This window comes from Marmota flaviventris, chromosome 3 (assembly GCF_047511675.1).
Source record: "Marmota flaviventris isolate mMarFla1 chromosome 3, mMarFla1.hap1, whole genome shotgun sequence".
NCBI lineage: Eukaryota > Metazoa > Chordata > Mammalia > Rodentia > Sciuridae > Marmota > Marmota flaviventris.
This window is the reverse complement of record NC_092500.1, coordinates 3,922,506-4,168,531: the sequence shown is the minus strand read 5'-3', so window position 1 is coordinate 4,168,531 and position 246,026 is coordinate 3,922,506. Positions and strand designations below refer to the sequence as shown.

General features: G+C 50.1%; 1 protein-coding gene, 1 long non-coding RNA gene and 1 pseudogene across 3 annotated transcripts; all 3 read left to right on the top strand.

The window, feature by feature from the left end:
* The first annotated feature begins 36,485 nt into the window (after positions 1-36,485).
* Positions 36,486-179,001, top strand: Atxn10 (ataxin 10). Of its 2 annotated transcripts, none has more exons than XM_027954634.2 (12): positions 36,486-36,823; positions 60,836-61,027; positions 66,772-66,854; positions 78,826-78,922; positions 81,503-81,661; positions 93,801-93,881; positions 100,287-100,452; positions 107,754-107,862; positions 109,373-109,542; positions 155,106-155,169; positions 178,056-178,243; positions 178,701-179,001. In XM_027954634.2, exons 1-12 carry the CDS (start codon positions 36,708-36,710, stop codon positions 178,701-178,703), a joined length of 1,428 nt encoding a protein of 475 aa, XP_027810435.1. In that variant the 5' UTR covers positions 36,486-36,707; the 3' UTR covers positions 178,704-179,001. The 2 variants fall into 2 exon arrangements, with proteins under 2 accessions (XP_027810435.1, XP_027810436.1); XM_027954635.2 differs by lacking the exon at positions 36,486-36,823 and adding an exon at positions 37,607-37,638.
* On the top strand, positions 42,371-46,057 carry LOC114107206 (thioredoxin reductase 3-like; annotated as a pseudogene).
* A 9,723-nt stretch (positions 179,002-188,724) lies between the features above and the next one.
* On the top strand, positions 188,725-195,360 carry LOC114107255 (uncharacterized). Its single transcript, XR_003585311.2, has 2 exons — positions 188,725-191,229; positions 192,529-195,360. It is a non-coding gene; the product is annotated as an uncharacterized lncRNA (long non-coding RNA).
* The last annotated feature ends 50,666 nt before the right edge of the window (positions 195,361-246,026 follow it).

The window sequence follows — 246,026 nt, the reverse complement described above, 5'->3', positions numbered from 1 at the left end:
TGTGAAGTGAGGCATAAATGACAAACAATTCTGTGAAAGATTCGAAGTGTACGGTGACAGAAATCAGCTGACACAACAGCCAACAGGTGGGAGTGACTGCAGTGACCATCGATGGACGAATGGACACACAAAACAAGATAAATGCACGCAGTGGGCAGCATTCAGCCTTGGGAAGGCAGGAAATTGCCACCTGCCACAAATGCGTGAACCTCGAGGTCAGCGTGGCCAGAGACACGCCGTCCCAGGACGATCCCGAGTGACCGCAGGCGTGTAGGTAGGCAAACCCACAGAGGCAGAGGGTGGCGGGCGTCTGCAAGGCTGGAAGGATGGGGCGGGGTTGGTGAGTTCTGGAGGCCGACAGTGGTGGAGGCCCAAGGGGACTGCCACTCAGCGTCCGCTCAACACTGGCCGAGTGGTGCATTTTATGTCATGTCCCTGCGCTGGGAGCTGGCCTGGCCGTTGTGCTGGAGTCGGGGTTGAGCTGTGGCTCGCTGTGGACAGGCCAGGCACCTGTTGGCTGGTGCCCTCTGAGGCCTGGCAGGGCTGGTCCTGAGCCAGAGGGGGCTGTGGCCGGCCTGAGGCAGGGCCAGGATGCGGTGTCCCTGGCAACTGGCTGTAACAACAGTGAGGCACATTTCTGGCCGAGGCATAATGGTGAGAACAGATCGTGGGGTCAGGAGGCTTGGATTTGAGTTGAGGCTCTGCTGATAAGCTGTGTGACACGGGCCAGCTGCTGACCCTCTCTGAGACAGATTTGGAGACAAGGGTACCATCTGTGAGCAGCCTGGGGCCTGCTGCCGGTAGGGGCTCGCGGTGTTCCGTCCCCCTCTTCCCTCCGTACAGTGAAAGTCCCTCCTGCCACACCCCAGGGACCTTCCTGCAGGCCCCGCTACTCCTGCGCCTCCCTCCATCTGCAGAGATTTCACCTCCTTCTCGGGACACTTTCCGGCTTCCTGCAGGCACAAGGGCGGCCTCCTGAGGGCTGGCTCAGATGTCCTGCCTGGTCTCTGCTGGACACAGGCTGTGACCTGAAATCCTCCAGTGACCAGGGACAGTGGCCGCAGGGAAGTCAGGCCTGTGCAGGCAGATGGAGCCCAAGGGCGACGGGCACAGCGTCCTGCCTCACGACCGCCCCCCTCGCCCTCTGGAACATGAACGAGTCCCCTCCGGTGTGAGGCCCGTCCAGCGCGGGGCCAGCAGTCCAGCCGTCAGGAAACAGAGGCCCCTTGAGATCTAGATGGCCTTTCCTCCTTGAACGGGGACAGAAGAGCAGCTTCCCTGGCCTCTGTGCCAGGCGACAAGGCCAACGACCGGTCACTCTATTGCTAGGGGCCCATTCTAGGTGACAGCCACCCCGGGTGTGACAGGGGACACAGTGGAACCTGGGGCGCTGAGGACCTGGACGCCCAGGGACAGGCTGACAGCCGCTTCGTCCAGAGGGAGGCCAGTGAGACACGGTCTCGGCACCACGGGGGACACAAGCCCTCTGTGTCCTCGGGGTCCAGGAGGACCCAAGAGGAGACCAGCCGTGAGCAGGGGCGTGCTCTCTGCAGGAGCCCGGGCCTCGTTGCTGGTAAGGCCCAGCTGGGCTCCCATTTTTCTAGTTTTAGGGTTTTTTCCTTTCAGCTATAATAATTTATTTGAAGGTCATTTCCACCCTGAGTCTTAGCTCTTTGAGTGAGCTTTAGTACATGCACAGTGAGGTGCTCACGGCTTGAGGGTACGGCCTAAGGGACGTTGACACCTGTGTACACCGTGGACTGGCCACCCTCATACAGAACACCTTCAGTGCCCAGAAGACCCAGCCCCTCCCACGTCCTGACTCCTGTGGCTGCTTTGCTCATTCAGGAGCGCCCTGTTAGCGGGAGTGTGTGGTGTGCACTCTTCCGTAAACTGGCTTCTTCTGTCCCGTGGTGTGTCGGTGAGGTCCCCCCATGTTATCGGGGAGGTCAAGTGTTCACTCTTCCTTGTCATGTAGTATTCCACCGTATGTCACAGAGCTGCTGTGGCTTCCTTGCCCATGACCGTTGTTGGACACACACATCCTTTTCTGCTGGGTGAGTATCCAAGAGTGGAATTGCTGGCCATGATGTGGGCTAAAGTTGCTGCACCGATTTGGACTCCCTCCCAGAGCCTCTCAGGCCCTCCTGGGGAGGCTCACACTGCAGTCATTTTCAATTAGCCGTGCTGGTGGCCTGGGTGAGGTTGGAGGACTTTCCTAGTCTGGGTGTGCGTGTGTGCGTGTGTACGTGTGTGTGTGTGTGTGGTGTGGTGTACCTCTGTGTGTGTGGTTGTCTCTGTGTCTATGTGTGTGTGCATGTGTGTGGTGTCTCTGGATGTGTATGTGTGTGTATGGTGTGTGTGTGTGTGGTGTACCTCTGTGTGTGTGTGTGCATGTGTGTGGTGTGTGTGTGGTGTGTGTGTGTGTGTGTGGTGTGTCTGTGTGTGGTTGTCTCTGTGTCTGTGTGTGTGTACATGTGTGTGGTGTCTCTGGGTGTGTATGTGTGTGTGGTGTGTGTGTCTATAGTGTGTGGTGTGTCTGTGTGTGGTTGTCTCTGTGTCTGTGTGTGTGTGCATGTGTGGTGTCTCTGGGTGTGTATGTGTGTGTGTGTGTGGTGTGGTGTACCTCTGTGTGTGTGGTGTGTGTGTGTGGTATGTGTGTGGTTTGTCTGTGTGGTTGTCTCTGTGTCTGTGTGTGTGCATGTGTGTGGTGTGTGTGTGTGCATGTGTATGTGTGTGGTATTCCTCTGTGTGTGTGTGGCGTGTGTGTGTGTGTGTGGTGTGTCTGTATGTGTGTGTGTGGTGTCTCTGTGTGTGTGTGGTGTGGTGTGTGTGTGTGTGTGTGTGTGGTGTGGTGTGTGTGTGTGGTGTGGTGTGTGTGTGTGTGTGGCATGTGTGTGTGTGTGGTGTGGGGTGTGTGTGTGTGTGTGTGGTGTCTCTGTGTGTGTGTGGTGTGGTGTGTGTGTGTGTGTGTGTGGTGTGTGTGTGTGTGTGTCATGTGTGTGTGTGTGGTGTGGTGTGTGTGTATGTGTGTGTGTATGTGTGTGTGTGTGTCTGTGTGTGGTGTCCCTGGGTGTGTGGTGTGGTGTGTGTGTGTGTTGCTGGGGATGGACTCCAGGCTCACACCCTCAGCGCTGGACCTCTGAGCGGCACCGCCCACCCTCGCGGCCCCTGGAGCGGGCCTCTGGGGGCTTGGGTTTGCCGGTTCTGTTGGGTTCTGTCTGTCCCTTCTATTGCACTTCTGGCTTTTGGGCCTCGTCTCTGGGACGTGCCGGTTTTAGCTTGTCTTGTTGCTGACTGCTGAGCCCTGTGTGTCCTGGACGGGAGCCTTTCTGGACATGTCACCTAACCGTCTCCCCGTTTCCGCTGGCCTCTCCTTGTGGGTCCCTGTGTTTGCGTATTTGTTTTTTCCTATTTTGTCTGTTTGGGGGCAGCACTGGAGACTGAAACCAGAGGTACTTCCACTGAGCCATGTCCCCAGTTTTTTATTTTGAGACAGGGTCTTGCTAAGTTCCCCAGGCTGGCCTCAAACTTGCAGTCCTCCTGCCTCAGCCTCCTGAGTTATTGGTTTCTCTTGATGAGCAGTTTATCAACTGCCTCTTATGATTAATGTTTGGGGTCCTATAAGAGCGATCTTACAGAGAAGAGGAGAGGGTGCTGGTGAGGGCTGACGGGAAGGCCAGACAGCAGGAGCTCGGCCAGCAGGTGGGTGCTGCGCGTGGGTCCAGGGCATTGTCCAGGAGAATCCTTCAGGGAGGTCTCCCCGGCGCAGTTAGAATAAGTGGGCAGTTCTGTGGGGTCACACTGTGCCTGAGAAGCGGTCACAGGCCCCGTGGGGTGTGGGAGGTCAGCAGGGTGAGTCAGCTGAGTGGACTCTAACTGTCCCACTGGGAGGTGGCCACCAGGGGCCATGTGTAAGGCAGGATCAGAACTGCCCACTCTGAGAAACTAGGCTGGGTGGGTGGGGAAGCAGGCCACTGAGGCCTGCTTCTGGTCCAAGAAAGGTTAACTTGTGTTCAAAGTGGAGGAGCCTAGAGTTCACTGCGTGATGGAGTCCATAATAAATTTGAGAGACTCCAGTAATAATAAAAAATCCGTGAATGCAGTGTTCTCTTACAAGTGTTTGATAGTTTTCAGCGTAGGACTTGCACATATTTTAAAGATTTATCCATGGCTGGGGTGTGGCTCAGTGGTAGAGCCTTTATTAGCACGTGTGGGGCCCGGGTTTGATCCCTCACACCACATGTGCACACACACACACACACACAGAATGTTCCTAGGTGGTTTATATTTTCATGCTATTGAAACTCTTCTAATTTCTTTTTTCTAGTTGTTTGTATATTGATCATTTTATCTTGTGATGTTGCTAAAATCATGTATTACTCCTCATGGTTTGTAGATGCTTCCAGATTTTCTATGTACACAATTATGTTGTCTTAAAACAAAACAAAAAAATTATTTTTTTTTTTTTACTTTCTTTCTTTCCAATTTTTATACCTGTTTCTTTTTCTTGTCTTATTGCACTTGCTAGGTCTTCCAGTACTATATGGAACAGGAGCGGTGAGAGGGAAAACAGCAAGAAAGTGTAAACAATTCCATTCACTCAAGAGTAGGTCACCCCCCAACACACACACACACACACACACACACACACACACTATGGCTAGTTACCTTGAGTCTCCAATGTTCCACCAACCTTCGTTTCTGAAATAAACTCCACTTGGACATGAGGTATCATATTTTTACTATATTTTGGGGTTTGATTTACTAAAGCTCTGTTTAGGATTTTTCATCTATTCTCATGAGAGATACAAACCTATAAATTTCTTTTATTATAATGCCCTTGTCAAGTTGTAATATCAGGGTTTTTCTGCCTCATTAAACAAGTTGGGAGGCGTTCTCTTTTTCTCTGTTCTCTATAAGAGTTTGTGTAAGATTGTTATTATTTCTTAAATATTTGAAAAATTACCAGTGAAGACATCTAAGTCTGGAGTTTTCTTTGTGAGAAGGTTGTAAATTACAGATGGAATTGTTTTTAACATTATAGGATCTTTGGCTTTTCCCTTTCACCTGTGTAAGTTTTGATAAATTGTAGTTTTAAAGAATGTGTCCATTTCATCCAGGTTGCCACTTTTACTGGCTTGAAGTCCTTTGCAACATTCTTGTTAGGTTTTGAATGTCATGAGAACCAGTGAGCTGGTGCACACACCTGTGCTCCTAGGCCCTCTAGAGGCTGAAGCAGGAGGATTGAAAGTTTGAGGCCAGTCTCAGAAATTTAGCAAGACTCTGACTCAAAGTAAAAATAAAAAAGGACTGGGGATGTAACTCAGTGGTAGAGTGCCCCTGGGTTCAATTCCCAGTACAGGAAAAAAAAAGTCACTGGCGGGCTGGGGTGTGGCTCCGTGGTAGAGTGCTTGCCTCACATGTGTGAGGCACTGGGTTCAATTCTCAGCACCACATATAAATAAGTGAATAAAAAAAGGTCCATCAACACTAAAAAATATTTTTTAAAAAAGAAGTCATTGGGATCTGTAGTGATGGCTCCTTTCACTTCCAACATGGGGATTAGACGGGCTGGGGTTGTGGTCAGTGGCAGAGCGCTCGCCTAGCACACGTGAGGCCCTGGGTTCGATCCTCAGCACCACATAAAAATAAATTAATAATAATAAAAAAGGTATTGTGTCCAATATAGGGATTAGAAATCTGAGTCTCTCCTGTCTGTCCACCCGCATTGTTCTTGGGGGATCACCAACTGTGAGTCTTGTCCAACTCCCGAGCCCTCTTTGCTCATTCTCTCTATTGGGTATCACTCTCCAGCTCATTGATTTCTACTCTTGATTACATTCTTCTTTCCGCTTTCTTTATTTAGGTTTAGAAACTGTTTTTCCTTTTCCCAGTACCTTGAGAGAGACTTCGATGGTTGACTTCAACCTTCTCATTTTCTAATATTTGCACTGAAGTCTAGAAATCTCCATCTAAGCCCTTCCGTTGCCGCTTCTCACGAGTTTCAAGATATTTATTTTCATTATCATTCAGTCTGAAGTCTTTTCTAATTCCGTTGTGATTTCTTCTGGGTCCCGTGGGTTATTCATAAGTGTATTGTGTAGTTTCCAAGCACTTGGGAATTCTCTAATTATCTTTCTGTTGTTAATTTCTTGTTTAATTTTGCTTGGTGGTCAGAGAACACACCTTGTGATTCTGGACTTTGAAATCTGCCAGGGCTTGCTCTAGGGCCTGACGTAGGGTCTTTGGGGTAAGCGTTCCAGTCCCCATTTTCCCCTCCTGCCCTGGCACCATAGATGTCATGCATTTTCCTATTTATTATATTATTCTTGCTCTCCATGGTTTACACTTTTGTGTACTTACCCGATATTCACCCTTAGCCGGGTCCTTGCTCCCCTCTGCCACTCCCTTCTGTTGGGGCTGCTTTCCTTCAGCCTGGGGACGTTCCTTGGAGGGCGCATCCCGCCCTCGAAGATTCTCCCAGCCTCCGTTTGAAGACATTTTGTTGTCTTCGTTTCTCAAAAATCCCACCTTCAAAACGGGGAGCAAGGTCTGTTGGTTTGTTCCTTTTGGCAATTTAAACATGTTATGTCCTGGATTCACCAATTTACGAGTCACCTTGGGGGCCACGCTGCCCTCCACAGGTCGTCCCAGTTTCAGCACACCTGCCGCCACACAGGTGCGTAAGCATCGGCACTCTGGCCTCCCAGACCACCTTTGATTCCCACTCTGTGTGAGCTCCTTAGGCCAAGGAGCAGCAGCAGGGAGAAGTCACACACACCTGTGCCTTCCTGGGGAGGGGGGTCTCCAAAAGGGTCACAGGCGTGGTGGTGCACACTGTGAGCCCAGGTACTCGTGAGACTGAAGCAGGAGGATCGCAAGTTCAAAACCAGCCTGGGCAACTTAGCCAGATGCTGTCTCAGAAGGCACTGAGTTCGATTCTCAGCACCACAGACAGATAAATAAAAAATCAATAAAGGTCCATCAACAACTAAAAAATAATAATAAAAAATAAAACTAAAAGAACTGGGGATGTTGTTCAGAGGTAGAGCACCCCTGGAGTCAGTCCCCACTACACACACACACACACACACTCACACACACACACCCTAAAACATGACACTTGTCCCTCCCGCAGGTTCTGAGCTGGCTGAGGAGCCACACAAGGCAGAGCAGAGCAGAGCCCAGGTCCCCTTTTACTCCCAAGTCAGGGGGGAGGTGGACCTTTGGAATAAGGACAGTAGCACCCACTCGGTGGGAGCCTGCTGCAGGTCCTGTGCCACACAGAGCCGCCTCCCGGGAGGCAGTGTGATCGGCTCCACCTGGGAGGGCAGAGCAGCCCCAAGACCTGAGCAGCCCTCTTCCCACCCCGGGGGCAGCTGGGTAGGACTCAGATGCAACCCGTCTCAAGATGACAAGGTTTAAACAGTGGGATGGGTCCTCAGTTCCCGGCGGTGCCCCCGACATGGTGGCTGTTAAATGGAGTGGGATATATGGCATATTGGGGTGTGTTGAGTATCAGCATGGAGCCCCCCTTCTCACGGCACTTCGGCTACCTTGGCCTCTTTCTATTTCCTCAAACACCCACCTGGGGGTCTTCCACCTGCTGTTCCCTTGGCAAATCTGCTGGTCCTCGCCCCCCTCTCCTGCTTCTCACTCCTGCAGGTCTTACTTTACATGTTTCCTTTTAAAGTTGGGTCTTTTGACTCGCCCTCTAATTTGTCGGCTCCCTTTGGTGACCTTGAAACATCTTATTCTGTGATTCTTCTTTCTAGAACCTAACCATCCCTCGTGATAACAGGACCGCTCTTACTTCTGAGGTGTGCCCTGCCTCCTCCTGGCCCCGGCTGGTTCCTGGCCGCTGCTTTCTGATGGACTCTTCCTCTTCCCCGTCTTCTTTTCCTTTCTCCTGGGGGCGAGGCCAGTTTCTCTCTCTCTACCTCTGCTCCAGTGGAGACAAGCCAGGGAACGTCCCGGGAGCTGCCCAGGTGACTGTACTGGCTGGGTCACAGAAGGGCGACTGGCAGCTTGGCTCCCTGGCCTGTTTCACTGAGTCATCTCTGGCAAGGTGACCAGGCTCCAGGACAGAACATGCATGTGCAAAAGGCCTCCTCCCCGACACGCCCACCTCTCCGAAGCCAGGCAAGGGCGGACGGGCGTGGCCTGGGGCGCAGGAGTCTGCAGGTTGCCAGACTTGAGCTGCTGATGTGCCCGCGCAGCCCACTCAGGCTCAGACCCCGGGACCCCGCGCAGGCCAGAGTGCTCTGCCCCTTGTGTTTATGCTGGTGTGTGTCTTCACTCCAGTATCTTTTTTCTTCTCTCTCTCTCTCTCTCTCATTAGGTAACAGGGATTGAACCCAGGAACACTTAACCACTGAGCCACATCCCCAGCCCTTTTTATGTTTTATTTTGAGATACAATCTCACTAAGTTGCTTAGGGCCTCACTTAGTTGCTGAGACTGGCCTTGAACACGCGACCTCCTGCCTCAGCCTCCACAGCTACTGGGATCACAGGTGTGCACCACCAAGCCTGGCTCTGGAATTTTTTTTTCCATACCCCACTGACGGGCCCATTAAGTGTTGTCACGCAAGCCTTCATCATTCCCAAGTGCTTGGGGACTTTTCATTTGTTTCGCCTTTTTGCTGTGCTTTTGCATCCTTCAGGGGCCTCTCTTTCTTTCTCCCCTCCCTCTCTCTCCCTCCCTCCCTCCCTCCCTCCCTCTCCCTCCCTCCCTCCCTCTCTCTCCCTCTCTCCCTCTCTCCCTCCCTCCCTCTCTCTCCCTCTCTCTCTCTCTCTCAATGCTAGTGTACTGTTAGATGCACGCTGAATAAACTTCACAGCACCTCTTCAGGGAGACACAACCTGTGTCATTTAAAGGTGGCTCCAGGGACGGGGAGTGCAGCCCAGAGGCAGGTAGCCTCTCTAATGGGGAATGGACTTCGAGACATCTGAGCGGCGTCTGAGCTCGGGAGCCGCTTGCTGGACAGCTACGTGGGTTTGACAAGTCACGTCAACCCTCTGTGTGTTTCCTGGCGGACAAAGTGCAAATCACAGCACCCTGCTCTGCAGTTACCACGGGAACTGGAGGCGCCCGTCCAGGCTGGGGGTGTGACTCCGGGGTGGAGCACCGCCTGCCACAGGTGAAGCCCTGGGTTCCCTCCCGGCACAGACAGAAAGAAGGGGCGGGGGACCGAGCCTGGCAATGAGAGGGGCTTCCTAAACACAGTATTTAGTATGAGTTTTCTTAAAGTGACACTGACACAATTAAAAAATAAAAATTAAAAAAAAAATGCTTCACATAATATTCACTCTCCAAGGTCATGAACCTGGTCAGAAACAGATGTGGAATTAACAGGTTCTCGTTCCCTCCCTCCCTCCCTGACTCCCTGCTCCCTTCTTCCTTTCCCTCTCTCTTTCTTTTCTAGAATTTCCCCCTGAAGGGCTAACGACCTTGCTCCTCTGTGAGGGAAGTCAGGACCTCGAGGCGTCCTGGGGAAGTCCACTCTGCCGTCATCAGGAGGCCACGTCTCCTTGGCAGTGGTACCTAGAGTACCCAGGGCACCTCGACCCACTCCCCGTGGGGGCATCCTCCTGTCCACCCTGCTCACTTCCTCACCCAGCCTCATCTCCGCCCAGGGGCATTCTGGGAAAACCAAGCCCTTTGGGCTGCGTCACTACAGGGAGAAGCACAGAAGGCGTGGCCCAGGGTGGCCAGGGTGGCCCAGGATCCGTCCTTTGGGGGCTCATCCCCGCCCTTCCTGGTCACTCTGCCCTCGTAACCTGTGAAATAGCCGGTGCTGGTGTGGACAGGTGAGGGTCACTCGCCCTGATGGACCCAGCAGTGTCAGGTGCCCAGGATGGGCAGCAGGCGCGGTTCAGGTCATCCCCGAGCTTCCAGGGTAAACTTTAAGGAGGGGCAGCAGAGGCTTGGAGCAGGGACATTGGCTGTCCCAGGGCACAGGTGCTGGAAGGCAGGGAGAAAGGGTGAGGAGCCCCGCCCTTCACGTGGAGAACAGCACCAGGTCCCTGTTGTGACCGCACTGGGGTTGACAGGCCGCCCCCTGCAGCACCCCAGGACCCCAGAAGGGGGCTCAGGCAGGACAAGAACAAGGATGCACAACCAGATGCAGCCAGAGAAATCAGAGTGTGGGGACAGAGACCACCAGGCCCCTGGGGAGAAATGGGAAAAGTGAGCAGGAGGAGACTCCAGATCTGGCCTTGGTGGGGGTGGGGGTGGGGTGGGGTGGGCGGAGCTCAGTCTCCCTGACAACGTGGGAGGGGGAGGGGGAGTGGCTCCCAGTTGCCCTGGCAACAGGGCCCTTCAGTTCAGGGGATTGGAATGAAAAAAGCCACATGCAAATGAGGCAAATGGCAATTAGGGAGAACAGGGAACACTGGGTCAGGTCCACCCTTGGAGGAGCAGGAGGGGTGTGCGGAGCAGAGGAGGCCCTGTGTATAAAAGCCTTTGCAGCCCGGGGTGTGCAGGGGCCCCTGAGGTCCCGGGGAACCTCCCTTACCTTGGGTGTGCTCAGCTGAGTAGTGGCCACCATGGTTTAGAGCCCCGGGTCTGCCCCTCGGGGTGCGATGCCCGTTGCTCTGTAGATGGGAGGAGCAGAGCTGCAGCAACAGCCAGAGCCATGTCCTTAGAGACGAGGAGTCACGGGCGCCAGAGGGGGTAGTGGTGCGATGCAGGCAGGTGGGAACACAGGTCTTTCCGAGATAAATCCAAGAGTCAGTTTGCAGATCAGGTGGCCATCAGCCCGCCAAGAGCCTCATGTGGGGAGACGCGAGCCCCTCCAAAGCATAAGCGTCCTCTCCAAGACACACCTCACATATTTAGGTGCCATGACCATCCTTCTCGCCACCGATGCAGCCCCGCCTGCCTGTCTCCTTCATGACCCCTAGAATGACAGCCGGGAGCTCTGGACTTTCCTCTGTCTCTGACACCTGAGACCAAAGTTAACAGACAGATCGAAAAAAAGAAGAAGAAGGTGAAAGAATGGGCAAGAGGGGCTGGGCGGTGGCTCAGGGGCAGAGCGCTCGCCTAGCATGTGTGAGCACCCCATATAAATAAGCAAACAAACAAAACAAAGGCATTCTGTCCATCTACAACTACAAATAATAACAATAATAGGCGAGAACTTCAACAATAACCACCACAAAACCTCTAATAGATCCTTAGGGAGATTGGAGAAGATACTGCATTGGTCAAACAAGAACAGAATGCTCTGAGAAAGGAACATTGCAAGAACAGGAGAGAGAGGCTGCCTACGGTGGCGAACAGAGCACGGAGTAAAGGAATATGTGCGTCACTTAGAAAAAAGAGGCAGGGCTGGGGCTGGGGCTCAGTGGTAGAGCACGCGCCGAGCACACGCAAGGCCCTGGGTTCGATCCTCAGCACCACATAAAATAAATAAATAAATAAACAAAGGTATTGTGTACAACTAGAAAAATAAAAATAAAAAAAAAAGAAGAAGAAAGAGGCAGGAGCAGAGGATGAGAAAGACATAGGGAGAGGGAACCTCCAAGCCAAGGCGGGAACAGTGACTCACGTGCCCCACCCACACCCACAGGAGTGGTGCCTGATTTGTCCTCTCCCCATGGACCAAGGGACAGGTTGTCTTCCTTTCCTCTGGCTAACCCCACCTTGAAAGTGATTCCTTGACCCCAGAGCAGGCCCTGGGGAGCCGCTGCTATTCCCTTAACTGATGGACAGCCTCACTTCAAAACACCCGAGCAAGAATGTGCTTTATTGTTCTGTCTTCAGCAGCCACTGAGTGTGTGGGGCAGGGCCAGCCCTGGAAAATCTAAGTCATGGAAACGAAGACGCCAAGAGGCACTGGGCTGATAAGGACAGGAGCTGAGAAGGAGCCAGCAGGTCACCACTTCAGAGGACCAACCAGTCCGACTCCCTCCCACCTGGGCAGGAGGAAGGCTGACCGGGCAATCTGCCTGGCCTACGGGGGGGGGACCGACGCCAGGTCCCGGGGATGAAGGCAGGCAGGGCCGGGCAGACTGGACACCCTGCAACCAGGATAACCCCAGATGAGCCCAGGAGGCGTGTCTGGTGATGCAAATTGCTTTGAGCCACAGCAGCCACCTCTTTGTCACCTTGTGCCTAAAATGGGAAGGGTTGTCTAGATTCCTGAAGTCGCACAGTGTTACCTGCTGTCATTTGTCCTGGCCAAAAGCATCTGGTGAGGGCTGGCAGTTGAGGAAGTCGGCACATTTATCTCATTTGCATTTGGATTCATCAACTGAGGGGAAAATGAAAAAAATCATAGGTGCTTTGAAGTCCCAGGCGCAGGCTGAATGCCTGTTTCTGCCTCATCTGGCTGTGACTTGGGACAGAGTCCTGTGATTTGCTGAGCCCCTGTTTCTTTGTCAGCAAATAGGGTGGAGGGTGATAATCTTTCCCCACAGAACTACGGGATCAAGTGTCTCCCCTCTTCTAGGGAGTTTCCGTCCAGGGGGCCCCTGATTCTTATCCCTTGGCACCAAAAAGCATAGCTTGGCCACCCTAAGAACAGCAGCAGCTGGAGGTAGAGCAGAGCACGGCAGGTGTGCTTCTGGGGCACTAAAGCGTCACTTCATTCCATTTAGGCAGCCACCCCAAGTTAGTGCCCTTTGAATCCCTCCTTTTGCTGTGGGGAAATGGGAGCACAGAGAGGTTGCATCATGGAGCTGAGGTCACACAGCAGCAGCAGCAGCAGCAGCAGCACTAATACATGACTACAGGTGGGCCATGCCAGGCTCTCTGCCCTTCACCTCATGCTCTTGGGTCTCGAAATACAGTCATATTCCTCATAAGGACCCTCAGGTCCATGATGGCCCACACTGACTGCAGTGGTCCACATGGCGAGGGGTGTGAGAAGCTGTGCCGTGTGGTGTGAGCTCATACACTCTGGGTGTCCACCCAGCAGCCAGGTCACTGACCACGCCTGTCATCAGGGCTGTTTTTAACAAGGTCTCTTCTCAGACGGATTTCCCTCAAGGCACTGAATTCTGAAGTAATCTGCTTGTGTACGTTGGAAACTTCCTTTCTTAAAAGTCCTCTCAAAGTTTGTGTAAGAGAAAAAGACCCCAAAGAAAACCAAGGAAATGATGTTGGAACTCCTCCCAGGGGGCGGGTGGCCGGCCAAGTCCCCCACCAGGGTCCCCACTCCAGCTAGGCCTGAGCAGGTGCTGCCCGTGGTGCAGACAGGTCTAGCAGCCGCCACTCACCCAAGAGGACCAGGGGTCCCCCAGCCAACGCGTGGGCCACCGCGAGCTGGACAGAACCACTTCAGATGTCCCCTTCTCAGGAATTAGCCCAATCAGAGGGTCAGCAGCCCCCAGGGCTGGAGCATGCCACTTGTGGAGGGGTTTTAAGCCCTCGGGGTCCTTCGAAAGATGCCTGCCGAGCTGGTGACTGGGTCTGCAGAGTCCTTGGTGAGTTTAGAAACAGATGTGGGGCTTGGCTTGGGAGCCACCAAGGCCTGTGGGTCAGGTGGGGACAGGGCTGGGTAGTCGTGCAGGGAGAAGTGGACAGACAGTGTATTCTGGCCAAGCTGCAGGTTGCCTGTCCTGTCTTGGGAACAACTTACAAAAAGTGTCAGATTTTTCCTGGAAAACTTGCGTGAGTGGGCCATGGGACTGGCTACTCTTGAGCTGCCCTAGTCACAGAAGCACCAGTCCCTCAAAATCTGAGCCAGGTTTGGTAAAAACTGTAGAGAATCTTGGTGCTTCCTCACGGCCTTGGCCCAGACTGACTCCATCCCTCCCTGGAGTTCTAAGGTTCCCAGGTGAGGCCTTCAGATTCCCAGGTGGTCACAGAAAACAGGACACCCTCGCCAGTGGGGTGGGTCATTCAGTGCTCTGTCCTGCACCCCATGGCTCCAGTACATTTGGCCCGAGGGCATGAGCATGGGAGCCGCCGCCCCTGCGCCTGTGTTGCCGACACTGTGGCTGGCCTGCCGTGTCCACTCGCACAGGCTGTCCACCGACTCCCAATGGGGCAGAGCGGCGCACGCCTGTGGGTTTGACTCTACTGCATTTGGCTAACAGGGGAAGGAAAATGATAGTTTTTCATCTGAAGTCTGCAAGGAAACAAGGTCTTCTCCCTTGATCTGTGCAATGGCCGAGGCCTCGCTCAACCTCTGTGCCAGGGAATGCTCTTCCTGCCCCTCAGGGCTGGATAACCCCCTTACAAACCCCCATCGCTTCCAGCCCCCAGCTCACGGCTGTCTGGACCCCGCTGTCCCACTGGGCCAGGGACTTACCAAGGCCACGAGCTGTGCCTTACCCCCCAGAGAGTAAGCCAGAGGCTGCCCTCACCGTGAGCTTCACCTTGACCATGATCGCAGCTTCTCAGACCCGGGACAAGGCAGCTCCCCCAAAGAGGGCTCCCATCTGATCCAAGGATGCTCATGGGTTGTGTGAGAAGGTGCCCTGACCTCCTCGTGTGCTGCTGCTTGTAAAACATGTCAATTTTCTTCTCTGCAAGTAGACTTCCCTTCCCATAATTTCTATTCCTTTTATAACCACTCCCCCCCAAGGGAGAGCTACCAGAACGTTCTCAGCAGCTCAAGGAAAGAGCCATCAGTTGCACGTGAGCCTTAACCTGGGGATAGCCCCCGTCTCCATCGGACTGGCCAGATTCCTTCGTAAGGAGACCTGACCTGCTGCCTTGTGAGCTACTGCAGGCCCACGGGCTTTTCTACTGGGCAAATCCGGACATTTCCACCCTCACCCACCAACACTCTGTGAGCGCTGAGTCCCCAGGACGGTCTCGCACAGGGGCAGTGAGATGCCTAAAGTTTTTAACACTGACCCAGAAAACAAATGGACATTTCTGTTTGTCAGTAAGCAGTTGACAGCCCGTGTGTGCACACGCGTGCGCATCCACGTGTACAAATAAACGACACACACTGGTGAAAGCAGCGCTATTTGGTTAAGGCCGAAGGCGTGTCGAGAGGGAAGGGGTGGAATTACGAGTCGACACGGTGGGCGTTTCAGACGTCACATCTCAATGGTCAGGGGAAGGAAAGGACAGAAGAGAAGGGCTCCTTTAGAGGAGACCCATTTATCATTTTCCCACTGGCAAACAAGAAAGCAAGGGAGACGGCTGCTGGGCCTTGAGAGCTGCCCTTTGGTTCCCAGAGAGCTGCAGCCGGTCTGAAGTCAGGGTTGCTAAGGAAACGCTGTCTGCTTGTGGATGGCAGAGCAAACAGACACCTAAGCCTCGGGTAAATCATTAATTCATTAATATTCTCACTGATGGCATCTGGAGAGACAGACGTATTCCTTCTTTCTTCCAAGTCCTCAAAAGTGCTCTTTCATCGCCAGGTAAACACTTGGACGACCACTTTGTGGATAATCATTCCCTCCTGGGCTCACACTCCAGAGACCATGAAGGGCTCCCTCCCGGATTTTAATGGATCAAAGAAAATGGTAAGCGAGGCACAAGTGCGCTTCGCGGTTTTTTGTTTTTGTTTTTTAATTGATGGCTGTGGTTTTTGTCGAGAATGGAAAGTGCATTAAGGAGAGTTTGACGTAAACGCAAAGCTCCCTGCACTTGACCGACGGGGCTGAGGGGAGGGAAGCCAGGCCCACAGCCTTCCCAGGGGTCAGGTCTCGCGCTGCAGGGCAGGGCGAGGAGGAGGTGGTGACCAGTGCCAGTTGCAGGTGCCGTTGGGTACAGCTGGCGTGTGTACAGAGGGGCAAGAGCCCAGCGTGGGCAAGGTGACGCCCAGCGGGGGTTGCTGCTGCGACAGGGGGGGGGGGCGTTCAGCTTCCTATGCTCCGGGCTGCCCCAGTGAGTCAGCACTTTCTCCTCTGGCCACCACCAGCCCTGGGGGGACACGACAGAGGTCAGCAGTTAGTGAGAGGGGGGCATCCCAACAGGCCTTCTCTTGCTGTCAGGCCCTCCTCATGCATCCAGGCCACCTTCCCAGAGCCCTCCCTTCTCACCACCACCTCCCTCCCTCAGCTCTGAAGTGTGTCCGTGATCACTGCATGTGGCCCCCTCCTCTGATGACAAGCCTGGAGTAGCACTGAGGACCGAGAGCTCTCTAGTGATGGAAACACCCGGAGCTGTGTGACCTCTAACACCTGCTCAACCTCTCTGTGCCTGGTTTCCTCCTCCACACATTCACAGAACCTACCTTGAAGGGCTGCTGAGAGCACCACCTTGGTTTTGGGTGCACCGCTGGTATTAATAGCGACGGAAGCAGGAAGCAGAGAGTGGTGGAGAGACTACAGTGTGGCGGCAACTCATTCACCTTCTGTCCACTCCAGATCTGGCACCTTCCAAGCCCCACAGAACCCTAGACAAGGCCTCTGGTCTCGTCTGGTCCACCTCTTCATGTAGGCCCAGCAGGACAAATCATTTCCACCGGATCCCTCTCCTCCAGGGGAGCTTGCTCAGAGATGTGGGACGCAGTGCAGTGCCAACCAGGGGGGAACATAGTGTTTGTTGATTGACTAATTTCAGCCCTTCAGGAAGGTGCTCCTATGAAGGGAGGTGGGTGAAACCATGGCTGTGTGGCAGTGAAGCCAGAGGGATGTGACAGCAGAAGCCACTGGACAGTCAGCTCTGACACAGGAGAAGGGGCAGGGAGCTGGAGGAGCTTCCTGAAAGAGGGGGCTTTTGAGGTGGGTTTAAAGAATGGAAGGAGGCCCAAGAAGCCCGGGGCAAACCCTTTGAGGTGTGGGGCTCTGAGGGTCAGGTCAGGGCTGCAGGACAGCGGCAGGAAAGAGCTGGAGGCTCCCTACCCTGCAGCCGGCCCTTGCAGGTCTGGCAGGCAGGTGGGCGAGGAGAAACCTCGAGATCTGATCCTGCGTCTCCGAGGAAATCCCCAGAACGGGGACCGTGGGTGGCCTGTGCAGCTAGCTGGGCACTTTGCATTTGTAGCAGCCACACAGCTCTGAGGAGACGAGAACATGGGGCCTACCTACTTGTGTGCACTCTCCGGGACTGAAATAGGTGGGGGGGGAAGCCACCAGAGGGCCGCCCACCCGCCCTTAGAGAGGCAGAGACAGCCCCCGGCAGCATTCTGGATTTCAGAGAGTCAGGCAGGACCCGGAACTGACATCCTCTGGTGGCCTTCACCCTTCTCAGTCCTGCGCCTCCCTCAGCCACATGCAGTGAACAGGCTGGAGCAGCACCAGGTGCCAGGGCCACCAGGAGGCACAAGGGACAATGGCCCGGGGATTCTGATTCCTGTGGGATGCTGTCCCCTAGAACAGGGTCAGCCATGTGGCCTGTCCATCCCTGGGCAAGGCAAAGGCCTGGAAGGCACAACTGGGCCACCCCCACTGCTTGCTCTGAGAGACGGCAATGGCCAAGTGCAGATCCTCAGGCCCGTCCCCCAGGGCTCCAACCAGAAGGGCCAGGGTGGGGCTCAGAGCTTCCGCCAACACTGCTGGGGCGGAGTTCTGGAGCAGGTGGTCTGCAGATGCAGGGCCTTGGTCCAAGGTCAGTGCTGGAAGACAAGGCTGGGTGGGGCTGGGCCACCATATTTAGGGGTGGAGGTCACTTGACTGGGACAACGCAGGAACACAGGAGTTTGTGGTGGGGGCCTTGTGGCTGCCCCTCTCTGCTCTGCAAAGTCCATCATTGGGAAGACTAGAGTCCCCCATTCGCTGGGTGACTCCTAGGCCCTTCAGTGAACCCAGACCTGGCGCCTTCTCAAGCTGTAGACATTTCAGAACTGTCACCCCTTCCTCCCATCCCAGAAGGCCTTGAGGACCCATGTGTGCGGAGGTGCCGTGACCCCCTCCCCTTGAGATGCTTGTTGCTTTGGCTTATGGTTTTATTTGAGATAGTCCAGTGTCCTCTTCATAAAAGGAACAGATTCCAAGCAGGGTTATGATTTTGAGCAGCAAACCCCCCTGCATGGGAGACCTGTGTTTTCTCAGGCTCATCCGCGTGCCCATGGGGGTCTGAGAAAGTCCCTGGGTGTGTGCGTGACTCAGAGGCAGGTGGTCAGCCGAGGAAATGACACCAGGCCTCTGACGGGGTCTCCGCATTCCAGTCCGTGTTCCCACGGTGCCCTGCGTCGTCAACAGCTCCCAAACAGGCCCTCTCCACGGGGAACCCGCCCTCCAGGACAGGCACGGGCTCGCTGCACGTCAGGAGGCTGAGCTCTAACTGACAAATTGGAGAGGTTCCCCAAGGCAAGGGTTACTGAGCTCTGTCATTCTCACTAAAAATGTGATTTATAATATATTCCTATTTGCCAGACACTCCTTTCCCCAGGAATGAACACTTAACACAGAAATGGGAGGCTATCCCAAGGCCTGAGCCCACAGGCGAACACACCCCTCCAAGTGTTCACTGCAAATGAGCAGACGTGCCCAGGCCCCTGGGCAGCATGGCTACGCACGCTTCATTTCGATAAGTCTTCATATCTTAAGCAAACACTTAAAATTCAGGACAGGGCGAGGGTGGCCCATGATTGATTTTAGAATTTCACATTCTAAAGGAAAGATCTAAGGGTCTGATGAAGGAGGTCATATTGGATCTCGGGGTGTAGCTCAGTGGGGCCTCCGGCTTAGCGTGCACAAGGCCCCGGGTTCCATTCTCAGCAAAAAAAAAAAAAAAAAGAAAGAAAATGTATTTCCTAACATTCCTTAGAGTTTATAAAAGGAAAACAGTTTTTCTTGCTCCTTCAATCATCTGATATTTCTGAATGCGGCATGGGTCAGATATTGAAGAGCAAGCTGCGCCTTCGGACGGGCTTCCTGAGACCCTTTGTAAAAAAAACACACAAAAGCAGCTAAAGCCGTCTGACTTCTCTTAGGAGTCTGGGTTAAAGTTGCAAACTCATTTTGCCGGAGATAACCAGAAATCCTCTAAGCGGTCTAAGTGGGCAGGACCGGATTTGATCTCTGCGTCTGATTGCCTAGCAGAAGTCAAGCAGCCAATGTCTCAACAATGTCTCCATATCATGAAACTTCCTAAAAATCTTCAAGGGAGTAACCTGAGCTCCTGAAAAATGATCTCGAATGTCAACAGGACAAAGCTTCCCTTCTAAGATATAAAGGGGGAGCTGGAGCAGGCCTCCCTATTTGACTCGACAGGAATCTTGTTTCTTTGTGTGCTCTGGAGGGCTTCTGCAGGAGGCGGCTATGTCTTTGTTAAGAGGAATGATTAAAAGAATTTACATATAGTAATCATTTAAAATTGAGTTCACTCAATAGGAGTTATTCATTTTACTGGTGTGTGTGTGTGTGTGTGTGTGTGTAGATACCTGTTTTTCTAGGCAATACACAGCTTTTATTTCATTGTGTGCATAAACCCTGACCCAGGACACTCCGGCCACGGAGCGCGGGACTGACATCCAGCGTCCACAGCCTGATGTGCAGGTGGTCAGAGGCGGTCTGGAGTTCTGTGCCGCTTGGCCAGAGAAACACGGATAAATGCGGTGTCGCCTAACAGGGGCTCTGGAGACGTCCCTGAACACTGGCGGAGCAGCAAGACGAGACTCTTTGTTGTGTGCGCCGTACGTCCCCAGCTTCCTCTCACCACTAGGTGGCGGTGGCCGCCTCCCTCCTCCAGGTGTGCTGCGGAAAGGTCCCCAGACCTGCCTGGCTGCCCCGCGGGGCAGGGCGTCGGCTAGAACCGAGGCAGGCGCTCAGCTGACCCGACGGGGCTTTCCGGGACGGCGAGGGCGGTTCGCAGGCCCCACTTGAAAAGCCAAGGTCATTCGAAGGCTGAACTAGCACAGACGGGGCAACACTGTGACACCGGGTGTGACCTGCGGCGCAGCCCCTCCTGGAAGGACTGTGGCGCGCGGCCCACGTGCAGACGGGCGCCTTCCTCCCACATCCCACAGGTGGTCCTTCGAGTTCTCTGAGCGTGTGCCCCTGCAAAGTAGGATGTCGCGGACCTGCTGCGAGGGTCGGGGGCGGCCAGGACCGAAGCACAGGCCACTGCCGCACCCTCTCCCGCTGCTGGATTGACACCAGGGTCTCCCCGCGGATGCCTGGACCAGGCCAGGACCCAGCGTCCTTGCACAGTGCTCCCCCGAGGACCCTGGGGCGAACTTGGGGAGCTGAGCCCCTGCCCAGGCTCCCCGGCACTTAGTCCTGGGCCGTAAGACCCCCAGCCTGCCCACCTGAACCTGCCCCCCTTCAGCTTGCCCCCTGAGCCTGACCCTTAAGGCTGTCCTCCGACCCACCTGTCCCCTAAACCTGCCCCCACCAAGCCTGCTCCCCCCCACCAAGCCTGCCCCCCAGGCCTGCCTGCGGGGCCTCCCCACCCGCGCCGCGCGCCCACCCCGGGGCCTGCCGGCCTGAGCCGCTTCGTCTGCGGAAGCGCTTCCCGGGGCGGCCGCCAGGTGGCACCCTGTGGCCTCGGGTGGCGGCTTGCTGGACCCCAACAGCCAGCGGTAGCTTTTTCAGACAGACATTGTCTCCGGCTTCCTCCCCCTTTGTCACAGTGTACTGCCAAGGTGTTCACGGCACAGTGCTGTGGCTCCCGCATTGGGAACACCTAGGACTCGTGGAAATGATCAACCATGAGCGCCCAGAGGGAGCAGGACCGGCCGCAGGGGTCTCCCGGCCCCCTGTGTCTGGCCCATGGTGCCATCTCTCCCTGCCCACCATAAGGACATGCTGGGCACACCTGCCTGGGTTTGTCTCACCTTCTAGATGGTGAGGGACGATTATTTCCCACCTGTTTGTTCCCTACACTGATGTCTTTGAAGGGGATTTTATTTTTTAAAATTATAGGTAACTGACAAAGAAACATTCAAAACTAATAATAGCTCTAAACACAAAAGTCAGAAAGCAAGCCCAGCCCCGGCACATGCCTGTGAGCCCAGCGACTCCGAGGCTGAGGCAGGAGGATCACAAATTCACAAGTTCAGCCTGGGCAACTTAGCAAGACCCTGTCTCAAAATTTAAAACACCAGAAAAGAGCTGAGGATGTGGCTCAGTGGTCGAGCAGCTCTGGGTTCAATCCCGAGTACTGCAAATACCAACATTAGAAAGCAAGGAGGCAAGTGTCCAGACTGGCCCTGTCAACTTGCATTGTGATGGAAGCTTTGGTGGCCACAGAAAGTGGGTGGAAAGCCTCCCAGATGCAAAGCAAGGGGTGTGTCCTGACTTAGAGGTGGACACAATAGACACCTGTGTGAGCAGAGCCCTCTGGCTGCAGAGGTCAACCAGGGATTCCTGCAGCCCGGTACATCATGAGACCTGCTCTAAGCCCCTGGTCTTGCTTCCTGACGCCTCAGGTCATGTGCAAACACCTCCTCTCCCAGGACCCTAAGTAAAAATTTTTAAAAAGAAAGAAAAAGGCCAAACCATCAATTACTTCACATTTTTGTTCTGTGTTGGTAGGGTTGTGTGTGGCATTGAAAACAAAACAAAAACAAAAACAGGGCTGGGGATGTGGCTCAAGCGGTAGCGCGCTCGCCTGGCATGCGTGCGGCCCGGGTTCGATCCTCAGCACCACATACAAACAAAGATGTTGTGTCCGCCAAGAACTAAAAAATAAATATTAAAAATTCTCTCTCTCTCTCTCTCTCTCTCTCTCTCTCTCTCTCTCTCTCTCTTTCTCTCTTAAAAAAAAAAACAGAAATAATAGAAACAGAAGAAACACCTGAGGAATGGGGAGAGGTCATTCTGATGAGTGTCCACCTTTGGGGGTCTCCATCCCCCACCATCAAGTTGTGTGACATGACCATTCTGAGGAAGCAGATGACAGAGATGGCCATGCAGGTGGGGGAAGGTGTCAGGTGTGATGAGAGCCAACGCTGAGCACTGGCCACCGCCCCCTTTTGCTGAGTGCTCATGCCAGCCATGATCCATACCCACCTTTTGGGTGCAGCCAGTGGCCAGTGCTGGAAGCAGGGTGTGGACATGAGCCTCCTGACTCCAGAGCCCTTTTTACCCACAAGTCTCCTGGACAAACCTCCACCTGAAGGCCTGAGTGGCGTGAGTAATGTGACATGAAGTGAGCCTTCTCCACAGCCCCAACCGCAGGGGTCCATGATGGCAGGAGCACTGTGTTCGGAAGCTGGGGCAGTGTTTGTCAACTTGCCTGAGATTAAACCACCCCCATTTGAAACAGTTCTCCATGTCCATATTTGTTCTCCCAACAGCGCTGGGCAGTGGGTAAAGCAGATGCTAACAACCCATTTTACAGATGAGGAGACAGAAGCTAATCAAGGGTGGAGTAAAGCTTGACGTAGCCAGTGCATGTGGGAAGGCGCCGTGGGCATGCTTACTGGAAGGGAACCAGCACAAGGGAGGGTTGTTTCCCCCGCTCCCCATCTTACTTTCTGAGGCTTCGGTTCCCTGAAAATACTACACGGGAATACTAACACTTCAGCCTGAAAATGCTAAATGGAAAATTCCAGAAGTAAATAATTCATAGTTTTAAACTGCATGCCACTCTGAGCAGTGTGGTGAACTCTCACACTGTCTGCTCTGTCCAGCCTGGGAAGTGAATCATTTTTCTGTCCAGTGTATCCACACTGTATATGCTACCCACTCTTAGTCCTTTAGTGACTTTTTAGTCATCAGATCAACTGTCCACATGGCAGTGCTATGTTCAAATGCCCTTTACGGAGTAGCCTAAGGCTGTTTACAATGCCTGCATCTTCCCTTTATCTCATCACATGTTTTGAGAGAAAAATACCATATTTGCATAACTTTTATTATAGCATATTGTTATAATTGTTCTGATTTACTATTAGTTTTTGTTAACTTTTTTTTTTTTTTCACTGCTAGGGATTGAACCAGGGCCTCACACATGCTAGGCAAGTGCTCTACCATTGAGCAACATCCCTAGCACTTTTTATTTTATTTTGACTCAGGGCCTCACTAAATTGCCCAGGCTAGCCTCAAACTTGCCATCTTCCTGCCTCAGCTTCCAGAATAGCTGGATTATAGGTGTGCGCCACCACTGTGCCCCAATATTCTTACTGGGCCCAGTTTCTAAATTAGACTTTATCACAGGTGTGTATGTATAGGAACAAGACATGATACATATGGGATCCCATACTTCTGTGACTTTGGGCATCCACAGGGGTCTTGGGACATGTCCCTGTGGGTGAGAATAGGCATTGAGCTATGAATCGTGGTTAATTTCAACTAATATGTACATGATAATTATAATGCCCCTGTTGGGTATTGTTTTCCCTGACTTACTGAGGCTGAGAGGACATGAGGTCCCCCACCATGGCCAGCAGAGCCAAGCCTAGAACCCAATACAGGTGACGACAAAGCCGTGCCACTTGTGTCTCTCCGAGGGCCCCCCACCCTCTGTCCTCTGCACCGCGGCCCACCTCCGGGGCAGCCCTTCCTCAGCACTCTGCTCAGGGCTATGGTGCCCACCTAGGCAGGATTTTCACTCTGTAAATAAACACTGTGGACACCGGCTGGGGGCAGTTGTGGTGGGTGCTTGCCCAGCGTGTGCCAGGCCCTCAGCACTGGAGAGACAGTGAAAGGAAGAATGGGGGCAGGGAGACAGACAGACAGAGACAGAAAGACAGAGGGAAGGAGGAAGGAAGGAGGGGAAGTGGACCCACGGACACAATCACTGATGAGGGTCCATATGGCCCATGGGGATGATGGACGCTGTGCCAGCCACGAGGAGGAGGAGGTGGACGACAGGGGGGCGGGGGCAATGGTGGGGGGTTTAAAGTGAGGAGGGTTTGGAACATACGTTCCGTTGGGCAGAGGCTTCGTGGTGGAGGACCATGGTTCTCACACCAGCAAGAAAAGAGGACACAGCAGCAGACGTGGAGGGCGGAGGTGCGGGCGAAGAGCACAACTGTGAGTCACGGGCTGACAGAAGCCAGACACCCTGCACACAAGGCTCCAGGGGGCTGCCAGATCTGCCCGTCCCTTCCCACACCTCCCCGGCCGGTGACCTTCACCTCCGCTGCACTGTGGCTGCCCACGCCCTGGGCCCTGTCATCACCGGGACAGTTCCAACTGCTCTCCGTGAACCCACTCCCTGACCACAGCTTCCGAGGCTGCCAGTCCTCTCACGCCTCCGCCCCTCTCTCCCTTGACCTTGTCCTGATCCCAGCTCCTGTACTTTCCCACGGCATCAGCTCCCCTGGCTCCCCACCGCCAGGCCTCTTGACCACAGGGGACATCTCTCAGCCATTCTCTGCCAGAGCCCTCAACTGCTTGGCCCTTGTCCTTCCGCCCTCCTCATCCGGAAAAACCCAAGCCAGGGATTTTGTAGCACCTGTCTCCTCCCCCTCCCACCTCTATGCCGGTGGAAGAAAGCCCACACCAAGGACGTGGTGCCCACAGGCCACGGCACCCAGGGTCAGCTGCGTCTTGCACGCCTCGGCTCCTCTCCCAGCACCTTTTCCAAACCTGCACCCTCTCCCCCAGCAGATGGCTCTGCCTTCTAGCTCACAGGAGGACATGGGCGCGAGCCGGTGCAGACGCCCTTGGCTCTGTGTTCCTCTACCAAGGGCACACTCTCCAAGCACGCACCCCGCATGCACAGGGAGGCTCCAAGGAACACAGCAACCTGCCCAAGGGTGTGCGTGTCCCAATCCTGAGCCACTTCTCCTTCCACATAAAAGGGATGGCTGCCCTGTCCCGCTTTTGACCTGCATCCACCTGTCAAGTGTGGTAGGCAGAATAATGTCCCCCAGAGAGGTCCCCTGCCTGACCCTTGGCCTCACAAGTATGTTAAATCACATGATGAGGGGGGTTGAGGTCACTCACCTGCTAATTTTGAGATGGAAGATTGTCCTGAACTATCTGGGCGGGTCCAGTGTAATCACAGGGGTCCTCATGTGAAAGAGGGAGGTGGGGGGTGTGTTCACACCAGATGATGTCGTGATGGAGACCAAGCCAGAGGATGGCACTGTCAGAGGAGCCCTTCCGCCCTGTGTTGCTGGCTCTAGAGGTGGAGGGATGTGGGTGCTCTGCGCTGGAACAGGCAGGGAGACAGAAACAGACTCTTCCTTGGCATCTCCAGAAGGAGCCAGCCCTGTCCCCGCATCCCTTTTAGCCCAGTGAGATCCATTTCAGTCTTCTGAACTCCAGAGCAGTAAGACATTAAATTTGTGTTGCTTTAGGCAACTCCATTTGGGGTAAGTGCTAGTCAGCTTTTTGTTGCTGTGACCAAAATATGTGCATTAACAACTTGGAGAAGGAAAAGTTTATTTTGGCTCAGTTTTAGAGGTCTCAGTCCATGGTTGGCCAACTCCATTACTCTGCATCTGAGGTGAGGTGGAAGGGTGTGTCCGAGAAAAGCGGCTCAGATCATAGCAGCTGGAAGCAGAGAGACACAGAGGAAGGGGACAGAGACAAGATGAACCCTTTCAGGGCATGCAGCGGTAATCCACTTCCTCTAGCTCAGACCCGTCTCCCAATAATGCATTCAACCAATCAGATGGATGAATCCCCTGATGAGGTTACAGTTCTTGTGGTCCAATCATCTCCTAAAAACCCTGCCTCTGAACATGGTGACATTGGGGACCAGGCCTTTTACACATGAGATTTTGAGGGATATTCCATTTTCAACTATAACGGGATAATTTGTTATGTCCATCACCAGAGACCAATAAACCAGCTCATCCCACACGTGACCCAAACCTCCTTTTTCCCTTTTCCCTATGATCACACAGAATTCCCACTCACGTTGCCATGGGTGACAAGAACTTAAGAACATGTGCCAGTGCAACAGTGGAGGGTGACATGAGTTTGGGGCCCTGGTTTGTGCTACTTATAGTCGGTGTTTCCAGGGAGACACAGCAAGTTGTAGGTTCTGTGGACCAAAGAATGGAACCCACAGACACCAGAGGGCGAGAACAAAGGAACAGAAACATCAAGCAGAGGTCTGCAAGGGGGATCCCAGAGGGTCGCCTCGAGCTGCTGCTGTCCAGTGGTGCATGTGGCAGTCCTGGAGGTGGACTTGAAAGCTATTGGCTAATGATTTTGAGAGAGGGGAGTTTCTACCTCCGATCAGGGGGAGACACTTGGTGATCCTGCTCCCCCTGTCAATCGGGGTGTTTACCATGTCTGTTGGGGTGCTTCACCACATGCCATCTGGCTCCTCCTGGACGGTACAGGAATCGTTGCAATCCAGGCCAGCCTTGTCCAGCATCTCTCTGGCTCCTGCTCTCACCAGCACTAAACCTCACGGGATCTCTTCCATCTTGGAAGAACCACGGTTGCTGCTGGAGGGCCTGATGCAGTCCAGCCCATGATGGGCAGTGCCAGGCACATGGTCATTTGAGGTCCTGGTCAGGGGCTCCATATCTACCAGGGCCCATTAGCATGCCAGGAGCCTTTTTCTTTAAGTTTCATGACTTTGAGTAAACTTATTCTGTTGTGCAGTTGTCACCGTAATCCAGCTCCAGAGCACTCCCGTTGCCCCCAGTACTTCCATTTGTGATCCCTTTACAGTCTGTTTCGAGACCATTTGTGGACTATTCCTGACCCTGCCTCTGACCCCAGGCAAATTCAGATCTACGTTTCTAGCTCTAGAGTTTTTGCCTTTTCTGAATATTTCATAGAAACGTGATCACACGACAGGTGGTCTTCTTGGTCTGATGTCTTTCCCTTCTCCCAGTATATTTGAGGTCCACCCATGTTGTTTATACCCCCCCTCTGGCTGGGCTGAAGTGTGAGCCCTGGGGATGCTGCAGGTTGGTGCCCTCTCGGCCTCTAGGTCTTGCTTCACGGATTCCCTCTCGGGGCACCTGCAGTCTGAATATTTAGTCCAAGACACGACGGGCTTCCCAGCTGATCTCTGGAGTTCCTTCTCTGCAGAGCTCGGACCTCTGGAAACCCCAGCCACCTGGCTTGGCCGTCTGTGACCTCCCTCCTTTATTCGTGGGGTCTGCCTTACTCCTTGGCAGCTGCTTCCTGTGCTACAGTGTGGGAGGGAGAGAGTGCACGTGGGCAGGAGGGCTGGGTGACCATCAGGACCACCTCACAGTCTCTTTGTTTCCCAGGGATTTCAGGCCCAGGCTGCATGCTATTCAATGTCTGGAAATTTTTTTCACGTTTTTCATGTACCTTGTTCAGTGTTCTAGTTCTTATAACTGAAATGCAAGTCTACCACCAGTTAGCCTCTGTGGCCAGCCATGCTTCTTTTGTTGTTGAAAATTCTCACCTATTTAATAATACATAATAAGATTCTCCTTTCCAAAATGCATGGCTTGGTGAATTTTGGTAATTGTATAGGATTGGTTACCATCATCACCATCAGGAAAGAGGACAGTTCCCCCTTCCACTCCCCTCCTCCATCCCAAGCAATATACTGATCTGCTCTCTGTCACTAAAGTGTTCCCTTCTCTATAATTTCATACAATGAAATAAATTGTGTTGAATTTTATCAAATACTTTTTATACCATGAAATTTCACCATCTTTTGTGTTTGAGATCCTTCATTGAGCATGCTGTTTTTGAGATTCATCCCCATTGTCCTCTGTGTTGATATTTTGTTTCCTTCCATTTCACCACCTGATGGAATTTGGTGGCTCCTGGTTTGGGGTTATGATGAATAGCGTCCCTGTGAACATCCGTGCACCCAGGTTTGTGCAGGCATATCTGGGAATGCTGGCACATGTTGTAAGTATAGCTGAACTTTTAAAGGTATCGCCATGCTGTTTTGCAAAGTGACCATGTCAATTTGCATTCCCACTAGCAAATGTGTAAGAAGAGTTACAGTTGCCCTCATTCTTAGCGACACCTGTTACTCATGTTTAACTTTAGCCTTCTTAATGAGTGGGCAGTGATAGCCCATTGATTTCCCCTTTGAATTACCTTGGCATTTTGGTCAAAAACTAGTTGACCATATAAATGTGTTTTTTATTTCTGGTCTCCCTGTTATATCCCATTGATCTACATGACAATTCACACTGTGTTGATAACTGAAGCTTTATGGTGAATCTTCAGATCAAGTTGTTCTTTTTCAAATTGTTTTGGTAGTCTGGCTCTCTTACCTTTTCATGTACATTTAAAATCAGCTTTTCAAAGTCTTTGTGCAAAGACTATTAACATTTTAATTGGAATTACATAGACTCTAGAGATGAACTTACCCTGATATCTTGAGGATACGAAATCTTCCAGAACGCAGGCATGGTGTGTCTTTCCATTGAGTTAGGTCTTCTTAAAGTTTCCTTTTGTAAAGGTTTTATTGTACAGGTCTTCCACATCTTTCATTAAATAAATCCCTGGGTGTTTTCCGATGTTTTAAAAGTGAAATAATTTTTAATAGAATGTGTAACTGTTCATTGAAATAGAAATGCAATTGACTTTCACCTGTTAACTTTGCATCCTGCAACCTTGTAACAGTCACCTGCTAGTTCTAGTGGTGTTTGAACAGACCCTGGGGTTTTGGACAGAGTTGGCATCTGCATAAAGGACACTTTTACTTCTTGCCTAATGCGTGTGTCTTTTACTTCTATTTCTGGCCATGGTAAGATGCATGGTAAGATGCAGTGAGAGAAGGTACCCTGGCCTTGTTGCTGGCCACGCACCCTAGCACTGAGTGTGACATCAGGTGTAAGATGTGTGTGTTAAGAAGCTCTTAATTAGGTTTTGACTTGTATTTCTAGGTTTCTGAGAGTTTTTTCCAAGAAGGGAGGGGGTGTTGAATTTTATCAAATGCTTTTTCCTTTATCTGTTGAGATTATCATATAGCTTTCTCTTTATTGCATCAATACGGTGAATCATATTCATTTTTTAAACTCACCATATATTCTGAAGATATGCCCTATTTGCTCCTGCTGCTTTTCTATATTGTTTGATTTGTTAATATTTTGTTAAGGATTTTTGTGTCTATCATCTTGAGGATGTGGGTCCGTGGTTCCTTTTTCTTGTGTGGTCTTTGCCTGGTTTGCAGTCAGGATGATAAAGCCTCATAAAGCTCATTGGAAGTGTTGCCTCTACTTCCTGAAAGAGTCGGTGTAGGACTGAGCTATTTCTTCCCGTAGCACAGGCGGCCTTTACTTCTGAAGCCCCGTCAGTCTGGAGTTTGCTTTATGGGAAGCACTGTTCTTTTTTTATTTATTTTTTCCTAATAAATTCAATTTAAGATTGTTCAAAGTTTATATTTTTCTTAGATAAATTTGGCAATTGTGTCTTTCAAGGGCGATGCCTGGGGTTCCTCTGATGTCTTGTCCCTCCGCCTGCAGATTCCCCTTAGCGTTTCTGAGGGTCAGGAATTCTCTTACTTTTATCTGAAAATGTCTTTGTTTTCATCCCTGAATCACATTTTTCTGGATGCAGAATTTCTGATTAATAGTTTTTTTCCCTCAGCAGTTTAAAAGTGTTGTCCCACTGTTTTCTGGCTCCATGGTTTCTAAGTCGGCCACAGCTCAAGTCCTTGTGCTCCTGAGGCTGAGGCTGTCCCTCTCCTGGCTTGCAGCAGCGGGTGCCTAGGGGTGTCTCTGCGTTCACTGTGCTTGCTGTGAGTCTAGCATCTCGTGTTTGTGAGGTTCATCAAACTTGGAAATCAAGTACATTTTTTGGTCTTCTTTTCTCTCTTCACAGTCCCTGAGGTTCTTGTTCTTTGCTGTATTTTAATGTCTTCTTTTTTCCTTATCCTTAGACATTTTCCTGTCCATCTATTTAGCTGTCATTTATCTACCCAGGGGTTCCATTTCAATCATTCTTCTTTCATGGCCGTCAGCTGTTAAATACCCCCAGTGAAGTGTGTGTGTGTGTGTGTGTGTGTGTGTGTGTGAGAGAGAGAGAGAGAGAGAGAGAGAGAGAGAGAGAGAGAGAGAAAGAGAGTGTGTGTGTGTGTGAGAATGTTACTAGTAATTGAACCCAGGAGCACTCTACCACTCTACCACTGAGCCAAATCCCCAGTCCTTTTTATTTATTTAAATCTATCTATTTTTATGTGGTGCTGAGGATTGAACCCAGTACCTCACAGGTGCTAGGCAAGCGCTCCGCCACTGAGCCACAACCCCAGCCCCAATCCTTTTTATTTTGAAACAGGATCTCACTGAGTTGCTTAGGGCCTTGCTAAGTTGCTGAGGCTGGCCTTGAACTTGCCTCAGGCACCTAAGTCTGTGGGACTACAAGAAGCCACTGCAGTCAACTCCAGTGAACTTTTAATTTCAGAAATTATGCTTTCCAGGGTTATAATTTCTATTTGGTCCTATTTTATTGCTTCTATTTCTCTGCTGAGCTTTACCATTTTTCTCTTGGGGTTTTTCTCATTCAGGGTTTTTTTTTCCATATACATATATAGTTGTAGATGGACACAATACCTGTATTTATTTGTTCTTATGTGGTGTGAGGGTTGAGCCCAGTGCCTCGTGCGAGCTAGGCGAGCGCTCTTCTGCTGAGCCAGACCCCCAGCCCTCAAGTCGTGTTTTGTTTTACTTCATTTAGTTTTGAAAGTTGCTTTAAAACCTGTGTCTGTGGACTGTAACCCTGGTGCATTTCCAGGGTGGATTTTATTGCTTTTCTTCTAACAGTTTTCCACGTTCCTGTTTCTTTCTACGTCAGGCTGCATTTGGATCCTGCGATGTTGGGCTGCAGGGTTTCTGGATTCAGTTATTTTCCTGTTTTGAGTGTTGTTTCCTTTTTTGCAGGCTGTTTTCTTGCATGGGTTCCAATTGAAGACTGTTCTAGGGGAAGCCCTGGGCTGGCTTCAGACCCTTTTCTTTAGCCCACCAGCCCGGGTCCGAGTGACATGGTTCTGTGGGAAGGGAGACACGGACAGAATGAACATGGGGATCTCCTCTTGACCTTTTTCTTCTGCGGTCTGCTCTCTCTCTTCAGTGTGTCCCATTTTCATGTTCACTCTTATGTTCCCCAGGCCAGAAAGATGCAGGGTTTGCATGTGTGTCCCCATCGCCGCTGTGTACACCCACGTACGACAGCTGGCCCAAGCCCACAGCTCAGAGGTGGCATTCCTCACAGCTCCCCTCCCTGCTCCTCCTGATGAGCATGGCCCCCTCAAAGGGGTCTGTCTGCTTCGAACACTTGCAGACACCTGTGGGGGTGGTTTTCTTGAAGCATATCTATTTTAGGACTGTTTACTGGGGGCTGAGTCTTTGTCATGTTGCCCAGTGGTGGGAACGAGCTGAGCATGTCCACAAAGCCCTGTGAATAGCACTGTGTGCGCTCACTGATGGCCCCGTTCGGAATGGCATTTGTAAGGCTCTTTTCCAGTTTTCTGCCAGATGTTTGAAACTGGGGGCTTGATACCAGATAATGTCAATACTAATAAAGGAATTCCAAGTTCAGCCTTCTGTGATCTTGGCTGCTGGCTGGGACGTGTAAGGCAGAGGTGATCTTTGAACAGGAGGGACCCCTGGGCCCCTGCCCACAGAGGGGATGTGGGAGCACTGGCTGGGAGCGAGGGTGGAAAGCTTCTGGGGGTATTGGGAAGGCTGGGGCAGAGCCGGGTCATGAACACTGCAATTCTTCATGTACTAAACCCCTGGGAGTCACTGCTTCTTGTTGTTCTACACAGGGACGGTCATTTCATGAGGCCAACTTGCTCCTCACCCCGCACTCTTCACCCCATCTTGGCTGGGATGTCTTTGCGGTTCAGCACCCGTGGCTGGCAGCTGTTTATATTTTCAGAACGCTTCCTCTAGAGAATGTAGCCTGCTCCAATTCTCACTCTGTTAAAAATAAGCTTGGTTTCTTACACCTTCTTATCAGCTTTTGTCCTTTTCTGCAGTTTCACCAGGAGTGTCTATTTGTAGATTTCTTTTCACCTTCTCTGCTTTGATTTCACTGAGCTTCTTGAGTCTGTAGTTTGGGGTCTAAAGATTTCTGTCCTATTTCTCTCTTTCCGAGACTCTAGCTATGTCTGTCAGACATTCTCAATCTATTCTCTGCCTCTTAGTCCTTCTGTATTCTCATACTTTTATTTCTTCATGTTGGATAATTTCTTCGGACCCATCTCCAATTCATTTATTCTCTCCAATCTGCTGTGAATTCCATCCTTTGGGTTCTTTTTTATTATTTTTTTAATTAAAAAAATTTTTTAGTTGTTGCCACAATACCTTTATTTTATTTTTTTGTTTTTATGTGGTGTAAGGATCGAACTCGGTGCTTCATGCGTGCTAAGCAAGGGCTCCACCACTGAGCCATAACCTCAGCCCCCTGCCCTCTTTTCCAACCCAGATTTTGTTTTCTTTCTCAACACACTGCGTTTCACAGCTCCATTCCTTGCTTGGACTTTTGAGTTGCAATCTACTCCTTTGAACAATGCACATGCTGTGTCACTGCCTCTGCCTGAGAATTCCAGGTTAAGTCCCCCTGCCTCAGTATCTGTCACAAGTCGCTTCTGCCAGTTCTCAGGTGTCTTGTCATCCTGAGGACTAGCTATTTTTGTGTTGTTCACTGTATTTGAGAATTTTTATAGGAATAGTTGGATGGCTAGGATCTTTCTCCAAAGATGTTTTTTTAAAAAAATTTTTTAGTTATACATGGGCACAATATCTTTATTTTGTTTATTTATTCTTATGTGATGCTGAGGATCGAACCCAGGGTCTCACATGTGAGAGGCGAGTGCTCTACAGCTGAGCCCCAACCCCGGCCCCTCCAAAGATGGTTTTTATTTGCTCCTGCCATCTAAGTGCAGCATGTGACACCATTCTGATTTTTCTTTCCTTTCTTATTTTTTTCTTTTTGGTCCCAGGGATTAAATCCAGAGGCACTCAACCACGGAGCTACATCCTCAGTCCTTTTTACTTTTTATTTTGAGATAGGGTCTTGCTAAGTTGCCCAGGCTGGCCTCAAACTCAAGACTCTCCTGCCTCAGTCTCCTGGGTTGCTGAGATTACAGGTGTGCACCACTGCGCCTGGTGGTTTTATTTTTGTTTTGTCACTCAGAGGATGACTTTAAGTAACTTGACATGACCAAAGTGAAACTTCTTCCATTTTCTGAAACTTACTGAAAAAGGCAGGGACCACCCTTTTCTCCATGCTTGGTACAAAGCTCGCAAAGTCAGTGGGTCTAAGGCCGTTCTCAGTGCTTCATTTTCTGGAAAGCATTTTCACCTTTTGCCTGCCGAGTGCACATATTATTATTTAGGATTTAGGTGATACGTCCTCTGGTTAGCTTTCTTCACCTCTCCTGTGCCCTAGCTTTTTTGTGGTATTATTATAATGAATCATCTCTCTGTTTCTACTTCTCTATTCCCTTAATAGACCCAGAACTTACTGATGGGTAATGACTATTATTTATTTGTCTTTACAAAACTAGTTTCTAAAATGGTCCCTGAAAAATGCTCTAAAGTATTGGCCAAGGCTTACTTTGTGTCCCTCACTGTGGTGGCATGTTCGCCTGGTTTATTCAAGGTAGTTATATAACATAAAAAAGATGCCACTGAACCCTGAACTACTAGCTTGGTTCCTTCAGTTCAGGCAAGGCGGAAAATCGCTAGTCTTTCTGAGTGGTTGACCCCATCCACCACTGACCACCTTGACTTCCTGTGGTTTCCTTACCCTTACTACTTCTCTTCTGTCCTAATTATGACACTTTTAAAATCTTCTCTTGTGGCTTTTTCTTCCTCCTTTTCCATACTCTTTTTCCACACTTTTTGTTTGGATTGTTGTGTTTTCTCCTAGATTCATGCCATTTCTTTTCTCCTTTCTGAAAATACAGCATATCTAAAAAAAAAAAATCTTTGTTCATTAACTCAGTTCATATTTATTGAGCCATTACCACAGAGTGGATCTTCTCCCAGGTGATGGCTGGCGATACAAAAGTAAACTCAACAGGGCTGGGGTCATAGCTCAGGGGTACAGCGCTCACCTAGCACATGTGAGGCACTAGACTCGAACCTCAGCACCACATAAAAAATAATATAAAGGTTCTGTGTCCATCTCTGCCCTTCTGGAGCTTGTAATTCTAGCAATATACACAATAGATAGCTAGGATCTTTCTCCAAAGATGGTTGAAGGGTTAACTTGCCCAGAACAGTGAAAGAAAAAGCTGCTTTTATGTGAACTTCTACAGACTGTGAACTTCTGAGCCCCTCCCCTTCCAAGCTGGTATAAAATTCTGAAACTACCTAAACTGGGTGTGGGTGTGCACACCTGTAATCCCAGCAACTCGGAAGGCTGAGGTAGGAGGATCACAAGTTCAGAGCCAGCCTCAGCCATTTAGTGAGACCCTGACTCATAATGATTTTTTTTAAAGGGCTGGGGATGTAGCTCAGTAATAAAATGCCATGATAGAAAAGAAAAACAAAATAGATAAGTAACAATAAATAAAATAATTTAACTCCATCACATAGGTAGTGTAAAATGCTACGATGAGCTGGGTTTGGGGGCACATGCCTGTAATTCCGGTGCCTAGGGAGGTCGAGGCAGGAGGGCAAGTTTAAAGCCAGTCTCCATAGCCTAGTCAGACTGTCTCAAAATAAAAAGTAAAAAGGGCTGGGGATGTGGCTCAGTGCTTAAGTGCCCCTGGTTTTAATCTCAGGCACCCCCATTCCCCACAAAAAAATCCTGAGGCAGAAGAGCTGAGGCAGAATGGAGGAGGGAGGCTGAGTAGATGAGATCTTAGTAGGGAGGGAAGAATTTGACCATTTCCAGGCTTTGGCATGGAAGAACTTGAACCTTTACTGAATGGAATCAAAATCCACTAGAGGGTTTTGGGCAGAGCAAAATGTTGACATATTTTTAGAGGATCTAGAATGTAAGGACAAGACCAATCAGAACCATGTTGCAATGTTATAGGCAAGAAATTGTGGGGAATGTTTCCTGAAAATTCAGAGTTTTGTTTTATAACTGAGAATAGAAAACTAAGTATACTTTCTATCTTCTGCTCAAGGAAAAAACGGTGAGACTTTTGGCCTGCTAGCCTAAGGATTGTCTTGAGCTATGGTAGGGGATGTGATGTCTGGCATCTAGTGAGCAAATGAACGTTTGTGGAATGGATGGGTAGTGGCACCCCCTCCTCCCCAAAAAATCTTAACTGGGCTTGTCCAAAAATCTTCACCATGGCTGATTTTAGGACTGTCAGCAAGAGTCCCCACCAAAGAGTTCAATGTAGATAAACTTCCTATTTTCGTGTTGCCCTATCTTACTTGGCCGCTAGCCTGGAAGAAATAGGAACTGGATGTGCTGGACACTCCGTTATTAGTTTTTCACAAACATGTATCCAGTATAGTAGTTTGTAGAAATGTGTAAACCAGGCCTCTGGCCTTGAGCTGGGCTTCACACAGATGTCTACATTTCTAAGAAAAGAGAAGTTACCAACTGGGCTCCTTGGTAACAGCTGGCAGGGGAGGAGAGAAAGGGGAGAAGCTCTCCCCTTCTCAGGTGCTGTCCTTGAAGGGTTAACTTGCCCAGAACAGTGAAAGGAAAAGCTGCTTTTATGTGAACTTTTGCAAACTGTGAACTTCCGAGCCCCTCCCCTTATTTTCTGGGTATAAAACTCTGAAACTCCCTGAACTCGGGGTTCAGGGGATTGATTATAGCAAAAACTGTGCCCTCTGGACCTGGCTGCAGCCAAATGAAAGGGTTTCCTGCTATCTTCGGTGCCTTGCCTCATCTGCCCCTACAACAGACGAACATGTAGCCAGAAAACAGAAACTGAATGACAGCATCAGGGATCTGGGTTGTGCCAGCTCACTGGCATGCACGCTCTAGTTATGTTTGTTGTGTCTTTAAATTTCATTCAACAAAGAATGACCAAAGTGCCACACTTGAACACACTCCTAGTCTTCAATTAATATGTGGAGGCTGTGTGTACATATTTTAAGTGACTCCACAGCAATCTGTACAGTTCCTGTCACAGCAGGTCACTGGACTGCCTCTCTCTCAAAGGTCTGAGATCTTTCAGGGTTGGAACCACCTTACTGACCCATCTCCAGCACTCAGCACAGGGTCTGGCAACAATTCTTGTTCAAACAAACAAACAAACAAAAAAACCCAAAAAACACACGCAGTGCAGAAAGCACACGCAGTGCAATTTAATTAAGGGCGTGGGAAGAAAATGTCGGTATCAACACTGGTCAGAGACGCTTTGTTGAATTCTTGTAGAAGAACATATTCCTTTCCTTAGAGAAACGCGCGTCTTACCCTGCTATTGGAGCGCTCTGCTGCTGCTTCTGACCCTGTTCAGTCCGGAAGCCCGGGAGCCCGCAGTGCACTCCGCCTGCGCCCAGCGCCAGCCGGGCTAGTGCTGGTCAGGGCCACCGGGCTAGAGCTGACCGGCTCTCAGGGTGCGCCTGGGGCTGCTGCCGGGCAGCGCGGGCTCCTCGACCCACTGAAGAGGCAGGACCCAGGTCTGCGCCCCCGTCCCCGGCCTCGCCCAGCATCTGTCCCTTGGGTGTCCGCGGCCCTCGAGGGTCTCTGTGCCGTCCCTGCCCACGAGGGGGACACCGCCACTTGGTCTCCCCGCCCCGGGGGCGCGTCCATCCCAGACCCGTCCCGCACGGGCGGCCAAGGCGACCCCGGCCCGGAGGCCCCGCCTAGGACGCAGGCCCGCCCTGCCCCGCGGCGACCCCGGCGACCCCGCGCCCCGGGACTTCCGGCGCGCCCCCCGCCCGGGCGGGACTTCCGCCGCCCCCTCCCCGGTCTGCTCGGCGGCTCTGCGCGGCTGGGTGGCGGCTCCCGGGCTCCGGCGCTGCGTGCGGTCCCGCGCTCCTGCTGCCGCTCGGCCTCGGCCTCGCCTCCTGCCGCCTCGGCCCCTCGGCCCTCGCCGCTCCTCCTCCTCCTCGCTGCCCCTCGCCGCCCCTCGCCACCCCTCAGCGCCGCTCCTCAGCGCCGCTCGGCCGCGCAGCGAGGCAAGATGGCGGCGCCCAGGCCTCCGCCCGCCCGGCTCTCGGGCGTCATGGTGCCGGCGCCCATCCAGGACCTGGAGGCTCTTCGCGCGCTCACGGCGCTCTTCAAGGAGCAGCGCAACCGGTAACGGGCGCCGGGGCCGGGCGGCGAGGCGCGGGGCCGCGCGAGGCCTGCGGGGGGGGCGCTGCCCCGTGTGCCTGCAGCCTGCCCAGCGGGACTCTGCCCCTGCCCTCCGCCTGCAGCTCTGCCCTGCGGGACTCTGCCCCTGCCTGCATCCCTGCTCTCCGCTTGCATCCCTGCCCTCCGCCTGCAGCCTGCCCAGCGGGACTCTGCCCCTGCCCTCTGCCTGCATCCCTGCCCTCGGGCTGCAGCCCTGCCCCTTGTGCCTGCTTCTGCCCCTTGTGCCTGCACCCCTGCCCCTTGTGCAAGCCCCTACCCTCTGCCTGTAGCCCGTGCCCTGGGTGCGTGCAGCCCTGTTCTGTGTGCCTGCCCCTGCCTTATGCCTGCCATGCCCTGCGTGCCTGCAGCCCTGCCCTGTGGGACTCTGCCCCTTGCCCTGCATGCCTGCAGTCCGCCCCTATGGGGGCTGTCCCTGTTCTGCAGGCCTGTTTTCCTGGCCTACTGCCCCGTCTTGTGGATTCTGTTTAGAGCGCTTGACCTGGAGGCTACTGGAGCTGCACATTCTGAGGCCTTTTTATATGGCTCCCATTGGGTCGCACTGCCCTGGAGCAGTGTTGTGTGGTGTGCAGAGCACTGGCTGGGAATGGCTGGCCCAGTTGGTGAGAAGACCAGGTGTCCAGGAGTCGATCAAGCCTGGGTCTGATTCTTAGCCTAACCAGTTGGACTATGGAGCACTTTCTTGAAACCTTACTTAGATTCCTGACCTAAAAACGGGAATATGATGCATAACTGCATTGCTGGATGGTACAGAGGGACAGGTGAAGTAAAGCATGTGGAAATATAAAGTACCTGAAGCCCTCAGTTCCTATTTGATTTGCTTCTCTTCCCTGGGCCTCAGTGCCTCTTTGGTTTAAAGGGAATAATATTGGACAGTATCTCCCTATGGGCTTGTCATGAGGACTAAATGAAATAATGCATATTACCTCCTCAGGATGTGCTTGGTACAAAGATATTGTATTAGTGGGAAAATGCAAAGTCCTTGTTTTCTCCTGTAGGAAGCTAAAACAACAGGCAACCCTGGGGGTTTGGGCAAAGAGAAAACACAGGGGAAAGGAGCATCTAGTTTTGGATTGGTCTAGAGGGTGATAAGAAGTGCCCCTCTCTTTGAACTAGATACCTGGTCTGAGCAGTTCTGGTACCCCCGGTCAGTAGAAAGAGTGGAGCTGCTGGAAGGTGCAGAAAGCTCAGGGCAGTGCTCCTTGGGTTTTTAGGGGAGATGTTTGTCTTCATTGGCAGGGGTAGGAGTGACACCTTCATATGATATTATTGGGAGACACGTTGGTTGATTTGAAGCTTAGCGTTATCTATACCAAGCTGGATCCATAACCCAATCATCACCCATTTGTTGAGTGCCTACCATGAGCCAGGTTCTTTGCTGGAGTCTGGGTACAGAGACGAGTGTGGCATGATTCCTTTTGTCAAGTATGTTAGGGAATTGCTATGTAAGCATGTCAGAAGGGAGATCTGTGTAGGAACAGGTGCTGCACAGAGGGAGCCCATGGATATTTGGGATTGATGGGTAAGCCAGTATTACTGCAGCTGTTGGGTTACAATGCATGAAGAGGACTTGTTGGAAAAATAAGTATTTGCAAAGGGGCCATATACTGGTTTCAAAGTGCTGCAGAGAGGATTAAATGAAACATCATGGGTTAGGTCTGGTCCATTGAAACCTCATTTTCCTTTTAATAGCCTGCTGGAGAAAATCTAAGGCTCTGAGTCTGTTTACAAGGCCCTCTTGACTTGGTCTGTTGTATCACTGAAGGTTTTTATCAAGGGACTGGCATGATAACATCTGGGTATTAGAAAGACCTTCTGGCTGCGACTGTATGGAATAAGAGAGGATGAAGCTAGAGTAGGGGGGGCTTTAAGAAGCTATTGCAGAAGCACAAGTTAAAAAAGTACCCAAAGATAGGACACATTGTAGGGCTGGATAGGAAAAAGATTGAGAAATACTTATAAAATTAAATGAACACAACTCAGGGACCATTTGGATTGTTGGGCCAGAAGGAGTAAATGAGGGTATTACTCAGACTTGGTTCAGTTTCTTCTGGGGCAGCGTCCTTGTTGCAGGCAAAGTTTGGGGACTAGGAAAGGTGAACTGATTGGCAGGTCCTGGGATGGAGAGAGACAACTGTGGTGGTGCAGAGAGCTCTTGATGATGGTCTGTAAGGACAGGCTTCTGGTCTTGTGCCTGCCACTGTGTCTCTTTGTTTTCATGCAAATCATTGTGGTCTATAGGGTTTGTCTCCGAGAGGATCCCTCTAGCCCTGACACACTGTCAGGGATCCTTGAGGGATGTTTGTCTTTATTGGCAGGGTCACCTTGGATAGGCCTAGTGCTGTTGTATAGCATGGAATGGGAATGCAAATGGTCCAAAGTGTCAGGAGCTGGATGAGACATAAAGGGAAGCAGAATGAGTCCTCAAAATAGCAGATAGGAAATAGACAAATTGAAAACAAGAATAAGGAAAGAAACTTACTTTTCCTTGGTGGAAAAGTAAGTTACTTCCTCCTGAAGTCCTTGATGTTAAAAAAACGAGCTTCCGTCTGATGTCAGTGGTAGAAACCCTGCAGTGGGAAGAGCAGTGGCCTTGGAGCCATGTAGATCTGAACAGGAATCCTGGCTTCTTGGTCTCTGAAGACGTCTTGGCAGGGATCTTGGAACTACATAGACCTGAACAGGAATCCTGGCTCCATCTCTGCAGACATTTAGGCAGTGGCTTTGGAGCCATGTAGACCTGAACAGGAATCCTGGCTCGGTCTCTGTAGACGCCTTGCCAGGGCCTTGGAACCATGTAGACCTGAACAGAAATTCTGGCTTGGTTTCTGCAGACTTCTTGTTTTTCATCTTGAAAATGGGAGGATGGTAACCACTTTGCAGAAGTATTGTGAGGATCCATGATGTTATTTGTATAGCACTGTGGTTCATGCAAAGGCCCTGCTGTTAAGAAAGGACTGGTCTGGCCAGTGCAGTGGCTCGGGAGGCTGAGGCAGGAGGATCACAAGTTCAAAGCCAGTCTCAGGAAAAGCGAGGTGGTAACCAACTCAGTGAGACCCTGTCTCTAAAAAAAATACAAAGTAGGGCTGGGGGTGTGCCTCAGTGGTCAAGTATCCTGAAGTTCAATCCCTTGTACCCCACAAAAAAACCAAAGGACTGGTCTGAAATGAATGGGAGCACAATCGTGTTTCACCTCCTGCTTTATTGCAAACAACTGAAGCTATTTTAGGATAGTGATAATTTAAAGTTTTGTTTTTAATTGTGGTGCTGGTACAACCCCTGATAATTCTAATTTGAGGTTTCCAGAGAAAGAGCTTCTGGAATTTCATTATACAATTTTTAGCAACCCTCAAGAAAAAGGAGATTCTCATATCCCATTACATGTCCACACAACCCTTGACTCAAGTCTGTCAGGTTTTTCTCTCATGTGAGCTGAACATAGTGACTTGTTTCTAAAGAGCGGATCATGGAAGGAGTGATAGTGTGTGATCTTACCTTTTTCTTTGCTCTCTCTTGGATCATGCATCCTGACAAGCCCGCTGCCAGGCTTCTGCATGCATCTGCAGAGTGCTGTGGAGAGGAACGGGCCTGCTGCTGAGGGCCATTGAAGAGCTATGTGGAAGTGGGTCCTCTCAGAACAGCCAGACTTTTAGCTGTATATGCAACCTCCAGATCCTGAGCCACTTTCAGAGTTCTTTCTTCTTTTCTGTGGTTATGATTTTTTTCTCTGGTGCTGGGGTCATTGAACCCACGACTTCTTGGATGCCAGGCAAGTGTTCTACCAGTGAGCCATTTCGCTAGTCCCTGTATCAGATTTCTGATTGTCCTAGTTGTATGTGTAAGATCATAAATGTTTCTTCTTTAAATAGCTGAATTCAGGGGATGCTTTGCTGTATGGTAGTGAATCATTAATACAGTCTAAATTCATGCATCAGACATTTTGTAGCCCTCTTCTTGAATAATTAACCACTAAAATTTGCTGAATAATTGCTTATGGCCACAAAATGTAGATATTAAGATTGCCCTCAGCTAATTTTTCTCTTTGGAGGATAATTCTTTTTTTTTTCTCTCATCTATTTTACATTTGTTTTATACCTCTGGTTGAATATGGATATCTGCATATTTCACATTTGCTTAACAAGTGATTTTTTTGTGTGTGTGCTGTGCTGTGAATCATTGCAAATCATGTTAAATCCTTCCTGGAACAAACTAAGATATAAAAATTAAAAATTCTCTGGGGCTGTGTTTGAGGCTCAGTGGCAGAGTGCTTGCTTCGTACATGTGAGGCACTGGGTTTGATCCCCAGCGCTACGAAAAAAATGAATAATAAAATAAACAAAATAAAGATATTGTGTTCATGTATAACTAAAAACTTTAAAAAAATTTAAAAATTCTGGTTTTGGTCTTTTGGAGGTTTTATTTTCCAGCTCTTGTTACCTTTGTGATGTGTCCTAGAGACACACTGGTGCCGTTTGTTAAGAGGCCGCCAGTCACGTAGGACTTTTTAAATTCAAATTGATCTGCAATAATCAGAGTTAGGCATACAGTGGCCACATGTGACCAGGTGCCTTCCTGGGCAGTGCAGGTGTGGAGTGCACTGTCACCTACTGCTCTGAAATTTGTAGGCAAGGATTGTCTCTGGGCTCTTGAATGTTCATAAAATAAATGTAACATTTGATAACTGTTTTCTATAAATTCTCATATTTGAATGATACCTTATTGCTCCTTCATCTTGTAATCGTTTTTTTTGGGGGGGGCAGGGGGTACCAGGGATTGAACTCAGGGGCACTCAACCACTCAGCCACATCTCCAGTCCTATTTTGTATTTTATTTAGAGACAGGGTCTCCCTGAGTTGCTTAGCACCTCATTTTTGCTGAGACTGGCTTTGAATTTGTGATTCTCCTGCTTCAGCCTCCTGAGCTGCTGGGATTACAGGTGTGCACCATTGTGCTGGGCTTCATTTGATTATCTCGAATAAAGTGAGCACCTCCCCTTCATCTGCCCTGTTGTATGAGGGTAGTAGAGGCTTAACAAGGTGTCATGGAGTGCTGGTTTGCATGGCTCAAGCATTGTGCTTGCTTAGCCTTTTCTCTTACTCAGGTAGAAACCCCTGCCCTCCCCCATTTGTCAGTTTGTCTTACTTGACTTTTTAAAATGTATTTAGTTAAAATTGTTTTTCCGTTTGCCTCAACTTGGGCATCCTGTTAAAGGTGCTTGATGCTTCTGAACCCCTTCACCTTTGTCCCCGGCCAGCATAGGCGGTTAATTGTTTGGTCACGCAGGGAAATTCTCAGGGAGTTACAAAATAAAACAGACACACAATTTTACCTGTAAACCAATCTCTGGGACCTAGGACGGCTCCTCGTGCTCTCTGCCTCAAGCTCCCCAGGGGGGAAGCGAGGGTCTACAGGAGAGGCTAGCAAGAGAGAGCAAGCATGCTTGGGAGTGGGCTTTTATAGGGGAAATCTAAAGTCTGGGGAAAATCCTGTCCGATGAAGGTCAAGGGGGGCAGTGTTGCAAGGTCAGGTGAGGTGATTGGGTCCCTGGGGTAGTGGAGAGACATGCCTCTACATGGACACTGTCCTTGAACTCAAGAAGGGCGGGGAAGTCCTGCTGCATTTTCTGCCACTGGACACCTCAAGACACCCAGCTGGGGAGTGACTCAGTCACGTGCCAGGTTGTTCTCCCACACTTCACCTTATTAGCTCTGTTTTTACAGAACTTACAGCACTTACTGTGTTTTAACTTACTCCTTCTAGAATGGAAGACAGGTGAGGGCAGAGATGTTTGGCTTTTTTTTTTTTTTTTAATTTATCCTGTTTGGTTATTGCTTCTTAAATTTGATGACTTTAATTGGTTTGGGAAATTGTTAGCCAGTACTTCTTCAGATGTTTTTTCTCTCCGTTCTCTGCTTTGCTTCTGGAATTCCACTTATACATGTTAAACTTTCCACTATGTTCTGTATGTCTCATAGGCATTTTCTCTGTATGTCTGTCTGTACGCGCTCGCGTCTCTCTCTCTCCCTCTCCCCCCGCCCCATATATTTTTTAAACTTCAAGCTTCTTTTTGAAAATTTCCTACTAACCTGCCTTCTAGTTTTCTAATCCTCTTTTCTGCTGCATCTAATCTAGCATCTATTGTGTTTTTAGACTCAGGAACTGTATTTTGGAGTTATTGTATTATATAATTTGATTTTTTTCTAAACAGATTGCTATTCTCTGTTGAAATCCATCTCATTATCTATCTTCTTGAAGGTATTATACTTATTTTAAAGCATGTACCTTATAACTTTTTAAAAAAATATTTTTTAGTTATAGATGGATATGATATATTTATTTGTTTGTTTATTTTTATGTGGTGCTGAGAATCGAACCCAGTGTCTCACATGTGCGAGGCAAGCGCTCTGCCACTGAGCCACAACCCCAGCCCATTCTCGTAACTTTCTGTTATCAGTTTCTTTCTTTGTGTGTGTGGTGTGTCTGTCTGAAGATATTTGGTTGTGTCTTTTTTATTGAATGCTGAATATTTTGATTAGGAAAATTGAGACCATTTCCTGGCATCTTCCCTTTGCAGAATATTTGCAAACTGAAAACCAGAACTTGATTCCTCTCAACAAGTGGTGGTAGACCAAGTAGTTAACATTCAACTGGAATAAATTGAACCTTGACACACACTTCACACCATTCCCAAGAAATATGTAAACACAGATTATAGATCTAAACATAAAAGCTCAATTTATATGTAGGAGGAAATAGAGTTAGAGTACCTTTGTGTCTTTGAATGTAGGCAAGGACATAGGTTAACACTTACCGTATAGGAAAATACGACTTTATCAAAATTAAGAACTCATCAGAAGACACCATTAAGATAGAAAGGCAGGCTGGGACTGTGGCTCAGTGGTAGAGCACTTGCAAGCATACGTGAGGCATTGAGTTCAGTCCTCAGCACTGCATAAAAATAAATAAAAGTATTTTGTCCATCTACAACTAAAAAATACATCTTAAAAAAAAGATGGAGCTGGGGGTGTGGTAGTGTGAGCTGTGGAAAACATGTTGCCCTTGGGGCAGAGGATAGGACTGGGTAGGAGAGTTTTGGGGCTAAGGAGCATCAAAGACAAACTGAGGAGCACTTGCTTTGGAAAGTTCACCCATCACATAGAGCCAAGAAGGAGGCTGAGGGGCTCCTCTGGAGGCAGACTTCTGATGGTTTATGGTGCCAGTAAACCAGCATGTGCCAAGCAGCACTGAGTGCCAGGCAAGCACTGAACCAATGACCCATTCTAGGGGCTACTGCGACTAGTGAAGTGTCCCACCTTCTTGAGGTTAGCAGGGTAATGGAGAAACTAATCAAAATAAACATGGGCTCGCTAAGATGCTGAGTCTGGCCTAAATCTTGTGATTCTCCTGCCTCAGCCTCCTGAGTAGCTCGGATTATAGGCGTGGCCACTACATGTGGCAAAAGAGTGGAACACAAAGGAAAAATCAGTGCTTGCTGAAAGCCAAGATAACCCGAAGACACAGTGCCCAGTTAAAGAACTCTTTTCTTCTTTTGGAGTTGACTATAACATCTTGGAAATTAATCACAATGATGACAGGACCTGTATTGAAGAAATACTGGCAGAAATCACTAATCAGAAAACTGCCCAATAATTTTGTGAATAAAGTGCATGTGGGGGGATGTGACAGCTTTCCAGGCACATTACGTTATTACAATTACAGAAGCTCCTTCAGGAATGCCCAACAAATGATTATGATCCCATTGTTATTGGCGGTGGTTCTGGTGGCCTCCTGTGTGCGAAGGAAGCTGCCATTTTGGGAAAGAAAGTGATGGTATTAGACTGTGGTCTCATGGCTCAGGGCACATCCTGGGGCCTTGGTGGTTGTGTTCCTAATGTTGGATGTATTCCTAAGAAATTGATGCATCAAATTGCCCTCCTTGGACGGGCCTTGGAAGACTCAAGGAAATTTGGCTGGATATGTAATCAACAAATGAAACACAACTGGGAAACCATGACTGAAGTGATTCAGAACCACATGGGCTTTTTGTTGGAGCTACAGGTTGTCTTTGAGGGAAAAAGGTGTGGCCTATCCTATGTCGATGCCTATGGAGAATTTGTGGGCCATCATAAAATCAAGGCAACCAACAAAAAAGAACAGGGAACTTATTTTTATGCTTCAAAATTTGTCATAGCAATGGGTGAAGGCCACTGGACTTAGGAATCCAAAACATTAGTTGTGGGTGCTTCTTAGGTTGCCTTGGAATATGCAGGATTTCTTGCTGGCCTTGGTTTAGATGTTATAGTTATGGTATTTTCAATCCTCCTTTGTGGCTTTGATCAAGAAATGGCAGAGAAAGTGGGTTCCTACATGGAGAAATATGGCATTAAGTTCTTAAGACAATTTGTATCTGTGAAGGTTCAACAGTTGGAGAAAGGGTCACCTTGAAAGCTGAAAGTATTGGTTAAATCCACTGAAAGACCAGAAACTGTTAAGAAGTTTATAACTCAGTTTTGCTGCCATTGGTTGTGACTCCTATACAAGGAAATTAGTCCTGGAGAAGATTGGTGTCAAAATCAATGAGAAGAATGGCAAAATACCAGTAAATGATATGGAACAGACCAATATGCCCCATATCTATGCCATTGGTGATGTTTTGGAGGCAAACCAGAATTGACTCCTGTTGCTATTTAGGCAGGCAAGCTGCTAGCTCGAAGACTTTTTTGGGCCTCTTTAGAAAAATGTGATTATATTAGTGTTCCAACTACAGTATTCACACCTCTGCAATATGGTTGCTGTGAATTTCTGAAGAAAAAGCTATTGAAGTGTGTAAAAAAGAGAATCTAGAAGTGTACCATACTTTGTTCTGGCCTCTTGAATAGACTATAAGTGGCAGGGACAATAATACTTGCAAAGATAATCTGCAACAAATTTGACAGTGATTGAATGACAGCATTTCATATTCCTGGACCCAATGCTGATGAGATTATCCAAGGATTTGCAGCTGTGATGAAATGTGGACTCACAAAACAGCTGCTGGATGACCCATTGGAATTCACCCCACATGTGGGGAGGTCCTCACAACTTTGGAAATCACAGTCACCAGGACGGGACATCATTCAGAAGGGCAGCTTAGGGTGGCCCTCCTGCTATGAAGTTCTTGTCGTGTTGTCATTTCAATGACAGTAATGCTCTGTGCCCATGATGCCCACTCTGTTGCTGGAGGACCAGTTCAGGGCTCTTCACGGCACAGAGATGAGAAGGTAGACAGGGAGATGGGACAGCAGCAGAGGCCTGCTGGTCATCTCAGCTGACAAGAGTGGCTGTTGGGTTGCTTCCTTGACACCCTGGCTCGGAACCCCCTGGTGAGGTGAGCCAAGGCCGACCCTCTCATGCATCAGACTTGACCTTCCCTCCAGCACGCCTTTGAATAGCAAAGCTGACCTAAGCTGACTTTTCCAGTTGCTACTATTTTGATCTCTGCTGTTGCTTCTATGAAGAAAGTTTTTTCAATTGTGAAACTGGCTAGGAAAAAACTATTTTCCAGTATGGTTATAGAACGTACATGTGCTCTGGGGTGGGTGGCATCTGGGAGGTGCATTTGAGTAACTGGCTATAGAGGACTGGGGACATTAGTAGAAATCTCTGCACCATGTAGGTGTCAGTCAACTGTCCTTTTAGGTGTATTTTAACCTGCTGTCAAAACTGAACTCAGGCCTCACCCTTGTGTGCATTTCCTGGTGACAATAACCTGAAGTTATTTTCCTCTTATTAGTATCTCTAGACTGGTGTAATATCTCATGTAAGAGAAAAATACTTGAATTTTTTCTTGTTGATTTTTAAAAAATATATATATATTTTAGTTGTAAAGATATTGTGTAGACACAATACCTTTATTTAATTTTTTTTTTTTAATGTGGTGCTGAGGATTGAACCCAGTGTCTTCCACATTCATGGCGAACACTCTACCACTGAGCTACAACCCTAGCCCTTTTGTTGATTTTTTAAGAGTAATATTAAAAGAAGTTTTCAGTATTTAAAAAAAAACCAAAAAACAAAAAGCCACAGACTGAAAGTATTTGCATTACAAATATTTGACAAAAGATTTTTTAAAGTGTGTATAAAGCATTCCCATGACTCTAATAAAAAGATGACCCAATTAAAAATTGGACCAAAAGACTGCTTTACGAAAAAGATAAGTAAATGCCAATAGACATGATGATTAGGTGCTCAGCATCAGTAGTCATTAGGGAAATAATTAAAACCAAAAGAGATTACCACTTCACATTGTCAAAAAACCCAACAAAACAAGTAAACAAAAAACCACAGGTATTGGTGAGAAGGTGTAGAAATTAGAACACTTCATACATTGCTGGTGTGAATTGTCTAATGGTTCAATCACTATGGAAAGCAGCTTAGTGGTTCTCAAAACTACACCTAGACTATGACCGAGAAATTCCACTCTTGGTATATATCCAAAGGAAATAAGAAAGGACAGATATTGTATGATTTCACTTATATGAATATCCTAGAATAAATTGGAACTCACCAGGCTTTGTGGGGAGGGGGAATGGAGAGTTATTACTTAATGGTTACAGAGTTTCATGTTTGTTATTAAAAATTTTTGGAAATAGATGGTTGTATAACAGTGTGGATGTAATTAAAGCCACTGAATTGTAGACTTTAGAAGGATCAAAGTGGCAAATTTTATGTTTTGTATCTATGTATTTTACCATAATTTAAAAATGAAAAATGAATAGTATAATACTGAAGCGTGTGGATTTTGTTGTGGTAGCGTGTATCCACTGAAATCCAAATGACTTGCATTGCCGCAGTCTGAAGACAGTGTGTAGACCTGAACTCACAGATTGCTGCTAGGAATGTACAGTGTACAATGCTGTGGAAAATATGTTGGCGGTTTTTTATGATGTTAAATGCATACCCACTGTGGCCCTAAGTATTTTTCCAAGAGAACACCAAAACATTTTTTGTTTAATTTTGTTCACAAGTTGCCCATAGCAACTTTATTTTTTTTAATATTATGTTTTATTTGTAGATGGACACAATACCTTTATTTTATTTATTTTTATGTGGTGCTGAGGATCGAACCCAGGGCCTCACACGTGCTAGGCGAGCGTTCTACCACTGAGCCACAACCCCAGCCCTGCAACTTTATTGGTAGAGCCAGATATTGGAAACAGCTCAAACATGCTTCATTGCCTTAACTCCTGGGTAGTAAATGAGTGAATCTCTGGCTGACAGTTGTGGGGGAGCCTCAGGAGCACGCTGAATGAGAGAGCCTGGCAGGCCGGGCAGTGATTAACTGGAAGGGGAGAGGGAACATTCCAGGTGCAGGAAGTGTGTGCTGTCTGATGAGGGTTAGGTGTCTGGTATGTGCTTAAACTGTGTCGTTTAATATCTGTGCATTTTACTGTACGTATGTTACACCCCAATTTTCTGCATGTAAATCATGACCTTTTCTGCCGCCACCCCCCCCCCCAACTCATTTGAATGTGGCTGAAGGACTTTGAGGAAACATCACTGGCCTTTTCTGCTCACTGTTGAGAATTATTATTGGTAAGATGTTTTTTAGTTTTTGTTTTTGTGGTGCTGGGGATTGAACCCAGGACCTTACACACTGGGCAAGTGTTCTACCACAGAGCTACATCCCCAGCCCTAAAATGATATTTTTAAATTGTAAAATTTGCTGTGAGGTGAGGGGTTGGCTGCTGTGTTTGCTGCCTCATTGGTACCCTGGCACTTGGCAAGTTTTGCTTCACTCGTGTTTGTCTCTGTCTGAAATAGTGCTGTGTGTCCAGAGCGGAGGAGAGCGGCCGGTGGATGAGGGAATTGCCTGAGATCAAATCTTTGAAAAATAGAAGTAGCCTTGGCATCTAGCAACACTAAAGTCATTTTAAGCTATAAGAATTTCCCATTAAACAAGGGAATACCTGAAAATAGCTTAACATTCTGACTTAAGCCCAGAACTTGGGTCTCGTGTTCATGGCTGTGCGTGAGGAAGTGACGGGAAGACAAAAGCTGTGCTTGTTATTCCTGAGGAAGAAGGAGATGGGGGACTTTTCATTAGCTTTCATCCTGGTGGTGGTGTTGGTTCATTTTAACCTTGGCAGGTCAGAACTACAGATGTGTGATGACGTCAGTGCCTTCGTGGATGTGGATGGGACTGTTAAGTACCTTTGCTTCCCCTGTAGGACTCACAGCTGTTAGATTTTGAACTGATCTCTCAGTCTACAAGCATCACTCACTTAAACTTCACTCGTGTGCGAACACATTGCCCTGTAAGGGAGCAGCTTAAAGCCACAAGCATTTATTATTTCACTCTCTGAGTGAGGTCAGGAATCCAAGAGCTGCATACTGGGTGGGTCTGGCTCAGTGTCTCTCATGAGGTTGCTGTCAAGCTGTTGACCGGGTCTGTGTCTTCTGGGGGCCTGACTGGTGCCTGGGGATCAGCTTCAAACTCATGTGTGGCTTTTGGCAGGTAGCTTCAGTGCCTTGCCACACGAACCCCTTCCTAGGACTGTGTCTGACTTGACTGCTGGCTTGTCCAGTGAGTGTTCCAAGGGGGTGTTCTTGAGAGGGGGTGCTGGAGGCTTTCCGGCTGATCTGGGAGAGGTATGTCCCTACCAGGCCTGTTCTCAGGTCTGGAGGGCCCTATGTTCACTGAGGCTGTTTCGATCCCTGGGGCTGGAAGGCTGGCTGCTACCTCTGCATTGCAGGCTCCAGCCCCTTCCTCCCCCTATCCAGAGCGGTTTTCTCTCAGTCCACTAAGGTGCCTGTTTCATTTACAGCACTTACATAAATGATATTGGCTGTTTTATGCTGTGTACTCTGCAGTTTGCATTTTTATATAATATTTTTGATGCTGTCAGTTCATAGCTAGAGAGGTAGACCATTAATTTCAAATATTGTGAAGTACACAGTAGTCTACTCTTATCTGGTGATCTGCATGTATTAAATGAAAAATTTCAGGAAAAAATAATTCAAAATTTTAGTATATTATTTATTATAGTATATTGTTATGATTGTTCTATTTTATTATTATTAATCTCTTACTGTGGCTAATTTATAAATTAAATATTATTATAGGCATGTAACAACATGGCATACAAAGGGTTTGGTACTCAACTCTGATTTTAGGCATCTGCCAGCCGTCTTGGAACATGTCTCGTGGATGAGGACAGAGCACATACTGTCATAAGAAAATACTGTTGTCTGCCCTTTTCCCCATGGATGGAAATTTGGGTTGTCTTGAATTTTGGGTAATTGAAACAACCTTGAAGAAATCATCTTTGTCTATTTCCTTGTATCTGTGAGTCTTTGTTTTTTCCCCCCAGAGATCTGAGACCAGGAGGTGGTGTGAGTAATGTATGCAGGCGATGCCGCTGTTGGGGTGTTGGAGAGGGCAGCCTGGACGTGGAGGAGACAAAGCCAAGGGGAGGGTGCCTGTTGAGCTGACTGCTGTGCGTAGTGGGCTCGGCGGCACTGTGGCCCCTAGGAACTGCACAGAGTGCTCCTCCCTGTTGGGCCTCTGCAGCCCTTTGCCCCCCCCACCCCCCATCGGCCCAGGGTCGTGAGCTGGCTGGCCAGGGCTGGGGCGGGGCTCTGTGAGTGTGTGTGGTAGTCTACTCTTCTGCTCAGACCTCTGTCCTGAGACTGTCACTCTTCCCCTGACTCTTCAAGGTCGGGACCTAGGAAGGAGTCCTGTTGGAGCAGGCTGCATGCCACTGCTACAATCTGTCCCCAGGCGAGGCAGCACTAGGTGACAATCATTTCTGCCTCTGCCTTCCAGCCCAGACTTCCCTGCTCAGCCAGCAGTGTGTCTGGCTGTGCCTCCAAGGGGCCTGAGCCCTCGGTCTCCTTTCTCTCATCAGTCCAGGGTGCTGCTGTTGCCTGTTGCCAGTTACCACTAGGCACTGAGGTACTGAGAGACATCCCAGTGAAGCCAGGTTCCAGGTCTTACCCCTTCATGTCCCCATCTTACAGGAGCAAACCATGGCTGATGACCCTGGCTGATGACCCCTGCAGCAGTGACTCTTCTTTGTCTGCTGGTTGGGGATCCAAAGTGATCGCTCTGTAGGTGGTGTTAAGGCACACAAACCCTTTGTGCTCTGCTAAGAGCCACAGCCAAGTAATATGATGCATGACATTTTTGGTTGAAAGGTGACGCCAGCTAGCCATTGAGATGATATGATTATGTTAAGATTTGCATTCTTATGGATATTGGACTCCTGCTGTCCACCTCGGCCTGCTACGGGACTCCTGGAGAGTTCCCATTGGTTGGGGAAGTGCGGTAGGGAATTCCGGAGGAGGAACTTCCTCTTGGGAGCCGGGAGAACACGGTGTGCGTGGATCGGCAATCTTCCCGGGCGCGTACGGGGTATTGGCGGCAGTTTCAAAAAAAATAAAGTTTGTTCCTGCTTGAGTGGCTCGTGATTTTGTGCCCAGCCAGACTGCGGCAGTGCTCCTTGGCAGAGGTGTTCTCTGGCTCAGGGATTTAGTCCAGCACAGCCTAGACTTGGAGATTACATGCAGATTCTGTAAGGAGCTGCTGGCCGTGGGGTGGGGGGCGGGGGAGCCAGTTTTCCTTCTTGCCGGTTTTTCTCTTTGAACCTTTGCTGGCTCAATCTTTTGAGTGAGAGATTTGTTTTGCTTCTTCCTTTTTGGGTTCATTACTCCCTCTGGAATGGCTTTACATGTCCTTATACCTATTCTCAGGGACCTTGGACTAAAATCAGGTCTTTTACTGGTAATTTGAGCCATGGTAATGTTGGAGCTATTGTGTGTTTGGTTCCTGAGCTGAGCACCTTGGACCAGCCCCATCTGTGAAGCTCACTGGGCTTCCTTCTAACATTGGGGGACACAGCTTTCCATGCAGTCTGTGTGGGGCTGAAGTGATGGCAGCTCTTCATTCTTTAGATGCAGGGAATGCTGTCTTAGAGCTGAGTTTCCCATTGTGGCTCAGATCTCCAGAAGGTAACAGGGGAGCTTTGGAAGCTGTCACCCTGCAGAGTTGAACTGCACACTGCCTCTGCTGGTTGTGAAGATGTTGGCTGTTTGTCTCCAGTCATAGCCGAGTGTTTTCATTCGGTGTCTAGCGAATGGAGAGATTGACCTTGTTTCTGAGATGGGCCATAAGTTCGTTGATAATTTGAAAAAAGTAGACTTGCTGTGTTGTTTGGCATGGAAGTTGGATGGTCTGCTGGGAGCTACCCTGCCCCATTGTTGTTGCACACTGCAGTAGTCCCCTGCAGTAGTCCTCCTCCACTTGACAGCACCTTTCTTGAGGGCAGGAACCTTTGTCTTTGTGGTATCTCAGAGCAGGGTGCCTGGACCCTTTCGGGTGCTCAGTAAATGCTGACCCTGTTAGCTCCAGTGAGTAGATCCCTGCCTGGTGTTGACAGATATTAGTCAATAATGAAAGCTATTAATTCAGTTTACTATGTTATCCATTTGTTTAATTCCCCCCACATATGCAATCTGCCAAGTTCTGTGCTTTGAAGTTAATATAGTAAAATGAACTGTTTTCAGCTTGCTTTCAAGTACTAACAGAATAGCTGAAATGCTGTTATTTATTTATTGGTACTGGGGATGGAATCCAGGTGTGCTTTACTACTGAGCCCCATCTCCAGCCCTTTTTATTTTTTATTTTGAGACAGAGTCTTGCTAAGTTGCTTAGGACCTCTCTGAGTTACTAGCCTCAAACGTGTAATCCTCTTGCCTTAGGCTCCCGAGTTGGTGGGCTTACAGGTGTGCACCACCATGCCTGGCTGTAATTTTTAAATTTATGACTGTCTTATGTCTTCTTCATCCTTTTCCTCTCATACACACTCCTGATTTTCTCTCAAGATTTAATTACCATCCTATTTGGTGGTGGAATCCTTTCCCATCCCCTGATTACCTCCACCTGTACTCCCTCTGTCTTCTACTCTCCTTCCAAGAGCTTCACACAGAGAATTATAAGCACATAATTACCCACCGGTTCCCCCAGACTGAGCAGTCCAGGGGTAGGATTCTTATTTGTTTCTGTATTTTTAGTACCCCCTCTTACATCTAGTACATAATGAACATTTAATAGTATTTTAAAATATTTATTAATTTTTTTAGTTGTAGTTGGACACAATATCTTTATTTTCATTTATTTTTTTAATGTGGTGCTGAGGATCGAACCCAGGGCCTCGCATGTGCCAGGTGAGCGCTCTACCCGCTGAGCCCCAGCCCCAGCCCATTTAATAGTATTTTTATTGTTCCCTCCCTCCCTTCTGCTGGGGATTGCACTTGGGGCCCCGTGCATGCTCGTCAAGCACTTCACCAGGGAGCTACATCCCCAGCTGGGTTTTTAAAAAAATTTTTTTTTTAGTTGTCAGTGGACCTTTATTTTATTTATTAATTTGAATGTGATGCTGAGGAAGGAACCCAGTGTCTCACACATGCTAGGGAAGTGCTCTACCACTGAGCTACAACCCCAGTCCCCCAGACTTTTTTTTATTATTATTTTTTTGAACATTTACTTTTCTTGAGTCATTTAAATAAAAAATAAGAGCACAGGAAAAAGACTAGTTAAGAAAGGACAGGAAATATCAACTATGACAGATGACTTTGATTTCAAGGGATAGAAAATGACTTGGTATTCTTCGTTGCTTATGTAAATATGTTGACTAACCCTCATAAAAGTCAGCATACCACAGAGGTAAAAAATAAACCTGTCCATCTGTGTGTACACACAGGCACAAGTATTTTCCCAAACATTACTGAGCCTGTGGCCAGCAAGTCTGTGACACACCAAAAGAACAAAACAAAAACCCACAGGAGTCCTGAGCTGAGCTAAGGGTACCATGTGGCATTTGAGTCAATCATGATTCAGCTCTGCTTTGTTGGGAGAGAATGTCAATTAAGTTACGCTATAAAAAGAACTCTCAGAGTGTGATGGCAGTCTCCCTTATTTTTACCTATGCCATGAGCTGGAACACCACACGGAACTGTTTGGTAAGGTGTTCTGACTCAGTTTCAAAATACAGAAGTGGTCAGCATGAGCCACCTTACATTCAGTTATCCTAAGTGGTCGAAGGAGGCAGGGAAGAGTTTGAGCCAAAAAATCAAAATACATAAGGGTAGACTTGACAGCAGACCCTGAGGAGTTCCGGCCCTTCCATTCTTCCAGGCGTCTGTGGGGGTCACTGAGTTCCAGGGCTTCTCACTGGCCAGGACACTCGAGAGCACACCCTGGGACTGCACCAGGCGAGCCAGGTTCTCCAGTGGCCACCTGCCTGGATGACTTACAGTTCAACGATGGTTTGTGAGTGAGGCGGCCCTTGTGGCAAGGAGTTTCCACATGTGGTGCTCAGAGTGTGCCTGCACAGGGACGCCCTTACTGCCAGTTATGGTGCCAAAAGAAATGGCGGGGTCTGCAGTGCATTTGGGAAGTCTTACTAACAAAGATGGCAGTTCTTACAGATTGACCTGTGGATTTGAGGCTATTCAGAATAAAATCTCAGTAAACATTTCCTAGAAACTTACAAGTCATTTTTCTAATTTACACAGGAAACCCTAGGTTTCTCATTCCCTTAAGACTTCTCGAATGAATCCTCGATGATGTGGCTCTGGAGTTCTTCCCCTAGCCCTCAGCAGAGTACCGTGTCCCCCTAGCCCCTTGCAGAGTCTCTCATCTTGCTTTTCCCCTTCCTGCTCTGAAGGAAGTGTGGTTGCGTCAGACATCAATGTGGCTCCCAGAGGCTCTGGAGAGCAGGAGGCGATTCCTGTTTGTCGAGCACCTGCTGTTGGGCTTGAAGTGTTCTAAGCGTGGCTTCACTGCTGCTGTCAGGTCTCTCTCCCCTTACACCCCTCAAGCTTGCATGTGCCTTCATACTGCCGATTGGGTCACCTGTGCAGTTGAGACCTGCAGGTCCTCGTGTATCCGCTCGGCTTTATGGCCGAGGTTCTGTGTAGGTGGTTTTAGCATTTGCATAGAGCGCCTTTCAGTACCTGACCCCTCTTTCCGGGTGCGCCCCTTTGCTGAGCTTGACCTGCCCCTGCCCCCGCCCCACCCACACATTTTGGCACCTCACAGGGACTCTGCTCTGCATCCAGCAGTCCCTGGTCCTCACTTGCTCTGGTGACCCACTCATCCTAGGACTCCTGCTTCCCCAGCCCACAACTTGGTTATCCTACTTCCTGTCACTGTGCCTTTTGTTCTTCCTTCTCCTTCTTACTGTCCACATTGCCTTATAATCCAGCTTAGACCCTGGGTTAGTAATAAAAGCCTTTCCTGTTTGCACCCCGCTCCCTGCCGCCTCTGTACTTCCTTTCTCTCTCCTGCTGAGACTCCAGCCCTGGCTGAATGCTGTGCTGGCACCGGAAGAACTGTGCAGGGCTGGAGAGCAGCGTGCCCAGGCCTCCTCAGCTCCACTGCGCAACCAGACTGGCTGGTCTAAATTTTTTTTAATATTTAATTTTTAGCTATAGGTGGACGCAATATATTTATTTTATTTTTACGTGGTGCTGAGGAACGAACCCAATGCCTTAGGCATGCTAGGTGAGCGCTCTACCTCTGAGCCACAACCCCAGCCCCTTACTTCATTTTTAATTAAAACTTATCATTTCTGATTGACACATCATGACTGACCTCACACGGGATGCGATGTGGTGTTTATTTGAGTGTGTGTGAGACGTGCAGTGATGAGGTTGGGCTTACTGACATGGCCGTCACCCCACCTTCCCTCTCATCTTCTGTGGTGAGACATTTCAGATGTGTTCATGTTGGAACACAGAGTGCATTATTTTTGACTATAGTCACCCTGTTGTGCAGTGGACCTCAAACCTGCTCCCCTGTCTCTCCGAGATTTGTGCCCTTTGGTCAACAGCAGCTCATCTCTATCTTCTCCACACCCCAGTGTCTGGTCACTGTCCCCTTCCCTGAGTTCAGCTTTGCCAATCCTGTTAGCGTGGGATCAGGCAGTGGTTATCTTCCTGTGTCTGGCTTAGTTCACTTAGTAGCACATGCTCAGGTTCATCGTGTGGTTGAGATGACAGGTTTCCCTCACTTTTAAAGCTGACGATGTGCCAGGTGTCTGTGTCCCCTGTTGGTCCCTCCATCCATCAGTGGGCACATGGCTGCTTGCTTGCCTTGGTTATTGTGGACAGTGCTGCAGTGAACACGGGGGTGCCAGTGCAGAAGTGGAGCCCTGGAGCACAAGGCAGTTGCTGTCGTTACTTTTTGAGGAGCCTCTGTAGCCCTTCCACATGGCCGAGCTGTCTTTCCTTCCCACTCACCGAGCTCCCTTTTCTCTGCAACCCCTCATGAGCACCTCAAATTTAACATTCCCGAAACCAAACTCCTGATCCTTTCATCCCCCAAATATCTCCTGGTTGTCTTTTCATTTCTTGTTCCCTAAACATCAAATACATCTTTGCATTTGTCATTCAGGCCACGGTTTTGGAATCACCTTTGCCTACCCTTTCTCGTATACCCCTCATAACATTTATCATCAAATTGTGTTGCTGTGTCTTGAGAATCTGGCCTCCGCTACCATATCTGCTGCTCAGTGTCCTGCTGTCTTCCCGTTCAGCTTTTGTGCTCAGTGCTTCAGAGAGCAGCCAGAGGGGTCCTTGGAACACACGCCAGGTGTTGCACCCGTTGGCCCAGAGCCTCCGTGACCTCACATCAGGTGAGCCACTGTCCTGCCAGTGCCTGTGTGCTGTGGCCTCTTCCTGAGCCCTTGTTGCTTGGTGCTTTACTGGCAGATGTGCCTTTCCCCCACCAGGCTCTTCTCCGATGAAGGTGGGTGGGTGACTCCCTTGCCTTCTCTGTTGTGTGCTCAGATGGCACCTGTGAAGTTGGAGTCTCTCTGCCTGAGATATGATGACATTCTCAGCCTGTATTCTTCAGAGTGTGATGGTTTTGCCTTCTGTGTGCTCCTGGCCACTCTCAGAGCTACCTCTGGGTCTATGTGAGCTCCCACAGTGCCCTGGTGGAGTAGGCCTCCCTCCTGTGTGCCCTGCTGCCAGCGCACACTTCTGTTCTGGCGTCGCTTTGGTCCAGCGGCTCAGGCCTGCCTCTGTGTCCTCTTGACCTTTCCTAGCTTCTCTCATTTAAAGCGCTGCATCAGAGCTTCCGTTTGCTCTCATGAGAAGTGGATTTAAGATGTGGTGAGCACAATGGGAGGGGGAAGCATGTGATTTTGGGGTCAGGAGAGGACTGGTGTGTTTGGAACCTATTCATACGGGTTTCCAGACTGTGGCCAGATCTGGCCCACAACCTGTTTTATTGTGGCCCATGAGTTAAGAATGGTTTCTACATTTTTAAGTGGTAGGGGAAAAATAAAATTTCATGACACATGAAAATTATATGAACTTTAAATTTTGGCACCCACAGGAGTTTTATTAGAGCCCAGCCATGCTCGTTTGTTTAGGTGTTGCTGTGGCTGCTTTGGGCCTTAAGGGCAGGACGAAGAAATTGTGGCTGAGGCCTTCTGGCCAGCAAAGCCTAAAATACTTACTGTGGAGGTCCTTTACAGGAAAAATTTGCGACCCCGCACAGCAGATTGGCCTGGGCTGTCAGGGACAGCCTCAAAGCCCTGTGCTGACGAGGAAGGAGAGGTGGGAGGAGGGCTGGGGTTCTCCATGCTTGCCCTCGGCTGTTTGTGGCAGGAGATGGAAATGTTTTTATTTTCTGCTTTTGATCAATCTAGCCTGGTGAAATCAGCAAGCAACGTTTATGGTTTTAAATAACAACCAGATAGTGTTATTTTAATCTCTGAACTTGTGTGCGTTTGAATCATTTTTCTCAGTGACAGTGGTTAAACTACTTTTAACCACATATGCCAGCTTTTACTGAACTAGAAGGTATTAGAATAAATCTTTTAACAAGTGCAAGCGACTAGTCTTGCAGCGTTACAATGACCTGCACTTAGCTTAAAAACCTAAAACCTGCAGATAAAACCTGCAGATCTGTTCAAACTTGAAGGAAATGAAATTCTACCTTTTGTGTAATTGAAAGGATTTTTTTTTGCTCTGTAATGTAACATTTCATTTCTTCGCTGTCTTCAGGGTGTGCATTCCTATCTAACAGGAATGTCTAAGGGTTGAATTTTAATTGTTCTCCCAAGTACTTTCTGTCTTCTGTGACTAAAAGCTAAGCTTTTTAAAGTCTTTGTGAATATTTTTTGTTTGGTTAAAGCAGAAACGAGGATTTTTTAAAAAAAATTTTTAATAGTTGTAGACGGACAGCATGCCTTTATTTAATTAATTAATTTTTTAATGTAGTGCTGAGGATCAAACCCAGTGCCTCACACATGCTAGGCAAGCGCTCTGCCACTGAGCCCCAGCCCCAGCCTGAGTGTTGTTTTTAATCAATAACATTTGCTCTATGGGAGCGGCTGACCTTTCCCAGCTGTCCTTGGTCAACCATGTGTCCAGCTGTTCTGCCCTGGGCTGAGCATGGGCTTTGCGGAGTGCCTCGGGGTTTGTATCTGCAGTGCCACACGGTTCCTTCAAGGCTGTGGAGGTGAATAATACTGGTGGAGTTCAGTGCTGTCCTTCAGTAGGACTTTGTCCTCATCTGGTGGAGTTGTCTTTGTTAGGTTGTGTAAAATACAGTGAGTAGAATCTGGAGCTCTTCGTTCACAGCCTCTAGAGGAAAGGTTTTTTTCCCCCTCCTACCTTTTACAGAGGGAAACAGGCATCTAAGATGTTCTCTGCCCTCAAGAAATGAAAAATACAGTTAATAAGGTTGTGACCCCTCCATTTAAGCTTATCCATCACAGTACTTACTGGGGAGGAGAAATTTGATGACATCTACATGTATCCACATCTTAAAACGCAGCCAGTTTTCAAGGTTCTATTTTGAACCTGGGCCCTTGGTTCTAGGCAAGTGCTCCACCTGAGTTGTATCCAGCGACATGTGGACGATCTCTCAGAGGGAAGGGAAGAGTGGTCTTGAGGACTCCTCAGATGCTGCCTCAGAGGACTCAGTTCACGCCTCGCACCAGTCCTGGTACCTGCCACTCTGCTTCTGCCAGGTCTCCTCACTGTTTAAACCTGACTTGAACAAACTCTGTCAGTAGAGGCCAGTTTTGGCCCCCAGAGACTCAGTGGTGACATCTCCAGCCTTTTTTACTTTGAGACAGGGTCTCACTAAGTTGCTTAGGGCCTTACTAAGTTATTGAGGCTGGCCTCAAAATTGCAATCCTCCTGCCTCAGGCTCCCAAGCCACTGGGATTACAGGTGTGTGCCACCATGCCTGGTCCCTTTTTCAAATTTTATTTTGACACAGGATCCTGCTGAGTTGCCCAAGCTGGCCTTGAACTTGTGGTCCTCCTGCCTCAGCCTACCGAGTTGCTGGGATCATAAGTGTGTGACCCTGCACCTGGCTCAAAAAGTGTTTTTTTTTTTTTTTAAGGAGATGCAGGATTCTCTCAGGCAGAAAATTGGTATGACCTGCACTTAGAGAGAATGGGCTGGACTGGGGGAGGTTCAAGTGAATGACTTATGTGTTTCTAGTTATTGACTTTTTTAGGTACCAGGGATTGAATGCAGTGATGATTAACGACTGAGCCACATCTCATCCCTTTCTATTTTTTGTTTTGAGACAGGCTCTTGCTAAGTTGCTTAGGGATCTCACTAAGTTGCTGAGGCTGGCTTCAAACTTGAGACTCTTCTGCCTCAGCCTCCTGAGTTGCTGGGATTACAGGCATGTGCCACTGCATCTGGCTCCAATTTTTAATTGATTATACTCTGCTCTGCCTCTTTCCGAGAACAAATTTGAGATGTCTTAAAAAATAAAAAGCATTACAAAAAGATAAGGGAGGGGCTGGGGATGTAGTTCAGGGGTAGATCACTTGCTTAGAGTGTGGGAGGCCCTGGGTTCCATCCCCAGCTCTGTGGGGAAGGGCTCTGGGGGAGGTAAAGGCCAGACAGAAAAAGTAAGGATTCTCATTGTTGAAGTGGGACATAGATTTGAACCCAGACTTATCAAAGGCCCAGAGAGAGTCAGCTGACTTCTGTAGCCTGTTAAGACAAATGCCGCATGTGGTGTCCAAGAATTCTTAGGGCTTAAGCTCACAGTGAGGTGCTCCTCCTGGCCCTGGAAAGGAAGGGGGCATCTGTAGAGTGCCCTCTGTGGCCAGAACCACATAGCGCCCCTAGTTCAGAGTTACTGTGTGGCTTCCTCATGGTCTGGCTTAGCACAAGGAAGGATGTGGGGTCAGTCCTGTGAGGCAACAGTGAGAACAAGGAGGATGTGTTTGAGGTCACTAGCAGAGTCTCTTCAGTTGTCCAGCGTGGCAGTTTTTCTTACATTAAAACAGGTTGCTGTTCTTTTATGTGAGTTATAGAATGTGGAAATTGGCTTGCATTTAGGTGCCAAATTGAACACAAAAAATTCTTAGCTTTAGTGCTCTGGAATGAGAGCCAGTGCAGGCAATACTCTGGAGCCAAGTGCCCAGAGTGGCACCACAAAGCCCCCTCTCTCCCTGAGTGGGAGAGCTGGTGCATGTCGTCCCCCCTTGCCCCATCTGGTCAAGCATAGAAAAGTGATGTGTGTATGTTGCTGGCTTCCCTTATACCTGGGGGGTGAGTCATTCTCATCATTAACTCAGGTGCACGTTGGGTGATGGCAGATGTGTAAGTACTGACAGTCATCTGCACTGGATCTAGGCTGTCGTGTAGGGTGGAAATTCTGGGGTCAGCATTCTTCTAATTGTAGCTCTGCCATCACTCCCCCTTTCTGCCTATAAAACGGAGTATTGGCCTGAGAAGTTACTTCAAGAATGAGGGGAGCCTGCACACTGTAGGCGCTGTCTGTGTAGTCTTGACTTGTGTTGTGACTACAGGGCTGGGGCAGGCAGGTCCAGCTTAACTCCCCATGAAGGCGTGAAGCAGTTTTCTGACCAGATGTTTGGAAGTCAATCTTTTTTTCACGTTTGTAATAATTTTATCCTCTTCCAGAGAAACAGCACCCAGGACCATCTTCCAAAGAGTGTTGGACATCTTAAAGAAGTCTTCTCATGCTGTGGAGCTGGCCTGCAGGGACCCATCCCAGGTGGAGCATCTGGCTTCCAGTTTGCAGCTGATAACTGAGTGCTTCAGGTGTCTCCGGAACGCTTGTGTGGAGTGTGCTGCGAACCAGAATGCAATCAGGTGGCGTTCCCTGTGATGCATGCAGCTTCGGCCATGCTGGTGTTTGACCTTGTAGTTCCCCCAGGGTATTGTGGGGCTGTCCCTCGTTTACGCTGGGAAGCATTCCTCTTCACTTCCCTCCCAGACAAGCTCAGGCCAGTGCACGAGGTTGCAGCATGGAACAGTGCAGACACTAGGGCCACCTAGCTTTCCTGTTTATCTTAATTTTTTTCCATCTTTTTAAGTTGTACATGATTTTGAGGTTGAGTGTGACATATTTGTTGCATACACAATGTAACAATATAATCGTGAACACAATGTAAGAATATAATTTGGTGGTATTGTTTTCCAGTGTTTCCCTTTCCCTCGTCTCCTCCCTTCCCCAGTTCTTTCTTCTATCTTGCTGTCCTATGTATATTTATAACACGTTTTGAGATTTTTTGTTTCTGCTCATAACAGTGATTGAACTTCATTTTGATTCTTTATTTCTAGATTCTGCCTCCTGAGTTCATGTGCAGTTCTTGACCTTACTTTTCTTAGTTGTAAATGTCTCATTTGCTTTTACTGATTTAATTAGTTACCCTGTGTTTACTTTGAACAAGAAGCCTCTTTTGTAAATTTCTAAGATCTTGAATATAAATGTTCCAAGCTCTACTTCCATCCATGTTACAATGTACAGATTTTAGTAAGTTCTTTTCTCTATTATGCCTTCCTAGAGCTGAACGTCTGTCTTCTTTGATTTTTTGGAATCTGCTTTATTTTGTGGGTACTGGGGATTGCACTCGGGGTGCTCTACCTCTGAACTACATCCCTAGCCCTTTTTATTTTTTATTTTGAGAAAAGTCTCACTAAGTTGCTGAGGCTGGCCTTGAACTTGTGATCCTCTTGTTTCAGCCTCTGAAGGTGCTGGGATTACAGGCATGTGCCACTATGCCCCCTTAGGAATCTGCTTTTTATTAAAAAGTTTTATTTGAAGTGAATTCCGAAGCCACAAGGAGGATATTCATGTTTCTTTCCTGGACTTGCATGTAGACAAAGCCTTCAGGCTTCCCTGTCACTGATATGATGGGTGAAGTGGGGCTAGTCCAGAAGCCACTTGAGGGACTCCCCTTGTTGCTTAGACAGTCTTATACCTGAGGCTTTAATATGATTAAGATTATGCAAGATCAAAGGAGGCGAGAAAGGGCCAAAGTTGTTTAACTTCAATACTAAACTCAAACTACCATCCATTTGCAGAAAAATAGAAACAATAATAGTCTTGCTAACAGTAGTTAATATTTAAGAATATAACTAGCTATGGGGCTGGGGATGTGGCTCAAGTGGTAGCGCGCTCGCCTGGCATGCACGGGGCGCTGGGTTTGATCCTCAGCACCACATAAAAATAAATAAAGATGTTGTGTCCACCGGAAACTAAAAAAAAAAAATATTAAAAAAATTCTCTCTCACTCTTTAAAAAAAAAAAAAAAAAGAATATAACTAGCTATGTGCTAGAAGCATCCAGCCAGAAGGCTCGTTTCTTTGGTTTCTTTCCAGGTGGGGAAGTACTTAATGTGTGTGTGGTGGCAGCTTAGAGCAGAGATCTGTGACTGCAGACTTGTCCTGGTGGGGAAGAAACCGAGCCCAAGCACCTGGCTTTGTCCCAGGTCTTTATTTGCAGTACCTTATTTAATCTATAGATCAAACCAAAGAAACAGCATGCTATTATCTCCCCATTTTTATAAGAAGAAACTGTGCTTCAGAGAGGTAAAATAACTTGTTCTAAAGTCACTCATTGAATCAGTGGCATGTGACCCTAAAGCTCTCAGTTGAAAGCAGGGGCTATGCCCTTCTGAGGCTTGCATATCGGCCCTGTTGCCTGTGACAGCTGTTTGCCTTATGTGGCCACATAGCCTTGGACGTGGGATGAAGCCATCCAGAGTGTCTGTTTTCTCCCTGGTAAACAGAGCGAATGCTGTCTTCCTGTGGGCTGGGTGAGAGGGCTATGAGATTACCTTGTCTGCAGATGCCTGTGCAGGCTCAATTGCCAGTGTTCTTGTTTCTGCCTGAATCAGGGAGGACGCCCATATTTAAGATAATGCTACTTTTTAAAAAAACAATTAGTTTTACTTTTTGAGTTATACATTCAAACTGTAAAAATTGAAATATTTTAAAAAGTAGATGTTTTATGGCACACAAATATCAGTAGTTTGTTAGCATGGCTGTCACGGTGGGTGTGGGGTAGTGAGGCAGTCAGCAGACCAAAGCGAGGGTTGGAAGGGAGTCAGTTTTCTGCCTCAGAGCTTCTAGGGTTGTATTACTACTGTTGATTTTCGCAGGGAATTTCCAGCTCATTTAGGCCTTTATCTCCCAGAAAACAATTTTGAGTCAGAAACAGAACAGAAATTCCAGTGAGGACTTTGCTGCCACCTTTAACTAAAACTAACCTATGAGAACAATCAATACTCAGGTTGTAATCTATGGTATTTTTCTGGAATTTTATTTTACATTTTTAATTAAAGGTTAATTGAAAGATGGGGCTAGAATGTGGCTCAGTGGTAGAGCACTTGCCTAGCACATGCCAGGCCCTGGGTTCCATCTCCAGCACTGCTAGGAGGCTTGGTCAGGATTAATGAAAGGTGTAATGCTGCGCAGGCCTGCAGGCCTTGGTTGTGTGGTATGGAATGGAACATAACACAGCGAAGAAACAGTTTAAGGCTGTGCAACTTCCAGAAGTGCTTGAAGAAGACTGTTTAAAGCTGTGAACTCTACATGTCAATAGCACCCCTGTGCTGCTGAGGCCCCTGTGCCACTTCTGTTAAGGGTGGGAATGTGAGGCTGTGGGATCTGTCAGTGTCTCAGCTCTGCCCTCTTGAAGCACGAAAGCAGCCACAGATAGTATGTGAATGGATGAGCATGGCTGTTTTCCAACGAAGCTTTGTTTCTGAATACTGAAATTTGAATTTCATAGAATTATTATGTCATGAAATTGCATTCGTTTGAATGTTGTCCATAGAGGCTGGCAGCAGGCCCACAGCCTGTGTTCTTTATGTAGAAGTGAAGCAGGAGGAAGGTGCTGAGCTGTCTCCCCATGGTCATCTGCCAAGGTGAAGAGGCAGGGAGCAGTGGCTCTGACCTCTTGTCGCAGGGTGACAGCCATATGTACAGGGATCCTGAACATCCGAAAATCCCTTTCATTAAACCTGGGGCTTCACACAGTGTCTGGACTTGGATCTGTGTAGGTCAGGATCCTTCTCTGATCATGTTTGGGAGCTGTACTATTTTCCTGTTCCTATTGTGACAGATCACCACCAAGTTAGGGCTTGAAGCAGAAGGGTTTTTTTTGTTTTGTTGTTTGTTTTTTATACTTTATTTTGTAGTTGTAAATGGACAGAATGCCTTTATTTGTTTGTTTTTATGTGGTCCTGAGGCTTGAACCCAGTGCCTCATGCATGCTAGGCAAGGCTCTGCCACTGAGCTACAGCCCCGGCCTGAAGCAACAGAGTTTTTATTGCATAGCTCTGGGGCTTGCAGGTCCAAGAACAGTCTCACTGGCCTGAAGTCAGTGTCTGCAGGGCTATTTTTCTGGAGGCTCTAGGGAGAGTTTGTTTTCGGTAGCTTCTAGAGCTGCTTGCTCTGCTGGGCACAGAGCTCCATTCTCCATCTGCAGAACAGCAGCATAGCATCTGACAGTCTTTGTTTCTGACTGTGACCCTCCTGTATCACCCTCACAAGGCTATTACTATTAGAGGCCTGCCGAGATCTCTCAGATAATCTATCTCAAAACTATGAATCTGATCATATCTAAACAGTCTCTTGTGGTGTTTTCTGACACCAGCCAATTCTGATTCTCTACCACTGGGTTTCCCACAACTCAATTCTGTTGTGACACTGTCTTGGGAAGTCAGAGGTGTTGGATTCCACAACTTAAAGGCTCAGGTACTCTCTCTTCAGGAGCCAGCTAGAAATGGAATGCCCAGGCTTCCAGGTTTCTGCATAACTGACTCACAGTTGGGGTTCCTGTGACTCCCCTCAGGACTACAGAACTCCAGGAAGGTGTCACTCACTGTGGCTGGTTTATTACGAAGGTCACTTAAGGAACAGTGAGGGGAAGGTGTGTGGGGCAGGTAAGCAGCTGGTGCCAGTTTCCCTGCCTCTGTCCCTGATGCCTCTCTTGGCAGTTTGATGTGTTTGCCAACTTGGAAGCTTTCCAAACCTCATTTTTGAGGGATTTTTGTGAGGTTTCAGGACGCAGACATGATTAATTAAGCCATTGGCCATTAGTGTAGATTCCATCTTGGTCATTCTCCCTCGCTCTGAGGCCAGAAGTGGGCTGCAGTTTCTACCCTTTTATCACTTGGCCAGTTCTTTTCTCTAGCCACCATCCTGAAGCTCTCAACAACAGATGCTGCTGTCATTCAGCAAGTTCTAAGGGTTCTAGGAACTCTGTGCAAGGAACCCAAGACAAAGAACCAAGGCTGGGTCTCTATTACCACCTCTTTCTTGCCATATGGTGATGTTCACAGGTCCTGGGTTTAGGATATGAGCATCTTGGGAGGATCATCCTTTTACCTGCTTTGGCCTTTTGGCCCTTGAACATTTACCTCTGTCATTCATATAGAATATATTTGTCCCATCTCAAGGTTCCCCAAATTCTTGACCTATTATAAGCAACAACTCATGTTCAGAATGTCCCTGCGTCTCAGCTGAAAAGTCCCAAATCTAGGCATCTAAATTGTGTAACTTATAAGACTTGAGTGTGAACTTTTCTGGGCAGATCCTTTTCGTCTATGACCTGAAACTGGACACTGAGTATCTGCTTGCCAGGGCAGGCACGAGGTGACAGTTGAAAAGGCACGATGGCTGTCTGCACCATGGGCTTTCTGTTATGCTCCCCAGGGCTCCTCTGCCTCTCCCCGTTGCCAGATCCCAAAGTGTTGAGTGCCACAGCCGAGTCGGGATGACGCATGGCATTTTTGCTAGAAGTAGTGGTTGAGAGGTGATGCCAGCGAGCCATTAAATGATGACTTTTGAGTTCTCGAGGAGTTCCCGTTGAGTTCCGGTTGAGCTCTCCTGGGGATTCCTGAAGAGTTTGCATTGGTTAGGGAAATGCCGGAGGAGGGATTTCCGGTGTGTGGTTCCTGGAGGAGCTGCGTGGCGTTCGGGAGAGTTCCCAGGGAGCGTGTGTGGAGTGTGCTGGTGGAGTTCAGAAATAAAGTTTGTTCCTGCTTGAGTGGCTCGTGATTTGTGCCCAATCAGACTGCGGCACCAAAGCACTTGGCACATTTTACGGATCTGTTACAGCAGCACCCTCTTCTGCTACCCATCTCTCTATGAGTTCCTTTTGCTGATGTGACAGATATCCAGAAACTTAGTGCTTTCAAGCACCATACCTTTCTTATTGGAAACTGAGAAGTTTAGAAGTGGTTCTGAAGGGCTGTGTTTCTTCTCCCTAAGGACAGCTGGCTTCCTTGCCTGCCCAGCTCCTAGAGGCTACTGCACATACCCCCATGTGTTCCTCTTGTAAGAATCCCTGTGGTTTGCTGGGCCCCCATATAATCCAGGACAATTTTCTCATTTTAAGATTCTTAATTTGGTCTTGTCTGTAAAGTTCCCTTTGCCATGTAAGACAGCATATTCATGGACTTGGTGGACTATGGGTGCTGTTGCCCTGCACACGATGGGAAGTATTAGTTGGTAGTTCCAGCATTATGCATCAGGTCATCATTTGAAATGCAGTTTTAGGAAAGCGTATATGTCTAACTTTGTCTTTTCAAAATCCGATACAGAAACCTGGATACGATTGGTGTGGCTGTTGATTTGGTTCTTCTGTTCCGTGAACTACGAGTGGAACCGGACTCCCTCTTGACAGGTAAACCACAGTATAATTCACGGATTATTTATATCTTGGAAAAGGATTTAAACCAAGACTCTTGAGTAGTGCATCATTCATTGAAGCACGTGTTGTGTATTTTGAGAGACAGGGAAACAATGAATTATTAAAGAGTTAGCATAAACGAAAGTTTCAGTGACTCCCTTCCTCCTTGATGTGGGCTGAACGATCTCTCCCTGTTGATGCTGAAATCTCTTAATCTGTTCAGGCAGCTGTAGTAAAGTCCTTAGCCTGGACTAACTAACAAACTATAGAAGTTTAGCACTCACAGTTCTGGGGACCAGCACATTTGGTGTCATGAGGGCTGCCTTCTGCCTCCAGATGGTGCTGTCTTGCAGCATCTTCACATGATGGCAGGACAAAAGGGCACATGGGCTTCTTCTGACCCTGACCAGCCACCTGCCCAGGCCCCAGCCTCTTACCAGCAACACATGGGGATTTGAGTTAAACGCAGACATTTTAGAAGGACACAAAGTAAGTGAGGACATTTGACTCATAAGAGAGGGTGTTAGGGCACATACACACAGAGGCAAGAGCACCTGGGGACACAGGGGGAGAGGGTCATCTAGTGCTAAGAGAGGTCTCAGGAGTCAGCCTTGCTGCAACCTTGCCTTTGGACTTCTAGCTCCAGAAGTGTGAGAACATGAACATCTGTCGTTGGTTCTTTGTCATGGGTGGCATCCTGAGCTGTCTAATGCACTGTTTTTGTTGTTGTTGTTTTTTAAATATTTACTTTTTTAGGTTTTTTTAGGTGGACACAATATCTTTATTTTATTTTTATGTGGTGCTGAGGATCAAACCCAGTGCCTCACACATGCCAGGCGAATGCGCTACTACTTGAGCCACACCCTCAGCCCCTGCACTGTTTTTTTGATATTTATGAATATGATAGGTCCTCTTCTAGGTTTTGGGTGTGATTCCAACAGTGACCAAAACAGACAAAAATCTTTGCCCTAGGGCTCACATTCCAGTGGGAGCCAGATATAAAATCTGTTAATTAAGCCAAATACGTGGTGTGACAGAAAGGGAAGCTGGCTGTGGTCCTTAAGGGCTTTGACAAGGGATTAAGAGCAGCCAGCTGCTTAGCTGGAAGGCTGAGAGGTTCTCAGGCTGTTTTGAGTGGTTTTGGTCTGCGTATTCCTAGCACCAATGCTTCTCCTTTGAATGAGAGTTATTATCTCGACGAAATATTAAAAGCCTCTAGACTTTCAAATACAGTCTTGTCTAAGGAATTGAGATACTATATGGGCAAAGGATTCTCAAGAAATTGATAGGATGTCCCATTGAATCATAAGTTGTTTTTAAGTTGTTCTACATTTAAATGTGTTTTTGTGGCTCCATTTTAAAACTAAAATGGAAGTGTCAGTATTTAATTGGGGGATTAGAAATCTATAGTGAAGCCAGTGTTGTGGCTATTCAGTAGGAAGCTCAGGGTGTGCACTGCGCTGTGTTCCCTGACAGCTAGCAGGTCCTGAGGTGGTGGGCAAAGTGCCTCTGGCAGAGCAGAGGTGCTGTGGGTTTTCTTCTAGTGGTGTGTTCCTGATAGAGCAGCAGGGCCTGAGGCCACCCAGATGCTGGGGTAGCCAGCTCCTGGGGCCCAGCCCAGCCCCGACCCTGGATCCTGGGCGCTGACCCACGCACGAGCAGCTCCCCTGGGAGTAACCTCTGGCTCCTGGCCTCACTCCCCCCCTGGCACCCGTGCTGCGCCCTCTCACCAGCAGGGCCTGTGCAGGCTCCTGCTTTCTTCTTCCATAACCTTCCTTGACTCCACCTTCCCCTCGCCCCTCATTCCCACTTTTTCTGTGTTATCCGAAATTCCTATGAAAGGTTATGTAGTTTTTATCATACTTGATGACTGGTTCTTTCTCCCTTTATTCATAGTACTGCTTTCCCTGAAGCAAGCAGGTTTCCTAAGAACACATGCCTAAGCCTGCTTTTGAGATCCAGTTTGTTGTGGAGGAATTAATTGCTTGGCTGGTATTGAAAGAGTAGATCCTTACAGACCCGTTTTCTGTTAGCTATTTCAAGATCTGTTCACAATTTCAATGGATAGTTGCAGTCTTATTAGTATAATTATTTTTTATTAGCGTGAGGCTCATATAACAAAATGCTCTCTTAGTGGGAGCAGTGCAGTGGCATTTAGGGTGTTCACAGCATCGTGCATCTCCACCTCTGCTCAGAGCAGCCTGTTTCCAGGAAGTGCTTCCTCTGGATTTCCCTCCTGTCACCCCTACATTCTGCTTCCTCTGTGGACTCAGCCTATTCTGGATTTTTTTTCTGCAGTACTGGGATTGAACTCAGAATTGCAGATTGAACTGCAGAACTGGGATTGGATGTGCTCTATCTCTGAGCTACATCCCCTGTCCTTTTACTTTTTATTTTGAGGTAGGGTCCCACTGAGTTGTCTAGGCTGGCCCTAAACTTGGGATTCTCCTGCCCCAGCTTCTGGCGTAGCTGGGACTGTAGGCATGTGTCATTGCCGCCAGTCAGTGTGGCCTTTTGTGTCTGGCTCCTTTTCCTTATCATGATGTTTTTGGGGTTCATCCATGCCGTTCCTGTTCTGGCTGAATGCCATTCTGTTGTGTGATTATGTCACATTTTGTTTATCCACTAGTCGGTTGGTAGACATTTGGCTGGTGTGGATAATGCTCTTGAGTGTACGTGGATTGGTTTGAGGGCCTGAATTCCATTCCTTTGGGTCTGTACCTAAGACTGGAATTTCTGGGTCATGCGGTCACTCTATGCTTAACATTTGGAGGCCCCGCTGAATTTTTCCACAGCTGGTGGGCTACTGTGCTTTCACCAGTAGGTCTGAGTGTCCAGTTTTTGCACACTTGTGCTGGGTACTTTCTTTTTTTGGATTATAGTCATCCTGATGGGTGTGAAGTAATGGCCCTTCATTGTGATTTTTATTGCCCAAATGACCAGTGACGCTGAACATATTCTCAGGTGCTTATTGACCATTTGTGAATCGTCTTTGGAAAAACACCTGTTTGTCCTTTGCTTGCTTTTTTTTTTTAAAAAAAATATGTTTTTTAGCTGTAGCTGGCCACTGTCCACTAGCCACAATACCTTTATTTCACTTATTTATTTTTATGTGGTGCTGAGGATCAAACCCAGGGTCTCGCACATGTGAGGCGAGCACTCTACCACTGAGCCACAACCCCAGCCCCCTTTGCCTGCTTTTTAATTGCACTGCTGTTTTACTGTTGAGTTGTAAGAGTTATTTACATGTCGTGGAGACCTGGGATTGCTGACTCTGTAGATCCATTTGTGGAGATTTGCCATCTCAACAGTACTGCGTCTTCTAGTCCGTGAGGGTGGAACATTTTCCATTTATTTAATTGTTTAATTTTTCATGTGTATCAGTTTTAAATAGCTGACTCGTGTTCAGTGGCAGATTTGGAGAGAGATTACGAGGCAAGAGAGAAAATGAAAACTAAATAAAATTTCTTGTCACCTTCTTGGAAAAGCCGTGAAATCACCGATTTTTGTTTGGAATTCAACACTGAAATTTGGATTCAGCAACAAATGGGACTTACTTAAACTAAAAAGTTTTTTCTCAGCAAGAGAAACAATAAGAGAGGTAAATAGGGAGCCTACATCATGGGAACAAATTTTTACTCCTCACACTTCAGATAGAGCCCTAATATCCAGAGTATACAAAGAACTCAAAAAATTAAACAATAAGATAACAAATAACCCAATCAACAAATGGGCCAAGGACCTGAACAGACACTTCTCAGAGGAGGACATACAATCAATCAACAAGTACATGAAAAAATGCTCACCATCTCTAGCAGTCAGAGAAATACAAATCAAAACCACCCTAAGATACCATCTCACTCCAGTAAGATTGGCAGCCATTATGAAGTCAAACAACAAGTGCTGGCGAGGATGTGGGGAAAAGGGTACTCTTGTACATTGCTGGTGGGACTGCAAATTGGTGCGGCCAATTTGGAAAGCAGTTTGGAGATTCCTGGGAAAGCTGGGAATGGAACCACCATTTGACCCAGCTATTGCCCTTCTCGGACTATTCCCTGAAGACCTTAAAAGAGCATACAACAGGGATACTGCCACATCGATGTTCATAGCAGCACAATTCACAATAGCTAGACTGTGGAACCAACCCAGATGCCCTTCAATAGATGAATGGATAAAAAAATGTGGCATTTATACACAATGGAATATTACGCAGCACTAAAAAATGACAAAATCATGGAATTTGCAGGGAAATGGATGGCACTAGAGCAGATTATGCTAAGTGAAGCTAGCCAATCCCTAAAAAACAAATGCCAAATGTCTTCTTTGATATAATGAGAGCAACTAAGATCAGAGCAGGGAGGAAGAGCAGGAGGAAAAGATTAACATTAAACAGAGACATGAGGTGGGAGGGAAAGGGAGAGAAAAGGGAAATTGCATGGAAATGGAAGGAGACCTTCATTGTTATACAAAATTACATATAAGAGGTTGTGAGGGGAATGGGGGAAAAAAAAAACAAGGAGAGAAATGAATTACAGTAGATGGGGTAGAGAGAGAAGATGGGAGGGGAGGGGAGGGGGGATAGTAGAGGATAGGAAAGGTAGCAGAATACAATAGTTACTAATATGGCATTATGTAAAAATTGTGGTGGATGTGTAACCAGTGTGATTCTGCAATCTGTATTTGGTAAAAATGGGAGTTCATAACCCACTTGAAGCTAATGTATGAAATATGATATGTCAAGAGCTTTGTAATGTTTTGAACAACCAATAAAAAAAAATTTGGATTCAGTAGGAAACTTAGATTTGAACTAGCACACTATAAAAAATTAAAAGGATCTTGTTAAAAGAATTCTGGTTTCTATAAAGTACCTGTACTATCTTTTGATTCTTTCTCTGTGAGAACTTCATTTTAGGGAGATTTTTAGCAGGGTAACTGTGCCAGATTTTTGTTACCACTCTTGAGGTAAGAACTGTAATTATATTGTCAAAATAATATTTAGAGTATTATTTTCAAGCAGTAATTACAGTGATGTGACAAATATATTATGCTCATAAAATTTTATGTAAACACAAGCATGAGTTATTTTAATTGAGTTATTGATGTTATTTTTGGCTTTTATTCTTTCCTAATCTGTAAAAATAATGTTGGGACTTTGTAACAATTGCAGTATTTTTACATAAAGATCAGTTGATAAGGTATTTGGTAAAAGCATCCTTGTCTGGAGTTTTCTTTCCTTGTGTCTAGGATATCTTTAAGCCTTTTCCCATCCAGAACTGGGTTCTGATGAGGAAACCTATTTTATTTGCCTGGTGAACCATTGGGTCAGCTGGCTTTGAGACTAGCTTGTGCTTTTGGCCTTTTTTGCATGGTAAACTTCTGTGTTTGTATAACATTCACTAGAGGGGCCAGGGAGGCCGCTCCATGGTAGAGCTTGCCTGGCATGTGTGAGGCCCGGGGTTCATCCCCAGTACCGCAAGAAAATAAAAAATGAAAAAGATTCAGTCGAAATGCAGGTCGTGTCTTCTAAGATTATGACTTCCCTGAAAAAGGCTAGTGTTTTCTGTTATAAACATTTCATAAATGTTCAGTGCAGAGCATTATCTTCACTGTTGTTATTTTTCAGTACTGGGGGTTGAGCCAAGGGTTTTGTGCATTTTAGGCAAGCAGTGTACTTCTGAGCTACATCCCCAGCCCTGTTACAGTTAATTTTTAAGAACTCAGAAGGTGGAGAGAAGAAAACTAATCATCACTCATGTGCAGACTGTGAGAAGCTAGCTCTTGGGTTTCTGTGTGTGTATGTGTGTGTGTGTGTGGGGCGCGCATGTGTGTGCGTCTGCTTGCAGTCTTGTGCCAGCTTCTTGACTTCAGACTATAATACCCACCTAATTCAGTTTTGGGGTTATTGGTGCATTGTGTTTTAACCTTCCGTGGTCTGGTTTTTGGCCTGGATTCTGCAGCCCTGTGAACAGCCAGCTGTGGAGCTGCAGTAAGGGCACAGTGTGGCACCTCTGCCCTGAAGTCCTCGGGGATTACTTGACCTGAAGCCAGCCATGGTGGGAAGTGGTGGGCAGGACTTGCCTTGGGCTGGATCAGCAAGCCAGCCCTGTCCTCAGCAGGGCTGAAATGTTTTCCTGCTGGGAATTCTTTTAGTCAGGCAGCTCTTCATGTGCACTTGAGCTCTCCTGTTGCTGCTTGCCTTCCCTGACAGCTGGACTCCTGCCCTGACTTGGGGAGGAGGCCGATTGCTCCTGTTTTTGCCAATCCCATTCTGCCGCTCACCAGCTTGATGACCTTGAGCTGGTCACTTACCTTTTAGCGCATTGGTTCCTGGCTGAGAAATGGGGATATGATTCGTGTGCACCTCATGAGGTGTGGGTTGGGTGAGCAGGACAGCAGTGTGCAGTGTCAGTGTTGGTCAGCACCCCAAGGTCCTGGGTGACAACTCCGTCATACTCGCCTGGTTCCTGGGATTCCTCAGGGGTGCCTCTGTCTCCCTCTGCTGTCCTGGCCCTAATGTGAACCCCATCAGAAGTAGCTGGCAGGCAGTGGTGCTGGGCTCTAGCCCCTCTGGGCAGTTAGGATGTGGTGCTTGGGAAGGCTGCGTCCCGAGGAAAGGGCTGGGGCAGTGGGATTGAAACACTTTCAGCAAGCATTTTCCTGATTGGCCTCACTATGCTCTGCTCCTCAGCGCGTTGGAGGGTCAGGACTTCTGCTGCTGCAGCCCTGCAGGCTGGCTTAGGTCCCTCTGAGCCTGTGCCTTCTTTCCTCCTGGGAAACGGGGCATCCTCTGCTTTCATAGGAAAGGGAGGTGGAAAGGTGAGGAGCTTTTGGAAGGTGTCTGTGTCTCCTTAGTGACTGCTGAAGTATTGCTAGGACTGCTGGCTGTCCCCTCAGCACCCTGCGTGCCCTGTGACACCATGCGCTGCTGAGGCCGGGCTCCACCGACCCCCCTCCTTGGCTGACTGTTAGCTTCAGATGACAAAGGAGCCCGTGGAGGTGGACCTGACAGGCCAGGTGGCTCTTCCTAGTGAGGCGCCTGCTCCACTGGCCGGTTTCCTGTGTGAGCCCCTCTGGAGAAGGCCCTTCCTCCGCAGGCCTGGGCTTCTACACCCTGCCCTCCCTTGTTCCTCCAGTTCTGAGGCTGGAGGCTGTTTTGTGCAGCCTGCATCTGTTACCCCAGAGCTGTTCTTTCTGGTCGATTCACGGCATTAAATTTTCTTTGTTAAAATAACCAGTTTGGTTTCTGTCGCCTGACTGGGTTCTGACTCGTTCAGCTGTCACTTGTCATTTTCTAAAGCTTGTGCTTGCTCTCGCTGGGTTCCTTTCTCTCTCAGGTTCCCACTCCTGTGCATCCATTCTGTCAATGGGGGTAACCAGAACATGGAAGCCACCTTATAGTCTGGACAGGGAAGGTACTTAATGTAAAGAACTGCTGTCACAAAGGCTTGAACTAAGGGATGAACAAGTAAGAAAGAGAAGGCTGAAGAACCCCAGAGTTGCCGAGGCCCAGGGGCCTCTACCCCTAGGACTGGGGGAGCGTCTTCCCCTGGGGCTCAGATCCCACACCTCTTTGGACAGAGCATAGTGCTGGCTCACTGGGTGCTGCACAAGTCACCGACAGTGGTGTTCCAGGGAAATTTGCTAGAGACCCACCCTTTAGCACTAGGGGTCCTTGCTGGGAGGCTTCTTGAGGAAGCTGGCTACTGTGCGCTGCTGGTAATGTTTTCTGGGGAAGCTGAGCCCTCTTGGAGAAGGTGTTCCCCAGGACATGGCTGGAGGAGGGCCAGTCCTGGAGGAGCCCGTCCTCCCTCCAGCGCCCCTCCAACGCTCTGGAGATGACTTAACAGGCCATGGGTAGCCGAAGTCTTTGCAAAGCCACCTTTGTCTTCACAGAGAAGATAGGATTTATTTAGATCTGGGAGGCAAAATTGAACACCCCAGTGTATTTTAAAGTCAGCCTGTGCATTGGCTCATGGGATCTTGTCACTCAGGTTGTGCCAGTCTGGTGGGCATGAAGGGGACCTTGGTGCCAGTTTCCCTTGTGCTTTTATTCTATGGTATTTTTTGAGAAAAGTATCAATATTGAGATGTTATTTATTTTAATATAGTCCAGTTTATTGATTTTTCTTGTAACGAGTACCGTTCTATGTCCTGTTTGAAAAATCTTTCTCCAGAGTTCCATAAGCTTCTCTCGGTGATTTTTACGTTCAGGTCGGTATTTGGAGTTGAACTTCTGTGTTGTGTGAGCAGTTCAGTGCTGGTGTTTCCGTAGCTGTACCTGGTTGTCCAGTGCTCTTCTCTGAAAGGCCACTGCCTACTCAGTTACCCGCCTTCACGCCAGTTCTGTTCTGTCCAGGCCTGCCAGGATCGACCCCGCTGTCTTCCCGCAGTTGCTGCGCTTGATGCTCCGGCCTCCTCATCTCTGGGTGGTGTGCACTGTTGTTGGCCCCTGTGTCTGCCCACGCAGGCAGACACAGGTGGGTGCCTTTGGTACGTGAGTGACACATGGATCCCTGTGGGATGCAGCCGGGATTGTGGGCGCTTCTGGAAGCAGTTGAATCCTCTGCTGGGTGAGCCCGTGGAGCCCTGCACTTGGTCCTTTCCTCGACTGCCTCTCAGGCAGGCTTTCTGGCTTCTTCCCTGGGGCTGCTGTGTACTGGTTGTACCCTTGATGCTTTTATAAATGGTCTTTTTTGTTTGTTCTCCATACACGGAAATCTTATTGGTTTTGAAAATACTTTTGTCTAGCAGCTTCCATAACTCATTTATGAGTGCAAGAAACTTATACATTTTAAAATTTTTCTACACCAATTTTTTCATCTGTTGGGGGAGATGACAATGTGGTTTTCTCCTTTTCAGTTCTTAGGTTTCTTTGATTTGTCTTTCTGGGGAGATTTGCAGTCGAGTATTGACTGGAAGGTGGTGACAGTGGGCCTTGGACTCCACCCTCGAAGAGGAGTGTTCTCTGTCTCTGCAGCTGGCCGGTAGTTACACTGTGTGCTGTGGATTTTTGTTGATGCCTGTATTTAGGACATGAAGTCCCTTTCTATTCTTTTTTATTTATTTTTTGGTAATGGGGATTGAACACAGGCCTACTGTACCACTGAGCTACATTCCCAACCCTTTTTATTTTCAGACAAGGTCTTGCTAGTTGCTAAGGCTGGCCTTAAACTTGTGATCCTCCTGCTTCAGCCTCTCGAGTAGTTGGGATTATAAGCATGAGCCACGGTGCTATATCAATCCTTTAAAATTTGTTGAGTTGTGTCATACTCTGTTGTTTATTATGAGATACTATATTTTCTTGAGAAAACTATATGTTCTTTTTTTTTAAGTTGTAAATGGATCTGTTTTATTTTATTTATGTATTTATATGTGGTGCTGAGGATCGAACCTAGGGCCTCATACATGCCAGGCAAGCACTGTACCACTGAGCCACAACTCCAGCCCCGAGAAGACTATATTTTTCTGCAGGTTTTTTCTTGTTCTTGTTCTTGTTGAATTTTTCTTTATTATTCATCAAATTTGGATGTAACTACCTAGAGCTTCTGGTAACAAGAGTTAACAGTCCTACCATGTGGGTTGATACCATCATGGGGATGCACCCAGAAGTGAGGTGCTTGATACTTGTGGAACTTAGGTCAAGTTATTTACCTCCCTGGGCCTCACTGTCTGTGCTTCAGCATGGGATGACTACTCTCTCAACAGGCAGTATTCAGGGAGGGTGGGTCCCATGAGCACTTGGGCTTTCCATTCAGAGTCTGAGCGAGCACGGGAGCACATGTTTCCATTACTTGCTTGGAAGGTCTGTCTTTTTAAGCCACCCTTAGTTATCCTCACCTGTGTGCTGGTCAAGAGGTGGTCAGCTGAGTGCTCACCGTGTTTTCTATTGCATATTCAAAACTGTGAGTGTGAGTTCGTATTTCATCTCCACAGTAACCTGTAGGCTGCCCCTGTAACACCTCACATGGCTACCTGGGGAGGAGCTGAGTGATAGAGTGCTTGCCTGGCACTCATAAGGTCCTGGGTTCTGTTTTCAGTACTGCACAAACAAAACGAAAGAAAGAAAAGTGCTTGTTGAGGTTGGGAAATGAGCAGAAGCCTTTTTGTAGGGGGAGTAGTTGTTGGTAAACAGTTTTATTTTACTGTAAAATAATGGACTTTATTTTTAAATACACTTTATTTTTTAGAGCAGTTTTAGGTTCAAATTGAGAGGCAGGAATAGGTTTCATACCTAAATGCTTCCCTGACACGTGCACAACACGTCCCACCAGTGTGCTGCCTTGATACAACTGACAAGCCTATGTTGACAGGCCATCGTCACCCTCTGTCCCTGGTTTAAATTAGGACTCCTGTTGGTGCTGTGCATTCTGTAGATCTGGATAAAGGTGTGATCAGTGTGTCCACCAGTGGACTGTCATGGAGAGTCGTTTCATTCCTAAAAACCCTTTATGCGCTGCTTGTTCATCCTGCCCAGCTCTTTTTTTTTTTTTTTTAAATTTAATTTTTTAAAAAATCCTCCTCACTTCTGGCTTTTCCCGAGTGCCACATGGTTGTAATCATACAGTGTCTAGCTTTTTCATATGACTCCTTCAGCTTGGTAATATGTACCTAAGTTTCTTCCTTTTTTTTTTTTTTTGTTTTTTGTTTGGCTTGGCTTGAGAGCACATTTCTTTTTAATGCTGAGTAGTATTCCGTTGTTGGGTAGAGCACAGATGATTTATCCCTTCACCTGCTGAAGGACACCTTGGTTTCTTCCAAGTTTTGGAGGTTATGAATGAAGCTGCTATAGGGCTGAGGATGTGGCTCAAGCGGTAGCACACTCACCTGGCATGTGCGGGGCGCTGGGTTCGATCCTCAGCACCACATAAAAATAAAATACCAATGTTGTGTCCACTGGAAACTAAAAAATAAATATTAAAAAATTCTCTCTCTCTCTTAAAAAAAAAAAAAGCTGCTATAAACACTGTGTGTGTGTTGTGCGTGTTTCGGTCCAGTGTTTTAATATCAAGGAGTGTAGTCGTTGGATCCAATAGTAAAAGATGCTTAGTTTTGTAAGAAGTTGCCAAACTGTTTTCCAGTGTGGGTGGCCCGTTTTGCATCCCCAGGGCAGTGCGCGGGAGTTCCTGGTGCTCCGCGTCCTCCCCAGTTCTTGGTGTTGTCTGCGTTCTGGCTTTTCTGCTGGCATTCTGTAGTTTGATGTCATTAGGTAGTTTCTGAGTCGTGTTGAGATCTTGTGAACATGGCGTTCTCCCTGTCTGTGCTGTGAGTTGCTAGAAAGGTGTCCTGATGGCCCCTTTACTGTGGGTGGGCCTCTGTCCCCTTCACTGTGTCAATCCTCCTTAGGTGTGCCCTCACCACTGTTATCAGGAGCAGTCCAACTTAAAATCATTGGGTCTTTCTGGTAAGTCATTTCCTAGTGGCTATCTTAAAAAAATTTTCAATAATTCTTTTTGTGTTAAGGTTTATTATTATAATCTATTATTTTTTGCTTTGGTGTTGAGGAATTGAACCCAGGCCTTGGACTTGCTGGGCAAGTGTGTTCTAATTTTAAGTGGTCTGTGGCTTCTTTTTGATTGGTATTCACCTGGTATATCTTTTTGCTAGTCTTTAACTTGTAGTATTTCCCTACCTTTCATTTTCCAAAAATCTCTTTTAAACAGTGTGGAGTTAGAGTTCTAGAAATCCAGCCTACTTACAGCCCTCTTTTAATTGAAGCATGTATTCCAGTGATATTTGTGTTACAGTTATAGTCTTGTTAAGAAGTAAATTTTGTGTAAAGTGTATTGTTTGATGAGGCGTATTAATGTCATACCCAAAGTGTCATTGTGGAGGGAGGACTTTATACTTAAAAGAAACCAGCAGAACTTCATTGAGTAGCATGGGGACCATTTCTTATTAGACTGTCTGTCCACTGAGTTTAATCGGATGTCTGTCTTTGTTTTTCTCTCTTCCTCATGCCCCTCAGCCTTTCGCTGTGGCCTGCAATTTTTAGGCAACGTCGCCTCACGGAACGAAGACTCCCAGGCCATTGTGTGGGTGCACGCCTTTCCTGAGCTCTTCATGTGAGTGCAGAGGAGTCTCCTGACTCCTCAAAAAGACAGCTACACCAGCCCCTGTGCATGGAGGTGGGGACGTGAGGAACCAGCCTGTGGCAACAGAGTCTAGGCCATAGTGGCTCCTGGGGTGGTGGGGGAACGGTCTGGGGAAGAGCGCCTGAGAGGACACTAGGCCCTGGTGGGGTTCCGTGATCCCACACATCTACCCTCGACTATAAGTTCGTTTGCTGTTAAGAAAATACAAATCATGGGCCAAGTATAACATTGCTAAAGAACCTGAAATTTGTTAAGACCAAAAAAAAAAAAACCCAACAATTGAACCTGAAGCCTCAGTGCGTGGGCAGTGAGTTAGCCTTTCCTTGCTTTCCTGCACAGCACAGTGCTGTGTGCTTTGGTAGGTAGGGGAAGTGCACGGTATGGTGGCCAGTCTGTGATCAGTGTGAGAGGCAGTCACCAGCCTGTTTTTAGTGTAAGAAATGGCAGTCAGTCTGTCTGTGAGTTCAGTCTGTCTGTATGAGAAGGGGATAAGCAGCCCATGTGCTAACCTAGATGTGGCTGACCAGTCTGATTATCCCTGTAAGAAGTGGCTAATTAGTCTTTTTACTTAGAATGGTTCCTGAGTCTTTTCCTGTAGATAGACTGTTTTTTTTTTTTTTTAGATAGACTGTTTTTTAAAACCAGCTCTTCTAGTTCACAGAAGGTCGAGCACTGGGAGCACTGGACTGCAGTTTGTGGGGGTGGCGGGGCAGACTAGGCTGTCCAAAGGGCAACAGTGCCACATGGGGTGACTCATGGCTGCCCCAGGGTAAAGAGCAGAGGGGCAGCTGTCATTTATATGTCCTGAGCTGAGCGTTTCCTGTGTATTGTTCCTGTTCTTGAAGCACCTGCCCTGGGGGTAGGTGGTCCTGGCCCTGTATGGATAGATGAGAAGGTAAATGGCTGGCTGGGTCTGAAGCCTGCACTCTGTAAATGGCTTGTTGCCCTAGTTCTGTGCTGCTTCCCTGCTGGTGTAGGTCTGGGGCTTGCTGTAAAGTGTGATATCAGGATGGATGAACTCCAACTCATTTGAGCTCACTGAGTCTGTCTCTCAAGTTCTTGCAGACATTGGGGTTGAAAAAGTGTGTGTATTATGATTAGTAATAATTGAGCTTAGGTGAAAGAACACTCTAAGCTACAGAAATAGACATTATTTATATTTGAGAATTTTTCCCTGTAAGACATTTGGGCACCTAATATATACCAGCTTTTGAGCTAAATGACTGTGATAACTTATTTCCATTTTTTTATTTGTGCATTATAATTGTACAAAAATGGTGGGCTTCATTGTTACACGTTTGCACATGCATACAGTATGACAGTGTAATGACTGGCAACTTAAATATATCTATTGCCTTCAGATTACATGCTTTGGTGGGGGAAATAAAGGAACAGACAAGTACATAACAATGCAACTAAAATAATCAGGATAAATCCAGAGTATGATAGAGAAATAGGAGGAGGGCCTATCAATAGTTTTCATGGTCCTTTTGTATGAGTTCATTTGATCCTCACAAAAGCCCTGGAGGTAGTTGGAGGAGGCCTTATATTCTATTTCATTTTTAAAATAGCTTTATTTTATTCATTTTATTTTTATGTGGTACTGAGGATTGAACCCAGGATTGAATTCGCATGTGCTAGGCAAGCGCTCTACTTCTGAGCCCCAGCCCTAGCCCTCTATTTTGTTTTTTATATCAGAAGACATACTGACAGAGGGATGTGACTTCACTCTGTGCTTATGAGGCAGATAGAACCAAATTTGAGTTCTAGTTTTGGCAGACACTGGCATTGTACTGTTGGGCAAGTGGAATCAACAAATTGTTTCTCTGTAATCCTCCAGGAGGCTATTGTGAAGTTTAAATGGAAAAATAACAACAAAATCAGACAACCCCCTAGTGCTTGAGCCCAGGTAGTTGAGAGTCTGAGGGAGCTGGGTTGATGAGCGGGCAGTTGGCTGGGGCTCCTGACTCCAGGCTCCGTTTCTTGCTACTGCCTTCTGTTCTTCAGATGTGCTGTCCCTCATGACTGGTCAGGCAGTGCCTGTGGTCATTGTGGTAACTCTTTTTGCCTGTTGGGTGTTCTTTCTAACAAGAATGTGTGTCCTAATGCTTTATAAATGTGATCATTTTTATCTTTTTTTTTTTTAAGAGAGAGAATTTTAATATTTATTTTATAGTTTTCGGCAGACACAACATCTTTGTATGTGGTGCTGAGGATCGAACCAGGGCCACAGGCATGTCAGGCGAGCACGCTACCGCTTGAGCCACATCCCCAGCCCATTTTTATCTTTTCTAATCAGGTGTGAAGTTGCTTTTTGCTCCAGAGTGCTGAGTTAACTGCAACTTTTTATTGTGATTTGACTTTGTATTTGCTATTTTTATATTATTACTATTTTAATGTTTAAAATCCAAAGTATTATAAGTCTTCTTCAACTGCTAAAAATATCAGTATGTACTGAATTTACTAGAGGGTTTACTGTTACTTGTAAATAATTTAAAATAATTTCTTGTTGCTAAATTGAACAAAAAATCTCATTTCTTTGTTTGAAAGGTCTTGTTTAAATCATCCAGACAAAAAAATTGTTGCCTACTGTTCAATGATTTTGTTCACATCTCTTAATCCTGAGAGGATGAAAGAACTGGAAGAAAACCTCAATATTGCAATTAATGTCATTGAAGCTCACCAGAAGCAGCCTGAGTCAGAGTGGCCGTAAGTATCTTGTTAGAAATAAGATATTTATTTGCATGAGGACATCCTGACAGATCACTTTCCTCACAGAGATTTTAAGTAAACATTTGAACTATGATAATTAAACCATAAGTTCAGACTTACCATATGGTCAGTTAAATTACCAAAGTTTTTGGGCAGAGTCTGGAAACTTGGGAAACAGGTGACGCTCAGTGTGAGCTGGGCTGGAAGCATGGGGGGGGTGGGTCTTCTAGGTGGTGGTGGGGCATTCTTGCGGTGTGGAGGAGGCAGTGCCTGGGCACTGGGAGTACCCAGATCAGGCCCCAGCATGGATCGGGGCAGCCAGAGGTTGTCCTGTGTAAGTGACTCAGCTGTGGCTCACCTTGTCCCCTACAGAATGCAGGCCTTGTCTCTGTTGCTTTTAAAGTTTTTCTTAGTCTTTAGAAGTTAATAATGATTTCTTAGCATAAATTTCTCTGGGTTTGTTCTTTTGGGGGTTAACTCAGCCTCTTTCATCTGTAGGTTTATGTCTTTCATGAAGTTTGTGACGTTTCCAGCCATTATCTGAATATTTTTCAACCCTACATTCATTCTTGCCTCTCTTCCTTTGGGACTCCACGCCAGTTACACACACAGGCCATTGTGGTGACCAGTGAAGAGACATGAAGAGACAACAGCCATGTGTAGGTTTAGACAGTTTGTTCCTGAATGGACAGAGGCAAGCAGCCAGAGGGGTGGGTGACAGGCATGTGACTGTGAGATGGCCCATGGCAGGGGAGCCACTGGACAGGGTCCTGCTGTGGCACAGCTTGATGAGGCTAGGGCAGAAAGCGTCAACCCTGTTTAGAGTGACACCTCTGCGGGACTGTCTCATGAGAGTCACAGCCCACCTGAGGATGTGGCAGGGCCCTAGGTGGTGGCCTCAGGCCTTGCATATTCTCCTGGTCCAGAACCAGCACAGGGCATTCAGCTAAGGCTCAGGTGAGCTGCTGTTGAAGCTCTGGTGTCTGGGCACATTAGGGGTCCCCATGTGCTTTGGGGGAATAGCTTTCCTGTACAGTGGTGGTCCTCTGGTTTTGTTCTGTAGGTCCCTGAGGCTCCACCCAGGCTTTTTTTCTTTTTGGTTTCCCGTTTATTTTCTCTCTTAGCCAGGACTTAGCCAGATTTTGTAACTTAATAGTAAGTTTTGAAATTGGCAAGTATGAGTCTTCCAACTACGATGTTCTTTTTCAAGATTTTTTTTTTCCTATTTTGGGTCCTTTGCATTTCAATGTTTTTTTAGGATCATCTTTTCAGTTAAAAAAAATAGCTAGAATTTTGCATGAATATGTAGATCAGTTTTGAAAATATTGCAATCTTAACTAGATTAAGTTTTCCAAACCATGAGTAGGGGATGTTTTCCATGTATTTAAGCCTTCTTTAAGTTCAGTGATGTTTTGTAGTTTTTATTGTATGAGTTTTGCATGACTTTAATTTATTCTAAATATTTTATTCGATTGCTAATGGATTGTTTTCTTGATTTCATCAATGGTATTTAGTGATGCATAAGAAAACACTGCTGTGTAGAGAAAGAAATAGAGTTGATTTTGTGCATTGATCTTGTGTCCTGAAGCCTTGCCGAGCTTGTTTGTTGTCATGACAGGATTTTGGTGGTGTTTGGGGGTTTCCTGCGTCTAGGAACCTATCCTCACGCATCTTGGAGTTTTGCCCTTTCCTTACCTGAGTGCCCCCACTGGAGATTCTGTGCAGTGTTGAGTCTGAGTGGACAGAGTGGTTCATGTCAGTCCTGGCTTTGGGTTTTACCACAGAGTCGTGGCAGCGTGGGGGCTTCTGGCTGCCTTTCGTCAGAGTGGGAGCAGGCATCCTGGGTGCTCTCGTCTTGTCGAATGTTCTCAGTGGTTAAAGGGTGGTGCGTTTTATCAAATTCTTTGGTGTCTGTTGACATGATGGTTTTGTCTTTTTCTATGGCTTTGTCTTTTAGTTTATGAATGTTTTATACACGTGATTGATTTTTGTATTTTAATCCAACTTTGCATTCCTAGAACAAACTCTGCTTGTTGATGGTGTATAGTCCTTTTTACATGGACTTAGTTTGTCTGTGTTTCGCTGAGGATTTTTAGATCTATATAAAGTGGCATATTGGTCTGTAGTTGTCTTTTTTTGTGTGTGATTTTTCCCTTTTTCCTGGTTTGGCATCAGATTAATGTTGGCTTTACAGAATGTATTAGTTTTATTTTTATTTATTTTCTGGTGAAGTTTGTGGAGGATTGGTGTTAATCTTTAATTATTTGGTAGAATACACCAGTGAGCGTCCTGTCTTGGGGAGGTCTTGGTTGCTTATTCATTCTGTATTTGTCATAGGTCTGTTTAGATTATCTGCCCCTCCTTGGGTCAGCTTTAGTACTTAGCGCCTTTCTAGAACTCGGTCTGTTGGACTTTCTAATTTGTTGGCACATGATTAGTCACAGTATTTCCTTAGGATCTGTTTATGTAAGGTTGGTAGGAGCCCCCTCTTTGGTCCTGATTTTAGTAATTCAAGCCTTCTATTTCTTTCTTAGTCACTGTAGCTAAAGGGTTTTTGTTTGTTTGCTTTTGTCTTTCCAGACAATAAATTTCAGGTTTTGTTGATTGTTCTCTATTTTTCTGTTTCCTCTCTTTTGCTGTATATCTTTATTTGTTTTGCTCTTCCTTTGTTAGTTTCTTAGGGTGGAAGTTAGGTTGCTGCTCTGCCGTCTCCCTCTCTTTGAGGATCTGTCACCGTCCTCATAGGAACCACTTTCATTCCCGTCCTTCAGTACCATTAGTTTTGCAATGTGGTGCTTTTTGTGGCCTCAATCTCAAGTTATATTCTTATTTCCCCTGCGATTTCTCCTTGAACCCACTGCTTATTCTAGGAGTTTGATGTTTAATTTTTACTTGTTTGTGTATTTCCTAAATCTCCTTTTTAAAATTGACTTATAATTTCACTCCATTGTGGTTGGAACACATGCTTTATATGGTCTCCTTCTTTCTGAAGGCATTGAGGCTGTTCCATGGCCCATGGCATGGCCTGCCATGGAGTGTATTCCCAGTGCACTTGGGACGAGGGGTGTGCTGTAGGTAGGTACCTCTGGGTTTGGTTAGTGTGTGGTGCCGTTCATGTCCCCTGTTTCCTTGTTGATCTTGTGCCTGGTCCTGTTCATCATTAGAAGTAAATTTTTGTCCTTACACTTCAGTTCTTTCAGGTTTCGCTTCAGTTATTTTCAGGCGTCTTTGTTGTGTGTGCTTGTGTGTGTGTGTAATTGTTACATCGTCTTGAGGAGTTGACCCTTTTTTCCAGTACAAAACTTATCAGTGCTTCTGTCATTTACATTTAATGATCTTCTCCTGTTCACTTCAGATCTGATTTTCAGGTTGTGTTCCTCACATTGGTCAGTTCTTCAGGGCCTAGACTGCTTCCAGGTGGCCTCTGTTAATCCCACTTTCCTTCTTATGTGAGGCTTCAGTCTTTTCAGTTTTAGCCTCTTTTTGTGTAAACTATTATCCTTCTGTTGAAATTTTTACCTTCATTTAAAATTACTTATGTTCTGAACATTGATTTGTATTTGAATTGCAATGTGCAAACAGACGGAAGATAGTACATGAAAATATTTTGGTGTATTTGAATTGGAAAATGTCCCTCAGCATGCAAATGTAACATGACAGGATGAGTCTTGAGTCAGCTCACTTAGGGAAATTTCCTGTAGCTGAATTTCATTTTATTTGATAAGTATCTTGGATGTGTATTTTAACAGCATGGAATAAAGGGCCAGGGTCATAATGGCCAAATATAAAGTCCCCTTCAGAACAGCCCAAGGTAAACGGTATCAGAGGTCACTGCATAAGATGGAAGACAGGATGGCAGCATGGTAGTCAGCAAGCCTTTGTCATCCTGCGCTGGGTGCTTGCCATGTGACGGGAGAGAAGCTCTGCGTTTGGCAAACGATGAGATTGCAGACTACGCAGAGGCTCCAGAAGCTGTCTTTTATTTTTTATTTTATTTTATTTTTTAACTCCCTGAAAATTGGAGAAAACCCATCTTCTGCTCCTCTTACCCTTGCCTTGTGAGATGACTGGCAAAGAGCATCACACCACATGATCTTAGAACTCAGGGGCTCATTATCTCTTCATTTCTTCTTTTTTCTTAGAAAGGGACAATGAAAGTTTTCAGTGACTCTGGGTCTTTTTGTTTGGGTGTACTGGAGTCACAGGAAAGTGTAGGCAACGAAGTCTTTGGGTCTGTTTGGTTTGAGTTAATGGGATAATGTCTTTCTAAAAATGTTTGTTTCTTTTGTTGGTAGGTGTGACAGATGTTTTCATACTCTTAGATAGCCCTAGATGAGTCCAAGCCTTCTATTTTGAGTTCATCTGATGGTGAGTTTGTGTTGGCACATTAGAAAAGACTCCCTGTGAATCTGTGGGACTGGGACGCAGAGAAGGGGACGTGCCTGCTGACCTGGGCTGCTCTGGCTGCTTCACTTTGTCCATGCAGCCGCCATGTGCAAGAGAGCCCTGAGACCCAACATCAAAGTTGCACAACTAACACCCAGCAGAGAAAGATCGAAGGCGTGCCAGGCTTGAACGCTTGCCCTTTATACCGCGTCAGGAATTACTGATCTTCAGGAAGAGGTCTGCATCTCAAGGGCAGGTCTGAGCACTGAGCTTGGCCTTTTGGGATAAGCTTTGGTCATTGTTTTGAGCTTGTATCCAATTTCTTACAGAGGTGACGTGGCTGTGAGTAGAGTGTTCTTTTTTGTCCGTGTTGGGTTATGTAGTCGACTTCTTTTGTGTGAGAAAGGTTCATTTCCAGACTGATGCTCCCTTTGCTCCCGGGTATGCCTCAGGTACCTGTGTTTTTGTCCACTTCAGCTTAGGTTCAGCTGTCCTTCCTTCTGCACTGGGGACCTCTTGCCCTTTTGCTCTCTGCTGTCTGTGTGTTCCCACTTGCAAGGCTCTTGAGGCATTCACTTGTCCATTAGACTGGCAAGTCCCTGAGGCAATGTCAGTGTTCTTACTTGGATCCTGACAAGGTAGTGTTCTGGCAGGTGACGAGCACTGTGGTGTAGTTATGGTGATGGAAGGCCAGTGCAGCCAGCATGTGTACAGAAGGGAATTTGTTGGTTTATGTGACTACAGAGTCCTTGGCTTCAGGCCCAGTGTGCCCAGGGGCTGACCCTCCTGTCACATCTTTGCCTCATCTTCCTTCTCTGCTGCCTTTGTCCTCAGCTTTGTTTTCTGCCTCCCTTCCTGGCTCCTATTCTTTGCATCTGCTCACAGTTGGTGGCCCCTGGCTGGTCCTTCGGCCACTTGACTGTATCAGGGCTCATTCCTGGATGACCTCATCTAGTATTGTAGTTTAGAACACCTCCTTTGAATTGATGCTCTCCAAATTGAGGTTCCTGGGCTTGGCCTCTTGTCGAGGCTCCAGATGAATGCCTACAGCTTCCTCGCAATTGCTTTAAGTCAGCGTCTCAAACCTGTCAAGGCTTCAGCCCAACTTCTGCTTGCTTACGCTTAAAGCCTGCGTGGTTCCACCAGTTTTTAGAAGAGACCCTGAGCCCACTTGCTGGGGCCCAGGATCTGCCCAGGTTCTGACCTGTGAGTCATTCCAGAGTCTTCTGCCCACTTAGACTCCTGTGCTCTGTCTTCCAGTTCCAAGTTTGCTTATGTTGCACCTTCACTGCTGCGACACATCCAGGTGCCTTCTTGTCTTGTGCCAGAACGCTTTCACTCGTGTCTGTCCCTCCTCTTTCACTCCTGATTCCTTCACAGTAGCCAGAGGGGCTGTTTAACGATTTACTGTCACTCTTGCTACTCCCTTGCTTCAAGGAGCCCTCACCCAGAAGCAGGGTCCTGCCCTTGCTGCGGCCGACCTTTTCGTCTTGATTCTCTTTCTCCACTTGTGTGTTGGCTCAGGCGTTCTTATCCCTCTTGAACACCCGAGTTAGTTGCCCCCCGAGTCTCTATACCTGCTGTTCCTTCTGCTTGGAACGACCTCCCTGTAGATCTGTGCATGGCTGGTCCCCAGGGTCCCCTCTATTGCCCTTTCTCCCGAGAGGCCTCTGGGACCTGTGTTGGGGGTGGTGTGTCCGCGTGTCCCCTCCCCACCTGTTTCTCTACTTTCCTCTCATCCATTCATTTCCTGTCTCCATCACTACACACAGTCACACATTCTATGCATTGTTTCCTTGGCTATTGTGTTTTGGTGCTGGAATGTAGGACTGGCCCTAGAGCCTGGAGCTTGTCTTGGTCATCATCCTGCCCAGGTCACCTAGAACATACGCTAGCAAGCTGCAGCACACTGCTCGTTTCCAAACAAGCTCTTTAGGTCACGCATGTATTTGGCTGCTCTCTGCTGCCAGGGGAGCCGAGTGTTGGTGACAGAGACTGTTGGCTTGCCTAAGTATGTATCACCCAGCCCTGTGGGCAGAGATTGCTGCCCTGGCATTTGGCCAGTTTTGGTGTGCAGTGTTTGCTGAAGGGCCAGGCAGCTGGTGGCACCGTTGGCTACAGTTGCTTTTGGGCTTACCTGGTGGTCATTGCCTTCGGAGAGATACCCCAAGGGTCTTTACTCAACATCAGTAATCTTTTCTTGGACATCATTTTGTGCAAAAATGTGACTAAGAACCTATTTTCTTTTTAAAAATGGGAATGTTATAAAACCAACCCCAGTCAGTTTCTTAAAATAGAATCAAAACTGGAATATTAGCAATAGAAAGGAACAAATTATTGATATAGCAGTAACTTGGGAAAAATCTTCCAGAAATTATGCTGAGTAAAGCAAAAGAACAGATAAAGACAGAAACCTAAACCCAGGAGGTCAGGTGGAGTGTCTCTTCACTTACATACCATTCCTGAGGTGTCAGCATCATAGACACTGGGGACAGCTGTCAGGGTTGGGGAAGGTGCCCAAGATGTAGGGGGGGTGTCACTATGAAAGAGCCACACAAGGGGTCCCTGGGGTGGTGGAACCACTCTGTTAGCTTAACTGTCACGGTGGCGATGTGAACACGAGTGATAAGATGACATAGAAGTGCGCATCCTCACACACACAGATTCACAGTGGGAGTACAGTAAGTCAGGAAGGCCTTGTCAGGCCTGTGGATTGTGTCAGCCATGGTGTCTGGGTTGGGATGCGCTGCAGCTTCACAAAATGTTACTATGGGGGAAACTAGGTGGAGGGTACATACATCCAGTCTCTTGTGTTTCTTAAAATGACACTTGAATCTATATTATCTCAAAATAAAAAGGTTTAAGTAAAATGAATTAATAAGTATAGGGCTGGGGATGTGGCTCAAGTGGTAATGCACTCGCCTAGCATGCGCGGGGCGCTGGGTTCGATCCTCAACACCACATAAAAATAAAATAAAGATTGTGTCCGCTGAAAACTAAAAAATAAATATTAAAAAATTTTCTCTCTCTCTCTTAAAAAAAATTAATAAGTATAACCCAAACACCTGTGTAGGCAATAGACTGAGGATCATTTGGGGTCAGCTATCAGGCTGTGCCCTGTTTCTGTCTTTCTCATTGCCATGGGTTAGTGTGGTTTTCAGAAACGCCGTGCTGCTTCTTACCACCGTTATCCCGGAAGTGCTTCTCAAAACCTCCATGCAGTTTGGACTCTCCACCAACTGAATAGGGAAGGGAACCTGTGACTTTCTGTGTATACATCTATTTGTGGAATATTGTAAATATTACTTTAGGATATAAGTAAAAGTTTTCCTATATAAACATTGACTAGTGAACATTGAGAAATTTGGGAATTAAAAAACAAGGAGTTGTGACCTAGGCGAATGTGTACTGGGTGTGCCAGTGAATCATCCCTGCACAGCCCTCTTTCTGGCAGAAAAGGGCCCTCTGCTCGCTCTGTGGTGGGGCTGCCGGGCTGTGTGACCGACAGCTCCAGACACCAGGCTTGGGCTCATTTTTCTTTTTTAATGATTATTTTTTAGTTGTAGATGGACACAGTACCTTTATTTTATTTTTATGTGGTGCTGAGGATAGAACCCAGTGCTTCACATGTGCTAGGCGAGTGCTCTACCCCGAGCCACACCCAGCCCCTTGGGCTCATTCTTGAAAGAAAAAAATTCTTGTTATTCAAAGAAGGAAAAAGGGATGTGAGACAAGAAAACAAAGTGGCGGACACTTTTTAAGGACTTAAAGCTATTTGTGGACTGGTGCTGCATCTTCACTGCCTGCGGCTGCTTCAGGGCTTGCCTGCTGTTTGATCTCTCTTCCTTTCTGTTGGGGTTAGATTCTGACATGTTGATACCAGCAATGGGAGAAGCAAAGGCCTTGATGCTGAGAGGTTAAGTGTTGTGCCCAGCGTCACTCCCTGTGCATGTTGGGACACACTCGGCTCAGTTCTCTGTGAGATCTCAGCGTTCACAGCCCTCCCCTGAGAACAGGGCCTGGAAGGAAGGGTGGCTGGGGTGGGCCTGTGTGTGGTGCTTTTGCCCAGGGCCTTGCATGGGGAGCCTTTGGGAATCCTAGTGCCCTAGTGTTAGCTCATTTAGTTTTTTTTTTTTTTTCCAGCTTATGGCTCAGTTTTTTTTTTTAGTGGAAGAAGCATGATCACTGAACCAGACTGCTGTTTTTCTCTGTTAATGCTGCTCACATTTAACCCAGTGAAAATGTTATTTGACTCTTAACAGGGGAAGGAGGTAGTTTTTTGCAGCAGCCTCATAAGCTCTGTGCACACTGCTAAGTTAAGAGCTGCGGCTGAGACTCCCTAGATCTCGAGCACAGGAGAGAGACACAGCTAAGTCCAGGATCACTTAACTTCTTCATTTAATCAGTGAAATATAAAAAATATTTTCTAGCTTCTTGCAGTCAGTGAAATCACATGAAGAGTATAGTTTTGACATTGCATGCCTGTATGTGTATGAAGATAACAGACAGCTACAATTTTAAAAAACTTCCCCTGAAACACTGACTTAAGAAGCCACACAGGGAGCATGCCTCATCCGGGGCAGGCCTTCTGCACTACAGGCCCTTGCCCTGGAAGTGAAAGGAGGATGGGAAGGCGGTTGTGGAGGAGGAAAAGACATCTGCACTACATGGTTCACCTGTGACCTGACTTGTGTACAGTAATCCTTGCAAGGCAGTAGTGAAGACTGCATTTTAGTGATAAGATTTTGACTTTGACTTTGGACGATCTGAATCATCGTATCACTGAATTGCTATGACGGAGAGGTATTTACTGTATCTGGCTTGGGAAGAGAATAAAGACTTTTTATTAAATTATCTTGGAGAAATGATTGAACTCTGTGATGAGAAGTAGCGACTCTGAAGACTAACCTTCCTGAGTTCTCTGCATCTCTGTATCGCCTCCTGGAATCCACAGGGCCAGGTCCCTCTGAATGCTGCTTCTCCCAGTGTGTGCCAACACCTTCTCTCTTCAGCAGGAAGTTCAAGAAATAGAGCTGAGCCTGAGATTACTTTTTCCTGTACATTGCTTAAATTATATAGTTTCTGGATAGATAATGCACGCATGTGGTTCAAATATCAATGCCTCTCTGCCCTCCCAGCCATTCACCATCCCTTGAGCAGTCAGCGCTTCCTTCTTTCCTGTCCCCATGGTACATATTTGATGTCCTTCCATATTGTTATATAAAGTCCTCTCACTTTTTTCTTCTTCCCTTGGACCAGTATACTAGGGTTTCTTTCCCTTGGTCTCTTTGTTGATGGGCATCTCTAGTTTCCATGACCACAGGGGTGCTGCAGTGAACACTCTGTTCCTACAGGTCACATTACGTGTGTGCAGGTGTGATAATGGGGCAAGTGCACGAGCACACCTGCCAGGTCAAAGGGAAGTGCTAATTTTAGGTTTCTGAAAACCCCTCCTAGCCTCCCTTCGTGGAAGCCTCAGCCCCATTTGCTCTCTTTCCCACATCATTGCTTACAGAATGTTAGCAGTCTTACATAGTTTTGGATCTGCCAGTCCTGCTGAGGTTTAAAATGGTATTCGTGAGCTGAGCTTGGTGGCCCATGCCTATAATCCCAGTGGCTTGGGAGGCTGAGGCAGGAGGATCTCAAGTACAAAACCAGCCTCAGCAATTTAGTGAGGTCCTAAGCAACTTAGTGAGACCTGTGACTAATAAAATACAAAATAGCACTGGGGATGTGGCTCAGTGGTCAAGTGCCCTTGGGTTCAATCCCTGGTACAAAAAAAAAAAAAAAAAAAAAAAGCATCAGAATTTGTGTGATAAAAGCAAAAACAGTGTTTAGGAAAGTTTATAACTTCCTGTCTTACTAATTTGCAGGACCTCAGGTCACTGATTCTAGGCCTTCCTTTGTTTCACTTGTCTGGAATCAGAGATCTGAGGTTGTACATTCTGAAGGGAGAAAAAGAAGAGCACAGTAAACCCTGAACAAAAGAGAAGGAAAGAATAAAAGACAGGACAGAAATTAGTGACATAGAAAGCAGAAAAGTGTAGAAGTGGATTCTTGCAAAAGTTGGTTAAGAAGAAAGAGGACATTCCTTGCAGATGCCATGAGAGCAGGTGTGGCTGCCACCTCCATCTTGATCTGCCCAGGCCTTCGTTGAGGAGACTTGTCCAGTGGAAACCTCTCTGAAGGCAGAGCCTGGTGCCCCTAGGCCTCCTGGTCCCCTCCCTCTGGGGCCCCTAGTGGTATTTTGCTGCCTGTGCTCCCTGAGCTCACTGCTCTTCTTACCCTCTTGCTGTTTTTCCAGGTCCTCTTTGTTCCCCCCTCATGTGACCACTTGCCCCTCTTCTCCCAGGGATTCACCGCTTCCCCTTCTCTGGTCTTCTCCCGTTCCTTCCCCAACCCACTGCTGCTTCTGTAAGCCACCATGTGTGCCTGCCTGTGGGTGGCACTTAACACTTTCTTCTGTCATGTCTGTCTGTGTGTAGGTCTTTCTGCATGGTTTGGAGAATATTTTTGGAAGTAAGGCTTGTGATGTAGCCCTAGCCTAGTAGTACTTAGAGTATTGTGTTTTTGAATGAATGTTCTTATAGGAAAATGTTTTGATTTCCAAGTGAGTGAATGATGAATGGGCTTTAGGATCTGGGTCTTGTGGTGAGCCTGGCTTTGAGTGCATGGATTCCTGCTGATGCAGCTTGGTGTCCTAGTTGATATAAGTGCTGATCACAGTGTGCTGCAGAGAGTACTGTGTGACATTTTTGAATATTATTAATTATTGTTAGAAATATTGTACATCAAAGTGACCAGCCACTTTAAAGGCTATAGAAGAAATATAGTACCTGTTTATATTTTAGTTTATTTTTTTAGTGGTGCTAGGGATCGAACCCTGAGTCTTGTGTGTGCTAGGCCATCCGAGCCACATGCCCAGCTCTGGATTCTGTTTTTACCTGAAGGCTGATGTGTTGTGTAGTCCCTGTGCTTCACTTGGGTATCATACTGCATGACATTACTGTATTATTTTATTTGTTAACAAGTGATTAAACTGTAATGTATTTAAAGTATATTTTATAGGCAACTCTTTTTACTGTAACCTTGGTCATAAACAGTGCATTCCTTAGTTCTTAAACCTTTTCCTCAGATGCCCTCAGGTAAATACAACCTAGAATTTATAATACCATTCAATCTTTTTAGATGTCACAGTGGTACTTTGAAGAAATATGTCTATATTCTTTGCCTGGGGCTTTCGTAATTGGTCCGCGAGTTCAGAGGAGTCTGCTCCTTGGCAGTGAGGGAGTCTTCCTGATGACTTGAGAGCTCCTCAGGGTGGAGGACCAAGCAGAAGCATCTCTGCTGTGTTGGCGTATCTTTAGATAGAAGCGGAACATGACGGTTTCCCTAGTTTTAGAGCACCAAGCTTTTGACTGAAACAATGCAAAATGCTTTCTGTCTATTCCTGAGCTTGTAGTGAAATTTCATGATTTTTTACAGCAAGAGTTTTCCTTTCTCAGCTTAGATAAAACCTGTGGTAAGCCCTTTCTTCTAGTTCAATCAGTTTGAATTATTTCAGTAAAGTTTTCAGTTGGAGACAGTAGTTTAAGGAGTATTTTTCCTTTTTTAGCTGTTAATGTGAGCCTTCTGAAGCATTTGGGATTATAGCAGAATAAAGAGTTCTGTGAAAGGAAGTGCTTATAAAGTCGACAAGACTAGTCTGTTTTACTATTCTAGTAACCGAACTTTCCCCCTTTTCTCTTAGGTTCTTGATCATTACGGATCACTTTCTGAAAAGCCCGGAATTGGTGCAAGCCATGTATGCCAAACTGAGCAATCAAGAAAGGTAACCCCAAAACCAGTGTGGTTTGAGTATTTAGCATTCCATATGGTGCATCCTGCTGCCGGACTGAGAAGTTGTGTGGTTTCCTGGTTGGCACAGACCTCTAAGTACATGCTTCTGTGTTGGTGCTGGTTTTAAATTGCTTGGCTGACATTATAGCTTGACCACAGTAGGCAGTGATTTACGTAGAATTGCAGGATTCAGGTTGGTGCCGTTATGCAGTAAAAGAATATTTAAAAAAACAGAAAACACTTCAAGAACAAAATGTTATGCTTGTGCCTTAATTTTATAATAGTGATTTATGCAGCTGTGTATTATATAGATGTGCATTTGACATGTGCTCATTTGTTTATATCGTGGTCTGATTATGTGGAATATGCTCTGCTAGGTTTATAGTTTTTTTTTTTTTTTTTTTTTGGTTTTAATTGTCGATGGAGTTTTATTTTATTTATTTATATGTGGTGCTGAGAATCGAACCCAGTGCCTTACACATGCTAGGCAAGTGCTCTGCCACTGAGCTACAACCCAGCCCCTAGGTTTATAGTTTTTGATAAGTAATTCAGATGAAAAGAAAATTGTATCTGCCTGGGGCCCTTGGCTGCTGTAGCACCAGGTGCTGAGACCTTGTTCAGGCCTCCTTGTGACGGCAGTCCTTCATATGGCTGTAGTGGGGACTTTTCGCCTTGTTCGGATTCAGTTTCTTGACTTGTAAAATAAGAGGTTTGAAGAAAATAATTTGCAGGACATTTTCTGTTCTAATAGTATGTGTCTTATTAGAAGTATTGCCTTAGGAAAAATAAAGTTTTCAGAAATCACAGATCTAATGATCAAAAACTTAAATATTTTACAACGTTTTAAAATCATAAACAAAGTCTTTATAATTGCATTGGTTTTGGAATTATTACTATGTATTTATGTTCCAGTATTTAAGCTTTACACACTTTGTAGGTTTTTGCTAAGTAAAAAGTCTTCAACAAAAAAGAAAAGTTCATGCTTGAAAAATCAGTTTAAATACCGGTTTTATAAATTTGGTACTCCCACCCCCCACTGCTACCATATACTTGCATTCATTGAAGAAAAATAATAATTTATATTGTTTTGACCTAAAATAAATGTATAATATTTAGTACTAATATTTGCTAATTGCTTTGTAGTGGGGAACACCTGACTAAAAGGAGAATGCAGCAGTTAATTGTAGTTTAATATTCAAATTTCTATCTTCCATGTTCCTGCCAAATTTTATATACTTATATATAGTTTTTGAAATGTATATCACATTGTGTGTGTGTGTGTGTGTGTGCGCGCACTTAATCACTGAGCCACATTCCTAGCCCTTTTTATATTTTATTTTGAGACAGGGTCTCACCGAGTTGCTTAGGGCCTCGCTAAGTTTCTGAGGCTGGCTTTGAACTTGTGATCCTCCTGCGTCATCCTCCCGAGTCACTAGGATTATAGGTGTGTGCCACCGTGCCGACCAAATGATATTATTAAACTAATCCATTGCAGAACTAAATTGGATGATAAACTAATGACTTGTTGTTGTCACTCAAGGAACACCCACCTGTAGCAGGTACTTCCTTGTCCATGCCAGGTTCTGCTCTTGAGTCTCTAGTGTGTTCTCTTCCAGCTGTGTGCTGCCATCTCATCATGTTATTGTCAGGCACTGTGTCCCTGCTTGCTCGTGGCACACTGCCATTAGGTCATTGGTGCTTGAGGACAAGGACTTGATCCCTCTTGTTTTTTGGTGGCCACATGTCCAGTCAGTCCTGGGCACATAGCAGGTGCTCAAAAAAAGTTTTTTTGTGTTTTTTTTTTTTACATTGAAGGCAAGAGTGAATGAATGAATGTTTTTACTCCTCCACGAAAGGCTTATCTAGTGGCCTGGTTAATGTGATACCATCTGCCAAGCTGGAGACCTCAACTATCCTCAGCCCTTCTCCTGACCTTTCCGTTTCACACCGGTCAGTGAGCTGCATCAGGTGCACCATCTCAGTGTCTTGACAAATTCTTTCCTTCCTGCCACAGCCTTAGTTGCTTTTGTGATGTCCTTGATGCACACACTGTGTTTTGTTTGTCACTCATCCATTGGTGGGCACGTCCTTATCTGGTGACTAGCTGTCATTTTATAGTTGTCCACTAAAGTGACAGTCTGGGGTGTGCAAGACTAGCCTGATGAGTAAGGCAAGAAAATGTCAGATCACCTACCCATATTTATCATTATCAGAAATTGAGTAAGTTTTAATGCCTAGATTGAGTCTTAATAGACACACAGTTTCTAGTTAAATTACAGATGTGGGAAGTATGTCATGTGAATTTTTTTTATTGGTCAAAAAACCTATTAAGGGGCTAGGATTGTGGCTCAGTGGTAGATTGCTTGCCTAGTACGTGCGAGGCCCTGGGTTCGATCCTCAGCACCACATAAAATAAAATAAAATGAAGATATTGTGTCCAACTACAACTAAAAAAAAATAATAAAATATTTAAAAAAAAAAAACCTATTAAGTCAAAGCATGTTGTTGCCTGATGGATTGTCCCTGTGGAGATTCCGTGAGTTTCTGTGTGTTCTGAATGCCGAGGCACCACAGTTACGTGGTGTCTGATATCAAGAAAGGGGCACTGCTGTTTTGTAGCATTTCGTATGTAGGTGGTAATGATATTGTCGTTCTGGAGTTAAGGATCTTAGGGAGGCAGCAGAGATTTCGTCTCTGTCCATGTGTTCCTTTGTGCCCAGGGCAGGAAAGGTTGGGACTCAGAGGAGGCACATCTGGGTTGCTTCAGGATGGAAGTTGGGGGAAGGATCTGCTATTCTTGGGCCGCAGACAATAAGTTATAGCACTTTTAGGAATAATGAGAATTTAAAGTGATATTCTAGAATTAGATCTTGGTCTTCCCCAAAATGCTTATTTTATATGTAAATATGTGGTTTAATCAGAAATTTAACATTTAGTTGATCACATTCTAAATGTAAGAAAGGTCACTGTAAGAACCAGTTCATCTTTGTTCTGTCTTTTGTGCTATTGCATAGTAACTGCTTTTTCTATGAATACATTACCGTTGAAAACATTTATACTTTTCCCTTACATTTGTATATAGTGCTTGTTAACGTAGGTCAGGGATCTTCCTTCCTTCCTTCCTTCCTTCCTTCCATCCTTATTTATTTTATTTATTTTTATGTGGTGCTGAGGATCGAACCCAGGGCCTCACATGTGCGAGGCAAGCGCTCTGCTGCTGAGCTATAACCCCAGCCCTGGTCAGGGATTTTTCTAAGCACTTGACAGATGTTAATAAAACTCTCCTCCACCCTAGAAGATTTGTACTGCTGCTGTACCTGCCTAGTCGATGTGGGCACTGGGGAGGAGTCCTATGTGGCTGCACCAGCTTGCAGGGGACAGGCGGCAGCCTAGGCTTCATGCAGCTGGTCTGACTCCAGTCCCTGTCAGTAACCGTAGCATGATGCTGCCTCAGGGAAGTCCACTATGGTCAAATGATATTCATGTTATAGTGAGGAATTTAAAACGCTCATCAGCACACAGGGTAAGGACCTATAAATCACTTAGTTTTAACATTTTTAAGAGAAGATGACCTTTCTCTCCTAGGGTTTATTTCTCCTGAATGTCCATCAGTCCACGTACTTCGCTAACACCCACATGGCAAGTGTGACCCTTTGGGTGCCACGGTCAGTCGATCCACTGCTGCCTGTTGGTTCAGTGAGTGAGTGAAGAATGGATGTCGAGCCTCAGTGTTACTGAGATTGGATTTTAATGGCGTGGGCTTTATAGCTCACACCTGTATGGCAGTGGGGCTTCACCAGATGGCAGCCTCAGCAAGACTCTTCTAAAAGCAGCAAGCAGAAGTTTTCTGGCTCCAGATTGGTACCTTTGTTTCTCGTGCCTTATAAATTACATATGTATTCACGGGAGCAATGTATCATACTAGCAAATTTTTTTGTAAATATATGTGATCACATAAGATTGAAGACAGTGGGGTCTAAATGCAGAAGGACACGCAAAAGGAAAAGACCAGAGGTAAAGGAAAGACACAGGCACCAAACCCCTCTATGGGTTTTTTTAAAAAAGTATTTTTTAGTTAAAGATGGACACAGTACCTTTGTTTATTTATCTTTATGTGGTTCTGAAGATTGAACCCAATGCCTCCCCCGTGCTAGGCGAGTGCTCTGCCACTGAGCACAACCTCAGGTACCCCCTCACCCCGTGGTTTTAGTGAAAACAAAATTGTGTTACTTGATTTACTTCAGTGAGTTATGTTGAATGCCTAGTATGAACAAGGCTCTGTCCTGTGTTCTTGAAGGAGATGTCAGGGTGAACATGCCCAGCCTCCGGCCATGCAGCCTCTCAGTGAACTGCTGGAGACGACTATGGGAAAAGTGAGCCGTAAAGTGAGCGTGTTGTTAACCATATTGGAAGACACGTCTGCGGAGGGGCCAGGGTGGGCGAGGAGCCCGGGTTGGGTACAGCGGTCCCTCAAGGCTTCTACGGCAAGTGGACCTTGTGAGAGGTGCGCTCAGATCCTCCAAGGTCCTGCCAGTTCTGTGCCAACAAGAGGGCCCTCTCCATTGGCAGAAATGGCACAGCAAGAACAGGTGGAATCCTTGGGTGTGTTTGGAGAATACTGAAAACTGCACTTTGTGGAATAGAAGATATTCTCAAGAGAGCAGTGGGAGAGAGCACTAAGTGGGAGGTCAAGGCTGAGTTTTGTTTTGGTCACAAAGTTTTTCTGTTCATTCCATGAACATTTATCGAGTGCTGCTGAATACCCTGGCAGACCCCTGCTGCCACTGTGCTTGCTTTATGTGGGAGTGCAACGGAGCAAGGGAGCAAGCTGTGAACTCTGCCAGCAACTGAGGGGAGTTGTGGGTGGGGCCCCTCAGTGTCCAGAGAGCCCTGTGGAAACTTGAGTCCTGGGGCTGTGGGATAGCCCAGGACCCAAGGACAGGGAGCGCTGGGGCCAAGCTGAGTGGGTTGCTGGTAATTTCTACCAAGCAAATACTAACACCAGTTCTTCACAAACTTGACCAAAAATAAATAAAAACAAAATCAACTCATTCTGCACAGCCAGCATTAATCTGATGCCAAACAGGGTGTGGGGAGGCATCACAAAAAGACAACTACGGACCAAAATGCCTGGCCGTCCTCCTGTGTGGGTTGGGGTTGGTCTGGCCTTATGGCCCAAGGATGGCCATTGTTTTTAAGATTATATATGAACAGGGGAGAGCAGAAGCATCTTGGCATTATCTCAAGAGAGGGACTATGTGTTTGCTTGTTTTAATTTTGATTAGTAGTTGCTATAAGAAAGCTGTGATTAGGGGGAGGTTTTTTTTTTTTAAGATGTTGATGGACCTTTATTTTATTCATTTATTTATATGCGGTGCTAAGAATTGAACCCAGTGTCTCACACATGCAAGGCAAGCGCTGTACCACTTAGCCACAACCCAACCCTAGAGGGAGTTTTGAACATTCTGACCTATAAGTGATTTTTCCTGTTTTGACCATGCTGGCTCTATTTTACTTGAAGTAGTAGACAGTTTGTGTTACTCTTGGTAAGGAATGTTCACTGAAGTACATTTCCGCCCATTTACTAAACATTTTGGGTGCTCATTCTCTTTCTGGTTTAAAAATAAATGAGGATTATGCATATAATCCCAAATTAAAATGTGATTTTCATCCAAGGTCTTTTTTGATCTATGTGGATAGATTAGCCTGTTGGCCATTAATTTTTCCTAAGATCATTGATTATTCAGTGGAGATCATTGTTTGATTATTTAATTATTGATATAAAAGTGGCATAGGTTGGCCTTCAGAATTGTGTTTTGGTAAACAAAAATAATTAAACGCAGAAGAAAGCTGGCCTCTCAAGGAAGGCCATGAAGTGAGTGGGGAAAGCATGGGCCACTGGCTGTGGGGGTGCTGGCTCAGCTCCTCGGAGAGGTGACTCTGCGCGGGTTAGGTGACCTCACCGAACCTTTGCACCTTTGCGCACCTTTGCACACCTTTGGTATGAGGTGAATGACAGGACCTGCCTCCTCGGGCTTTCTGTGACGATCCAATGAGATCCTGTGTGTAGAATGCCTGTCTCGACTCTAAGTAATGGATAAATGTCAGCCCCGCCACCTGGCTGCTGTTCCTGTGGCTGTGTTCACAGAGCTCAAACTGACCACGCACGTAGTGACAGGTATGAAAGGTGCGTTAGTCTTGCTTCCATAGCCAAGTAATAGCAGAGAAATCAAAATTTTGAAAAATAGGTAGTGGATGAAGATTAGCTTTTATTCATAAAATTTTCCTAAACATTATAATAAAGTAAGGAATTTATAATAAAAATATCACCTTAAAGTTGTCTGTGTAGGTGTTTCTGGTGTGCTACAGTTTTGGTAGAGCTATTTTATGTTCACAGGGTCACACTGCTTGACCTCATGATAGCCAAGTTGGTGGGAGACGAGCCGTTGACCAAGGATGATGTGCCAGTGTTTCTGCGCCACGCCGAGTTGATTGCAAGCTCCTTCGTGGATCAGTGCAGGACTGTGCTGAAGCTGACCTCTGAGCAGCACACTGAGGACGAGGTAAGTGCCTCGGGTGAGGGAGTAAGCAGGCTTTCCGACCCAGTCACTCTTCTGGGAGAACTCACTCTGAGAAGCTTGGAAGGATGGCCTTGAGTCCTGTGCCTTATGCTGGGGTACTTAAAAAAATGCACATGAGGGAAAGCTGTGCCCTTGTTCCTGCAGGCAGAGTCAGTGACTTTCAAAGTGGCCTGCACATTTTTCAGGGCAGATAACGTCAGATCCATGTGTTCCTAGGTGGACATGTCGGTGGAGTTGTTCTGCCACCAGCTTGTGAGTTGGCTTTCTTCTGAATGGCAGCTTTGTGAGGGTAGGAGGTGGGTCATCGTCCTGGTACTGAATGTCCATAGTGGGCACTTAGCAAATATTTGCTGAATAAATAAGGAGTAGTACATTGTGAATATCTTTTAAAAATGTCATTACAAACATTCCAGGTAAAGAATTTCCCATAATTTATTTGACCAGCTGCCTGTAGGTGGACATATAGGTTTGCTAGTTACTTCTACTTATGGTAAATGGTGCTGTCGTAGATATCTTTACAGTTCATCTTTTTACATCACTAACTCACATTACTAACCTGGGAGATCCTTGCAGTGCAGTTGCTAGGTATGCAGTATATACCTTTCAAACCTTTTGGTATCTATAACTATTTTCTACCTTCTAGAAAATTCACTTCTCCTAGCTATTGTGGGAGCTTTCCAGTTGTACCACCTGCTGCCCCTCTCGGCCACTCCAGGTGGCTTTCTTCCCTCCAGCCTACCCTTGAGCACTGGGCCTGGTCTCTGTGGAGGGCACAGGCCTAGCTGGCGTCACTTCTGTTCCTGCCTCTTCGCTGGAGAGTCTCTCTTTATATGTACCTATTCCTCCTTCCCTTTCGAGGTAAGGTTGGAATTGTTCTTTTTCTGGAAATCTGCTCAGTAGACAAAAGGAGTGCTCTCTGCTACTGTCGCAGGGAGGACTCCATATGCAATGGGCCAGAGAGCAGGCATCGGGCTCCCGTTCTGTGAGACTGGAGCAGACCAGACCTTCGTGCCACCAGGGCTGAAGCCAAAGGCAGAGGGATAGGAGAGGACTTTTTGGGTAACGGAAGTGCACACACTGCTGTGCACTTGTGGGTGAGATTTACTGCATCTGAGTTATACCTTAGTAGAGTTGATTTGAGTTTGAACATATTTGAAAAAAACATGGTAAGTCTGTTGTGTGCTGATTGGAATGGGCCAGTGGAGTGGAGTGACTGATGCTGGCAGTAGGCGGACAAGTTGGTGGAGGGATTGGAATCCTAACCCTACCACTGCCAGGGAGGAGCAGAGAGCACAGAAGTGGCACAGCCATCCCAGAGTGCTGTGTGCAGCGGTGCAGAGCCCTCAGCTCCTGTGGTTGGTGCCGCCGTGACGGTGACTGTTCTGCATGAGAGCGGGTTTCTGTGCCCGTGCTTTGGCTCAAAGCCACTTTGCTGTGGGTCTTCTCTGCTAGGTCACCCAATCAGGTTCTGGCTCACTGACCTTTTCTGTGGTAGAGAAGAGGGAGGTCCTTTCTCACTCTTTGCATTTGCTTTCTGGGGATAGATTTCCCTGTTTCCAGCAGGAGGAGCCGTGAGCTGTGCTTCAAAAAGTTTTAAAAATTTCTCTAGGAGACAGGAAGACATAACACTGCATTTGTTAAGTCACAGCTTTGGTCCATTCCCAGGACTTGTGTTGAAAGCATTTCAGTACTGTAGTACGGAGTTACTTAGTGGGTTTTTTTTTTTTTTTTAAGGAAAATTTATGTTTTCCCCTTAAATAGTTGTTTCTCTAAGGTGGGAGGAATTATATGTTAATGGAGTAGGAAAAGCTGAGATAAGAAGTGCATCAATCTGTACACTTATGACTCGTGCAGATTAATGCACACTCGCTGTACTTCAAGATAGGTGCAAAAGTAAATAAATAAAGTAAATGCCACAGTAGTTCTTAAGAAGACCCCATGTGTGTGTTTAAAATAGTTCCCAGTGTAGTTGGCCTGGCCTGCACCAGCTTCTGAGTTGGGTACCACACATCGAGGATTTGAGCTAGGTGTCCATGGTTGGCTGGAAGTCACCTGTGGCGGAGGCATCTGTGCACAAAAGTCAGTGAGAGCTACATCCAGGGCTCACTTCTCTCCCCTCTCAGCAAAGCCCACGCTCACACATTGGTGGCACTCTTGCAGATGAGGTAGTCAATGAAGTTCTCATAATGCAGTGGCTGGAAAGTGAGAGTGAGAAGGGTCATATTAATTGTGTTTGTTTTTTAACTTATATACCTGGTCATAGAACCCCAAGTTTTGTGCACGTGTTCTTTTATAGAATTCATCTTGGGTTCTCATGTCAATGCGCCTGCTCTTGTTTCCAGGTTGGATACATCTTGTCAGCTCCAGAATGCTTAATCTGTAGGATCTGAGATTTAGTTTCCCACATCTTGTTTACTGCTCATGAGCCTTGCCTTTCCTCTGAATGCTCAAAAAACATTTCTTTTAACTTCATATTTCCTTACATCTGTATGTGGTGAGAATTATTCTTAGTTTGTAGGGTTTTCATTCTTTGCTCTTGCAACTCCATATTAAATCATTTTACACAGTTGGCATTTAATGTATATTAGTGGAATAAGTAAAAATAGTGTTGTTTTATTCCATTTTGATAAGGGCTTAAATTATTGCATTATGCAAATAATATTTTCTCTGTTGTGAAAAATTATTTAAGCTAGAGCAAAGTTAAGAAGTTTCCTTCCTTTTGCCTAGCCCCTATTTTTTACAGAGCTGTTTGCATGTATTTCTGTTTTTTTTCCTAAAGATATTTGTTGCATATACACACAACTACATGCTTTTTATTTCCTTTTTCACATTATTGCATATGATGTTCTTTAACTTGGTTTGTCACTTACTTGTGATAAAACTTATATATCTTTCCATCTTAACACGAATGCACTTGTTAATATTTGAATAGCATCTCACTATTTAGATGCACCATGATTTTTTTCATTTGTTTCTTATAGATACTTCAGTTGTTTCCAGGGTTTTCTTTTTTCCCCCCCATAATTGTAGTTGGACACAATACCTTTATTTTATTTATTTTTATGTGGTGCTGAGGATCGAACCCAGGTCCTTGCATGTGCTGGGTGAGCACTCTACCGCTGAGCCACAACCCCAGCCCTCCAGGTTTGGTTTTTAAAAGAAACTTTTTAAAATAATGCTACAGTAAATATCTTTCTAGGCATTTCTTTGCAATTTTGGACAAGTAAATCTGGGATTATCAATACCTAGAAATTGAATAACAGGTCAGAGAGTTACATTTTAGAGACAGTTCTAAATGAAAGAACACTGCAGTGCAAGACTGTGGGTCACAACGGTCTTAGTCAGCTTTCTCACTGCTATGAATAAAGGACTTGACCTGAACAATTGTAGAGGAGGAAAAGTTCACTCAAGGGCTCATGGTTTCAGAGGTCTCGATCTAGACAGTGGAGTCCATTCCTCAGAGCTCAAGGGAGGCAGAACATCTGGTGAAAGATTGTGGCAGAGGGAACCAGCTCACATGATGATCAGAAAGCAGAGAAGTCTTCACTTGCCAGATACAAATATACACTCAAAGCCAAACCCCAATGCCCACCTCCTCCAGCCACACCCACCATTTGATTTAACCAGTCAGTTAATCCCTATCAGGGGATTAATTCTCTGATTGGGCTCATCTGCTCACAACCTAATCATTTCTCCTCTGAATCTTCTTGCATTTTCTCCCAGATGAGCTTTTGGAGGGACACCTCACATCTAAACCATGACACAACCTTTGCAAATCTGACTAATTACATTTCTCTACTGTTTTTCAGGGCCAGTATGTTCATTTATTTTGCATATTAGGTTATCTTTGACATTGATAGTTAATTTTGTTTGAATTTATTTGTAGTGTATTTAGCTTTTAGAATTTTTTGTTTGTTCTTAATGTAGTTAGGCTTATCAATGTTATCCTTAATGACCTGAATTTTTTTGTCAAATTTAGAAATTTAGTAAACTTCTCCACTTACAACGTAGACATATATACCTGTAAACCCCATTTCTTTCAGTTCCTAGACCACACTTTTGATTAATATAGAATTTATTTTTAGATAAGAAATGATGTGTGGATTCAAATGAATTATTTATGTCCTTTGACTGTGGAAGATTTTATAAAGTCCCTGGTATGCGTCGGGGTGGGTTTGAGTATGTCTGTATTGCTGGCATGTGGACTTGCAAGTCTCCCACCTCTGCATGCCTGTTTTCTGTGCATGTAAGTGGGGTGTCCTTGAGCGTGAACTTTTACTCTGCTGAGCAGTACATACCCCTTGCTTCTCAAATGCTGACCTGTTACCGAGTCAGATCATGTAGTGAACAGCCCACTGTTTTCACTGCTTTTAGTACTTTCTGATGTAGTAAGCTGCTGCATACGTTTGGATCCATTTCTAGATGTTCAGCTTTTATAGAAGGAGCCAGTACGATGTTAACTGGAGAAAGGAAAACGTAAAGAACTACATGTTTGTATGTAGCAAAGGAACGTTTAAATGAACAAATGTCCATGTATGTTTGTTACATGCACGTAAAATGTATTTAATGAATACATGCAGAACTGGCCTTTGCAGAAGGCAACGATTAATTACATTCTGTCCTGATACAACTAATTTGCATATCTTTGGGCAAAAATATTGGCATCATTTTTATTCTTATATCACTTACAAAGGTTTAGAATGGCTCAAACGCTGAAGATTAGAGAGATGAGTTGGACCAGGAGACCAGTCTTTTTTTTTTTTCCTTTTGCCCTTTCAAAATGTTTTGGAATGTTGCTCCTTTTGTTTGCGTATGTCTCTCAGTACCTGATTTAATTAATATAGTTTTAGGGTACTTTTAAATATCTGGAAGGACATTTTACTCGTTACCCTTAGTTTTTTAAGAGTGATTTTCCTGGCTGTTAATTTTAATTTCCAGATGCTCATTAGGAACACATTATTAATAAAAGGACTTTAATGATGAAAATTGGGCATGTTTTAGGTGGGGATAAATTAATTTTCTTTTGGGTTTATTTTGGTTAATATCATAGAATTTAGGGACTGGAAAGACACTTCCAGTGCATGTCTTTCAACCCGTCTCATTGTCTCTTTATTTCTGTCTTTTAATCATGGAAAATTCCAAACAGACTAAGAGAAGAAAGTGTAGTGAAGCTCAGTCAGCCGTCCCCAGCTCCAGTGTCCTCATTCATTCTTTTCCTTTTTTCTGGTTCATTTTGTGTGTGTGTGTGTGTGTGTGTGTGTGTGTGTGTGTGTGTGGTGCAGGGTTGAGCCAGGACCTCAGGCCTGCTGGGCAGGGCTCCCCCTGAACTACTCCAGTCCCACAGTTCACTCTTATTTCATCCACAGACTTGTACCCCTAAAAGATGAGGAGTCATCAGACACAAGTGCATCATAAATGTACCTATAAAGTTTAACAGGAAAATTTTAATACCAGATAAATAGTGTACAGATTTTCTCCATTGTCTGATAAACTTTTTTCGAGTTCTTTTTTCAAATATGGATGCAGATAATGGCCATGCCTACAATGGGTTAGGTCTCCACCTTCCTTGAATACCTAGGCTTTCCTTTCCTCCTCTCCTCTCCTCTCCTGTGTGCTAGCTGCAGCTAAGGTGCTGGCGTCTTTTCCTGGGGTGTTGCCTACGGTTCCGATGTTGGTGTGTGCGTCTCTGGTGGGTTCTGCCTGTGGAAGAGGGTTAGTTCTTGAGGTGTGTTTAGATATGGGTTACTGTTTTGCAGTTGTGTTTCGTTGCTGTGGTGCCCACTTTCAGCAGAGGCGCAGAATGATTGGCCTTCTATATCTGAGGTGTTGGTGGGCCTTGATGATTACTTCAATCTCCCAACTGTTGAGATGTGAAGCCTTGGCATTTTGACTGTCACAGTCATTTGTCACTTATTAGCAGGCATATTTTATAAAGAGAAACTTTCCCTAGCCAACTGTTAGGCTCCAGACAGTATGGTTTAGTTAAGGCAAGGAAATGCTTGATTGCCCCTTGATTCAGTCTTCAGAGTAATTGGTCAGTTCTGTGCCCTCACCCCAAGGTGACCAGTGAACTGGTTTAATTAATTATCTTTGTGGCATCATGATTTTAAAACTGCCTGGCTTATGTTGAGTTGTGATTCTTCCTGATGTTTTTCACTCGTTGATGACTCTGGGGTCTCTCTCAGCTTCCTCGCCACATGGTGTCTGCATGAGCTCTGCCTCACCCCAATCAGCCAGCTGTTTCTCCAGGAGAAATGGGAAAGAGGGTGCCGGAGCCCTGAGACATTCATGCATTAGCTCAAGTCTCCATGTTCAAAGTACAGTTTGAGAGTTCTAATCTAGATTCCCCCCCACCAACTCTGTAATTAGCAAGTAAAGCTATGAAGTAGGGTTAAAGATCCAAGGCATTAGAAATGTGCTATTTCTTGCTATTTATTTTATGATTTCTAGATTAAGATATTACCTTTAAATGTCCTAATTAGAGAATAATAAGTACATGTTTGGTATTAACAAAGTAATTTATCTTTCTTTTGAAGAATGTTATCTTTATGACCTAAGCTTATAGTCTCTACCACATTTTGTCAAATGCTTTAACAGTGGGGCTTAAAAGTTCTATAAAAACTGCTTCTTTGAATTCCATGTAGACCACCTAATGCCATGAAGCTGGTATGTGGTAGCTCCTTGTCATGCAGTCTGTTTGATGTAGATCGTTTAGTAGTTATGTGAATTCACATGTTCAAATAATATTATCTTTTCCAACCCAGCAAGATACTGCATATAAGTTTTTATTTACCCAGAAATAATACAGAGATCTTGAAGCCAGAGTTTGTCAACCACAACACTTTACAGGATTCCTGTGGACAAGAAATTAATGTATTTCATGGGATATTTGCATCTTTAAAGTAGAACTTGAACACTGGGAACGCTTTAAAAAGAAAGTATTTGCATAAATGTTATGTACGCGTAACTAGTAATTTTGAACATTTATCCCGCTGTTGGAAGGTATTTTTGCTTGAATAAGAACTTTTCTGACTCTTTGCTCCAAGAAGACACATAATGACACATAATCTTGCATTCTCCCTGGCAGATGTCTGCTGTTAGGGAGATGATTATTTGAGGACATATTTAATACTTCTATTTTGTTTTGCATGGTTCAGTTTCTCCTTTCAGTAATTACATTACTAAACGCAGTGTTACATGTTACTTTCATATTTAACGTTGTATTCCATTCTCTCATAGTGATCTATAAAATGAAATCATTTAGCTTCTCACATACTTTGCAGGAGGCTCTGGCCACCATTAGGCTTCTGGATGTGCTGTGTGAAATGACGGCCAACACCGAGCTGCTGGGCTATCTGCAGGGCTTTCCTGGCCTGCTGGAACGTGTGGTCGGTGAGTGAAGTACACACATAGTGTTTTTAGTTAAGAAATCTCTGACTCGTCATGCTGCAATGTAAATCCAAACACAGGTTCTTAATTTTCAGTTTTCTGATGCACTTTGAGGGTTTTGGGTATTTCTTCTTGAGGGGAGTCATGTGTTGTGGTACTAGCTCAGGCTTCAGAGGCTGGTGGACCTGAAGCCACATCAAGTTTCACCACTTCCCTCCTGTTGACCTTGGAACACCTGCTCAGGAAGATGGGCACAGTGAGACTGTGGTGCGGGTGCTGGCAATGGGTATGTCACCAGGAGGCGCGTGACCAAGATGATGGGGAAGGGAAGAGGGGAGGCTTGTGACCATGAAGATGATTTTATTTTTTTATATTACTTTAACTTGATGAAACTTGGCAGGGAATTTTTCACAATTTTATTTACTGAATGCATAGAAAAGTACTTTATGTGTGTTATATATTCTGTTCTTACAGGAAAGCAGTTTTAAGCAGAAAGCCGTTATTTGAAGTATTACTATCTTTACTAAAAAGCTATTTGGAAAATAATTCAAATGGAACCTGCTCCTTGTGGTTAGCCGAGCTTTGGTGTTGGTCATCTCTGTTCCCTGCTTTCTTCCATTAAAGAGGCCACGTTTATGCTCGAGGCCCATCGACTAAGGAAAGTGACTTTGTATCAGAGGCTCAGATGCCTAGCAGTCAGCTGCAGGAGGTGCTAGAATCCCCTCCTGGGGTGCTATTTTGAGTGCAGTGCTTTTAGTGATAATCAAAATAAAACACCGCCAACCTAGAATCCTTGTGGAGCCAGGACGAGTGTGGGTTGCCATCCCACTCTGCCAAGTTACTAACTTCTCTGAGTGTGATTTCTCCATTATAAAACTGGGAACCTGATGTCTGCCATTACTAGGTTTGGCGAGAGGGTTAAGTGAAATAATGTGGAAACACGAACTCACAGGTCTTAGAAGATCATCTGTTTTCCTAGGCTCTGGAGAGGTATCCACAGAGTATAACAATGTTATTTTTCTGACTGTGGCTAAAGCAGGTCTGTCTTGGATTATTTGACTATCAGAAGTGGAAAGCTCTCTTGGTTCTGTGGTGTGGTTTGTTACAGACATGGGTTGTGATTTTTAACTTAGCTGACTCGTTATCAGATGAGTTCTTACAGAGAGAAAGATGTGTGTGTGTGTGTGTGTGTGTGTATGTGTGTGTATGATATTTATTTATTTTGGTAAGGAAGATATTGGGAAATTTTTATCCAACTTTTCTTTGTAGGTAAAGTAGAAAGTCCAAATCAAGGTAAATAATTATGGCTTATCTCCCTAAAACTAGAGTCAAAAAAATAGAATGCAAAAGCAGAAGAGCCATTTAATCATTATTTAAAGAAAGCTTTCAGTACTCTATCTTTATTCGTTTTTAATGCATTAAAATAAATTAGATTTATTTATGGAAAGCTAGTACCAATACTAAAAAATATTTTCTTGTGTAAAATAAAGTTTATTTATCTTTTTCATTCTAGATCTTTTACGACTAATTCATGTAGCTGGAAAAGATACCACAAACATCTTCAGTACCTCTGGTTGCATAAAAGCAGAAGGTGACATCTCAAATATGGCCGAGGGGTTTAAATCTCATCTTATTCGCTTGATTGGAAATCTGTGTTACAAGAATAAAGATAACCAAGACAAGGTAAGATGATTTATTAGTATGTGTCATTCGTGCTTTGCTTTATTTAGAGTTTAAACTACATTATGTTTTTGGAGTGAAAAATTGAGGTGGTTAGAAAATAGATTGAGGAGAGATACATAAATTATATATGTAACATTAGTGAAAACAAACATATATTATTCCCACAAATAAACACAATAAATCATATTTGTTAATATTAGGATTGTGTTTTTTTCTAATTTCGTGTTATTTTTGACCTGAGTTTGGAGCTAGTTTCTTTTCCTGTACATTACTGATGTTTGTTCACAGCCTGGGCATTTGAACACTGTTATGTCTCCCAGTCAATGAAAATGTGTTTGATAGGCCTAGGCAGTTTCTAGCACAAACTATGCATTAAAGAAACACTAGTTATTTTGATATTTATTCTAAGAAAAAAACAAAACAAAGGTCCCTTTAATTTCGTCTGTGTTTTACATTTACCAATGATGTTACCATTTTTGGCGTAGCTCTTAATTGGTCTGGCGGATCCTGTATCTAAGAAGCTTTTCTTCTGTGTGTTTTGAGGTGGACATATATTTTTAAGTCTTAAGTCTTTGGAAAATCAATAGATTGCTTTTAGAAAGCTCTTTGCTGAATAGTGTAGAGGCCATTATTTCAGTCACGGGAGAGAGTGAAGAGTTGCAGGATGGTTGGGTTGCATGTTTCACATTGAACTAGTTGTTTGTTGGAGTCTCTTGAAGTTCTACTTTTGAGTGTCTTTTGTTTTGGTTCATTAAATGTGTGGCAGATTATATTTTCCAAGAAGTCTGCAGAAACATGTTATTTTACATATTTTTCTGCAGTGTGACTTTGTCACTCCCCCACCAAGGGTTGGCACCTATCTCTCCATCCCTTTGAATCTGTTCAGCTCCTGTGACTGCTTTGAACAATATACCATGGTAGGAGCCATTCTGTACCATTTTTGGTGTAGCTCTTAATTGGTCTGGCGGATCCTATTTCTAACTTTGTAGCAGCCAGTCACCATGTAAGTAGTGCTTGTTCCCTGAGATCACCATGATGGGACTTGGTGAGTCCCCATGGAGAGACCCTGGAGTATGAGGTGTAATAAAGACACCTGTCAGGGAGCATCAGGGCACCAACTATGTGTGTGAGAACTCTGTTGGGAACAGATCCTGCCTTGTTTCCTTATGTGCCCAGCCGATGCCACACAGATTTGGCAAAGCCTTTTCTGAATTCATGACCCACAGCATTGTGAGAAAAAGTGAAAAATGGGGTGGGAGTCCGAGGTTCTCTTTAAGTGAATGGACTAGAGAGCTCCTATTGGACTTAATAGTTATAAACTCTGTACAGAAGACAGCTATCTGAAGACACTCAGATTTGACAAAACAGGCAGATTCTGGAGTGAAATTGACACTTTGAAAAAGGAAATGGTACAGTGTGTGCTATGCAGGGCAGTGGACGCTTTGGTAGTCTTTCAGCTTGAAAAACCAAAGAAGAGTGTGTGTGCAAACACAGCTATTGGAAATTGAGGGGAGGAGCCTGTAAAGGAGAGAGTGAGCCCCACAATCTATGTATCAGTTACTTAAATCCTTGCTGATTCCTGAATTACACATGTGGAGCAGGCTCCAAGAAGCTAAGCTATGGACAAAATAATTGTGCCAAGATTTGAGCTTCTACTCCAGAATTCTCAATTTGTTTCCAGCTAAGATAATTGCCCACCAAAACAAAAATATCAGTCACACTCTTTAGAGGAATATAACTGAATCCAGAATTTCCATAGCATAATGTCTAGGATACAAACCAAAATTACTTGACATACAGGAAAATGTGTCCTATTCTCAAAAGAACAGATAATTGGTGGAAGCTTTCTGTGAGTTGATAAGGATTTTAAAACAGCATTTGTAGTCATGTTCAAGGACGCAGAGGAATTTGCATCAGATATCAATGAATGAAAAGATAGGATATCTTGGTAAGGAATAAAAAGTGTTAAAAAAAAAAAAAAGAACCAAATGGAAAATATAGAGTTGAAAAAATACAGTATGTGGAGTTAGTAAGAAATTATTGAATACTTAACATCTAGATAGAAATGTCAGAGGAAAGAGTTAATATAAATGTGTTAGTAGGGTCATCCAGTCTGAAAAACAAAGGGGAATAAATATTAAAAATAAAACAAACATTTAAAAAGATACCATGTTTTGGAGTAAAGATTAAAAATAAAATGAAGATTTAAAAAGATACTGCATTTTGGAGTAAACTGTTACGTAGTGGTTGGTACTGTTAAGGATTCTTTGAGGGCTGGGGTTGTGGTTCAGTGGTAGAGCACTCGCCTAGCACATGGAAGCACTGCCTTCAAACCTCAGCACCACATAAAAATGAAATAAAGATATTGTGTCCACCTATAACTAAAAAATTAAAAAAAAAAAAAAAAAAAAGAATTCCTTTGAAATAACATCACAGCAGGAACCGTGTCCTTTTGTTAGCTGTCTGCATCCTTTGGCACCCTTCTCATCTCCAAGCAGGCATGAGTGTAAGACTACTAATCTGCCCTTGGAAAATCACTAGACTGATTTTTATTTTTAAAAAAAGTTGATAGAATAAGACATTTTACCTTTTTAATGACCAAGACTGCCTTTCTTGAGGAGCACAAAAGAAGTGTTTTTTCTTGTGTTTAACTACCCTTTTGTTGCTAATTTGGATTGGCCTCTTATAGGAACAAAATAGAGTAACCCTTAAAAGCCTTATGAAATAACTCCCTGAAGTGGGTGGGGATCAGGTTGCACCGTAAGTAAATACAGAGTGCGCCCAAGCTGCTGTGGAGGTCCTGGGGCCCATGGGAAGTCCACAGGGTGCTCTTACTTGTGTGGTGGCTCATTGCTTTGCTGGTTTCTGAGCAAACACTGCAGAGGGGAGGAGGGAGTCAACTCTGACATTAGAAGGCCTCCGTTTCGCCCCGTTCCTTCCCTGTGCCAACAGAGGCCTGAACCTGAAAGCATTACCTCGGAGGTGTTATTCTTTTTCCAAAGATTCAGAGGCAGCACTAAAATTGTATTTGGGATGTGTTGGAGCTTCTCTGCTCTTGTAGCTGAATCCTGATTCCAATCGGCGTTGTAAACCTTTTCCCTGCTCCTTGTTGCCTCCAGGGGTGGAGTTCAGGAGCACTCAGGTGGCTGCAGTCATGGTTTCTGGGAAAAGCAGGTCCTTATCCTTGGGCCCCTTGTTCTCACGGCATTGCCTGGGTGGATTGTTCCACTCTTTCCCAATTGGAGCCTGGGAGGATGTTTGCCTGTGTCTGCACTGAGACTGAAGATACAACGTGGGACTTTTGTGCCACCTCACCTAGCTTGGGTTCATCCTTCACCCAGAAGAACAAAGGCACTAGCCATGATTTATTTGTTTAGTGTCTGCTGTGTCCCCACATTGTACCCAGTGAGCTGCAGGTGTCACCAGCTTTAATCTTTGCCTTGGTCTTGAACAGCAGGTTCTGCCAACCACATTTCACGGAAGGCCATCCTCCTGGTGCGTTCCCAGGCCTGTGTTCCCTCTCCTACATCCTGGTGCCTCTCATTTGAGAGCTTTCAGAGAGTTTCAAGGAGAAGGTTTGAAATAGACCTCCTGGAGGGCTTCACAACAAAGGTGCTGCTAGCCATGTCTCTTGAGTCCCCTCCAGCTTTAACCCTACACTCTGGTGGTCCTCTCGGCTGTCTCCCATCATTCCTTTGTCAAATATGCGCATTCCCTTGATAGACAGGGCTTCTTCTCCTGGAAGGTTCCATTCTTGGAATACCTTGGGACCTTGCCTCCTTGACCCAGGATCTCAAAACTGTGCATGACACAAGCTTTTCTAGAATTTTTGTTTCCTCTGGAGTTTGAGCAGAAGCCTTTCGAGTCTCTGCTCGTCTGTATCTCCTCATTCTCTGCGACAGTGTGGTGTCCACCTGCTGGATGGCACCTCTTCTCTCCTGTGGCCCTTCCCGTTATGGAGTCCTTTTCATCTTTCCCAAGTCACTGCAGCCTGTGGGGCCTCTGAAGAAGACTGAAAAGATTTTGTCTTCATCGTTTTCTAAGTGAGGAAATCAAGGCCCTGAGAGGCTGAGGGAGCCCAGCCCGCTGCTTTTGAGTGAGAACGCCGGGCTGCGTCGTGTTCATTCGGCAGCCATGTTAGTGGAGGGAGAGCAGGCGCATGTGTATGTGCACACCATGAGCGCCAGCTAAGGTCCACTTTCAGAGGCCTGTCCGAGAAGAGCCGCCAGGAGACACTGCCCTCTGGCTGGCCGGTCCCCTGAGCAGGGGTGTTCATAGGCTGGGAGAACCTCTTCTTTTGGGATTTGTACCCTTGAGCAAGGTATCAGAGTTGGGGTGATTGGCCTTAGGATTCCTGCTACCCATAGCCTTCCCATGAGGCTCGGGCTGTGCCTTCTGCACATGTGATGGGTTGTGGTGTTTTCTGAACTTAGAGCCCTCCTTCCCCAGGTCCCAGCAGGAAGGGAGAAGTCCCTCCTGACTGCTCCTCATACCTTATCTCTTGTCCTCAGCTTGCTTAGTGTTTCTTTGCTGCAGCTGCAATGACCAGTCTGCTTTTAAACCCTTGAACCCTGGGTGGAGATTTTCTGGCTTCTGTTAAAAGAGGCATGTGGGTGTTAATGCTGTGGCTGGGAGCAGAGACTCCTGGGCTCTTCCTGGAGTGACAGTGTGTGGCTCACTCTTTGCCTTCCCCTTTCTTCTGTTCTTCACCGATGACCTGACTTCTTTTTGAGTGAATGCTTTATTCAAAGAAAAAACCCAACTGTGCACAGCTTTCGCAGCAGCATCACTTCCTTCAAGAACAGGTCAGGACTGTGTGGAGGAGTCGGCAAGTGAGCAGGACCCCGCTCGCCTCCAGCTCAGCAGTCATGGGCTTTCATTCACAGAAATCAAAGTCTCCATGATACATTTTTCATTAAGTTTGTTTAAATTGAACATAGTGCATGGAAAGCATTCAGTAAGTTTTTCTTGAACAACAGTCGATTTTTATATTGATGACTGTCCACTACACGTGCCTCACTGCTGTCGGTTCTGAAGTTGCAGAGCGGTTCACACATTATCCACTGATGACCTGAGGTCAGTGCCTTTCAGCTTCCCTGGTGACCACAGGAGCCGAGAACAGGCCAGCTGTCGGCCCTCTCCTTTCTTGTCTCAGGCATGTCTTCAGTCATAAGGCTGAAGGAGATGGGCTGTTTCCCGTAGCTTCGTTCAGCTCGTTGTTCTTGGTGCCTGTTCTCTGTGCCAGTGCTGGATGACGATTGGTGGAATGGTTGTTCTGTAAAGAAATACATGTTTGACTAGTGCACAGTGGGGGTTCTCTTTTGAGCATCTGGAAAATGGGCCAGGCCAGCATGGCCCTTGACCCTCTGTGGACAGGGCTGGTGTCTGTGTTCTCCATCTCCGCTAGCACTCAGTGGACTTCTTTGCCTCCACTCTTCCTTGAGTGACCTTAAGTTGGCCTTTAGAACTCCAGGTCCCAGGGTGCTTTCTCCTTGAGGACCTCTCACGCCAATGCAGTAATACTTTCTCCTCCTCTCTGTGCTTTGGACCCTGGTGCTCCTCGCTCGGCCTCTGCCTGTACTCGGTTTCTGTGTGGAAGCGTGTACGGAAGCATATACGGGTTATTAATTCATATCAGTATACATGGGCTGCTGTTTTTATGAGTCTTCAGTCTAATACATGTATATAACTGACCGCCACCAAAACAGTGGCATATGGAACATTTGATTTAATTATCAGTCAATTTTACTTCAGTAGCTCAGTCCCTTCCTACACCTCCCACCACCACCTTTTCCTTTAGTGTCTCCTTTAGTGGTTCATCTTTAGTGAACCAAAGTCTTCCCAGATACATGCTGTCCTCCCTCCTGAGGGCCTCTGTGCCCTGACTCTGCTGTCTCCTGGGGTTCGAGGCAGGCAGAGGATCCTTCTGCCATCAATTGCTCTGTCATTGTTTGGCTTGGAACGTCTGGATCCATAACTCTGCAGGATGCTCATGGCCTTCCAACTCCCAACGGGCAGAGGCCCGGGACAGCACAGAGGACAGAGGCAGCACTTCAGAGCTCACAGATCCAGACTCGTTTCTTAGTTGACCATCTGTTAACTGTGTGAATTGTGGCAGCCTCAGCTTCTTTGTGGATGAAATGGGGACAGGAGACAGTTGTGCCTTCCTTGTGGGGTTGGCAGGATGGAGTGTAGTCACGTGTGTGAAGCATGTAGTAGAGGAGCTGCAGTCTCCTGCCTCCCCACCCCTCCTGAGCAGCCTGAGGCAGGTAGATCTGGTTCATTTCAGTTCTCTCAGTTGCATGCATTAAAATAGGAACCTGTGATAACGTTTCATGGTATTTACCAAGACTGAGTCATCCTCCTCTCTGTTCTGTGTCAGTTACTTTTCTAATAGATGGGCTTTTGGAGGAACTAAGGTCAAAGCAAATAATAGAACTTTCTTTAGGATGAGAATGACTTTTCTCTGGTCAGTTCAACCATAGATGCTTTTCTGAGTTGAATTTCTCTTTTGTGAATATCTAGTAAATATTTAAAAAATATTTTTGAAATATTGCCTGTGGAGATTCCAAACTCTGTTCTAGGTCAGTTGGGAGAGTATCGAGGGACTTGGAAACCGTGGGGCCGAGCCTGGCTTCAGTGGCCCTGCGCCTCCTCTGCCAGAGCAGGTCTCCCAGTCCCGCTCTCCAACTTGAAGACTGCACGCAGAGGCACGATCTGGCTTGCCTGGGACTCCACCCCTTTGTAATGTAATGCCAGCTCAAGAAATATGTCACAATTCATAAATCAAGCTGTCGCCGTTCGTTCCTGAGCATGTACAATTCCCCTTAAAGTAAGTGAAATTAAAATTCCTATCCAGAGGGTGCGCGTGTTCGTTTGTTGCAGCTGTAATTTTTTTTTTTAAGACATACATAATATTCTACCATTTGACTATAGAAATCCCTCCCCTTTCTCTTACTGTTATAAGAACACTCCAGTTTCTCTTTTGGGAAAGGAATAGCACTGTTTGCAAGGAAGAGTCCACAGATTGCACTAGCGCAGTGGACAGAGGGTGATTGGCTCCATGAATCAGGTTGCTTGGTGTGATAGCAGGTGGAATTCAGCTCCAGGACCTCTACTTTCCCCACCCTGCTCCCCTGCTTTCACATTTTCTGGGAAAGGAGATGCCTGAGACATGTCCTCAGTGGCACCTTACTGTTACCAGCACACCAAGGACTGACTGTGCACTTTTTGCTCAGCTGCTCTCTTGTTCCCCGAGGTTCTCCTTGGGGTCTGCTGTTTTCAGGGTTCCCTGTGCTACAGGCACAGAGATCAAGGCATTGCTGTGGTGGCCCAGCTGCCGTGAAGGCTGGAGCCCAGGTGATTTGAAACAGATCTGATCTGTCTGTGTTCAGCAGCAGAAATGAGGACTCGGCAGGGCGGGGTGGGGAGCAGCTGCGCTGGTTGGTGTGCCCCCTCCAGGTGGAGGCGAGACAGGCGAAGGGGCCAGCTTGTGCCCATTCACAAGGCCAGTCAAAGTCCTGCTGGGAATCTCGACAACAAGATGAAAATAATTGGGAAATTGTCTTAAAATAAAATATATTTTAAGGATAAAATAGTCACAAAAATACACAGACATATATAGGGAATATATACTGGAAATGAAGAGAATATGTGCTTTGGGAATGAATGCTGAGACATTCTAAAAAGTCACCACGGCAAGGATGACCAGCCCCAGAGAGGGACAGCTGAGGAAACACTGGGAATAACTCAGCTTACCTTCAACAAAGCCAGAAACAGTTTGGGGTTGATTGAAGAATAAAATGCTTCACGATGAACCATGGAAAACTAGAACAATATTGCACTGATTTTCACAATAAGCCAGGATATTTTGTGGATTTAGAAACAAGCAGGTTATCATAGATTTGACATAAACCCACTGGGACCCTGCACCTAGGCTGGCCCTGGGTTCTGCCAAATGATCCAAGTGACCTTGAGCAGGTTATTCAGCGATTGCATGACTCGGCTTCCTCAGCCATAAATGGAAGGGCATAGTGTGGCACCAAGACACTGTGAGGTGAACTAAAGTGAGTGTGTGGCAAGGGCTCAGGGTCACCATATCAACAGTTGTGCTGATCTCAGCATTGTTGATATAATCAGCAGCAGTCTTCATTCTCATCTGTAGGAGATGCGTTAGTAAGTTGTGGTAGTGTGGTAGGCATCCAAGGAAAGATCATATTTCCAGAGCCTTTGCTGCACTGTTAGGAGTTCGTGGTGCCCGGTAAGTGGCAGATCACAGCAGGAGACCCAGTGTGCCGCTAAGCTGCAGTGGGGTAAAGGCAGGCCTAATGAGCCTCTGCATTTTGTGTTTATATCTGAGTTGGTGCAAGGCAAAATCACCCACAGAAACAGCACTGATAGCAGCTGTGTCTGGCGGAGAGGACACAGGGTTGTTTTCTTTTTTACATGTGTTTGTGATCTTTACGGTGAACATGAATGACGTAGTAGTTACAATAAAGTGCTGGTTAGGAGAGGAGGACGACGTGTGTAGAGAGTGCCTGCTGCCGCTGTGCTGGACAGGAAGGCACAGTGCCTTGACAGCTGAGGCGACTCTGCCCTGGTCCCACATCCAGTCTGCACAGCACCATGACCCCTCCTGGGCCAAGAGTCTAGGCTTTAGCAGTTACAGTTTCAACTATACTTTTTATTGAAAGATTTTAAGAAGTAAAACTTTAATTCAGCCGGGTGCAGTGGCGTGCACCTAACCCCAATGGTCTGGGAGGCTAAGACAGGAGGATCGTGAATTCTAAGCCAGCCTTAGCAAAAGTGAGGTGCTAAGCAACTCAGTGAGACCCTGTCTCCAAATAAAGTTCAAAAATAGGGCTGGGGATATGCCTCAGTGGTCAAGTACCCCTGGGTTCAATCCCCAGTACCCTGCCCCCCCCCCCCAAATTAATTATATCATATGGAAAATTTTGCTAACTGAAATTATTGCTGTCTGGAATGGGAGGGAATCTGGGGACACTTGTACACACATCAGTTTGTTGTATATAAGGAGTGGGGACAGGCAGACAAACACAGGTTTTTGTTTTTTTTTTTTCAATGTGTCGGACATTCTTTTATTTTTCTACAAAGGAATATAATTTGCATTAACCCTGTATTGTTGGGTGTTCTACTTTAGCATATGGACTTTCCGTGTATGAGCATTTAAGGTTTTTAATACAAATCTCCATCTAATGAAACCTGAAATATTTTTGACATTGTGAAATGTCTTTATATCTTCCTAGGCTTCATTTCTTTGGTTAAAAAAGAGCAGTGCTCTTATTTCAAATGTTTGAGAATAGTGCTTTTTCCATTTCTTTAAAAAAAAAAAACAAGATGGAACTGTCATACATCTTAAGTAGTTTTGATCTTCCACCTTGCAGCAACTGAAAATGAAGAGGATCAGAGTGACTTTCCTGTTACAGATTTTCTTTTTGAGCACTTGAGGTCATTGTCTGCCCCTACCCCCAAAGCCTGTTGCTTATCTTGTTCTAGCAGAATTCAGATTCATGCCTGTCATACTGTAGTGGAACATGAGTGGCGTTAAGGCTCAAGCTGCGGGCCTAAGTGGAGTCCCAGTGTGCTGCCAAGCTGCAGTGGGGTAAAGGCAGGAACATTGTCCCCAGCAATTGGAAGCCAGCATGCTGGGTTAGAGCTTTTAATTCTGAACTGAACTTGTTGAACTGTAAGTGTGTGTTTGAAATACACTGTGTACCAGCCAGAGTTCTAGACGCTGGGAATGAGCACTTGGGAAAGGGGGGGGCGGGCAGCACAGCTGCCTAGCGCCTGGTGGAAAGTGCTCCCCGGAGCTTCCGGAAGGCCTCATGGTCAGGCTGTGCAGGGTGAGCGAGGGGCTGCCAGCCCCCAAGTCTCAGGCGGTCTGGCCTTAGGAGATGCCTTGTCTCCCAGGTTGCCTTGGGACCCTCTCGTCCCTTCCTTGCGTGGCCTGGGCATATTTGTTGCCTGACTTTGAGACTTCCTTTCTCCTGGAGAGTTTGATTTGTCTGCTCCTTCCTCCTTTCTCTTCCCTCCTCTTCTCCTCCCTCAGTGCTGCTGTCTCTTTCCCTCTCTGCCATGGGGGTACTTTCTGTGTAGGGGACTGAGGACAAGTACACTCGGCTTCTGCTTGCATCTCCTGGGGCCTGGCGCGTCCCCAGCTCTCTCCAATCTAATTTCGAGCAGGGCATCTAGCACCACACTGGTGGTGTGTATTTGGGCCCATTACCCACCTGTGGTAATGGCCACCCTGGTTCCCTGAGCCTCCTGGACGAGCCAGGGCCTTTTCCTGGGAGAATTCCTTGTACAGTGGTGGCCTGAGGGGGCACAGTCTCTACCGGGGTCTTATTGCCACACCAACTCCCTGCCTGTCTCCTCCTCTCCCGTCTCCCACTTGGCTTTTCATTTCTGTCCTTTAAGAAGGATGCACATGCCACCCAGTGGCAGGAGGACAGCCAAGTTCCCTGAGCTGAAAGGGCTGAGCATGAAAGCAAGTCCTACAGGCCAAGCAGCAGGAGCAGTGAGAGCAGTCCCAGCGGCGGCGACCTGCCCTGGACTGCCAGCTCCCAGCACCCTCCCATTCCTGCCTCCAGCAGAGTGCAGGGAGGTTGTGGGTGTGGGAGAGAAGAACCAGTTTAAGTTCTGGGGCTTTTGCTTACTCACTGAGTGACCCTTTGCACACTGCTTGACTTCCAAGTCTCACTTCATCTGTGAAATGGAGAAAGCTCCTGGGCTCGTGTGTGGGCTATAAGGATTACATTGTTGGTAGTAGTGACAGGCCAGCACCTACCCTCTGCGAGCACCATGTGGCCTTGAGCGGGGTTTACAGTGATGTTTGATGGTATCCCACTCACTGCAAAGCCCAGGACCCCTCTAGTCCAGGGTGCCCAGGTGCCCCTTGGATGTTGCTGACCACATGCAGTGGTTGGTGCTGCTCTCCTACGGCCCTTCGAGCAGGCCTGCACTCTTGATAGGCAGCACCAGGAAGGGGCACCGAGAGTGTAGAGGCTGGGGTCCGTTCCAGTTCCCCTTTCCCCTGTGAGCCGCCAGACCCTCACCGCCCTCCCTCTGTGCCCAGGACTGACTGGCTTTGTCTTGCATGTCAGCATCCTGGTGCTCAGGAATTCTTGGTGCCAGGGTACCGGGAAGGAGCCTTCAAGGCGCCCTTGCTGCCCGCAGAGCTCTCACAGCGGTCTCTGTGCCCGCAGTGGGCCTGCACAGCACTGGTAAAATCGCACACAACTGCCGTCCAGGTAGGCCAGGAGTGGCCGCCTTGCTCCACCACCCTGCATCTTTGCTGCAGGTTCATCCTGAGGGCAGTTCTACTCCTGAGCTTCAGTCTCCTTTTGAGATGTGTGTTAAGACGACGCACAACTTGGAGGGAAACGTGTAAGCCCTGTCATTCTTTTCATGTGTGTGTGGGTTTATTTCTAGTCTATTTTCTCTCTTTCTTTTTGACAGGGTCTTGCTAAGTTGCCCAGGCTGACCTTGAATTTGTGATCATCCTGCTTTGGCCTCCTGGCCTCCGAGTAGTGCCAATATGCCTGGTTATTTCATTTTTGTTTGGCTGAAATTTTCTGAGGAGGCTTTTAGACAGCATTTCAGGCCCCTCTGCTGAAAACTGCAGGAGGCTTTGTGTCATTTATTCCTGAATGTGAGTGTGAGTGTGTGTGTGTGTGCGCGCGTGCACGTGTGCGTGTGCTCACACTTGTAAGTGCAGCTGTCTTTTCCAGGGGGAGCTGTGTGGTATTTGTGTTATTGCATGTCTTACATTACAAATCCCTTCACAGGCTGCACTTAGCTCATGTTACTCTTGGCCATTTGAATAATTGGTTGAACGTGAGACTAATTTCTGGGAATGAGTCGTCATTATTTTCTTGGTATGTGTTAGTGACCATGTTGAATTTACTCACTGGAAAAATCCAAGAGGAAACTTTTTAATGAAGTCGCTAGCAGTGCAGAGGTGGGGAATGGGAGGGGCTGGAGCTGAGTTCACCCTTGAGTGCCACACTGTCTGGGCCTGGAAGACAAGTGAGGGGGACCCTGTGAGGAACAGAACTGGGATAGGAGACACAGGTGCACATGTCCTCTGGAGACTGGCTTCTCCACTTGGGGTGTGGAGTGGCCATGATCTATCTGCACCTGCAGCAAGGGACAGCCAGCCAGGGGCCAGCCTGTGGAGGAGGAAGGTTGGGGAAGTCTGAGCAGGGCTGTGGTGGGGGGGGGGGGTGTTGACAGGAAAAATCCTATGGGTAGGCCTGGGGGAGGGGGAGGGAGAGGGAGAGTAGTGTGTCCCTTGCCTGCTGGAATGTCAACCCTGGAAGAAACCTTTAGCTGCACCCTTTGCCTTCCCCAGCCCTAAACAAAGCAAGACAACAGCTCAGAGCTGGAATATCAGCTGATTTTAAAAACTCAGATGAGCAGTGCAGCACCCTACTCGGAGCTGCAGGACTGTTCCGGCAGGGGCTAGGATGCCCTGGGCTCCGAGCTGGCCACCCTGGCTGGAATTCTGGAGAATTTGCTCCAGAAGGCAGGTGGGAGCTCCTTCTCCATCATTTTGGAGAGAAAGAAATCAGTCCTTTTGGTCTTCTTTTAAAGATTCATTTGTTTTTAATTTTGAAAAATAATTTCTAGCAATTTTAGAAGGGTGTTAGTAAATATGGATAGGATAAAAAATTTTCACATGCAACAATTTTCTTTACATGGGCCTTGTAAGTCAAAGTGTTCTAAAATTCTAGTTATTTTATTAAAATTATAATTGAATTTTTTTAGTTTAATGATGTTTCATTCTCTGGTAAGAGTTATTCTGTATTAGTGATTTTACATGTGTAATTTTACATGGGTAATTTTACCTTGTGTATTAGGAAAAATGGGCTCTGGTTCCCTTTCTCCAGTCTTGCCCATCTAGTGTACATTGGTTAAATTGGCATTTTTTGACCTTTACTGGGTGCACCGTTTATTAATGTTATTGGAATTTGTAAAGAGGAAAAAAACAGAGTTCTGCCTCTGTGATGAGATGTGCAGATTCGGAGTTAAGCCGATGCCGCACACTTCCTATAGCAGAGATGTGTCCCTGCAGTGGTGGTGTGGGAAGCCCTGAGTGTGGTCAGGGGACACCTGTGCTGTCCCTGCTAGCTCCCTGAGTCAGCTCCTGTGGTCCTGTGCCACTCCCCTCCCCTCCCCACGCGCTAGCCTCCCTCACCCGTGAGATCGGTCCACATCCCCATGCAGGGCTGCTGGGAGAGCTGCCTGGACTGCATGTGCAAAGCATGGCACACACAGGCCACCAGTGTGTGCATGGGCCACTGCCCCACCTCTGTAGAAGGCTTGCTGGCTGTTCTGTCAAGACTCAGGAAAACCACGTTCAGAATGGGACTAACCACTTTAGTGACACACTTGGAAGAAAATACACCATTATTTTAGACTCAGAATATCAGATTCATTATTGATCTGTTAAAAACTGAAATTCCTGAGGAACATCACACTTCATTTGGAGACTGCTGTCAAAGTGCTACTGTGCCAGTACACAAGTTGGGAGCTCTTGGCCAGGACAGGTTCGTGCTCTGACGGCATCTTTATGCTCCTGTGAACTTGCTGGCCAGGTGTGCATGCACACACTCAAGCCAGAGTGCCAGGAGCTGTAATCTGAATGTGAATGGATAGAGCAGTGTGTAATGCTTTATCTTCAGGGCAAGGTCCTGATTACAGCTCTGTGTGACAGCTCATTGTCAGAAGCCTGAGGCATCCATAGTCTGGATGGCAGGAATTTGAGCGCTGTGAGGCATTCCAGGCTTCCTGTCTATCCTGCCTGTAAATGTATGGCTTTTATGGACGTATAAATCATGGCATTAGGCTTTATGCACACCCAAAAAGAAGAGACGTAAATCTTCAGCGTTTCCAAGATTTAATGTAGTGCAGACATTCTCACTTAGCAGTAGTGTTCTTAGTAAAGGCAGCATGGTCTTAAGTCTTTGAAAGTTACCTTAAAAACATATTGTCAGGGAAATAGATATCTATTAAGAGCATACTGTGTGCCAAGAGAGGAGCAAGGGTGAGGGAAGGTCCTCGGCCCTAGAGCTCACAGCTAACGAACGGGGAGAGATCGCAGAGCCATCTGACCCAGCAGAGGAATGAGGCACAGGGTGTGGCTTCCCCAGGGAATAATGCCCTCAGAGGCCAGGCCTGTCTCACCCAGCTGTTCACAACCCTGTTCCTCACTTCCTAAGGCTCTACTTCCAGGGAGGAGTCACGCACACCTGGGTGGTGTGTGTGAGCTAGGAGTGTGGAGCAGCTGGCAGTGTCTGTGGCTCCATCTGGTCCCTGGCTCTCCATTTCTCCCTGTCTCCCCCTCCTTCCTGCTCCCTCCCCACCCCTCTGTCTGATTTGACAGATGCATGCTTCTTTGACTGACACTCAAGTCCTTCACCCTCAGAAGGTCGCTGTGGAGGCTGGCTTTTGTGTGCTAGTAAAGCCAGGTGCTTGATGGCCCCTAAGTGAGGGATGAGCAGCAGGGACCTTGAGTTGCATTTTTCTCCCACATGGAGGTGGAATGCTGATTCTCCCAGGTGGGTGCTCACATTCCTTTGCTGAGGCTTCCCTGGGAGCAGGAGCCCAGGTCTGTTGGTCCTGGCTTGTGTCAGGGTTCAGGGACCTGAAGGCCACAGTCTTTCCTGACCTTCATCCTGAGCTTAGTAGGCTTCCTGCAGGTAGGTACACCTGTGAGTGTGCCCTCACTAGCCTGCTACTCCCTGTGTGGGGTCCATGGAGCCACAGGAACTGCTCAACAGCATTCTGCCTGGTGGGTCAGCACACGTTCCCTGAAGGCACACTGTGCCAGGCCTCTGGTGAGCTCTGTGGTTTCCAGGCTGAGTTGGATGCAGTCCTTATTCTCAAGCAGCTCATTTTTATAGGAGATGGGGGCTAAATCACGTGGTAGCCAGAGCTGGGGCTTGTGACACCAGGGCTTCTGATCTAGACTCTGGGCAATGGCGTCAGGTGACTGTGCCTTTAGCTTCTGCCTTGAAGATGCTGCTGTTTTCCCAGTGTGCAGATGGGGAGAGTCTAGCCTTGTGCCCAGGTCTGTGTGGCTGTGAAATGGCAGGAACAGGGAACACCTGCCTTTGTTTTAAGCCATTTGGACTGTGTGTGGGCTGCTTCCTGTCATAGCGTGAGCTCACCTGGGAGCCGGCTGAGGTCTCCACTGTGAGGAGTGATGTGACAGGACCAAAAGGAAGGGGCTGGCAGAGGGGACTGGAGAGAGCAGTGCAGAGGTCTCCGTGGCGGGCCTGGGAACTCCTCCTGTGCCGTTGTGGGAAGGTACTGACTTTCCCTGTTGCCCTGCTTCTGTGGGCCACCTCCACTTTGGATGTTTTCACACTTGGAAATTCACAGTCTGGCACCCGGCTCTTTGGCTCCAGGTCTCTTTGCCAGTCACCCTCTGCGTGGTCCCAGTGTGGCTCCTAGCCTGAGATGAGCGCTCTGTCCACTTTCAGGGCTTAGCCGACGGATGTTCTTACATGTGCTTGTTACCTTACAGGGGACCTTCCCAAGACCGTGTGCAGCAGGACATTTGCTTGTTCTGCATTGCTTGCCCTTCACGGGAAGATGTGGTGCAGAAATGACAACTGATAGACTGTAATGTAGACTGTCGCCTACATTACGCAGACTCCTTCAAAAGGGTCTAAAAAAAAAAGTGACGTAGCAAAATCCACTCTGTGGTGGGAAATACTCGTATCTTTTCCCATTTCGAGCTGGAGACTGGGACACCTGGTGGTTTGGTGCAAGACTTAGTTCCTGGATCTTATCATTTGTGTGCCTGCTCTGCCTCTCCATTATTAGTGATCATGTAAAAATCTGCTTTAAGATGCATCTCAGGGAATAACAAATCTGTTGCTTGACTAAATACCTTTAATTAAAGCTGAAAATAAATTAGGCCTTGGTGAAAGAGGTGTTCTAAAATGTCAGCCGAAAGAGAGGAGGCCGGCTTCAGTGCAGTCCATATGACCCTGCACTCGGTGGGTTGGAGTCCTCTGGGCAGGTGTGGTTCTGCCTGAAGCAGGAGAGTGGACCTGGTAAACCTTTCTTTCCTGGCTCTTGGTTTTCGTGATTTTTAAAGAATTTCCTATTGAGACACATCCTTTTACTTCACTTTGTGGTTTAAATGAGCTGAGCAGAAAACTTAATCTTAAAAGATAAAATTTTACTCATAATAGCTACAGGAAAAGTGACAAGCTTGAAGTCACAGGTAAAAAGTAAATGAACTCCCTCAGTCCCCTGTGCTACTCTTGGGAAGCAGACACAGGTGGCATTTCTGATGGGTGTTACTGTTTCCCTTAGCCTCTCTCCCCAGACAGGGAATTCTTCCTTGAGGGGCAGGTACCTCCACCTGCTTTTCTCCATATCAGCATCACTTGAAAGAGGCCTGACCCACAGCAGGCCCTGGGTATTTAGTGGCCCCTCCCCCTGCTAGAGGGAAGGGGTGCCCCTTTCTTCCTTATCTTTGGTAGATAACAGATAAAGCAGATTATTTCAGTCAGAAGCAATTGTAAGTAGAACCCTTTCAGCTTTTGTGGTCTTGGCTTAATACCCACAGCTCCACCTTAGTCAGGTGTGTGTCCTTGACCTTTTTGAGCCTGCCTGGAGAGGGCCCTGCCTTGCTCCAGCTCTGCTCAGGGCTCCTCTTTGTTGCTCTCTAGCTGGGTCAGGACAGCCTGGGCAGAGAGTGGAGAGTGTTCAGGTTACAGTGAGAACATGAGACTTTGGAGCAGGAACGGAGAGGTCACCAAGGCCTTGGGGCTGCCCCTGTGGTCCTTCTTGAGACCACTCAGCCTCCAATTCTGCCTCCTGTCTGCTTCTCTGGCCCAGTCACCCATCTCCTAGAGCGCCCTTCTTGTGCTGTGGCCCTGTGTGGCACCCGCTGACTCATGGTGCGTCCTTACCCAGTTGCAGTGCCTGTCCTCTGTGTTGTGGCTCCCAGTCCAGAGTAAGGAGGAGTGCATAGCTTCCCCGAGTCTGTTTCTGGCCTTGTGATAGGTGCTTTGCTGATGTGGACCTGGACCAGCCCCCAAAGCCTCACCTGGGAGCTTCTCTGGAATGCAGAATCTTACACCCCACACCAGTCATTCTGAATCACAAGATCCTCAGGGAATCTGAATGCACAGAAAAGTCTAGAAGCACCTTGCAGGCCCCAACTACAAGCAGCAATGCCGAGAGCAACAGCTCCTTCTTCCTGGAGGGTTGTGGCTATTCATTCTAATCCAGAGGGAACCTGGAGATGGCCCTGCCTGTAGCCATTCCTGCCCCTCCTGCACCCTGGTGGCTAGGGGTGGGGGAAGCTATGGAGGCAGGAAGGGGGTGATTCCTGCTAGAGATCCTGGTTCTGGGGGTGGTCCCAACCTGTTAAGGAGGGAAGGAGGAACCTGAGAAGGGTATGTGTTTGGGAGGCTCAGGTGCCGTGGCTGAAGGAAGACCTTGAGTGCCAGGCGGAGGACCAGGGCCTTTGCCCCTCACCTCCTCCTTCCCTGCCCCGCCGTGCGCCTGTGACGCTTTCCCAGCTGGTTTGTGTTCCTGTTCCTGTCCACCTCCTGACCGTCTGCCACATGGTGTGCTTGGACCCTGCCTGCCTCCACGTTCCTAGACTGTGTCCACTTTAGCGCCTGGACTCGTGGACATCTCCGAGGGATGCTGGGGTCAGGCACATGGGGCACTTCGCAGCCTTCACCGCCCTCCCATTTTCCAGGTCCCTTTGCTGCTCTTCAGGCTGCTGACAGATTTGGGGAAGATTGTAATATTTAGAAATTCCATTTCAGAGTTTTGCCAGCCGTTGTTTCCGAGGCCTTCCCAGCAGGATTTTTTTGGGTTTCCTTGAATCCTGCAGTGCAGGTGTCCGAGGAGCCCCATGCTCTGAGATTTCTGATGTCTCCTCTTGCTTCTCCTTGTCTTCCTGCTCAGCCACTCCGTAGAACTCAGGACCTTAGTGAGAAATTGGAAGGAGGGTTCCCATTGGCGGGAATGTCTTTCAGAATGTTTGCAGTTCCCTTCTCTCCCGCAGGTAGCCTTCAGACTTGGAGACTGTCACAGTCCTCAGCTCCATGTCTGGCGAGTCCAGGTTGGTTGGGCAGTGTTTCTTCAGGCCTTGCTCTTTTTTTTTCTTCATCCTGCATCTTTTCCCAGTGGCACTTCTGTTGATGTTCCCTGTCCCCCTCTGTGGGTGGATCTAAGCTGGGATATGGTTTCTGGCCTCCGCCCCTTGCCTGACAGGGTGCAGAGGAGCTGCATGAGCTCTGAGCAGTGGAGAATTGATTCAAAACTCCATAAACTGAGCCACTCTAGAGGGAGCAGGAAACTAGCGTCCTGAGGTACATGGAGCTGTCAGCTGTGAGCTGCTGAGGTCACAGGCCCAGTAGCCCTGCCTCCTCCTGCTGAGTATCTCCATGTCCAAGCACCAGAGTGTGGGCACCACCTACAGGTGCTGGCGACTACAGATGCTCTGGCCTGTTACATTTTATTAGGCTTTTTATTTTGAACCACCTCATGTCTTCAGTTGGTGCTGCTCATTTACCAGTCAGTTATGTTTAACCACCATTGTTGCCAGTGATCCTGTTTTTACAACATCAAAGCTCAGGTGGGAAACTTTCTGTTTTGTAAATGATTAAAATCCCTGCCAGGAGTTTGATGGAAGCTGTTTAGGAGAGCAGCGTGACAGGTGTCCCCAGTCACCAGGACCAGGTGGCTCCCCCTCACGCACCTCTTCTGAGCAGAGGCAAGAGGAAGTGCTTGAGTTGGCTCAGGGCTGCAGGAGGGTAGCGGTTGCTGCCAGCCATCAGAATGTGGGGGTGCAACGCAGAGCAAGGCAAGTCTCAAAACTATGGGCTGCAGGAACCTGGCCATTTGGAATTTAGTAAATCCAGACTTTGTCCGCAGGCAGGGAGAAAGGAATAATTCATGTTCCAAGATTTGGGGAGCGTTTTGCTGCCTCCAAACAAATTCCTAAGCGCAAGAAGTGGCTCCTGCGGATCGTCTGGGATTATTTGAGTGTGGTGGATTTGCTCCACCCCACCCGCTCCAGGTGCTGTGCAGGTTCTCCCACGCCAGCCCCTCACACCCTCAGCACAAGGGTGATAAGAAACAAACCCACTGTGTGAATTACTCCTCACAGAGATGACTCCTAAGAAATGGCACATCTTGTTCTTGCTGTTGACAGCACCAGCCACTCTCATTAAGGCTCTTGTGGAGGGAAGCACCATGCATTGAGGTGGCCCAGGCTCATCTGGGTGCCTGGCAGAGACCTTGGATTTCACTGGGATGGTACCTCTGCTCACGATAATCTGTGGATTTCACATGACTAATACTGCTAGGGTTGTGTCATGGGGATTTTTTTTTAAGAGCTAGGTAAGTTGGTTTTGTTTATTTAGATGAATAAGTGAATAAGAATAGCCAGAAAATTCCCAGGAAAAAAAAGAGTGATGGGTGGTTATTTTTACCATGTTCACGTATTATCCAGCACCCACAGTCACAAGCAGCACAGTGTTGGTACAAAGGAGACAGGCGAACAGGACAAAATGTAAAAATTCACAAATCAACTCAAGGGTTTTTGGAAATTTGGACATCTTAGATTATTGGGGGAAAAGAGGGTGATTTTTATAAAAGGCACAGGGACAGCAATACATCCTTTTGGTAAAGTTGGATCCGTCATTCCAGTGCACACCAGTCTGAATGAAATGGCAGAGGTGTGATTGCAAAACCCCCTGAGACCACGCAAGTGTTAGGAGAAAGCATGAATGAATTCCTTGATGACACAGCAGGGGAAAACTTTCCTGTGTCATTCAGAGTCTGGAAACAGTACATTAAAAAAAGTTGAGGACTGGGGCTCTGGCTCAGTGGTAGAGCATTTGTTTAGCATGTGTGAGGCACTGCGTTTGATCCTCAGCACCACATATTAATAAATAAAGAAAAATGAAGATCCATCAACAATTAATAAAAATATATTTTTTAAAAAAGTTGACTGATGCAAGCAATCAGGCAAAATCACAGATGAAAAATTGGGGGAGGGATCTGCGAATTAAAACAGAAACCCCAATATCCATGATACATACAGAGAGTTTCCAAAAACCAGACCAGTGGCCCTGTGCAGGGACAGACTGAAGGGTGAGCAGAGGGTTTACAGGAGGATGATGGCACAGGGCCCTCGGCGTGGCCCTGCTGGAGAGCAGAGCTGCGCCCAGGGTGGCACCCGGGGGTGCTGGCTCCCTCCAACTTGACTCCAGAGGTGGGCAAGGCCGCACAGACGCCTCAGAGCAGACGGTGGTTGGTAGTATGTCACGCCAGCAGCACGCTGTGGACATGCTCAGCGACCCGCAGCCTTGCTTCAGGACTCTCTTCCCCAGCCTGGCTCAGCCCACCTGCTCATTGCAGCATTGTTTCTCATTCTAGACGCGGTGAGAGTGGACTGTGGCGCAACTGTCTAATGAGGTTTGGTGCACTGCCTGGAGGAAGTGGGAGACCTGGTGACCTCGCAGGGTCGGAGCCCAGGTCGCGCTGGGGAAGCAGCAGCCATTATACCTCCAGGCGCCACCTTCCACCCAGGGCAGGGACAGAGCCGAGTGCTACACACTCGTTGTGTGTTTTTACTTCATATTTCTTCAAAAAGAAATCACGGAAGAAAAACTAAAAATTAATTTTTAAAAACTGGAAACTTAAAAAGAGGAGAGTCTGCTGTGGAACAGCCAGTTGTAGAATTTCCTAAATGTACCTGTTTTCTAGTATGACTTTCACATCCAAGTACCTTAAATAAAAAATGAAAAATATATAAATGCAACTCCTTCTTAAAAGAAAGAATGAAATGGAAGAAGGTGGGAGAAAGACAGGAAAAAGAAAGGAATCTTAACTGCATAGCTTACAGATTATTTAAACTGGCTTTAAAACATCATCTTTTAACTGTGGCGCTCCAGTGAATATAGTCTCAGAACAAAAAGAGCCGTAGAAGTGGTACACTGCCTTCCACGATTAGCCGCAGTGCAGATGTTCCCAGATGTCCCCAGCTGAACAGTGGCTGGACTGGATGCTCTTCAGCTTTACCGTGGTGGGAAGTGAACCACGTTCACATCAGGGTGGCCTTTCCAGCCTGGTGGTGGGTGCTGCAGGCCTTCCGTGCCATGGGGCTCAGCTGGGGTGGGCCGCAGGTTAGGTGTTATGTGTGTGCTTGCTGCAGGACGTTTCCAAGGTAGGACAGCTTTCTGTGAACAGAATCCCACCTTACATCCAGCACAAGTGCACATACCTAGGTGGAGGCGTGCGTTGCACACTCAAGTGGAAGAATGTGTATATGCTGGGGTTGAGATCCTGCGACGTTGGTGCCATGCATGTGTTACACACTTAGGTAGAGACACATGTTACAAACTTTGGTGTGTGACATGTGTGACGTGTCACACACAGAGGTGGAGGAGCATCTGTGCTTGTCCTGAAAATGCGACACTGACAACATGTGCGTTTGGCACACTTAGTTAGCACTTAGGTACATGTGCACGTCCCGTACTTTAGGATAAGAAATAGCTGCGTCAGTGCTGTTGGGAAGCAGGATTTTTAACTAAAAGAGATGCAAATGCAACAGCAGAGGAGTTTTAATTCCCTTTTTTAATGGTTGAGGGGAAGTGACAATAGGACTTCGTTATTAGTTTTCTCAGCTTTGTTCGCTGAAAGGACTAAGACTGATCGATAAGCCCTGGGAGCATCCCAGTGGCCGGGCTGTTCATGGACATTGGAACCGAAGTGGCTGTGAGAGGAGACTAGGAATTCCAGTCAGACCCACTCAGAAAAGCAGTGGCACCTGGCTACTTGATAAGGTATTACCTGTTAGAAATACCAAAGTACCCCCCAGCGCAGTGATGCCATCTCTGAGCTACTGTATTCTGAATAATCTTGGAGGAAAGTGTGGCTATAAGGTAGATAGAACCCGGGAAAAAAGGAAGGAATGTTGGAATTTCTGAAACCAGGCATTGGGCATGTGCGTAGGTATGCTTTTCTCTATACTTTCCAATGTGGCCGTTAAAAAACAAAGTTCAAGGTTTTTAGAGTTGTTTCTGTTGTTGGCCTTTGACTTGGAGAGCCCTCCTTCACTGTGAGGGTGCACACGAGCTTGTGCTCCCCAGACCCCCAGGTGCTGCTGGGTTTTTATCATCAAATGTGTAGAAACAGCAGCTTCTGCAGCAGCTTCTCCTTGGTGCAGGGCGCTGAGCAAGGTTGGTGAGAGACCCTCGTGAAACAGGGAGAATACTGCCCTCCAGGAGGACAGAAGGCCAGATGGCACAGTGCAGAGAAGTGCCTGTGCCTGGAGGTGGGGGCTCCCAAGGAGGATGCTCGAGAGAGGGGCCCACATGGCAGCAGCTCAAAAAGAAAAGCAGGAGCCGGTACAGGTCCAGCAGGAGCCAGGGAGGATCTCGAGTAGACTCAGCCGGAAAAAGTGGAGCAGGGCCAGGTTTCAAGGGCCTTGACGCAGCCTCTTTTCTCCTGGAGTGGCCTGTGTCTGGCAGGTGCTCAGAAAATACCTGATGAATGAACTTGGTGTGTCGCATAGGGGCCAGATCTGAACAGAGTCTCACGAGAGTATTCAGAAGTTTAAAAAGTATCAACAGTTCTCTGATGGAACACAAACTCGGCCATAAATATAAATACCCCCATCTAAATACTAGTCTGGATAAAAATGTCCAGAAGCCATTTCATGGAGCAGGCTGTATCGGAGGTGGCGAGACCAGAGCTGGCGGAGGGAGCCTCACAGGCTAGGCTGATGGCAGCTCTGTGTCTTGTGCTTGCCCAGAGTGGGGCCTGCGTGTGGCCTGGGACCCTGACCCAGCAGAGGTTATGGGTTGGAACTCATTAATGAATCCAGTTTATTTGCTCATAATTTAAAAAAAAATTTAAAAAAACAAGCCAGGAAGGTGGCAAAGAAAATGTTTCATGTATGAACACACATTGTAAGACACACAGTGGCTTATGGGACGTATGCTGTGAGAACAGTAGAGCAGGATCTGTGGCAAATGCATATACACACATGTCCCTGTGCGTGTGCGTTGGGTGGCGATGTAGGTATAGTTCCGACTGTGGGCTAAGTACAGAGAAACTCAGTCACCTTGCACAAGGCCATCTGGATGCGCTGGTGGGCCCTGCTCCAGAGTGTCCTGCATGAACCAAACGCGGGTCTCTCCACAGAGGACACGTCCACCACGGGAGAGCCACCCGTGAAGCCTGCCCATCAAGGGGTGACAGCTGTGACCATGAGGGTTCATTGCCAACAGGCTCATTGCAGGATCAGAGAGGCTCATTGAGGGAGAGGAGCTGGGGTCCTGCCTCCATGTCATCCTGGTCTTGCAGTGACGTGGGCTGGAGAGCAACTGCGGAGGGCGTGTGCCTCCCCGACCCGCTGGCCCCTTCTGGACCGCCCTGCTGTGCCCACAGATGGGGGTGTGCTGACCCTCGCTTGGGGAGCCAGCACCTTTGCAGAGTGTGTCTTCAGCTGTGGGCCAAGACTGTCCTTCCTTCCCTCGGTGTTCAGTGTGGCAGCCCCAGGAGGCAGCTGGCCTGCTGGCTAGAGTGTGTGCCTCCGTTGTAACCTGGGGGCTGCCATAGGCGCTCCTCAGGTCGCAGTCCTGCTTGTGCGCGGCTTGCTATGGAGACAGGATCACTTTCCTGTGTGGTGGCCGTGAACTCTGCGCCTTCTTCAGTTCACTTATTCCAGAGGCTTTGGGACCTCTTCCCTGGCCTTCTGTGTAGATGAGCCAGTCCTCGTGAACCGGCCAAGTGCGGTTCCTCTTCCGCATCTGGATTCCTTTTGTTGCTATTTCTCCTCTTTTCATCAGCTGTGTTGTTGCCATTTAGTTGGGGTGTCCCTCGTCTGCAGGTGGAATGGGAGCAGAACCTACTTGTAGTGAAGGGAGGATTTTTTTAAAAAAAACTTAAAATCATTGCCAGAAAGACAAAACCCAAAGAAAAAGGAATAAAATGATCTGACCTTTAAAGAAAAAAGAAAAGCTTCAGCCTGTGTGTTAGTAGGTAAGCACTCCTGTACTGGAACAGTCGCTGAGGGGAGTTCTCGCTCCACCCTCGGGGTAAAGAGAAGGGCTTTCCCCAAGGTGTGGCCTCAGTCAGCTTTGTGGGTGACCCACCAGGGAGTGCAAGAGCAGGCCCCTGAGTAGGAGGAGGTCACGGGTAGAAAGAGGCCCTGGGACGGGGGAGGTGTAGGGCTGCTGCCCACCTGTGGGAGCCAGAGTCGCCTGTCAGGAAAAGGATGACAGCTGTCAAAAGCAGATCAGTTCTGTGGAGGTCTCTGTCTCCTGGCCAGCTGCTCCTCCCCAGGCCCGACCTGTGCCACACAGCAAAGGCCCCAACTCCAGTAGATCTGCGGAATTGAGTGCCTGGGGAAAAGGTGAAGTTTGGACGGTCTTCACAACACGGACCCACCTCCTGGGTGGGGAGCATGTGTCTGGGCTCCCTTCGCTTCTCCCCTGGTGTCTAGAAGACGTGTGTGTTGTGTTGCCAGAAGTGACCTTGCAGGTCTGGGACACTCCTGACCTCCATTTCCAGAGGGGAGACTCTGGTCTGGGCCATCTTTGGGAAGCACTGTCCCTCATGTCCCTCAGCCCTCACCATGCCAAGGAAAGGAGGCCTGGGTTGGCGAGGAAAGAAGATGGTGCCCACAAAAGTGGGCAGGAGGTCTCCATCTGGAACCCGCTCTGCACCTGGGCTGTGGGTGCCTGTCCCTGTTTTTCCTGTCGACCTCAGCGCAGGGCCCAGTGGCTGAGGTGCTCAGTCTGTTTTGGTGGTGATTTTGGAAGAAACTAAAGCTTTTTAAGTTGGAAAATACACACAGCAAGGGCTTGTGACAGGGACGTGCACTTGCTGAGAGTCTTAGCGCACATTTGACTGTCTTATTTTGTTCATTTACTTATTTGTTTATTGAGTCATATTAAGAAAAAATATAGTGTTTGAATTTTATTAAAATATAGTTAATATTGAACAATTTGGTTAGAATTCAGTGACTGCCAGAGGTGCTTTGGGTGATGTTTGTGCAATGACACTGTTTTTTCTCCTTATTGTGACTGTGGTAAAAATACATCTTGGAGCAGCATTATTGAGAGAGGCTTACGAAACACACCTCAAGCAGTTGCCACACTTACAGGTTTTCTGCAGCCTGTGGTCTGCTGGGATGGGGTGGGCCACACCTGGAGCCTGAAGTGCCATTGGCACCTTTGTTATTGGCTAGAAACCTGCTGCTTTGGGAGAGCAGGCAGGCCTCAGGGCCCTGTCACCCCAGCCCGAGGCTCCACCCTCTGCCTTCACAGGAACCCTGGCCTGAGGTCGCCCTAATTCAGAGAGCCCCGGCTGGGTTGCTACACGACCTTTCTGAACCTCAGTTTTTCCGAAATCGAGGTGGTGGTGTTCTTGGGACAGGATGCTGGGTGGACAGAGGCAGTCCTCCCAGAGGAACCCCCTCCTTTGGAGCTACAGCGGCGTTGCCATGCTTCCCACCCAGAACCTCGAGCGCTCTAAGCTCACCCTTAAATCACCGTCCACTTGTTTAGTAGTAACGAGTCTCTTTGTCTGTGTGGCACTTGGCGTTGTACAAAGCACTTTCACGTATCTTACTGAAGATGTTAAAGCAAAACTGTATTTGTAGGTGTGATATGTGATCGGTATTTTGTTTGACTGTCCCTCATTTTTTCTCATTTAAAATTGTTCCTTCTTAGAAAAGTTCATGCACTCATAGCCATGTGAAGTTTCCATACAATTTGCAGAGTCCAGAAACTCTCTGAGACTAGTTTGGGACTCAGAGTTAGAACCCTGTCTTAAGGGACACACACTGTGATGTGGGAGAAGAGCTAGGACTTGAGGCCAGGCAGACCTGGCTCCCGTTCTTCAAGACTCCGGTACTTCTGGCCAGGGGAGTTGGTCAGGAGTAACTGAGCTGTCTTATCCATACAGAGAGGACAGCAGAGCGCCGGGTGTTATGTTGGGAGTGGAGGTGATGCAGGGAGGTGTGCCGGGGGTCTTGTTGTGACGTCAGCCCCTGCTGGCAACTGCTGCTGCTGCTGCTGCTGCTCTTAAAGAAATTATGTTCTAATTAAATTAGGGTTTGTCTCTATATGTGGAATATGAATTGTAATGCATTCTGTTGTCACATGTAAATTTTTAAAAAAATAATTTAAAAAACTAGAGTTTTGCTAGTGATTCTGAGTTCACAAAAGTTCCTTAAGGGGAGGAACTGTGCTTTTCTCAACTTTTTATCTCCCTATATTTTATATATAATTTCTAGGCAAATATATGGAGTTGAACTTTTTTTTTAAAAACATTTATTTTTTAGGTGTAGATGGACACAACACAATGCCTTTATTTTTATGTGGTGCTGAGGATCGAACCCGGGTCCCACCCGTGCTAGGCGAACGCTCTACCGCTGAGCCATAATCCCAGCCCTGGAGTTGAACTTTTTGAGTCAAAAACATTTATGTCATTTGAATAATGGACACTTCATTTGAGGGATTTTATGTATGGACGGACAGTAATTTTAAATAAGCCAGAAAGCTACTTTCATGTTTTGAGAAATAGCTGCTTTGGGGATTCCTGTTCAGACTGCACTGTGCCTTCTTCCCTGAGTGGCACTTGCTGGTAGATCACCTCGAGGAGAAGTCTGAACAGCCTGCGATTACAAAGATCATCCCATGCTGTTATTTTTTGTTATACAGTTGTTACCATAGCTGGAGACGGGTGGGTGTGAAACCTTTGTGAACTCAAAATTTTTTTATGATGATGGAATATTTTATGTTTCAGTGCTTTTGATACTGAGCATGTGTTCAAATATTTTACCAGGTATGTGTTTTTTACAGGTTCATATAATATATAAAATGCAGTTCTGTTCCAAGAAAAATATAAGTGGTAAACAGCAGGGAGGGGCAGGCCTGTTGTCCTCCACCTTCCTGTCTGATGATTAATGCTCTCAGCTATGTTTGGCCCTGCGTCTCGCCAGGCTGGTGTTTGCTTTCGGTCAGGCTGTTTCCTCACAGTCGAAGCAGCCAGCCCCACGCTGCCTGCCTGTCTTCCAGGTGGAGTCTTGGCATCGTTTCCAGATCACCATGCTCAGTGCAGGGTCACATTCTCCTGTGAAAGCAGCTTCTGGCTGAAGCAGGCCTGTGTGGGACATACACCCCTGCCCGTGCTCCTGCCCCTGCCCCTGCCCCTGCCCAGCAGTGGCCTGCTGAGGCTGGGATTGTGGTTTGAAGATGTCAAAGAGGAGTCACGCTCTGCTTACAGCCCAAAGCACAGAAGCAGCCTGCAGTGCTCAGTCTCCCTTTCATAAGGAGCTGTGCAAAGAGCCGGACCACGCGGAGGACTTCCCGCAGGAACTGGCAGATTTTGACAAGTGGGTCTGGTTTTGAAAAGAAAGCTTCATTGGGACCCAGCTGTGCCTCTTTCTCTGTACTATCTGTGCTGTCCTCACAGTCGAGTGGTTGTGACAGAAATCTTGTGGCTGACAAAGTCAGATTATTTATTTTCCAGCTCTTTACAGAAAATGTTTGCTGGCCCTGATTGTATACAGTCAAAACCAGCAGTGTTACTTCTAGCTGCTTCGCACAGCACCTGCGGGCCTCGGACATGTCTTGCTGTCTCCTGACATATCGTGAGTTTCCCACTCACTGTCTGTGTCCTTTTGTTAGGTGAATTTTTTTCAGTGTGTTCTGAACTCCTGTGTGCCAGGCTCTTTTCTAGGCTCGGGGAATAGAGTAGTGCCTGAAGCAGACACAGGTGCCCGTCTCTTGGAGCTTGCGTTCCTGTGGTACCCAGACCCATGAGGCCGATGGTCCTATGTACATTGTAGAGAGAGTCGGATGAGCTGACAGTGAAAGCAGCACGTAGAACGCTTCCAGCATCAGCGGCCACACAGAGCGCTCTGGGCTCTACTGTGCTGGAGGCAGAGGTGTTAATGTGTAAGGCAGAGGAGAGCGTTGGTTCCTTAAGATCACATGTTTATTTTCCTCTAAGTTTTTGTTGGAAGACGGAATAACTAGAAGCCCTGAGGAGCATACCTGATGAAGTTAGCCTAGTAAAGAGAGAGAAGAGCTCACACAGGGGTCATTTTTAACCTAGTGAGTAGCGCAGGGCTTCTAGGTCCTGGGTACAGCAGTGCCAGGTGATGGAGCACCTCTGCTCAGCGGAAAGCGAGAGCAGGAGGCGCATGCCTGGTGCCTCCAGCGCCAGTGCTTGTTCAGGGCACTTGGAGTCCACCCCGGGCTTCCACGCTCATCCTGTGCCTCACGGCCTCCCTAGCCGTTAGGGCGTATGCAAGACCCTTTGGCTCTGGGCTCTGGGAGTCCAGGCAGGATGAGGGGCCAAAGCACTTGGGATGCGAGGGCCCAGCTGGGCTGATGTGCTGTGGAGCAGGGCTGGTTTTAGAGAGGAAGATGCAGGTTTGAAGTTGCGAGGCTGGTGCGCCAAGTATTGAGTGCTGCTCCTCTTTTCGCAGGGGCCCAAAGGTCCTCAGACCTGAGTATTTTTTACCTCGGTCCTCAGGCCATCAGCCAGAGAGCAGAATGAATTAAACAGTGTTGGGGACCCAGATGACTTGGAGGAATGTTCTTGTCGCTTTCTTCATTTGTAAAGGGTCAGGCCTTGGCAGGTTCTTTACGGCTCCAGGATGTGCTCTGTGAATTTTCTTCAAGTGCTGGAGGAGCCTGTAAAACAGACTGCTTGCCACTGGGCCAGAAGCCTCAGCTTGAAGGAGAAAACACAGCCCACAGAAGCTGGCCCTGGGTGGCTCAGAGCTGGGCCGCTGACAAGGGGCTGCAGCGGACACCCTAGGAATGCTCAGCAGGCAGCTCTTTACGTGCCTGAGAGGAACCAGGAGACCTCAGCACACAGAGAGAAGACTGCAAAGCCCAGCTGCAGCCTCCAGACCAGAAACCCCTGGAATCAAAGCAGAAAGGGCAGCAAGCAGGCCCAGTGCAGAGAGGAGAGGCTGGGCAGAGCACCTCGTGCACCCAAGATGGAATGAAACTGCCGAGTGTGGACAGACAGCGGGCTAGGAAAGAGACCAAGCAAGTCTCCACACACGAGACAGGAGGGAGGGAGGGTAGGACCAAAAGGCTGCCTTCTGGCAAAAACGTCAGCCTAAGGTTGAGGAGCATCTAGGCGCAGTCGCAGTTCTTGATGGTGGTTTTAGAACGATAAGGGACTTAACTCTGGGCATTTCTGTAAGCCTGTGGTCCTCCATCCTGTTAAAAAGGAAGGCTGTCAGCCTTCTGCTTTGAACAACTGAGGCCTGTTTGCCTTATCCAGCATTTCCACTAGAAGTATATAGAGAGAGTGTTTTGTGTTTGTGTTAATCAGCTGTCGCTGTAACAGTACCTGAGATAATCAACTGATAAACAATAGAGGTTTATACTGGCTCACCTGTCCATTAGCCATTGGCCCCATGACTTTGGGCCTACAGGCCTGTGTGGAGGAGCAAATCTATTCACCTCATGGCAGCTGGGAAGGGAAGGAGAAGGAATGGTGCCTGCAGTCCCCTTTGAGGGCAGTCAGTCCCCAGTGACCCGAAGCCTCCCACCAGGCCCCACTCTTCCATGGCACCAGCCTGGGGACCGCCCTTCATTAGTGGGCCTTTGTGGTCATTCCACACCCCAGCTATGGCAGTCTTTTCTGCTGAACCAGTGGTTCTGGATCCCCCGCTGAGTGTCGTGCACACCAGGGAGTGCTGCGGTGTATCACGATGGAGTGGACCTGCGCGGCGTGGCACGTGGGTGTGCGCACAGTGGACTGAGGTGCAGCGGAAGAGGCAAGAGCTTGCCGAGGGACAGAGAGTGGAGAGCTGGTTGTGGCCATTGCCAGCTGGGAGGGTGCTGGAGTGTCTGGCTTGATGTGGGTGGAGGTTCCACGTGTGCATACGTGTTAATGTGGGTGCAGGCTGTGTGCTCACGACCTGTGCACCTTAGTCAGATTTCAAAAATTTAATATTTCTGTGTTTTCTAAAGTCTGTTAAAGGACAGAGTGGAAACTTGTGAACTTGGCTTTGGAGCCCCTGTGCTCAGGCCTCACTGACTGGGCTGGAATCCTCCTGTGTCCCTGCAGTACACCGTGTCCCCCTGGATAGGTGCTGAGGGTGCCTGTGTCTAGGGCCTCACCTCCTTCTCCCGCCACCCTGACATTGGTAGGAAGAGCAGTCCATGTGTCTGATTGACCCCTGGGTTCCCAGTTCAAGGCCCACTGCAGTGTGGCTTTAAATGTTGTTCAAGGGGCTGGGGTTGTGGCTCAGTGGTAGGGCACTCGCCTAGCACGTGTGAGGCACAGGGTTCCATCCTCAGTGCCACATAAAAATAAATAAATAAAACCAAGGTATTATAAAACAGTGTCGTTCAGAAAGCTTTCAGATGGTAGTGCACACCAAAGAGCCATGGAGAAAGGCCTCGAGGAGACTGCTGTCGCTTTCATGTCATGTGGACACGAGATCCTGAGGTGCCAGGCAGATGCCAGCGTCTGCTCTCCTGCTCGGGGAGGGAGGAGCTGGGTGTGTGAGGTCTCCTCCTGGGGGGTGAGCCAGCCCCCCCACCTGCACTGTTTCTGGCTGCTGCCTGGGAGGCTCTCCTGCCCCCGCCCCCCCCCCCCCCCCCAGTCCTGCACGGCCTCAGCCGCCCCCTGCCAGGTTTCCCAGCACATTGTCTTTTTGAAGACCAGAAGTGTCTTCCTGGAATTTGTGTGGGACTGTTTTTTCTTTTAAATATGTGTGTGGTGAGTGGCCCTGTGCTTTGCCCCTTGTTAAAGCTCCGTGGCTGTGATAGAAATCCCTGCAGATACCATCTTCTTCATCTGTCACACAGGGACACTAATTCTTACCTTGCAAACAGTGAGTACCAGATGTTTGTGTGTAAAATTGGTGTATCACAAGGTCCGTGGCCTGTGTTTCCTTTCCTGTTTTCTAGAAGTTTCTGCAGTTGTCTTGATTGAAAGACCTAGTCCCCTGATTGTAACCAGCACCCTGAGCATTCTCCTTGGTGCCACATGCCCTGTCAGACAGTGCGACACCCACATGACTCTCCTCAGAAGCCTGTGCCTGGCTGTGGGTCATGTGGACGTCAGGCAGGCGAGAAGGGAGAGGAGGTTGATTCCTCGGTCTCTCCTGTCAGCTTCATCCTTGCTGTGCCCAGAGGTCGCCTGGCTTAGAGGAGGGCCCCACAGGATGTCATGACTGTTCTTACACGTTGGCCAGTGTGGCAAGTGGGCAGCATGGTCTAGAGACGCAGGCTTCTGGTGAGTGCTAGCTCCATGCGTGGCTAATTGATTGCAGTGTCTAAGGCTTATTAATGACCGGGAGCTCATCGTAGCACAGCAAGCAGTTGAAGTTCTGGCCATGGGTTAAAAATTAAAGACTAGACGTGTTGAGGATGGAATTCTGTCTGTTTAGGTACTGGGGTGTGGTGTAGCGGGTGGTGCACTCAGGGTGGGATTTGCACCCTCCGTAGCTGCAGTGGGTGTGTGCTTGGAAAGCTCATTCTGTGTCATCAGTGTGGTTGTGGGTGTGAGCAGATCTGCCAGAACAGCTTCTCAGCCTGGCCTTGTTTTCTCTGCCACCGCCATGGTTTTCTGTCCTTTTCAATGTAACCCCTTTCTTCAGTCATACCTTAGGGTGCCCCTCAGTAGCGTGGAGCTCTCTGTGATATGCGTTCTCGTCCATTAGTGAAACGCTGGCTTCTCGTTTCACAGCTTCTACTTAAAGAACAGAGGACTTTCATGTAGCTCTTCAAACACTGTGTTGGTCAGCGTTTGACATCGTGCTTAATTAAGCTGTCTTAAAGAAATGACAGTCAGGGACAACCAACTCTGTGCTGCTAGTTTTTTTCCTATGAGTCACCTAGTTTAAAATTCTTCACAAAGAATGCAACAAAAATCCTGTAAGTAGAAGGATAAACATGAAAGATTATATTAACATCTGCCACTCGGAGTACTTCAGAGAAGCCAGGATTGTGTAAGACTTTGTTTTCTCACCATCTACTAAAACGACACCATCTGCATGCAGTAGAGCTTTGTTGCCTGATTTTCACGTGGGGCCCAGGCAACTCACCCGAGGTCACATGTCTGTGCGAGGGGCAGTGCCAGGCTTCCTTGGTGCTCCTGGGTCCTGCACGGGCCTTTCTGCCATCACCCCTGTTGAGAGGCCAGGAGTCAGAGGCTACCCCGTCCTGTCTGTCGGCGGGCGCTTTGCGTTCCAAGGCAGTTGGAGATACCTTTCTGACATCTGCCCCAAGGTTTCTGGTGTTTTTGTGATTGAATGGTATGGAAGCGGACAGATTTTATAGTTACACAGTGACTTGACTTTCCTTCACCAAACCAAGTTTCTACCACATATTGGGTATTTCCTTCTTCTTCTTCTTCTTCTTTTTTTTTTGGTGTGTGTGTGTGGGGGGGAATTGCTTCTTGTTTGAAAACAATTATCTGGGGGCTGAGGCAGAGGCTTGCCTAGCATGTGTGAGGTGCTGTGTTCAAAATCCTCAGCACTGCATACAAAAGTAAAATGAAGGCTTGCTGTCCATCTGCAACTACAAAAAAAAATTTAGAAAAATTTGTCTGAATTTTTGTTCATTCTTGTGTTCAGAAAGTAGATGGCTTCTTCATAACTGTCTGATTTCATTCATGCTTAAACCTAGATTTTATCTGCTGAGTGAAGAATTCATGAGACAATCACATCAAATTCACACGCAGATGTTAAAGACAAGTCAGTTGTTGATCTTCGTGGAATTTGGTAGTTGAACTTAGAAAGTATTTTCCTGACCACACTGCTCTTTGTCCTGGGCACACTGCGGGCTCATCGGTCACTGTCTTTGCAGAGTGGCTTTGTTTCCCTCGGGCTCCGTCCCTGGAATTTCACTGTAGAATTGTAGTGTCTTCTCCTTTCTGAATTCTTTGTTTTTGAGGATACCTGTAACATGGGTAGCTTCTTCTTGGTATGCTCAGCCTTGCAGGGTCCTAGGGACAGGCCAGCAGAAGGGACGCATCTCTAAGTGCATCTAGGCCTCATAGTGCCCAGTGTGCACTGCCGCCTGGTGCCCCGCAGTGTCCCCGCTGTCCTCCTGTGAGAGCGGGGTGGCCTGCCCCTCAGTCTGCCATGTGCCTGTCTGCCCGCCTGTTCCCTGTTTGAAGGACCCTGGATCCTCACTCAGTCCAGGCCTGAACTGGTTAGAACTTTTATTATTGAAGGCCTTGCCCCTCTAGAGCCCTCAGTTATAAAACTCAGGCTGGTGGGAGACACTTAGTTTTCCTGATGGCGATAATAAAAAGGCAAAGTAAAAGCGCCCAAATAGTATTTGTTAAAAAGTTTGTTTCTGGTGTTCCCTTTTGCAGGGCTGGGACAGAACCCAGGCACCCAGGCACTGCGGCAGGTGCTCCATTCCAGTCCCACCCCGGCCCCCAATGGGTTTTTACTTATCAAAAAAGCAGCTTTTCAAAACACCTCTGTGCTGTCAGTAAAGGTCCTCTGTGCTGTCATTGAAGGTCCAATGGTGGTGTGGACTGGAAGACCTCTTTGGGGGCAGTTCTGTAATGTCTATCATTTGTAGACTTAAAGGTGTTTACGCGTTTTGATACAGTAATTCTTTTTTGAGAATTTCTCCAAAGGAAATAGTCAGCAATGAAGTTTAAAAAAAAAAAAAACCTGCCTGTGTGAATGTTTCTTCCATTGTTACTGAAAATGCAGTCACAGCACTGTTCTGAAGAGGCTGGTCACGGTGGGAGGTTGTGATAAAGAAGTGGAGTCAGGAGCCCCAGCTCCAGAGAGCTGGACTGCTGGGGGGTGACCGTGGCCTCCACTTACACAGGGAGTGAGTGTGTGGCATTTGTGCAGCACCTAGAAGGCTCTGGGGCCCTGGGCACCCCTGAAGGGAGGAGTCTGGCCCAGAGTGTCACCCAATTCTCTGGACTGCAGTGAGCCTCAGAAAGGGGCCTGTAAACCCAGGGTCTGGGGTTGGGGCCCAGAAAATGGTGTGTGCCCTAGCTGCCCCTGGAGCCCCGCCCTCCAGGTCCCGACATGCCAGCGCTGTGTTTTAGTCCTTATGATTTGAACTTCTCGTCAGAGTTTTGTTTGCTCTTCCCATGTCCTGACCCGGAACAGAATGTCATTTGGTATTGAAATGACTTTTATTCTGCTGGGAACTCCGTATACATATGTGTGTCTGTCATTCCTGTGTAATTTTAAACAGAATACAGAAAGAAATTGCCACCCCACTGTGTAAAGTGAGCTTCTAAAAGAAGTTGCCCTGGACGGTGATCCGAGGGCAGGTAGTCGGCTCCGAATCACTGTGACTCCTCAGGAACACCTGTGTGTCTTCAGCTGTCGCTGGACTCCTTCAGGAGTAGCCTGCCCTTACAGACGGTCCCTCTGGAATGAGTGTGTCTCTTACCTCCGTGTCTAGCACAGGATTGCGCAGACCTTTCCATTGAGTCATGTTTGTTGAGGTGCCCGAGTTCTCCCCTGACACCCTGAGGGAGCCCTCCAGTGCCATCCCTGGGAGGTGACGCCAGAGTGCTTCCCCAGCTCAGATCCAGCGGGGCTGCACATGGGCGTGCACAGGTGCTCACCTCTTATTAAATAGGTGAGACGCAGAGCATACGGTGGCATGCACCCCATGTCTCCAGGTGCCACCCACCTAACACCCCCGCTGTGTTCTTGACCCCCACCCACCCAGAGCCCTTCTTCCCCTCAGTGAGTGAGACCACCACCGTCCAGCCCCTCCAGGCCCTTGGAAGCCCGGGCTGCCTCTGCTCCTGTCGGTGGCCCGCCTGTCTCCCCTCCAGCCCCCTGTGCTGGGCCCGCATCGCCTCTGCTTTAGGCGGCTGTGGTGGTTTCCTCAGGTGTGGGGGCCACGCTTGCGCTTGCCCACTCAGATCTTCCCACTGAGTTCCTATTTGGAAAATCCAAGTTAGATATCTCTTTATCTGCCTGTGATCTTCAATGGTCACTTTACACTTAGGGAGAAAAATATTTTCTAACTTCCCAAATTGTTTATACTCTTTCTTTCCTACTATGCCTCCGATCACCTCGGGGCTTTCCAAGCCTGTCTATGCCAGTGCCGCCTCTGATAGTTTTTGAAGCTCCCGGGTGATTTGGGGTCCCAGCAAGGACTGAGAACCACACTGCACCTCAGTTACCTAACAGGCTCGCCCAACAAGTGCTGGGCCCTGACCAGGAGTGTGAATCAGCAGAGTGCTGATTCACACTCCTGGGCTGGGCAGGAGCGCCCCCCTAGGCTTGGCTCCTTTCTTCTGCACGGCAAGCTCATCTTCCTCTCCTTCCTGCAACGCCCACACGCAGTCCTTTTCACCTCCTCCTGTGCTTCCGGGTCCTTTCTCTTAAGTGATCTTTCCTTGAGGTCTTGGGAGGTCTGACCTGTTTTTATGCTAGCTCTTTGTATTTGTTCAGGTCTCAGTTCACCTGTCAGCATCTTATGGAAAGTCTCACCTGGTCACCTGTCTGAACTAGAGCCCTCCCATGCAGTCTCAGTGACCACCCCGTTTCTCTCTTTCTTAGAGGTGCCATTGCCTGTGAGTGTGCGTGGCCTCCCTCTGCTGCCCCGCATTCCTGTTTGGCCTGTGCACACTGTCAGGTGCCTCGTTAGAGCCTGCAGGGTGGGAGTGGGGTGGGTGCACGGGCAGAATCATGCTCGTCTCCTTCCTATACATGTATATTTTTCAGCAAGTAGTTTTTGAGCTTCTAAGGGTTGGGCTAGGGGCATGAGAATAAAAGACACGTGGTTCTTGTGAAAGAAAGCCCTGGAGTCTAATGAGGAGTCTGAGGAGCAGAGAGTGCTGTGCACACCAGGGGCTTCCCACAGCCAGACCCGTGCTGGCGGTAGAGATCCATCAGCACTGCTGGAAGGAGGAGAGGCAAGAGGGGAGGAGGCCGGCCGGGCCTGGGAAGCCCAGGACACCATAGTTGACACTGTCTCTCAGCAAGGAGAGAGCAAGCTGCCTCTCCCTGGTGTCCTGGCAATGAGCTTTGGTCTGGGGGCAGTGGCCTCCTTTGGAGAGAAGCTCAGCCTCTCAGGGCCATGCTGCTGCTGCCGCTGTGCCGCTGCCTTTGTGAGGCTGCTCTGCGGGGCCCCTGCTCCTTCTTTTTCTTTCTCCACCACCACTGGGGAGACTGGAGACTTTGCCCCTAGGAGACTTTTAAGTGGGTCAGAACAACACGTGAATCTAATTAACTCCAAAATCACTTTGACCTCAAGGCAGAAAATTTATTCCACACTGAGATATTCCAATGAAAGGCCCACAGTCTTTGTAATAATAAAATGCCCATGAGAGAGGCTCTGTATGTGAATATTAATTCTATCTCATTATCAAATTCCCAGGGAGGTATTAAAATCCAAAGATTGCATTTCATTTTAAATTAAAATCCAATGGCATTGGGTGTGGTGGTGCACACCTGTAATCCCAGCAATTTAGGAGGCTGAGGCAGGAGGATCACAAGTTCAAGGCCAGCCTCAGCAACTTACTGAAACCCTGTCTCAAACGTGTTTTTCTGGATATGTAGCTCAGTGGTAGAGCACCCCTGGGTTCAGTCCCCAGCACCATAAAAAAGAAAGGGATAGGCTATAAGCTAAATTCTCTTGCTCACATGTGTCAAGTACAAAGAATTTGAAGTTACAAATGTATTCTGCGTGGGTTCTGATTGCGCTCCATGCAGCTGAAGGGGCTTGCGATACCAAGGCCTCCAGCCTGGGTTGTCTCGATGGAATGTGGGCTTTTTTCTGCTTCCTTCAGGCTCACCCAATTCCAAACCTTGGCTTTGCCTCACTTCTTAAAATTAAAAAGTTACCAGGGCACAGGGTGACCCAGACATCAGCCCTGCACAGCGGCGTCAGGATGCCAGCTGCTTCCTCACTCTGTGATGAGCAGCGCTTCGCATCCATTGCCAAGTGGCTGTGGCAGGAGTCTGCAGGGTCAGGGCCAGTGGACCTGTGCTTCTGCCTCCCTGGGATTCTTGTCAGCCCCTGCCACCTTGGCTGTGACATTTGGGAGCAGTATCCTCACCAGTGTCCTGGATCCTGCTGTCCTTCCTGTGAGAAGTCCAGTGAGCCACTGCCGGGCCGCCTCCTCTCTGGGTTTGTGGCCTGCAGGCTGCAGCCACGCAGCGCCACCTCTTCCCTGCGAGCCACATGCAGAGCAGGTGAGCAGGTGTGCTCTGGTTCCTCCTTCTGGGTCACGCGGTGCCCGTGCTGGGGTGGAACCCAGGCCTGCTGCATGCTCAGCGACTCTCCATCCCAGCAGCTCCCGTGCCCCAGGGTGCCTTCCTCTAGCTGGGCCAGGTCTGCTCTCCGGGCTGCTCCTCCCAGCGCCACTGTTCTGTCACAGGCCTGAGGTGCTTTCGCATCTCTCCAGTTCCTGTTGCAGTATCTTGGATCCTTGAAACAAAGGCCTTTTAAAATGGCAGGATCCCGATAAATTCATTTATTCATTTTTCGACGTGGTCTGCGGCGCGGCGTCCTGTGTTCTTGCTGGGTGGACCTTCTCTCTAAACTGATGCTCGTGATACTCACTGCAGCCTCTCTCAGTCTAAACGTTCCCAAGGACTCTAGGGCTGAGAGTGATCTGGGCCGCCAGAGGCGATCCTGCGGGCGTGAATGAGGGTCCTTCCAGGCTTTCTCATCTATGATGGTTTGTGTTTTTCAGAAGACTGCCTCATCTTGATATATTTTTGTAGCATATTTAATTTAGTTAACCCTGTATTCTAGGATTCTTTGAAAAGGCATCTTTCTTTTTTTCATACATTAAAAAGGTCTGTAATTTTCTTATCATTTATCTGGTTCAGGTATGTCTAGTTTGTTTCGTTTCCCCTCTGATGCTACATAGGGGTGACCCCAGGGCCTCGTGTGTGCTGAGCTGCAGCCCTGGCCCGTGGCCTGGCCGTGAGCAGAGTCATGCCATCTTCCTCCTGCTGTCCTGGAGCACCTGGAATCCAAGATAGGTCCCCATCCTGGCAAGACGGTGGCACGGCCCTGGGGAATATGGTGGCTCCTGGAGAGCTCTTTGGACCATTTGCTTTTTTTAAGTGAATCTTGGCCATTTTAGTATCTTTAAAAATTATTATTCTATTAAAATTTTTAAATTTTTTGTCAACTTCAACATTTTTTCTTAGAAATATTTATTTCCTCTGGACTTTCAACATTTTTTCATAATTGTTGGTAACAATGAATTTTTAATAATGTTTTATCATTTATGTTGCCACCACCTGTTTCTCTCTTTTAATTTTATTCCTTTTAAAAGAACATCTCTCCCTCTACCTTCTTCTTCCTTCTAGAGTCTCCCATTCTGTCATTGTGTACAAGAACTGGCTCTGGGTTGGGTTGACCTCCCCTCAGTGTCATGGCTTTCACTGGGGATGATAGCAGGATCCCCTTCAGAAGTGTGTGAGAGGAATCAGTGGAGACGTATTTAAATTGCTGCAAGGAAACTGCCCATCCAGCACTATGCAACTAGCCAAAGCAGCCTTCAAAAATGGCAGCAAAATAAAGACATTTCCAAATATACAAAGGCTGAGAGTGTCCCCAACAGCATCACCCTGCAAGAAAGGCGGAGGGAACTGCTGCATGGCCAGGGGAGGTGACTTCACAGGAAGTCCTGAACTGTCCGCACCCAAGTAGAGAACCCAGAAGCTGGGAAGATTGGTGTGTGGGTAAAACCAGTGGTGGGAAGGGCCCTCTCTGTCTAGAGGGCATCTGTGAAGACTCCAGGGACGGATTCCCACTTTGTGGTGAACTGCCCCGCGCTCCTTGACATCAGGGCCAGAGCTGCTGCGCTCCCTGGTCAGTGCTTGGGTGGGGGGCAGGGACCTTCGGGCAGATTAGAGGGGTGAAGTAACACCACCCTCCTCCATGAGCCAGACGCGCGTATGTGCTGAGCCTTTGTCAGGAGAATCATTGTGGGAAGTGAACTTGGACCGTCACAGGAGGTGAAACTAGCCAAGAATAATTGGGGAAAATGGAAACACCCCCTCAGTAGCATCATGCAACTTGAAGTGTTTAGGAGAGATTTTAAAACGTATGTGTGACACTGGTACTTTGAAGTCCTTAAAACATCTCTGAGAGGAGTCAAGACTGAACGGAAAGCTCAACATTTTGAAGATAACAGTTCTCCCGAGGTGACTTGTGGAGTGAACACTGTGCAGTCAGGATCTTAGGGGCTGGTTTTTGGTAAAAATGGATAAACTGGTTTTAAAATGTATTGAGAAATGCAGATGACCTAGAAGTTCTGTTCTGGGTTGAATTCTGTCTACTCCCCACCCTTCATTTATATGTAGAAGTCCTAACATGTCACCTTATTCAGGAATGGTCATTGGAGCTGTATCCAGCCAAGTGAAGTGGCACAGGATGGTCTGGCCCACAAGAGTGTGTCCCTACAAGAAGGGGAGACTTGGACAGAGACCTTGTCCACATGATGATGAGTGCAGAACTCTGCTAGCCAAGAGATGCCCAAGGCCACAAGCCCCTGGGATGGGGGGAGAGACCCAGAGCAGGCTCTTCCCAGCCCTGAGAAAGAATGACCCTGTCAGCACCGTGGGCGTCACCGTTGTCATCTCCCAGGACTGTGAAACAGCATGCTTCTGCTGTTGGAGCCGTTGGCTTTGTGGTGCTTGTCGTGGCAGACCTGCTAGACGAGAACAGTACCAAAACAGTTTTGAAAAATGACAAAACAAAAATAGAGAATTATACTTCTTCCTTCGTGGCTTACATAAGGTAAATTAGGACCTTGTGGTGCTGGGACAGACCCTGATGTGGGGCCGTGAGAAGAGCGGCGGAAGGGGGGGCACTGGAACAAGTTCATATTCTATGGGGAAAGGAGCTTTGACCTCTACCCTCTTCCAAACTCAAAAGTTGACTTAAAATGGAAATCTAAAAGTTTGAGCTATGAAATATGTAGAAGGAAACATCTTGAATGTGCTGGGATAGGTCAGGGTTTCTTAGGACACAACACACCAACAGTAATGCAAAAAAAATTGACACTTTGTTCCTCATTTAAAGAGCTGTGCTCTTTAAAACACTGTGTAATGGAAAGGCAAGCCGCTGTGCAGGGAAGATGTTTGCAGTATGTGTATTTGCGAAAGCACTGTTCACGAAGTAGAGTCTCTTACAGCTCAAATAAGAAGCTCATGCAAGTGATAGGCGGAACAGTGAGCAACACCCAACTACAAAGACAAGGAGTGTGCATCTCAGGAGATGCCTTGCATCATCAGTCACCAGGGAAATGTGGGTTAAGACCACCTAAAAAGTCCCATGGTATCACGCTGGGGATATGGCTTAGTGGCAGAGCGTCTGCACACACAAGGCCTTGGGTTCCATCCCCACCATGGCAAAAGAAAACAGAAAACAGTCCATGATGTCAAGTGTTGGCAAGCTCAGCTACACCGATGGAGTGGTACACCATCTTGGAAAATAGTTTGTTATAAGACCCAGCAATTCTGCTCTTAGGTACTGATCCAAGAGAAATGGAAGTGTGTCCTTGAAAAGACCTGAATGCAAGTATTCTTAGCACCTCCATTCCTCTCAGATAAAATTGGAACCAACCCAAATGTCCATCAGCTTGTAACAGACAGATGATAGCATACTAATAATCAGAAATAAAAAGGAAAAAAATTACCATGCGTATACCAAGAGGGGTGAACCTGAAAACACTGGAAAAGGCTCCTTTTGATATGATTTAATACGTATTAGATTATGGAAAGAGGAAAATATGCTGTGGGGACAACACAGAGAAGACTGAGCAGAGGCATGTGGGGAGGTGGGTGCAGCGGTGCCCAGGGACGTTTCTGTGGTGACGAGAATGTCCCACATCTGGATTTTGTCTGTGCTCATACAGGTGCAGTGGCCATTTACTGTGCAGGAACTGTAGCTCCATAAAGTGCATTTTAGTAGTAAAGAAAGCAAAGGACCAAGGGAGCCAGCATGCGACAGGTGCTGGGCTTCAGGAGTTCCTCCCTGGGACTGCGGCTGGTGGGAGCTCTTGGCTCTGGGAGTGTCGGGTGTTCCCACCTTTGCTGCACGTGGGAGCTGCCTGGAGGGCTTGTGCTGAGACTTTGGTGCCCAGAGTTCTCATGCATTTGTTCAGGGCTCTCCAGGTGATGCCACTGTGTAGTGAGGTTGAGGGCCCCTGGTCTTGGAGGGTTCTGAGCTCTCTGGAGGAGTGTTGCAAAATGCAGTCCTCCTGCATACTAGTTGCTCCCTGAGGTGTATCATTCTTTGTCCTCCTGTCCCCGGGGACAGAAGCAGCTTAATAACAAAGCTGAGTTGCACAAAACACTGTGGAAACCAGTGCCACCTAAAGATGAATGTCCCACAGTAGTGTAAGACTTAGAATTTTGCTGTGTAAGGCAAAGGTCGGAAGAGAATGGCAGGAGGACACCAGCTTGAGACAGCTGAGGACAGTGGCACAGGCTGCGAGCCAGGAAGTCAGAGTTCTGTTTGGACTTTGTTGGAGGTCAGAGGTCACTACATCCAGCTCTTTGAGTGTGCTCAGGAGACAGTGCATCCTACGTCACTGCTGTTTCTCATGTTCTCATGACAGGCAGGCCACCTGGCCTCAGGTTTCCTTGTGTCATGCCCACCACAGTACCACATGTGGCCACAGCTCTTCAGCTCCACGTCAGGTAGCCTAGACTTTCCGAAGTTCAGAACCACCAGAGGCTGACTGGGGTCCTGTAGTCTGTCTGCTTGTTGACCCTTCCCCTTCCCTGTGGGGCAGGGAAGGGAGTTAGTCTCATGAGGAGACCCCGGCTGCTGCCTCTCTCCATGATGCTCTTTCATCTGCAGTAGTCTTCAGGTGGTACATGCAGGGAGCCAGGGCTCGACATGCCAGGTGAACGCTCTACCCCTGGGCCACCCCCAGCCCATCCCCCAGCTCTCTGAGCTGGCCGTCAGGTATCCTGGGTGGCAGCATCCCTAGATGGACCACGTCTGAGCATCACCACGCCCACGCTGGCTGTTCACTTCTGTGGCAGGCCTGGTGGCACGTGGGCCTGCTGTTGAGGGACTGCTGTGAATGTGTTTTTAGAGCGTGGTCCAGACTTGGCTCAGGACGCTCCTCTCCCTCACAGTGCGTTTCTGCCCTCTGAGGTTTTGTCCTCCATGTCCACCATGCAGTGTGAGCACAGCAGGATGACCCAGGCCTACCGTGCTGCCCCTGGCTCACCTCCGTCCGGTGGTGATCCAGGGCCACACCTGCACGACTGCACCATGAGCTCCTGACCTGCGCTCCTGGGGGACGCGAAGGGGCAAGTTCGTTCGCTGTCTCCCGTTTGCTTCCGAAGGCCAAAGCCCATTTGCTTAAACCAGGCTCCCTGTCTTGCTGTGCTATCACCACGGGAGAGCCCCCCAAGCTCGGCTCTGCGGGAGCTCCAAAGCTCATGACTCAATGTGCTCTGGGTCCAGAATCAGCTCCCAACATGTCGTGTAAAGACACAGACCACTTCCTTGTTTTATGAAGTGCTAACAGAAGAAAGCCCGTTAAGGTCCTAATGGTTCTCCCCTGCCACGCACCTTGGCCCCATGGCAGTGAACTGGCCGGAAGTAGCAGATGGGCTCAGCCCCTCGTGGGGGTGTCGCACTGAGTCTGCATTTCCTGCTGAGCTTGACAGCCACTGGCCCCCAGTGTGCGGTGGTGCGTGTCTGGTGTTGTAGACACTGAGGCCTTTCTGTGGAGTCTCCTCTGTCCCCTGTTGGTGATGCAGCAGTGTGGACTTGAGACGCTGGCCCAGGAGCACCTTCCTCAATTCCCCCTCAGTGCCACTGGCCCCTGATCTGTAAGAACTCTTCCATTTATCCCTGATTCCTGCTTAAATTTCAGTTTTCAGCAAGTGGTTTTATTTCCTTTAAAGAAAATCTTACCCATTTGAAACACCTCAGAATTCTACCTTTTTTTTTTTAAAGGAAGAGGTGTTTTTCTTGCACTGAATAATAAACACTAAATACTTTATTTCTCACTTGTCAGAAAAAGCTGGTGTTTGAGAAGAGTTTGCAGTTTTCCCCCTGCAGAATGGAAGGGTAACTTTGGCCTGTGAAGAGTGTCCTCGTTTTCTCCTACTCTCATGAGCCACCCACCTCCTGCCAGCTGACCACATGGACGTCACTGGCCACCACCACCACTCACAGCACCCTGACTGAGCTTGCCCTGTGTTCCCCAGGCATGGCAGTCCATTCTGTAGTCACAGTCCCTTTGAAGCAGGCCCTGTCACCCCATTTCACACATGAGGTTTAGTGACTTGCCCAAGGCCAGGCTCCCGCTGGGCTGTGCTCACCGTCCTGCCCGTCTCCATGCCGCCTGCCTTCCAGCACCCAGCCCTCACATTGCTCTTTCCCCACCAAACACCGCATGGCCCCTCACTCGTCTGCCTCAACTCCATTCTCTGTCCTCACCTTCACCCACCACCCTTCTCCAGGGAGGCCTTCCTTGAGCTCCTGCTCTGTGGTTTATTCCCTGGCTAAATAAACCAGGAGCCAAAACCAGCCTCCATCGGGCTCAGGGCTGCGTTGGCATCCAGGTCACAAGTTCTCAGGGGCTGGTGAGGATCTGCTCTCAGTTCCTTACTGGCCCCTTTTGAGGGCTCCCTTTGTCTTCACCCCAGTGCCAGCAGCAGGCTCTTCCCCAGACTCTCCTGGTTAGTGTGCAGCGTGTCACTGGAGGAGCCTTGGAGGGGCACTTGGGAGGGGCAGAACCCAGGGTTTACCCTCAGAGTGGCCGACCACTACTCTTGCTGTGCTGAGACATGAGTTTCCTTTCCCCAAACTGTCCAGGACCAATAATTCTATAAAATATGGTCTGAAGTGAATAACCAGAAAAATAAAAAATTTAAAAAGATAGAAATTGAAACCCAGATTTTATCACAAAATCCATCAGACGTGGCCAAAGTGTCAAGTTGCCAGCAATTTTGCAGCTCGTCCTCTCAGGGTCCACTGCTATGAGCTGCAGTGGTCTCCAGACCCCACTTGTTAGATGAATGGCCACAGGGAGGGCGCTGGCTTCTGATCCTTATGTTCCCTTTCTGTACAGAGGAGCCCGTAATGCCTGGCCTTGCAGAGCAAATCCTCAGAGTCTGAGACTGCCCGGGGCGCCGCCAGGCCTCCTCTCCTCTCATGCCCAGAGGAAATCATATGAATTAGATGATGCCAGCTAATTTTCTCTTTGTCTTGGTATTGGGGAGCCTGAGAACCATTACCAACAGGTAATGGTTGTCCAAGCAAGTCTGTCACCAAGGACCTCTGGAAGAGTGGGGTGTGGAGTTCAGAACATGGGGCTCACTGCTGCTGCACTCTTTGCTTTTAGGCCTTTTCAGTAAACTAAGGAAATATTATATTTTTGGGAAGAGAAAAAATATACCATGAGTTCATATTAATGTTTGTATTTTAAATATAAAATTAACTGATTAGATTTTTTAAGGCTGAAAATCGTGGTTGCCAATGATATTACTTGCTCATTTGCTTTCAATATGCAAATTATGGTTCAAAATAATAATATTAATGTCATCACTGAGGCTCAGATTACTAGGTGTGGTGTGGGTCCCCGCCGTGGCTGTGATATAGGATCTGTCTCACTAGGGGCACAAAGTCAAAGCATTTCCCATTAGAGGAAGTCATTTCTCTTTGTCGTATGTCTTTTTAGATTAATTTGTTTCAGTTTGGAAATTCAGAAAATTATATAAAACATACATAGATTCATTCCAAAGTTATAGAATTGTAAAAACAGGTCTGCTGGTGGGCAGGGTCTCATTCCTGTTTCTTCCAACTCCATCCTCCTCTCCCTGTGGGTAACTGGTATTTGGGTTGTTGTTGTTTTTTTTTTTTTTTTAATTTAATGTTTTATTATTTCTCAGGTTAACTTATTAATTTGTTCATTCCCCTCCCCTGGGATTCAAGCCCAGGGCTTCATACATGTGAGGCAGGTGCTCTGACCCTGAGCCACAGCAAGCTCCATTTCAACTTTTTAAGTTCTGTATATATTAAAATGTTAATCTTTTGCAAATATCTTAGTCTGTGACATCTTACAAATAATTTCCCCAATTTTCATTTTCCTTCTTTTCTAAAATGTAGTCAAATTATAAAACCTTTTCCCTTTTGTTTCCGGATTTTTGAATCATAATTGGGAACTTTTCCTGCTTCCTGTGTAGAGAAGGCATTCACTCGTGTTTTCTTCTAGTATTAGTATTTTTTCACTGTTTAAATTTGCAGCTCACGTTCATTTGGAGTTGACCCTGTGAACAGTGTTAGGAAGAGATCTTCTTTTATCATTTTTAATTTTTTTATCATTTTTTATTTATCATTTTTTATTTGACTATTCAATATTCAACTGAAAGAGTAAAAAGAAAATAAAGTATCAGTTTTGTTGATGTCTTTTTAAATGTTTCTGGACTGATGGGGGGGGGGGGTTAATGTAATTGTGCCAGCATGTTGTAACACTGGATGAAGAAATCAGGAGGCGAGAAGAGGAGTCCATCCTCTCTGGCCCAGACTAAACTGTCTGTCCTCTTTCTCTAGGTGAATGAGCTGGATGGCATCCCGCTGATCCTAGACAGCTGCAACATCGATGACAGTAACCCTTGTATCCTTGCATGTGAGTCCCAGGCCAGTTCATGGCCAGTAGTCTTAGCCAGCAAGCTGACCTGCTGGCTTGTGTCTGAAAACCTCACCACCCTACAAACTTTGCACATCGTGAGCTCATTCTCCCAGGGCAGCAGGGTATCCTGAACTAGTGTGTCACTGAAATGCTTTGAAACTCTAGGGCAGAGGCTTCTAATTCCAAGACCCTGTGTGACTTGTCACCAGTGCTACCTGGCCAAGAGCATAAGTATGGTCCTTACGGCAAATATGAAAATGCTCATGGTTTTTTGCTGTAGAAATTCTGAGGATCCCGTCAGTTGGAAAAACTGCTTGAGTTGCTATTTGGAAACATGTGACCATGAGGGCACCCTGTCTTCATAGCAGCAGGGAGCAGTTTCTCTGCCCCTCAGTTGTCATTTTTGAGGGGCTCTTACAGCAGCGCTGGCTTTTACCCTTCCTGGGTCTGCCGTGCCTTCTGGAGTCTGTCCTGCTCACTCCTTTACTTTACCAGGCAGTTATACCATCCCAAACAGATCAGTACAGAGGTGGCCACCCGGGGCCCAGGACACACACAGCCTGCTCAGGTTCTAGGTAAAATCCACCATGTAATTTTAGGAACTTCCCTTGTGAAAGTCAAGCCCAGCCCTGGCGCCTTGCCCCATCTCCACCAGGCCCTGTGCTTTTGTGTATGGGGTTGGGGTAAAAGTAGGACTTGGGGAGTGTGTCCCACAGGAAGCAGTAAGGAGCCCAGCCTAGGACTGCAGAGACAGCTCTCCACAGTGAGATGCCAAGAGAAAAGAAGCTGGTGGAAATCATGTGTTTCAAAGTAAGCAGATTGAGGAGTGCTAACAACTGGTGATGGAGATGCTGCCATTCCCGTGGCAACAGGAGAAGTCCTAACAGTGAAGGGCTGACAAGGTGCTGAGGAGGCCCTCAGGGTACCGTGACGTTAGTTCCCTGCTTTGTGTGGTCACCAGACTATGCTCATCAGCATTTTTCTTTTTAAAGCCTAAAGAAGAAAGTGGGGGAAAAACATCCAGTTCAGGGAAGTGGGGCTGTATGTCCACCTGCACTGCAGATGGTGTTCTCCAAGGAAATCTCACCCACAGCTCACTTTCTCCCTTTGGTACTGGGGGTTGAACCCGGGGTACCTAACCACAGAGCAGCTTCCTCAGCACACACACACACACACACACACGCGCGCGCGCGCATAAACACACACACACACACACACACCGCCTTTTTAAATTTTGAGACAGGGTCTTGCTAAGTTGCTGAGACTGGCTTCTAACTTGTGATCCTTCTGCCTCAGCCTCCCAAGACATTGGAATCACAGGCGTGTGCCACCGTCCCTGGCGTGTGTTTTAGTCCGCTTTTTTGCTGCTGTGAACAAAAGACCTGATAAGAACAATTTTGGAAGAAGGAAAGTTTATTTGGGGCTCACAGGTTCAGAGCCCACAGTCCATGGAGAGTCAGTTCCTTTGTTCTGGGCCCTAGATGAGGTAGAAGATCATGGTGGAAGAGTGTGGTAGAAGAAAGCAGCTCAGGGTGACAATCATGTCCTCAAGCGGAGAGACACATCTCCTCTCAGCCCGGCAAAATACAAGGCCATCCCCAGCACCCTTCTCCTTGGGCCCCACCCAGCCACCTACAGTTACCACCCACGTCACCCACTCAGTGCAGAGTTAGGCTGGTTCTCTCCCCACTCCTTCCACCTCCGCACGTCGTGGCATTGTCGCACACGTTAGCCTTGGGGGACACCTCACCTCCAAACTGTAAGGCTGTGCCCCATCCTTCTCGTGACTCTTGTTGGACTGAACCTCTATATGAGTGGGTGCACTCGAGACATGGGAGGGTGGTTGGAGCAACTGCCCTGTCCAGGAGCCTGAGCATTTTCTGTGGAAGGCAACAGGGCCTGAGGTTGGATAGCCACCTGTTTCCATGGGAAATCTGCAGACAAGGCTACAAAAGATGCCCTTTCTTGTCCCCCAGGGCGAGGAATGGGGAGTCAGCCTGTCTGAGCAGGCTGGCAGCCCTCAGGTGGGGAGCGCTGGAGGGTTTCTCTTCGCCTCAGGGCTTTCCAGTTGGGGTGGGGGGAGCCTGTCTCTGGAGGCCTGCCCAGGGTGCTCCTGTTTCAGGGCCGGGAGCGCAGGCAATGCCCAGCTGTTCACTCGCCCTGCTCACTTTGGGTCACCCACAGTAATGACAGAGGAGCCAGTGCCATCGGAAAATTCCAGCTTCGTCACCACAGAGTCGATTTCTTATTTGTCAGTTTATTGTGGCAAGTGGGATTTTTTTGTTGTTGTTTCCAAATAGAAACAGCTGAACTTTATTTGAAATGTTTTTCTTTCATTCTTTTTTGATCTGTGTTTTGATCAGTTGTCCTTGATGTGGGTTTCTTTATATTTTTTTTTATTGGGGGGATGAGGCGGGGATAAGGATGGAGTGAGAGCCCAAACAGTTTTTCTTGGTTTTTGTTTTTCTCTTCTTGTTCTTTTTTATATTGAAGGACTTCATTTGTAAGAAAATAAAATTAATTTGCATAGAATCCACCCCATAAGCTGAGAGTTTGCAGGAATAGTGCTCAACAGCCTTTTCCTCTGACCTGAGCCAAGGTCGCTGGCCTAGTAGTAAGGGCATCTGTACAGGCAGACAGCCCCGAATCAAGCTTGGTCACTTGTTGACCCTGGAGCACCTCAGGTGACCTCTGCATGCTCAATGCTTTGCCTGCCAGCTGGTTGTGGTGACCGAAGTGTCATGGTGTTTATAAAGGGCCATGTGTATTCTTATACAAGTCCTGCCACAGCTGCTCACCTCACGAGGAAGCCTGTGGGTCAGTGGAGGGACTCCTGGAGAGTCAGGAGCAGGTCCACATGGCACAGCGCAGGCCATAGTCCAGAGGAAGAGGAGGGCCTTTCCCTCCATCACATACACAAAGGGCAGGGGACCTGCGGCTCTGCCTTCTACCAGTCAGAACTGTTGGTTCAATCCATGGATGACAATCACATCATTTCTGAACTTTGTCTCATTGTCCCTCACATTAGCTTTTGGGGAACACCTCATATCTAAACGGTAACACAGGTGAAGGGAGCAGATGGCCTTCGGCATGCAGTTTGTGTACACGTGCACACGAGGACTCATGGTGCGCGCTGACGGTGCATGCACTCTATCCCTGTGTCTCTTTGCTCCTGTACTCTGAGTGCTTCCCCCACATGGGACACCCACGTGTGTTTTGAAGCCAGCTTTTCTGGATGAGAGTGCCACATCTTGGCAAGACAGGTATTTTAGAATATACTAGATAACCTGTTGATACTGTTTTGCTTTAAAATCCTAAACTTTCTGGTGTGGCTTCCATGGATTTTTTTTTTTTTTTAATGCTACAGATTGATTCTCTTTTACCCTCGCCTACTGTGATCGGAGATAGTGTGTAAGTGAAATCTTTCTGTCCCCTGAAAGCAAACCAGTGGCACTCAGGAGGCAAGGCCATGGGGTGGTGGAAGCCACCCTGTAGGAAGGCAGCGAGCAGGTGTGCTGACTCTGCTCCCAAGGGCCCGCCACGCAGGACACTGAGCAGGAAAGGACGCCATTGCCCACAGCCTTCCTGCTGTTCCTGGGGGAGCACTATGGGGTGTGTGCACTCACCGAGTGGCTCTCAGCTTTCAGTTTGGGCTCCTCATTTTCCTACATCTCTAGACTCACTAAGAATCTCTGCTGTGTACAGACAGGTGTGCAACCTGCATGTCTGAAATGGCCTCTGCAGTGACCCGTGGCAGCCTGGTTGGCATCCTTCCACTTCACCTCAGGCCGTGGCGGTCCTGCACAGCCCTTCCTTTGTTCTCTTCACGCCCCAGCTCTGGGGTCAGCGTGCACTCTGCCTGGTTCCCCTGCACCAGGAGCACATCTTTCAGAGGTGGCAGGCTGTGGGCACATGCTCAGTCAGGGGGACAGCTGCCTCACCTTCGTTGTCACCTGCTGGGCAGGTCAGGCAGATGCCTGTGCACAGATTGGCACAAAGCTGCTCCCTGGCTTTGACATGACACCGTGTTTTCTGGAGTTCATTGCTCAGTGGTTAAGTGGTTACTTTATGTCTGAAGGGCCATCATGAAATTTATTTGAAAACAACCTTTGCACAATTTGTTGCCTTAGTTCATAAGGATCTGCTCCTTGTAACTGAGTGATATAGCTGACATTGCAGTCTGATGTCTTTGATGGGATGCATCCCCAGCTTGCTTTCTTTCTTAAAAATTGCATAGTCTGAATTTTAAAGAAAGCACACTGGAAATCCACTCCAAGATAATGTCTCCTTGGTTGTCTTTCAGTGGTAAGTTTACTGCCCTAAGGAAGTATTTTTAATTAGAAACTGTCTTCAAAGTCATTTTCCCAGTGTGTCTGCAGTGGCCTCCTGTGCACCGTTTCTGTGGCGTTTATCGGTTCGAGGAGCTCAGCATAGTAGAGGGAGTGCTCGACTGTGTTTTAGAAATTTTATACCTGACTTTCAAGATGAGGCCATAAAGTAGTCCTTTGGACCCTGACCCTCGCAGGCTGCCTGCACTGTCCACCTCAACATCCAGCGCCCACTTACTACTCCTGAAACCTGCTTAGTGCCGACAGCCATGGCACACTCTTGTCCCCAGGCGGCCGTAGCTGTGGTGCAGCCTGGCAGCTGTCTGGACATAGCAGTCCCCAAGGTGAGGCTGGCCTTGGAGGAGTTGGTGCACAGGGTGGAGCGAGTGGCTTCACTGCACACTGCAGGAGCCCCCGGCCCACTTGCTGAGCTTACAAAGCACTAGAACACCTGTGTCTACCCTGCCTCCCGAATTGCTGGGACTGGAGCCAGGGCATCTCACAAGCTGGGTAAGCACTCTCCCCTGAGCTGCGCCCCCAGCCCTGGATCTGTTTTCTGATCAAGGTAGTTATTGGCCAGTTTTTCTTTTTTGCATTAATTTTCTTTATCATGAACAGTGATTTGGAGATACGTTTAGGAAATTAATAAATAACTTTTGGAATTACCATACTTACAAGACACTGTCACATAAAATGATTGATTTTATAAATTGGGTAGCTGAAGTTTGGCAAAGGGAAATGTTAGCAAGTAACCCTGACCAAGTGTCGGAATTTTTGCCTAAAGTGACCTTAGTCAAATACAACAGAGACAGGTGTGCTCAGAACAGAGGTGCATCGTAGCTGCTCAGCATGGCTCAGTAGTAACTCCTCGACGGTTTTATTTTGAAACCATTATTCTTAGCCATCTTGTATTCTACAATTACTATTCTAGGACCAACACATTAAAAAAAGAAAGAACTCTGTCGGGTCTGATCCTCTCTGGGCCTTAATAAGCAGGCACTCATTAATTCCTTGCGAGTAAATTATAAAGACTCTATGAGTGTCACACCCAGGGCCCATTGAGTTAAGGAAGGTGCCACCCCTGGCCACAGTCTGATTGGAGAAGTGGGTCATTAAACACCACTTACCAGATGGTGCTGAGGGTCAGCAGCACAATGAACAAGGGCCTGGCTCACCGCAGAATCGAACCTCTTCTGGTGAGCAGCTCTGAGGAACTTGAAGGGAATCCAGAGTTCTGCTTCTGTGTCTGAAGTTGACTGTCTTGTGAGAAGTGCACGCCTCTTCTTGCTTAGGGCATTCTCTTCCTGGGCTTTTATGGATGCTTGTCATCCCTTCATTGGACAGAGGTTTAAAATGTAGAAGTGAAGTTGGCTTTCTACTGTGCTCACCTTTTCAACTCTCACCATCCTTGGGTCTGGACATCTTTGAGGCAGAGACAGCAGGCATTGCCAGTGTGGCTTCTGATCCTGGCCATGCTGAGCAGTCATCCTGTTACCATGCAACAGGGGCAGCAGGTTTTGTGAGCTGCCTGGAAAGATGGCGCGGGCGTCGACAGATGTGTGCTTCATGGTAACGGCACAGTGGAAGCAGGCCTGTGCTGTGGAAGTCTCCCAAGTTGGTAGCTGCCAAGAAGGCAAGGTAGGAGGTGGACACCCCTGGGGACAGGGCAGCAACCCTGCATGCTGGCCAGTTCATGGAGTGTGTGTGTGTGTCAAGAGTGCTTTTGCGGGCTGGGGTTGTGGCTCAGCGGTTGAGCACTCGCCTCTCATGTGTGAGACCCTGGGCTCGATCCTTAGCACCACATAAAAATAAATAGACAAAAAGAAGATATTGTGCCCATGTATAACTAAAAAAGTATTTTTTTTTTTAAAAAAAAGTGCTTTTGCAAGAGAATCTTGTCTTTAGTTCTGAAAATTAGTGTAAGCTTATATTCCCACAACGGCTCACAGAACAATGACTGTTCATTTCTGATCAAGATCTGCATATTCTGGTTAAAGGTTGGAAAAGCCTGTAGGAAATCAAAACATTCTTCAGTTTTGGGAAGATATTAAAGTCAATATCAATCAAAGGCACTCAGCTGTTCCTCTCCTGGAGCCCTATAGGAACCCGTGCAACTCTTGGAGGTGTCTTCTGCATGTAATTAGGAAGCACCCGGAAGTCCTGATGGGTTTGCAGAAAATCAGTGACTGTGAAAATCCCCAGCTCCATCCTGCTGGGTTTCTGATGTAGAAAAGGGACCATACAATAAGGCAGGTACCTGAGCTGGGAACATGCTGCCTTTCTGGGGCATAGGGTGCTGGTGTCGGGAGCTGTTGCCAGATGCTGTCTCCTGGGTAGAATCTGTGAGCTGCTCTGGCAAAAATCCCTGTCACGCTCCAAGTCCCAATTCAGTCATTCCCCTAATTTTAAAAGGATTATTTGTGCTTATTTTGAAACATAATATGGGTATAGAAAAGTGAAGTTAATGTATAGGTACAGTTTGCATATCATTCTAAGGTAAATGTCGTGTAAATAGCACCCAGGTCAAGAAGCAGAGCCCTGCCAGGCTCCCTTAAGCCTCAACCATCTGAGTTCTTCAGTCAGACCAGTGGAGCTGTGGACTTGACTGAAGGCCTGCCACACACAGAAGAGGCTTAGGAGGTCAAGCGGTTAGGTTGCTTTGGTCACTTTCAACAGCTCCTTGCCCTAGATCTGTGGCACGCCGCTGTGTGCGCAAAGGCTCCTGAGAGCCAGGCCGGGGAGCAGAAAGGTCTCTGTGCTCCGGACACCTGGGACCTGTCCTCCAAAGCTTGACATCAGGCTCTGGGCCGTGGAGGCTCAGTATAGAGGTGGAGGCCTTGGCTCTTGAACCTCCTGCTCCCTCTGACTGAGGTGACTTTCAGAAGCTTAAAGGAACAGTGCTTCCCCTTATTTAATTTGTTTTTTCCTCTTTTGAGACCCAGACATTAAAGAAAGGACATTGAAAAACAACTGTATGTACAGGGAAAAATAGAAAGTGACCATGGGCCTGTAGGTAAAGGCAAAATGCAGAGAACAGCTGAGATCTTAAGTTGCCACCTTGAGCCGACCTTTGCCAGTGAGACAGCCTGAGCAGTTCCTCGAACACCAAGCCCAGTGAGTGCAGCAGACTCGGGAAGAGAGTGTGTTCCCACAGTTACCATAGGGTGAGATTGAAATGTTCAGATTGGAACACCAAGAAACAATCAGAAGACATAAAAGACGGTCAATGCAGCCTATTCAAAGGAAAGACATAAGCCCAAAGACAGAAGAACTGCTGGACTGAGCTTTAAAACAGGGTCTGAAGGATATTCAGAGAACTGAAGGGACCTGTGGAGAAAGGCCGGAAATGCGCGAGCAAAGTGAAAGGCAGGGCGGGGCGAGGCTGGGGGGAGCTCGCCTGGCACCACATAGAAATAAATAAAATAAAGGTGTCGTGTCATCCACAACTGAAAGTTAAAAAACAACAAGAAAGCAGCGCTCAGAGCTGCAGAGGCTGTGGAAGGCCGTCCAGCAGAGCAGTGGCTCTGCCCAGCGCAGGGGAGGGACAGAAACAGGGGCTGAGAACTTCCCTGAATGTGAACGTCTACGAAACTTAGTGAACCCCAAGTAAAAGGAGCTTGACAGAGACATGGAGTCAGACTGGGAAGACAGAATCCTAAACGCCCAAAGGAGGAGTGACTCAGGAGTGTGCTCAGCGGGGTCTCTCCTCAGGAAGGAACGTGGAAGACCAGGAGGCAGGGGCTGGCCTGGTGTGTTCAGAGTGCCACAAGAACAGAACTGGCAACCGGCAATCCTGGAGCTGCCCAGACAGTCCTTCAGATGGGAGAGACAAAACCTGAGGGAGTTTGGGACCTGGCCCCACCCTGTCCTGCCCAGCCCTGCCCAGTGTTGAGCGGATTGCTGCAGGAGGAGGCAGGAGTCACTAGCGGAACTCCAAGCTGTGTGCGGGACGAATGGCCTCGATACAGGTAAAGAGATAGGTAATTGGAAGAGCTGGTGCCATTGTAGCAGTGGGTTAGAATTGCACATTTTGCTTTCTACATGATTTAAGGAACTGATACATTTCAAAGAATTGTTAGTATATTAAGAAATACTAAATATATTAGTATATATATAAATATATATCGGGATATAATTTTATGACGTTAACAACAGAAGAGGGAAAAAACAAAAGGGTTGGGGACAGAGCTGTAAAGGAGCAGAGTCATTGTATGTCATTGAAGTTAAACTGGTATAAATTCAAATTTGAATGTTGTCACCTTAGAATGTTAAGTGTGATCCCCATGGTAACCACAAATTAAAAAGCTGTGTTTAAACATGTCACTATAAAAAATGAACTAAACACAATAGAAGGTAGTAATACCAGAAGCAAGGGTCAAAAAGCTGAGAGTCGTATAAATATCTGAGAAATAGCAAAAGGACACGCGTAAACCCTTTCTTACCATAATTACTCGAAGTGTAGCTGGGATGATCAAAAGACAGAGGTGAACACAATAAATAAAAACATAATCCAGCTATGTGCTGTCTACAAGGGACTCAGTTCAGCTCCACAGACCAACGGGGCTAAGATTGAAGGGTGGAAACAGACGGTACAAGTGCAGCTCGTGAGGACCGCTGAGAGCAGGGCAGCTCCCGCCACCCGGCAGACTTGAGAAAGCCTTCGGGACGCCCAGGAGGACTTGCTGTGTTGCATAGGTCAGTGCAGCACAAAGCGTACAGGCACGAGTGTTTACAGACTTCACAACTTCCAAAACATGCTGAACCAAAACTGAAGGAAGAATGAATACATGGTGTTAAAATCATGGCTGGAGAGTTCAATGCCCCAGTTTCGATAATGGATAGGACAATGGGACAGGGGCGAGTAAGGGAGCAGAGAAGTGAAACAGCACGGCAGACCACCTAGGTCTGCAGACGCACACAGAACACCCTGCCAGCAGCAATAGCGCATGCGTTCTTCGCAAGTGTACCTGGGGCATTTTCAGAGCATGGACCATACATTAGGCCACATGCACAGTATCATCTGTGAGCCCGTGCGATGAAGTTAGAAATCAGCCACAAAATGAAACTCTTCAATTTGGGAAATTAAACAACATACTCTTAGTAAATAGGTCAGAAAAGAAATCAGAGGGAAATTGGAAAATACAGATTGATGAAAGCAACTTACTCAAACTTAGAGAACACAGCTAAAGCAGTGCTGGGGGAGAAGTGGATAGCTATACACATTTACATTTAAAAAATTATCCCAAAATCAATAGCCTAACTTTACAGTTTGTGGAAAGGAAGTAGAAAAAGAATAAACTAAACCCAAAGCTAACAGGGAAGATGAAGATTAAAACAGAGATAAAACAGGTAAGAGGTAAACAAAATCTAAAGATTTAAAATTAAAAAAAAAAACCAGAAAATTATGAAACCACAGTTGGTTCTTTTAAAAGAACAACAGAATTGATCAACTTGAAGAAATGAAATGGGGGCATTACTACTGATTCTACAGAAATAAAAATGGTTATGAGCACAACAGATTGGAAAACTTAGATGAAATGGGCAGATTCCTAGAGAGTGAAATTCTGCCCAAACAAAATTGCAGAGAAATGGAAAATCTGAATAGACTTAAAACCAGTAAAGAGATTGAATCAGTAACTAAAAGTGTATCAGTAAAGAAAAACCCAGGACCTGATGGTGAATTCTACCCAACATTTAAAGGATTAATACCAGTCGTTCTCAAACTTTTCTACAACACTTGAAGAGGAGTGAAAACTTTTAGCTTGTTCTGTAAGGTCAGCTTTACCCTGATAGGAAAGCTAAAGATACTACATTAAAAGAAAACTTTAGACCAGTATCTCTTATGAAGATCAACATAGAGATCCTCAACAAAACACAAGCAAACTGGATTCACCAGCATGACTGTCCATCATGACCAGCTGGGCCGCCCTTGGAGGCCAAGCACGTTCAGCATCACAAAACCAGCAGTAGCAGAGTAAAGGGGAACTGTTACGTGATCATTTCTATTGATGCAGAAAGAAGCATTTGACAGAATTTAATACCCTTTCATGATTTAAAAAAAAAGGAATAACAAATCCCTGTGAACAAACTAGAAATACAATACAACAACCAAAAGGAAGAAGCATAACTGTTTCTATTCACAGATCATATGGTCTTATATGTAGGATTTTCTACATGTAAATACTGTTAGAACTAATAAGTGAATTCAGCAAAGTAGCATGATACAAAGTCAGTACAAAAATCAGGTGTGTCTCTGTGTACTAATGAGCAATCTAAAAAGGAAATTATGTGACTCCATTTATAATAACATCAAAAGTAATGAAGGGGCTGGGGCTCAGTGTACCTTGCACATGTGAGGCACTGGGTTTGATCCTTAGCACCACATAAAGAATAAACAAATGAAGATATTGTGTCCATCTACAACTAAAAAAAATATATATTTTTTAAAAAGTAATGAAATACTTAGGAATTAATTTAACCAAGGAGGTGAAAGATTTGTACAATGAAAACTCCCAGTACTGGGGAGGGGTAGGGGGGTGGTGAATTTAATCTGGACATAAACAGTTTGTTTGGAGGTGCATCCCATGTTCTTAGGTTGGAAATTTTAATATTGTTAAAGGTATCAGTACTTCCAAAAGCAGTCTCCAGATTCACTGCTATCCATGTCAATATCCTAATGAAGTTATTGCAGAAATAGAAAAGCCCACCCTGAAATTCATTCGGAATCCTTTGGATTCCATCAGCCAAAGAACATATAAGAAGAACAGATCTGGAATACACATTTCCCAATTTTACGGCGTAACACAAACTATAGCAATCAAAGACCTAAATGTAAAACCTAACATTGTGTGGCTTAGAAGAGAACAGGGCCAAAGCTTCACAGCATTCAGTTTGGTGATGACTTCTTGGTTCTGACACCAGAGATGTAGGTGACAAAAGGATAACTGACCTGTATGGAAATTTAAAACTTTCTGCCTCAAAAGACATTATCATCAGAATAAATAGGTAAAGAATAGGAGAAAATGTTTGCAAAACATGTATCTGATAGGGGATTAATATCCAGAATTTATAGAAAACTCCTAAAACTTAATAGCAACAATAGAAAACAACCAACCTGATTCCAAAATAGGCAAAGGACTTGAACAGACACTTCCTCGAAGATGATGCACAGACGACCAGGAAGCCCACAAAGAGGTGGATACTCAGCTTCACTAATCATTGGGGAAATAAACATCAAAACTACCATTAGATACCACCTCATAGCCATTAGCATGGCAATTATTACTTTAAAAACTTTTGATAAGGATGTTGGAAAAACGGCTCTTGGTTGCACTGCTGATGGGAATGAATGTACAGCTATTGTGGAAAACAGTGTGATGGTTCCTCAGGTTCAAACACAGAATCACCACATGATGCAGCTCTTGCATGTTGAGGTGCATGCTCCAAAGAATCGAAAACCCTGTCTGGAAGAGAAATTTGAATGTCTGTGTTCATAGAACTATTGTTCAGAAGAGCCAGAATGTGAAATAAGTGTCCACGGGGGATGAGGGCATGATCAAAATGTGGTCCATCTGTCCAGCAGAGTGTTCCCAACCTCGAGGAGGGAGAGAACCCTGCTATAGGCCACCGTGCGAATGGTCCTTGACTCCCTGGGCACGTGCTCAGTGAAATGAGCAGTCACCAGAGGTTCTTGGAGTGCTGGATGTGGAGGCAGAGTGGAGTCTGGCACTGGGCTGGGTTGGGGTAGCGGGAGAGGGTACTTGCTGCTTGGTGGGCAGAGAGCTTCCATGTTACCAGATGGAAAGCATTGTATAGACAGGCAATGGGATGGGTACACAGCGTGTGTGAATGACTAGCGTCCTGCGCTGTGTACAGGGGACGGTTACCATGGCAAGATTCGTGTTTTACCACAGTCTGACTTTGGAAGAGAGGGAGGTCGCAGCCGCACCTCACTCAGAACCTTGGCAGGGTCTGTGCACAAGCAAATTTCTGCAGGTCTTTAGGGGGGAAAAAAGGAACCCACCAGTTTTGTGTATTTACCGATAGCTGCTGGCATTTATTGACGTGCCAGGCATTGTGATCGAGTTCATTAATCTTGCTGACCATCATATGAAATAGTGTTTTGACCTCAGTTTTGTAGGTGCCAAGGCCCCTGGGTGGTTGGCAGCAGGAATGGTAGTGTAGTTTGAACCTCACTCAGCTCTGCTGTCCCCACAGCCCAAGAACTTGATCTCTTCCCCAAACTGTCAGTCACTGTATCCCACCATCTTATTGTCTGCCTCCCATTTTATGAATGAGGAACTGAGGGAAGGAGGTGTGAAGTCACGGACCAGTACAGGAGCCTGCTGCTTGGAAGGAAGCCTGCACAGGTCTTGTACTCGGTCCGGTGCAAGGCCTGGGACACGTCCCCTCATGTCATTCTGACGTGCAACCTGGCCATGCTTCCAAGTGGAGAAGCTTCCTGCATGAGGTTGCACAGATCACCCAACTTGGAGCAACTTGCGAAAGGCAGTCTGGATGGAGCCAGCTGGGCCTCACTGCCCAGCCTTCCTCCTGCCACCAAGGCCCCGTTTGCACCGCCCCCAGCTCTTTGAGGGTTTGTGCTGGCGTCAGCATCCTAATGGTCCCCAGAAGACCTGGCAGACCCACTTTGCCTCTTCACACCTTGGCCTCTGCCCACAGGCTTCCCCCTCGGGTGGCTTCTCTGCCTGCACCACTTCCTCAGGTGCACCATGACTGCTTATCCTCTGGACTCAGCTCCCAGGGAGCCCAGCCCTGCTGCCTGTGCCCTGTGCAGTTCTGCAGGCTCTCTTCAGCCTGTCACTGTGGCTGGTTGTGTTGTTTACCCCCTGCCTCTACCCTGAAGTATGAACTCCTCGAGGGCGGGACCTGGAGGGTCATGTCAATTGGGCTCCCAGCCTTGAGCACAAAGCCTTCATGGTTGTTAAATGAGTGACTAGACCATGATCACATTCTCAAGAGACTTCCAAATGTATGACGAACTGTGTGTGTGTGTGTGTGTGTGTGTGTGTGCGCGCGCGCGCGCTCATGCATGCGCAACCAGAGCCTGGCACACGCAAGGCAAGTGCTGTACCCTGAGCTGCATCCAGCCCCAGTTGGGTTTCTGTGTGTATCTAAATCCCTTGATGTGACTTGTAAAGATCAAGAGGCATTATTGTTCGGAGAAGAGGAAAAACACGTTAAAGTGTTAAGTTTCTGGAACTGGATAAATTTTTTGCCAAAAGCAATCTATTCTGTATTTTTAGAATTTTTCAAAGAAAGATATATATCAAGGAAGACTTTAAGAACTTAATGTCACCACCACAACCAGCATGGCTTTGAAATAGTCTAAAGTGTTGTTGGCTTGATTCCAGTTAAAGTTGGAATTATTTACCCATTATAAATTCCTGCTGCAGGCTGCCTGGCTTTAAAATGGACCCAGCAGTGCTTTTCCCCTGGAGAGGGAGATCTAGTCTCTGTGGGGAGAGAAGCCAGGCTGCACACCTCTCTTGAGATGTTCCTTCCTGACAGAAGTGGAAGCAGAGGGCCTGGAAGAAAGCTGCCCTGCTGTGTCTGTCTGCATGGCTCGTGGGGGAGGGGACAGGATGCCTCTGGATACCTCTGCCTGTGCAAACCGGGGCCACCCCTCGCAGGACAGTGACTTCCTAGGGCCACTGACTGGTGCCAGAAGAGAGGCAAGGCAGCTTGGCTGTGGTGACCCTGGAGCAGACCAGCACAGGGACTAGTGACATCCCCAAGCACAGGAGGTGCCAGGCACCTGGCTTTGCAGGAAGAGCTCCTGACTCGTCAATGCCTGCTGCGTCTTGTCCGTTCTGAAATCTGCCAGAAGCTCCGCATTGTTGGTGTTCTTCATTTAATCCTCTGTAGCTCAGCACTGTTTTTGACCCTTGGCTATACTTTATTAATTCTGAAATGTCATTAGTGCTAGACCAACACTAATCTCCTATAATTTAGATGGGATTACTTGCTTTTTCTACTCCAGTTTTTCATTTCAGTTTGAACTGTGGTTCTGTTAGCTAGTTGCAAAGGTATTTGCAGAGGTAGTCACTCAGTGGTATCTGCAGCTCATTTCCTGGGAGTTGTTTGGAGAGAAAGGGAGGCATCCCGCATCCTGCCATTCCTTTTCTTGATTTCCAGGCAGGTCTTAGAAGTTCACCACCTCAATGACAGGAGGAAGGACTGCTCTGTCCCTCCAGGGGACTCATCTGGTTCTCTGTGGGCAGTGAAGAGGCTTGGGGGCAGTGTGGCCGGGCAGCGAGGAGGGTGATGCTGGAGCCGACTGCCCATGCCCAGGCCCGACTGCACCACTGCATGTTGGTGGGCATAGAGAAGCTGCTCTCCTCTGCAGGATGAGGGTACTCCGGCTGAGTGCCTTCCGTGGGTGCGTAGGATGGCTGCAAGCATACTGTCATGGGGATGGTTGCTGCTGCGATTGGTCCTGTCACTCGGGTTTTCTGTTGGATTTCCATGTGACAAGCTGATAGTTTTTTTCAATCTCTGTGCACTGTGCACGTGGGGAGCACCCTGTGAAGCTGTGTGTGCACCCAGAGGGCCCTTTGCTTTGAATGGTTCCAATTGGTTGAACCAATTTGTTGTCTGGTGGCTTCTTATTTTCAGAGTGCCAGGCTCTTGCAAACACCCTCTTTACCTGGAGGGCAGGGCCTCGAGCTTCCCAGGGTTTCTTCCCTGTCCCCTGGCTCCTCAAGTTCCTCCGTCGACAAGCAGCTAAGCTCAATCCTGCCCTGCTGACAGGGTCATGGATCTGAACTCTTGTTCTTTCTAGAAGCTGACTGTTTCCCAGACTGTCTCCCAAGCACACGAGAAGGCCACAAGAGTTTATTAAACAGCATCTCACAGCCTGTATCTAGTAGAGGAGCTGAAGGAGCCACCCCGTATCTGCAGACCCAGCCAGGACCTAGGGCACGTTATCAGAGTGCTCCTATTGTGCATGCGAGGGGGCTGCAGGCAGGGAGTGCGCAGGAGAGTGGGGCACCCCGGTGGACTCCAGAGCCCGTGCTCAGGGCCACGTGTCAAAGCACTGCTATGTGCTGCACACATGCTGGGCACTTTGTTAAACTGCTGCGTGCAGTGGCCCTTGTAGAGTCTCAGAAGTGACATTAGAGTGCTGCTCCAAATACAGATGGGACTATCTGTGGCCTCAGAACCCTTTGGTGTGGGTTGAGTTAGAAATGGTGTTGGCTTTTCTGACCCTGAAACCTGTAGTGTGATGCTGGTGCCAGGCCGTGACTGCTTCACCCACACTGGCTTTGAAGTGGTTCGTAAAATGGTTCCAGAGCCTGTGTCATATACAAAATTAGTTTCAGAGCCATAGGATCCTTCACCGCCCAAACCCTGCGGATGCAAGGTACCTGTGAGCGTGGCCCCCGCCCAGCCGCCACAGCTTTGGAGTGGGAAGGGCGAGTGGTGACTCTCAGGCCAGAGAGGGGAACGTGGTCTGCCTGTGACTTCACGGCCAGCTGCACAGGCCCTGGCTTTGCTCTTGTCCTGGTTGCTGGGCCCTGTGCACTTGGACTGGCAGAGGGCAGGGTGGGCAGAGGATGGAGGTGATCTGGTTCTTCACCCTGCCCCAGGTGAGGCTGCCTCGGAAGGGGGCGCTTCCTAAGGTGGAAAGACATTTGGACTTCAGGGAAGAGGCCCACGAAAGGGGGGATGTCTAGGGCAGGTCTCGCAGCTCAGTGGTGGAGAAACGGCCTCTCTCTGTCTCTCTCTCACTCACACACACACACACACACGTGCACGCGCGGGAAGTGTCTAGTCTCCTTTCAAAGTCCCTTTGGGGAGCCTTAGCTGTGCCCACTGAGCACAGCGAGTGTGGCCTGCCCCCTGGTTTGTGCACACAGAGCAGTTCCTCTTGTGACGGTGGGTGCTGTGTGGTCCAGGAAGGCTCCACAGGGCTCCTCAGGGCCTTCATACTGCTCCCCGTGATGCTCCATCTCCTTCAGAGCAGTAGCGTTCGAGGTGACCATTTTCCTCAGCAAAATGGAACTGTGTGTCTTTGTGGTATTTAAGTGCAAGTGCTAGCCTGTTCTTCATATCGTGACCTGTGATTTACAAATCTAGCAATTATCTGCTTCCCTACCCTCCTCTATTCATGGGTTTTTTGTTTTGTTTTTACCAGTTTCGGCTCTGGCTGTGAGCAAGTCACTATAGAGTGAGTTGGCGGGTGCCACCTCGGTTTGTCAAGCTGTTGGGACAAGACAGCCTACAAATCATGGGAGAGTGCATGCAGCACTGCACAGAGACCCTTGAAGCACAGATGTTCCCTTGGGTCCACAGAGGGAGCCCTAGGGCAGGAAGCGGGAGCGGAAGGGGTGGTTTGCCGTGGTCCTCAGACACACCGTTCCACCATCGCACGGAGCCCTGGAGGATGTAGGCTGGGAAGCTCCCGCTTTAATTTTCTGAATGGGAAAAGTGTGGAGCTAAACCCAGTTGGTCACAGAGGAGGGGAAGTACAGCCATCTGTCCTCCAGTAAGCACAGCATCGCCCCTGAGGGCTGCAGGGGCCTGACCTGGGGGAGGCTCCTTCCCGAATCTCCATCCTGTCTGGCCCCACCTGTCTCTGACAGGTCCCTCTTCCCCCAGCATCAGCAGCAGTGCCTCAGGAGGTGCCTGGAGTAGGTCTGGGCTTGCCCTGTGTGTGGCGGGGGGCTCTATCGGGGGAGCCTTGCAGTTGCATTGCCACAGCCCCTGCCATTTTCCCCTTTGGATGATGGAAATTGACGTATTTGCGTTTTGCTCGTGTAAGGTACTTTCAGAACCAGTTTAAAACTGAACTACTCCTGCATCCTCAAAACATTTGCCTCAGTTTTGCCATAGTCTGCACGGATACCTGTTTGCATATGTCACGGGGCTGCCATTCACCCTGTCTTAAGAAACCTTTTACGTCAGGCAGGAAGCGGCCCAGCTGTATGTAGAGGCCTAATGGGGAGGGTTTACATGGTGTTCTCACACACCAGCTCAGCAAGGGCTCCACCCTGCTCTCGGCCCCATAGCGTGCCCTGAGAAGTTACATACCACAAGGTCCCTTGCCTTCAAGGGCGTGTTGTCTAAAAATGGTTTTTGAACATATATTAAAAGCAAAATTTAATATGTATAAAGTATATGTATTTATTATACAGATTACATAAAGTACATTTATAGCCTGAAAAGTCAAAAATTTTTAACATATTTAAATTGTTTTCATTTAAATAATGTAGGTTTTTTTCAACCCTAGTCCTCAATAGTGCATTTATTTATTCATTCAACCAGTGTTTTGAGGCCTCTGTGCCCTAGGCCAGAGTCGCAGGCCCTTCGGCAGGCCGTGTGGCAGGTGCCTTTGGCCAGTGATTCCCACGGTCTGTCTCCACATCTGCTCCACTTACGCAGATAAGTGTTGCTGGCCATGGCCCCAACACTCTATTTGTGGACCCTAAAGTTTGAATTTCAAACAGTTTTCATTAGTATTATTATTTTGAGTTTTCCAATCAACAAAATACATGAAACTAAATGAAATACAAAGAAGTGGCTTTAGTTAGCGGCCAGCCTTTGTAGCCCTTTCTCAGCAGCCTCCTGGACAGTGCTGGCCTGCGCTGTGCTCTGTCTCTCCAGGACTTCAAGTAGTGCTGACTTCCCTGACTCCCAAACAGGTGGCCCGTGGTTACAGGAAGGATTCTCATTAGGCAGATCTAGTCTTTTGACTCACTCTCACTACTTTAAAAATTGCGTTTGGCATGTGAATCTGCTGTCGGTACTGTGCTGGTCATGAGCCTGTCTACGGAGGCTCCTTTCTCAGCCTGCATTTTTCTGCCCTCCTAAGGTGCAAGGTGTCAGCTCAGCGCTGACTCCTGGACCAGCGGCAGGTATCTGGGAGGGTCACCGCCTCAGTGCAGGTGTTCTTGGCTACTCCTTTCACTCCCTGGTCAGCAGCTTCACAGTGCTTGGTGCCACCTTGGTCCCTGTGGACCGGGTGCCCTCAGGGTGCAGCCCTGCAAGCCTTCCCTGCAGTGCTGGGTGCAGCTCTCTGGAGGCAGTTGTGCAACAGACAGGCTCCAGCCGTCTACTTGTAGTAGCTGCGGAGACGCCAGAAGCTCTCTCCAGAGCCAGGCACACAATATCGCACTTCAAGTGTTGGTGGGATTAGAGACTTTAGAAGGTGTTTAATTTTCCCCTCACTCTTTCTTGCTCCCTGTCTCTTTAGAGAGGGAACAAGAGGGCCGTGTGAACATTAACTGGGACTTTCTTTAATCTCCCTGTAGCACTTAGTGCAGTCTGGGTCTGCTGGCTGCCCAGGCTCCCACCTTGCGGGCACAGGAGCACACCGCACCACAGACTCGCACCCCAGGGCTGTGCTCCCCACCTCCTAGGGCTGGGTTTACTCTCTTTTCAACTCAAATTTTGCAAAATGTTATTACTTTTATTTTGATGAATGGGGAGTAAGTTGTAGTTAGCTAAAGTAAGAAGTCTGGGTTCAGTGGCCAGTGGGGTGATGACGGGGAACCGTGGTGCATGGCATGTTGTAAAGAGCTGGGAGGGAGGCATCTGGATGCTGTCACCACGAAGAAACAACAAGCGTGTGAGGAGATCCGTGTGTTTGTCCTTATTTAAACATTACACAGTGTATGTGTATCAAAACCTCACGTCGGGCTGGGGCTGTACGTAGCTCAAGAGGCAAGGTGCTTGCCTGGCTCTGGGTTTGATGATGAGCAACACGTAAAAATAAATAAAATAAAGCCATTCTGTCCATCTACAAGTACAAATTTTTTTTTTTTTTAAATCTCACATGGTTCCTATAGTTTCCTATAATTTTTGTTTTTATGTATCAGTTTAAGAATAGATATACATTAAAAAGAAATAAGACCTAATAAAAAACCTTTTTAATTTTCTGAAAGGAACAACTATAAAACATAGATTTCGTGCTTTTCATTATGTCTGAAGTCCTGAACAGTAGAGCCCAGACATTCCCATTGGAAGTTGGGACAGGCCACAGGACCCTTGCGCTACATGCTCTACAGGTGGAGGGCCCCTGGCTGGCCATGCTCACTGGGGAAGCCATGGTTTTTACCTGCTGCCCAGGACAGCAAGTGCTTCCTGGGACTCTGATCAGGTGAAGTCCTCCTTAGGACAGAAGGTGGACAGCATTGGCTCCAGAGAGGGCATCACGGCCTGAAGTGGCCAGTGCTGGGCTTGCTGCTGTTCCTCTGTGGACTCAGGGTCCTGAGGGGCTGCTCCAGGGCAGTCTGTGCCCCCACCCCACCCCTCCACTCCTTGTGCTGGCAGCAGGGTCTGGGAGAGGTGCCTTTCTCCTGGACTTGGTGCTGCTTCCGCAAGGCCCTGCATGCCAGGTAACTTGTCCTGGAGTGGGACACTGAAGACCCAGCTGGGAGCTGCGGCTCTCCGCCACATTCTTCTGTGCCCCTTTTCCCTTTCTCTTCTGCAGAAACGAACTACCCAGCATTTTAAGGATGAATTGAGGATAAATACCATACTAACAGGTGTTTTCACAGAATGTGATAGAGGAGCTCCTTCTTGCCCTCGGCAGGGGAATTCTGGGGTTGCTCATCTTGGACCTTTCATTCCTTGCCTCAGTGGCATTAGCTTCTTCTGACTCAGTCCTCCAGAGCCCCGACTCGGGAACCAGTCAGAACCAGAGGGCAGAGCACAGCCAGTGTAGTGCTGAGTGCCGCCACAGCCCTTCTGTGGGAAGGAGGGGACAGCTGGACTTTGGCACTGCAGTGCGGGCTTCCTGGCATCATGCTGGGGCAGAGGACAGGCAGGCGGATAAGACAGCAGTCTCCTCTCAAGGGGTTCACAGGCATGAGGGCAGAGGAGAAATACCGACAAGTAGTCATAGCTTACATGATTTCCACAGATGCGAATTGAGCTTGTCACTCTGAGCCAGGAACTAGACCTGGACAGGGTGTTGGGCTGCGGAAAGGAATTAGGTGTGGCTCCTGCAGGAGCTCGCAGGCACAGGGCACATTAGTGCAGCACAGCGTGGCATTAACTGCTAGAAGAATGCTCTGGAATCCATGGCAGGAGCTTCTAACGCAAGCTGGTATAGCAGAGTGCTGGAACTCTGAGGGACGCTTGCAGGAGGAGGGGACACTCACCCCAGCTTGCAGGGAGGGGAACAGGTGAGCCCTGTCTGGGGACGTGGCTGGTCTGCCCTACAGTGGAGGTGGTTTACTGACATACAGCTCTGGGTGGTGGCACTCTTCTCCACAGCCTCTGCATCTGTCACTGGCCGTGGCCCTGCTGGTGTCGCTCCTTTGCCACTTAGCCAGCCAGCCCTCAGTTTCAGCAGCTCAGAGCATTGAGGGAAGCTCCTTTTGCCTGTTTTCAGTTATACTTTGTGAAGAACCAGTAAGTTTCAGAAAGAAGAAAATGTTTTGTTTGTGTCATTTCCAGTTAGTTACGTGCATGAACCCAAACCTTTTGGTCTTACACATTTTCTTACCTAAATACACCCCTTTTTCGACAGAAAGTGAGGAAACCAATGTGCATAGTGACGGTGTTGTCCTGAGTGCAGAGGTCGATAAAGCAAATAATTTGCTCAGAAGCTTATTCACATAGTGCAAGTATCTGACACCTGGGAACGTTATTTTTATTTTCTATAATAGCACAAAATTGAGATTTGGTGATTGCAGAAAAGAGGAGAAGATTCAATTTAGACCATGTGTATTTAAATGTTTGTATAGATTCTGTCTCGGGGGGGGGGGGGGAGCAACCTTGTAAAGGACCCGGGCTTTATTATGAAGGAGAATAGACAAATGGCCAGTGGAGAACATTTCCTACCAAACTGGTGACTAAGTATGGGATCAGCATCCGGAGGGCACCAGCAGCCCTATCCTGTCCCATCTGGAGAAGGTCAGTCATTTATACCCACAGTGGTTTCAGTGACGAACCTTCAGTGGCCTTCGGGTCATGCACTTTACAGTCACTGGCTGGGCCTCTGCTTTGCACCAGCTCTGTGTCCAGACCACAGGCCCTCAAATGTGAGCTCAGCCTGTGTGGAGGAGCCAGGAGAGGCAGCCAGGGAAAGGGCTGTGAACCAACAGGTCAGGTGGGGCTCGGCAGGGATACAGATCAGCTTGGGTTGGCTCAAGGGACTAGGTGAAGTGACCTTTTAAAACCCAGAGATTCTCCTGAGCCTGCAGCTGCCTCTGCTCCCAACATTTCAGTGGTCTGACTGCAGTAGAGGAGTTCAGCTTTTCTATTTTCTATGAAATTATTGAACCAGAGAGAAAAGAGTTGGATTTTTTTCCCCTTAAATGCTACAGAAGGAGCTGCTGGTTTTGTGACCACGGAAGCCTTGTCTCTGGGCTGGGGAGGCTCCACTCCCTCGCTGCCAGGTTCCTTGCCCAACACAGACATGCCCGTTCTTTGGAGGCACCTCAGTGGACCCACCTAGTAACCCCCCCAGGAAGGCCTGGCTTTCCTGAGCCTCTTCTGATCACGAGCAGGGAGGCCTCTTTCCTTGGAAAAACTAGGATTCCATCCCAGGTTCTTTGTCATTCCCTTTGGACCAGGGTTCAGGCCACTGGGCAAGCTCATTGACAGTCTCTTATATGTCTCTGGTTCTACCACTGAAAACAGGTCCCTAGAGCGGTCTCTATAGGGTCTGTTACAGAAGGACGTGTGGTAGCCGTGTGCTGTCTTGAGGGCTGCGCAGCTCCTGGCCACCGAACCAGATTCCTTGGCAAGTCAAGTGGGTGCTTTCATCATTCAAGGTCATTACGGAAAGGTTCATTGAATTTCTATTTGTTGGCAACAAAGAGAAACTTTCATCTTCATCTTCCGAGCTGTGCTCAGTTCAGGGTGTAGGACACCGAGCAGGAGGCTTTCGAGAGCAGGAGTGTTTAAACTAAATCCAGCAAGTCCTTGAGGGCGTCTAGTCTCCAAAACACCAAAGGAAGGAAATTCCACAGTCACTCCTCCAAATCAGTTCCTACTGATAACAGGAGCAGGATGGTTTTCCTGTCTGACTCTGACCAGGTGTCTCTATGGCCAGGTCTGTAGGAGTCTTCTTTACCTAGTGACTCAGCGTAACTACCAACAAAGGGGTGTGTGTGTGTGTGTGCGCGCGTGTGTGTGCGCGCGCACATATGCACCTGCCTGAGGCCCGTGTGTTCTAGTGTTCATGAACCTCAGCCCGCTGCTCTGAGCCTTTGCTTCCTCATGCACTCATTCATCCCTCCTGAGTGGGCACCTCCGGGTGCCACCTGGACGTCACACTTGCTGGGCACATGTACACATGTACCTGTTCTGTCGTCTTCTCCTTTTCCACTTGGGATTTGTGTCCTGGTCACATGTTCTGGTTGCCCCTCCTAACTGTGTGTTCTGGCTGCATGTCCTGGTCGCATGCCCGACTGTGTATCCCAGTGGTGTGTCCTGGCCACGTGTTCCAGGAGGGTTGTAGGTGCCTGTGGTGGCAGGGTGCTTGTGTTGTCCACTCCCCACCAGCTTTCATGTGCACTTACACAACAGCAAAGCCTGGTACCATATTCCTTCACTCGGCTGCAGTTCTGACGCAGTGGGTGGTATACGCTGTCCGCAACCTCACTGAGGACAACAGCCAGAACCAAGATTTGATTGCAAAGATGGAGGAGCAGGGGCTGGCGGACACATCCCTGCTGAAGAAGATGGGATTTGAAGTTGAGAAGAGGGGGGAGAAGCTGATTCTGAAGTCCACTCGTGACAATCCCCCGCCGGTAAGTGGCCGCATGTGAGCTGCCCTCCATGCAGTTACAGACAGCTGTTCCTATGCCCCGGGACCTTGGCACCACAAGGTCCTTGGTGAGGAGGGAGGTCTCTGACCCGGTTGCCAGAGAGCCCCAAGTAGAGCTGAAGACCACTTTGGTTCAGCCTTTATGTTGCTGTTTTCTTAAAAGTTAAAATTTCAAACTTGCTTTGGAGGAGAAATATAAAAAGTAGATTGAAATTTATACATCTCTAAAGAAAGTTTCTGGCAGAAATTAGGCGTTTTCTTTAAAAGATGCCTAACATTCACTGCTGTTAAAGAACAGGAAGCCCCTTGTGCGATCTGAACGCGTCGCTGCGGGTTTCTCCCGGTGGATTATGATCACTGTCCACACGCCACCTGTCTTTCCTTTGTTAGTTCTTGTAAATAGACTTGTTATATCTTTGATTGTGTTTCTTTTTCCTTAGTGAAAGAACTCTCCATCCAAACATCTGAATTTTCAGAGTCTGACTTGTGGATGTTCCTCTCCACGATACGTGAAACTGCAAGTGTTTGAAGATGTGTGTGAACCTGGGAACTCTGGTCTTGTCGGTAGCAGAGTTCAGTGGCGTCAGCCACCATCAAAGTCCTCGACTTCCCCCTTTTCTTTGCATTACGCGTAGCTGTCTGGCCTCCCTTGTCCCCGCGTAGAATGTGCGTTAGTGTCACCTTGTGCATACTGTGGCAGCAGATAATAAAGTTCTGAGGGCACCGCCCTTCCTTGGCAAAGCCTGGCCGTTTGCTTGGATTCCTCGCCCCCTCAGATGGCAGGCAGCTTCGCTCCTCTCCTCCCTCCTCTCCTTGGGCTTCCTGAACTCTGGCAGGCAGTCAAAGTAGGTTCTCACTGTGATTAATTCTAGCAGTCTCTTTTCACCCCTTCTGCCTCTCCAAACATTGACAAGACTCATTTCCAGTTAATTAATTCAAGAGCCCTCCCTTTTGGTTTCAGCTACTGTGCTGTCACGGAGCCCTGTCCTTTGGAATGTAGGGAGAGGACGCGAGGGTGCTTAACTCCTCTTGTGCCAGAGCGTCCTGGGTTGGGTTCACCCTTTGTGCCCTCGTGCTGGAGGAAGGGCCAGTGCACACTCAGCCCAGCGCACAGTACCGGGGCACGAAGGGCCATCTCTGTCTTCAGACTTGCAATGCCGCTTGGTTTTAGCTGCAGCTTTGTGTAGATTGCACATTATTTTAGAGGAGCAAGAGTTTATATGACATCTGTCCATCTGCCTATGTCTGTATACTCGTGTATCGGAGGTAGAACTGGAGTCAGTAAGGCAAGCTCCTCGACCACCCGCCTCACTCATTTTGTTGCCTCATGCACTCCTGCAGGGCTTGCTGTGGCGCCATGTCACCAAGCTGAAAATCCAGAGATTGTGCATGATGCATGTTGAAACTCCCCAAGTAAGAACAACAAAGACCCAACCCAAAGTTTTACAGAAAATATTGATTGCTCCAAAATAAAGTTATTCCAGGTTTCTTTGTGCTGAACTTAAACTGCTTTGCAGCAGCAGCTGGAGCTGTTGATGGTGCAGTGACGGTTTTCCCATGTGCTGCCTAACATACTCCGCAGCTGTAAAGGGACGATCTAGGAAAGACTTTTTCTCTGTCTCAGTGGTGACATTTTATTCGCAAAGAAGCCATTGCCACATTTGAAATGCACAAAGAGGTCACTCTCTTGTGGGACATCAAGAGTTAAAATCTAGTTCTCTCCATGAAGGCTGGCCAGAGAGCCAAGCAGCAGGAGCCCATTTTCCTTTCAGTAAGTGGCCTAGACTCTCCTTTCTCCTCTCTCAATGGCTGTGTGCACCCAGTGGAATCGCACAGACGTGGGGTGTGAGCCGCACAATAACAGGCCCAGGAGATAAAAGGAGCCTTGTGAGGATGCAGAATGGGGGTGGCTGTGTGTTTTCTAAATAGGAAATGTGAGGCTTTCACAGTGACAACAGGCTGGGGCCGTGGGGCCCTTTGATCCCCGTGGGGAGTGAACTGTTGAGTACAGCCGCCTGCGCCCCCACCCTCCAGTGGGCCTGGGGCTCTGAGAGCCTTGCTGTGTTCCATGCAGAGGATTAGACCACCTCAATCAGCCCCTTAGAAGCGAAGAAAGCAGGCCAGCCTCAAAAATTTGTAAAGCGGCAGAATGGTCACAGCGAGTTTTGTGACCATATTGTTTTCAAGAGCAAACCCACAAAGCCTCGGGCAGCTTCATTTTAGAAGGTGGGAAAGAAAGGCTTCTCTGCTGGGTGGTGAAGCAGAATGGTCATTTTGTAACACCAGATAAGACTTCAAATTCAATTTTCGCTGTGTTAGAATTTGTCCTAGTGAGTACATCTCATGGTTGCGGGGGTTATTTAGGAACTCAGATCAAGGTGCGTATTTTTTATTTCATAACTTCATGATCTAACCATGGTTGTTTTTTACGAAATGGCATCTAGAGGAGTGACTGAGGTGGTTGGTGGGCTACCAGTTAGCAAGTTTTAAGTCAAAAATTAATGTTTTATGTGTGTGTCTTATGTCTGTTCGTTTTTGAAGTCATTAATGTGCTGCTCTGATCAAACAAATTGGCATTTATTTTGTTCAAATGACTTTCTACTATCCTTTCATTTTTGTCCTTAAATGAAAAAAAATGTTCAGTGCTGTGCTTTGGCAGAGGAAAGCCTTTAAGTACCATCCCCAGTGTCTGGCTGTGCACCCAGAGGAGCAGTGCTCACATGTGAGGCCACAGGGTGGAGGCGAGGGCCTTGCTATCTGGGTCCACTAGAAAGCTGGTGTCTGGGAGCCTCGCAGTGCTGTCCAGGGTTCTGATCACCTCAGCCACCCCAGCCTTTGCACAGAAAAGCAATTCCAAACCTTTCCTTCAAAACTCAGGGATTTTCTCCCTTGACACACACACACACACACACACACACACACACACTATGTGTTTTCCTCTTCCTTATACATTTTTGTGTATTTACTTGGGATTTTTAAGTCAAGTATGTGCAGCATTTTGTGATATGAATTTTTTCCATTCTCTCTACAATACACAAATGGACTCTCAAGCCCAGTGCCTTCTGTAGCCTGGGTGGGTATGGGTCAGCTCCTTCACCAACTTTCCTCCTGCAGCCAGACGTCTCTGTTCATAGAAATGACTGTGGAGGTTTTTGTTTCTTGGTACTGGGGAATGAACCCAGGGATGTTCTACCACTAAACCACACCCCAGCCTATTTTAGTTTAATTTTGAGACAGGATCTTCCTACGTTGCTGAGGCCAGCCTATAAGTTGCAATCCTCCTGATTTGCTAGGTTGACAGGCATGCACCACCGAGCCCAACCACTTTGGAGGGTTTTTGGTTTTTTTGGTTTTTTTTTTTTTGGTTGGGAGTGGTACCGGGGATTGAACTCAGGGACACTCGACCACTGAGCCACATCCCAGCCCTATTTTGTATTTTATTTATAGACAGGGTCTCACTGAGTTGCTTAGTGCCTTGCCATTGCTGAGGTTGGATTTGATCTCACGATCCTCCTGCCTCAGCCTCCTGAGCCACTGGAATTACAGGCTTGCGCCACTGTACCCAGCTTGGAGGGTTTTGATAATTGTTTTATTCTCACTTAAAACCTTAAATTAGAAACATTTCTTTTTGATTAAATAGCATAATATATATTCTTTGTTTGCTCACAAAGTTGTATTAAGTTAATTTTGCATCATGTAAGGAAGAACTCAGGTTGTGTGTTGGAATGTGGATAGAGGTTTACCACCATTTTGTACAGCACAGGGGCCACATACAAGCACTCTGAAGCTGGGGTCCATGCTCTGTCGCTTGCATAGCCCTGGGCAGATTCCATGAGCTCTTTGCCTTTGGCTTCTTCTTCACTCAAAATGGGGCTGATGGGACCACCTTACCTTAGCGGTGTAGTGTAAAGAAATTATACGTGTAGAGTGCTTAGTTCTAGTGTTGATCCCATTGGCTGGACGAAGAAGTGGAGTCTCAGAGAAATCAGCACTAAGGTCACACGTAATAAATGCTTAATGACTGGTTGATTGCAACAGTTAATTGCAAAGAAATGAGTGAGGGGAAAAAATGGCTGCTTTTCCCAGAAGCATACAAAGTGAGTGTCGCAGAAGTGCCTGGAGTGCTGCCTCGGTAGAGAGCAGCGTGGGGAGCAGGAGGATGTGCCGAATCTAAATCTCGGCTCTCCTCCTTGCCAGCTGAGGGACTGTAAGCAGGTTGCTTCACCCCTCTGAGCCCAGGTTTCTCCCCAGCAGTGTCCCAGGCCTTGGGGATATAGCAGAGGACGCTGTAGAGTCCACATCCACAGGAGCTCACCTTCTGCCGAGGTGACTGAAAGTCCACAAGATGGGATGAAAACGAGAGTGTTGCCGCTGTAGCAGCAGGTGAAGACGCAGCTGGCAGCAACGGCAGTCTTTGCTGCCTCAGGCACACCTGAGCAGAGGCCAGCGGGCGTGCGGGCCCAGGGAGCAGCGAGAACCTGGGACCTGGGGCACAGTGGCTTGAGACTGGCCAGACACGCAGGTCTGCAAGGCCCCGAGTGACTGGAAGGTACCTAAAGTGTGTCGTGGTGCTGGGCAGTGTAGCCGAGGAGGTGTGCTGTGCTGCGGTTCCCACTGTCACACTGTCACTCTTGGTGAGGAAGAAGAATCAAAGTGGGAAAGTGACGAAGGGCCACTGATGGTGGTGCCGTGGCCCCTGAGAAAGATTTGAACAGCTGCGTGCTGGAGGTGAATCCACAGAAACTGCTCCGGGCTCACTGGAGGTGAGGGTGAGTGGGTCCGCAGGAAAGCTCCTGAGATTTTGTTGAATTGGGCAGATTTCCTCTTCACAGAGGTGGAACTTCAGCGTGAAGAACAGTTCTTAGGTGTGAGTTGGCTGCAGCAGGGAGCATCCACAGTTCCACTTGGGGCAAATCAAGTTTGGGGTGCTTCTGTGGCATCCGCATGGAGATGATCTTGACTGTAACTGCACATACAAGCTGAGCCCAGAGGACAAGTCAGTGCTGGAAACGCCGTGTGGAACCGTGGAAGTGAACAGGCTCATCCAGGGAGAGCATGGGCCATTTGGGGAGAGACCTGGGCTAAGCCACAGCCTGCATCTGTGCCTCCAGGTCAGCCTGCACGGAACACACAGTGGCTTCATCCTCGGATTGTGCATCATGGGCTTGCCTGTGCCCTTCTCATGTCCTGTCCCTTACTGTGGTACACGCTTCAGTGAAGACCCCGGTACACGGAGCTTACCTGTGTTTTAAGTTGCATATACATGAGGTCAAGGAAGGAAGATGTGGCTAGAGATTTTCTCAGCGAAGTGTTTAGATTAGAAAAGAAAGGGCACTTCCAAATCCCAGTGGTGATTGTCAGTGAAGATAATTAGTAATTCTGACCAAACCTCACCGAAGACAACGAAAAACAGGCCAGGATATTTAAAAACCACCGTCTGAAGGCTTGGAGCACTAGCAGGGCACACAGGGCCTTGAGGAGTCCCTCTTTCTTTACTTAGGATGCCAGAGGGCTGCACTAGAGCACCTGTGAGCCAGAGCAAGCTCTCCATTTCTGATTATTCAGTCCCAGAGATTGTGAGGTGGCCCTGGGGTGTGGTGACATCTGGTGTTGGGCCTCAGTCCCAGGTAACAGGCAACATAGTAAGTCCTGTGGGAGTAGACAAGTCCTCGGGTCCTAAATTAATTTTTCATGTGACAGAATCCAGTGCAGATTCCTGAGCTGGAAAAAATGAAAAATATAACCAGAAGTGAGGCATCAGTATACGAGATCAGCCAGAAAAGAGAAATAGTGAATGGAAGATGAGCGGCTGGCTAGGGGAGCAGGCCCTGGAGAAGGCGGAAGGCGGGAAAGGGACACGGGGGAGACAGAAGTCTAGTGCTGCCGTCTGGAGTCTGAGGAGAGGAAGGGTGTTTTCACTCCTAGCAGTAACAGCTGAGTGTCCCCCGAGGGCCACAGCAGGGGAGCCTACACGAGCACCCGGGAGCCAGTTCCTCCAGCAAACCCAGGACTGATGATGAGCCAGCCACGTGGGGGGGAAGCTCGTTTCCAGGGATTGGTCATTCTTTTCTTACCCCACCACCAGCCATCTTGTCCAGTGACTGTCTCTGAATCTCGTCTACACAAAGGCTGGGGCCACCGTGCAGTCAGCGTGCAGTGCTCGGAGCCACCAGTGCTCCCGAGTGTGAGCTCCGTGTGGTCTAGACAGGCAGGGCCTGTCCCTCGCTGAGTGCTTACATACCCAGGGCACCATCCTCCAGTAGTACGTGGGGAGAGCAGGTGTTTGTCTCTTTAGGGTAAAGCAAATGTATATTTTTTCTCAGCATAGACAGATAAGCTCTTGCAAGTAACGTGTATTTATCCCAGCAATATAAACAAACACGTTTATAATTTTGGCCGGCTTTTGGGGAAACAACAAAAAAAAAAAAACCATGATTTTCACCTGTTTTGTAGGCAAATATTCTTTTGAGCAATTCCAGATTAGCATGTTTCCAAGCACAGGGGCATTTTGGCAGGTGTCATGGACTGAATTGCCACCACCCAAATTCATGTTGAAGTCCTCACTCCTAGGACCTCAGAATGAAACGGATTGAGCTGTTTATTTAGCAGTAGGTTTTTAAAGAAGTCACTAAGTTAAATGAGGTGGACCCTTATCGTGGTGGTGGTTCTAATCCAGGGTAATTGGTGCCCCCCTATAAAAACGGGAGATCTGGACACGTGGTGAGAAGGAGGCTGCGTGAGGACACGGGGAGGATGGCCAGCTACAGGCCCAGCAGAGGGGCCTCAGAAGAAACCAGCCCTGCCTCCAGCTGATCTGGAGACCTCCTGTCTCCAGGGCCGAGAACAAACTCCTACTGCTCAGGCGCTCAGTGTGTGGAGCGTCAAGGGGCAGCCCTAGCACACAGTGCAGCAGGAACTCATTTGCAGGTTCAAGCCCAGCAGGTCAACTGGTTTGAAGGTTTGCTGCACAAATCACCACAGAGCAGAAGCAGTTCAGAAGGGATCAGCAGAGAGTTTTCCATAACCCGGGAGCGACATCTAGCCACAGTTTCAGTGAACTCTGAGAAAAGTAAGTCACAGGGGAAATGCCTTGTGAAACTGGGGAGTAAATGGCAGTCTATAGGCACTCAGTGACCCTGCCTCTAGACCTCGCCTCCTGTGAGCCTCTCCCCTAGAGGGTGGCCAGACCTGCTCATTCGCTTCCAAGTAACAATATGGCAGAAGTGGTGGATGTCAAGAGAGACTGGAACCGAGTCTCAATGACTCTTAAGCCACTCTCAGCCACTCTCAGTGGCTCTGCTGTGAGGAACACACATTTTGAGGGCACCTTGACCCCCAAGCTGGAAGCCAGCCCCTTCCCAGCCCAGCCTTGAGGTGGCAGCCTCTGCACTCCGTGTCCACAGACACTGCTAGATGTTCTTGCTTCAAGCCTTTGTGGTTGGTTCTGCAAGACGGAGCTCAGATGACCCTCATAGGAGCAAGCACTAGACCAGCAGCTGACTTGCCAACAGCAGGGAGAAGCCGGAAGACACTGGGACCTATTTGAAGAGTCGAAGGTAAATAACTGCCAACCTAGAATTCTGTGTCCTTCCCTTCCCCTGAGAAAGTGCTTCTCAGAGCATTATGGTAAGCCCAGGGAGAAACCAACAGAAATCCAAGGATGTGCATTTTCTCTCATGCTTAGAAGCTAGAGAGGAAAAGAGAAGAGGTAGTCGAGACCGAATGAAAATCAAGAGGGAGGGAGGGTCCTGGGATAGAGGCTAGAGGGAGGGAAGAGGAAGCACTGGGGAACAATGTTGCCAGATTATACATCTTGTGCGTGTGCAGATACGTGCCAACAAAGCTTGTGATGGTGTGTAATTGTCAGGCACCAATTTAAAAATGGGGGAAAAATTTATAAAAAGGAATGAAAAGGGGAAAAAATACATTTTGAGTGAACCAATTTTGGTGTTTAATTGATCACAAGTGGATTTTCATGGAAGAAAATACTGAGAGGTGCTCTCAGAGAGAAGGAAAAACAGGGAGAAGATGTAGTTTGAGGAAGCAAGGAGCAGAGGAGGGCAGCAGGGTCGGTGTGCAGCACTTCCTTAGGATGTGTTGAGCGAAAATGGACAACAAAGAGGGACGAGAGACGAACAACGCACAGCCACAGACCCAGCTCGAACGAGCACTTCTTAGAGACGGCACGAGGGCCCATGTCACGAGGTGGAGTGTGGACAGAGTGCTTTGGCAGGCACCCGTCTTGGCCTGTTCACCAGAATGCAGGCTTCAGAGGAGCCGAGTCATACACGGTGTGATCTCCGACACTGAACAGTCGAGCTACGGATCAATACCAACGGCAACCAGAATCACCACCCTTCAGAAATGAAACGATAAGTTCTTAATAACCTAGGGGTGAACAGGAAGAAGTAGAAATTGGAAAATATTTCAAATTGAATGCTAATAAAAATACTAGAAGTCACAGCTTGTGACTGCAGCAAAAGCTATTATTTCTATGAAAGAATGTATTGCCTTAAATGTACGCTGTGATAGGTAGAAAATGAACTTTAAAAACTGAAGAAGAAAGAATAAGGTACCAGTAGAACATCACCAAATAGAAAACAAGACATGCCACAAGGTAGGGCCAGAAACTGGCTCTTCCAAAACCTGTGGTGTCAGAGAGAACACGTAGGAGTCCAGCACACCTCGGTGTCAAAACGAGAAAGATGAGTTAGAAGAAAAGGCCGACCACGCGTGCCAACATGGACCCTGCAGAGAGTTTAACAAGCTGTGTCTTTTAGGCATGCAAGATGGGTATCCATTTTTAAAAGTTTGTTGGTAAACTTTGCCTCGTTTTTTTTTTTTTTGTTTTTTTTTTTTTTTTTGTACTGAGAATTGAACCCAGGGATGCTTAACCACTGAGCCACATCCCCAGCTCTTTTAAAAATATTTTATTAGAGACAGAGTCTTGCTAGTTGCTCAGGGCCTCGCTAAGTTACTGAGTCTGGCTTTGAACTCAAAATCCTCCTGCCTCCGCCTCCCAAGCCATTGGGATTACAGGCATACGCCACCACTCCTGGCTAAACTTTGTCTCATTTTTAACAAAATATATTCAGTACAGAAATAAAGTATAAAATTCAAAACTTAGTCATCAACTTTTTTAAACTAAGTAAATTAGGAATAGATTGAAATTTTTCTTATAAAGAGCCTCTACCAAAACTACTATAGCAAATGTTAGATTTAAAGAAATGCTGGAATTTTTCCTTTTGATGTGAACAAGACAAAGTTAATCACTCTTTGCCACTTACTCTTCTTTACATTGTAAGTTTACACGAGGTGTTGGAATGAACAAATGAATACAGCAGTTTTGCTGGATACAAGGCCATCACATGAAGGTTTATTCGAGTTTTTATTTGCTGGCAATAAAGAGAAAACTTTAAAACATAAGGAATTGTGAACAAAAAGAAGAAGAATAGCCAAAGTGCCATCATTGTCCTGGCTCCAGGATAGTACACAGACCACAGAAGAGTCCAGAAATGGAGCTTCATGTGTACCCTAGGTACATCTTTCAAAGTGCCTTTGCAGACCCAGGGAAAGGTGTTCTTTTCAACATATCATGCTGGACATAGCGGGGTGACCCCTACTTTATATGGTATAAAAATGTCATTTTTCTAGGTGGATTGTAGAGCTTTGAAAAGCAAAGCCTTAAACTTCTGGAAAGTAGTCTTGTGACCTTATATAGAATAAGTTTCTTAACTACCTTTAAAAATTTAATTAAATGGACTTCATTAAGAATTAAGATGGTAACCTTTTAGAGAGAAAAAAGGAGAATTTGCTAGGGTTCAGGATACACACCCCTGTGTTTGTATATCCTGTACATTATATGTATCCTGTGTGTTGTAAATGAAAATATGTCCAGTGTATTTATACACATATGAATCCCATTGGTTATTTCTCCGTATATAAATTAAGGATTCAACTCACACAATCGTAGAGGTTGAAGAGTCTCACTGCCTGCCCCTCAGCAAGTCAGGGAGCCCAGGGTGCAACCCCCAGTCCAAGAACAGAAGCCTGAGGTTGAGTACAAGCTGTCGGGCAGAGAGCTTCTCGACTCTTGTATTCTTTCAGGCCCTCGGTGGGCTGGTGATGTCCATTCACACTGAGGAGGACACCTTCTTCACTCAGTCCAGTTCAAACACTGCCTCATCTGAAACCTTCATGGACACGCCTAGAAGTAATGCTTAGCCATATCTGGGCATCCAGTAGCCAGTCAAACTGATATAAAATTAACCATCGTGAATCCACCCTTTGTCATCTTGGCCCATATGTATCTGCATAAACCATACTGAATCTCCAAATCAGGACAGTAACAGGGTCATAATTCTGCCTGATGTGAACCTCTGAAAACACACCAGCCCCTTCACCAGAAGAGAAGGTAAAGTCCTTGAGTGCTGTTTACCCATGTCCTCAACATCCTGTAACTGAAGCACTTGGTGTAAAGTTAACAATACTCAAATACAATACTATAGAGTCAATACACCTTAGGTTGCATGATGAGAGAACGGAAGTAGAGAGAACTGAAGTCATTTTCTGTGCCACGCACGCACGAACATGGAAGAGGAGGAGAGGAAGTCCTCATGACAGCCGTGGTGACCTGTGTGATTGGCTGTGTACTCCATGCTCCTGCCTTCTATAACCCTGTGTGTAGAGAAGGCAGAACTGTATCCAGAGTGAAGAGAAACTACTGGCCCTTCCTCCATGGGAGCAGTTCATTGTCATCAACACCACAATGCAGCTCATGAATCCTGGGGAATGAGCACTCGGGGCTCCCCAGCCAGATGGGCCTTTGAGAGTGGGAATCTGTGTTGCTGAGCCCATGCATAACCTCCATCTCTGCCCCCATGGCCACTGGTCCATGAGCCCGCAGGGTGGTGGTAGGGGTAGCTGGGAGGAGGCTGACTGCAGCCACCGTCTTCACTTGATTATTACAGTGCTTCTTGCAGAGTCTCCCTTCTGTGAACATTCACACGAGGCAGATGCCTACTTTTTCCCATTCAGAGAGGTCTGTGTATAGCTCCTCACCAGATTTCCTTGTCACCAATTTTTCAATCATGTTCTTTCCAAGTCTCCTGCCCTCCAGCTAGACCATGCATTGGTTTGTGATCACACGTGGCCATTCCAGCTTACTTAAGTGCCCTGCTGAAGCTCTGCCACTGAGATTCCCCTTCATTAGGCTCCTCCAGGGGTGTCCCAGAGAAGGCTTGTAGGGTTGCCGTTGTTGATCTCTAAACCAGGGAGAGAAGGCCGTGGAGCAGGAGGGAGGCCATGCGTGGCATCTGGGCCACTTCATCTAACTAGGTCTTCAGGGCCTTCCTGGGCCCATCACTTACATACCACTTCCATTGATGCTAGAGCCCTGTGCATGCCCACCTTTGAGGCCTGGTGGCCTGTTAACACCCAATTTATGACAGCAGTTCAGTGAATAAGTTGGTGGCCCATGGTTTCACATTTAATCTCCACTTAGGCTCTGCTCAGGCCACAGTCAGTTTCTCAAAAGAAGAGAGATTAACTGCAGAGAGTGGCAGGGCTTCACCCCAAAATCCTCAAGGGCTTATAGCGAAGGGGCAGCCAATGGCTCTAGACAGCATCTCTGGCCCCATGGACATTCCACGCACTCCCAGGCGTTGTGGTCATGTGGCCCACGTAGTGCTATCTGGACCTGTTGCACAGCCTTCCATTCAGGCCCTACTCAAATGTGGCAGCTTTTTGGGTCACTCCGTAACACCTAAATGAGAAGTATGCTGTCTCCAAACCCAGAGTCCCCAGGCCTCGTGCCAAGCCTTGCTCCCCATGCCTGTTGGCATGGGAGGGACTTGGTGCGACAGTGTACCCTTCACCTTCCACCTGGGATCTTAGCATGCCGGGGCCCCAGGGCCCTGGAATGCAGGCTGGTGGAAGGCCCCAAGGCTATTGGGTTTCCCTCCCATGCTCTGACACACATCTTACCAATAAATCTCCAGCAGTTGCTACTTGCTCACAAGCTGCATGAGGAAGCATCACAAATGGCTCAGTGTAGTGCCTTGTGCGGGCAAAGGCAGCCAAGATCCTGCAAAGGACATCATGCCAGAGGCCCAGGGAGCTGATGTCCCGAGGTAGGGCTGTGAGGTGCAGCTGGCCCTCGGCATCCCTGGACTCCACATCCTCAAATTCAACTTACTGTGGGTCAAAAATATTTGGAGGAAAATTGTGTCTGTATTGAACATGTACACCTTTCTTGTCCTCGTTCCATAAAACATACAGTGTGACGGTCATTTACCTAGCAGTTCTGTTGCATTAGGTATTACAAGTCATCTAGAGTGTGTAGAATGCGCGGGAGGGCGTGGCAGGTTAGAAGTAAACACTGCAGCATTTGTCTAGGGACTGGAGCAGCCAGAGTGTTTGTGTCTGGGGGCTCCTGGGACCCAGCTCCCTTGGGTACCAGGAGATAGTTTATTCTAGTCCTGTATTCCATAGCTAGGGAAATAACCGCAGGGTGGATTTGGGGACCTACTGGCCCACTGTGAGATGGACCTGAGCTAAAACACCATCAGTCCCTTGATTTCCATTAGCCCCTCCCCTGACTAGTGGACCGCAGTGATGTAGGGGTCTTCTGGAACAGGCAGCAGTTCAGAACCAATGTGCAGTAACTCCCCAAAACACACACACACACACACACACACACACAAAGTCTGCTTATTCCTTTTCCCCATTGTGCAGTTACCCTGGTAAAAGGCCTTGGTCCCTGGGGAAGGCTGGGAGGAGTGATGAATGGCAACATCCTTTGTCAAGGAATAGTGGGGACAGGGCCTCCCTCACTCAGGGGATTCTGGGCCTGTGAACTCGCTCGGGTTAGACTTTTGCTCACTTGACAGAACTTCTCTGTTTCCACAGCTCTAAGAATGCTAGGCTTCCCTGTCTGACTCCTGGGAACACCATGATCAGCTAGCCAAGGTCAGAGTTGTGCATGGATCAAACTTCTGTTACTGCTTTGACTCTGCCATCCATTACGGTAACTGTGCCCACCTTTACTTTGGCATCTGGGTACCACCCCTTGGCCTCTGCCACCCCTGTATCCGTGCATTTGGTTCTCACTTGGTTATAGCAGTTCCCATTTCCAGGTCTGGCCTGCATAGGAGAGCCACCCCTAAGTTCCTCAAGGATGTCTGGGTTCTCCTCAAAAATATCTCTGCAGTCACGGTGGAGGTGTGTCTTCGGGGCCCTCACAGGTGGGACAGTTGGGCCTTGAATGGCAAATCCACTGGAGCACTCCTGCCACAGTCCGGCTGCAGCAAAATAACCAGGGGGTGACGAGCAACTTGTGTACCTTGATACAGCAGGAGTGGGAGCCGTTTATTGTAGGACAGGAGGGGTATATATACATTCCACCCAGCTTATCTTAATTAACATAAACTAGATACAGCAGTCAACCAATAAGGAATCTCCACACTTAATGGCTCGCTGGCGTTACTTCACAAACCACTCCCTCTGCAAAATGCCAGGTGCCATCTTGACTTGTTTACAGACTCTAACACACTCCAACCTCCCAAACCTCTGAACCCCTCCTCTGCATCAAAGCAAAGCAGGTCCAGTGTTCCCGGCCCTTGCTTCAGGAGCCTGTCGGTAGATTCTGCCTGACTCAACCTGTGTGCCTTACGCCATTGTCCACGTCCTCATGGCCTTCCCCCATGGTCTCTGAATTTCCATCTGTGTGAATTAGGAAGTGAAGTCATCGTTTTGGAGTGTACCTCATGGGTCATTATTTGTGCCTCAAATTTAGGGGACTGCAGCCCTAATAAGGGGTCTAGAAGCAGAGGGGCATTGAAGGTGGGTCCTGAGGAGAATGAGCATCATCCTGCTATGGCACTGCCTGAGGTGGGAGGGGTCATGGTGCCCCCAGGCAGCGCAGCAGTAGTCCTCTTGAACATGTGCGAGGCCACTTCTGCTGGCAGAGGCTCATCAGAATATAGGGGCCCAGGGTCCCCAGCTTCACTGGAACCCTTCCTACAAGTCCCCATGATAACTTCAGGATCTCTTTCCTTCCCAATCAAAGCCTTCCCTGTAAAGGTGGATGCCCGCCAGGTGGGGAATTAAACCTGCACTGTGAACCAGCCAGTCCCAGGGGGGGATTCTGCTTTTGATTTTGAGCAGTCTCAAGCCTGCAGCTGCAGGAGACCGAAGGCTCATCCAGGCACACATACATGCTCTCGGGTCATTCATGCAGGGCCTGACCTCACCCTTTTCTTTCCCCAGTTGGTCCAGTGACATAAGAAGCGACCAGCAAATCTCAGATCTGCTGATTTGGGAAAACTGCTTGGAATTGTGTGCAATCACCCAGACCCTTGCTTCTTGCGTGTGTCTGATCAGGGGGTGCAATGGTAAGATCCTGCAGTCTCTACCACTAAGTCACTCTGTGGACTGTCTGCTCTCTTTACATCCTCGGCACCTTTAATCAGGTTAGAGAGCCCATTCCAGAATCAATTCTGAGTGCTCTTCCTTGAAATTCTGCTGCTCCTCACAATCCAGATCACTAGTATTCAGGGGTCTCCAGAGGATCAGAACCAATGGGACATACCTAGAGACAGGGACATAGTGTAAGGACTTGGCTATTCGATTGCCTGAGCTGACAAGCCCAAGATCCACAGCAGGCAAGTGGGAGACTCAGGAGGGGCAGTGATGCAGCTCCAGCCCCAGGAGGAGCTGACGTCTCGTCTCAGGTCAGAAGGCAGGAAAACGCTCCACTCCAGAGAAGGAGGCCAGCCTTTGTGTCCCTCTGGCCCCCAGAGGATTGGATGGGGCCACCCCTACTGGCAGGGCACTGCACTTTGCTCAGTCCAGAAATTGAGTGTTCATTTTGTCCAGAAGCACCTTTGTGGACAGCCAAAATGATGCTTGACCAACTATCTGAGCAACAGTTAGGTTGCCCCCTAAAAGGAACCATCACGGTACCTTGATGCAGTGGAGTGCTGACGCAGGTGACCTTAGGGAGGGGCGGGGGGTGAGAGGAAGGGGTGCACCCGCGTCAGCAGAGACGCAGACCTTGCCTGGCACTCTGCGCATCCAGGCCCCGTGTTAGCTTGCCTGCAGCCCGCTGGACCAGCCATCTGGGAAGAGCAGGACTGTCAGTCATAGTTAGTAGTTGTGGATTAAATTGTCTCCCCCCAAGTTCATGTGATGAAGCCCTAGCCTTAATACGTCAGAACGCGACTATCTTCAGAGACGGGCTCTAAAAAGGTGATTGAAATGAGGTCGTTAGGGCAGCCCTGACTCAGTCTGACTAGTGTCAGAAGCGACCGGCACACACCAGGTGCATAGAGAGATGACCATGTGACAGACAGCATGCAGGAAGCCACCTTCAAACCAAGGAGAGAGGCCAACAAGGAAAGCAACTCTACCAACGCCTGGATCTTGGACTTCCAGACTCCAAAACTATGAGAAAATAGGTTTCTTTTGTTGAAGCCATTAGCTTGTTTTGTTATGGCAACCCAAGCAAAGTGACGCTGAGTACACACTGCTCAGTATTTGCTGAAGATTGGGTCAATAAAATGCTTTTTCCCTGGCCCTCTTTTCCCATAGCTCACAGCTGCTGAAGGGAGGCAAACTTGTAAGTAAAGAAGTTGGTGTGTCCCAGAGTGTAGGAGCAGGAGCTGCCCAGGAAAGGGCAGCTCATAGGTAGGTGTGGGCTGGGAGGGCGTTCCAGGCAAGGAGCCAGTGCGGGCATCAGCCTCCAGCCAAGAACCACACCTCTGAGAACCACTGAGTGGTTTGCTACGTCCAACAGGCCACGTGTGGGGGGTGTGGGAGGAGGGCTTGAGGTTTGGGCAGCACCTGTGCCCACCCACAGCAGGGGCTGTGCTGGGGCTAGTGCACATAGGGGACACCCGTCCAGGAGAGATTTCTGAGGCCGAAGGGACGCTGCAGTAGGCAGCCGCTGAGGCTGTGTTCCTAATTAGCTGGGTTGGCAGGTGATTTAGCACCTCTGAGCATCACTGTCTTCAGTCAAAGGAGTCACGTGAGGATTAAGCCTGATTGTTGTTTATGTAAGCCGCTTCACTCTTAGAAGATGCTCAGCAACTTGCAGTCTGCTGGGGCTCCTGCAGAGTGGGGTACAGGAGTAAGACCCAAAGAATACTGCCTTGGCAACGGAAGGGAGAACTGGGCTGGGATTGGCTCCCACCCACCCTGCTCCATCTGCAGGTAGGGTCCATGTCTTCCTCTCAGCTTTTATCCATATCAAAGGCCTGTTCATCCCTTCAAGCCCCACCATAATGCCCTCTTCCTCCAAGAAGTCTTCCAAGGAGTGGGTGCACCTTGACCTGAATGTCTGCAGATCTCTGGAACATGTGCCCACTGCTGTAGGTGGTCTCCTGTCAGGCGCCAGGCAGGAGATGAGCCTGACACTTGCAAGAAACAGTCATCAGGTCACTACAGCCACAAGAGTAGTCTCAGCAGCCCAGCATGCCTCCCACACGGCTGTGCTATGGTGACACCTCGGCCTGCTCAGCTGGCCTTTCATCCCTTCATTAGGGCAGCCCTGACCCAGCCTGGCAAACACCAGGTGCCAGGGCATGGGCCAGGTGCTGGGACTAGACCACCGTGCTCTCCAGCTGAATCATCAAAGAGATGCGAGTGCAGCTGTGACAGGCGCCCAAGTGACACAGGTCCTGTGAGGTGTGAAGTGGTCCCCGTTACTGCCCACATGTCTGCCCTCTGCGCCCACTGAACTCCACCAAGGATGTCTGAAAGCTCACTTATCCCAGACGTCCAACCCCACCCTCCTCACCCGCTCCCCGGGACCTTGAGACAGAAACCCCCTCCAGCCTTCCTGAAGGTGCCCCTTCTCCCCCATCCTTCTGGCACAATGAAAGGACCCACCTGTCAAGGCCAGGCCCTCCCCTTCACCCGCACAAGCACCTGATTCACAGGCAGTCCTCCCCTCTCCTTCTGTCTAAAAAGACCTGTCCCACATGCCCTTTCACTCATCATTTATCCCACTTGTCTTCAAGAATTTGCATTTCCCTAAAAGAACTCTGAAAAAAATTTCTGTCAACATTTCAAGTTGATAAATAAATTTTTCCATCTCAAGTTTTTAGTTGCAAGTAACATAATTTTCAGCAAATGATATACTTCAAAGTAGAACTATTATATCACTTTAAATGATTTCAATAGAATTGAAATATATAGAAATGTGTTTCCCACCATAATCTATTCTGAAGATGAACATACTCTCGTAATGTTTAGAAACAATGTTTTAATTTTTCTTCTAGTATCTGCATTTTCATTCTACTTCACTCAGAATTGTATCCTAATGAAGTGTTTTTGTACTTAAAATCATACAGAATATGATTACACATCCAGACTAAATTTTGACCACAATAGAATTAAATTTAAGTCTATAAGAACAACAACAACAAAATACTTGGAAACGTCTGAACATTTGAAAATTAAAGAGTACATTTATACATAACCTGTGAGTCAAAGAAGAAAATGCAAGGCAAATTGGAAATATGTTGACTTGAATAAGGAAAAACAATATACAGACATTTTTGCAATACAGCTAAAGCAGTGCTTAAGGACATTTGAGCTTTAAATGCTGTTATAAGAGATGTTTAAAGCCAGTGATCTAAGTTTCTACCATTAGAAACTGAAGAAATGAAAACAGATGTAATACAAAATAAATACACTAATAACAGCAGAAATTGATGAAATAGAAAGTGAGCAGACAATGGTGAAAATAAGTGAAACCAAATGCTAGTTCTTTGAAAAGATCAGTGAAATTGGTAGGTCTCCAGCTCAAGGAAAAGAACCATAAGTTTTCAACATCAGCAGTGAGAGTTAGGACATCACTACAAGTCCTACAGTCAAGAAAAAATATCATGAACAACTTGGATGAAATTATTTCTGTGAAAGATCTGAATTATTAAGATGGACACGAGAAGAAATAGAAGATCCGAATAGCCCTATATGTATTAAAGAAATTGAATTTGTGGTTAATCTTAGGACTTTATGTCCCTCTAAAGCTTATCTCACCTGGCAGCCAGTGGTCTAGAGTGCAGCTGTGTCATCCCCCTATCCCAAAATTCCTTAGTGGCTACTCCCCAGTAGGGCCTTGGAGGCCATGTAGGATCCAGCTGCTACCTGCCTCTTGCCACCCTTGTCTTAATCATCATCCTTTCCTGCTCTGCCTCCTCCCTCCCTCTCCTCCCCATCTTCCTCTTACCCGCCCCCACACCCTATTTGCCCCAGTAGTTCTCTGGTGGCAGTACCCTCTACCCCCACCAGGGGGCACTTGGGAATGTGTGGGAGTTTGAGTTGTCACAGTCAAGGGTTATAACTGACATTTAGTGGGCAGAGCCCAGGTGTCAAACCTCCAGCAATGCCTGGGAGAGTGAGGAATCACCAAGTTGAGGATGCCAGTAGAACACTGAGTCTGGCCTGAGTTTGCTCACTTTCTGCTCTGGAAGTTAGACATGCCCTTAGCTCTGATTGTAGCCACCTTTCACCTCACCCACCTGGCTAATTCTGACTCAATTTTAGGGCTCTACTTAAGTGCTGCTTTTTGGAAAGCTTCCTGGACAAATGCCCAACGAATTGACTGCCTCTGCACCACCCCCCACCCCCTACCTTTTATTAAATAGAAGTCAAATTCAGTTCTAGGATCAGAGACTTTTAATTTGAATATACTCTGAAAAACACTAAGCAGGGGGGAGGAAACTCTAATATTTACTCTGTCGCCATGGTAAACCCTCTCCACTCTAGAGAGGCACTCTTTCCTGCTCTCCGTCTTCCCTGGTTCTGAGTGGTTTCTCCGGAGCTGCTGGCTCACACCTGGGCCCCGCAGGCTGTAGTAGCTCCCGGCCCCGCTCTGCACTCCTCCCCTCCCTCCTCGTCCCCATTCATCTTCGCCCTGTGTATTCTGTCTGCTGTCTTTCTGTCCCTAGCCCAGCATTGCAGAGCTCCCAGTGCAGAAGCCCCGCTAGCTGTGGGTCTTCCTCCCCTAAAGAAGGTCACGGGAGGAGACCAGGACCCATGCAGCCCCTTCCGTGGGGGCTTGCAAGGACCGCGTAGCCCCGGCTGGAGGCTCGTGATTGTTTTAGATTTCACACTGGTGGTTACGGGTTGTGGTCCACTGAGACCTGAAACCCTGGAAGAAGCAGAGCTTACCTGCCTGTTGTCCTTGACTTGCTGCTTTAAACATGGCTGAGTCTAAAGACTTGTCAGTCAAGCAAAAGGATTAGCCTCACCCATGTGAAGGGAAAATTGGGAAGAAAAAAAAAAAAAAAAAAACCTTGTCTGAACTTGAAAATGAAAATGCTGATGTGGTTTTTATTCCAGAAACATATCTTACTGATTAAGCGCACAGAGAGCTACTGGCTCGTGGGTGGGCCAGCTGTAGTTGGCTCCCAGCTCTGCGGGGCCAGGCTCACGGCCCACGGCATGTCAGAGGCAGGAGGCCGGTGTGGCTCTTTGCAGCTGGGCCTGGTTGTGCACACACACATGTGCACACTAGGGCACTAACACACGCACGTTCCTTCAGCCTGCTTGTTCTTCAGCTAGAGACAGAGAGTCACTGTGGAAAGAGCATGGGCTTGGAGTCAGACAGGGCTGGGCTTAGTGCTGCCACTCGCTAGCTGGGTGACCGGGCCAGTGACAGACTCACTGAGTCTTGGTTCCATCATCCCTCAAGAAGTGGTAATAGCACCTGCGGACTGAGCTTGCTGAAATGACGTGCCCACAGCACGTGGCGTGTGTCGACACAGATCAGGATCCATGAATGGCAGCTATTGCCGTGGCCAAGAGGGCGGCATGTGGCGGCTGAGACCACCCATGACCCCAGCTGTCTGCAGCACCAGCTCCCAGCAGCCTTTCTCCCAGGGATCTCCGCTGTGCTTTGAGTGACAGGAGAAGCCCTGGCCCTGGTGGGCCTTAGTTTCCCTGGCTGGGAAATGGGGCCGACACCTCTGCACATCGACCACACAGGGCTTGTGGCTTGGCATGCCTGCAGAGGCCGCTGCCAGCCAGGCAGCCCTCGCCAAGAGCGGATTCCGCCTGGCCCGGCCCAGCTGGCGTTCTCTCCAGTTTCCTGGGTTGGGTTGCAGGGCGATGCCACAGTTGGTGATGGTGTAATTGGGCGACTTGGGTGTCTTACTGGGTGCTGCTGCCGATGGCTCCTGCCGGTGAGCCCACATTCCACTGTCATCGAGGGCAGGAGATGGTGGAGCAGCCTCATCAGGTATTCAGGTTGCACAACCTGGTGTCTGAATGTGAGGTCCCTGAGGTTCCCAGAGGTCCACACCTCAGAGGTGTTCCCATGGGCCTCTGTTCCCGAGTCCTATGCACATAGGGTTTTCTTTGAGGCATTTAGCTGGAACTTAGAGGGCTCCCAGCAATTAATAGCTTGTAAACAGTTAATGCCCTCATAGCCACTCTGAGCCTCCGGCTTCTCAGCGCTGGCTCCCCCTCACCTCCCCTTCCCCTCTCAGCCCTTCCAGCTGCTGCCCCTTCGGCTCTTCTGCCCCTTCCTGTTCTCTACCTTCCTCCTCTGCTAGGTCTCTGTGGCATCCCTGCGGGGTCCTGCCTCTGCCTGGTCTTCTTTCTGCCTGGCCAGTGCTCTGGGCCTCGGGGGCGGAGCATGGGCTGGGCACACCCACTTCCCCACCCTCCACAGGCCTCGCTGGGAGTTGGCATGTGGTGGGGACAGGCCAAGACCCAGAGGTAGGCCAAGTCCTGGAGAGCATGGAGATATGGCCCTGGACAGGGGTGCCATGAGCAGTTGGCACCACCCCCATGGAATCCCTGGGCATGCCACCTGCCCTTGTGGCTGCAGCAGGAGAGGCAATAGCAACTACAGCTCTGCGCCTGCCCCCAGGTGGGCTCCTCAGACCCAGGTCCCTCCTTCCCTGCCTTCAGCCCTAGATTGGGGTGGTCAGCTGTCCTGGGCTGAGGGCCCAGGGTGCGCCAGTCCCAGCCAGGCAAGTGAGGCTCCGGTTTTCCTGGAGGGACCAACACACAAGCTTCAAGATGACAAACTAAGCCCCTTTGCGACAGAGCACTCCGGGCCCAGGCCTCCCTGCGGGCTTTGCGTCCTAGGGTAAGAGGCTTGACCTCTCCAGGGACTATGATGGTGCTGGTAGCTCAGCAGGGGCAGGGAAAGAGCTGCAGAGAGCTGGCCAGCACCTGCTCTGGATGCAGGAGAGGAGGACCCCGCAGGGCAGCAGCCAGTAGGCTCCCAGCAGGGCAGTCCTGGCCAGAGGTGATCCTGCACTGCCCTCTGGGGGATGGCCCACAGGAGGAGGTGGCGCCTGCCTCCCACACACTGGCTGGGCTCACACAGTCACTTCTGAGACCTTCCCACCAGGAAGGCTCCTGGCACGCCCTTGACCTCGGCTCCTGGATGACCCTGGGGACAGGGTTTGTGCTCGCTCAGAGCCTTGCCTGCACACTGCTTCAACCCCCAGCCACTGGGGCCAGCAAGAGACCGTTACTGACATCTTACATAGGAGGATGCTGAGGCTCAGCTGTTCCCTTCCAGGGACCCAGCCGAACTCCTTGCCAGGGAGCCTCTTACTCCTGCAGCCCCCAGCCTCCCTGCCTCGCCTCAGCTCTGCCCCTGCACACACCCCACTCCCTGTCTTCTCCACGTTGGGTCCTCATCTGACAGTCCCACCCCTGGTTAAATGCAGCTTCTCGCCCATTCCATGGCACAGCCTTGTGGCACAAATGTGACCATGGCCCAGCAACCCACAGCCCATGCCCTACTGTGACCCTCCTGCCCCCCTGCTGCCCTCTCCCTCAACTCAGGGCTTTCTTCCCTGTCTCTGGAAACCACAGCACCCAGAGCCTCTGCTCCAGACCCGCAGCTCCTCTTGGGCCCTCTGAGCCCCTTAGGGCTCTGGACCCACCCTCCATCAATTGTCCCCAGCCTCCACCACAGCCAGTGCACCTGCCCCGGCTCTTACCACCAGCGGTGACGTCTCCCATCTTAAACCTGGCTTCTGGCCCAACCTTCCCTCTGGCCACCTCCCCGTTTCTTTGTTCCCTTTGAAAGCAGAGCCCTTGAGTTCATCTGTTGCTCTCTGGGCTGCACCCCCAAGCCCACCAGACTGCTCCCAAGTCAGTGGAAGCTCATTGGGGACCGGTTCTCAGCAAGGACTAGGCCAGCCCCTCCTCCCTGGCGACACGCCCCTGCTCAGCGCCTGCCTCCCCTGCGGCTCCTACTGGGCTCCTCTGCCACCTGCTTCCCTTCCAGCCTCGAGGCCCTGGAGTTCCCCAGCGTGAAGTTGGTGGGTTTTCCCTCCTCCACGTGCTCCGCGGGTATCTGTCCCATTACGAGGCTTTAAGGACCAGTGAAAACCTGATGACCCCCAAATCCTTGTAGCCTCGGGTGCTGACACGCCCACATGCTCCTGTCCCCCCAGACACGCCCCCACCAAGCCTCCCCAAATTCAGAGCGTGACCAGCTGCTGCCCTCTGCCAGGTGCTCACAGGGGACCTCAGTCAGTGGCCTTTGCTCCCCACCAACCCAAAGCTCCCATGGACGCTGCCAGCCAGTCCTGGGGCCGCAACTTCCAGACTGTCCAGCCTCTGATCGCTACCTCCTGGCCTGGCTACCTGACCACCTTGGCTCTTGGGGTTTGTCTCAACTTCATCTGCCCCGGGCTCCCTGCCTCGGTCGGGCCACCAGACTGTCTCCAATCACTGTCCTTTTCAAGCCCAAGCCACGTCACATCATTCTTCTGCTGAAACCCTCCCAGAATCTCCTCTCACTCTGAGCATGCCCAGTGTGACGGCACCGGCTGCCCCTCTCCTCTGCAGTTCTCCTGCAGCCACGGCCTCTCCGCCGCTGGAATGTCCAGGTCCCCACCTGCCTCGGGCCCCCTGCACCCATCCACCTCTCCATGAGGACATCTACCTTCAGAAGGCTGCCGGCTCACCCCCTCACCTACCTTCCCGGCTTTGTTGACATGCCACCTTTTCGACAGAGTGGCACCTGGGGCACTTGTGCCCGCAGCCACTCACCCATCCCAGCATCTGTTTCGTGTATGGCCTGAGACAAGAGCAGGTGTCTTGGACTCTCTGCTTGTCACTGCATCTGTGCCTAGGACAGCCTGGCGTGTGGCACAGCCCACAGGCCTCTGCTGAGGGGGTGACGTGTGGAGACGCTGCTGCTTCCTCAGGCAGGCAGCCCCATGGGGAGGGCCCTGGAGCAAGTCCTCGGGCCCCAGCATGCTCTCCAGTGTTCTGAGCGGGGGTCCTGGCCCTGTGGTCTTCATGGTCGGGGACAGGCATCAAAGTCGGGTCAGCTCACCAGCTGCACCTCTTGACACATTCTTGCCAGTGGCAGGGCTGGAGCGGGTGGGCAGTCTCAGTCCATCTCAGACTCAGGCATGTGGGGCCCTGCTGCTGTGCACACCATGCCCTCATGCCCACCTTGCGTGCACACGCATGTTCACTGCCTGGTGCTGCCACCGATGAGAGAGCTGCAGGTTCTCAACCTGCTAACAACTCATCGCAGCCTGAAATTGAACTGAACCCCAGCTGGGCCTTCCTGTCATGGCCACTGTGTCTCACATCATAGTTCAGAGGCCAGAGGGCCTGCCATCTCTAGATGGTGCATCTCTGCCATCTCTGGATGGTGCAGTTAGTGCTCTGTTGCTCCAGATTCCCAGGTAACTTGGCTCTGCTGAGCTGTGCTTGTCCCAGTGAGCCAGAGCTCTACCTCCCTGGACGTGCAGCAGCCCCAAGAGCTGCCTCCCCTCAGTGGGAAGGGTGCAGGTGACCCCACTGGCCACCTTGAGCACCAAAGAAGGTATCCCAAGGGTGTGCCCAAAGCCTGGTGGCTCTCGAGGTCCTGGGTGGCATTGCCCCAGGGGTGACACCCCCATGCTGTGGACATGATTCTAGGCTCAGCTTGATGCTCAGCTTGCCACCGAGGCCCCTGGCCGTTACTGTATTTTCGCCCCACCTGGGTAAGCTCCTCCTGAGCTCTTGCACCTTGCCCTTCTCTCACGAGGTCCTCAGATTTCCTCTATTTCAGGGGAAAGCTGTTCTCCCTGAACCTGGGAGTTGTAGGCCCTCTCTGCCTTGTTCACTCACTAGTGAACGCCTGGCCCCTATCCTCTACATGAACAAAGACCTGAGCGGCCACATGATAGGAGGCTGCCTGCCTCTGTCCAGGTAACGGTCCAGCCCTGAGCAGCCCAGACACCCAGGAACCCATGTGAAATCACACATCCTTCTCTTCCTATTGAAACGGCTCTCTACAGCTTGGCCCATCACAACCAGCAGCCATGTGCTGTGCACGGGGAGGTTGCGGGGAGCAGGGGCCATGAGGAGAGGGCCGCTTGGTCCAGTGTTTCATGGCGTCTCACACTCTGCGAGTAGGAGGTGGCTCATGCCTGAGTTAAAAAGGGGTGCTCCTAATCCTGGCCAGGATGGAGTAACAGGCTGTTGTTTCCTGCTGAAGACAACCATAGAACCAGAACACTTGAAATGGTAGTTTTCCAGATACTGGATATCAGGGAAATGCACTGATCCCTGAAAGACAGGGAACAAACCATTGCCCACCATTGCGCCTTGAGGGTCCAGGCACGGTGCAGAGAGAGGAACCTGGGCAGATCCCAGAAGACTCCCTGAGTTGCAGAAATGGAGCTGAGAGCCCGAGAGGGCCCAGTGGTTAGAGTTCTCCAGACGGGCGTGGGAGAGGACTCAGGGGTGTGCAGAGGGCTCATCAGATAGATGCCCAGAAACAGATCTCTGTGCACAGCTGGGGAGACTACTGGAGGCCTGTGAGAGAATCACCCTAAAGGACCAAGGGGACAGTGCTCACAGAGGCCCGGTTCTGTTCCCACGGGCCAGCATGGAACACCTCACATGGACATTTGGTAGTTGGGGGTGGAGGGCACAAAAATGTGGTGAAGAATCATGAGCCCTAGACTGAGTACTTATCCACGCCTGCCTATACATCATGAAAGCAAGACCCATAAGGATTAAGCCGGTCCCAGGTAACTTAACTGCATCCCAGAACCAGTCTCAAGAATATTTAGTGAAAAACAAAAACATCCAGTGTGCAAAACCATAAAATTTTACAAATGTCAAGTATCTAACCAAGGATTACGGGGCATGCAAAGAAGTAGAGTATGACCCATAATGAGGATTATTATTAATCAGAATTAACATGAATGTTGCAATTAGCAAAAAGAAAAAAAGGACATAAAATAGTTGTTATAGGGGCTGGGATTGTGGCTCAGCGGTAGAGCGCTAGCCTAGCGCGGGTAGGACCTGGGTTCCATCCTCAGCACCACATAAAAATAAAGGCATTGTGTTGTGTCCATCCACACCTAAAAAATAAATATTAAAAAAATAGTTGCTATAACTAAATTCCACAAGATCAAATAACTAAGTAGAGATGTGTAATTTTTTAAAAAAGACTCGAATCAGACTTTATCAAAAACTATAATAAGAAATGAAAAATACATTGGATGGCATTAACAGAAAATTAGACTTTGTAAAAGATCAATGAACTTGACAATATAATGATAAAAATTATCCACAATGAAGCATACAGAGAAAAAAGAATCCCCCAAATAAAGACTATCAGTGGGATGTAGGTCAACTTCAAGTAGCCTAACACAAGTAGCCTAACACTTGTGTAACCGGAATCCCTGAAGAGAAGATGGGGAATAGAAAAAAAATTAGAGTAAAAATAACCAAACATTTTCCAAAACAAAGTTGTAAACCACAAATCTGAGAACTCAACTCCAAATACAAGCAGCATGAGGAAAACACCAAGGCAAATCATAAGCAAGTCATAATTTTTTTTAAAAAAGTGATAAATAAAACATCTTAAAAGCAGCCAGAGGGGGAAAAAGACATTACATCCAGAGGAAGAAAATAACAATGGAACATATTTCTTATCAGAAACAATATAAGTGGGAAGAGAATGAAACGGTATCTTTAAAGTACTACAAGAAAAAGTCGGTACCCATATTTAAAGCAAAATTACCTTTCAAAATCTATTTTCAATATGAATATACTCAGTGAAATCTCAAAACCAGAGGTAAGGGCTGGGGCTGGGGCTCAGTGGCACAGCGCTTGCCTAGCATGTGTGAAGCACTGGGTCTAAGCCTTAGCACCACATACAAATAAATAAATTAATTAAATAAAGGCATGCTTTCCATCTATAATTACCCCCCAAATTGGAATTATTTCATATTTTTAAAAAGTATTTAAAAAACAACCAAAGGTGAATTAATACTTTAAAATATGCAAAAATGGGGAATCTCGTTGGTGATATGCCTGCACAACAAGAAATGTTGATGTCCTTTTTTCAGAGGAAAAGTAAAACCAGGTAGAAATATAGATCTACACAGAGGAACAAAGAACACAGAAAATAGTCCCTCCATGGCTAAGATTGATTTTTATTATTCAAATCTCCTTGAAATATAATTGAAAAGAAGACCTTAATCAATAAAACGGTATTAAGAAGACAATATTTTTAAGGTGGCAATACTCCCCAGGGTAACCTATGGGCTCAGTGCAATCCCTGCCAATCCAATTTGCAGAAATGTAAAAGCCTCAATTTATTTGGAATTGCAAGGGTCTTCTTTTTCTAAAAAGAAGAACAAATTGAAGACATAATTCCTAATTTCATAACATACTATAAAAAAATTACAGTAATCAAACATCATGGTACTGGCATATGGAGCCATAGAATAGAATTAATGGTACAGGAATAAACCCTAACATCTATGATTAATTGGTTTTTAATGAGTGTGCCAATACTGTTCAATAAAGAAAGAAGAGTCTCTTCAGCACATGCTGGGACAACTGAATATCTGCATGCAAAAGAATGAAATTAGACCTCTCCCTCACATCACATAACAATTAACTCAAAAGGATAAATATGACATATAAAAGGTGAAATTATAAAATTTTAAAATAAACATAGTAGTAAATCTTCCTGGCCCTGGATTTGGCAGTGAACTCTTATTTATAATACCCAAAGCACAAGCAGTGAGACAAATAGATGCAGAGGATTTCATCAAAACTTAAAACCTTTGTGCATCAAAGGACATTATCAAGAAGCTGAAGAGACAATCTACAGAATGTGAGAAAATATGTACAAACCATAGAACTGGTAAGGGTCTAGTATCCCGTATATATTAAGAGCTCTTACAACTCAAAACTAAAGAAATCAATTCAATTCCTTGAATTAGGCAATGCACTTAAATAGGCCTTTCTCCAAAGCAGGAGAGCTTGTGGCCAACAAGCTGGTGAAGAGGCTCAGCATCGTCAATCTTTAGGGAACTTCAGATCAGACCCGGGAGGCGGGGCTTCACACAGTGTCACAAAGGGAGTGCTGGCGAGGGTGTCAAGAGGTGGAGGTGCTCCTGCACTGCTGGTTGGAGGGTAAAATGTTGTGGGAAATAGCTTAGCTATTCCTCAGAAAGTTAAATTTTAATATTATAACTTTAAAACTATAATAGAGACTTAAATTGGACTGACCAATTTCACTCCTAGGTATATAAATTTTTTTTTTAAAACTAGTACTCAAATCTCCACACACGAATGCTCATAGCAATGATATTCACAGTAGCCAAAGATGGAAACAACCCAAATGTCTGTCGATGGATGAACAGATGATTATGATATATACATATAATGGAATATTGATCAGTCACAAAGTATTGAGACCTACCATGATGCAGATGGACATCCAAAACGCTAAGGGAAAGGCCAGCCATGAAATGCCACCTATTTCCTATTCTGTCACATGAAAACGCCCCATAGGTAAGTCCACAGAAACAGAGTTGGTGGTGGCCGAGAGTGGCAGGGTGGGGAGGGGAACAGAGTGTAGCTCTTCAGTGCACGAGGGACTGTGCTGGAGTGGTGGAAGTGTGTGGGCACTCAGTGGAGGTGGTGGCTCCAAGCTGTGAATGTTCTCAACATTCCTGAATTGTTCACTTTAAAATGGTCAATTTTATTATGTAAATTTTGCCTCAGTTAAAGAAAAGATAATTGACGGTTCAAACATATGTATAAGTAAAATAAATAAAGTGTATAGAAATAGTATAAAGGCCAGGAGGGGAAATGAACGTGGGGTCCTCATGCTCTGTGAAGTGGTGTGAGGCCACTTGTTATACCGCTTGGATGCTGAAAGACTGGAGATTTATACACACACCCTAAAGCCACCACTAAAATCACACAGCAAAGAGACACAACTAAGGAGACACGGTGGAATCATAAAAAATCCCACCCAAAAGAAGGCAGAAAAAGAACAGAGGGAAAAAAGAACAAAAGATAGAAAGAGACTAATGTGACGAACGGCGACTGCGTCACTATCACATTGAGGGGCTGGGGCTGGGGCTCAGTGGCGGAGCACTCGCCTAGCATGTGTGAGGCCCTGGGTTCGATCCTCAGCACCACATAAAAATTAATTAATTAATTAATTTTAAAAAATGTATCACATTGAAGGTAACTCGTCTAAACAGCGGTCTTCGTCCATTTGGGCTGCTATGAGACTGGGTAGTTGGTCAGCAGGATTTATTGTTCACAGCGCTGGCGGCTGGAAATCCAAGATCAAGGCACTCATATTTCTGGTGTCTGGCGCAGGCTGCTCTCTGCTTTAAAGATGGCGTCTTCTAGCTCTGTCCTCCCAGGTGGAAGGCACAAATGCTCCCACAGGCCTCATTTACAAGGGCACCAGTCACAAGCATGAGGGTGGAGCCCCCGGGACCTCCTCACCTTCTAGTGGCCTAACCTCTTCACGCTATCACACTGGTCACTAGCTTCCAACATACGAACTTTATGGGGACACCAACTTTCAGGCCACAGCGATGGCCAACTGAAGATCCCGGAGGATCAGATTAGACTAAAAGTCTAGGCCCAACTATGTGTTACCTGTAAGAAACGCCCCTTCAATGTAAAGGCACAGAGAAGTGGGAAGAAAAAGGTCAGAAAAGTCACACCAGGTAGCAGTGGTCGAAGGAAAGCTAGGAGAAATATCACAGAGGAAAAGAGGATCACTGCTGATCATGAAAGTGTCCCATGATCAAGAAGACATGCAATCTGTAATATCAATCCACATGACCTCAGAGCCTCAAAGTTCATGAAGCAGCAACACTTAGACCTGAAGGGAAAAATAGTTCACCGTTGTGGTCAGAGATTTTAACACCCTTTTCCAGTGATCGATAGAGCAAGTAGACAGAAGATTGGTAAGAAGTAGATGATTTGGACAACATTGTCAGTCATCCTGACCTAATTATAACTTATAGAATGCCCTGCTCAACAAAAGAAGAATACATATTCTTTTCAAGTGCACATGAACTGTGTACCAAGATAGACCGTATTCGTGTCCAGGAAACAGAAAGCATTCAAGTTATGCAGTGTGTTCTCTGACCATATGGAAATCAAAACATAAAAATCTTGGGGTAATTTTCAAATTTGCAAACTAAGGGACACATTTATGTCAGACGAATCAAGAATAAACCATAGGTAAAAATGGAATTTTAAAATGAATGAAAATGAAAATATAACATACCAGAACCTATGAGACGACGCTAAGGCAAGGCTTAGCTCAGCTTCGGATGGAGCCAATTCTTGCATTAGAAAAAGAGAGCGAGCTCAAGTCAGTATCTCAGTTCACCCCGAAAACCAGAAAAAGGTGGTCTTCTGAACGATGGGAGAGGGCGCTGGGCTTGAAACGGTGGCTCCTCTGTGCACCACCAGTACTGGAGAGGAGCCCCCGGCTCCCTCAGGCCCAGCCTAGATGAGCCAATTCGCGTGGAGAAAAGATGGAGAGCTCTGAGCAGATTGCAGGTTTAAAGTCAGAATTTCCTTATGATGTTGTGGAGGAAACTGACGACTACAGAAATTAATAAGAGGCATATGAAGAGATGCGTAAATCAACAAAATGGAATGTTCCAAAGCTCTTTGGGGAGATGGTGGTGCCCTAGTTGCCCCTCCATTGAGAGTTGGTTGGAACAAAAAATTCGTCCTGTGCAGAAAATAGATGACTTCGTACAATTGCCTCTTTAAATGTGCAAGACACTCAGAAAGAGAAACCCGCATATGTTTTGATATGAAGAAATGACCTGGGCTGGGGATGTGGCTCAAGCGGTAGCGCGCTCGCCTGGCATGCGTGCGGCCCGGGTTCGATCCTCAGCACCACATACAAACAAAGATGTTGTGTCCGCCGAAAACTAAAAAATAAATATTAAAAAATTCTCTCTCTCTCTCTCCTCTCTCACTCTCTCTTTAAAAAAAAAAGAAAAAGAAAAAAGAAATGACCTGAGGTTCATCCTCCCCTGAAATGAGATATCTGTGAATAACTCACAACTTCCTTAAAAAAGAAAGAAAAAATCAAAATAGAGAAAATCAAACCCAAAGTAAGTAGAAGAAAGGAAATATTAAAGAGAAAATCAATGAAATAGAAAAGAGAAAAATAGTGGAGGAAAAAAATGAAACCAGCACTGGCTGTGTGGATGACCAGTGCCACCGCCAGACCAGTGACACTCCAGCCAGACTCCTCGGGAGACAAAGAGGAGACCAGGCTCCGACACCTGAGGGGGAGGGCCAACAACTTCCAGCACACGCATTTGACAAGTCAGATGAAAGGTCCAAATTATGTGAAAGACAAAGAATTTCCAAACCTCACTCAAGAGAAAGGAGATGATCTGAATATCCTCCTATCTATAAAAGAAATTGAAATTACACAGAGAAAACTCCAAGTCCCCAGGCCTCCATTAGTCAATCCCACAGAACACCTCAGGTACTCTACACAAGCTCTCAAAATGTGAAAGAAAAGGATATATTTCCCCACTTATTCCATTGTACAAGACCAAAGAGGCATGACAGGAAAACTAGAGAACAATCTCTCATGATCCGAGTTGCAAAAGTTCTAGGTCAGAGGTGGGGCTTAGCTCAGTGGGGGAGCACGCGCCTTGCACCTAGGAGGCGCTGTTTTGCCCTCAGCACCACATAAAATAAACAAATAAATACATAAAAGGTTTTTGTGTCCATCTACAACTAAAAATATTTTTTTAAAAAATTCAGGGTCAACTTCAGCAAATTATACCTAACAATATATAAAAAGGATAATACATCTTGACTACATAGGATCTATCGTTGGAAGGCAAGGTTGGATACCATTAGAAAATCTATCAATGTAGTTCACCACATGAACAAACTTAAAAAAGAAAGAAATATTATCATCTCAATGGATGCAGAAAAATCACTGGACAAAATCCAACATCCCTTTCTTGCAAAAGTGTCACCAAAGCAGAAATAGAAGGGGACTTCTTCAACACAGGAGCAAGCATCTACAAAACGCTATAGTTAACATTATATTTAAGGGTGAAAGACCAGAATTCTCCCCCGAGACCAGGAACAAGAGAAAGATGACGCCATCCCTACGGCTCTTGTTCAATATTGTACTGGAGGTTCTAACCAGGGAAATCAGGCAAGAGTGAGAAATAACAGGAATTTGGACAGACAAGGAAGAAATAATGCTATTTACAAATGACACCATCATCTATGTAGGAAATCCAATGAAACTACAAAAAAGTGCTAGAACTAATTGTTGCATTTAACAGGTTTTCAGGGACAAAAATCTATATACATGAATCTATATGCGTATTTCTATACACAACAAGCAGTTGACAATTAAAACTCTGAAATGCTCTTTACAACAGCATCAAAACTATGAAATATATAAGGATAGATCTTACAAAAGGTGTGAAAACCTGGCACTACTGAAGGAGTTTAAAGATCTCCACAATGGAGAGGGCTGCTGGGTTCATGGGTTGGAAGACGTTTTGTTGAGATGTTATTTTCTCCTCAAGTTGGCCTGTAGATTCAATGCAATCCCAATCAAAACTCCAGCAGTCTTTTAAAAAATTAGAAAACTGACTGTGAAATTCACATGAAGATGGATGGAAACAAAAAACAAAGCAGCTTTAGAAAAGACAAAGCCAGAAGACTGCACTAGGTGATCTGAACATACGAAGCATCAGCAATCGAGAGTGTGGTAGTGACACAAGTGCAGATGACCAGACGGCTGGAACAAGACAGAGTCCAGAAACAGAGCCACCGCTGGGCAGCTTATTTGACAAAGTACAAAGGCAATTCAAATGACACTGTGGCAATCTTTTTAACAATGGCATTAAACATCTGCATGGAAAACCAAAAACGAAAGTCTAAAGAGCAAAGTTTAATACTTACCTGGTCCCATGCACAAAAATTAACTCAAATGGACCCTATGCCTAAATGTGAACCCCAAACTGCTGAAAAACCTTTATGATCTTGGGTTAGACAATGCTGTCTTAGAGTTGACACCAAAAGCCTGACTCGTAAGGGAATACGTGGGTAAGTTGGGCTTCCTCACAGACATGTCTGCCCCTTGACAGACATTGTTCAGAGAATGTGAAGACAAGCCACAGACAGAGAAAGTGATTTGAAAGTGTGAATCTGACACAGGACTCGTATCCAGAATATGTAAAGAATGCAATAAGCACATGGGAAGCTCAAAGTCATCTGTCATTATGGCCGTGCAAGTTAAAATCACAGTGAGATGCCCCAGCCAGCCATCTGAGCGGCTCCCATCAGGGAGGCTGAGGAGCGCCAGGCATCGCTTATCCTGGGACTCTCGTCCTCTGCAGGTGGGGACCAGTGTGAGAGGGCACAGGCACCTTGGAAAACAACCTGGCAATTTCTTAAAACTTTCAACACTCCCTGACCACTCCACCCAGGCACAACGCTCCTGTCTTGTGTTTATAAGAGAAGCAACAGCAGAAGTCCCTTCGAAGACTGGCAAGTGGATATCCATAGCAGCTTCTTTTGTAGCCAAATACACCGATACAGCCTAAATGTCTAGCAACCTAAGTGTCTGTCTCCCATCTAAACAGAAAAATAAACCGGGGTGCAGCCCCACGAGGGATGCATGCTGCTGAGCAGCCAACGCTCAACCACAGAAAGGAAGACACTATTGATGCAGCCCAGGCCCTTGCTGAATCAGGACATTATCAAACTGAGTGCAGGAATCAGGATTTACATAGAATTCTAGAAAAAACAAACTGATTTGTGTGGCAGAAAGCAGATGGGTGGTTGTCCAGGGACGGGCAGGGTGGGGAGGGCAGTCGGGAGCACTTTGGGGATGATGGGTTTGTTCATCATCTTGATTTAGTGACAGTGGTTTCATGGACGTGTCTGTGCAGCACAACTTACCAGAGTGTGAGCTTTAAACACGTGGGAAGCTCAAAGTCATCTGTCATTATGGCCGTGCAAGTTAAAATCACAATGAGATGCCCCGCCAGCCAGGAGAGTGTCGTTAATAATGTCTCAATAAAGCTGCCCATGAAGAAGAGCAGGAGATGTGTCCAGAAGTGAGTCCCCTCCTGCCCTGACTCCTGGGGGGTCCTTGATAAATGACAGCTGTCCCAGGGTCTGTGACCCTGGGCTGGGGCTCTGGCCAACCTCTTCCTTTGGTAAAGTGAGCTTAGCCCGGGCTTTGTAGGGTGGGAGCCTCCTTGACCCCAGGCCAGCATGACCCCACGGGAAGCTCCTGGGTCCAGGGAGAGAAGCAGTGTGGGGACCTGGAGGGCTGTGCTTCTGCCGATCTGGCCAGCAAGCCAGGAGGACAGGCGTCCCTCCACAGGGCTGCACCGCAGAGGCACGGCTGCGAGCTGGGAAGGGGAACAGGGCACCCACCGGGCACCGGCAGAGGCTCTGAGCAGCTTTGTGAGCAGAACAGGCACCTGAACTTCGGCCGCCTCACCCTGATGTCAGGGACTCATGGGTGGAGCCGCTCGAGGGCCCTGGCAGAGCAGCAGTCGGGGCTGGATGGCCAACCTGCTTGTGCTCCCCCAGGGGGCTGAATCAGGCTCACCTCCTTCCCTAGGCTGCCTAGGGCTCACCGCCCCACTCCCAACCTTACTGGGCTCCCTGTGCCACGGCTCATGCAAACGGCTGCAAGGAAAAAGGGACCCCAAGAGGCCTGAGTGGGGTCAGCACAGCAGGCTCACAGCCCAGGAGAGGGCTGGGCTCAGCAGCTGGCCAGTGCCAGGAAGAGGACATGGGGGTGGACAGGAGCCCCCGACACCTCTGGTCCCTCGCGGGCTGGGCATGCCCACACTGTCCTGTGGCTGCTGCCCATGTGGCCAGCTCCCCGGCAGGCCACCAATCCAGATGGTTCCTCTTCTCCTGGACACGTCAGAGCTTGGTGTCTGTGGTGCTTGAGATCCAGGTGGTGGTGATGGTGTCCAGGGCGGTTTCTCCTCAGTGCTGGGGACCAAAGCCATCCTGGCACATGCCAGGCCAGTGTCCTGCCACATAGCCATGCCCCAGCCCCCAGATTATTATTTTAAAAAATAAGATCCTTTAGGCCCTCCTGGGGGCAAAAAGAAATGCCCAAATGCTGTTGTCCTGGGCCTGGGCCCTGATCTCGTGGGGTCCCACTTTGAGATGAAGACTTGGGGAGCAGGCCTTCAGACAGGAGGTAAGAGGATCCCTGGTGACTCCCAGTCCACAGGCCAGGCGGAGGAGGTGGCTCCCTGTTGGCCGCTGGCTTGTCTGAGGGTGGAGTGGCAGCAGACATCACTGGGACCTGACGTGGTTCCTCTTCAGTGCTGAGGGGCCCAGGCCCCTCCCCCAGGAGCCCCACATTCCAGCAAGCTGGCTCCCCGTGAGACCTCCCCCAGCCCAGCATGGATCCCACTGCCCTGTGTCTCCACAGAGAAAGGCCAGGAGCCAAGCACTGGCTGCCGTTCCCCAGGGTCCTGCTCTCTGAAGGCGGGTGGGGTGGGCCTCAGCAGGCGCTGCCCTCCTCCCGTGGTCCAGCGGGAGCTGAGTCTGGGAAGAGGCCCTGCCTGCCCCCACTGTGCTCCTCCCCTGCACCAGGCCACCTTCCATGCAGGCACTGCAGGGGGTATTGCTGTGTGGGGGTGAGGGTGGGGACATTTTAAGAAAAGGGACACAAGGAGATCAGGCCAGAGTGGGCCACGGCGAGTGGTGTCCCTGACAGCCAGGCCCTTGGGAACAGGGCTCACGGCGGAGACTGGGTGTGCCGCAGCAGCCTTGGGATGCTCTCCAGAGAGCACCCAGCTCCGGGGACACACAGGGCACACAGAGGCTGCTTCTCCCACTGCAAATCTGGTCCTGACAACCGAGGAGCGGGGGACCTGGAGCCAACCCAGCTCTGGGCACTGAGTCGGAAGGGCCACAGAGCTCTGCCCCTCCCCGGATGCCCAGGGCTGAGCCTGTCCTGTCTCTGCTCCTTCACACGGGCTCTCCCACAGCCCTGCTGAGAGGGTTCTGGAAGGGCATTCCCATGTGTCCTTGATTTAGAAAAGGGACAAGGAGAGAGAGAACCAGGCAGCCACAGTGAAGCCCCCGCAGCAGCACCCTCGACCCCCCGCCTGCACCCGGCCCCAGGGCTCTGCAGGCAGGAGGTGAGGTGGGCACCAGGCACACAGAGGGTCCCTCCTGTCACCTGAGCTTCAGGCCCTCATTGCTCTGGCTGCCTTTCTCTCCTGGCCTGCTATGACTCCTGTCACTGGGAATATGGGGCCATCCGCCACAGAGGCAGAGCGAGGGACACGGGCTGCCATGTCCTGCTGAAAACTCGGGCAGGTGGAAGCCAAGGCCCGGCACCGTCACCGACCTCCAACCCACGTTGCTGCGACGCAGCTCAGGTGAGCCCCTCCCCCTGCTGTGTCACCATCTGCCCTTCCTGGCTGACCTGTGGCCCCGAGCACTTTGCTGGGACCTCTCTGAGCCTCGGTCGACCTATCTGCCCGTTGAGGTGTGGCACGGGCTCCAGGACTCATGGTGCAGCTCGGTGGCCCGTCAGTGCTGCCACAGTGAGCCCAGCATGCGGTGGCCAGGTCCATCCTGGAGTGGAGCTAGCCAGGCCCTCCCCGGCTGTGGGCGCCAGGCCCAGGCCCCTTCCCAGGTCCTCTCCCAGCCCTCCCCAGAGGCCCAGGCAGGCCCTGGCTCCTGCTCTGAAAAGGGTCCCAGGCAGAAGGAGGGAGGGGCCGAGGTGGAGAGGATTCAGGGTGCCACCTTCTGTCCTTCGCACCCAGGAGAGTCTCCCCCAATCTGGAAGCGTCCCCATGGCAACCCTGCTGGCCCCCTCACCTCGGTGCCAAACCCAGACAACAGGGCGAGTGGCGAAGCGGCCTCCCGGTCTTGCAGCTGTCCTCTCCGCCCGGCTGTCAGGGGGCCGCGTTCCTTCTCCCCTTGCCATATGTCAAACGTGTTTGGACAGAGTGGCTTCTAACAGGGACCTAATAGGGACGCCCTCCAAGCCTGCAGGAGGCACAGACACCCATCCCCCAAAGCTACCCGCTCCTCCCTGCTTCACGACCAGACGCTTCTGGTACCCGCTGCCCCAGCAGGACAGATTGCCTTGGCGAGGCGGCCAGATTATAATTAGCACTAATTAGCGCCTCGGCAATCTGCGAGACAAGTCCCCTGTCGCCAAGTCGCCTTCTGAAGAGCTGAAATGATTCCTGTTGGTTCCAAACATCAAAGGAGCTGACTAAGCCAACCCGGGAAAGAAGTCCCGGCAGTGGCCCTTTGTGTGTACCTTCTTCTGCCCTTCCCACTCTGCATTCTGGAAGGTTCTTACAGCCACCACCACCGCGGCCCAGGGCACCAACCTCTCGGTGGACCCTCGGGCATCGTGGGGGCAGCCAGAGGGGATTGGAGGTAGGCTGGGGTCTCTGCCCCAGGGTGCTCACCACTCAGTCAAGAAGAGGAGGCTGCCGCAGGGCAGACGTCAGCTTCCTCGGTGCCTGCCTGGGGCCAGTGCTGAGCCAGGGCCCAGGGCCCACAGGCAGCATGAGCCAGGGCTGCCATCCATCCTCAGGGAAAGCAGGGGCGTCCCAGCCTGGCCCTGGCCCTGGCCCTTCTGAGAGAAGAGAGCAGAAGGTCGGGTGAGGCTGAGTTGCCCCAGGAGAGCACATGCAAAGGCCCCAAGCAGAAGAAATCCAGCCACCCCTCTGCCACCAGGAGGCCAGGGAGGGGCCATCTCCCCACAACTGACTCCCTCCCTTCTTCATTCCTTCTTTCTCTCTTTCCTTCGTCATCTGGTCGGCAACAAAAGGACTGATTGTAGGGTCCGACTGTGGATCCCAAGTGCTGTGGGTCCTGAGCCCAACCAGCCCGTTTCCCAGATGAGGAAACTCAAGGACCGAGATCTGCCCGCACTACTCGGAGCCTGGCAGGTGGTGGCAGGTGGTGGCCAGCAGCCAGGGCCTGCTCTGTGGTCTTCCCCCGCAGGAAGCTTTGCGGCCTCTGCCTCCGCTCGGGGTCGGAGGGCTCCGTTTTGCTGTTTGGAGATGAGCTGTCTCTGTGAAGCCCAGAGACAATGCGGTAGGTGGAGAGAAGACAGGACACTTGAAAGACCCCCTCCCGATCCAAGAAAGACCCGGGGCAAGGAGGGGGTGGAGGGGCCTGACATCAGGACAGGCTCTCGTCCCTTCCTCAGGTGGGGCCGCTGGTCTGAACCAGGGGGCACCAGGAGGGTAGGTCGGCCTCCCCCGTGTCACTGCCTGACCTCGTGGTGACTGCCACAGTCACAACTCTTTGGGGCCCTGGGAATAGCTAGAAGGGCTGGTGACAAGGCTGCAGGGAAGGCAGGCCCCATGGCTGTCCGCTCTCTCTGGACCCAGCCATCTGTGGTGACTTCCCTGTGTCCGGGCCCCATGCCACCCAGCAGCTGCCCGTGGCTGCTCTGAGCAGTGGCCTAGTCCCAAGGAGGAGCAGAGGAGACACCTCGGGCTGAGGGCACCCAGGGTTGTGGGGAGAGCCCTGTGACACCACTTACGCCTGCCAGGCCTGGCCCTGCGCGAGGAGGCCCTGCTGGCCAGGGCTGGCCTGGGGTGCCAGCCGCCTCGCCTCTGGGCTAGTGTGGCATGGTTCGTGGGGCAGAACAGCGTCCGTTCGTCCTCCTCAGCTTCCTGCCTCTCCTGCGCCCTCCGAGGGTGCCAGGGAGGTTCTGTGTGCACCGCGAGCGCAGGAGAGGGCAGGGGATGCGCGGGAGCCGAGGAGCCGCTGCCTCGCTCAGGATGTGAGGAGAGCTTTCTCTCCTGTGGGATTTTTTCAAAGGGTACTGGCCGGGCTTGGGTTTCTTCTTTCCTAATTGAATTCCGTTTGTGCAGAGAGAACAGAAAAAGCCTGTTCCACTCAGCCCGGCCCCGCCCCTGCGCAGTCCGGGGGGAGAGGGGCCGGCAACTCTGCGAGGGGACTCCTTTCAGGCCGTGTGAATGAGCCCGAGCTGTCGTGACCCCGTGTGCCCGCGGCCAGCACAGGACAGGTGTCCCCAGGACAATACCCAGAGACCCCCGGGCAGGCCTCAAGGGCAGCGGCCGGCGCTGGGGATGGGAGGGCTGGGGACCACCCTGGGGAGGGACTGCTGCAGGCCTGAAAGAAGCAACTGAACATATTGAGAGTGTGGCCCTTGTTCCCGTGTCCCCTGCCTGGGCGGTACAGGAGTCCCGGGAGATTCTGCAGACAGAGGCCCTGGTGGGGGGCCGTGCGGCTCTGTGCGGGTTGGGGTTTTCTGTGCTGCTGACCGTGAAGCAAAGAGGACTCTGCTTAACCTTGACCGCCAGGTGGAGGCTCCCAGAACCTGCCAGGTGGCCGCCCCGAGATGGCCCACTGTGGCGGGGGAGATTCTGGACCAGTGTGATGCCACAGCTGGAGTGGCCGGTGGCGGCAGCCCTTCCGGGGAGCAGGGACAATCTGATGGTAACAGGAGGGATGGCTCACAGCAGCCCACGTGTCCCCAGGTCCAGGGCACGGATGAGAACACCAAGGCGCAGGGGGTGAGCCACCGCCTCTCTCTCACACGCTCCTGTCCTGGCCCTGCTTCTGCCTGTGCAAGGACAGGGCCACCCTGTCCTCTGGGTGCCTCTGGCCAGTGTCCCTGGTGTCTGCTGCCCTCTGCGAGGATGCTGTGAAGACTTCAGCGGTGCCCAGGGCCGTGGGGAGGGAGGCTGAAGCACAGCGGTCCCCTGCCCACTGACGCGCCTCGTGGGCCTGCTGGGATCTGGCGAATTCTGCAGCGACTTCCACATGTCTGTCCAGCCCCACAGCTCAGGCCACACCCAGAGGTTTAACTGGCACTCAGGAAGCAGGCAAAGTCCCTCCAGACAGGGCAGCCCTGGTCCTGGCAGGGCCCACCCTGCTATGCCCCTGAGCCTGTGGGGAACCCTGAGACCAGGCTCTGGGTGACCACAATCCTTGGGGCCCACGGGAAATGGGACCTGCCGTTGGGCAGCTCTCTGCCTGAGGACCAAAGAGCCAGCAAGGATGTCCCTTGTGTGCAGCCTGGGTGGGGGCCATGTAGCCTGGAGTTCCATCATTGTCCCCCTGCCCTCCTGATCAGATCACTGAGTGACGCACCTCTCATGTCAATTGGTCCCTAGGGCCTTCCTTGGGAGGATGGCATTACTGTGGTTGCTAGAGAGGACCCGGGGACAGAGAGGTTGACTAACCTTCCAAAGTCACACAGCTGTAGGGAAAGAGCCCATAGGTCCTCACGCCTGCAGGACGCCCTGCTGTAGGTAGATGAGGGATAAGAGGGGCCCGGGGACCGAGAGCAGGAGGACGTGGCCCAGGAAGAGGCCAGGAGTGGCAGGAAGGTAGCCGGCACCCGTGTGGGTGTGAGTCAGAGCCCTGGGCACTGGGCTGGAGAGCCTAGGTTTCTGGCTCCAGGGTCCAGGCCATGTTCTTCAGGGCGAGGGCAGGAAGGGTCAGAGCCTGGCAGCCTGGGCCAAAGCTCCTTGGAGCAATCATGGGGCTGAGCATGAGCAGTCGAGGGCCGGCCGGGGTTCCTCCTCGAGGGCTCACCCTCCTCCAACCCACAGGTGCAGAATGGACCCAGGACCCAGCCGGGGGCTACTGTCCTTCAGGTGAGCCTCAGCCGTGGCCATGGGATGGGGGAGACAGGCAGATGTCCAGGGGAACGAGGAGGCTGGTGGCTTGCGCTCTGCTGGGGAGCCAGGAGCTGGGGAGAGAGGCTGGCTGGGGCCTGTCAAAGCAGACGGGTGCCGGGGTGACGGGTCCCAACGGGCTCTGGCTCCAACAACAGGTCCTGCAGCAGCCCTGGCTCGGATGCCCAGGGTTCTCCACACCTGCCAGGGCTCCTACGGGCTCCGCTGGCCCATAGCTCCCTTCCTGGGCCTCGCTCTTAGGATCTGGAGAGAGACCCGCGTCCCCCTGCCTCCCTCGCCTAGCCGGGCTCCATGAGGCTGAGAATATAAAGTCGATAACCATCACTGCCACCCTTCTGGGCAGGCTCCGCACACCCGGCCTGGTGCCAAGATGCACTTGAGCTGGGCTCACACCCTGGGGCCCGTCCCAGGGCTGTTCTCCTCCAGACCTCCCATGGGATGATGCTGGGGGCACTGGGGTGCCGGTGGGCACTGCTCAAGCCCTGTTCCCATTCAGACGTGTCAAGGTGCAGGAGGCCCGATCCCTGTGCCTTGGAGAGTGACACAGGCAGCCCCTGCACGGCCCACGTGTGTGCCACCCCTGCGAGCCATGCTTCTGATTGGAGGGCCCGGCCATGGCCAGCACTTCCTCACCCAGCCGTGGGCTCGGGCCAGACCCCGGCCCACGGCTCTGTAATCTTTGGTGTAGCCGCACAAGTGTGCCGTTGTGCGTGTTGACATCCTGACCTTTCCAAAGGCAAACCCGAGTAAGTACCTGGTGGGGAACCATAATTCCAAGCTTGGAGGCCTCCCTCGAGGCAGATGGCAAGTGTGGCGTCATGCCTGCTGTCCCGTGCCCAGCGGCCTCGGGTTCACAGCCCTCCCATTAAAGTCGGGAGGCGAGCGCCTGTACCAACGCCCATCCAGCCCTGGGCTGGCCCATGCCTCTTAACACCAGGGTGCAGCTGGACTCTAAATCAAGACGGGGCTGTGGGCAGGGTCCCAGGGACAGATGCCCGACCCAGGGGAATGCTGGCCTCCATCCTTGGTGAGTGTGAAGACGTGAGGGGCTGGGCCACGCTGCAGCCAGGGTAGCTGAGGGACATGAGCTCAGGTCAGCTACACACCTCGAGCCCTGGGGAGCTATGGAAGGTGTTTGAGAGACAGAACACTCCTTAGGAAGAGAACAATTTGTCAAAACTGGCAGCTTACGAAGGTCAAGGGCACGGCTCCTGAGCCAGGAATCCTGGGCAAGCCACCAGATGTCCATGTCTCTCCGGTGCCTTCTGCATGGTGGGGAAGTCTCCCCAGTCGGCCCTCACTCGCCACCACTCAGTGGACAGTGTAGGACTGATGGGGGCAGAGTGAAGAGGAAGGGGCGCCCGGAGCAAGGGAGGCCGAGGCCCTGGAGGCCACTAGGAGGTAGTCCTCATCCCCTCACTGAGGACCTGGAGGATGACCCGGGAGAACAGGAGGCCAGAGGGGAGGGGAGGGAGGGCTCCTGCACAGCCCAGAGCGCCGCGTCTCCTGAATGACGGATTAACAGGTGCCTTTGTCTGAGGGGTGGTGGGCGGGCAGTGGGCATCGCAGCAGAAGCTGGACAGGTGGTTTGAGCCAGCGACCCTGACCAGGAGTCCAGGTGTGGCCTGCTCCCCTCGACCTCCGTCCACAGGCCTGCGTGCGGCCTCCTCCTGCAGCCGCAGCCCCTTTCCATGCCTCACTCCCTGTGGTCGGCTCCGCCCAGCCCGTCCGGCCTCTGTCCCAACCTAGGATCTGCGCACTGGTCCTGTGGTGCCCAGGGGCTGGGGGGAGAGTCACGGGGAGGCCAGCAGCAGGGCCTTCTGACACCCAGGGGTAGAGCAAGGGCACCCTGTGGGTGAGCACCTCCCAGCTGGCCCAGGACGCTCCCCTTCCTGTGGGGGCTGCCTGGGGACCCACTCCCCACTGGGGCCTTCTTGCCTAGGGGTCACGGCTCAGAGCAGGAGCAGGCAGGGGGACAACGCTGCTGCCACAGCCTACCTGCCCCCACCCTCAGGCCTCTACTGTGGCCTCCCCCGCACTCCTCCCCTTCTCCTCCACTCATTTTTCAGCTGTCCCCGGTCCCTGACTGTCCCCACTGCCACCACTGTCTGCCTCACAGCCGTGGCCATTTTAGTCCTCACCATTCCCACGGCTGCCAGGGTCTCTTGCCGGCCGTCTTCATGAGCCTGGGGCTCGAGGCTCATTCCTGGAGCTGGGGGGCCCCAGCAATGCCGTGGGGCTGGGGTGTCCCACCCCCGGTTTGAACAGACCTGCCACAGCAGCAGAATCCCATCTGCTGACTTGGAGGAGGACACCACGTGGCCCCCAGACCCCAGTGTCAGGGCCAGGGGAGAACAAAGGTGGAGACCAGCGGTGGCTGGCAGCGGCCAGGCGTCCCGGCAGCCTGCTCTCTCCAGACATGGCACAGGGCTCTGGGACACTCTGGGCCAGCACTTCCCCACCCCGGCAGCTTGAGTCCCCACCACCCCAACACCAGGGACGCGGCCATCTCTTGTGCTGCCAGACCCCACAGTGGGTGCTGGGGGAGGGCGTGGTGGGCACTGGTCCCTGAGCTCTGCCGGGGCACCCCCTCCCCTCCTTCCTGCTGCCCTGGACTGGTCACTCCACCCCAGGCTGCCCCAGCTGCGGCGTCCTCCCAGCCCTGCACGCCCGGGTCTTGACCCAGCAGCTCCCGCTGCCTGGCCGGGAGGACACATGCCGCACATGGGCTCAAATGCTCAAATGCTCCCTCCCTGATCACAGCCCAGTCCAGCGAGCCTGGGGATGGTTAGACTTCAGGCTGGACAGCCTCTTCACAGAGGACCTTCCATCTTCCCCAACAGCCATAGCTCCCCAGAGCAGGGACAATGCTCTGGTCACCTTGGGATCCTGCCATCTGTCCTCCCCTCACTCCCTGCACACACACTTGAGTTGGGAAGATGGTGGCTCAGAGAGGAGGTCAATTACTAGTGACATGGGCTGCAGGAGAAGAGACAGGTCCTGCCTGTGACAGTGACCCAGTCAGCCCCCAGGACACTGCCAGCCGGCCACCCTTCTCCGGGACCAGGGACCCAGATGTGACTACACACATGCAGGCCCACATGCTCCCAGCCTCCGAGTGCCCACCCCCCCCAGGCTGGGCTGCTGCCCTCGGGGTGGCCCACAGGCCTAGGTCAGCTGTTACTCATGAGCTGGTGGAAGATGGTGGCCGGAGCCTGGCACTGGGGTGGGTGGGGGCCTGGGCACCACCTGATGGGAGCTGGACAGGCCAGCCGCATCCTCTTGAGAAACCGCCCTCCCTGCTGGGGCGAAGCCAGGCTGTCGGCCAGCCGGCGTGCGGCTGTTTCTCCTACTCCCACGGAGGCCGCGCGGGCTTGGCCACAGGCGAAGCTGATGGGACCCAGATGCAGCCAGGGCAGCCTTGGAGGGAGGGTGGCAGGACGGGTGAGCCTGGGGGCTCCACCTTCTGGTTTGGGGCCCTGCGCTGCCTGAGGGGGATGACGTCAGCTCTGGTCGAGGTCCAGGAGCCTTCCCGGGGCCCTGCACCAGCCATCAACATGAGCCACAGGTCCCGAGGAGGCTCTGCCCAGAAACAGCACGAGCTTCCCAAGGGATGGCACAGGGGTCTCGGGCCACCATGGCTGAGGTCAGTAGGGGTGGCTTCCTGGCACCATGGGTAGAGTTTTTCCCTGTCCTGCGTTCTGGGTCCCTGTGTGCCTCAGCATCCCCGGGTGGATGACATTGCCCCCACCGGCTGTGGTTCTGTGGATTAGGTGGCACAGCAGCTGGGTGTCAAGGTGGCCCTGTGCCTAGTGGTTCAGCCCCCACCACCAGCCTACCCCTCATCAGCCCACCCGACTCCCCTTCCCGCTCAGCGGGGACCCCTGGCTGCCCAAGCCCACCCTCCCTGACCTTGTGTGGACACAAGCCTTAGGACACACACAGCAGCCCTCCATTAGCCCCCGCTTAAGGTGGGCACAGCCCCCTTCAGCCCAGCCTCAAAGCAAAGTCCTACACAGGAACCAACCAGCCAGGCCCCACGGCGGCTCACCAAGCCCCTTGTGTTCTGAACCAGGGGCCCATGCCGATGCCCACCCAGTGTTCCTTACCCTCCTGCCCAGCCCATCGCGCCCCACGGCCCCACGGCCTGACCAAGAAGGCCTCTTGCCCTGCCACTTCTGACCGTTGAACTGTGGGCGGGGCCCCCCAGGCCCCCCTCAACCTGATCACCCTCCTGGGCCTCAGGCGTCCCTGGGGCTCCCTGTCTGGGGTCAGGCCTGGGGCTCAGTCCCGGTGTCTCTGACCCACAGACAGCCCTGGGGTACCCACAGACAGACAGCCCTGGGGCACCCACAGACAGATAGCCCTGGGGCACCCACAGACAGACAGCCCTGGGGCACCCACAGACAGACAGCCCTGGGGCACCCACAGAAGCCCTAGGGCACCCACAGACAGACAGCCCTGGGGCACCCACAGACAGACAGCCCTGGGGCACCCACAGACAGACTGCCCTGGGGTACCCACAGAAGCCCTAGGGCACCCACAGACAGACAGCCCTGGGGCACCCACAGACAGACAGCCCTGGGGCACCCACAGACAGACAGCCCTGGGGCACCCACAGACAGACAGCCCTGGGGCTGGAGGGCTGGGAAATCGAGGGGCAGCGGGGGCCTCCCATTGGGTCCTGATCCAGGTGGCTGCGTACCGTCCCAGGGCCCGTGCTGCCCACCAGGATTCCCTTCTGACCCTCACAGGCTGGCCATGGCCAGGCCCAACATCCAAACTGTGGTTACTGCTTGGCCACTGTGCCTGGGCAGTGCTGGACCCCCAGGAAGCCCCCTGTGAATGAGTGGTGAGGACCGGGAGCCCCCGGCAGTGGCATCTTACTCCCACAGAGGACTGTGGTCCTGAAGAGCAGCCCCCTCTGCCCCGCTCTCCCCGCCTCGCCCGCGGGCCCCGCAGCCCACACGCGCTTTGTGGACTCCTCTCAGCCTGTAGCTGGCCAGGAGACGCTGGGGGCCTTTCTGGCCATGGGGCCGGGGAGGCCTTGCCACCCAGGGATGGTGACATCAGCCAGGGGTGTGGGGCCGTCAGAGCAGCCGTGCGCTGTCCAGGTTGGTGCTGATGGCGGTGGGAGCTTGGGTGGTCTCTTGAGGTCCCTCTCTGACCTCTCCTGGGAAATGGGGGACACCATGGGGCCATTCCCAGGACAGAGGGGCCGTCCCCACATCAGCTCCTGCCACATTTGTTCCCATCCTGACTGGAGGCTCTGAGGGGCCCCTGGGCCCTCCCGGCGGCCGTGACTAAAGGGGCGCCCCCGCCCCCCCACCAGCGCGGCTTTGTGCGCCGGGCCTCTCTCCGGCCGACCGTGGAGAAGGCCGCGTCAGCGCCGGCTTTGTCTCCGCTGCTGCCGCCGCTGTTCTCAGGGTGGACAAAGCCGGCCCGTTCACAGCCGTCCGGGCGGATGGAGCAATTCACTGTTTGGATAATTTGACCACAAAACCCATGTGGCCCTGTCGCCCCCATCAGCTGGACTGGGCACCCCGCCCCCTATGGACTTTCAGGGCTCTCTGGAGAGGAAATTCCCACAGGTCCCAGAGGCAGGCGCGAGCCCTGGAAAAACAGCGGCTCAGCCCCAGACACCCACCCATGCCGTCTGTCACCCGCAGCCTAGCCTGTCACCCTGCCCCGCACAAGAGTGGCTCGTCCCTCTCCTCTGGTAGCCAGCGTGGGCTCTGACTGGGCACCTCCTCCTCCACCCTCACCTTACTTTCTAGATCAGCAAATCTGGGGGCTAAATCAGGTTTGGGTGCTGCGGTCTGGACCAGATCGCCAGACCCAGTACCCATAAATGGTCCCAGAGAAGCCGGTCCTTCCTCGATGCCCGCTGCTTCTGTATCCAGCTGACCCCACCTGAGTGAGGGGCTTGCCTGCGAGGGAGCCCAGGATGGGCTGGAGGTGCACATGCAGCCGTCAGGTCGCCAGCGCCTGTGCCCGCCCTCGGTGCTCCCCCCGGGGGGACTGTCCACCCTCCAGGGCCCAGTCTGCGCTCTGACCTCTGTGCCTGGCCCGCCCAGGGCTCCTCCACCCTCTCCCTCCTTCCTCCCAGCCAGGCCAAGCCAGGTTCTGCCCCCTCGGCCTCCACCTCCAGCCCCTGCTCCTGCCCGGCCTCCAGGCCCTCGACCAGCTGATCCACAAGATGTCCAGAAACGGACGTCCCTCCTCACCTGACCCACCGCCCCTGTCCTGTGGCTGCAGCCACATCCTCCCAGGTGCCCACGCCCCCCCTCCTTCGAGAGCAGCAGTGCTCACCCCACCCGGCCCCCTGGCGGCAGAACCAAGAGCCTCCTCCCCTGGCCTCCCCTGTCCCCAGCGCAGGGCTTTCTGTGCTGGGGTCTCTTCACCGTCTCCTGCTCCTCAGGTGCCCCCAGCTCCTGTGGGCCCCTCCTTGAGATCTCGGCTAGGGACTCACCTTGGAGAGTCCCCACCCTGTTCTAGGCCAGCACAGACGTCCTCCATGAACACGGCCACTCTGAATCCTCCGCTCCCTCCTTCGTTGGCTTCTCATCTCTGTGCTGCAGTGCACCTGAGCCTCCAGGCGCCCTGCTCACTGTGACCCCGCTCAGGGCACACAGCGCCTGGTGACAGCCAAGGAATGTTGGGGGAGAGTCCCCGCAGAGCCTCTACTCAGAGGGCTCCCCTGACCACAGAGCTGCCCAGCACCCCTCCCCAGCCAGTCCTGTGCCCATATGTGCAGGCCACCTGCTCCCCACCCGCAGCCCCTGCCTGGCCTGCCTTCCTCTGTTCCCTTCCAGCCTGGGCCTCTGTGGCCCCTACACCAGGCCAGGCACTCTGGAGGGCCACCTTGAATGTCCTTGCTGGGCATCTCATGACAGACTGATCCCAAGGGCTGTCCCTGAGCCCCTGTCCAATAGGCCAGCAGCTGTGGCAGTAAAAACCCACAAGGTCCCTAGCCAGAGGGAAGGCCCTGAACAGCCCCAGGCAGGATGCGTGGACCTAGGGGACACCTGCAGGCCTCGTCCAGCCAAGGCCTTTCTCCTCCCTCACCTCCTCAGCCAAAGCCTGGACCCCAGGAACTTTGGAATCCTGTCACCACACCCTGGAGCACTTGTCCTCCTCAGGGCCATCAGGGACTGGTCCAGGGCCCCATGACCTGAACACCAGAGACCCCGGGCCACCCAAAGCAGCCTCCTGAGGTGCCTCTGCTGGCCCTCTGGCCTCCTGCCTGCAGGTTCTAGAGCTCTGTGCTGAGTAAGGCCCTCCCTCAGCAGCCTGGCCCAGTGCCCCACCCACCCCGGGCGTCCCTGCCCGGACCAGGCCCTAGGCTGCAGGAGCCACTGCAGGAGGCCTTGGAGGCCAGGCTGTGAGCAGGCTGGAGCCCTCGGGGGAAGGGTCCGGCTGGGGGGAATGAACACCTGGCCGGGGCCCCTCAGGATCGCCCTTGTCCCTTCCTACCCAGATCCCGGAGCGGGAGAAGGCGCGTGAGGAGTTGTACCTGGGGGAGGCTGAGCCTGAAGAGGGAGCAGCCGCCTTTCAAGACTGAGAAACCGGAACCCACCCCAGCCGGGCGTCCCCTGTGCCGGGCTGCACTGGCCCCCAGACCTGCTTGCTGCAATCATGCCCAAGGCCAGTGTTGCCCTGCCCAGCAGTTTCAAACTGCCCCCTGGAACCCCACAGGCGATGAGGCTGTCCAGCACAGAAGGGCTAGCGAGGGGGCTCAGGAGCACCGCGTGGAGCATGAGGCCTTGGCCTGGTATCACAACAGGGTCCCGTCAGGCCACAGGAGCTAGGGGGGCTCTCCTTCCCTTGGTGCAGTTGGATGCACAGCCACAGGTGTCCGGCTCATGCCCCCCGGCAGGAAGGACTCCACCAAGGCACCACCCCCCTTCCCCGCACTCCCTGGCTCAACTTGGCGGGGTACCTGTCAGCTCAGGGCCCCAGTTTCCCAGTTGTCTCGCAGGGGACAAGGGCCCATTCAGCCATGAGCCAGTGATCAAGTGCAGCTGTCTCCTGGGTCTGCCTTTTGACTGGCGGCCCTGGGCCCAGGGCATCTGCCCAGCAGAGGGCGGGGTCCAGAAGCACCTAGCTCCTCCCCTGTCCGTGCGGTGAAGGCCAGGCCTTAGGGAGCTGATTCTGATCAGGGGGACTCATCCGGTGTGACTGCGAGTGTGCCTGCACATTCAGCTCAAACTCGCCACCCAAAGACAAAACGGTGTGTCTTGGCAGTAACGAGAGGGACACCAGCTCCCCGGTCAACAGCAGTGTCCTTACTCAGGTCAGAAGCAGCCCCAGGAGGTCAGAGGAGCCTGGTCGGGGACGAGCAAAGTGTCTGTAACCGCATCACCACGCAGGAGCCCGGCGCTCCGTCTGACTTCACCACCGCTCTCCCCGGGGCCAGGCAGGCGCTGAACGGCGAGCCTCCTGGGAAGTCGTGGGGTCCCACCCAAGAGCAAGCACACCTGCTGCCTCCTCAGCCCGAAGCTCCAGAGCCCCCGGGAACCCACCAAGGGACCAGCGACGTCACCTGTTTGGAAGCAGGTTTTCTAGATCGCGGTTGTGATTCATTGAAGAAATTGTCAGAGATCTTTGATCAAGTATTTCAACCCATGGAGCACCAAAAAGGTCAGTGTCGGAAGACTTTTCTAGAACGACAAAGCCGGTGACACTGGATGCCATCCCACAGGAGCAAGGGAGGACCTGGCCACCTCCCGGCAGAGCTCCCGGGGTGTGCCGTTCCACTGGGACCGTGGGCCCCCGCCCCGGAACACCCTCCCCTCAGAAACGCCCCTGGGCCCGCCCACGTTCCCTGGGAACACTGCTGTCCTGGATGCACACTGGTGGGATGCAGTGGCCCACAGCTGGCTCTTCACAGTTGGGGAATCGCTACAAAGAATCGTAAGTGGAGGCCGTTCACTTGACAAGATTTGTCTTGTAGAAATATTTGTTGCGTATTTGCACCCTGAATGGAGGCCAAGATGCACACCCAGAGGGCCATCTGACAGGGCTGTTTGCACATGTCAGTGAGAACTCTCAGATCTGAGACCCTCCTCCTCTCCAGGGACTCGCCCCGGGAGTGACCCCTGGGGCCTCCAACCCTTCTATGGGCCCCCCACACTCCCCTGGGGCCTCCATCCCACCCTGGGTCCCCAACCGTCCCCTGGGGTATTCTCCAGACCCCTGGGGCAGCACCTGGGACTGAGGTGCTTGGAGCTGGACTTGGACCAGACAGGCCTCTGGGGCCTCGTGATGACCTGAAGGCACCACTGTGAAACCCCCGTCACCTCGTGACGTCCTCCAACAACTCTTCCCCTCTCAGGGTCACTGGGCGCTGAGTCTGATGGCCCCTGGTCCTGACCCAGGCCCTCATCTCCTCTGGTCCACATACACCCCTCCCCAGCCCCCTGTCCCTCGGGGCCAAGTGCTGGGAGAGTATGAGGGAGGCTGGGGGAGCAGAGGCTGCCAGGCTCTGGACGGTCCTCGCCCCTCTGCTGCCTGCTCATTCCCGTGGAGATATGTGGGGGACCAGGTGGCCCTCGTGGGCCACCATGAGGAGCCTCCCAGACCCTCAGACTCACTCTTCCCCTCCTACTTCATTCACCCCTGCAGCAAGAAGGCCAGGCACCTTGCCCTTGGAGAGGGTTCAGCCCAGTCCAGCCCTTGAGGTCCCCCAGGGTTGGCCAGGAGAGCCAGCAAGCCGGGGGCAGCGGGGGGCTCTCCATGCCTCCCCTGACCCCTCCCAGCCTCCTCTGACTTACAGCTCCACCCTCTTCAGTGCCTCAGGAGGCCTCCCCGCCCTCCAGGAAGGCCCACGGCCTCTCGGCCTCTCTCTGGATGTGGGGCCTGGAGCCCTGCCTTTAAAAAGTCCCTCTGGCCGTGAAGGGAGGCAAGGGCCTGGGGGTCCTGAGGTCAGGCAGGGCCATCGAAGGGTGGGGGGCTGCTGGGGGCCAATGGCAGTGGTTTGTGCAGCCCTGAGGTTGGGGGCCCTGTCCCCACAGCCCAGCTGGCTTAGAGGGCAGGATTCCAAAGGCCATAGGGAGAAGCTGCCCAGAGTTAGCGCTGGACTCTTCCTGCCCAGGTCCTGGCTGCCCGTCTCCTGGCTGCCAAGCTCGGTCCCCAGGCCCAGGTGAGTTTCCAGTTCTGGCACCCGGGGCTGGGAGAAAAGCCACCCAGCTTTAGTCAGGGGCAAGTCGTGGGCCCAGGGAGGGGCGCAGGGCCTGCTGGGGCTGGGTGTGTGGGCCTTGCAGAGGGCCCCTGGGCATTGTCCAGTAGCTATAGGTTGGCGGCCAGAGCACGGAGCGTGGGTTCTGGGCTCCCATCCTGCCAGGCTCTGTCCCTCAGCCCAGAGGCTGCTGCCCTGCAGCCGTGGGCTGGGGTGGCCCCGTGGGGACCTGTGGAACTGGACTCCCGGCAGAGTGAGTTCCTCTCAGCTCCCTTCTTCACAGATGGAGACGGAGGAGGCCCAGAGAACAGCCCCTGGCTTGGGGGAGCCCCCGGGGAAGGCAGAGGCTCACGGGTGGTAGCAGGTCCCCCGTGCTGGGGGGGTCCTATGGAAGGGGACTGGTGGTAGCCTTGTCTCATGTGCTGGGGACCGAGACCAGGCAAGCCAAGTGAGGCGAGGAGGCAAAGCCGGGTCCCCACGGGAGAGGGAGGGAGGAAGGCCCTTGTCTGGTGGCCTCCTGGAGAGGCAGGGAGAGGGACTTGTGAAAACCCAGCAAAGCCAAGGAGCTACAGCGTCTGAAGCCGGTTTGGGCAGTTTTTCTGTCCTTCCTGGGAACCGGGTTCATTCACATGACAGGTGACTGTCCCAGGCCTACTGTGTGCCCTGCTCTCACGGGCTCCGTTCCCAGGCCTGTGAGATGAGGGCCAGCGTCCTGAGCCCCAGCCAGACTCCAAGCCCTGTGGAAGAGGCCCGAGGTTCGACTCCTCCTCTCCACCCGGTGGCCTCAGAGTCCGTGTCCTTCGGCTTTGGCTTGGCCTCACTCCAGCCCCAATAAGGATGACTTTCTCCCAGGCAGGGAATGGACGTCCCGAGAGCGGCTTGTAAATGACCGAGAACCAGAAAAGCCCACTGGAAGGGTCTCCCTCAAACACCTCATGCCCAGACCAGGGACCTTCAAGCTCCAGGTGTCTCGGGACATGCTCCTTCATCTCCAGACGTTTCCCTTAAACCTGGCTCCACGTTGGTACTGGGCTCCACGTTGGTACTGGGCTCCAGTTTGGTGCTGGGCTCCATGTTGGTTACTGGGCTCCAGTTTGGTTCTGGGCTCCATGTTGGTACTGGGCTCTAGGCTCTGGGGCTCTGTTCTGGGAGGCTGGACAATTGATTGTGGGGGTGCCTGGGCTCTGCCTGCAAGCACATGACTCTAGAGATTGAATGGGGGCCCTGAGGGGCTCAGAGAATTAGGGGCAGGGACACTCTCAGTCCCCAGCAGGGCCTCAGAGGGCATCAGGGGCTCTGGGTTTGGCTCCCACACCCCTCTCTGCCTGGTGGTGGTGTCCAGGACACTGAAGATGGCTAAGCCCATGGAATGTTCTTACCCGAAGAAGAAACAAATTCAAAACAAAAAACCCTCAGCAGGAGGCAGACAAAAAATGGTTTTCCACTCCCTTTGGGGACCAAGCTGCCTAGGGCATCTGAGCCCCGCTCCCCATTCTGACCCCAGGTCCTGAGACCTGGGGCGGTGGCGGGGTCTGCACACTGCTTCTGGGTAGCCGCACCTGCACCAGGACATGGAGGTCCCCACGGGCCCAGGCAGGCAGGGCCAACTGTCAGCCTGGCCAGTTCCACGGGTCCCTAAGGCTGTCAGCAGCAGGGGTGGCTACAGGTGGTTGCTGGGCACTTGGCTCTGGGGCCGTCAGTCAGAGGGAAGCCTCCCCCTGGGGCACAGATCCGGTCCTTAGTCACCTCAAGGCCTGCTCCGGCTGGGCCTCCCAGTCTCCAAGAGCTCCCAGCCCAGGGTGGGCGCTGCCCCCAGCCAGGAAGGTCTGAGATGTCAAAGGAACAAAGCGGGAAGACTGTGTCCCTGTGTGTACGTGGGATCCCGCGCTGGTCGTGGACTGCAGGGGGTGACTGACCACCTAGGCCGTGGTGGCCCTGTAAGATGACCTCGCAGCTGAGACACTCCTGTCGCCCAGTGACGTCACGCCCGTCAGGATGACAGAGCCCAACACGATCCTCACGTGTCTACGGTGACACGTGTAAACAAACCGACGGCCTCTTCCTCCCGGCAGGCCCAGCACGGGCTGCCTGCCGATGACAGCCGGCCACTGTGCTGACGGCTGAGTGTCCAGCAGGCTCTGCTTCTCACTGCCACTTCAGAGCGCGTTCCTGCTTGGACAAAGCCAGTTGATTGTAAGCAGTCCCCGGGTCACCCCAGCAGCAGCCTCCACGGGCTCGTGGGACCTCCCTTTGGATGGCGCGGGGAGCGCTTGTCAAGTGACTGGCCAACACCTTCCAGGCCAGCGTAAGTCGCCCAGGGTGTCCCCACCATGAAGCTGGCCAGCAACAGGGCTCTGAGAACCGTCCCCAACATTAGGTGACGCGACTGTACACACACAGTGCAGCCACAGCCTGGCAAGCAATGTCCCGGACCCTCGGGATCTTTGTTCTCTTTACAAGCAGAGCATGGATGAGCAGGGAACCCTCCCCTGATGTCCCCGTCTTCCCTGTGGGTGGACCAAGGAGCCCCAGGCGGTGACCTTGGCACTCCCAGGTCTGTCTAGCTCTTTCAGCCTGCAAATGCGTTCTACCTGCTCTCTCTCTCTCTCTCTCTCTCTCTCTCTCTCTCTCCAGGGCTGGAGTCCTCCTTTCTAATTCCCAGGTGCGGAAACAGGCTCAGAGTGGGTAACGTGCCTGGGGGCCACAGGGAGCCTGACCCGCCCTCTCCTCCCCACTCCTGCCCTGGGGGCACCCATGGGGGCTTCTGGCCCTCTCACTAGGGTGGCTATGGGGAGCCAGTGGTGCCTGCCTCAAGCCATGGCTGCTCGAGGGCTGGTCCACCTGATGGAATGTTTAATGTCCAAACCACAGCAAGACCTTCTCTCCTCTCCCCTCAGGGCCACACATCCTCCACGAACCCGAAAAGCAAACTCTTCCTAAGGGAGCAAGCGTGGTCCTCCCCGCCCGCCTGCTCTGCAACCCGGAGGCAGACAGGCCTGCTGGGGCCTGGGAGGCACCTTGGGGACCCCAGGGCCAGCAGAGGGGACACCTGCATCTAGCAGCTGGCTGCAGGCAGTGTCCTTCCAACCACAGCATCTCAGAAAAACAGCACTGGCCATTTTTCTTAATTAAAAAGAGAAGTCCACAAGGCTCTCTGGGAAGTGCCCTTCACTGGGTGAGTGGACAAGCCGGGTCCATCCAGATGTGGTCTGTTACTCAACACTCAGGGAAAAGCGCTCTCAGGCCACCGAGGCGCACGGAGACCTGATGCTCGAGGTGAACGTGTGGCCTTAAGGCAGAGCCCTTCTGGAAGGCTGCGCTCTGTGCGGCTCTGACTCTAGGTTCCAGAAGAGGGGGGCCAGGAGGACGGGAGAGACCCCTGTTGTCAGAGGCTCCGGTGGTGGAGGAAGAAAAGGTGGGGCACAGGGGACTCGGGGACAGTGACGGCACCCTGTGTGACATCGTCAAGGTGGGCACGTTTATACCTCGTCCAAGGGCACAGAGTGTGCAACTCCAAGGGTGAGCCTGATGGGCACCCGGCCTGAGCCAGCGTCCCTCAGCGTCAGCTCCTCGGTCCTCACTAACAGGGCTGTGGGCACCTGGAACTCGGCGCTCTCCGGCCATTTTTCTGTGAACCTGAAAGTGTTTCTTAAAAAGACAAAGCACCTGCGTTTCAGCCACGCACCCCAGTGAGGGTGGACCTCACACGCAGGTGAGTCCTGTGGTCCCGTGAGGTGTGGACTGGTGACAGAGGGCTGCTGGGCACTGCCCTCCCTCTGGGTGGACGACAATACAAAGGGTTTGGTTTCTGAAAACTCACTGGGCCATCCCCTCCTCTGTCGCAGGAAACTGGGGCTCCAAGACAGGGACAAGAGGGTGCTCCCTCGTCTGTGCTCTCCCGCTGAGAGGGTCCCCAGCCCCTCACATGCAAAGGGAACTCTAGCTGCAGATGACACCAGCCGCCCACCACCCACACCTTGGGACTCCGGCCTGGGGGCCTCTGCTCGCTGGGGCTGGCGGCTCAGTGTCGGTCAGCAGTCCCGGGTGTGAATCACAGCATCCTGGAAAGGGGTCCTCCTGGCTCGGGAAACACCCCCTGGATGCCACCTCCGCCAGGCCCCAAGGCCAAGGGCACCCTGTCCCTGCCTCAAGGGGCTCCCAGGTTGGTGGCTTTAGCTGCTGGAAGGGCGTTAAGGGGGGTCAGGGATGCCGGGGCCTGTGCCCAAACGGGCACCTAAGTCCTCCTGGGCACCCCATCGTGGCCGCTCTGAGCTCCCGCGGCACCCTGCGTCCTCTGCGGTGGCAGGGCTGGGGCCGGGGCCAGGCCAGGACTGGGGCTGGCGGGTGACATCATGAGTCGAGCCTTGCCAGTTCTTTCCCGACCTCGGAAACCCCAACATCCCGCTCCAGGAACTGGCCTGCGGCATTGGCTTTGGCTGGCCGCCCCAGGAGTGCGGCAGGGAGGCCCCGGCCCCCAGGCGGTCCTGCACCCCCCTCCCGTCCAGGGATCCTGGGCCAGTGTGAGAACCAGCAGGGTCAGCTCCCTGGGTCCCCGCCCCACCCCCGCCCCTTCCTTTCCTGCAAGAAAAATAAACAGCTGTCCTGCCTCTCGGCAGAGCCCGAGTCCAGCCTCCACTGACTCACGGCTGCCCAGGCGGGGGCAGCAGGCAGGGCCCCAGGGCTGTCCCCTGAGCCCCGTGGGGACCTTGGGCCAGCCACCCTCCTCTCAGAGCCCCAGAATCTTCCTGTGTCAGAAGGACAGAAGGACAAGTCCATCTCAGGACACCTGGGCTCCACCACAGTCACCCCTGCACTCCCTCTAGCTACTGTGTGACCTTTGGCCAGGCCCTGACCTCTCCTCACCCAGCAGCCTCCTGGGCCCAAACCAGATGCCGCCCAGCATTTCTCGCCCTGGTCTTGCTGCGGACAGGAAGGAACGTGAAAGGGCAGGAAGGACAGTTGTGGTTCAGGGGTTCACCCGGGGTCCCCCCAGGTCTTGAATAGTAGGGCAGGAAAACAGATGAGTCTGATGACTTTAAGGAGGCGGGAATGTCCACAGGCCTCCACGAGTCCCCCCAAGAGTCCCCCCACGGGCCATCAAGGCCCTCCCTCTCTCCTTCTCCTCCTGCTGTTCCACCTGCAGCGTTCCAGATTCCTCCTTCGAATGAGGACATGGTGGGGAAGGTAGCCCTGGGCCTGTCCCCGCTGGACCCCCCTCCTCTGCGGGTCAGCGCGTGCTCCCCAGGCCTACAGTGCCACAGAGACCCGTCCTCAGAGCCTTGTGAGCAAGAGGGAAGGGGAGGGTCTTCCTCCCTCATAGGGGGCTGTCCTGGGGCCCTGGTGAGAGGGCAGGGTGTGCCGGGCAGCAGCAGCCTGGGCAGGGGTGCAGAGGCACAGCTGTGCTGCGGCTGGAGCCCAGGACATAGGACATTTGTCCCAGATGCAGGGAGTTCAGTGGCCCTCCTGGCTCTGGGGGATGATGGGGCAGGGACGGGGGTCTGGAGGCTGAGCAGAGGCCCTGGAGGGGCCGGGACCTATCACAGGGCGGCTGGAGCCCTGCTGGGTTCCCACGCTGGACTGTGGGCAGGTGTGGCCTGGAGGTCAGCTAGCAGCGGGGGGCAGCGGAGAGCCGGCGTCTGGAGGACCCTCAGCCAATTAGCCTGTAACCACCCAGGGAGAAGCGGAGGATTTGCCCTTTGTCTGGCTAATTATTCTGCATGGACCCTTCCCTCTCCTCGGGGCTCTGGCCCTTTGCAGAACTTTAATTAAAAAGAGGCCGCTTTCTCAATTACCCCAAGGGTGGAGCCACCAGTGGACACTGTGGGTCACCCTCCCAGCCCTGGCTGATGTGCCGGCACCTTCCTTGGCGGCCCCTCCAGGCACTTCTCCCTGCTCCCCTGCAGGTGGGATGAGCCTGCAGACCAGCAGGGAGGGCCTGCCCCAGTCAGAGGGGGACACTGCCCCAGCCAGAGGCCGGCTGTCAGCTCCCAGAAGGAGCTGGCCTTGAGGGCTTGAGGCCTGACAGTGAGGCGGGGTCCTAGGGAACCTCCTGGGAGACCCTGGCACCAAGGCCACAGCTTCCAGGGCACCCAGACCTGTGGGGGACAGAGAGGCGCTGGCTCCTCCTCAGGTGATGCTGAGGTCCACGTGTGTTTGAGGACCCGTGTCCAGCCCTCCTGTGTCCCCAGCCCTCCTGCACCCAGAGGGGCTGGAGGAATGAAGCTGTCACGAAGCCCAGTCTCCCCCAGTCTCCCTCCTGTGCACACCATGTGCAGGGCCTCCTGTGGCATCCAGGGGTGTGGAACCTGCCTGGGGCCGGTCTGTTCCCTCCACGTCACCAATGGCCTCCCCGTGGGTGGGCAAGGAGTCCAGGACGGCCAGGACCCTGCCCTGTGCCCCAGAGGAAGCAGATGCCGAGGGCAGACCGGGCCTAGCTGTGGCACCTCCAGTGTGGTGTGGCTGGGGACAGCCCGCCCTGGCCAGGGTCTCCTTGAAGCGCCCCCTAGGGCAGCCAGGAGACTGGTTACCGTGCCCAGGTCTGCCCGCCTTGAGGGCTAACCTGAGCTGTGCCCAGCTGCGTGGTAAACAGGCTGCAGTGGGTGCTGCCCTTGTACTCATGCCCACAGCTACAAGGAGAGGTGACCCCCCTTCACCGAGGAGGACACTGAGGCTTGGAGATGGTAGGGTGCCCCTCCCCTGGCCACCTGAGGAACAGGGCACTGGGCCCTCACGTGCAGGCCACCATCTACCTCAACTTCAGGCTCCAAACCCTGCTCTGCCTGTGCTGGGGGTGTCCCACCAGACTCTCTGGAGTTGAGACTGCTTTGGCCAGCCCAGGTGGCCCTGGGGGACGGTGATGAGGAGGATGGCACCGCCCCTGCGTCCCTGGAGCAGCCGGCTGCTGGCTCATCTGTGGTGCCGGGGCTTCCTGGAGGAGGCGTCACGTGGGCTGGCCCTGAAGGAGGCAGAGAAGGCTGGATGACCACCTGGGGAAGGGCCAGTGTCCCAGGGGCCCCACGGGGAGCAGCGGAGGGAGAAAGGGTCGCAGTCCCGTGGAATTAGCGGCTCCACTACGGCTTTGCCCACAGGGGACGTGCTGGTGTGTCGGAGGCCCCTGCTGCCCCTGAGCCCTGGTCACGCCAGTCGTGAGCTCTCCAGAGAGCGCTCCTGCTCCCCACACCAGTCGCCCACTGTCCTCAGGCCCCCCTGGTCCTCTAGGCCCCACTCTGCGCCATCTGCCCGCATGGCCACCAGCCCTTCCCCCACGGGTGTGCCCCCCTCTTTCCTCCAGCAGCCCCGCCTTTAATTCCCAGGTCCCAGAGCTCATTCTCTCGCTCTTCGGGGGCCACAGGCGCTGGTGTGAGCCCTCAAGGAGTGACCGTGCCGGCCGAGGAGATCATCAGCAGTGACAGAGGTGTCTGAGAACCTAGTGGGGATCTGAGGGGACCCCCGCCGTGACCCCAGGTCTCCAGGCCGTGGCCAGGTGGTTCCCGCAGCCTCTGGGTGGAAGCAGACGCCAGGGTCCAGCCTGGGGTGTGAAGGACCTGCCCAGATGGGGCCTTCCTCCTGCGGGCCCAGGACCTGGGCCTGCAGAGCTCTCCCCACACCCGGCGGTCACCAGGCACAGCCCTGGTTGTCTCCCGGCTGGGGAGTTCCTTCTGGCAGGGGCCAGGCCTTTCTCACCTCGTGGGACCCCTGAGGCCTGGGCCAGGGAGTCTCGGGTGCCCTCATCAGACCTCAGGTCACCTCCTGGGAAGTGGACCCTTCCATCACAGCCCCGGGGAACCAACCTGCGCCCAGGGGACCGCTCGGCGGGCCGCCCCCGACCCGTGGCCTCAGAGATGTGATAGCCAGGCCCTCCTGGCCTCGGGAGCACTCCAGCACAGGGCTCCCAGCTGGATTTCCATGGGCTCTCATGTGGGGGAGCCTGGGGCGGGCTCCTGGGTCCCGGCTGCCCGGGGGGCTCACAGGAGCCGGGGACGCAGCTGCAGGGAGCCTTGGGGGGCAGGCCCCAGCCGGGAAGGCTGGGCAGGAGGCTAATGTGGCTGGAGTAGCCCATGTCCCCTCTGAGCCTCGAGTGCTTTTAAACATTTTTAGCAGCACTTTTAGAAGCCCTCTGTCAAGCTACCCCTTCAATGGACCCAAGGCCAAGGCTGGCCGAGTGCAGTGGAGCTCCCCTCTCGGCCTTGGTGGGTGGCCCCTGCTTACCTGCCCTGTGCCCCAGAGCTGCAGGGGACAGGACTGGAAGAGCCCCTCAGCCCACCCTGAACCTGGACGGTCTGAGACTGCGGCCACTCAGGCAGCCCCCCGCTGCCCGCAGAGCCGGGTGGCCGTGTGGTGCGGAGCTCCTCAGAGCCCACCACCGAGGGTGGGACGCAGGTCTCTTCTGCCATCTGTCAGGGCCAATGGTCTGATTTGGTTACAGTGTCCTCACAGAGCCCTGCTGGGTGCCAGGCTTCAGGACACGATGACAGAAAGATGTCCAGCCCCTGCCCTTCTCCAGAAAGGTCTCTTGGAAGCTTCCGATTGGCTCACGACCTCATTTTGGACCTGTGGCCCCAGAGTTCACACAGTGGGTGCTCAATGCGTGCACTTGATGGACAGGGCTCCACTGAGCTCATACTCTCTTCGCATCTGAACTCAGCTGCGGGGAAGGACAGAGCCACAGGCTCGCCCCGCGGGGTGGGGCAGAGCAGGGACGCAGGGCCTCCTGGGTGGCCGGGTGGCCAGCGCCCTGTGTGTGCTCTGCTCACCACTGGGCTGGTCCTTGAGACTGGTCCTCAGGCTCAGGGCTTTTTCTTGTCACTGAACCAGTGTCTGAAAACACCCACTCATTGGCTCAGCATCCCTGTCGTCCTGCCCTGCCCAGGCTCTGTCCTGGGCCAGGGTGGTGACAAGCCTGCCACTGTCCCCAAGCTGGGACATACGTTCCAGTGGGAACCAGCCAGAGGCCTGAGGGTGTGCCAGGTAGCAGAGGGGCGGCCAGAGACTGGGAGCCTTCAGATCAGGGGACTCTGAAGAGGGGACACGAGGCGAGGAGCACAAGGACAGCAGGCAGAGGTCTGTGGGGACAGCCCCAGGTGCAGGGGACCGAGGGCGCACAGGGGCTGCCTCATGAGACCTGCAGAGGGCCTCGGGGAGGCAGAGAAGACCCAGGGCCTCTCTTAACTGGACAGACCAGTGCCTCGGTCCGATGTGCCTGTCACTAAGGTCACCCTGAGTGGCAGCGGTGTGACAAGGGAGGATAAGTGGCAGAGGTGAGGGGACTCCAGGCTCCAGGGATTAGGCTCTGGGTATCTCTGGGGTGAGGTATTGGGGGAGGGAGCGAGATGTGAACAACTCTGAGACCCCCTTATTTCACAGCCTCACCTGACCCACAGGATGTGCTCCACCAGGTCCTCAGCAGGCCCTGACCCAGTTGGAGGTCCGAGGTCCTCTGGCTGGAGGGCAGGCAGAGCAGTCGTGGACAGCGTGAGCCACAGTTTACTGGACAGATACTCTGTGGTCACAAGGGCTAACCTGGCTCCAGAGGGTGACAGCTGGATGCTCGCTCAGGCCTGCTCTCCCCTGCTGTCACCACAGTGCCACCTGCTCCTCATCAATCCCGCCAACATCACACCTGCCAGGCCGTGGCTCAGTAGTGAGCCCTGCTTCCTCCCCCAAACCCAAATTCTGGAGGCAGCATCCCCTGGTCGGCTTGACAGACCCTTCTGTCCTCTGCTTGGAAGGAGTTGCCCTGGGAGGCCTCCCCATGGGTGCAGCCCAGGCCGTCTGCAGGAGGCTGAATCGTAGCCCTCAAAGACTCCCAGAGCCTAATCCCTGGAGCCCGGAACATTCCCTCACTTTGTAGATGGGACTGGCATGAGACCGAGACAGGAGCTCATCTGGGGTCCTCGGGTGACCCGTGTGATCACATGAACCCCAAGGACGGCAAAGGACTTGGGCCTGGGGAAGTCCATGGAAAGGAGCAAAGGGAGGTGTGGACACACTGGCCTGGAAGACTGCAGTGAGGCGGCCACCACCAAGGACACTGTGGCCACCAGGAACTGAAGGGGCAGGGAGGGTCCTCCCTTAGAGCCTTGGGAAGGAACCACCCCCAGAGTTGGGAGAGGGTACACACCTGCTGTGTCAAGTCATCTGTCCCAGTAGCCCCAGGGGTCAAGCGCCCTGTCCCTCAGGGTTCCCCGCGTGGGAGTCCTGTGCCTGACCTCAGGTGGCGGCTCAGCCTGCCGCCTCCCCAGGCCCTTGGGATGCAGCTCAGGAACCGAGACTGAGCAGTGGGAAGGGCACCCCACAGAGGACTCTGCCCTGTGCTGCGAACGGGGGACAGCCCCTCGGCCATGGGGAGTCCTGAGCAGGGCCGGCTCTGCGGAGGACAGTCCCCGGGACGGGGCGGGGCTGGGCCTGGTGGGCCCAGAGGAGGGCCCAGGTGTCGGGGCAGGAGGGATGCCGGGCAAGGCGGGAGGGTACCTGCCTGGGTAGCATGGGAGGGGACGGTGCTGGGTGGGCCCGCTCCCTGGAGGAGGCTGTGCTGGGCCCAGGAGAGGAGGCGTCCTCCGAGCCCGCGTGACTGGGCCAGGCGTGCGCTAAAGGCCCCAGGCCTGCCACTCGCCATCCAAGCCCTTTTAAGAATAAAAACAAATATCTGGGTTACTGTTGTGTGTGTCGGGGCTCAGTTTTCTTCTTGAGGCTAAAAATAGGTGCCTCTGGGTCCCCGCGGGGATTCCGCGCCCCGCCCGCCCGGCCTGGGTTGTGCAAGGCTGGTCTGGCCCTCGTCACAGCCAAGTTCTGACTTCACTGCCAGCTACAGGAAGGGTCACGGCTGAGGCAGCCAATTCCAGCTACACGGGAGGGGAGGGGCGCTGGGCAGGGCCACACCCAGGTGGGCAGCGTCAGGGCACTCAGCGCAGGGCCTTGACAGAAGTGGCCTCCCAGCAGAGGCCTGGAGGGCCTGTCTCAGCCAGAGGGGCAATAGAGGCCAGGCTGGGACAGCTGGGCTGGGCCCATGGGGGGACCCTGGGGGCCAACGAGGAGGTGCAGGGGACCCACAGGCAGTCCATGGCCAGACCCTGGGCAGGTTTTGACACGGGCCACAGCCATGGTCCCACCACACGCCTCAGGTGCCGCAACCAGCCAGAGGCTCACCAGGCTGCCATTTGTCACAAACCTGGTGTCCTCAGGGAGGGGTCTGTGAGGGTCAGGAGGAGTCCCCAGGCAGGAGGGCAGCTCCCCACAGTGTGGCTCTCAGGGTAAGCTGGGTGTGGCCACGGGAGCGGGGTGGACAGGGGAGGCTGGGGGACAGGGCTCCCAGGTCTTGGGGCTGAGCCAGATGACGGTCACAGGGGCAATCTGTAAACTGTAAAGAGCTGTGGGCACAGGAGGGACCGGCTCTTCACTCCTCAGCACAAAGTGATCCAATTGCCAGAAAAACACCCTCCCAGAAGCCCTGTCCCTGCTGAGGTGCCTTAGTTCCCAGACAGTCCCCAAAGACAGTCCTGTCCTCACAGCAGGGACCTCCACGGCCCCGAGAGGGGGTGGCCACCAGCTCAGGGGCACTTCTGCTCCCTCTCCCAGCTGGCGTCCACGTGAGGAGGACGAGCTCGGCTGGGCGCCCAGGACAGCCCACCCCCAGGCCCACAGGCCTCGGGCTGCTCCCACCCAGGCGTCTTGTCCAGACAGGGGAGGTCACGCAGGCAGGCCACACCGGCCTGACCTGCTCCCAGGGCCCGGCCAGCCCACAGGCCCACCTGGGGAGGCCGAGTGGGCCCCGCAGCCCCAGGCTTCGCTCCGAGCAGAGCAGGCCTCACCAGCGGCTCTCACCCTGGAGCCCCGGGTACATACAGCTGAGGGACACTGGGGAGCCCAGCCTGGGCCAGGCACACCGTCCACCCTCTCTGACCTTCTCCCTGGGATTCGGTCCAGGGCCTGCTGGACCACGCTCCTCCTGCAGGGTGTCTGGAATCCCGCCGCTTCTCCATGGCGCGAGGCACTCTAGCGGCAGACTTCCCACCACCCTGCGGCCTCCACCCACCCGGGCTTCCCCTGCACAGCAGCTCAGGGGTCCTGAGGTCACCTCCTCATCTGCAGCACTTGCTGGGCAGCCCAGTCACCGGGGAACGGCCAGATCCTCCACGTGGCCCCGAGTCCCCTTGCGCTGGGCCCCGCTGCCTGTGCAGCCTCACCCCACGGCTCTCCCTTCCCTCCCCTCTTCCCGCCACTGGGCCAGCAGCTCCAGTCAGTGGCCCCCCGCCCCCGGACCCCTGGCCTGGCCTGCCCCCTGCCTGGAAACCCTCCACCTCCCTGTCTCCCAGCGCCCCCCCACAGCATGGTGGCCTCCCCCTCCCTCCTCCCCTGGGCCCTGGGGACCCGTGGGATCTGTCACGCTTCCTGCCGCTCCCTGTCTCCTGCTCGCTCTAGAACGCCTGCGCCCTGTGGGCAGAATTGGCGATGACACCTGTGGGATGAGTGAGTCCGGGTGAGGCAAAGCGCTTCTTGCTCCCCAGGGAGCCCCTGGGTCGGCACCTGAGGAGAGGCCCCTGGGGACCGGCCCCTAGAACCCAGCACTGCAGCCTCCCGGGACCCTGGCCCAGAATCGAGGCCCCCTTTAGCCACAGAATCAAGAGTCCTGCTGCAGTCCCACTAGCGCATGGCCCTGGCGCCTCGGGACGTGGACTCTGCGCGCCAGGGGCCGGGCACTTCCTCTCTCGCTGGATCCCCAGGACAGGACGCTCCCTCTTCCCTCCCCGCTCAGCAGGCCCGAGAACCGCGGCTCGACGCCTGCTCACCGTTGGCCACCCTGGTGGTCCCCGAAGACCCAAGGGTGCCCACAGACCGAAGCCTCAGGCCCTTCCCACTGAGTGGGGCCTGTGAGCTGGGGACTGGCCTCCTGCAGATGGCCCTCCCTGGCTCCAGCAGACTTCAAGTGACTCAGAAGTGTCCCTGGCTGGAGCTGCTCCCCGCCCAGTGCTTGCCGTGGAGATATGATCTATCCCGCTTCCTGGGACCCAGGTGGGGAAACGCGTGGGTGGCCCGCCTCGTCTGGACCCACGGATGAGCAACACGGCCTGCTCTCAGGGCAGGTGCTGGCCCTGCCCCTCAGACGGTTGACAGAAGCTCAGTGCCTTGGGCCTTGGCTTTGATCATTCAAAGGGGCAGAGAGGGCGGCCACCCCGTGCCCAGCTGGGCTTGGACCATCCTGGGGTCTGATGAGAGCCCCAGGTCAGCCAGTCCATAAGGCGACCGGGGCTGGTGGAGGGGCGTGGAGGGCACCAGGGGCACTGGGTTGGGTGCTGCGACCCTGGGAAGCACCCACGCAAGGCTCCGGCCTCCGAGGGCCCAGCCGGGGAGGCCCGGGAGGGGTGTCAGGGCCCCAGGCCTCATGGTCTTGGGCAGCTCGGTTTCCTCCAGGGCAAAGGGGCAGCTGAGGCTGAGAGTCCCGTACCCAGGCCCTTGCCAGAGGGGCTCTGCCTGGGTGAGGTTCCTGTCCAATGCTGGAGACCACAGGACCAGCAGGCTCCCTTCTGTCCTTGCAGAACTCTCCAGAACCCTGTCAGCTTGCAGCCACCGTCCAGTTCCTCTCTGCCCTCGCCCACTGTCCCTCAGTTTACCCCCAGGCGCCCGTAGCTCCCCCCCCTTCCTGGCCCCCCCTGGACGCCAGCCCCTCAGGAAGCCACTGCCCAGCCCCCTCCCGAGGCTGGGTCTCCTCCGGCTCCGCCGTCCCCGACTTCCTACCGTGGTGGCCTTGGTCCCACGGGACAAAGGGGCCTGTTTATGTGTCCTTCTATCTCCCAGCCCAGCCTGGGCTGATGAAGGGAGGACTCCATTTCTAACCCAGCTGAGGCCCCATGATGCCCAGCCAAGCTCCGGGCACCCAGGATCGCAGCCATGACAGATGGTGAGAGGTGGACACTACATGGATGGGGGTGAGGCAGAGCCTAGGAGCCGGAGCAGGGGGGACTCAGAAGCCAGGGAGGGAGCGGGCACACAGCGGAGCCGGCAGAATGGCCAGCCATGCCCGCCTGGCAGCGAGACCATGGCCAGACCCCAGAGGCTTAGGCTGGGGCCCCAGAGCTGCAGATGCCTGGGGATCCCGCCCAGTACCACCTGCCAAGACCCTGCCCAGGGCTGCCCGGAAGGACATTGGATGTGGGGCTGCCCACCCAGAGGTCCCAGCCAGGCCCGGAAAGGACACCTGCGTCTGGCCAGGAGGACGTCCAGCCTGCTTCCCTGCCCTGGCCCTCTGCCTGCAGGCGGAGGGGGAGGACTCCCATCTGCAGCTGCCCCGTCCCATCCTCTGCCTCCTCGCAAGGCCACAGGGGTTCCCTTGGTGGCCACAGGATTCCAGCTGGGCGCAGGAGGTGGCCCCGGCCAGGCAGCCCCCTGCCCCAACCTCCATGCGTCCCAAGGTGAGGCGGGGTCACGCGGGCCCAGGGCAGGCCGCGGGTGCCAGGACCCTGCTCGTGCCTTCTGCAGGCCACTGCCCACGTTCAGGGCCCCTCCTGGGCCTCTGTGGGTGCACCTCCGGCTCCTGGTCACAGGACTCTCGGGTTCTGTCCCGGGAGGCCCTGGCTAGCAGCTGTCCGTCCCTGGTGCTTCGAGGTCAAGGACTGGGGAAGAGCAGGCCCGTCCCAGGGTCAGGAGGCGGCTTTGACCAGCCAGGAAAGCGCCCACAGCAGGCGAGCCCCGGCTGGGGGTGGTGGGGGAACTGAGCACCCTGCGCCCAGGCTCAGGGCCTCCTGGACAGCACTGCCCTCTGCTCAGAGGACCCCACACCTTCCTGTTTGAGCTTGCAGGGGTTCCACGTGCACTTCCCTCTCACCCCCCTCCTGCCTGCCTCCCTCTTGGCCCACAGACCAGAGCCTCACCCACCTGGACACCAGTACTTCCTCCCTTCACCTGGGAGAGAATCGCCTACACCCTCCCTTCTGATCCCTCTCCAGTTCACCCAAAAGTCTAACCCAGGTCTTGGCTGCTGCTTCTTAACCCTGTCTTTCCTGTTTTCTCCTTAGTGGAGGTAGAACTGCTTGTCGACTCCTCTCCTTTCACACTCATCTGTGTGGCCTTGAACAAGGTTCTGGGGCCTCAGTTTCCCCACAGGAGAGGAGGCATATGAGGTGGGTAAAAGGAAGACCCAGAGGGCCTGGGTTCAAATCCTGGCTCTGTCTCTCACAGCTGCCGTGGACAGCTCCCTAGTTCTCTGCTCCCCCGTCTATAAGGGCAACCAGCACTGACCGACGCGGAAGGGAGTGGTGGAGTGTGGATGGCGCAGACCCCCTGCCACCTGGCACAGGGGCTGGCTCAGCGTTCCGCGGGACTGGTCCTTTCAGAGGACTCCGCCTGCGGGGGCAGGAAGCCACAGAAATGGGGCCCTGCCCACGGCAAGAGACGGGGGCTGGGGCCGAGGGGCCAGCGTGTGGGAGAGACCAGTCCACGGGGGAGGGGCCACTGCCCAGGCTGGAGGCGGCCGGAGCCAGGCAGGGGTCGTGGGCCCCAGGAAGCTGGGCATCGAGGCCCCTGGGCAGGACCCCTGGAGGATGTGCAGGGCAGCCCTGGGAGGCCGGGGCCGGCTTGAACCGCAGCCAAGAGATCAGAGCAGCCGGGCACCGGGGCCGGGCTCCTCCGAGTCTTTCCTCATTCCTGGGCCTGTGGGAGTCGCCGGACCCCGGCCTTCCCCGCCGCCACCGGGACTTGCTCTGCGTCTCGTGGGGAACCAGGGCCCCCTGCCAGACGGCCCAGCCCAGCTGGGCCACACCTGCCGGCACCTGAGGCTGCCGACCGCCGAGTCCCGGCCCCGGGCCCTCGTGCCTCAAATGGGGAGACTGAGCCCCCACATGGGGAGGGTGGCCCAAGGCCCTCCACATGCCCAGGGTCCAGGGCTGGCTTCAGGTCCGGGGCTCTCCCGTCTCTCCTGGGAGGTGTCCCCTGCGGAAAGCCCACCTGGGGGCCACCACAGAGGCCCGTCTCGGGGCCAGCTTCTGCGGGTGCCCTACTGGGCACCGTGGGGACGGGCTGTTTGATCAGTGGTTCCGCCCGATGCCAGGCTGCCGGGGACCGCGGGCAGTGGCCAAACCGGCCCCGCCGCATGCCTCCGGCCCTGGGCAGGAATGCCATTCCAGGCCGGCAGTGCCGGGTTACCACAGCCTGGCCTCTGGGGAGAGGCAGGGAGGCCTGTGGGCAGCCAGGCCGCTGAGCCGGGGACCTCAGCTGTCCTCCCAGGCCTGCTGGGAGCTCGGAGGGCCCTGGAGCACTTGAGCCCTGACCCACCGGGCACAGCTGGACAGGCCCACAGCCCACCGAGCCCGGACCCTGCTTCAGATCAAAGGGACAGCAGCAGGGATGAGGCCACTGCCCTGTCCCCTGAGAACAGTGCCGACCTGAGTCAGCCTGAGCCTGGACTGTCATCCCCAGAGGCTCAGGGTCTGTGTCCAGCCCACCGTGGCCCTGGGAGGCCAGAGTCCCAGCCGGGGCCTGGGCAGGGGCCTGGGGTGCGTGGACAGGAGGCGGGAGCCTCTCGGTCCACAGAGGGGACAAGGGAGGAAGAAGGATGAGGACGACCTTGGGGAGCTGGCACGTGGTCCCCCACCCGGCAGGAGCTGTAGGGCGCCACACAGGGACCCCAAAGACACTCACTCTTCTGATTCCAGCTTTTATTGGGGCCAAGTGGTCCCCTTTGGGGGAGGCCAGCAGTGTAGCCCACCAGGAGTGGGGTGCTTCGAGGACATGCAACGCCTGGCCACCACTGCCCCTGCGCATGGCATGAGGGTGGCCAGGGTCCCCACCTGGGCCACAGTGGCCCCCTCCCTCCCCCAAGGGAAGGGTCTGTTGCAGACAGACTGTGGGGGTGGGGCTCAGTGGGGTGCCTGGTGGCCCAGGGACAGTGCAGTGCCTCGGTGGCATGAGAGGCCCCGAGGGTCCATTTCAAGCAGAAGGAGGAGCCTGGCTCAGGGGACAGTGGCCGCAGCCACCCCCTCACCTCCAGTACCCAGTGTAGGTCACAATAACTTAAAAGACACTATAAACATTTGGACGCTATATAACAATATAAGTTAACCAGGTCCGGTGGCCGAGGACGCAGGGCCCGTGCACACGTGGTGTCCAGGATCGGGACGAGGGGCAGGCCGCGGGGCAGGGCGCTCACAGCAGCCCAGAGGCTCAGAGCGTCCTGGTGTTTTGGGGGTGAACGTGCTGCACGCAGAGCCAGGGCCCAGCCAGGGCACTAGCCCCAGGCAAACGTCCAGGCCACTTGGCTCGTTGGTGGCCCCAGAACAAGTCTCCCAGGGCTTCTGCTCAGAGAACAGCCCAAATGGGCAGCAGACAACGGGCAGTGACCAGAGCCAGGCAAGCCATCTCTCTGACCTTGGCCAGTCCCTCTCTCTACGCTGGTAACTCAGGGAGGGGGATGGGGGTGGGGGGACCCCAGAAGGGACACGCCAGCCCTGAGCCTGCAGCTCCATCCTCGGGCAGCCTCGCAGCCCGTCTCCGGGTTTCAGGGAGCTGAGCTGGCCTTCGGGAGGGCCGGGGAGCAGGAGTCCTCCAGGACAGCAGGCAGGGCAGCCTGTGCACTTCCCAAGTCCTGGGACCGGGGCTGAGGAAACGGGGCCAGGCAGGGGTAG

What these genes read in the sequence shown, in the direction of transcription:
- Atxn10 (XM_027954634.2), top strand. Translation starts at nt 36,708, where the DNA reads ATGGCGGCGCCCAGGCCTCCGCCCGCCCGGCTCTCGGGCGTCATGGTG. An exon ending in GCCTTTCCTGAGCTCTTCAT is followed by an intron (nt 78,923 to 81,502) that starts GTGAGTGCAGAG and finishes TTTGTTTGAAAG; the next exon opens with GTCTTGTTTAAATCATCCAG. An exon ending in AAACTGAGCAATCAAGAAAG is followed by an intron (nt 93,882 to 100,286) that starts GTAACCCCAAAA and finishes TTATGTTCACAG; the next exon opens with GGTCACACTGCTTGACCTCA.